We start from the raw sequence: 288,358 nt of genomic DNA on the forward strand, positions 1-288,358 counted from the left end.
AACAAGTCCCAGTACTTTCATGACAGTACCTTATTCCACACGTAATGTCATGGAAGGGCATAGGACAACCCAAAATACTGTTCCTCGCACTGCAACATCTTTCATAGTACATAGCTAAGCTTAAGTCCAGCACGCAAAGCCTGGATACGGAGCTTACTATTTCTCAGCCTGTGGGTTTTATCTTCCTAACCATTTCCCTACCAATCTGGTATTCTTGCTCACCTAAAATTCAGTTGGAAATTTCTCAAGCAAAGAGCCGGGGTCTGACATATTCTGTAAAGTACCTGTCGTATTATTGGACCTGGTAAACATAAAAAACTCTGTGCAAGTGGATTTTCTCCCACTCAGGAAAATCAGCATTCCATATGTTCATAGCAAACACTGATGGGGCAACTTCTTGTTTACTTTAGTTGGTTCAAACTCATTTGTCAGTATAGCAGCCCACTACATGTCACATGTGAGCATAATAACAACTTGATAGTGACTTGTTTTGCAGTAATAAACAGCTTGAGAGATGGCCTAATGCTTCCTCATAAATAATGATTATTGCCTAAATAACATCAAGGATTTATAGAGAAATTAGATGGGCTGGGATGTTTTTCCAGTTAAGAACTTTCAGAAGGATTGGGGGTTTGCCATCCAGTAGTTAATATAGATATGCTACAAATTAAAATATGGATAACAGCTTCAGGTGAAGCTATGAATTCACATTTTATTGGAAAATGCCACCAATGTATGCACAAAATTTTGATTAAGTTCAAAATTAACAGTTTAGCAGGAGAGGAGTTTGTATCTCATGTGCTTCATCTAAACAGACAGTTCATCGTCCCTGAGCACTACAGGTTACCTACCAATTTAGTGAGTAATACTGCTCTTTGCCATTTTCCTTGTTCTGATTTAACATCTTGTTCACTCCAGAAGTTAACTGTTTAAATTACATCATACAAATTAATGTACTTTCTTCCCTTTTGGGGAGAATTTTTCAAGCGAAGCTTTGTATACAGCAAGCAGTAAATAATACAAATTCTACTTCAATTTTTTTATTTAATTGTTAAACATCTCAGTTCTTTTAATTACAAGTCTAGAATAAGGGGACCTCAGAGCTTTGCAGGCTTGATTAGTGGGTACAATTACCTGTGCATCAGCAGTTGTTAAAAACAAAGGCATGAAAAACAATCCTTGTGTTGCAGAGATGGCACATGAGCTGTCAAGCAGATTGTCCTGGGAGATCTGTCAGACTCTGAATCGAGAGCTAGGTATTAAGGAGAAGCTTTAACTCTGGCCATAGGAGCCCTAAAAAAACCTTAGGAGAAGCATAGTGCAAACAATGAGGAGGTACTTGTGCAGTCCCAGTGTAGATTATACTTTGTCATGACACCCCACTGGAAGCTTAGAAGCCACAGCAGTGCCATTGAGATGACAGTTGGAGATGTATGTGTGAGAAATGGAATCCACTGAGTCCTGTTTTGCCGTCAACTCTGGATAAACAATCTGTATCATTTTTACCAAATTTCAGGGAAGTTTGGTCTCATGGTTACTTGCTTTTTAAATCCTCACAACCAATTCTCCTTTCTCCTCTTTCCCCCTTTTTTTTTTTTCCTTTTTTTTCTTTATAAAAATATGAATTAAATAGCCAGCAAACACAATTTTGACATTACCAGTGATTTTGAATACCTCACTTCCCAGGTGCATGACTCTGTAAGAGATCTGACTCTCACAAAATGCCCACCACCATTTATTCTACCATTACGTTTCGGGTTAGACCCTGGAAGCTGACACTTGAAATCACTATTTTTTTCTGAACATTTGCCAACCAATTCATATGTAAGATTAGCTGCTGTACACTAAGTGTGCATATCTTTGTAATTGCAATGCTTAATTGCGATAACCATCACAAACCTTGTACAGACTTTATTTTGCACATTCACCAACCAGCTGTTTTTTCAGAGTCAACAGGATTACGTGTCCTGTCCCATAAAGCCATCAGAAAGGAAGTAGTTACTAATGATTTGACCATCTTTTGAGATTTCATAGGTGTTTGCTGGTTCAAGCCATTGAAGATACAAAGTGTGAATTTGTACTGAAGTAACATGGTAATTTTTAGCAACATCTCATATTTCTGGTTTTATGTCCTTGAATGTAGAACTTTCCAAACAAGGGGTAATGGGTTAAAACTTAAACAGGGGAAGTTTAGACTGGATATAAGAAGAAGTTCTTTACTGTGAGGGTGGTGAGGCACTGGAATGGGTTGCCCAGGGAAGCTGTGAATGCTCCATCCCTGGTGGTGTTCAAGGCCAGGTTGGACAGAGCCTTGGGTGACATGGTTTAGTGTGAGGTGTCCCTGCCCATGGCAGGGGGGTTGGAACTGGATGATCTTAAGGTCCTTTCCAACCCTAACTATTCTATGATTCTATTCTATAAGTGGTGAATGGTGACATAGTTGTGGGCAGAGAGCTTGGTCAAGGTGGTCCAAGTAAATTAAACTGACTTATTGCACATCACACTCTTGTCAGTCAGCAGAGATAACAGGTAGTCATCATTGTCCTGCAGCTCCGGAGCTGTACGGGATTCAGTAGAGATCTCTGCTGGACGTGCATGTCTTGCCTCAAGGGTGCTAGGAATCATGTCACCTAAAAATGACCTTTAAGTGGGAATCAGAAATCCAGAGGTGCTACAGAAATAATGTGATGCATTGAAATCCCACTTTTACTGAGACTTGGTCACAAAGATCCACGGCAAAACATACCTAGGAAGGAAGCCACACACCCTGAAAGATGCAAGTGTAGTTATTCATGCACAGGCAACATCAGAGAATCTCCCCAGCACAGCAGCTTCCTGCATGTGACAGGATTAATTTACAATTCTCTGTTCTAATTGTGATAACTCCTTATCTCTCACCAGAAGATTGCCATTAAGATTCCTTTTTCTTTACCCTGAAATTCTTTTCTTTGCTATATGTGACTATTGCTACTGAATTGCCAGGAATGTCATTACCTTTCTATGCTAATAAATTATCACTTATGTCAAATAATTGGAAATCAAGGTGTAGAAATAACTACCTGATGTAAAAAAAAATGTCCCTTTCTTATCACCTTTCACTGTGTGGAGTCTCATCTAATTTCATTTGTAAGCTCTTAAAACCAAGGTCTGTGGCTGTTCAACACCAAGCACAAGAACCTAATAGGATCTATGACAATGGCACTAGAGAAGAAACACATTTATTGTGCACATAAACATGTAATTAATGGAACTTAGCTGTATTCGGAAATGCTGCACACACTGCTTAACAGGCAGTTCTGGCCAGGTAACATCTCCCCTGGCCACTGTTCTTCTGGTTGCATTTTGAAGCTGACATGTGAAGGAACATTTTGACTTGAAAGAGTGATTATTTACTGCTGTGATATTTATTGCTACTGCAAGACAGAGAATGATCTCAGCCTCTTCCTGGCTTGTTGTGCAACAAGCCACACATCAGGTCGCATGCTGCCGAAGCCTGGCAGTGCTTGTGCATGGAGTGTCTGTGCCTGCAGAGCGAAGCTCCAGGATGTTGGTTGGCACTTTCCCATGGATTTGGCTGATGTCTCCCTCAAGGTGTACAGCATCCTGGAATGGGAGGGAGGTGCTAGTGTGGTGCTCAAAACTGTGGTGGGAGTGTACAAGATATGCACCAGCTAAGCATGCCCAAACAGGCATGCCTCAGCAGGGCTGGTGAGGGGGAAAGGGGTGCTGCCTCTTCCCTGCCAATGCAGTCTGCAGGGAGTCATGGTCCCCATTTGTTATATCCTCCTGTTACTCATATCCTTATTGGCTCCTGTCAGTGGCAATTTTGGTCAAACATCAACATAGATTTGGACATCAAGGCCCAAATCCTTTGACCGTGAGATTTGTATCAGCTCTTCCAAATAGAGCCACATCAAGTAGTGCTATTTTGTGTGGTTTAGGCTTGACATATTTTGATGCTATGATTCATGATATTTGTCTCAGCTACACTTCTGAGATGCAGGCTCCTTCCTCTTCCCATTCAGCTGATCACAGGTAAACAAATGTATGTATAATGAAGTTTCTAAAGTAATTTTCAGGTAGACACTTTGCACAAATAATAAATCTGGTGGTACCAGATTTTATTCTGACTCATGAACTATCTAAGATGGCAACATTTGAGTCCCACAGATTCATTTGTATGGTTTAGTGAAGTATTTTACATATATTACAAGCTTTCTATATTAGTAGCTTTTCTAAGAGAGTCACTAAAATTAGCATTTTTATAACCATGCAGTCAAGTACCAGTGTCATAAAGCTTTGTTAAACAGGGGAAGTTTAGATTGGATATAAGGAAGTTCTTTACTGTAAGGGTGTTGAGGCACTGGAATGGGTTGCCCAGGGAAGTTGTGAATGCTCCATCCCTGGTGGTGTTCAAGGCCAGGTTGGACAGAGCCTTGGGTGACATGGTTTAGTGGGAAGTGTCCCTGCCCACAGCAGGGGGGTTGGAACTAGATGATCTTAAGGTCCTTTCCAACCCTAACTATTCTTTATGATTCTATGAATCATGGAAAGACTAGTCTTACAGGTCTAGAAGATGATTATACTGCTGATAAGGTCCACTTGGGAAACACAAATGTATCAGCAATACTAGTGAAGACATATGCTGAGCACATTTGATCGGTTCTTTAGAATTTCATGTTTTCACCCATCATACAATTACTTCAGATTTATCTTTGTGATCTAACAAATTGTGATGCTGGAAGCTAAAAGCATTTTATCTCCTACACTGCTGTGGTAGGTCTTGTGCAGGGATCAGCATAGGCACCTGGGGAGGGGTATTACAGCTATGGTTGAATTCGATCATGTTAATGGTCCATTATATATTGTGTATAAGTGAAACTGGGTGTGCTTTGTCTTCTACATACAAGGGATACACTTCCCTCCTTAGTCATTTCATTACTTGAACCCATCTTAAAAATCTAGGAATCTTCCAACTAGATCACAGTCTTTTTGGAAGAAGCCCAGTAGATCACACCATTCAGAAGACTGCAAATAAAGAAACTTCGATTCAAAGAGGGGTTTAGTTCCAGATGAGAGATTACATTATCACTCATTACTGAGCACCAAAATCTTTGTATGAGACAACTAAGACATACTGTAATATAGTAATTCTGAGTTAAGATCTAGCAGAACTGGCGATATTAGCAATTTAGGAAGGATGAGCAGATACTGAAACCTTGCTGAACAGCTGATTTAATTCAGCAAGTACTGATCATACACAGTCAATATATCTGTGGGTCAGCCAGCCTTGACAGATGTTAACAGTCTACCAAGACAGCATACAATAAGGAAGCAAGCACATGCTGATTTTTCAAATAATAAAGAGTGCTCTTCCATCACAAAAGTTTTGTAAGAGAATCTCTAAATAGAAACTTAATGTTTTCAGGCATCAGTAAAAAAGAAAGTGGGTGCATTCAGGAAAGAAAAGCTGTAACTCAAATCAGACAGGAACTTGGACACGTTTAGTTGGGGAAATCTCTGCTTCTGCAGTGTTGGAGAAGTGCTGACATAGGCCAAGCAGTCCCTATCCCTTGGCAGTATTAGCTGGATCATTAGGAAAAAGAAACAAAGTGGAAGCTGGGTGTTGTCTTTCCAGTGAAGAAAGCTGTAGAATTGATGCAATGTTTGATTTTCACAGGAGGCATTCATAGCATCTCCTCCATGGAGAGGCAGCAGAGGCTCCAGAACCAGCATTTATTCCCAGAACATCACTGCAATTTTAAAGATTCAACACTGGAAACAAATCCAGTATTCTTGCAGCAGCTACGAATCTCATATTACTGATTTGCCGTTATGCTGTTCTGTAGTCACTGCTGAAACTGCATGCAACAGGATGGTCACAGACCTGCAGCATCCTCTCTGACACACACTAAGCAGGCTCTCAGGAGTTTGTGCACTCTCCTGGCATGGCATTTCACATGATGGGGATTTTGCAGGGCAAGGAAAGCTATAGCCGGAACATGTGCATTACTAGACTGAGGCTGGAAAAGAATGGGAGCTTCTGTTGTTCCCTAACAAAAACTGAAATGTCATCTTTATGTTCTAATAAAACTGATACTAAAAAATATCACAAACCTTTCTGCACCAAAAAAGTACAAAACTCACTTTATCCAGCTTCTACCATGCTATACCAGTGTGTACTGCATATAAAGTACCAAGCACAGAGCTGCAGATGATCCTTGCAAGTATGTGCTAGACCTAACAAACTATAATTGGATCTAGCTATGAAAGGGTACATGGACATCATGGGTGATTGGAGTTAAAGCTGTTCCAGAAGTTATGAAATGCACCCACAGCTAGTCCCCGCAACAGTAATGTCCCTGTATGGCTCCTTAACCTGCAAGCCTTTACTAAGCAGAAGATTGCTGGATAAAAAGAAGAGTGTATTTCATCTTTTCAGGAATAATCTGAAGGAGAAAAATAGGAATGTTTGAAAAAAATTAAGCTGCCCCTGGAATATCTAGCATACTTTAATGAAAGACACTCAGCTGCCTACAGTAACTAAAACAAATAGGTAGAAAAACACAGGTACAATTTTCATTCCTTACTAATATTAAGATTTTGTTTTGAACAATAACTATGTAAAGATTAAGGATTACTACACACAAATAGATTCATCATAAGACTGGAAGTTATCATCAACAGTATAATTATGATTATTAAATCCACTGCATGGAGCAAAGGGTGTAATGGACAAACAAGACAAACACAAGATCTCAAAAACATTATTGACGTTTGTCCCCAACCCTGAATCCAGAGCTGAAGTTCCTGGCCTCAACTGGGTGATTCTTGTCACTTTTTAAATCATAGCACCCTATACACAGTTTCTCTTAACACTTGTAGACTGCTAACAGTTCTTGAATGGAATTTTGATATTTATAAAGGAAGTCCAGTTCTGTCTCAGATAAATGTTGAATTTGCATTCATGCATTTGCTATTAAAAACATTTGTTCGATACTGGTCTATTTATAAGGCAAATTGCAAATTTTCTAGAAAGTTGCAGCAACACTAACTTATGCAAGATAACATATGAAAAGGATATACATTTCTGTAAAGGTTTGTCAGAAAGAAGCTAATATTGCTTTAGTCTCACTTTAAACATGACCCACACCAGTTCATTTTAGCTTTATGAGCTTCCAACTAGAAGTCGGCTTAATAGATCACGTTTCTAAATGTTATCCTTCATGTCTTTACCTGGCTCATATGCAGGAAGAAAATGGTTGCCTGTTTTCTTCTCTCTCTTTCAGTTTTACTGTTGAGACCTATATTTCAGTAATTCACACTAGAATACCATTCTCTGGTCAAAACAGAAAGGAAGTATGTTTTGTACTTTAGACAGGTGTCATATCTTAGAAACGTAAGAACGTTATGGTTAGAAAATTTTCTGTAGATCAGATGAGCCTTTATTGAAAAGTATAAGGAAAATACTGATGCTTCTGCATATGTTGCAGTCAGTCATTCTGGTACAGAAATAAAGAATGGACAAGTGATTGCATTTAAGAATCATTAAAAAAGAAGAAAATATTCCAATCCCAAGAAAGTCACTCGCAGAGAAGTTTATTAAGGGATTTATTAGTTCAGTGTATCAGCTTTTATACTACTGACTAGGGAAGAGTTAAGACAGTATCTCTAAATTCCATATGAAGAAGAGTCTGGGCCTGGTTTTTCTGATCATCGAAGTTTTCACAAACACTACTCTGTTACCTACATCACCTTTATGTATTTATAGGCAAGACACAAAAAAGGTGAAGAATCTGAAGCCTGATTTTTGATGTTAGATCTCATTTACGTAATACCATATTAATTTTATTCAATCTAAAGCATGTTTATTGCTATGTAACATCAATTATTTAATAATGAGACAGTATAGTTGTAATTTTTGTGTCCATAGTGAAGAGTTACACTACTCTTCACATCAAAAAATATCAGGCAGTTTTATGTTATTGTTTTGTTTTGTGTTTAAATAGAGCATATACAGTGTCTCCTCAGACTACAAGCATAGTTACCTTGTTTTGGGGGGATCCAAAATGCAACATACCTTGGCAATCTTTTAATACTGGCAGGCTCAGCAAGAACTCCATGCAGCTTTTCTCCATGATAAGAATAGCTGTGGGAAGGTTGAAGAGTATAAAAAGGAAAAAGAAAAAACTATCTGCACTTCAAAGATTCCCTTCAGATGAAGCAGATAGAAAATCCACATAGATTATTGTAGCAGCTGTATGTGAAATTAAAAAGTTGCCATCTCCAATATATGCATTTGCCTGAAGTATTCTCTGCGTTTACATATTGTAGGGTGGACTCGGCTGTAAAGACATGTATTGCTTTTTTCCTTTGGTCTGAAAGTGTTAGGACTTTAAATTTGGGGTCTGTTGATACTGAGATCACATTTACAGTCCAAAGAATTATGTGTCAAGCATGTAGCAATCTTGATTATATTCCAGTCAGGATGTGGGAAAGACGCTATTAGAAACAAAACAATCAATTCACTTAGATGGTCCCACAAACATGCTTTATGGCATCTGCCTCCTACTCATTTTAAGTGAGGTTTTATAGTGACACATTGGTGAAGATTAGTACACAACTGCAGGCAGATGCCCATGACTGATTCAATTGTTTGCACTGACACTCACAATTGCTGTAATTGTAACTGAAGTGATACAAGCCATTGCAGAAAACAAAGTGAAACCAACATTGTTCCTCAGAGATTTTATTAGTTGAAATCCAGAAATGCACGATCCACTGTTTTTAATTTGTATGTGTTTACTACAGCATTTCTGTTTGCTGAGCGTGCAATACTGTCCTCGTTGATTTAATATAAGAAGATTCAAAAGGCCTCTTTAAAACCAGAACTTGTACATAAACGCAATACATTCCAGCCTCACTTGTTTTAAAAACATTTCTTTTCAGGAAAAGTGATGAAAAGATAAAGCAGCAAATAATTTTGAGAAAATCAGTAAGAACTTAATGTGACCCTAAATAAAGGATATTTCTAAGCTCTAGCTTTCCTGTGTGCTTGAAGCACAGCTTCCACTGTTCCTTTCCTTTTTTCCTCCCATAACCATTTAACAGCATTAATGTCCAAAGCTGGTATTTCTGAAGAGGGTGACCATCTTCTAAAGCCTCTGGAGAAAGAGAAAATGGATGTTTAGAACTAGGCAGTATCCAAAACCTTCCCAAGAAGAGATTACCGTGTAGCTTGCCAAGCAAGTTCTCACACAGTACTGAAGACTTCCTTCAGACTCCCTAAACTACTGGTGGCTCAGTCCACAGGAATTACAAGATGATCCATGAAGAAGTTGAGGGTTTAACATATTCACTTCATATTTAACATGTGGCAAGGTAGTCATGAATGCAGCAAAAACCTTAACTAATTTTAATGTTAGTTTTATTAACTAAAGGAGATCATTTCCTCCCAATATTTAAATTTGGATTAGACTTGCCAATATTTGGGGAAAAAATACCTAAATCAACAATGTATTGCATCAGAAAGCATTTCTGAGAAACGAAAGGCAAGTGTTTTACATGTCTCCAGTAACAGAACAGCACAGCACTGTAGAAGGTCAAATGCCCGGACAAGTTTCCTGTAGGGAGACTTGTCAGATCTGATGCTTTCAACACGAGGCTCACACCCGCCTCCCATGCACACAGCTAGGGAAACACAGCTTGTATGTTAGCTGCACAAGAGTCATGTGGCAAGTCTGTGTCCTAGACAACCAGGCAGCTACACCTAGGGTCTGGGTAAGAGAGAGGGCATAGCACTGCCCTGTTCTGTGCTGGAACGGGGGGAGGTGGCAGAGCTCTCCGCTGAAAGAGAGCCTTCAGCAGTCTGTGCATGTAGCACAACTACCTTCTGTCTGTTAAGAATCTGCCCCACATTTCTCATGATGGGCTGGTGTATGGCGCTAAATTAGAAGCTAGAGGGAGAGCACCAGTGGAAATGCTGTAGATAACACAGTTGCAATTCCTGAGCAGGAAGCTGTGCAGCCAAATGGCCATGATCACCTCGCAGCTCTACTGGAGAAGGGGCTGCTCCTGTGCTGGGGGCACAGCACCCTGAAAACCAGGCGTGGCAAAGTGTCCAGTAAAAGGCATTTCCTCTCTAAAGCAGGCAAGTCAACAAGCCAATGGCACAAGACTTGCCCTTAGTAGTTTTATTTTGGTAGCTTTTACATTCTGAACCAAGTTTTGTGGAATGCACCACACAAGAACACTTCCAGGCTTAGGCAGAAAGAGAAATAAACATTAGCCCAACTCTACAAAGAAGGATTAAAGTAATCAGAGATGTATCAGAAACTAAGGCAGGAACAGCAGCTGAACCAGATGCCCCGGGGTGAACTAGGGCTTAAATACAAAATCCCACTTCATACATGTATATGCTGATCTATTCATTTGAAAACAAGATCTTACCTTCTTTACTGTTTTTGTCTTAAGAAGTCAAGAACCTCCTTATGCCCTGTAGCCTCTGCCTGTAAGTAGAAACATGAATAAATCCTGCCATCCTGTGCACCAGGACATGCAAATACTTACTTGTGGGAAGTAAGAATATGTTACCACAAAATAATTAAAATCAAATTTAAATTTTAATTCCTCTGACACAGATGAGAAAATTATGGCTCCAACAATTTATTACTTCAGAACAGCATCAGATTTGAGTTTGTAACAAACTCTAATCTGCTCTAAGCAGTATTTATTTTTCCCAAACTACTATTACCTGACAGGGTGCATTATTACTCACGCAGCTAGCACACCATACAGAGGTACAGCTGTATGCACACTTACTACTTGTAGGGGATTCCTGCCATCATAACCAGTTTGCTTCAGGTCTGCACCAGCTAGGTACCAGGCATACAGCCCATCCACATCGCCTTTAGCTGTAAGGCTGGAAAAAGAATAATTAATACCGGTTCTAAGTATTTCGAGGTACTCCTGCATCCTGTCACTTAGTTCAGCAGGCAAAAGATGAACCAGAACAGGCTCAACATGGCTGCAAAGGTAGAGAGGTAAGCAAAGGAACACTATTACAACAGCTTTGAATAGCTGAGCAAGCAACACAGCATGATGAATCAGTTCCTTAAATTAATAGGGCTGTGCTATAAGTACTTACAACAGGCTGGTTTCACATAGTGGGTGTGACTATGACCAAAGGGGAAAAAAAAGTCACGTAGTTTCATATTTCACAACACAATATTTATCTCATGAAATGAGTTGGGGGGAGGGCAGTGGGTAAATCAAGATGCAGCTAAGTGAGAGCACAAGCAGATGTGATGGCAATTAGCATGCCTTATGTAAAACCACTAGAAACCCCCTTCACAAGTTTGCCTAACTATGTTTGCTGTCAGAAGTTAGGACAGCACATTTACGTGATCTTATTTGGACAGTAACACAGCAACATTTTTTGAGATTTACAAGATAATTTGCAACATCTAAATGAGCAGCAAGCAAAAAAGTAATAGCTTTTTAAAGACGACCTCTATCTGCCATATATACCAAGTAATGGAAAGGATCAAAATTAATCGCATAATGTACACCAGATTGTTTCTTTGCACATCTGCTGGTAGTCTCATCCATAACATTTAAGGTTCATTTTGAACTTTCATTTGGTAAAAGAACGGCTAACAGCATGTACATATGCAAAGGCATGATGGTCTGTACCAAGCCTGTAGACAGGCTGAACCGACAGCAAGACTGGGAGGAGTACATTCAGTTTTCTCAAGACACCAACATCTGTCAGGCTGCAGACCTGAGCTTGCTTTATGCTTGCAGATTGTTTCAGCAGAACCTTAATCAAGTGAGGTTGAATCTCATTAAGAGAGGGGGAATGCTCAACCTTACAAAGTTTAGAGTTTGCTGCCTTAAACAGTGCTCGCTGTGAGGGAAAGGCATACTGCTGGCAGAAGGGATGGAGGATGGTTACAAACTTCTGGGTATGACAACCAAGCCAGGCAGACCTAGTAGAGAGTGGAGAAGGTTAGAAGCTGCAAGGGGCAGACAGTCAGCTAAGCTTATGAAAGAAACGGTGAAAGCAGGGCTGCAACATTCACTTCGCTGCTAAGCTGAAATCACTTCTGTTGTTGATTAAATCTCTTAAATACCTGAAAAAAATGTTTTCAGGGGAGTGGAAGCCTCTAATTGCAGCAGTCTGAGGAGAAAGTCAGAAGCTTTTCTTTGCAGCAGTCCCAGAGGCTGGGCATGGAAAGGGAAAGCAAACGGTCTCTGCCTGTGTTCCTCTGTGCAATCCCCCCAACCCTGAGGAAGGGCAGACCTACAGCTGGGGTCTCTGGGGGACACGGAAGTGGCAGTGGGGTGCTAGAAGATTTAACGGTGCTTCAGTCTGACATCATGAAGAAAAGGATCAATAAATCCTTAATGAAAATTGCCATCACAAAAAAATGGCCCCTATAAGCAACAAGGAAACAGAAGCAGGCAAAGCAAGTCCAACAGGAAGCTCAGTGGGAAGTCCTTAAGGAAGCTGCAGGAAAAAGTAACCATTACTAAAAAGTGCAAGCATTAGTAAAGCAAAGAAATTGCTTAGCAGCCACTTCTGGAGCACAAGAATTATGTTTAAATATAACGATGAGTCTCTTGATGTTAACACTGGAAGGTCCCAGAATTAAGGTACAAACAAACAAAAAGCCTACCTACCACATGAGTTACAAGCATCTCCAGCACTGGACAGGAAAGCACTGTGTGCCAAACAGAACCTCATCGTTCAGCCAGGTCAAAGTAGAGACCACTGGGCGAAGACCAGCACATTTAGAAATATTACCAGCCTACACAGCCGGATCACTGTAAGCAACAAAACAACTACTGCACTTACTGAAAATTAACTGCCTAATAGCTCCTGCTCAGAAAAGGCAATTTAACCCACATTGCCAGAGGTCAAAACTGTGAAGTGTTCTCCTGTGACATTAGAGCAATCCAAATACACAGAACTATCTTCAATTTTGCAGCAGTCATTTAGTGATCAAGTGAGAAATGTATTCTATGGGGACTGTGACCCAGAGAACAAAAACTGATGTAGCTTGCAAGAAAATTCAGATAGCACTCTGAAAAGATTCCTACCATTCACTAAATTGATTATAATCAAGAACATCGCAAAAGATTTTCTCCAATTTCAGATCTCCGGAGTCAAGCCATACACATCTGTATTTCCTTTACACGCTGTAAGTGTACTTCATGTCATCAGCTATCTACATAGGACTTCTCAACACATGCTCTAGGGACCTTTGCTATGTATTTTTTCCAGATATTTATGCCAGCAGTTCCAACTGCAAGTGCATCCTCTAAGCAGCAAGTCCATCATTTTTATATCATGAAATGGAATAAAAATAACTTCAATATTCACTTACGAGGATGTTTAAAACCTGCTTTGTTGACAAAGAACTACCTCTCACATTTTACTGAACTCTGACTGATAGCTTTTACAGCAGATAATTAGCAGGGATGCTGCCTATCAATACTCTTGCATTTAGGAAAAATTATTATGTTCCCACTTCACAGTTTCAGCACAGCTAACGCAGCCATGACGATGACAGAACTAAGGTGTCAAGAATAGTGATAATGCAATTATGCTCTCTGATTTTGTGCCTCATGTCACACTAGCACCCAGCAAACTCAGTTACAGGAGCTGCTGTTTAAGGGGTGCTCTGTGACTACCAGGGTATTAGGGCAAAGCCTCTCAGGCCTCAGAAGGTTTAGAAGGATAAGGGCTGCTGCAGTTCCTGTTCTGGGAAGTACTGAGTACAGCGAAATGACACCTTGGGGTTCCCCTCCTGCCTCCTCAGGTACTAGGATTTCATCTTTCCCAGGGACACAAAGCTCTGATTTTTCAGCAGTTCTCCTTTTTCAGTGTCTATATACAGCAATTAGGAAATACTTTCTTTGGGGAGGGGAGGGGTGTATCATCACCCTGACAGAGGAGAAAATAATTTCTTCCCCCCCCCCTTATAATTAAAATCCTAAAAAGGCAAGTTAAAAGTCCAGCACAAGGCATGGTTTGTTCCGTCCTGATCACACTTGAGCTTGTTGCTCTTAGCTAGTACCTCCATGTCTCAGTTAAGAAAAACAGACTTCTTTGAAAGATAGCAGGCATTAGAAGCTTGGTCCTAATTCCTGCAGAGGCGTATTTGTCCTTCCTCCTCCAGCCTCACTGCCCAAGTTTATGTTAAATTGAAGAAGCATCTTACTCTGAAAGTTGCTGATTTTGAAAGGCTGCAACCTTGTATATTATATCATTTTATGAAATATAAGAATATCAAAGAGAAAGCTGGTTGGGCTTTATGCCCTATTTAATTTTGTGAAGTACGGACTTGAACAGAGTATCTCAATTCCATACAAGCTTTTTTTCTTCAGAAACAAACACAAAGCAACTGTTTACCAACTCCAGAACTCAACAAGCCTTCAGAATAAGTCTGAGTGTCCCAATTTATCTCATCATGGTTTGGTTTTGCACACAGATGACAATAATACTGCAATATGAGAAGAGATTCTGACATTTTTAACAGATTACTATCATTGAGATCTCTTTTTTTATTTCAAAACAAAGCCATGAATCAGATACCAAACACCAACAAAGTGACTCTATAAATCAAACTAGCATCTCTCCTTAAAAAAGAAACTGACAAATGACACCATGAAAGATTTAGTAACTACATTATCGTGGCTGCACCTGTGTGCATCTCCATTTCCTACACAAGAGTTCCCACTAATACTGTCCAGCTCTCAGTTCTGGTTGTTACTCCCTCATTTCCCTCTCAAACATCACCAAAGCCAATGGAGCACATTTATTTTTATGTAATCTCCAAAATCTTCCAACTGAACGATTCTATTCTAAAACTGTAAGTCTAAACAGAAGGAAGCCAAGGAGACAGAACACAAAAATGACTGTTTATGGTCTTTTATGAAAGCCAGTTTGTTTCAGAATAGGTAAGTAGCAACAGAGGGAAGATGTCTTAAAGGACTTGTCCTATGAGCAGCCTGACCATGTGAATATATTGACTGCCATGAAGGTCAAGCGCCTGCAAGGAGAAGGCCTAAAAAGAGGAAGTAAGAGGTATGACAGAGAAGTGCGCCTAAGCATGGAAAAATGAGTGTATCAGTAAGGTCATCTGAGGATAATACAGAAGACGCATCTGAGACATTTTGTCAGGAGAACAGTCACCAGTACATCAGATTTAATAACTTCTAAGCATCTGGATAATGCTCTGTGGAAAAAGTCCACTTTGGTGCAAAATATTACCAGGCCTTCAAAGACACGAAGAGGAAGGAAAGCCCTTCAGCTCTGTAGGAGCAGCCACTATCCGTAGACACTTCAGTGCCATCTCAAAGCCTGACTGCTGCCTCAGGCTGGCTGTGCTCCTGGTGTAGGCCATGCAGTGACATCTGTCAGTGGGCATGCCTCTGGCCACAGCCACTACTTCAGCTGCCAGCTAGGAGAGAGCCAAGACACTAGCTCCTGACCCGTGCCAAGGTGGGAGAGCCTCTTCCCTCTCACCCTGTGTACAGTCTTCGTTCAGCCTCTGCACACGTGCACTCCTGCCTTCTGTTTAGAAGCTTTGAACAACAGGCTATCACACAATACAGATGCAGGGTGTATGATATTCCCTACAATGCTGTAGCAAACTGCATTAGAACCACATCTTGTTTAAAGGACTTCTCTGGACACATTACTACCAGGTCAGCTAGCTAAACTGGTTCTGCATGTGGCATCACAGCTAAGTAAAGGGGCCAGTTTATTTGCAGAGGAATGTCATTCCCTAAGCCACTCCTCTCGCTACCTTGCAGATGGAAGCTATACAAACCAAGAGTTTAGTTCTGTTCTATCAGTCATTTGCAGTGCCCCGAGAAACACAGATTTTAAATTCATGCCAAGTCCTGACATGAAGGCTGGTACTCAGGGTTGGGTTTTTTAAGTTTTTAAGAGGAAAAGAAGAAATGAAGTAAAAAGTGTAAGTTATTTTAGGAAATACATGAAACCTTCACACTATTTTGAGAGTAATTTTTAATTCAGGACCAGCACCAGAAAAAATAAAATCAAGCATCTATTTCTTTTCATAATATATATTCCTATCATTATCTTATATAGTAAAAGCAACTGTATGGAAAACCAGCTTTAACAGGGCATTATATATTTTTAAATTAAATACACAGACAGAGCTTGTTGGAAAGTTTTGGGATTAAACCTACTTGTCTATTTTATTTAGTCATTTTTAAGAACAATGTTATATGACAGAGTAGAAGCCATTCCCACAGAATTGAAAAGTGGATTTTAAGAAAATAAAAATGATGCACTATGTGCAGCATTATTCTCCAATTGGGATGCTATTAAATCACACCTTGCACAGCTTCCTCTTTACACTTCCTCAGTGAAAGTGCTTGGAAAACGACTGGGCATATTTGCTTCCAGTTCATGTATCCCCACAATACCTCCTGCTTTGGAGTCCTCTTGAGTTACTGGTGCTCCGACACAGAGCTGATTCTTAATTTCATCATTTTACTTGTTTCCTTATTATTAGTCTAGCATAGAAACAGCCACATCATGTGCCAAGGACCCAGCTGGTTCTTGGAGGATGTCTACATACTGTTCTCCATTCTGAGAGTCTCTTAGGAAAAATTATCCCATTCTATCACATCCCAGTTTTAGGGCTACCTCACCTTATATAACATTTACCTGCAGAGTATTGTTCCAATGTTCTCCAAGTCCTGGCTTGAAAGGTGCGCTCCCGTTTCTCTTAACAAATTAATCACCTGTATGTGCCTTTATGAAAGGAATAGAAATAAACAGAGAAAGTGTCTTGACCAGTAAGCTTTCTCCCCCTAAATCCAGCATTACCCAAATACACAAACAGTGAAATTTCTTATACAATATTTGCCACAGAGAACCAATTAATCTTCTCCAAGGTGGCAGATGTAGCAAACAGAGCTGCCCTCCCAGTCAAAAAGTCATTCACATACTAAGCTCATGGAGTGCTAAGCTCAGCTCTGAAAATGAAAGGGATGTATCCTCTTCAGAGGATTTTTATTTTCTCTAGTGCTAGCTTAATTTAACACTTGAAATATTAGTAATTGAAATACATGCAAACAGTGAGGACATTTATTACATAGCATCATTCCTGTATTTTACAGAATACAATGCACATATGTATCAGTTTTGACTAAAATTTGTTACAGTTAAGCAATGAATCTTTACATCAACACAGTAGCTAATCAGGTTTTTAGGGCTAAAAAAATACAGTGAGTATTCTTAGAAACCTCCCACAAAAGCATCTTTTCCTAACCCCCTCCTCCCAAGACCTGTTCCACTTAGGAAGTCTTTCTTGTCCTTTCCTTTGAGATAAAGGGACAAATGGATATTTAAGCACTACCAGCCAACTCCTGTATCTTAGTCAGATGATTGAGAAAGTCTACCGAAAAAGCCGGTCTCTAAAGGTACTACTGTGGATAGGAAATACCATGGCAGATGACAAACGTGCAACACACATTTTTCACAACTGACCTAGTGAAAGGTTCAGAACTAAGTCTGAAAAGGAGGTGTCAGCCTGCTTCTCTGCTCAACAAATGATCTACTTTACAAATCCAAACACTTTTTTTTCCCCTCCAAAAAAACTATGATGACACCAGTACATCAGGAATAGTTTCACAGTTCCTCTTATAAGTAAGTCGCTATACCATAACACTTTAAAATAAAGAGTAGGGCATGTCATAGGGTGGTGAGGCACTGGAACAGGTTACCCAGAGAAGCTGTGGAGGCCAGGTTGGACAGGGCTTTTAGTATTCTGGTCTAGTAGAAGGTGTCCTTGGCCTTGGCAGGGGGTCGGAACTAGATGATCTTGAAGCTCCCTTCCAACCTAAACCCTTCTATGATTCAGTGATCATTGTAATATTAAATATATGGGCTTTTCCAACCCATTACCTAAAACCTCATCTGTAGTAATTAAAAACAAAAGTAAGCTTGCATATACTTTCTGCTAAATCGCTTGCATTTTCTTGGAGGTAGCCATGGACCTTTCCATTTTAGAACTTGTCTAAACCACTTATCTCATCCCTCTACCTGCTTTTAGGAAACTCCATCTAGAGTGAGAAGTTACCTTACAGGCCTGTATTAATCCTCTGTAAACTTACACGTTTCATGTATGATCTTAATTTATAAACTAAACAAAGAACTGTACAAAGGCTATAGGAATCATTTTGTTTTTCCAAACACAGGTTACTTAACCTACCAGACGGATTATTTTAAATTGTACTTTGTTTCACATGACATAAAAAATAAAACATCTTTCTCCATTTCATGGCAAAGTGTTGCTGGAACAGCACATGCTGCAGGTTTGTTCAGCTATCTGAAATATGCTTTCAGGTGGGTCCCTTACGACATGGCTAGTCATCCACAAGAATCTCCTTGAGCCAGCAAATAACGGCACAGCTTCCTATTTCAATCTGTGAAGAATGAATTCTACATATATGACATTTTTAGTTCAGACTGAAGCAGAACAGTAGTCAGCTGAAGAGAAATTTGACATAAAATAGATTAAAGTAGAATATGTCTGTTCGCTCAAGCTCACAGTGGATACAGAACTGAAAATGGGGAGCATCTGCTTACTCTCCAATGACTGCCCTATACCATTCCTCATTTCCTACCTTATATTTGAAATCACAGCATGAAACTAATGCTTTTTAAAATAAAAGCTATGCTATGGGACAGCATGAAAAGATAAAAGGAAGCAAAGCATGCAAGGCTGTGTGTTATCTTGCCTCAGTATGTTTCCCCTATGAAGTCCGTACCCTTGGATTCCACTGAAGAGATAGAGTTAGGTTCCCCCCCCCCCCCCCAATTGTAACTGTTTACTACTCACTGGTAGTGAGATTCCCTCCAGAAAGCATTTCATGCCCCACTTACACCACATAGCCATTACTACTCTGAGTGGGACTCTATAATTTGATACAGAAAGATTTGGGAGCATTTACCCCACATTTAATACAGCAAATTTAAGTGAGGAAGAATAGTGGTTTGAAATAAAATAAATATTTAAGCATTGAAACTAAGAATGTTTACAATAAATGCTTACAATAAAACATTTCTATATAGAAGTACAATGTCCTGATGACTGGGAATCCTTCAAAATCATGCTTCTTGGTATAGAGGGAAAAAGAGGAAGTGGTATATACCACACTGCTTGCTAACGGAAGGGTAAGAGAGGGGAAGAATAAGGACAAACAGCATTGCACATCTTAAAAGTGTTAAATTTAGTACTGTGACTATGAAGAACATAGTCCTATATAGAACATACTGTGACTATGAAGCAACAGATCCATCCAAGAAAGCAAATGGACCACCTCACACATTCCCATCACTCAGCAAGAAAACTGTGCAGGAGGTAAGTCGCACTACATCTTGTTCCTACTTGCACTCAAACAGTATTTACATTCTGCAGAAAATTAAGCCCTATCCAGAGTACTACTTCTGCTGTCTTGTACCTACCACAAGAGCATTATTCGTATCTCAAGAGGCTGGCTGTGAATTTTCTGATACTGTTATGTCTTAGGCACATAAGAGGTATTTGTCTTTAGAAGTTGTTTAAGTACTGCTCTCCTGTGGCTTTACAAAAGCCTAACAAGGGTCACAGTTTAGCTGACCTGAAATTCAGCTGAAGTCATGAACCACGAACTTCTTGAGAATAGTTCAAATGCAAATCCCGTTTTAAGGTGACAACATAAAACCAAAAGTAGAGCAATTGCTGAACAATGAAAGTCCAAGGTGTAGAAGGAAGGCCAACACCATCATGTTAACCTGGAGTGCACAGCTGCTTGTCTAGTCTAGCCCCATCTGATAAGCAAAACCGTAAGGAGCTGTTGTCACCTGTGAACTGTTCCTGACTCCCCCTTTTCCTACCAAAATGTGCCTCTTGGTCAGACACTGCTGTAGAAGCAATGCTATTTTGCATATGTTATTTAAGTTAGCCTTTTCATACTACCACTGTCATTAATCTGCTCTCTGAAGGAAAACACAAACAGACAAAAAGGGTTTCTAGTGTCTCCTCCCTTATTCCATTATTGATAACACTGGAGATAGAATCCCCAGTATATACAAATATTTTAATGGATTAATAGCAAAATAAATGATTCAGTGTGGTCTTCAGCATTCACTGCTATGAGTGAAGTCTAAGTTCCACTTAAAAGCGTATGAACTCTTATGGTTCGTGAGGGTTCTGGATTCTACAGTAGTCAAAGTGCAGTACAGTACATATCATCTTAGGCCTTCACTTGGCAGATACTTATTAGAAGTGAATCAACTTCAAAAGGGATGAATCACACATGTGAAATTAATACACATGTAAGAGTTTGCAGGATTGGGGCCTTAGGGTGCACACCTTCCACCAACTCCCTTTAAAGAAACGCAGGTGTCATGTATATCCAAACTTGACTGGCTTCATTCTTTTTCATGCTTGCTCCCCTAGCAACTGAAATGGTTATGGCAGGATCAGCTTAGTTTTACTTGTTTGGTTTTCTGCATTGTATCAGTGGGAATTTTATGTTCAAATACTGCAAGGACAGGCTTCAGAGCATTTCTGGAGTCAGTGGTGGTGGTTAGATTTTCACTCTGCCTTAGATTTCCTGAAGTAATGTAAATGTAACCTTGCAAAATATCAAGTATTTAAATTCATATTTATGTGGGAGGTAATTTTACTGCTTCTAATCTGATGTTCTCACAGCACTGTACGAGCAACTCCCCATTTTCAACCTTCTACCACTGCTCTACAAGTAAGTGGAAGTACTTTTACTACATTAAATATACACAGTTTTTTTTTAAGACATTTTCCTGCTTAGAGAGTTTCTATTATTAAAAAAATATTATTCTATTGTTTTGAAAATGAATTATCCCTTGAGGGTACTGTAGGAAATTAAAGGAATGCTACTAATTTTGATATGTCAAGCACCTGGCCTAAATTAACAGTGGTCTGTTTTAGCTTCATGCATAGAGTGAATGAGACTGCACACAAATAGCAGTTACAAATGAAAACACAGAAATGCAGTAGTTTATTTCTTATTTTAGAAGGGGACTCCACATTCTATCATCTAAAGAAAGAAAGAAAGAGTCCCTTAAAGTAACAAAAATTAAGAGACTATCATTGGTGTAGCTCAAGTTGCCAGTCTGCTGGCTGACAGTGCTACGTTAAGAAGCTTTTAAGAAGAGATGTAACTCCTGATCATCCTTACAAATTATTAGATGGAAAAGAGACATCAGTCACCATTATATAAGCTTGCATGCTCAGCTAAAAGGCAAGCTACTGAGAAATGTGACATAAAAACTGGAAGAAAGCTATTTTTAAGATGAGTGGATACTGTACTGCAGTTAAATGCCAATTAAACAAATACTAATTCTCACAAAACGCGATTAAGCTGATGCAATATTCAGTAAAATTGAGAAAGTTATAATATTAAACAGTTTAAAGCATTGACTGCTCATAAAGATCAGTTTTCCCTCTTCCCTCTCTGCCTCTTTGACACCGCATCAGGATAATCTCTTCGCTTTCTGCACGCAACTATTTAATAAATAGAATTTAAATATTTCTATAGCAGAAATATTTTTAGTGGGTATCTAATTATGCACATATACAGCTGTCTGCTCTTTACCATTCTCCTTTATATGCTTATCAGTGTGAAATGCAGTGTGAGTACACAGCAGATCATAAAAAACACATTTATAAGATTAACTGCTCTTCCTCTCACTCCAACAGTAGAAACAAAAAGAGAAACTGAAAATGGTTATGGTGCAGTTTCCTTTTACAATTCCCTATATCAAAATGGGTGTGCAGTTTTGAAGTGTTTAAGAGTCATAGTAAGAGTCTAATACAGGAGTGGCAATGCAAAGGAATCCAAACAACAAGCTCATGTGAAATTCCTCAGGCAGTAGATGGGTGCGGTAAAAAAAGTAGGTGCCTGATTTGCAGGAACTTCTAATGGTATCTAATGCTTTAGCATTTTCTCACATTGGACCAGAGCCACCTCTATTCAACTGCAAGGTTATTTGTTTGATTTGCTGCTGGGCTTGTTTTTGCTTTAAGAGTTTAAGGGTTTGCCACTGAAGGACTTATATATTCATAAGATAAAGCAACAACTACAAAGCCATAGGGGACCATCAGGTATGGCAATAGCATAGTGTGGCCACACAGGATTTCAAGTCTCAAGTTAATAAAGCATGTTGAGTTTTCCACATCTGGTCTTTGAGACAGAAAAAGCCTTCAAGTTATTCCTGCAGCCAGTGCAATACCAGGACTGTCAGACCTCCCACGCAGGTAACTCCAGCCTGACAGACCAGGTAAACTTGTCAGCGTTAGAAAGCTGTAGGAATATCTGGGGACAGACATCCATGAAGACCATGAAAATCCTATCTCTCCAAGCTCCTTTACAGAAAAAAGCTTCTCTCCTGCCATCATACAGACTGAATATGAGATAAGGAACTGAAAATGGATCAAAGAAACAGGAGATTAGAGCATGCAGTTTCTAACATGTTAGAAGACCAATGGCTCTATGAATCCCCAGGCTATATAAATTGTTTTAAAATTGAATTTTGATAACTGATAACGTTTATAGTCTGTGCTGTGGCCATTCCTTAGGACTATACAACATGGAAGAAACCAGTAAATTGCATGTGCATGACTACCATTCAAGATCTGCTGACATCCAGAAGAATAGGAAGAGGAAATCCACAGAGCAGGCAGAGCCATGCAGCCATCCCATATAATTAGGAGTGGGCGGAAAAGAAAAATCAGAAAACCAGTCACCGAGCAAGAGGCTCGGGAAAGCGCTGGTAGAAGGGAAAGATTAAACATACCAACCTACTGGTATTTTTTGTGCCAATTGAAACAGTCTGGGTTTGATGAGAAAGGGGAGGGCAGAAAGAAAACAGACAGCCCTTGGTCCTGCTCGCTCACTTCTGACATTCAGAAGGAGTGATCAGTTTGGTTCTGCTTTATAAGGAAGCTTCATAACAAAGAGCGGAGCCCTGAAATTACGGACAAAGTCTTGGCATGAAGGTAGCAATAAGTTACCTTATGCTAAAATTCTGCATGCATACCAAGTTGTTTGCTTTCACAGTGTCACAGAATGGTTTGGGTTGGAAGGGACCTGAAAGATCATCTAGTTCCAAACCCCCTGCCATGGGCTTTCATTTCATATTATTTTGAAACAATCTTATTTAGGCTAGTCACACTCTTTGAAATGAAGCTGGTTTGTTACTTTATCTGATGTCATTTACTTGTTTGCTGAGACAAAACAAGACCAAACACAAGTATGGACTTTAAATCCAGAATGATAGAAGGCTCATAAACATTACATAGAGAGGTGTATAAAGTATTTGTTACCTGAACTTGATCGCATTCATCAGTGGGGTAGATCCGTATCTGTCTCTAGCATAAACAGTTGCACCAGATGTCAACAAATACTCAACTAATGGTAAATGCCCTTCAGAGGCTGCAATATGAAGTGGAGTTCGGCCATCATAGTCTCCACAGCTCAGGTTTCCACCCTACAAAAAGACAGATCCTTTGCATACTACAAAGATAATGGCCGCATATGAAGTTGTTGGTACAACAGTCGATGCATACAACACATTTTCATTCTGCCACCAAAATGTTAAGCTTGTCAAATTTACTTAAAATTTATCTTGTAGCATTGTTTTAGCACCAATAAAGATAGTTATTCCACCTTCTGCATGTTCTCCCCTCCACGTATTTGCATTATTCATTCCACCTTCTGCATGTTCCCCCCTCCACGTATTCTCATTACAGCCCCTTCAGATATGCTCTTTATTGCAGTAGACCACACAGCAGCTTTGTGCCTACAGTCTGCTAATTTTACTTGTCTTAGTTTATTGTTATTTTCAAGATATATTTATCCTTACTCGAGGCCAATTATTGAAGTCTCAAGACCAAAGCAAAGAGAGAAAAAAAGAGGTGTAGAAGATAATACAGTGAAATGTCCATTTCTTTTTTCAGGTATGATCCAAGCTCAAGCTGTGTGGAGGACCAAGAATCCTGAATTAACACTGCACTGTGTTTTACTTAAATAAAATCTTCATGTTCTTTTTTTTTAATCATGGCAGATTTACATTCAAAAGCTGGATGCTATGAATATGCATAAAGCAAGCTACGTAAAAAAAAAAAGCAGCACAAACTATTTTAAAGAGTTCCAAAGTTAGCAGATAAGAACTTATATTTTAATCTACCTGTATTTTCACAGTTCAAAAGAAAATGTAAACAGCTGAGAACCAGACAGGGGAAAGAACATACCAGTTTTGAAAGGCAAAGACTGAGAAGTCGCGAAACTGACTGTATTAGTCAAAGCACCCTGATTCTAAGACTTAGGTAGTTGCTTACAGCTTCCTCCTGTCATTTACAACTCTACTTAAAAATTAATGTTTTGTACAAACTGTTAATTTTGCATTACCATTTCTGCTATGGCTCTTAGTGCATCAATGTCACCCAGTTTAGCTGCAGCACAAGCCAAAGGTGGAATTAATGCATCTCTTATGGCTTCTAGCTCCTGAGAAACAAATGAAATTAAATGTTAAATATCAGCCTCTCCTCTAATGTGATTGATGTCTAAGTCATAAAAATACTACCCTCGCTTTCATGTAAAAGTTTCCAAATTAGTCATTTGGATATTTAAAATTGGTAGCATTTAATTCTTGGAAGGAAAGAAGTCTTATGTTTATTTTACATTTTGTCAGTCTCACATCATAAAATTTATATTCCTCCCTGGCAAAACTACAATAACCTGATACGTATCTATACATGTACCATTTAAACTATGCACTTATTAACATCTCAGTACTGCCACAGTTTCACATCAGTACAGTAAGAGAAACAGCACTGGTAGGAGTTGGGAAGGACCATATGGTTCAGTCTCCTCAAGACTGGTTCGACTGTCTTAATGTGGTTCCTCAGACATTTGTGTAACCTGTACCTCCAAACTTCCACTGACAAGCCCCATAGGCCCCCAAATATCCTCCCATTTCTCATACTTACTAAAGAAGAACCATAAATTCAGGATTCATTAGCTACTAAAAATTCCATCTTCTCTGAAACCAAGCCAAGAGAAAAGCAAATACTTGTATCTTACAACCAATACTGTATTTTCTGATTTGCCAGTTGTGAGGGACTAATACTAAACACCACAAATTACACTTGTATAGTGCTTCCCTAGTATCAGCCTTCTATGACTGCATGTAAAATTAAGCTGGTTTACCCATTATTATTAGGATTGCTCCAAACTGTCAATACATTTGACCACAGAAATACTAAGCACTTTTTGATATCATTGATAGCTTGAATTACAGCAATTGTCTGAAGCTTGTTATTGCAACTAGCCAGCCAAAAAAATAAACTCAAGATGGGGCTACAAAGAGGGAAAAAAAAGTTAATATGTTTTTAATTAAAAACATTTTAATGTTATGCTTGTCATTGTGTCCTTTCTCCCTAACCCAACTGGTTAGCTGGTACACTCAGTACTGAAAAATAACATAAAAGTTCCAATGTTCCATTTTCCTTCAGCTTTGCTGTTCATCTTTAAGCTAGGCTCATTTAACTGAGTTTACAGCTTTACATAAGTTCAATTTTAAATATTTAAGTGGGTACCTCCTTGCTGCTGATACTCAGAGATTTGGCAATCACTTGAATAAACTTGCTATCTCTCAGAGAGATCTTGGCTCCTGTGGGTACAACAGTCATTTCTCCTCTTAGATTCTCACTCAGCATCTGAAAAGCAAGCAATCAAATCCTTTGTTAGCAAAGGAAAAATATGGTAGTAGTCTAATAAAAAAACTTAGGATCAAGTTAGAAAATTGTTTGGAGAAATTATGGAAACTAATTGATTGCAGACAAAAGATTAAAGAAATAGTTACTGTTCCATGAAGACTGCAAGTTTAAAAAGACATGGGGGAGGGGCAAAAGATGGGCAAATAAAACTTTCTTCCAAAGCAAAGAAACAAAAATAAGCATATAACAAAACACCCCATTTTTTACTGTATGCAGACAGAAGTTTCCTAGTGGGGTAAGCTGCAGCCTACTTAAAAACACAAAGATAGTAAGTAATTAGCAGAGTGAGGCTGAAGACCAGAATATTCTGAAATGCTGCCTTTTGCCAGCAGTCTCAAACCTCAATACTCCTACACAGACTCTGCATGTAGGCCTCAAAACGAAGCCAAGTGCCGCCTGTGGATAGTCATGTATTTCAGTGGGTTTTCAAACGGCTTCATTAGCCCAGATTTTGTTAAAATTTGGCCACAGAGCCAGCTTTGAATGCAGAGAGTCTACAGTAGTACTAGCAATTCAGTATTAAACTAGGCATGTAACAGTTTGCAGGATGGGTGCATGAAATAATATAACCAGGAAGAAAAAAAACCAACCCACAACCAAACCAACAAAAGGTCTGCCAATTCATGTATAGCAAGTGCTTGAATATGGCAATAAAGAAATGAAAATACTCCAAAACACAGGTTCTGGGAAACCTGGAGAACAGAGAGTGAAGCTAGCCATTAAGAAAAAGCAACTAGATTCCTCAATTCTGTCATTTTACATACCGGCACTGTTCCACAAAAGGCTGCTGATGCAGCTATAAAGGAGGACGTAGTTATTTCAATTAGAATTTTAAAAAGCAGGATTGTGAAAGTTTGCAAAAACCAGATGGGATGTTGGAAGGAGGAATGCCCCAGGTTTACTTATGTCTAGGCATGCCCTTTATTAAAAAACCTCCAAGAGCTGACAACACTGTAGCTGTCTGCTGGAAGAGTCCCACATGCATGTAACTCAGAGGATACCAACTGCTTTGGCGCACTTTTAGAGTTTGACGGGTTGAGATCATTGCTTTGTGCAGGTAACCTTAGCAATTGGCACCTGTGCTAAATGCACCCAATGGAAAGCCCTGTGTGCCTTAGTCCTACCAGCTCTGCAGGCATTTGCATGTGTCTGGGGGCACATTCCTTGCTTCTTCGTGTTGAAAGAGAATCCTAAAATAACCACACCAGCTTCAGGAGAGCTTCTGTCTCTTGGGAGACTATTGTTTGGTGATATGTTTAGCTGAAGATATTGCCACAGACAACATATTTCCAGGCTTTCTTCTTCTCATGGTCTCTACCACTCATTCCTGCCCAGGCAGTGCAGCATGCTGCTTCCGTACTTGTGCCAACACAATTGTTTGTGGGTATGTACAATGAGTCAAATGAGGAAACTGATCCTGCTTAATTCAAAGAATTGCAAAAGTTATTTTGTTTTTCAAACCATACAAAGGAGGTTCCAGTACCACCACAGAAAAACTACCTAGCACATTCTAAAGGGCAGCACATGAAGATGCAGGAGTATCATATGCTGGTGGTACCTTAAGCATCCTATCTCCAAGTCCTCACCTGCGTAAGGCAGCTATCTCACCTCAGCAAAGCGGCTCTCAAATTAAGTTTTAACTCACACACCTAGGCAGGAAGCCAGCTGGGAAAGTCACTCCTGTCCCAGGTCAAATAATTCTCTGTGCAAGAAAATTAAAGTCTGCATAAAAAAAAAACAGGCCAGTTTGTTCCAGGGTCAGTGAGTGTACCAGAGGGACATCAGTGAAAAGCCTGGGTTTCTAAAGTGTATGTACACAAACACATGCAATACCATTACTCTTCACACAGCATTTTGTCTCCTGTCAAGCATGTTCTTGCACACAGTACGTTCTTGCCATCCTCACAAAAAAAACCACATAGCTCCTCCTCCTCTCATTTTTCAGAGCCAGGGCTTTGGCAAACAACCAAAAGCTCAGAGTCTGAAACTGTTTCTAAGCATGACAAGTGGTACTTTCAGCCACCCCACTTACCATCCTAGGTATCCAAATACGTTTGTCTGAAAAGCTGCTACTGGTTGGAAGATGTTGAACATGAAATAATGATCAGATTTGTTTCAGTTTTAATAAAAACAAAACATCCTAAGATACACATTTGCATGCAGTGCTTAAGTCTAGATAGTGACTCATCATGATGTCATCTCTGAAAGTGTCAGGATTATGATTTCACTGCATAGGAGCACAGAAAGACATGCATTCCTGCAGACCGCTGCTCACTTACCAATTCAGAGCTATATGATCCTTGTATAAAATGAACATGATATATAACTATAGAATTTGAGAAAAAAAGCCTTGATTGAGCACCAGTGAACAGTAAGAACATTGTTAAAGGGGTTGTGATTTTAATAACAGTTACAGCTGGTCCTTAGAATAATCCTCTATTTTTTATGTATTTATAAAGTGTACATTCTCTTAGAGAAACAAAACCTAACCCTGTCACGAGTAATGCTGTAAAGGAACAGGCTATAGGCAATATTTATTTTCAGAACTATCTTTGTGCAAATGAGTCTTGGATGAAATCTTTTACCACACTAAGATCAATGGCAAGATCTTTGCTGACTTCAGTAGGGTTAGGATTCTGTCTTCCATGTAAATTTCTACATATGGGTTTTTAGTACAGAAATGTCCAAGGTAGTCTACTACCATTTCAAGATGCACTTTTATGGCTTGGTGATGGTTTTTACCTGACTTATACAGAGAACTCTTTTCTCTCCCAATCTACATACATTCATTTACTTATCAGTATTTTCCTTTAGGATAAAAACATACCCTGTTAATATTATCGCTCTAGAACCATTTGCTTTTAAATGCAAGAGAGAAGCTCAAGGCATTCAACTAAGCCAAAGTCAGCACAGTAGATGAGAAAGTTAAAGCCTTTCAAGGTTACACTGAAATATTTACCTGCCTCTTCTCCTCCCAGCTAAGCTTACTCTTGCTGAGCGTGTATGACAGTTTAGTTAGGGCTGCCTCTGGCGTCATATCACCTCCAGGAATTACACCAACATCAGCGAGAGTCTGGATAAAAAGGAATAATGATTCCAATTAGCATAACATTCAGAAATACCTGCATGTACAGAAAATTTATATGAATGGTGAGTAGCTACACAGAACACAATATGCAGCTGTGCTTCCACTCGCTTGCTCCTCTTACTGCCACTGTAATTTTAGTTATCAAATACTGAGCAAATACTAAAATCAGCTGAATAAAAATGAGTTTTACTTTAGATTCCTTTTCATCCAATAACACATAAGAATTCAACTAAACGCTTGCCATGGTCACTTACTACGCTAAAAGGGAAAGCTTACAGATCTGTATCAGCTATCTGCAGAGTTGTCAGATTCCTTTTATTGAAAAGCTGCAGTTACTCTGTTTTAACCCAGTGGCATTTTGAACATTGTCAAGTAGGCTGTTCTCACACAGACATATTTACCATTCTTTTATGGGGCACTGCTTTGGATTAACTCCAGCACTACAGTGTGCTCACAGCAGGAATTTTTCAGATCCTTTCAGGCCACACTAGCAGTGTATGATTTAAAACATACAATTAAAGTACATAGTTTACACACTTCTGACAAGAACAGCTGAAAAAGATGTCCTTTTTAACTTACCTTCCTGGTAGTAAAAAACCCCAAACATATTTAAAACAAAGCAAAAAAGCAGAAGGATCTTTGCCACGGTCAGCAAGGTGTATATATGTTTCCTCATGGGAAAACATATAAAAAGAAGTTGAGAAATACTTTCTGTACTGCAGACCTAGCCAAAGACTGTTAGAGCTTTTTCAGTTTGAGAAAGAGGAGGAGGAAGGGATTTCCCAGCTTCCTTCCTATACCTAAATTCCCCTCAATTATAAGTGTCTACTATGCAGATGGATCAGAGGCCAGATACTCAGTTAATTAAAACAAACACTTCAAGGGAAACCAGGGACTCAGCTGACCTACCTGGCTAGCCTGAATGAGTAAAAAATGGCTTAGCCACATGCAAAGACCTGTGAAAGATTTTATTTAAAGAAAAATCAGAGTAAACTTAACATTACAACAACTTCCCAGCATTAATCCATGGTGCACCTTCCACTGAGCAATTCCTTATGAAAAGGAGAAAGCAAGGAAAGAAAAAGTGTGAAGTAATTTCATAGGACGTGGATTTGTCAATGTTCTCCTCAAAAGATGCCAAGAAAACAGGGCAGCCTCCACCAACGGATACTGAAGCAACATAAACCATGCTTCATACAAAAAGTGGAAGCCAGAAGTAAACCCATTTCTACATAGCCTTGAAGTAGTTCAGTAAGACCTGAGCAGAATCCTTCAATTCAGCCTAACGGTCTGGACCAGAGTGCAAAAAAGCTATTTTAGAGGTGTCCAGTTGAAGAATCTTTTAACCAAAGCATAGAAAAGGTTTTTCTCTTCCTTCCATACATTTTAGAGGTTCATTTCAAGCAGAAGATCACATAAAAGCTAGGCTTCATTCTCATGTTGTTTTTTCAAATATAAATTTGGTGTCTCTTATTGACCTAACTGCTTTCTTCTTTCCGTGTGGTGTTCTAAATAATCCATGTATTCCTGTCCTATTTGCTACAGAGCATGGAATCTTTGCAAAAGTTAATACTTCTCAAAACTCTTCCATTAAGTTATGCAAAAGTTTTACCAACACCCAAATAACTGCCCATATCAGAAAATACTGAGCTTGGATACTGAGGAGGTGGAAAGAAACTCTTACAATCTCCTTTTCTTTCTCCTCAAAACAGACTATGTGTTCTTGAAGCAAATATAACCTAAAGCTGTGTCAAAATCAATGTTAAAAGAGGCAGGTTTCAGCACCAGACTAGAGTACCTAGGTTTGCCTTAGAGTCAATGAAGAGGCTGGCTCTAGCAGACGCATGCTTGCTCCCAACAAAACCAGGTGTCTAAAAGAGGGGGATGAGTCACCCTCTGGCAGTGCTTCTTAGCTATTTAATAGCAAGGTTTTTTCATAAAGGCCAGTTAAACCAGCTTCCTCCACACTGCCACATGCAACACATACTCTTACATGGCTTTCAGCTCTTATTAGTGCCAGTGATGTCACATCTTAATACACAATTGAGAAACTGACTACAAAATACCCTGGATATTAACGGTATCTGCACAAAACCTTCTTTAGGCTAGCCTGCAAGGGCTAAACACAGCTGATTTGCATTCTGCAAGACAGAAACTTCCTTGCATACTGCTCTCCATTCTGTCACTGAATTCAGTTGTACTTACAGTCTAACAAAAAAATTGGAATATTGCTTGCATATGCAGACTTTCTTGATGCTCCTACATTGTAGCTAAGTAACTGCTAGCCTACCAAATATTTATTTGATCATCTGACCCCTAAGCTAGCTTCTAGCTCAGTGGAATCCCTCTGGGGGAGACAGTACCTACCTAATGCAAGGTATCCTGAAGTGCTGCATGCAACAGCAGCAAGCAATCACTAATCTGGGACTTGAGCTGACCATTTTGATCACTGGGGCCAGGAACAACAGGATCTTGTTTGCAGATACATATTTAAACACTTAAACGTTAAAATTTTTGAGATATAGTTATTTTATGAGCCATATCTCTACAGGTAATAGATTTGTTTTTATATACTGGGACTATGAGAAGTATATAATCAAGTCGTACCAGTGGGATGGTTCTTTTACACAGCAATAGAGTCTGAAATTATTGCATAATCCTTACCTGCCCTGTTGCATAGACGGTTTTGACAGACCCTCGTAAGCACTGGGTACAGTTTAGAATCACTACTTTCCGTTCAGCAGCTTTCTTCAGTTCTTCCAGCAAGTCTTCTCTATTGTTTGGGGCATTGCCACTTCCATAAGCTTCAAGTACAATGCCCTCAATTGGAGGCTGAAGAAACGCTTTTACCTGTTTAAAAATAAAACACGGAAGAGAGACAAAAGGTGTGTTTAAGTCACATTAAGATTTTCATTTATGGCATAGCGTTTTTAAAAATGGTCTATTCCTATTACGGTCTTACAGGCTCTCATGCATTACAGTCTTCTCATGCCTTTCTGTGCTCCCCATTTGCAGTAACTGGGACTACAGAATAAGCTTTAAAAAAATGAGAATTTCACTCTATAGCATCCTTTGAAATTCCTAGAGTGATATATTTTAAAATAAATTATTTTCTGCAGTCATGACCTTGGTGTGAAAAAGGATGCTACTGTTCAAGTGCCTTTAGCAGGCTATACTGTTGTACCATGGTGGAGCAAAAAGCTTTACACTTAGAAAATAAATGTAGAATTATTAATTGAGATTAGAACCCCCACCCCTGCACAGATTTGTTACTTCAGCAAAGAGTTTTGTTAAGAAATGTCTGCCTAAGAGAAAGAGTGCCTCACCTTTCAGGAAAGAATGTTCTAATGAAGCCTGGAGTTTTTTAACTCAAAACCTAATTGTTTTAACTCAAGATAGATTAAAAAATAAAGAGGATCTAATACACTCTGGGTCAGTTGTTGCTCAGGTAGCTGTTGTGCCTAACTGTAAGAGAGTGACTATCAAAGTCCTCTTCCCAGAAAGGCGTATTTTAAACAACCTAAATGTTTCCTTGCTGATCACATATGCTAAATGCAATACACTGTAGGCCCCTATGAGGCGAACTATGCAGTTGGAGTTTTATTGCAAATATACCACCCCTCTGCCTTTCCATCTGTTCATATTCACCTAAAAAGGATGGTAATATAATTGAGGAGTGCTGCTTAAACTACTGGATTCAATTTAAGATGGCAACAGCCACAAAAGACCTGTCCATTTAACAGAGATAGTATTAGACAAAAATTTAAAGACAAATCTACCTAAACCCACAGTTCTGAAAAATAATTTCTAAAGGCAAAAAAAGTCCCACGTCTCATTTTCAGCAGCAAAATCCCATTTCTCATTTTCAGCTCTATAGGAATGCTGAGGGTCATGTTAACCATCAGTGTGAAATAAAATGAACCTTAAAAAACAAGCATGAATTGTAGAAATAATTACTCTCTTCCACCCACCATTTTGCGTATTCTTTGACAAGCTATCTATTAATATGCCTGAATATGCAGCAGTCGAGCATTTCACATGGTCACAAAAAAATGAAGCTTTTATCAATAGTTTATGGCATATAAAAATAGTCTTTAAATTCTCTGATATTCAAAACAATGTTTATCAGAAGAAGACAGTTCCTTTCCCTTCTCTCCAAAACCCCAACCACTGCTACAAACAATGCAGCTTCCCTGCTTCCGCTAACAAATCAAGTATTGAGCATCCCTTCACCCGCTTCCAGACTGAAGTGGTGACACTTACAACAGCAGCAGTGATTCCTGGGAATATTCGCAGAAGCCCAACATTCCTGTTCATATTGGTGTGAACTCGAAATTTCTTTTTGGTATTGGCTCTCCACACTGTTTCCCAATTTACTGTTAAGAGAAATAGCCTTTTACATTTAATATTAAGACACAACATTAAGTACACCTGTAGCACTTCATACTTACAACATTGTCTTTAAAACTGTTTCTTATGCAGGGGATTCATGGAAGGCAATGTATTTTTGAAAAGAAGAAATGAAGACTCATTTAAGCCAGCAGCCATAGCAGCTGATCTAACACACCTTATTTATTAGGGGTCACAAAATGTCTTCAAGGCCACACCCAGGCCAGGCTCAACTGTGTTATATTTTAGCTTTAATTCCAAAATAGTCTAGATTCTGAAGTAAATCAGTATTACTTATAAACATTTCTTAGTTGTTGCCCTTCAAGGAGATATTTAACATATATGCTTACTTCAATTTAATAGCATTTTATAGCAAAGGCTTCCAAAATGAATAGTTTAGTTCAGTGATCATTAGTGAAACGGATCATTTATCAGGCACAAAGCTGCATAGCTCTACTACAGCCTCTTCAAAAGAGAAGTCTGATAGCTGTGAAAAGGATCTGAGTCCAAGACCTGATGGGACCACGATGTTGAACATGTCCTGTCAGTGCCAACTCTCCCAGTTCTGAGTGCTCAGGAAAACACAACCAAGAGAGCGCTGTGCAGGTCTAGCACAGGTGAGATATTTACTTGTCACACGCTGACCTGAACTTCTTTGTTATGTAGTTGGCATGATACCAGCCTGGATTCATGTTTAGAAAACAGACCTTCATCTTCCCAGACATAAGAGATGACAAATTCAGTTACTGTTGCCGCTAATCACCTCCAGAGTTTATTAGGTAGTTACTAACGATTAAATAAAACAGCAAGGATTCAATTAACTCCGATTATACATTTAGAGCCAGGAGCCAGCTGTTTAACTAATAGTCTGTTTGTGTTGCATTATTAGAAACCAAGTTATGCATTATTGATTTCAAAATTTTACTACTTCAGTGTAGGAACACAGCAATCGTTGGGCTGACAGCTCCTACAAGGCAGTGGAAGAGGTTTAACAAACAGCGGCCAACAGATAGCTCAGAGCGTCATGCTTCAATGAAAGTAAACCATAGCATAAAGCTACCTGTTTCCCCATCGTGATTTAAGCTGTTTAAATTTTGGAGAAACTCCCAAGCAGCGAGACAGATAAAAGATCTGCATGCATAATACTGACTTGCTCTCAGCCATGCGGAGAGTTACTCACACCAATTACTGTTGCAATCTCTTGTAATCAGCAGACAGCCACTTGCAAAAAAAAAAATCAGAGTAAAAGTCTCCATTGAAGCCTGCTCTATTGCCCCATTACTAAAGATACTAAAAACTACACAATCCATTAAGTCAGGACAGAAATGTATCAATCACTTATAAGACTAGAGCCACTGTATGTTCTTTCTAAAGATACCTTGCATCATTAAACAGGTCATAAGCAGCTGGCATGGCAACATGTTTGTCCTACAAGCTACACTTCAGCATATGGATTTCTAATGCCCTGCGAATGGGAGAATAGAACTATAGACCATTTCTAGTTTCTTTCTTTGTGCTAAGCTGGCTACCACTGTTCTGAAACCACCTGGCTGGATTTAGTAGTTAGCCAAGGAGCTCTCAGAGATCTCCATGAGCTTTCCAGAGTGAGTTAGAGGCATGCACGATGTACACAGGCTAGTGCAGAAAGCTGTGCATTTGTTCTGCTTGAGGTTCATAGGCCTGGCTAACCACACTGGTTCATGAGCACTGTGCTTTAGGAGTAGCAGTGTTTAGCAATAAATCCAATCCTTTCAACCTTCTAACAGTCAGATTAATTTTTTAAAAGCAGGCTCCTCTATAAGAAGGGATGGCAATAAAATTGTATTAGAGGTTTCTTTCCTTTATCCTCCATAAGCTAGGAGTCCCTGCCAAAACTTCACAAAAGCATACTACTAAGTTTGGCAACTATTAGCATCCCTAATGCCTGTAACGAACTTGAGGAATGAACTGAGGGAACCTGCCTTGGCATGGATCACTAAGATACTGCCAAAAGTAGAACACCAAGGAAGGAGATCAGAGGATAGGTTCAGAAGACAGACCTATACCAGGCCTATACCTGTACTCTTGAAGTACGCTCTACCAAAAACCTTATCTTCTTTAAGATAAATGTAATGCATGCAGACATAGTACAGTGATGTAATTCCAAGTTATATTAAAAAAAACACACTAAAGATTGCCCCTGAGTTAACATTCTCTTGGTCATGAACCCCATCAGCCTATGTAACATGCTTGCTATTGCAGACTCCACAAATGTCAGTTTTCCATTAGACAAATGAGTCTAAAAGGCAGAACAAAAGGCAAGTGCAATGCAAAAGTCAAAGTCAAACAAATATACATAAAAGCCCAACTTCATCTCAGATTTATTGAGAACTGTTGTGAAACAGAGCACCATGCAGGGAAAAAAAAATCAGACCACACTCTTTGCAACCTCCATCTCAAAGACTACATCTGTAAAAAGAAAGAATATTTATGTCACATAGCTAAGTTCAAGTATCTCTATAGTACTGAATAAACCAGCTATCTTGCAGCCTATAGTCCACAGCAATCTTCTTTTGTTAAATAAATTAAAAAAAAAAAGAAAAAAGGAAAAATCTTAGGAATCACTAACAGATCTTAAACAAGAAACTCAGATATAAGCAGGTGAAGTGCAAAAAACCATATGTATTGGTGTTCATAACAGTTTTTAATCCTATGGATAAGACTAATTAGGGATATTCAGTTTTGGCACAACACAGAAAACAGTAACCTGTTGTGACTTTGATGGTCTGTGCTTGTAAAGAGTTTAACTGATATAGTGTACAGCATTATGTAAATATGGATACAAACCTGAAGAAAAAATGTAAGCTAGCTACTAGTGTTGCATGGCAGAAAGGAAGTTTATAAAGCAATGTACATATATAAAGAGGTAATGGCTATTTATATACTGTATCCAAAATGGCTTGTGATAGAAAAGATTGCATTATTCAAGGAGACTGCATTCAAGATATTAAGGCTTTTTGTTTATTCTTCCAAACAAAACCACCACATAGACAATACTCCACTGTTTCCAATCTCCCCCTCCCTACCAAACACTGCAGCTTTTAAAATTACAGCTCAGAAAGTTACATCCTTATCTTCTTCAGTTTTATTCTCTCTCTCACACACACACACTACAGAGATACAGTTAGTGCAGAAAAAAAACATCAACCTGACTTAAAAATAAAAGATAAAAGCAGCTCTACACAGTCTAGAAAGCAGCAACACACACCACCTCCCACCACCCCCATTGTTAAACAGCACCTATGCCACAATGCAGGTTTCAACTTATAATGGGAGAGCAGCAACTTGGAGCAACACCTCCCTTAGGAGTGGTGACTGAACGAGTTATGAAATCAAACAAGAAATACAGCTTTTTGTGATTGCAGAGCTCCAGACAAACAGCAACGCTTTCTTCTCATCCTTCTCTGCAGGGCTACGGGCGAGCCCTACCATTATATAAGCTGCCCTGGCGCTCATTATGATTCATGGCGACAGCCAAGGGGTGGGGAGCGCAGGCCAACCTATGAGTGCAAATTCCTGAAAGAGGCAAAACAACACAGACCCCCTTTTTTGGCAGTTTATTGTAAAACAATCGACACACACCTTCTGAAATTAATATTGAAATTGAATGGTGGTGTTGCAAGAATCAACATGCCTACTTACAAGGGAGAGGGGGACCAAAAGCACTTCACTGAAGAGAGCTGGCATTTGCCTTAATATATAAATGACCTGGGCTTCTTACTATAAATAACTAGAACTGCTAACCAAGACACAGACTTGGCCAGTGACGAATAGCTTCTTTCTAATGGGACTGGTGGGTAGAAAAACCCAAAAGGCCCTTCTAACCTTCTGCTGCTGCTGTACCACATTTACATGCACAGTCATACAGGCTCTGCTCATCCCCTGCACAAGCTATGTTTCTCATCACATAGTCCTGTTCATGTGCACCACTCCCAGAAGTTACATGAATGTGTGATGAAGAAAGCAAGTTTCATATATGCTTCATTAGGACAATCAAGAACAGAGAAGAGTAACCAGTTATGAAATATACTGAGAATCTTTGCACATTTCAAGTCAAATAGTCCTCCTCGTTTCTCCTATTTTCACAATATGGGAGAAATAAGGCAAGGTCTCTTCAGTTTAAGTTTTTTGAAACATTTATTGTTATTCCTATATTGTCCATTTCATACAAAGATTGTTGATTCTCCTGCAAAAGTATTTCCCATTGGCATTGGGTTTCTTATTCATCTTAGGAGTGAGTTAGAATTTTTCACTTCTTCCAGGCTTTTCTTGTGCTAAATTGAAAGTCTTAAAGAAGCTTAAACACTTGCTCATCTAAAACTGGATAATGGGGCTCTTAGGTGTCTTAGGATCTTGGCCAAGAACACAGCTGGCTGATAGGATCAAAAGTCTACTGGGAGCCTCATCTGAAGAGGTAACAGAGTGAAGTATGGAAACCAAAAATGAACAAAATTGCTGCAGCTAGGGTAGAAAAAGGAACTAAGCTTCTCCCTCTCCTCTTTGGCGCTGAAGTAGATCATTGCTTTTATACAGTATGCCTAGCCTGAAAGAGCATGTCTTCTCCCTATTCCTGTATACCAAACCATGATCCCATTACATCTCATCCTGTCACCTCTCCCCCTCTGACTCTCTGTAATTTTCATTCCCAGCTTTATTAGAACCAGGAAGCCTGAGGAAGAGTTTCTGCACATGGCCTACTCCTCCTGGCATCCTGAGGCTGCTTTCCACAATGCTGAAGCAGCAAGAGTCAGCCCTGTCTACAGAAGGATTAAGGCATATTATTCAAAGCCATTTGGAAAAAAAAAAAAGAATAAAAAAAGGTTAAATGATGCTAGATTTGTTTGGTTTGTTTTGAAAAGCCCAAGTGGTTCCCTGTCTCTGTGAAAGCTTCATATGAGGATTGAACGAGCAAACTCAAGGGAGATGGCTATGTTTCAAACAATTACTTTGGACAAAATAAAGCAGCGCTAGTAGTTTGCTCATACTATAAACTGTGTTTTTTCAAAATGAAACAATCCTTCAATACTGACACCAACATCTTGGATAAATGATGCTACTCTAACTGGGTAATCAACTGAAACAAATAAAAATAGAGCCTATCACACCAGCAGTTTTAAAATCAGAAGTCCCCACTGATCTCAATGAGGCATTCTGCTGAAAATATAATGGGACCCAATATGGGCCAAGGGAAGTACTTAATAACTTTCTCATTTTTCTAATATAGGCAAGGAATCACAGAACAGTTCATCTAAATCCAAGAGAGAAATAGCATACCATTTACAGCTTGATTTCATTACTGATCAGTCAGTAAATGGAATTTATTTATACCCTATTTGATGCAGTTTGTAAAAACCCAAGAAAGAAGATTCTCACCAGTTTACTGCAGCAGTCAACTGAAAGTATTCCTCTTGATTTCAAATACATCAAATTGGACACAGCACAGTAATACAACAGTGGCAGACTCTCTGAGAGATGTCATATGGACCACTACAGTATTTCACAGGCTTCCTCAGTTTGTATCTGGCTGCTACAAACACAGCACTTGGATCCTGAAACTTTAAATAACTCCCACTCATTAGGTGGAAGGGATAAGCTTATTTTTCCAAATTGCAGAATGTCTCTCTTTAGTAGTAGAAACCATTCAGAGTGGAATGCTGCATGGCAGAGGGCTACATCTCCTACTACCACTAATAGCATCTAGCAAAAGAATTTGGGAACCCCCTTGTATTCCTATTTCTTGTGATAATGGAGATTGTCACCAAGTGCTACTCCTTTTTAATATACCTACCCTATCGAAAACCAGCTCGCGTAATGTAATGGATTTAAAACTGTCCTTCAGTACACTTTCTGGCAACTCCTCATTTGGCTAGATTCCAAATGTGTCTCTCCTCTCTTCATATAAAGGGTGTAATTTATTCAAGAACAGACACCAAGTGTGATAATGACTTTGCAAATGGATATTGAAATCTTCATGCAGTTTTTCCCCTCCTAAAAAACCAGACACATAGGAATTATAGGGAGCCTAAGTAACTTTGGGGGTAAAAACAACTTCACCCAGTGCATATTCTGGGTCTGCGGTTTTCGGTGCACTTGCAGTTTAGACAGTTCCTACATATCCAATAAAATATCTTACACAGTGACATGAATCAAACAGAATCTGTGGAAGCTGCATGTACTCTGCAATCTTTTGCCTGATTTTAGAGCCCAGCATGGTCATTAATAAGATTAAATTCTTTGTTCTTTCAGTCCTCACTCCCTCATTTTTATCTTCAGAACAGGCATTTTCATGACACAGGGGCAACATTCCCTCTGGTTAGTCTGGATCTTTAGTGAAACTCGAGTCTAGCTAGTTCACATCTATATTCAATAGATAAATGCAGTTGAGTCATAAATTCTGTCTTACTAATATTTAAACAGTGTCAGAACAGGTAAAGTGGAGGCAAACTACAAGGCTTTCAAAGATTTTGAGTTTAAAATAGTATTTCAACTACATAGAAACAGATTCTTCTCAGCTAGAGTTCTATTGCATGTGGCATACATTACAAGGCTTAAGAGAAGATGTTGCTTACTTGTAATATCAACCTCAGCATTTGCAAGTGGAGGCAGGTTAGGTGAGGAAAAGGCATTGAAACTCGCAGCATCCACCTTAGTCACCCTATTTCCCCTGTACAGTTTATTATAAAAATACAGGCACACCTGCAAGACAAGTAAAGAAACAGGTCTATGAATAAGCCAGTAATTAAAAGATTCTGTAGATAAATACTGTAGTTCGTCCTTTATAAAGTGTTTTCTAAATCTTTAAAGCAACTCAGAGGCTAGTAGATGTTTCCAACTCTTACCCTTTCAAAAAGAGTTGGCACATCTGTCACACATTGGTTTAAGAATTTAAGAACAAAACAAGTTAACAGCTAACTAGTTTCGTAATCCTCTCATGAGGCATAGTCTAGGAGACAGCGAATGTGCCTGAGTCCACTTCAGAGACAGAAGAAAGAAACTGTGGATTTTTCAGTAAGTTCATCAGTTATATCTAAATTCAGAGTGCAAAACATTAACAAATGCCTGGTGAAAATGAGGATAACTTTCAAGAGAGTTACCACACATAAACAGATTCCTTCTCAAGATCCTTAAAGTCTGTCAATTGAAATCTGAAGAAAGAGAGATACCTCAAAGTTACTAGTTATGAAGATCTTGGCCAAACGGCTATTGCTATTGTCTTATCAGAATCGGCTTTGAGAGCATGGCAAAAATGAAATGAGGTGTAACCTGACTAGTTTTCTGTCTGATTTTGGACTATGCAGCACCAACATGTTTAAAGGCGGGGTGCTGAAACCATGAAGGTACTTCCATGTACAGTAGATATATCATCCTCGACACTTCAGGAACTAGAGTTAAAAGACACTTCTACCAGTTCTAGAGCAACTTTAGAACTTCAAAGTAACTTTCAGTCTAAAAACTGACTTACAAGTGCTTCAGATCCCACATATTTGAAAGGGAACCTCTGATTGCAAGTCTGCTGCAAGCTACATTTCAGACTTGACAGTCTTCAGAGACTGCATATGGGCAAAATGGCATAAAACTTTTGAGAAAACAGCATGTGCTTTGCCATGGAAATGCCTGTAACCTCAGAAGAATCCATCTATCTTCCTGTTTAACTACAATTCCTTACTGCCTACAGGATATTTTGAGTATGTAAGTATGTGTCCTGGCTAGAAGGAGAAAAGCAGCTTCTGAGACCATCTTCACAGGCAAACAGACCTCAGGAATCACGAACTGCCCAGCGAACAGCAGTGCGCCCAGAAGGTTGGCTCGGCCGTCATTCTGCAGCTCATATATGGGCACCTGAAGAACAGAGACAGAAATTACACCCTGTCCCTTATGTAAAGCCTACACAGCAGAAAAAAAGAGTCCAATTTATGCAATACAAATACATGAATAATTTATGTAACAATGATTTATGACAAAGTTTCCTTCTTAATCCAAACTATTTTAGACTGCAGCAAATTGCAGGATTTCCCTCTGTGCTTAACAGACTTCTATAATTTAAGTGCTTAAAAGCTAATATAGAGATGATTCTAGTGCGATTAAGCAGATTAAAAGACTGATTCAGGGAATATATAAAAAATAGGCATAGTTAAGGTGACTGAGCATGGGAGAAATTATTGTACTGAGAAAAAGCAACAGTCCCAGATCATACAGAACTGCCACTACAGGCTTCACAACAGCTCTTTTGCACCATCTTTCCACATAGCATTGCAAAATTGAGCCAGCAGGTTATTACTGACAGAAAAGGACAAGATTAAAACCAGAAATTTGGTCTGCTGAGTGACGACTTCCACATCTTTTCAGATTGTCTCTTTATTAACAGAGAGTCAGAGCTCCTCTCAGCAATGAAAAAAAAATCACATGCTCCATTGCTAGATCATATGTCAGGCAGATCTCCAAACAATAAAGCCAAAAAGAAAGTAAAACCTTGAATATGATGTAACATAACTAGACTGCCCCGTGTCAAGACAGTAAGTGTGAGCCTACTCCTTCCCAGACTTTTGTATTTTGACTTCAAATAGACCACATGTGAAAGGGAAGTTATGAGATGGGGAGGGGAATTTTACAGTGCAATGTTTCATCTCTCCTTTGTGATTAGAGCTGTATTTTACACTCAAGCAAGCTATACTAGTAATACAACCCCTCCCCCTCAGACAATATGCAAAGAGCTGATCTCCAGCTAAGAGAATGAAAATTAATAAATACAGTCTTTAGAGGAAAGGAAACAGGCCATGTTTGATGGAACAGAAATGATCAAAAATGCATCTGATGGTTAGGGTTTATTAAAAAAATCATAAAGAACGTAATAAGATAACAACTGATGAAGTAAGAAGTAATAAACCTCAGGGTTTTAAAAGAAAAAAGACAGCTAACAACCAGCAGCCACCTGAGGCTGGAAAGATGCTTCAAATATAAACCGATTAATGCACAATGGCCAATGACAGCCTCTTATATCTTTCTCTGAAGCATCTGGCCCCAGCCATAATGAAGTACTGGTCTGATTTGGTACAGAGTTGTAAAGTCATTAATGACAAAATTATGGGGCAGATCCTCAGCTGGTGAGCCTGTCAATTCTCACTAATTTCTATCAGCACTGTGACCATTCACCCTGGCCAGAGGCCTGGCCTGCACTACTAAACTGTACAGTGATAGTCAGGATACTACCTAGTTTTGCATATAAAAACCAAAAATGAGGCTTCTGACTTCACCTTCAAATGAAGCCCGTTACCTGAGATCCTGTCAGAACAACAGTTTTACCCAGATTCTCACACATGAAGGATAAGGCTGAAGCTGTATAGGCCATGGTATCAGTGCCGTGAAGGATCACAAAACCATCGTACTTTTCGTAGTGCTCCTGGAGATTGAGAAGTTTTCCCATTGTTAGAGCAATGTTCTGGCATCAGCAAGTGAAGTACATACTGCATTACTTCCACTGATACAAGCAACAGCATAATACTTTAAAGGGTGTTACACACATAATTCCTCCTAAGTTATCCTGTTTTCAGTTTAAATGCAATTAAGGGTTAATAGGACACTAAGCACTACAGCCAGCAATTCTAATTATGGAACAGTCAAAGGGGTTCTTCTATGTATACATATTAATGCAGCATTTTAAAACCAGAAGACTGCTAATTAAGAAAAGCTTAGCAATGGCTTTAAACAGGAATGTTAACATATGCAAATTAGTCGTATAGTCTGATTCTTTGTTGCCGATTTTACTTTAGGGATTACATCATTTAAGGGAACAGATTAGGCAAACCAAGGCTATCACAGCATATAGAAAAAAGTCCATTTAATCCGGATGGCAGACACTCAAATTGCCAGTGTAAGAGTGCCCTCTTCTGTTAAAAAGTCATCCTTTTTGCAGCAGCACATGACCAGCAAAAAGACACGAAGAGGCTTCTTGTTTGTTAATGTACATACACTTGCTGTGTTTTGAGAAACCTTAGACTATCAGGCATGTACAAATGCACAAAGTAATTTTATAAGAACTTTAATCTACATACAGGCGCACACAGGAGTTTTTTTTTAATGCTAAGACATAAATCACACAGCTCATCCTGTTAGAATAAAGTCATCTGCTGGCTTTTGGAGAAAAAAGGAATTGGTTCCTCAATTTCGAGTTAATGTTTACCACGAGTGATGCACATGGTAAACACTGTAGTGAGAGACACTGATGTCTCTGATGTAATTTGGTAACATGGAAAGGATTACACAGAAGTTTAAGCAGATCTACGAAGTGCCAGCATGGGGCAAAAATGGGTGTGCCACAGAATTAAATATGATTTCTTTTTAATTACACTTCTTATGCTATAGTAGGCACATAGGCATCTCCTGAATCTCAGGCATCTCCTGATAAAAGGTCACCTCCAAACTCACCTGCAGATTTCTACTTGTCCTTTTGATAATCATAGAATCATAGAATCATAGAATAGTTAGGGTTGGAAAGGACCTCAACATCATCTAGTTCCAACCCCCCTGCCATGGACAGGGACACCTCTCACTAAACCATCCCACACAAGGCTTCATCCAGCCTGGCCTTGAACACCGCCAGGGATGGAGCACTCGCAACCTCCCTGGGCAACCGATTCCAGTGCCTCACCACCCTAACAGGAAAGAATTTCCTCATTATATCCAATTTAAACTTCCCCTGTTTAAGTTTTAACCCGTTACCCCTTGTCCTGTCACTACAGTCCCTGATGAAGAGTCCCTCCCCAGCATCCCTATAGGCCCCCTTCAGGTACTGGAAGGCTGCTATGAGGTCTCCACGCAGCCTTCTCTTCTCCAGGCTGAACAGCCCCAACTTTCTCAGCCTGTCTTCATACGGGAGGTGCTCCAGTCCCCTGATCATCCTCGTGGCCCTCCTCTGGACTTGCAATAGCAGTTATTTTTCTCCTTCTTAGTAGCTAGCGAAGTGCTGTGTTTTGATTTTTTGGCCTGGGAACAGTGCTGATAATGCCGATGTTTTCAGTTGCTGCTCAAATGTTTGGTCTGGCCAAGGACTTTGTGAGCCTCATGCTCTGCCAGGGAGGAGGGGAGGCCGGGAGGAGGCAGAGACAGGACTGCTGACCCAAACTGACCAAAGAAGTATTCCATACCACAGCACGTCATGCCCAGGATGTAACAGGGAGTTACTCGGAAGGGTTAGGTACTGCAGGGTTGGACGAGGGATCAGTCAGTGCTCGGCTGGGAGGAGTGGGGCGAGTTATCAGTCGGCTGGTGTTGAAGTGTTGTATTCTTTCCTCTTGTTATTTCCTTTAGCATTATTATTATTGGTGGCAGCAGTAGCGATTTGAGTTATACCTTAGTTACTAAACTGTTCTTATCTCAACCCGTGGGAGTTGCATTCTTTTCGATTCTCCTCTCCGTCCCTCCAGGAGGGAAAGAAGCGGGGGGAGAGAGTGGACGAGTTGTGTGGATCAGTTTAAACCACGACAGATATTTCTTCACTATTACTCATGCCCACATGTTACCTACTGGAAGTTTCAGGGGATTTCTGCTTATCTCTAACAAGTTGGCCAGCTGAACAACAGCCAGTGTTGCAAGATCTTTCTGTAGTGCAAACTACAGAATGATGCAAAAAGCATGATATAGTTATTCAACAGTGTAGTGACAAGGTAAGTTTCAAGAAGGCCTAAGATCACAGAAATAGCAACGTGTCCTCTTTAATTCGATCAGTATGCTCACAAATATTTTCAGCCTTATGAACCTTATTAGACATGAAAGAACAAAGCCTGGTTTAAGCTTCATAATATATGAATCCTGTCTAGATCTAATCCTAATCTATCCTAGAGGCTTTCCACCTGTATGCCAGCTCTGTCTCTTCCTGGCCTGGCGAGATGAATTCAATAAGAGGAGCATCATCCCTAGTTTGGTGGTTCCAGGACTAGAGGACCTAAGGGTGAAGGACTCTTCCCTGAATCTTCAGCATCATTCCCTGTGTTATACTACACTGTTTGCATGCATTGCTATGGCTTGGTTGAAGAAGGAAATTTACACTAAAAAGCCCACTATCACAGAGTGAGCAGGAATGGAAGAGCAGTATCTTAGTAGGCCCACAGTTATTTATTTCTAACAGCTACGTATGAACTCCTGGTGTGAAGTATTTTAAATGTTTCACATTTCTACTTTCTTAAAAGCACATAGCTAAGTTCAGACACAGGGACAGAAATGCTCTGGTTTTGATGCTAGAGAAGGATGTAATGAATTTATCTATACATGCAGAAATATCTAGGGCTTTAAGCAGTTCCAGTTAGGTTAGGGAAACCTAACCACAACAGCATTTTTCCTAATGGCTGCAAAGCCAAAGCTAGTCAAATCCATCTGTGTCCAGTATAAGAAAGGCATAAAGACATGACATTATTTCCTACATCAATAGCCAACTAGTAAGCTATTTGAATAATGAAATAATGAGTAACTAAACCACCTTCAGTTAAGTCACCTGCAGCTAGGGATTATTTTCAATGTTTTTGGACAGTGAATTTAAGTCAACGTTTTAGAACGTATCAACCTACATACTACATTATCTCATTCAATCCTAGCTGCAATTTTCCTATTTATTTTCCTGTACAGAATTATGACCTGGCTTATTGTGCCATAATTCTGTACTATATAACTTTATTCATGAACTGTGTAACTTCAGGGAGTTTGCCACATTTTCAAAAGAAAAAAAATTGGCAGGCCTTGTAAGCACAGTACTTGTTATTTTGGAAGTAACTAAGCAAGGCACGTAGCATTTGCATTTTAAATAAACAAATATATATCATACGTATGGCACTAGTGAGTTATCTTGCTAAGTATACTTGATAAACTGATGGTTCTGTTTAAGCAATAAATGAATTATTATCCCTCACCATAGTACCTCAAGTTTCTTTGCAATTTTGGCCCAGTCCTCTGGAGTCATGTTGGAAGAATCAAGCAGGGGTGAGAGCTCCAGGATTGTGTAAAAAATCCTTTTGTTTTGCTTAGAGACACTATGAAGAGAATTAGGAAAAAAAAAGTAATTATTAGAGCCAATATCAGCTCATTGCTTCTCATTTTTTCTTTGAATCGGTAGTTTTGACTCTTTTCTTCCCCATCCCCCAAGTCTATGGCAAGAAAAATGATCTTAAATTTGGAACATTAAGTTCCAAGCTTATAAATTCATAGCTTGATGTGGTTTAAAGCACAAATCCTTAAATTTAATTTAATAATAAATATAATCTGGGAGGTGGAGAGGGGCTGGCAAAACTAAAGACAGAAAAGAAGAACCCAGACTTACTTGTTTAAGTTCGGAACTGATTTCTAACGAAAGCCGATACAAAGCCCTAAGGTTTAAACGTGCTTCATAAGATACAGAGAGGAATTTATAAAGCTCCCAAGGTTTATAGGGGGTCAACGGAAGAGTCGCAACAACTTTCTGATCCTTTGATAACCATAAATAGGTAACCTTCCCTGACACAAAGGGTATCTTCTCTTAAGAGTGTTATGACTGGAATTCATTATTGTGGCCTTTAGAAGATCCACTCTTGTCAGTTTCTCTGGCCTCAGATTTCAGAAAAAGTTCTCTTGGTTAGTTAAGACCTTCAAGTAGACTGTTGCCTTTGCTAGTAATAGGCTAACCCTGTAAAACCCCAGTCCCAGCCTATTAGGCCTGTTGTCACCGTGTTATTAAAGTTTGCTATATGGTACTATCTGTCTCTTGTTATGATGTGGAGTTTAAGCATGTGATAATAGCAAAGATATTAAAATACTGGCATAGGTGTAAAACAAAAGCCTCAGGAATGTAAACAACTCACTGGCTACCAATTATTGGCCACAAGTGCAACCTTGACAGCTGGGAAAATACTGCTCTAAGTAGAATAAAAACAAGACAAAGGAACTATGCAAGGGAAAACAAAACAAAACCCCAACCAAAACAAAATCAAATAGTCAAGCAATAGGATATAGTACCTGTGGGGCTGAGGAATGTAACACTTTCAAACCTCATGCAGTGTGTTGCCCAGCAGATGGAGACCAAAGATTAAGAGTGTCTAGACACCCAACTTAAACAAATACACGATCCCCTTTGGAGGAGACATATCAAAGGTGATGATGGCTATGGAATCACAGTGGGATTGTCACAGGTTTAAGCACACTATCTGCTCTTCCTGCCCCCAGGGACCATGGGTCTCCCTTTCTCCACCTGGCTATCACAAGAAATCTTACTCTTCAAAGACCCTTGATTTGTCAGCCAAATGGACTGCATACAAAGCATGTGTTTTATACCCCACAAAACATGTTCCATTCTCCACATTTACTTTATAACCTCTCAGAAGAAAGTCAACTACATAGAAGTCAACTTGGCAGTTAAGATTTGGTGTGATAAAAAAAACCCTACTATTTTCTGCTACCTTTCTGAAACTTGGAAGAGGCTAAAATATCAACCATTTTCACCCACTCTTATGTTACTTGGAATGTGTTCTTAACTAGCAATGCAGTGGCCAATGAACAGCTAACAAAGAACTGCTAGCAGGCCAGCTCTGTCCCTTCTACTCACTCTTCCGGGCAGAGCCATTGGGAACATGGTTAACAGGATCACCTTCAGAGCATTCTTAATGCTTTTCCACTGCCTGAATGATGGAAAGTTCCCTGACAGCTGTAACTGTGATAGATACTTCAACATTTATACTGGAAGACAGTCAAAGGCTTCAGAAAAGACCAGAATATTGCATGGGTGTGTAAAAGAAATCAGGTGATCACAGAAAAGTTGATTACCTTCCCTCGGCATTCTCAATAGTGTTTTGTCCCCACTTGTGATTATGTATATATTTATAGCTACATAAAATATGCAAAACCAAGAGTCAATTATCAGTTCATCAGCTAATAAAATCTGCAGACCCACTCCATTTATGAGGCCTGCAAGACAGTTGTGCACAGCATAGAGAGCATTTAAACAATGTGTAGGGTTTTTTTCATACCAGCTGACATACTGTACCTAAGAAGTTAGACTTCATATGAAAAACTGCCTTGCTGGACATCATATTCACACATGCTAAGTGTAACTTTGGAAGTCAGTTGAAAATCTGTGAAAAGAAAGCTCCCCTGAGGATGTGATGTTTAAATAAAACACAACATACTGACACCAGAGACCAATGCAGTCTACGACTTTCGATGCCTCTCTCTAAAAAGACATCATACTGTTCCTCTTAGATCAAGGTCATCACACAAATATACAAAGTTCACAAAATACTCCTATTTTCTTCCCTTAGAAACTCACAATATTTCTCAGCCTCCTAGTTAAAATATCACTGGGCTAGCACAAAAGAGAAAATGGCATATTGCCATGACCAACCTCCAGAAACGGCACTCAGCAGTGCCAAAAAAGCAAGACAAGATTGGGTTTTAAACCTCAGGTTTTGATGGGAATGATTGTTTTAAGCTTTTCTGCCCTTTATGGAAAATAAGTGCCAGGAGAACCATATTTAGGATTCAAATGGGTATATTACTGTAGTTTTGTTATATTTCAAATCTCTTAAAGTATTTAAAAGTTATTCAGTTACAAACACAGTATTGTAAGAGATCCATTTTTCTTAGAATTACCATCGTATTTAACACAAACTGCACGTTCATATCAATACTACTCCACCAGCGAGCAGTTCATTTCCTTTCCCTTTACCCTTTTTCTTGCCATCTGCCTTTTAAGTGGCTACTTTTAAAGCTTTACACAGAGACCTCAATACAAAATAGAAATTAATAAACCTTACAATTTCTTTGTATGTCCTGATTTTCCTCTTAAAGATGAAAGCATATCCATTTTTATAGCAAAACAGCTATAGAGCCATTAATATTTGAATGACTGTGTAAAATCATCCTTTGTGCAAAGCTAACATGTTTACAGGGGTACAGTCATTCAGCACAGACAAGGAGTATCTCAAATTAGCATACTGCCCTCTAAATAAAACTTATAAGCTTATTAATCACTGTTGAACAGTTAAGAAGCGATGCAGATTAATCGTAAGCCCATCACTTATTACCATAACGTTGCATAAATTTGTGAAAGACAATCAGCTTTTAGGTTTTTTTAAGAACCAGAAGGCCTGCAGAATTAAAGCATGAGGCCTATGCACAGACGCATTAATTAGATGCTACTTTTTCTGTCATGCTGAAGGTAATTCACACAGAGCTGTATATACCATTTTCTTGGTTTCTACAGAATGTTTGTATGTTTGCACAGTAACAAATTAATATCCAAGACAAGAAAAAAAATAATAAAATGCAGGACTAAGCTACCAAAAGGGTTACTTGTTGCCTAATTTAGAAGTTATTTCTCAAACAGTTGTAAGACACTTCATTTCAAATATATCAAAACAGGCAAGATAGGCTTTTTCCTTTTAAGTCAATATAAGCATTTTTGCTAATCTCATAATGGATTCCTCACATTTAAAGTTTGCTGATGTAATTACCTGAAGATTAACAAGATACTTCCTAACCCTTCCACTCCCCAAGGAAAACATACTTACGGGAGCACCAGTGTGTTTTCTGGAAATTCGTGGAAGCTGTTCAGTTTTGTTTCCTGGGCATATGCCTCATCGTGCAGCATTGGCATTGTTTTCAAGCTGCTTACTAATTTATTCGCCTCAGGAGCAAGCCCTTGAAAATAAAGAATAAAGACAGTAAATAATGGCACACGGACGGAAGGAAGCAAGTGGCACAGTAAGGAGGGAAGAAGTCAAGTTACACAGCTTTTTGCCCATCCGTCCAAATTGAATTTAAATAGCCTATTGTCAGTCTCAGAACACAAAACACAGATATAACCAACAAGTGTCTGTACAGTTATTCTTTTCTTGACTGGAATAAACCCATATTTTATTTAAGAGAAATAATGTTACAAATCTCCTCCATTTAAAATATTTATGTTTGACCTGGTCTTACTTGTTTGTGTGCAAATACCAATCATCAGTAAGGGCAGGAAGCCAATTTTTGCAACTGTAGCAAAAAGCTACCGCTTTCTTTTATATTTGCCACAGCTATTCTCTACCTGTGGCAGAAAAAGAGGTAGAAGACTTACAAAACACTGAGCATTACTTTGTACTATCAAGTTGCAATACTTAAAACTTCTTAGCCTACAGTAGTATTGGCACAATCAGCGAAGTAGTAGTATGACTACACTGGAAGGCTGTATGTTATGTCTATCAATGGCAATGGCATCTCCAGAGAGAAAAAAAATAAATAAAAGAAAAAGCTAAATTAAACCCCACAGTAGGTATTGAGCATGGATACAGATTCTCTATCTGTATGTAGAGATAGAGAAACACCAGCTTGCTAGAGTCTTAAGTGCTCTAATCACTCTCTCTTGAATAGGTACTTTCCACTAGAGGGTTTACGACTGAACATCTCAGTTGACAAGAGGCAGAGAATGTGCATAAGCTGCTGAGTAGAAAAAGTAAAATACGTGGATGCGTCTTAAGGTCTGTTCACCCCTTCCCTGGTTATAATGGTGTCTTTCTCTGTGGTAGGGGCCCTAATTTTAGGCCTAATTTTGTAAGTCTTCTGCCCCTTAAACTAGCCTAAGGACATTTAACGTTTGCTGGATCTGCAGGTGTCCGGGTTACAACCAGGTATTTCAAAAGGAATCCGCATGCCGTTCTCTCTTAGCCAGAAAGGCACCTACATTTTTGATGTTACAATCCTCAGCTTCATAGAAGTGACTGCACTTGTGGATCTAACTTGCATCCCATCTCCCAGTGCCCTGTTTCAGGAATGACAGCAACAGTCCTGGCATCCACAGTCAGAAGCCACACTGGTTTTCTTAAATCTGATTTTTTAGGATGTTTTGCATTCAAGGAACTTCCATCAGAGCACTTCCTCCTTGACTTCAAGATTCTGCTGGCATTACTGTCCAGTTCAGTTTAATTGCAGTGAATGTTTTATACCACCTGTTCAGATGGCAAACTCTCAAACCACATTATCCTACTTCTGCTAGTTCTAGTTGTTCCTAATTTGAAGCCAGGTAATCCTGCCCTACTTCCCAGCTCTTCTGCTTGTTTTGAACATGATTCTCATACAAGTTAGCATCTTCCTTTTTTTTTTTTCCTTCACTTTCAAACAGTAAATACGCCAAACCACAGAGTATTTTCAGTAGCATTGTTGTCTTTTTCCATTTACCCATTTACTTTACAAACTGACAGAAAAATCCATAAGAACTCCTTAATCTCCCTCCTGGCTTGCCTTAAATGAAGTAGCAAACCTCTTCACATAGCCAACTTTCTCACAGGATGGCAACAGCATTTGAGTGGATTTGCTTGGATTCCTGCCGGAATACTGTGTTTTACAAAATACACTTAACACGCTTTCAAGCTTTGGTTGTTTCGTTCATTCAGCTATAATCCCTGCTTTTCCTACTAAGGCTGTTCCTAGCTTAGTCATAAAAGGCCACTTCTGCTGTTCTCGGGCACAGAGTCATCTTGGCTCTGAAATTCAGTCCAGTTTCAAGTGTTTTCCGGGTATTTTCAGATTATTCTTGTTTAGCCAGTGCTCATCTTGCTCTGAATATTGACAATGGATTAGATTGTTTACTTTTTGTATTTGCTCCAGGAACCAGAGAGCTGATGTGCATTAATATTCTTAAATCCCTCCTCCATAAACAGCAGTTCCGTGTCTCTTAATCACAGATCTGTCAGGACTTTTCTGTAATTGCTTCCACTGAAAAACCTTTTTGTTAAGACATTCTGCAGAATGTTGCCCACTTGCAACCTATGCAGTCCCCTAAATGCACCCATGCATTTCTGCTTTACAGTTTCAAGAAACAAACATGGGGCAATTCAAGTGCAACTGTTTTAAGAATACTTCTACTTTATTATGCATGGAAAACATTTTTTGTGAGCCAAGCTTGTTAACCAAGTATTGAAGCAACTTCACCCCTGCAGAGAAGAGGCAGGCTGTGCAATTTGTCCAAATAGCTCCCATCAACTTCTGTCCTCTCCTTCTTTAGTTGGCCAATCCCAGCATCACAAAGCAGATGGACAAAGGCAGAACAGCAAACAAGCAACTGTGACTGAGGAGAACAAAGATGGTTCTGTCTTATCTCTAGTCAAGGAGACTGCTTTTCACCCTGATCCCGTAGGCAACAGTTATAGTTACTTGCCAATGGAGACATCCCATAACCTGTGCTGCAGCAGAGAAGAGGGAGCTGAATAAAGTCGGATGCAGCTGTGTCAGTGGGGCTCTGCACCTGAGAAACCACAGGCACTGGGGAGAAGGAGCATAATGCATGCTGAAGTCATCATCCTGAATACTAAAAAACTCTCAATGCTAATGAATACAAAGAACTTCACTAAACCAGTTTTTACCTATCGGATTATCAATACATGTGGCACGTACATCTACAGTGTCAGATCCCAAAGGTAACAACTATATTTTGCAAAGGCAAAGCACCAGAAAGTGTTCTCCAAAATACTGATTTCTACAGTTGCAGTAGTTGGAGCTTTCAGAAATGTGGATAGGTTTCAAACAGAAAAAGGTTTGGACTACAGCAGTCAGTCCTTTGGTAGTCTAGTATGTCTAGAAAAGACACATAATTAACTAAGTTACCCAGGCAGACTCTATTCCAAGATAAGTAATCTTCCTATGGCATTTAGCTTAGTTATACTTGTATTTGTTGGGTGTTCTTTCTCTTAGTATTTCAGGTTAAATCTTCCTGAAGGTACCAGCCAGGAGAATGTGAGCACAAACTTGATGCAAAGACTAGTATCACAGTAACCTCACTAACGAGTGCAGTAAGATTGTCTTTCTGAAATGAGCTACCAATAAGCCAAAAGAGGCTGTGTAGGAGGAAATAAGTCGTAGGATGGTAGGAAGCAGAAGGAAGAAATTTAAAAAATGCACTGAAATGCATTATTTGGCAGCAAAAACACAAATAGTGAGAGTGTCTGCAACTGAGCCTGGTTGTCACTCAACTCACACAAACAGAAACAGACTATCCGTCCTCTGAATATTACTCCTGCACAGTAACCTGTAGGTGTGCAGAAAGTCCTACAGGTCCAAGACATGCCAGAGAGGCCACACGTGCATAGGTCAACTGCAGAACCTCTGTGGGAGGTTTACAACCAGGTATCATGGTGATAAATAATCACTCCATACATACACAGTGAGCCCAGGGAATGTGATTGTGTCAGTCTTGCATATGGGGGCAGTTCTGCACAGGAACATATTCCTTGCAGAACACATTAGGCCTTTCAAAACTGTTAGATTTTAAGAGTGAACCATCTTCTCCCAGCAACTGGAAAGACCATAAAAAACTCATAAGCCTAGACAGACTAGGTGGAAACCTAGCTTGAGCCCTTCACTTTGAGCAGTTGCTGCTATTAGATGCTGGTTTCATTCAGCTCAAAAAAGCTACTTACTTTCCACTTTGCTTGAAATAAAACACTTGTAAGTCTAGGTATGGTTGTAAACAGGCATTTTCTATCCATTAATTAATAAAAGAAATGAGCATCTATTGTTCTTTCCTTTGAAGCATGCTGCCTTTCCTTTCACCAGCTTCTATCTGAACACTAAAGACTGCCAAATGTTCTAAAAGAAGTACTCTGGCTGCTCTGCTGCTAGGTCTGTGCATGAAAAGCAGGCTGAAACTTCCCAGGATGTAGCAAGTCAGCATCATTGGATCATAACTACAAGATTGTTTGCACATGCTTTAATGATTGACTCTCGTTAGGCAAAAGAAAATAAAAAGAGTTAATTTATAAAAGAATGAGACACGTCATTTCAATTTATTTGCTTTTAAAAGGTGTTTAGGAAGCTGAGTCAGTAGAAGTAGGAAATTATTTCAGTATAGACAATTCAGAGAGACGAAAGTCAACATGTCATATGAAATACAGACTTTTTTTAGCAACTTTGATAAACGCAAAGATGACAGCCATAAAAACTAAAGCAGAACAACCCCACAGAGCATCTTCCCTACAATAATAAGGATCAACCAGACACTGTCTCCAGAGAAGGAAGGGTATGTATTAGAAAAATACCTAACAGACCAGTCTAGGAAGCTCTGAGGCAAAGCCCCTTGTGTACTGCAAGCAGGGGCTTGAAATTCTGTAGCAGGGAGCACAAGTACTTGTGCTTCTAAACCTAAACAGACAGGCTCTTGAACCCCTGGGATGCTCCACTGCCTTTCAAGTGAAAGAAGAAGAAAACTGAATAGATTTTCATCAAAATTGGACAGCTTCCCTCCCCCCTTTTCTCTTTATACCAATGCTGGCAAATGCATATCCCTGCAGCAAGTCAGAGCCAGCCAAAAACCGTTCCTTTTCCCAGATACGTTAGCTAACTGATGCTTCTGGCATCCCCTGGATGTGTGCCTACTGAGTAATGGCCTTGTGGTGCCTAGGTGCCACTCCAACTAGCTTCTGGATTGGGGACCTGAGGAGGTGTCAGGTGAGTCTAAGCACCTACCTGCTGACATTTAGTTTTAGGGGCACCTGAAAACACAGCATATACCTGTAAGTACACCCAAGAAGCTTCTGTAAAATGCCAGCAGCATACTGAAACGTTTTTCAGCTGGTGGGAGGAGGTTTGACATGTCCAGCCTTTTCATCAATGTAAGTCTTGCCCTCACTTAAAAGCAGAACTCCTCAATGATCTCTTGAAGGAAGTCAAGAGCTGGTTGGAGAGCAGCAGCAGCCTGCCCACAGGCAGGTGAGCACAGATGCTGCATCTGATCTCACTCGCTAGGACACTTGGCAGCATCTATGTATGCTGCCTCTCTATGCTGCCTCTCTTGCATCAGCTCCGTCTGCCAGGTCACCACTTGAACATCCTTGACACGGCCACCACCTCCAACAGCACACGCTCTTCCCAATGGGAATGCGAGGCACGTGATCTTTTACGGCTAAAAAAAGACCGCATGACCGGTACGATTAAGCCGGTTTCATTTTCAGTGCGTGGAGGGGAGAACTCATGCTTCAGGAAACACGTTGTCCTCCGCCGAAACCTGCTCGAACTAGCTGTGAGGCTCACTTGTCAGAAAGATGCCTATCAACTACGAAACAGAAATAACCAGCTGGTAGGAAGAGAGGATTAAAAGTTGCCTCACGCCCTTCTGGCGTTGCTCCTATCAGCTACGAGAAACCCGAGGATGCTGAACCACAAACCGCGCCAGGGAGAGCGGCCACAAAGCAGGGCTGCTCAGTTAAAGAAGCGGCACTCTCGGCCTCAGACAAGCGGCGCATCCCCCGGCGCTGCGCCCGCCAGCACCCCGCGCAAGGGCCGCTTTCCAGCGCGCCCTGCTGGGGACCCCGCCGCGGTCCCGCTCCCCAAGGGGCCTCCTCACCCTTGTCGTCCTGCACCATGCCGATGGTGCCCCCCGTGTTGATGACCAGCACCCGCGCCTCGGCCTTCGAAAGGCCGCCGGGGGCCGCAGGGCAGCCGGGGCGCTCCTGAGGGCGGGGGCCGGCCAGGGCTCTGCCCAGCGAGCGCGCGCCCCCGGGGAGCCGTGCCGCCGCCGCTCCCGCCGCCATCCCGCTCCCGAGGAACCGCTACCTCCCGCCGCCTGAACGAGAGGTTATGGGGCGGCCGCGGGGCCGCCCCTTCCCGCCCCGCCGGGCAGGCAGCGGGGCGGGGCCTGCCGGGGCCCGGCGCTGCCTCAGGGGCGGGGACAGCAGCCGTTCCCGCCCGGCGGAGCCCAGCGGAGCGGAGGAGGCGGCGGCGGCAGCGGGCGGGACCGGGACCGGGACCGGGACCGGGACCGGGACCGGGACCGGGACCGGGACCGGGACCGGGACCGGGACCGCCACCGCCCGGCCCCGCCGCCAGCGAGCGGCGCCTCCCCGAGTACTTTGCGCCGCTGCACGCGCGCCGCCGGGGACCCGTGAAGGTCCTTCACGCTTCAGGGGAGCGGAGGGCAGCGGAGGGCAGCGGAGGGCAGCGGAGGGCAGCGGAGGGCAGCGGAGGGCAGCGGAGGGCAGCGGAGGGCAGCGGAGGGCAGCGGCACGTTTAGGGCCCGGGAGGAGAAGGTGGGAGACAGGGGTCGGGGTCAGCCCCAGAGAGAAGGCCGGCGTCGTCCCCTCTCTTTTCCGGAAAGCTCTTGGGGAAGAAAGCAGGAGCTTCCTCCGCTCACCTGGCCTCTGAAGCGACGGCTGCTTCCCATGCCGTGTGTTTTATCCTGATGGCGAGCGCTGCTGTCATTACCTGGATCTGCAAAAAGGTGGTTATCAGTAAGACCTGAATACCATGATCCTTAAGTGGACTTTTTCCATGCACTAGGGATGCTTTAGAGTCATTGGTGATGCAGAGAAGAATAGAGAAGAAATGGGTTTAGGAAACAGTGACAAGGTGTACACATCTACCTCATTTCAGTGCTCCATGAGAGACAACACCAGTAGTATTGCCCATAGCCCTGGTGGTGATAATACTGTAGTAGAATTGTCAGTGTCATCAAAATAGATGGAGTAATGCTGTAATTCATATGGCTGTGGAAGAGTGATGTCTTCTGGTCTTACAATACCAGCAGTTCCTTGAGTCCTTAGTACCTACAAAGGCAAAATGGTAAGAACAGAGCTGTTATTTGTAGAATCATAGAATAGGTAGGGCTGGAAAGGACCTTAAGATCATCTAGTTCCAACCCCCCTGCCTGGGCAGGGAGAGCTCACACTAAACCATGTCACCCAAGGCTCTGTCCAACCTGGCCTTGAACACTGTCAGGCACGGAGCATTCACAGCTTCCCTGGGCAACCCATTCCAGTGCCTCACACCTGTAAGTAGTAAAGAATTTCCTCCTTATATCCAATCTAAACTTCCCCTGTTTAAGTTTTAACCCATTACCCCTTGTCCTGTCACTACAGTCTCTAATGAAGAATCCCTCTCCAGCATCCTTATAGCCCCCCTTCAGATACTGGAAGGCTGCTATGGGGTCTCCACGCAGCCTTCTCTTCTCCAGGCTGAACAGCCCCAACTTCCTCAGCCTGTCTTCATACAGGAGGTGCTCCAGTCCCCTGATCATCCTCATGGCCCTCCTCTGGACTTGTTCCAACAGTTCCATGTCCTTTTTATGTTGAGGACACCAGAACTGCACACAATACTCCAGGTGAGGTCTCACAAGAGCAGAGTAGAGGGGCAGGATCACCTCCTTCAACCTGCTGGTCACACTCCTCTTGATGCAGCCCAGGATACGGTTGGCTTTCTGGGCTGCGAGTGCACACTGAAGCTGGCTCATGTTCATTTTCTCATCAACCAACACCCCCAAGTCCTTCTCTGCAGGGCCGCTCTGAATCTCTTCTTTGCCTAATCTGTAGCCGTGCCTGGGATTGCTCCGACCCAGGTGTAGGACCTTGCACTTGTCGTGGTTGAACTTCATAAGGTTGGCATCAGCCCACCTCACAAGCGTGTCAAGGTCCCTCTGGATGGCATCCCTTCCCTCCAGCATATCAACCGAACCACACAGCTTGGTGTCATCGGCAAACTTGCTGAGGGCACACTCAATCCCACTGTCCATGTCACTGGCAAAGATGTTGAACAAGACCGGTCCCAACACCGATCCCTGAGGGACACCACTCGTTACTGGTCTTCAGCTGGACATTGAGCCATTGACCACAACTCTTTGTGTGTGGCCATCCAGCCAGTTCTTTATCCACCGAGTGCTCCATCCATCAAATTGATGTCTCTCCAATTTACAGACAAGGATGTCATGTGGGACAGTGTCAAACGCTTTGCACAAGTCCAGGTAGATGACATCAACTGCTCTACCCTTGCCCATCAATTCTGTAGCCCCATCATAGAAGGCCACCAAATTGGTGAGGCAGGATTTCCCCTTAGTGAAGCCATGCTGGCTGTCACCAAGCACCTTGTTGTTTTTCATGTGCCTTAGCATGCCTTCCAGGAGAATCTGCTCCAGGATTTTGCCAGGCACAGAGGTGAGACCAACTGGTCTGTAATTCCCTGGGTCATCCATTTCCCCCTCTTGAAAATGGGGGTTATATTTCCCCTTTTCCAGTCATCGGGAACTTCACCTGACTGCCATGATTTTTCAAATACGATGGCCAGTGGCTTAGCAACTTCATTCGCCAGCTCCTTCAGGACCCACAGATGGATTTCATCAGGTCCCATGGACTTGTGCACATTCAGGTTCTTAAGATGGTCTCAAACCAGATCCTCTCCTACAGTGGGCCCAAGGTCTTCATTCTCACAGCCCTTCAAGACTTGGGTGGTGTGGTCAAGAGCATTTGCCAGTGAAGACCGAGGCAAAGAAATCATTCAGAACCTCAGCCTTCTCCAAATCCAGGGTAGTCAGTTCTCCCAAGAGCTTCCGGAGGGGGCCTACGTTGTCGCCAGTCTGGTTTTTATTCACTACATACCTGTAGAATCCCTTCCTATTATCCTTAACATCCCTGGCTAGGTTTAATTCTAACTGTGCCTTAGCCTTCCTAACCTGGTCCCTAGCTTCCCAGATAACATCCCTGTACTCTACCCAGGCCGCCTGTCCTTGCTTCCATTTTTTATAAGCCTCTTTTTTCCTTTGAATTTTCCTCAGCAGCTCCTTATCCATCCAAGGAGCTCTCCTGGCCCTCCTGCTGCACTTCCTTCTAGTCAGGATGCTACACTCCCGGGCTTGTAGTAGGTGATCCTTGAATATCAACCAACAGTCTTGGGCCCCCCCTGCCCTCCAGGGCTATATCCCATGGAACCTTACTAAGCAGGCTCCTGAAGAGGCCAAAGTCCGCTCTCTTGAAGTCGAGGGCAGTGAGCTTGCTGCACACTCTTCTCACGATCCTGAGGATCTCGAATTTGACCATCTCATGATTGCTACATCCAAGGCTGCCCTGGAGCTTCACATTTCCAACCAGCCCTTCCCTGTTGGCGAGCATGAGGTCAAGCATGGCACCTCTCCATATCGGCTCCTCTATTACTTGCAGAAGGAAGTTGTCTTTCACACAATCAAGGGACCTCCTGGATTGTTTGTGCCGGGCTGTACCATCGCTCCAACAGGTATCAGGGTGGTTGAAGTCCTCCATGAGAACAAGGGCCTGTGAGCGTGAGGCTGTTCCTATCTGTCTGTAAAGTGCTTCATCTGCAGGTTCCTCTTGACCAGGCGGTCTGTAACAGATCCCCACAGTAATGTCTCCCATCACTGTTCTCCCTTTAACCCTGACACACAAACTCTCTGTTGACTGCTCACCTGTCCCCAGACAGAGTTCCACACTCTCCAGCCTATCCCTAACATAAATAGTAACTCCCCCTCCCTGCCTGCCAGGCCTGTCTTTTCTAAAGAGCCTGTAACCTTCCATTCCAACACTGCAGGCATAGGAGCCATCCCACCATGTTTCTGTGATGCCTATTATATCATACCCCCGTAGATGTGCACACATCTCTAATTCCTCTTGTTTGTTTCCCATACTACGGGCATTTGTATAGAGGCATCTGAGCTGAGCTCCAAATGAAGCCGGCTCGTTGGCCGGAGCAGCTGGAATATCTCTACATTGCTCCAAGCATTTATTATAGGTGTTGGCAACTGACTGGGTGTGTTGGGATGGAATGATGTCCCCCTCCCCCAACACATCTAGTTTAAAGCATCCTTGACCAGTCTGGCAAACCTCCTACCAAAACGGCTCTTCCTCTTCATTGTCAGACCAGCTCCACCAGCCCCCAGTACACCTGGCCTCCCAAATTGAGTTCCATGTTCAAGATACCCAGACCCCTGACTATGGCACCACCATTCTAACCATTTATTAACCTGGCCAATCCTCCTAGCCTTTTTAAGGTCCTGCCCTTTATCCTGGAGAATTGATGAAAAGACAGTCTGAGCTCCAGAGCCCCTAACCACCTCTCCCAGGGCTCTGTAGTCCTTTTTCATGTTCTCCAGGCTACTGCTGTCTGTATCAGTAGCACCCACATGGATCACTAGAAGTGGGTAACAGTCAGTGGGACTTACTAGAGCTGGCAGCCTCTCTGTAACATCCCTGATCCATGCCCCTGGTAGGCAACACACCTCCCTTGAGACTGGGTCAGGCTGACAGATGGGTGTCTCTGTGCCTTTCACCTACCACTATGACCTGCTGCTTTTTCCTTGCAGCATCAGTAGTGATCTTCTTTACCAATGCATCAGCCGGTTGTTCATGTTGTGAGTGTGTTTCCTCATCAGCCCCCTGCAGGACAGCAAAGCAGTTCTGTGTGGGGACAACAGATTTAGGAGGTAGCCCCTTGCTTTTAATTGTCCTCTTCCTCCTTTTTTTGTTGGTTTTTTTTTTTTTTTTTTTTGCTGTTTCCCAGCTTCCCGTGTTAACGGCCTCCTTCTTTCCTCCATGAACTACAGGGGATGCTTGAGGCCCCGGCACAATTTGGGCTGGAGCAAGCAGCCCTGCTTCCTCTCAGCTTCCCTGACACCTTGCAGCCTATTGACAGCATCCCGCAGCTCAGCCCCTGCTGCAGAAGGGCCTCCATCAGGGAGCACCAAGCGCAGCCCTGCCCATCGTGCACCCTTCCCTCACGAGCCCAGTGCAGGCACCCTCTGCACCCCGAGCTCTGCGCTGCAGCCTCCCCTCTCATCGGCTCTCTCTGGTGCCTACGCTGCCACCGCCGGGGCAGCCAGAGCAGAGCTCCCAGAGCGCTCACCACCCCGCGCAAGCTGCCTCGACCCACCCTGTTCGCCGCGCTCCCTGGGCCGGGTTTTTACCCACTCAGGGCTGGTGCCGCTGCTCCTGGCTCCGCCCCCTGTGAGTCCCTGCCGCGTCCGCGGAGCTGCCGGCTCCTGGGCAGGGCCTGTCGAGGACTTGAAGCCCCCTCGGTGGCTCTCGCCGCTGTGAGTTGAGGCTCCTGGATGCTGAGCTTCCCCCTGCTCCGGTGCTGAAGGCGTCCCCTCGCGAGCCGTTCCCCTCAGCAACTATTGTAAAGAAATACCATAACAGAAGGAATGTTGAACTGCCGGTTTAAAGCGAAAACTCATCTCCACTGTCTTCTAGAGTATAGGGAAACTGAACTCCAGATTATATTTCACCTGTTTGTTACCAGTGATGTGCGAGGCATTTCTCAAATTCTCCTTCATCTTCCTGTAGCAGTCTTCCTAACCGTTCAGGCATAGAAGCCCTTCTTCAAATGCTTCAAAATAGAAGCATTAGACTTCAAAACTAAATACAAATTTAGGGTTTAGTGTCTAGGTTAAAATAGTTTATACATCTGGATTAGAAGGCAATTTTGCAGGTCAAGAAGGCGATGTTACAGGTATTTTACAGAAATAGCTAGTGATGTGTACCTTGTAGACTGGAGCTCTAAGAGGTTAACTGTGGGATGGAGGGCATATTAAGCTCTGGCATAAAACAAGATGAGCTGTATTAAGCCCTGTATTGGTGTGTAGCTTACATACAGGTTTTACCTCTAGGAGTCGTGTTTGGAAGGTATATATGGTAGTTTCTTTTGAGGATCAGGTATGAGGTCAAGAATAAGGAGGCTGAAGTTGGTTTAAAGGAAATCTGGAAAGTATTGAGGTCTGTTGTCATGAGATCTGTTATTACGGGCCAACTATAAAGCAAAAAGTAACTGGCTAAAAACCAGTCCAGTTACAGAGGACAGTAACTGCTGAGAAGCACAGACTACATGAGGTAAGAATATGCTGCTGAAGAAGTTCCTTGAGGCAAAACATGAGCTTAAGTGCCAGAGTTACCCAGTAAGCCAAAGAACATGTTTCTGGTATTAAAGTAGTCAGGATTTTTTGCTCCAGGTCATGTGAACTGAAGTTGTACCCTGTACTGCAACTTCTAAATAAAATTTAACTCAATTTAAAGGTAAAAACATGTATTATGGGATGGTCCAAGCAATTTCTTCAGCTTCTAATTTCTATGACTTACTATTCCAACAGAAATGAATTTGATGCATTCCCTCCAGAACTCCCCTCAAAAAAGAAAGGCTTCATGCAACGCACAGAGTATATGACTGTAAGTGAAAACTGGGGGCTCAGTTCCCCCCGGGTATGGCTATGCTCATACTGCAACAGAATTTTTTGAAATGAAAAATCAATGAAGATCAATACAATTGCAAATAGATGGGCTTATGACACTGTATTTGCAAGTGAATTCAACCCAGAGCTCTTTAGAAACTAGTTCACATTGAACATATTTCCAGATTGTTTATGTATTTAAATGAGCACATTCCACCAATATATTCTAAGTCATGTTTCTTGTAGAGCTCTTAATGGGCTTAAGCATGAACAATTTACAAGATCATGCTTAAGAGTTTCATCAGGATATCTGACATTTAGCTTGTTCAAGTGACAGGAAGCAAGAGTAGTGCTAGCATAAGGCAATTGCCTTTTTCACTCAGTAGGGATGCACAGAATTCCTAATAATTCAGAAAAAGGGTCTTCCAAAAGGGATCAAGAGCATCTATGTTACCAAAATGAACAGTCATTTATCTGTACAGGTTTAGGTGAAACAAGTACTCAGTACTCAAGTCACTGCTGGTTCTCTCTCCATCTTTTTCTTCCTTTTACAGTGGTACCATAGAATGGTTGGAAAGGACCTTCTAGTCCTAACTAGTTCCAACCTCCCTGCCATGGGCAGGGACGCCTTCCACTAGACCATGTTACCCCAGGCTCTGTCCAACCTGGCCTTGGACACTGCTAGGGATGCAGCATTTACCACTTCTTTGGGCACACCTGTTCCAGTGGCTCACCACCTTCACAGTAAAGAACTTCCTTATATCTAACGTGAACTTCCCCTGTTTAAGTTTGAACCCATTACCCCTTGTTCTGTCGCTACAGTCCCTGATGAAGAGTCCCTCTCCAGCATCCTTTTAGGCCCCCTTCAGATACTGGAAGGATGCTGTGAACTTTCCCTTCAGCTCTCTCTCCCTAGTTATTCACATTTTGTCCCTTAAGACATGATTCCTTGGGAGCAACGCTTGATTAAGTAGGTTTTGAACCTAAGACTTTACCCCAGTCCTTTCATTCACATCCCATTTCTTATGCAGCTGTCCACATGGCTGAACACTGAACAGTAATCAAAATCGGTGTGGGTTAAAAAATAATCCTGGGGAAAAAATGTTGAAGCATTTTCAACCTGGGCTAGTTTGCTGATCCAGCTTAGTATGAAGGCACACTAATTGTTATTGGAAAATCAGAAGTGGCAAGAATAGAGACGGAAGCAAAAGTCTGAGGGTGGGAGGTCTTAATTTAACTCCTACATTGAGTAAGATGCCCATGGAACTGAAGCCTCAATTCCAAATCCTGGAAGGAACCTGACTGAGGAAAAAGGGAAAAGGAAGGTATTCTGGAAGGCAGAAACAGTTCTTTTTTCCTCCTCTCTAAAACAGTATCGTAGAATAAAGCTGTTCCCCTCACCTAGACATTTATCAAGACACAAAGCCTTGTTATTTTTCAGTATTCACTCACCTGTGTCAGTGCAGAAACTTTTCAGTTTCATGCCAAAGTTTTGTATAAACTGCAGGCTGTTGAACAAAAGCCAGCAATGTCTGAAGGCAAAAATGAACTATGTAGTAACTCCAGCTGCTGTTGCTTAACTCTGTTATCAACACATCCACTGCAAAACTTGGTAAATTTATTATCAAAAAATATATCACCCTGAATAGTTCTTCTGTCTTCTGGCATATTATTGGAGTTGTCAGGTGAGTGACAACTTGCTTCATCATAGGGCTGAGAGGCAAGTCTTCTTGCAACTCCTAGGCATTAATCCAGCTATGTTCACCTCTGTTTCTTCAAATATAAATTGGGGATAGTACTGACAAATCTCACAGGGCACTAAATAAACCCCAACTTTACAGATGTTCTAGCAGTGAGAAGTAATGTCTGAGAATACTCAAGTATTTTTACTGCAAGGCAGCAGAATAAAGATAACTTGTGTGCTAGATATGATCAATAAAGACATTGAAAAATGTTTTTTGGGTTTAAAATGGTGTAAACCAGAAAACAAACAAAACAAAACCCCACCCAATGAACCAATCAAACAAACAAAACCCCCAAAAACCCCTCTGGTAAGCTGTATGCAACAAATCAATGTACTGTGTATTACTTACCAGAAAAAGGAAATCCAAACGAATGAAAATCCTCCACTTACAACTGTTTTAGAGAGAAAACTGTCATTAAATTCTTGCTAGTACTTGCCAAGAAAGCCTCGTGTCATTCTCTTAATTATGACATTTTAGCAGAGTTCTTTGCCTGTCTATTCAGGGTTTGGATTGTTTGGTTCTTTAGCTCAGTTCCTACTGAAGACTCCCTTGGCAGACTTTCTAGGCCTGTTTGATACACAGTGTTCAGAACAACAACTGTGACAGTGTTAACCAGCAGGAAATTCAGCCATTGAACTTTATATTCTTCCCAGCTTTGCAGCTAAAGGTCATGTTGACAGTTTGTATGGCTGGTACCTGGCTGTCGGAGAGCTGGAATAAACTAGCTGTGATGGCAGAAAGTCCTTCCAACTAGTGAGTGTCATTGTGTTCCTTCTTATACATGGGAAGCATTAGATACAGAATGTTAAATACCACTTTCCTCTATTAAATACCACTTTGCTATTGTAATTCCAAAACCTCTACTTCAAACTTGTAAGGAATCCAGAACTCATGTCTCTTAAGCCATCCAAGGCCATCATTCTTTGCTGCTTGAACTTTCTTTTCAGAGTTTTCTTACCTGCCCTATTGCCCAAGAAGTATTAGCAAAAGCAAACCTACCTGCATTGAGTGAGGTGGTTTGGAGATGATGTGGCCCTCTGCAGGAGCGCATTTTCATCCACTGAGGTCTACAACACTGGTCCTCTTCTGCTAATCCCACCTTGATGATTTTTGGGGTTGTCTTTTATCCTACCCCTCCCCAAATGCTGTAGCCTGTGGCTCATTTCCTTGCCTAGCCTATCACTGAGTCTCATCCACTCCCTGGCACTGGCTGCTGTGCCCTGGGGCATGGTGATCTCACATTGCAGATGCTCTTCCTTCCTGCTTTGGGGAAATCAGTTCCAAGGAACCGACTGAGGGGCATTGTTCCTTTTCTTCTGTTCATAGCTCTCTTAATAACACCACTATTGCTTTCTTGTCTCCTGTGTGGTGGTCATCATGCTGGCTCAGTATTTTCTTAGCTCACCAATTCTGCATTCTATTCAACCTCAGTAAAAAGGCCAGCATAACTAACTCAGTGTACTGGCTGAGTTTAAGTTACAATAACAATTCTTAGAATGATATGACAGTCATCACACCAAGGTGTTACTAGCAACAGGGGGTGGGAGGTGGGGGTGTAGATATGTGTAAACGTGTATCTACATCTAGAAGATCTAAATTAAATATAACTGTATTTATAGTTGCTAAGCAATCACGTGAGGTTTTATTGTAGCAGAAAATTACAAAGGGAAAAAAAATTAAGGACTGCTGCAGATCAATTACATTGAAAAACAGTGACTTGAAATCTGACAGCAATAAAATTAACACAAAACTTTACATTTTAGTATGAAAATAATGATCACAGCATCATTGGTGAACACTTTCAGAAGCATAACCCAAAGTTTTTGAGTTAAACTTGCTATCTTGCATGTATGCATAAAGCAAGCATGCAAGAAGTCCTTTCCATTCTGATTCTACCCTGTGATATGGTTTACATGACAGTATTACAGAACATCCATCTCTAGAAGCATTCTGCTATCATTCACATACTTCAACTGAAAACATCCATTTAGCGTGAAATCTTACTTCCAGAAGCACTAGTGTATTCTCTGGAAGCTCACAGGTATTGCAGACTGTGCTTCCCTCTGTAGATGCTTTATTCTGCAGCAGTGCCATCCTATGGAGTGGCGGGAGAGGAATCTCTAATAATGTATTAGCTTCAGTAACTATTCTAATTTTAGGACGTGCTATCAGCAGCAATCACTTCGGTGTTCCCCCCCCCCCTCCATGTATTTTCTACATCCTACTTCATAACTTTAGAATCCAAGAAATAGTTATTCCTTAGAGAACATGTAAAATGGTCACATTTAAAGTGTGCTTGTTCAATTCCCAACTTGATTGGTGATTGGGCAGGAGTCTGTTTGCATATGATTACTATCCAGACCAAGTAAAACTAGTTCAAGAGAGCACTAGCATTTTAAGCTAGAGAAAGCAGAACTTCTTACAGCTATTTTATGTAATCTCTTGAAATATGTGCTGTGGAAGATACTATTCATATTAATAAATTCATATCTAATTTCCTGTCTTTTAAAGATGGGATTTCTGCCATTATTAAAAAGACAAAAAAATAACCCCAAAACAAACAAACAACCCAGAGGTATATATGCATCCTTTGTGCTGTTCGTTTAGTGATTATGCAGTCTTGATTTTCACTAACAGACAAAAAGGAGAGAGCTTTGTAAATGTTGAACTACTGCTGACAGCTGTACTGTTCCTTTTTTGCTCGTAAGTATCCAGGGAGAAAGTCATCCCGGGGTGTTTCATTCTCTGGGAAGAAAAGAGAGTAAGAGAATGAAAGATTAAAAAGCCCTCCATGGGGTGCCTGAAGACCAAATACAGGAGGGGAAAAGAAAACTATCACAGTGGGGTGTTTGTGGAACACTCTGGGGCTCATCATTGACGGGCAAGGAGAGAGGAGATGAGTGCCTTAAGTGTTGCACGAAAAGGATGTGGACTCATCCAACTATGAGAGAAGAAATCTTTTTTTCTGGAGGAAAAAGCAGACTCTGCCCTATTTGGAGGCTAAGAGGAAATGGATACCTGCATTTGGAGTGTACTGTTTACATCCCTCCTTCCCCTAAATCAGGTAGCAACTCCACTTCTCTCTGTCCCTGGTTACTCACTGGAAGGGACTTGCCTGGAAGGAGGAGTGAAGGCCATAATCCTTCAGGAAGGCCCATGGTGCATGCAGCTCACTCCTGCCCTGCTCACTTTGGCCTGCGGGCTGGCTCACCAGTCCAATGGCGAACACTGCAGTGAGCATCAGTACCCCCTTACTGAGCACCAGCACCCAAGCTCTGCTCCCTGCCCCTTTGGAAAAGGCACCAGTATGTCCTGCTAGCTCAAGAAAGGCAAGAGTTCATCCCCATGGCAAGAGACAGCTGCCAGGACCTCCCTGTCATGGGGATGTGAAGTCACCAAGAAGATGACTCCCCCTTTGGGGGGACCTCTTGGGAGGGTCTTGTCCTACTCCTGCAGGATGGAAGAGCTCCCTCTGCAGTGGCCACCTTACCCTCTGCTTCTCCAAGGCACTGCAGTCAAAGCATCTACCAGACTAGAGCTTGAGTGAAAGCTAAATACCAGAGCGTCAGACAGAGAGGAAACCTCTACCCATGTGCCTAAGAAAAGAGCAATCTGTCATTCTACAGATTCATCAGATAATCTCAGAGGTTGCCTCTTCCCTCAACACTCCTTTGGAGGCCTAATAGATACCTTTCTGTTTCCTCAGAAACATTGTCTTTGCCTCAGGTATCTTTTGCTAGCCTCTTTGGAGTTTAATTTGCTTTTTTCTAAGTTCTTTTACAGAAGGGAAACTCCGAATCAAACTATACATTGATTGTGGGGGTTTTCTGGTTTTTGTTTTTCTGTTCAGTTCTATCCCTTTCTAAGGTAGATAAAAATCCCTGTTACTATGCCCCTTGAAGAAGTGCTAATTATTTTCCAGAATCAGTATAATTCCTGCCATAGTCTATGTCAACACTTGTATCCTGGTTTAAACTGTGATTCTGTCATATATCATAATTTACATGCCTTTTTTTCTGGCATTTGTATGTAGGCTGGTATCTCAATTTAATCTGTTTCAAGACCCATCCTGAAAAATCTCATTATTGGTTGCTCTTCTGTGAAGCAACCAAAAATGGCAAGTGCAGTGAAATGACAGCGCTTTTTCTTTCCCAGTATTACATTTCCCAAGATACAAGAATACAAATTCTCCACAAATCTGAGTTTTAGAAGTCTCTCCTTCGACAGCAAACTGCAGCATTTCTGTAGTTCCTCCAAGGCAATTCTTTTCACTTGGACCATCATCTGCGTGACTGTTAACAACAGTCCTTTGTCGCACCCAGTTCTCATCCTGGGTGCGTCAAGAGTTATGAAGAAGCGAGGTGGCTAGTGTAAATAACCTGAGACATCAGGCTGTGGGTTAAGCAAGGCAGAGCCTTGTAGGCAGTGACTGAACTCAGGGTGCTTGTAAAGTCACCCTTGGATAAAGCCTCCACCCATTCAGTTTTCAGATTCTCTCTCCTGCCTGCCTTTGCCTGTTAACCATCAACTCTGTGTCTGTGCTGTAAACAAAACCCCTTGTAACATCCATGTGGAAGCTTTAGAAATAGGTAGCTTGGATGCCTCCCACACACAACTGTGCTAGAAAAGGTCAACATTTCTAAAGTAAACATATGCACTCACCTGTGCCTCCTAAAAATCATGTATAACTTAAAGAGGACAGCCCTGTTTTCTCTGGAAACAGATCACTTTAAGTTGACAGCCACACTCACCTGAATTTCTACACTCACACTTACTACAGAAGGCCCAGACTGCCATCCTGCAAGATCTGCACAGTTCATTCAAACCATCCACATCCCTGCTAACATACATTTTAGGAAAGGAAATGCAAAGTTCTTAACCTCGCTTTGTAACCACTGCTGAATTTCCACAAGGCAGGCCAAGCTCATTTGAAATTGCTCGATTTCACAACTACGTATACTTAACATATATTTAAGGCTAGTGCAACTCCTGCCCTTGACTCCCTGTGGCAAGCCTGAGGGACTAAAATGTCCAGCTTTGTTCCTTAGTTTTAGTATTCTTTTTCACTGTGGAAAGGTGTTCATCATAACAATATACTACTGAAATAACTGCAGAGTAAGAGCTCTCAAGCACTCTTTAAGAATCAGTTTAGAAACTAGATAGAACATTTCCCTCATCTTTTGGCAACCTCCCTGTACTTGGGGTAACAGCTGGTATAAGAGACATACAACTTCAGGTCAACTGCACTCTGAAAAGAAGCAGAAGGTGGAGCTCGGAAGAAGTCTCGGCACTCTAGGTACCACCTGACTGGCAACAGTCTCTCTATCCCAAGATCCGCAACAGATTCATTTCTGTTTCCCACCTCTTCCATCAACCTTTACCAAAATGCTTTATGGGTGGCCCTTAAAGATACAGAGGCTTCTAACCAAAACCTTGGAGCTTAACTCTGTGCTCAACCTCCGACCTTGCCCCGCTGCTCACCCATTTCAACCACCAGCTCAAGAGGAAAGTTGGAAAGTTTTTCCATTCGTACTGCTTTCTTAATTTCCCATCATTTTACCCATCAATACTCTTGTGTGTTCAAAGTATTATCTTCCACCTTCATCGACCCCCTGCAAAATCAAAACCACTTTGCCTCCCGAAATCCCCTCCCAGGTATAGGAGATTCCCTCTCATCTTGATATGCACGCATAATTTCTCACCTGAAGTCAAAATAGTCTAGTAGCAGTATGCAGAGGAAGAGAGAAAACATTTCTTCCAGATTGTTTCTGTAGCTGCTTACTTCCCAACATTACAGACAACTACATGAAAAATCTCTCAAAGCAGGCCTAAAATGGTTCAGTGTGTATGAAGAGTCTATCACCTTCCTAAATACTAGTCAAATAAATGAGACTTTCACACTCAGAAAAGTCATGATGATACTATACAGGATGAACTGTATGTCACACACTGGGAAACCATACCGACAATCTTAAAACACACATCGCAGACATGGGATCAGCATTCCCTTGTTCATTATGGACAGACCCACACAAATTTACATAAAGTAAATTCAGAAGCACATCTGGAGATCTTCTGCTCCTCTAAGCTATCCCTGTCCTTGACTGGCATTTAACTACTGGAGGCATTAGCTCTTCTCATTTCTAAAATCCAGTTTCCCCGTCATCAGAGGCACTCATTTCTTAGCTAACAGGTAACTGGCAGCTCCAGCTTTATCTACACATGCTTTTGGAAAAGCCTCTTTATTACAGCATCACAGACGGCTTGAGGTTGGAAGGAACTCTGGAGATCATTTTCTCTATCCTCCTTGCTGTTTAGGACCATGTCCAGGTGGCTTTTGAGTGCCTGCAAGGATGGAGCCTCCATCTCTGGGCAACCCCTGCCAGTGCATGGTCACCATCACACTGAAGAACTGTCTTCATGTCGTTTCAGCCCTCTCTCAAAATACATCTTACTGGAAACCACTTTAACCCTGCAACATTTAGGGATACAGGAAATATACAGAGCTCATCTGAGTGATAAAAAATGATTCACATACTTATTTGAAGAAAGAGGAAGGGTACTGATGCTGACCGCAATGAGCTGGCTTGGGCTGATCCAACACTGTGTTCATAATAGCTTAAAAGAACTCAAGAGATTATGAACATATGATCGTATCATTGAGGGACAGTAATGTTATCAATGTTTCTGGGGGAAAGAACAACAAACTTCAAACTAAGGCTAAAATTGCTCCAGCCCAACAAATTCCACATTACTGTCTGCTGTGACACCCTCACCAAGAGAACTTGATGAACTCTCTCTCAGATACGACATATTCATCACTCCACTGCAGGCTTCTCGAATTTCCTCCAGAGTCACAGATTTCCTATTGTGCATCTCTTGAACTGTAATTCCAAAAGGTATTTAATTTCACAGGCTCTATCATTTTGTAAAACTATTCTTTTAATTATTATTCTTATTTAATGAAGATCAAATGAATAGGCTGGCAGGCAAAAGTCTTCTGTGAATCTCACTTATTTGTTCTAATCCAGATGTAACCAGTGCAAGTGGTAATCTAGGAAAATTGCAAGATCTCAGTGGAAACCAAAAGATTATCTGGGCTACTTGGTACGCGAGGTGTCCCTGCCCATGGCAGAGAGATTAGAATTTGATGATTTTTAAGGTCCCTTCTAACCCAAGCCATTCTATGATTCTCTGAGGTTATTTTCACATACTAGTTTACAGAAGAAATACAAATGAAGCTGTTAAACTTGTTTAAGTGACTTTGTAATCCTGTGAAACCTAAATCAAACAATAAAATATGACTGCTGTTTTTTAAATTTTAGTACTACTCATCGGACAATAACTAACATTCCCAGCAAAGGCTAACTCGTAAGATGTTCTGTTTCCTTCAAAAATAATCTGTCATGACTCATGTCTGCAGGCCTATTATGTACCCAGAACAAAACTGGTTCTTAACAGTTCATACAGTTCTCATTTCTCAATTGACCAGTGGCAGGTTATGAGTCACTGGACTGTGGGGAGTTAGCATTATCTACTCCTTTCATCATAAGAATAGAAGCATTTCAGTTTATTGTGACATGAGCCATCAGAGTACCTGTTCTTTACTGAAAACATAAATTACAACATGCAGGAGACCTTCAAAGGGGAGCAAGCAGCAGAGCAGTAAGCAGCTCCCACCAGATGGCAGCACACGTGCACGAACAGACCAGGGCACGTCATCAAGAGAATTATGAAAAATAAATAAATATGGAAAATACAGTCTGTTCCTCTCATTCAGTGTTGCTTATGAGGAATCGTGATAAGTTACATTATTTGTTTAAATCAATGCTTAATAGCACACGACACTGAGCTGAGAAATACAGTTGTCTAAGCCACTTGAGATGCAGTTTTTCTGTTAAACCTGTCTCACTATATAAAGTATGATGGCTTACAATTCACAAGGATTAGTAAAATGTCTAAGGAAGTAATGCTTATAAGCAGCCACTGAAACTGCCTATTACACAGCTGCCCCTCTGTTTAAGTACAGTTTAAAATAATTTCTTAGCTTAAGCATCCTCTTATTTTCCCCAAATCTAATACTTTTTTAATGGTATGATTCTGTCTGTTCTTCAGAGAATGACTGGATATTGCAGTCTTCAAATTGTTGAGTGAACAGTGAAAAGGTTAACATTTTTCCATATACTGTTTTTGTATTCATATATTTCATGAATGCAATCACATACCATTAATAACTAAATTTAGCTTTTATTAAGCATGAGTGCACAACAGAAGAGACAAATACATTTTATTTCACTTCAGCATTTTATTCTGAAACCACTGACCTCATTTTTAGGACTAAAGATCTCGCAGGTAAAAGTAAGATGAAAAGATGAAAGAAAGGTGCCATGAAACAGTAATTCAAAAGCATTCTCCTGCCATACAGGAAGAGAAACCATATCATGTTTTTCTTTATGAAAAAAATGATGAAAACAATGTATCCACTGTATGAAGCCATACTTCTTATAAGAACATAATCTAGATCACCAGTTTCGTTTGTCTTTTAGTTTTCGGTTAAGGAAAACCTTTGTTGCATGGCTTTTTGAAAAGCTGATGACAAAAGTAACAGGAAAATACAACTTGTATTTAAAGACAAAAAATCACGCTCTATGGCTTATGAGCCTTCAGACAGAAAATGAAAAACTAAACCTAGATTTTGTCTCTCACATACCTTGTAATAAACCTGTTCAGAAGTATTATTAAAATGAAAAATACATCCTGCTTTACCTCAGTTTATTCATAAACTCACCTGCTCTAGGTCAGCAAACCTTAGCTTTCTAAAAATGCATTAACGTAATTCCAAACTGTATTTTAACTACACTTACACTAATCTCAAGGAACAGCCTTGCAAAATGAGAGTCCAAGGGTTACACAGAAGACAGAAGAAATTTTCAGACTAGCTGCAATTCCTTGTCCTCTGAAAGACTTCTAGAAATCCTTAAACATTCAACAAAACAAGCTTATGCAGCTGATAGAGACCATTTCTTCTTTCATGCTGCTTTTCAGACTGGTCAATAATATGCTGAGGATGCACCTAATCAAAAGATGCAAGAGGAAAGTCAGAAAGCGTTTTTTATTATGTTTTCCTATATAACAGGGAAAAGAGTCTTGCAGAGTTCTGACAGTTTCAAATCACACAGGAATTTCAGCTCCATGCCACACATGTCAACATAAATAGCCAGTGCTACGGAATGCTGTATCTCATGGTTTGCCTGAGTCAATATACTATTACACCATCAATTCCAAAGCATTACAGGTAGCATTTCATGTGATGATGTAAAAAAGATGTCTTGAAATTCTTCAGATGCAGTGAGGAAAATCCTGATCAAACACCTATACATTAACTTGTTATAAAAGCTAAACACCAATATAACTGAATAGGAGATTATTTTCATAATACCATGGATAATCACATTTGCAATATGGAAACACTTTGGCTTAAGGCAGTTTATCACAACACACTCTAAACCCCTCAGGGAATGCCTACTAGAAATAAGAGCCCTTGGTGCTTGTTCACTGTTGCCCATCTTTTCAAGGAGACCCAAACTGCTCATTTATCTGCCTCAGGGTGGGAGAGACACAGGGAGGGTGTGTGCAGAAGCCCTACTACTGCACTCAGTAATTCCTCACCCTTTTTTAATTAAGAAAAAGCACACTGCAGAGGCCCTTACAGAGAGAAAGGTAAGATTTCTAACAGTAGGAAGCTAGACTTTTTGGCTTTATGAAGCAATCCCAGGTTTCAAGAAAACTGCCTTCTGACCTGATCCCACCACATTCATTCTAAAGCAAGTTATTTCTGTCTGCTTAAAGGGAGAAGCCACCTGAAAGCACAGTAACCCAAAACAAAATGCACTGCATTCAGATGAATACGTCTCTCAAAAATCATGTTCTGTTCGAAAAGCGTAAACTAAACTGCAAAAGTAAAAACCCAAGCTACCCAACAAACTAGACTAACAGGATATCAATAGGGACTGCTGTATGCTCAACAGTTCTTACGCCTTAAATTCGACTGTACAGTATTTTCAGTATCTTTAAATTCAATACTCAAAAAAGACATCCTTCCAAAGGAAACTGTCCCTTTGACCACTCTTAACTAACTGTACTGGGGTACTCCAACTACTCTTCTTAGGGGAAAAGGAAAAAAAAATATTTGTAGACCCTTACCTGATTCCATGCATATGGCTTCTCGTACCATGTAGGAACAACTTTATCTCGAGGTTTTGATTTGCAGATTAAACTGAAATTACATAAAAATAGCCTCAAGAAATACACTTGTATTAGATTAATTCTAAAGAAAAAGGAATTTCTGTATTAGACACAGCTAGGCATTTAAGAGGTGTCTTTGCTTAAGGGAATCTTAAATTTCCTTGCTAATCTAGTCTGATTAGTTCACTTCTTTATACTTTGCCCCTCTAGTGTGTAGAAAGTAAAAATGTAGGTTTTCATAGGGAAGTCAGGTGGATAAGAATATATTTTCTTTTAAAGAAAATTATGGATTTTTTTTTCTGAATTTAAAAAGTACTGAATTTGCAAGTGTCATTTATCCCATAAGCTTTATGCATACTTATTCACTAGAATGTATAATAAAGCTATTTTTAGGGTATGTTGTTTTGCATGACAACTCAATTACTATACACTTTCTGTCTGCTCCAGTTATTCTTTCAAGCTGTGCAAAGTACAACAGCAGTAGACATTAATTAATTCTGTCTAGATGTGTTTTTCAAAAACTGATTTTAGTCTTAAGTAGTGGTGACATGTTGTAAATACAATTAGCTTTTGAAAAATTGAGGAAAATTATGAAAGACTGTTCAGGCTAAATTTTTACCTATGTGCTTTTATTAATAGTTTTTTCCAAGACACAAAGGAAGTGCAATGAGAAGAAAACAAACATTCAAAATGCAGGAAGATTTTACACAAAAGACAACATCATGACAATAACCAGATTGTCTCTTTCTTCAAAAAGGTAAAAAAAAAAACCCACAACCCAAAAACTGGAAAAATTAACTGTAGGACTGTCGGAACAGAATCAGTAAAAGCACAGAAAAATCTAGGAGAGAAAACACTACCCGAAGAGGTGTAAAATCCTAAAGAAAAAAAAACCCCAGAAGGCTGCTGAGCATGATGACCAAGTCAGGCAGGGAACGCTGATGGAACTGGGGAGCATGTCAACACTGGAGCTGTGCAGACTGCTCCTTCCCCTCCCAGCTGGCTGGAGACGTCTCAACAATCAACCTAAAATAGGTACTGAAACACTAGCAGGTATTCACATGCCTAAAGAAACAGCAGTGATATTTAATTTGAATTTAGCATGTAAGTGCTGATTTCCAAACATGAGCTCCTGTTACTGTCACAGTCACCTCCAGAAAGGTTATGTGGTTTTGCTTCTTTCTGCTTATCCACTTTCCTCAATTTCTCCCTACAGTTGTTAACCACATGAATCACACAAGCAAACTTCATTCAGCTTTGAAGTCTAAACGTGGTACTACATGGCAGTGTCCAAAGGCAATATAGACACCAACTGGCCTGAAGTACTTGGGACACAAACAGGAAATTAAACATTGAATCAGCAGTATCCTCAACAGCTGGGATTTTACCAAGAGAAGAGCTTGCCATCAACCTGCACTGGTTCTCCTTAAGTTGAAAGCACAAACAGCATGCATTTTTGAGGTAAGCCTTTGTGGAACTGTACCACCACTTTCTGAAGATGCACACAACCCACTGCCACAGCTGGCTCAAAGCAAAGACAGGTGGACCTTCCATTCATAAATTAGCACGGGACTTCCCGCAATTAACTTGGCCAACACCTATCCTACACTGGTCTGTTGAGGGAGAAAAAACAGCACACATGATTCAACTGTAATGTAGAAGGATAAAAAAATTCTTAATCCTTCTGCACTCTTATGCTGTACAACTTTATTAGCTTTGTCCTGTGTGCACAAGGCAAAGGTACATCAGAAGTGGTATCCTGTAGAACAAGTTTTACAGTCTACGTTTCATGACTTTTATGTGATGAGGCTTCCCTGAAGAACCAGTGCTTCCACAAGAAGTCTAAAGTTGTTGAGTATACTGCTTTATAAATAAACAAGAGTAAATTAAATGAATCATTAAATGAGAACATATATTGTTTCCCCAAAGCTTAATCTGAGCTATGTTTCAAGCAATTATTTATTTTGGTTTTGCTGAGAGTGAAACAGAATTATCTTATTTCTATGAAATTATTACCGTAGAAGTTTCTGATGAACATCCTCCTGCAGCTGTGTCACTCTTGTTTGTTCAAAACACACTGTGCGTTCAGAAAGCAGCTTATTAATGGCTGTCCTTAGGATGTTTATCTATAAAAACACCAGTGACAGAATATAAAGCACTCTAAACCAGCACTAGTTCTGTATTCTATTCTATTGTATTGTATTATTATATATTGACACAAAGGGGCCGTGGCACCCATACCACCAAACTTCAACAGAAATATTATTAACATAAGCAAAACCTTCTGAAGCTTTAGAAACACTTCCTCTAGATGCATCTCTGCTGGTTCAGGATGTTAATGTTCATCCACTTAATACCACAACCATCCAGGTTGTGGTATTCATGCCACAAAACATACAGGGTACCACTTGCCTGGATTCTTTTCCACAGAATTCCTTCTGTAAAAGTTTTAAGGATTTTCTCCATGGGTCCATAATTTTCACATACATGGCTTCACTATGGGCAAATTGTGGATCACAAATTTGAAAATTTGGTGGCCTCCTGCAATGGGGTTACAGTGTTGGTAGATAAGGAAACAGGAACTGATGTCACCCACATAGACTTGTGAAACGTGTTTCTGACACTGTCCCACACAAGATCCTTGACTCTAAACTGGAGAGGTATGGATTTGATGGATAGATCACTGGGTGGGTAAGGAACTAGCTGGAAGGTCACACTCAAGATACCTGCAGTCATCAGCTTGCTGTCCAAGTGGAGACCAGCAACAACTCATGTTCTTCAGGGTCCGTACTGGGACTGCTGCCGTTTAATACATTTGTTGGCAACATGGACAGTGGGATTGAGTGCACCCTCTCCAAGTTTGCCAATGACACCAAGCTGTGTGATACAGGCGACATGCTGAAGGGAAGGGATGCCATCCAGAGGGACCCTGACACGCTTGAGACGGGGGGCCTGTGTGAACCTCATGAAGTTCAACAAGGCCAAATGCAAGGTCCTGCACCTGAATTGGGGCAATCCCAAGGCCAAACATGGGCTGGGTGGAAACTGGACTGAGAGCACCCCTGAGGAGAAGAAGGACTTGGGGGTGTCAGATGATGGAAGCTTAACATGAGCTGACAGTGTGTGCTTGCACCCCAGAAAGCCAAGCATATTCTGGGCTGCATTAAAAGGATCACGACCAACAGGTCAAAGGATGTGACTCTCCCCCGCTACTCTGCTCTCATGAGATCTCAGCTGCAGTACTGTGTGCAGTTCTGGGGCCACCAACATAAGAAGAACATTGACCTACTGGAGCAAGTCTAGAGGAGGGTCACGCAGATGATCAGAGCACCTCCCCTACAAAATCAGGCTGAAAGAGTTGGGCTTGTTCAGCCTAGAGGAGAGAAGGCTCCACAGAGACCTCAAAGCAGCCCTCCAGTACCTTAAGGGGCCAACAAGAAAGCTGGAGAGGGACTTTTTACAAGAGCATACAGTAATAGGACAGGGGGTTTTAGACTGAAAGAGGGTATATTTGAATTCTAGAAGGAAGAACAAGGGTGGTGAGACACTGGCACAGGTTGCCCAGAGAAGTTGTGGATGCCCCAGTCCCTGGAAATGTTCAAGGTCAGGTTGGACAGGACTTTGAGCAATCTGGTCTAGTGGGAGGTGTCCCAGCCCATGGATGAGGGGTTGGAAGTAGATGATCTTTAACGTCCCTTCCAACCCAAACCATTCTGTGATTCTACGATACATGCACCAGCATGTCCACCATGTCCTTAAAAAAGCCACTAGAAACCACTGGCCATCACCTGTTCTGTACATACTACTAATCAGGGCATGTGAGGTCTTTCACTGCTGCTGAACCCAGGACAAAAGCACATATCAAATCTGAAGCACAGGTCAAATACAGCTTTCCGTCCTGCATAACAAGAGTGGATACATGTACTTCCCCTCCAACAGATCTCTGTCTACAAGCTGCAAAAAGGCTGTAATGAGGAATACAGGGATTTTTGTTTGTTTGATCTGCTCTGAGACAAGTAGCTTGATAAATTCTTATACATGTTTTACCTCTGATATGTCTTCCACTCCAAAATGCACATCAAATGTCAGTTCCATGTCATTTTCTGGAAGCAGGGGAGCTCCGTAAGTCTGACTCCAACCCAAACCGCACAAAACACCAGTGAAATGCCTTCCACTTTTATCAACCCTATATGGAAAAGAAGAAAAACAGTCTCACCTAGAGATGAAAAAAGCACTCATATGCAGAGTTAAATGAATTTGTTAAAGCCATGCCAAGCAAGATGCAGGTGTTTTGAAGAAGCAAACACAACTGAGAGGCATTCATACTTAGTCATACTGTTTTTTTCAAATATAGTGATGAAACAAAACTAAAGTTCTGGTTACAGAAACATACACTCATAAAACTTTAAAGAAAAAATCATAGAGATGCAAAATAAAACTTAAGGAAAGCTAGCTTCACTGAGTTGAAGTGACAGTCCACAGACACAAGAATTTAAACCAAACAACAGTAATGCAACTGCCAGAGCTCTTTTACAGAAGAGTTTATGCACTTTTACAAACATCAAGCAAGTTCTTCTCCTCATGTAGGTTTAAAACTTGCCCAGTTCTACAGTACATCTTCCCAGGCTTCCAGCACAACTGTCAGGAACTGTATTGCCTTACTGTGGGAGCAGAGCCTGCAGCACCAATTCCTAAGTACATGAAACAAGTTAACTTCGCTACAAATTATACTGAAACTGATAAAAGATACAAGAATTACATGAACAGGAAATGCTAAAAGCAGAGGGGCTAAAAAAAAAAAGTCACCAATTTGTGAGGGATCCTAAAAAAACAAAACAAAACCCAAACACACGCACACTCCCCCTTTTTCAAATGCGTGAATACCTTAGTTCTATAGCAGGAGCAAACAACATACTGAGGAGCGGAAGCAGGCCAGGAATAGGAGGCATCAAAGATGTTTCTTCTAAAATCACAGCAGATCCTGTCACACGTATAGGAAAAAAAAAAAAAAAAAGAAAGAAAGAAAAAAAATATCTCTATGGAGTATCTAATGAAAATGAAACCTCAAACAGATGTAACATTTCCTCATACGACTACTTCCATAAAACCAAAGTCTGGAGAAACAGTCCACTTTTATTAAGCATTACCAGTTGCATTTGCTGATACAGAAGCAGAAACCAACAACTGCTGAAAGGTTTCATCTGAAGCATCATGGAGAACAATAGAGTTTATGCTTTGCTTTTGTATAAGAATGTTTCTGGAAGGAAATAAAATATTTTCAACATTAAAAAAACTGAACCAAAAGCCAAACCCCATACAGACACATAAAACCCCAGTATTTTAAATTCACAATCCAACCTCAATGGATAGAGGTTACCTGAATACCATTTAACAGCTGTATATGATTAATAAAGAATCTCTTTTTAAGACATTAAAGCACCTAATAAAACTACCCTTAAATTCTTACATACTGATAGTGTGCATACTTCAGTCATTTCAAAGAATAAAAATTCTGTGAAAATCTGTTACAGTAACTAGGATGGTTTTTGCCTATATATTGAAAATTACATCTGAGAACGTGCCTATACTTGACAGTGAAAGTCTTCTCATACCTGAACTGGGATACTCTTGTCACACTGTAGCATTTCAGCTCATATGGACTGAATGGGCCAAAAACGGTTACCTTCAAAAGAAAGTGAGCAAATTATATTCTAGTTAGCCAGCACCTGATCTCTCCAAATCAAATTACTCTGTAAATAAAACCCAAAACACATTTCAGCATATATTGAGCAACACTGAATTGATAAACAGCATTTTCATTTCACCCATCTAGAGCATTTGCTTGTTGAGGCACTTGAACAAAAATAATGTATTTTTCACAGGTGTCGGGGATTCACAACTTCCATCTGGCTTAAAAAGCACAAGTTCATACTTCACAGAGCACCTAATAAAATCAGGTCACATTTTTGTTTACATGAGCAGTCTTTAATCTTGACAAATCTCTCACTTTCATAAAGTGAGCAGTTAAACAGGATTACTCCTGTGGGTAAATTGAGCATGAGAGACACTTGAAAACCTGAAATATTGTTGGGTCTGAAATGTGAAAAGAATTATAATACAGATGAAGGCATAACTTGTAATCAGAATGCAGAGCAGGGCACAGATTTTCATGTTTTATATTCCAGGTTAGTAGTGACTAAATATCTCAAAGTAAGCAAGCAAGGATAAATTCTGAGTTTGGGTTACTGGAGTGTTCACTGCATTACCTATCCTAGCAGCTTACCTATCACTAGCTGAGGAAGAACAAAACACTGTTTATAGTAAAAATCATGTGGAAAATTTTTTTGGAAAAACAAAACAAAAAAACCCAAAACCAGTAGCATTGTAACATTGCTTTCTGCTGTAGCTTATGTAGTGAAGACTACCAGAGGTGGAAACGCTGTTCAGTTTTTTTTATTTTATCTTCATTCTGCAGCGGTTCAAAGTGCTGCCTTAGAATGTGTTAGAAGAGCTGGTTCACTTAGCTCTTCGGCAAAGCTTCAAAACTTTGTTAGAAGTTCCAAAAAGCTAGTCTCAATGGTTCTCATTACAGCTTTCTACCAACAGAAAATAGAATACACTATGAAATGCATCAGATGTGGTTTGGGTGTTAAAGATACTTTCAGTCTTCATCGCCATTCTAACACTGTAAGAAGTAGGGTCACAAAATGACATACCAAAACCACCACCCAAGTTACCTTATGGGTTGGAACATTAGATTTATGTTCAGAAAAGCAGTTTAACAATCTTTCAAGGAGATGCTTTTCTTCCTTTCTTGAAGATATAGACATTTTCTCTTCTTTTACTTGGTCCAAAAATAATTCCCTGAGCAAACTATGGTTTTGCTACATAACAATGGAAGAGTGTTAAAACCATGAAATGGCTACATTTTTCATGTATTTTATAAAAAAGACCCTACACAAAGCACATACAAACTTACATACAAATACAAACCCCAAGGTTCTCATTATATTTTAGCTTATATAAAATATAAAAATGGGAGACAGTTAAAACTATGAGACATACATTTTTTCAAAGTTTAAAAAACCAGTGGAACAGTTCAGATGCAATTATCTCTTGGGAAACATCTCTCAAAAGATGTCTCAAAGCAGCAATGCTTTTAGCCAACAAATTCATATAAATTATGAACACACATATGTTGTCCTACTCAACTATTAATCTTGCCTAATCCCATGGCATTAGTCAAGGCTTCAACTCAATTTTTCAGCACCTCAGCCTGAGCTGAAGTATATTAGTATAAAAAAAGTAGAAGGAGCTTTACTCAATACATACTTGTGATTCATATGATTCTTCTGCTAGTTCAGCATAACATTCTTCAATAAGCACATCTCGAATATTCACAAGCTCTTGGTACCCCTCGGAACAGAAAACATCTACATGCAGAACACTACGCACAAGTGAATACACCTTCACTAAAATTGCAGAGCCATTTACTAGTGAGGCAAATCTCTGGTTAGCACTGTAACTCCACCGTTCCCCGCACACAAGAGATTTTGCAGAAGGACGCATCTTGCATATCTTGAATTCTAAAGCCTAGAACAAAGAAATGGAAAACAATGCTTACCTGAGTAGAAATCAGCACAAAAATATTTCTTCCCCAAACTGTCTGAATTAGTAACTATAAATTACTTCATAATTATTGCAGTGGCTTTTGTTAATTACTAAAACTGCTGTAAAGCTACATTCCATCATTGCCAACACAGCTACACATTACATCTCATATGACTTCAATATTGTACATAGTTGCTAATGAAACAAAGCTAACAGAGCATTAATAGAAGATAATTTGGTATTAATTCACCATCCACATTAAAATCTAGGGTGCAGAGATGTCTTCTCTGTATAATCAAGAGTTCTTTTCAACTATGGTAACAGAAAACTTGGCAAGACCACTGCAGCTATTCTGCTGCTGGCAGGCAAGAGTAAGGTCACATTTAACCCATTCCCAGAACCACTATCTGTAATTATGTCTTCAAATGAATTTTCAACAGAAACACTGTTTTTTTTCCTAGCTAGTCATTAAAACCAGTCATTAAAAGATTAGGCCTGAAGCACAAATAAACTTCCCTTTAATGCATCTGAAGAAAACACAAAAAAAGGATGCTTCCTGCCAAAAGAATTCTTATTTTTTAAAACCAATTATTAAAAAAACCAAATAAAATGAGTCCTGCTAAGATCCAATACTAAGAAGAGATAATATAGAAAACTAGAGAACTATAAAACTACACTTCTACTCATTAATGTATATATTTTCATCATTAAATGCTTCATAAAAAGTTACTATGACACACCTGTTTCAGTTCACCGAATGAAGACTGAAAAGCTGAATTTCACTTCAATTCTGATTTGTAAATATAGCTCAAGAGAATTATTTTTCTCAAAAATTAGGTATAAAGTCCCTCAGGTCTATGTTACATATCACTATTTAATTATCAAAAGGGCTCTGTCTGAAAAGATCCAAGTAAAGGCAGTAGTTCAAAGAGTATCAAAGCAGCACAAAACCAGAGACTTGTAGCCCTGTGAAATTTGAATCAGGCATCTCCTATGTATTTGTCCTGTAACTAATAGTGCAGCAGAGCAGAAGGCTTGATGGAGCAAAAATGCTTTGCACATTAACTGTACAGTAGACTTACGCCACGCAGACAAGGAGAGATGCTATACTGCCACTTATCTGTAGTAGCAGCAGCTAGGTTTAAGCAGAGAACAAAAGATTAAACTAGTTGTGGATAGTTTCTCCTCTCTGGGGTGTTTTCTAGGCTGTGTAAATTTCTACCATTTGCTCAGAGGGTCTTTAGGTTAAAGCTAAGCTGATCTACTGCTCAGCCTGTTACTCCTGAGCTTTTCATATAAGCAGGTAATAGAGGAACTAGAACAACATTCTCCTTCCAGGGAGTTCTATTTCTCATAGAACTGACAGCAAAGAAATGTAACCAAAAGCAACAAGCAGCAAAAGGCAGCTATTAAAGCTATTTCCTCTTTCCTTCCACTCTCTCTATGAGAACAGATGGCAGAGAGATCCCAGTATGCTGTCTCCACTGAGAAAGGCCTAGTTCAACGATTCAGTTAAAAAAAAATACTATGTTTTTTTACATCCAGTCAGGCAGCAAGTGCAGGCTTCTCTCCCACTCACCTCCCCAGCAAGTGTTAAAGCAACAATTAAATACAATGCAATTTAGTTACACAAGAATTACTGCTCTGTGCATGGTCATTTCTAGAAAGCATTTATCCTATTAGTGAAGGTGATCTGTAGGTGCTCCCATTACCAAAATACGTATTACCTTCTTCTGAAAAGCATTATGATTTGAAGTACACTTCTGTTTCCCAGACCTGACATGAAACTATTAAGCAGCAGCAAACAGCATCACCCCTACCTGGGATGGAAGCTCTTGAAGAGAGCTTGGAATCTTTTTTAATTTCTTTAAAGGCACTTTTGACCTATTGCCATAATCCACAAAGAACACCTGGAAAAAGAATGGAGAGCACATGCAGAGATTCCACATTAGAAGTGTTACTTTCAGTGGCAAGAAAACCGACAACCTTAATTACAGTACAACACAAGTCTTATCAAGTGAAATGGAAGCAAATTCAGAGTTTGGAAAACATGCAAGGGAAGCCTTGTCAAAAATAATACACCAAATCTTACCATGTCTATTATTTGATCCCTTGGCTTAAACATATACTGCAATTTAAGTAATCTGCTAAATCTAGAAAGGGCAAATTTCTCAAAAGCTCTCTGTCTCTGCAATTAAATCTGTACAACCTTACTTCTTAACAGTGAACGATATTACCCAATAACTGCTTTTAGATAAGCAAATGTTAACATGGATCTGGTGAGTTGTTTATGACTGCAAAAGAGAAAGTGATGAGATAAGCACTGTTATTCACTAGTTTTTTATGACTTCAAAGAGATGCCCTTGAGTGACATGGTTTAGCTTGAAGTGTCCCTGCCCATGGCAGGGGGGCTGGAACTAGGTGATCTTAAGGTCCTTTCCAACCCTAACTATTCCATGATCTATGATCTATGACAATCTCTTTAGTATTAACTTTGTAGTGGTGACACCCAGCTATGTTAAGAAATCAAGAAATTCAAAGAAGGAATGGGAGGTGCAAAGGGCAATACTGCAATAAATAAATAAATAAATAAATAAATAAAAAATCTGTCCCTAAGTGCTGAAAATAAACGTATTGCCCTGAAAAAAGAGTATCAATCTGGAGCTGTGGCACAAGTTTCCATTACTGACATTGGAATAAAAATTCAAAATATTCTAATAAATTTGCTGACGATCGAGAACTAAGCAATATAAACACTGATACAGAAAAGATCACATTGAGTGGATCTGAGAATTCAACAGGAACAGAAAAAAAATGTTATGAAGGACAAGCTCATATTTGGAGTTTTTAACAATTTCTGCTATGAACTCTTTGTTATTATTTATAAATTCTAATTAGTTGGATATTACCAAGGAGACAGAACTGAGTATAAGGTGACAAGAGGGGGCCCATACAAAAAAAGCTATGGAAAGGCATATGTGGTGGCATGTACCATATGAAATATTCTTTGAATGCAGAGGAGAAACACCGAGTTGGAAGAGGAATACTAGCATCACTGTATAAATAAAGGCAGAACTATATGTACCGGAGCATGCATAATTCTGCTTCAGAAAACGGAGGTCAAAAGAAAAAAAAGGAGTGAGAAGGAGACCAGGCGAAAAAACAAATTCAATGTAGTATGTGAGAAGAGTGCTGCTTGCTTCAATTAGCAAAATAAAGTCCAGGAAGAAAAAGACAGATAGGTAACTGCAGGGGAGAGGAAAGAGGAGTTAAAAAAGAAAACCTGTGTAAACCAGGGGAAGAAACACTGGCAGAACAACAACCTTAGACAATGTGGCCATGAATGACTGAAAACCAGCAATACAATGGGGTCAAGAAACTTCCGGATGGATCTCAATATTTATATATATTTATAAAGAGGAAGTGATTGGGCTGCTGCCAGCAATGTAGCACTGGACTCTGACATAGGCATTCCTCACTATGTTTTCAAAGTTACTGGAGGTTTTAGTCTTTATTTTGGTTTCCTCCACTTCAGCACACAAGATACCTCAACTGTATCAACAACAGCCTCTCAATTTAATACTAAAATATTACTGTGTTCTTGAAAAACCCTAATTCACTTATTCTGACATCATTCTGTTACAGTTTTATTTTAGTTCCACAGATTTCTTTACTGGAATAGTTATAATCATAGAATCATAGAATAGTTAGGGTTGGAAAGGACCTTAAGATTATCTAGTTCCAACCCCCCTGCCATGGGCAGGGACACCTCACACTAAACCTTTAACTCGTTACGCCTCGTCCTATCACTATAGTCCCTAATGAAGAGTCCCTTCCCAGCATCCTTATAGGCCCCTTCAGACACTGGAAGGCTGCTATGAGGTCTCCACACAGCCTTCTCTTTTCCAGGCTGAAGAGCCCCAGCTCTCCTAGCCTATCTTCATACAGGAGGTGCTCCAGTCCCCTGATCATCCTCATGGCCCTCCTCTGGACTTCTTCCTCGTTACTGGTCTCCAGCTGGACATTGAGCCATTGACCACAACTCTTTGTGTGCGGCCATCCAGCCAGTTCTTTATCCACTGAGTGGTCCATCTGTCAAGCTGATGTCTCTCCAATTTCATCAGGAACATTTTTCTTGCTTAGAAAAAAAGAAAGCGTAACTCCAAGATTGTTAACCCAATTACATGCTACCAATTTAATATAACATAACATACTACTGTACCTCAGCAAAATCTCCACAAACATACAAAATACGAGCTCTATAATATCCTCCATCTTCCCTATGAGTGAATGGTGCCAGACAAACCATCTCTGGATGTGGAGACACTGGCAAATCCATCAGGTTCTGGTAGTTAATTTCAGCAGTTAGAGCCTGAAGTACAGTTCTGTTTTTTTCATCTGTCCTGTAACCCCAGAAGTGTCCAACTTCTACTATCTGAAAGTACAAAAAACAGACAATATAAGATTTCCTATTGTTATTCTACATCAAATACAAAACACATCTGAGCAAAATACTTGAAAGCACTCCTACTCCTGACATGCACATAGAACAGTTCTCATGCTGCAATAATAGTGAAGCATTTCTCTCATAATTAGATGTTATTTTAAAATGTTTAATTGATGTGCAATACACTTTTCCTCTAAATACACCCCAATGTAAACATTACTAAAATACAGAAAATTTAGAAAAGATTGCTTCTATTTTTCTAAATGAAACTAACACACAGAAAACAACGTATACAGTTAACTAGCCAGATACATACACATATGGCACACTTCTCTTATTAGTGAAAGAATACCAGTCAGCTGCATCTGTTAGCAAATCAGCATTGTTACTGTTATGATCAGCTATCCCTTAGGAGACTGAAAAGAACACACCACTACTGAAATAAAACTGAATAAAATGAGCCATCTTTACAAATGGCATACTGAACTCCTATACCATTTCTGATATTCTAACAAATGCTTGCGATAAAGAAGAATCTTTATTTTCAATACACATGACCATTAAAGCCAATGTATTAAACACAAGTAACACAAATAGCTAAATGGTTGGAATATGTCTGACCAAACCAGACATTTTTGATCCAACACTTATGTGAATAAAATGAGGAAAGTGCTCTTTTCCGCACTTGCAAACCACGCCACTAGTATCGAGCTGTTTTAATACTTCAGCCTGTAATTTCAGTGGTTTGGATTGTTTTTATCATTGTTTTTATTTCAGCAGCATATATACTGCTTGTATTACTCTATTTGCTGGAAAGATAGTTAACACAAGATGTAAAATTTCTCAGCTTCAGAATCCAGACACAATTTCCCCCTAACACACTATCTTTTTTTGCATGCAACATTCTTCCTGAATAAGCATGCAGTACCATTAACTCATCTCAGTTCTCGCATCTACAGTTTCCCATTAAAACTACCAGTTAATAACAACCAGGTAAATGGCCCAAATACCTACTGATTCTCATTTCTACAATGTAAACAAATATTTCCCCCTTCCCATTAATTTTCTTTACATTTATGTTTACTTCCAGCTAACATTTACTGCCAGTAAATCTCAAAAATTTTGTCAAGTGCAAGTAAACTCCAATGTTTGAAATTTGTGCGTGACACATGAGTACTGTTTAACAAAGAACTACTGAAAACCAGACCAAGAATATTCCCCATGTGTCCTAAGGATACCTCTATGCTAAAAACATCACTAGCACCCATTCTTTTCATTAAAGATTATCATATAGTAATCTCCTCAAAGTTAACTAGGTAATGATTATTAGATATTCCTTACTTCAGATGTAGAACATTCCTACCTCTGTTATCCTGATGGGCATAAGACGATCTGGGATCATCTTTAACTGTTGTAAAGCACCAAATGAAATTTCCACAGGCTCCACACTCTGCTTTTGACAATCCACATTTACTCTAAAAAATTAATGGAATAATGATGCTAAATGCTTCACAAGCAAAACCTCAAGAGTCCTATTCTTTTGCTTTCATTTAATTCCCAAGGTGTCCCTAGGGCACATTTATGTACTTAATAACTTTTAGTCAGTAAAATATGAATTCTATTAGAATGCAAAATGACCACACAGAACCAAAATACTACAGAGCAACTGAATGCCATTATAATAAAGGAAAGGAAGATACATACCAAGCCACAACTGTGCCATCAATTTGTTAGAAATCTAAAGAATTAAGGTTAAACAGTGGGGCATTTTGCTATGGCATGCCTCCTAAGCTTAATTAAAAAAAAAAAAAAAAACAGAGTACACTACAACACAAAGATAAATTAATAAAATTTTTTTAATATATCATATTCCTTTTACTTGACAAAAGTTAAGAACTCTAAAACGAGTCTTTTAGCCTAGAAGACTTCACAAGTCCCTCAAGAATTAATTTCCACAAAGATTTTAAGTGCTGTTTTGGGCACAGTCAAACTGCTAAAATATTTTTTTAAACACTAAATACAGTCGACTGCAGCTGAAGTATTCGCCTGCAGTTTAACATTTCCAGTTCATTCCGGCCTTCCTATTTTAGTTAGATTTCTTGCAAATACTAAAATGCCTCCAGGCCAAGCAGAAGCTAGGCAGATTAGCATTTTAACAAGTGGCTTGTATGACCTGAAGCTAAGAATCACAGACAGCATAGAGCAAGAATGAAACCCACATACCATACTTTTTAACAAAAGCAGGCATGGGCCAGAAAGACTTATTACACTGCATTCCTCATTAGTATTTTCTACTATGCCTCCGCACCTTACGCTGTTTCTGTTGTTATACTCCTCCTCCCTCACTTTTATGTCACTAAATGCCACTCCTTATTTGCTTTGGTTCTAACAGTCCCCACATTGTCTATAGCATGAAGAAAACTTATTGTGTACATCCATCTTTCTATATGCCAAGGGCAAATACACTAAAAACTTTAAAACAAAGAAAGATGGCCTATACTTCGTGTTCTCTTCAACAGTAAACCCCATTTAACTATAAAAAACATGCAAGATAATTATGTCATTTCTAGTCCTGCAAAAACATGCTGCTTATGCAAAGTTTACGCACCTGCTTTTTGAACCTAACGTATCTTCCTTGGTGACAATTCCATGGAAATCCCCACTGATTCCAGCAAACCTCATTTCAACACAAAGAAACGTGTTTTTCCATATGCTATACAATTACCTTAGAGATTCCACACTCACAGCTGTCACTCCTTGCAATTGCTTTTCAATATCATTTAGATGATAAGCATTCAGCGAAAGAGGAATTTTCAGCTGTGACATCTTGACTGACAGGTATACTGCAGGAAGAATCTTAAAGCTCTCCATGGGGTTACGGGAGAACTCCACAAAAGCCCTATTAAAAAAAACCCCAAAACACAACAAAACAAAACAAAACCCCACCAAGTAAAATTGCAATTAATACTCAATGAGGAATCAAAACAGAACAAAAATCCCAGAAACGTTGTCATTTCCTCTCCGTGTCTTTATCTCAGCAGGTCAGTGAACAGTAAAAAGTAGGTTCTTCAAAAGCTTTGCCTATTGCTCTTATGAACCTTAATACTTTACTTATCATGATGGTTATAAGAAAATCTGTCTAACATTCTCACAAGCCTATACCAAATTTACTGAGCATATTTAATAGAAATAGAAAGGATGTGGAAATTTATGTGAGTAAGGAAAGATTGGAAAAGGCCTAAGAAGGATTACATGACTTCAGCTTTGAACAGTTGTAGTCCAAAGTTAGTCAGATGATTAGCTATAAGAGCCAGTCGCATGCATTTTCGCAAAGCCATTTGACTGTACTAACAAGCTAAATTCAGTATACAAGTTAGAAATACAGACAGATCAACTGCAGTTAAGAGCCACTCTTAGACCACAGAAGAGACAAACCAGAAGGCAGTTTTCTAAATCAGCTAGTTTACCTAATGTTATTCCAATTACTGTATCTCAAACTTCAAACCCACATTTCTTACTGTAGCCAATGCATTAAAAATAAACTACTGATTCTTAAGAGAGAAAAATAAACTCATTTTGTCAGTGCACCACTGAAAAAAAAGGGATTACTAGATTCATAACTGAGAAACATAAGAAAGGAGGAATACTTAAAGTATTTTATACTTACTTCGATCCATCATAGGCAATAGATTTTACCTGCCCACACTGTCTAAACAGTGACTGCAACTGTTTATGGTATAGATATCCATAGGGAGGAATATTCCTCAGCTGTTAAGAAAAAGTAATTAAATTTGGATACATTCATATATTTTAAAGCCCTAAATTCACCTAAATAATTACCTTTGACCTTCACTTAAGCTGTGATAGTGATGTACAATCTAAGTCCCAAATTCAAAAAAATGCTATATACTACATTACATTTTGAAGATCTCAACAGAAAATAATATTGGAGTTTTGCTGCTAAAGCTGCCCTAACTGCCAGTGAATGAATGTTTTAACTATAAATGAAGCAGCTTCATGTGTAGTTCCTTATATTTCTTTGATAATTTTTCCTAGAAGCTGTCTAGTATCCCTTTTTGCTTGTAACAGAAAAGCAATAGAATGCTATGCTCCCTTGTCCACCACTGGGAACTACAACCTAGGCATAGCCTGGGTGTAGCCTGGGAAACAGGAGGAGCTACAGCCCTGCACGTCCTGACGTAACTACCACATATTGAATTACTGACATAGGGTAGGACAGCTCATCCAACTGGAAAGCATTTAAGGATGGTTAGATGCTTCTTAGGGGCAACAGTCAAAGAGCAACCTCCTGGTCTTCCCTATGTGGAGGAGTAGCTCAAATGTAAGATGGTCTTATATGGAGTAGATAATGGAACAACCCAGGCCTTGTGGGTCAGTATAAGAGAAGAGGTCAGTAAGGGTAACACTGAGGTAGGAACTTGTAGCAGGCATCAGTCAGGATGAAGCAGATAATCTTTAGACAACATGCACAGGTCTCCAGATCACGGACCTTGCATCTTAAGAGGGAGAGAGCAGGCGCTCTGACAACCTGCTAGAAGGGCAGGACACAAGCTCCTAGATTTCTGAAGGGTATAGCTTCTTAAAAGAGGTCACGAGCCAAACAGGGCTCTTCTGGATCTGCTACTGGTGAACAATGCAGAATTTGTTACAGAAGCCATCAGCAACAGCAGCTTGGGCCACAGCAACCAGGAAAGAAGGGAGCTCAAGATCTTGGGAATGAGGAAGGCAAGTAACAGAATCCACATCCTGAAGTCTAGGACAGTCCAGTTTGGTTTATTCAGGGACCTGGTAGGTGGGAACCCACAGGAAGTTGCAGAATCCCCATCCTCAGAGCTTCTTCCAAACACAAGTGGATGAAGGCCTAAGCAACATGGTCTGAACTCACTGTTAATTCTGCTTTGACCATATCACTAGGTAGCTAGCTGACTTCACGAGGTCTCTTCCAAACTGAATTATTAAAAGATTCTGCTATTCTTGGATTTTAACCCTAAAGCAACTACATACTGATGAAGTTACTCGAGTTGCAACACCTTTTCAAAGGCATTCTGTTAAGAGTAACATTCTAGTTAAATATATTGGATTGTGTAGTGTTAAGTATACTGAATTCTATAGGTGGTATATAGTTAAGTATAATGGATTACAACTTTAACATGCATTACCACGGCAACAAGACAGTTGTGCATTTTACAAATTCCATGAGCTAAACTTGGAAACTAACTCTACAAATCAACAGAAAAGCTTTCTGCTACTTTAACACCTGTCTCGCTCAGGAGGCAGAGAGCTAACGTAAGTGTATGAGCAGTTAAAAGCAAACGAAGACTATTAATATGTGACTGTAGCCAAATATCCATTTCTCTATCTTCTTCTTACTCAGTCATCTCTCACAGGAAATCTTGCTTTAATGCAGAATCATAGAACTCCTAACTAGCATGTTCAAGATTCTGGACTTTGAATTGTTTTTCAGGGGCTATAGAACTGTCTGTTCTTCTCTTTCGTTGTTACCATCTTAGACAGGAAAGAATGGATACTTCTTGGAAAAATCTTCATGCGCCTTTAAGTTAGAGTACTAAGATCAGTTGCTGGCCAAAAACACAGTCTAGGACAAACTGCAGAAACAAACAATCTCAAGGAAAGATGATTTAGAGAGAAGAGAATAGGAGGAATAATTGCCTTTTATATCTTTGGCACACACTATGAGGAGCATCGTCTGGGTACAAGAAGAATCAAACTGAGAGCTTGAGGAACTTGCAGCACTTGTGCCCAAGATCATTTACACTGATGAAGACACAGCAGCTACTTTTTCCATCTTCAAGATGATCTCCTCCTATCAACTGCTTGTTAAAAGAGTTATGTGCATTAAAAGTAAATAGCTCCTTATATCTAACATTTTAATCTTAACCAATGTTGCTATGGCAAAACTGATCTTGTCTTCATGCCACAAGACTGATATTTTCTATAGCCCCAGAAGGAGTCAGGACAAAGGAGGAGTTTGCTTTGGTAGATGAGGATTGGGTTAGGGATCAGCTATGCAAACTGAAAATCTGTAAATCGATGGGTCCGGATGCAATGCACCCACGGGTGCTGAGGGAGCTGGCGGAGGTCATTGCTAGGCCACTTTCCATCATCTTTGGTAAGTCGTGGGAAACGGGCGAGGTGCCTGAGGATTGGTGGATGGCAAAGGTCACACCAATCTATAAGAAGGGCAAGAAGGAGGACCCGGGTAATTATAGACCGGTCAGCCTTACCTCCATCCCTGGAAAGATGATGGAACAACTTATTCTTGACTCCATCACTAGGCATATCAAGGATGAGGGGGTCATTAAGAACAGCCAACATGGTTTTATGAGGGGGAAGTCATGTATGACCAACCTTATAGCCTTCTATGAGGAAGTGACTAGGTGGAGGGATGATGGTAGAGCGGTAGATGTAGTTTTTCTTGATTTCAGTAAGGCATTTGATACTGTCTCCCACAGCATCCTCATAGATAAGCTAAGGAAGTGTGGGCTTGACGATCAAGTAGTGAGGTGGATCGAGAACTGGTTGAAAGGAAGAAGGCAGAGAGTTGTGGTCAATGGCGCAGAATCTAGCTGGAGGTCTGTGACTAGTGGAGTTCCTCAGGGGTCGGTGCTGGGACCGGTGCTGTTTAATATTTTCATCAATGACCTGAATGAGGGAACTGAGTGCACCCTCAGCAAGTTCGCTGATGACACAAAACTGGGAGGAGTGGCTGACACACCAGAGGACTGTGCTGCCATTCAGCGAGACCTGGACAGGCTGGAGAGTTGGGCGGGGAGAAACTTGATGAAATTTAACAAGGGCAAGTGTAGAGTCTTGCGTCTGGGGAAGAACAACCCCATGTACCAGTACAGGTTGGGGGGTGACCTGCTGGAAAGTAGCGAAGGGGAAAGGGACCTGGGGGTCCTGGTGGATAGGAGGATGACCATGAGGCAGCAATGTGCTCTTGTGGCCAAGAAGGCAAATGGCATCTTAGGGTGCATTAGAAAGGGAGTGGTTAGTAGGTCAAGAGAGGTTCTCCTCCCCCTCTACTCAGCCTTGGTGAGGCCGCATCTGGAATATTGCGTCCAGTTCTGGGCCCCTCTGTTCAAGAAGGACAGGGAATTGCTTGAAGGAGTCCAGCGCAGAGCCACAAAGATGATTAAGGGAGTGGAACATCTCCCTTATGAGGAGAGGCTGAGGGAGCTGGGTCTCTTTAGCTTGGAGAAGAGGAGACTGAGGGGTGACCTCATCAATGTTTACAAATATGTGAAGGGTAGGTGTCAGGATGATGGAGCTAGGCTTTTTTCAGTGATATCCAGTGATAGGACAAGGGGCATTGGGTGTAAACTGGAGCATAGGAAGTTCCACGTTAACATCAGGAAGAACTTTACTGTAAGAGTGACAGAGCACTGGCACAGGTTGCCCAGGGGGGTTGTGGAGTCTCCTACACTGGAGATATTCAAGGCCCGCCTGGACAAGTTCCTGTGTGATGTACTGTAGGTTACCCTGCTCTTGCAGGGGGGTTGGACTAGATGATCTTTTTAGGTCCCTTCCAACCCTTGGGATTCTGTGATTCTGTGATTTTGTTTCAATATCCTTAAATGATATGTTAAAAACTTTAAAAGACATAAATAAGCGTGTTTGTGTGCAGATATTGGCATGACAGCCAATAAATCTTTTATTAGTTCAAATCTTGTATTAGTTTTATGAAAGTTGTTTGCCTGCACAAGACTAGCAATCAAATGCATAGAGGCAGTTCTCAGTAGGAATTCTTCTAAAATTGCCCACCCACCCAATGTTTATTATATTGAAAAAAAATGGAGATGGGAGAGAAGACAATTTACAGAGCGAGGATCACAGTAGATAATTATGTTTTTGCCCAAGACAGACCAAGACTTGAAACCACCACCGAAACACTACACATTTTTACTACTTACGTCATTCACCTTCTTAACATACCATTACAGTAGTTTTTGGATCTCTGCCAGCAAGGTCTCTCACAGCACTTTCTTCATTACATTTTCCAAAAGTAAAGTAGTTTGGATAGAAAGCACCAGCTATCGCAACCTGACATCAAGATAATATTTTGGAAAATGCAGCAGATTACATTCAGTTTCTTGAAAAGAGGTAACTAACAGCATAAAGAGATACCAGTAGATCTTTGTATGATTTTTTTTTCTGTCTCTTTCCAGGAATTACTATAATTGCAGACTAAACATTAATTCATGCAAATTCTTAAAACCATACTTTTCATGAAAAGAGTTCAAGTTCTGCAACAATCTTGCATAACGTTAATATTTTTGTATGCAAACTTGCTCTATGAAAACTGTAATTGTTAGCCCTGATTTCAAGAAGAGCCTCAATTTTAAATAAGTTCATGAAAAATCAGCCACATGAAAATGGTTCAATTTTCATGATACATCTTAGAATACTTAACAATTCAGCTCTGAAAAGTTCACTGATTATACAGTTAAACCAATTGTCACTGAAATGATAAATAGGCCTGAAAATAAGGTCACTATTAATCAGCTCAAATGAGACAAGAAGTGTAATTGGAAATTTGACAAAGTTACAATAGCTGAAAGACAACTAATCCCTCCCCTTCTCCCCGCACTAACCAAGCCAGTGGTGGTCCAAACAGGGCACTCAAAACAAGTGAAAATGCAGTTTTCAGATCTGATAGTTCTTAGATTTCCCACACAAAACATCCTTCTTTAGAGTCTTTTTATGACTTCAACAAATACTAGCCGAAATAAGCAGTTTAATTCATCTCAGTATGATTTGGTTTTATTTTGATGAACTGTCAAAAGTGAAGGGACAGCCAGAGTTCCAATTCAGCATGAATTCTAAACCAGTGAAAGTAATACTAGTAACAACCTCCTAGGTTGTCAAAAGAAGTACTTTCTTACCTGCAATAGCAAAATCTACAGAGATCTTTGAAACATAAGCGTAACACAAGTTCATCAGTACTAGCACATAAAAATCCAGTTACAGATTTTGTAAATAATGGCTCTCCCCTGAACAGCCAATAAAGCATTACCTGCAAAATGAAGCGTTGTTTGTATAAATATTCCTGATCCACAGCAGATGGCTGAGCATTAACATGCATGTTAAATGCACTGACTCGCTCTTTCAAGTTGTGAAATAACTGTGCCACCTAAAATTTGAGCACTAAATTACATGTTAACATATCAAAAAACATCCACAAATTACAATAAAATCTCTTAGTAAATGTCTAAACTGGTCAAACTCCCTTTCCTTTCTAGGTGACTAATACACATTTTACCTAATATACTGCTTAGCATCTCTACTTTAGATAGTAATTTCAGAACTGTGACTCAAGTTTTCTTGACATCTCTTTATTTAAAGTTGAATTTTGTAGTCACAGAGTATATTACACATATATGATATAGAACAAAGTTAGAAAAAGAACTGAAAACCTTTTACAAGATGATACACTGATTCTACATTGAAATACTTTTGGGTTTGTATCTTAGGAGGTAAAAAACATGCTAAGAACAGCCTGCACTTCTACACTCAACTGTAGTTGTGACCACACATGCTGCATCCTCCATTTAGCAGGTAACAGTGACTTAGCAGATAAGAATGACTTATCTATTTCATCTCACCTCCCGGACCTTCTTGATATGAATACAATTTGATTGACCCCACTCAAGCTCTTTCTAGAAAAGAAAGTGAAAAATGCAAATGTAAAAATTGTTAGAAATTTGTTTCTTCTACTGCTAGTAAGCTTTCCCCCATATTCTTCTGTGTAGTCACAAACAATAGTTATATATAGCAGTGGAAGAATTTGATTTCATTTCACAGCTTTCTTTCATCCATATCAATCAAGTATTATGAGACCTATGAAAATATAATTATATATTTGACTAATAAACTATACTTTGGGTACCACCAGTGCAGCTGTGGGTAATCTAAATTTTTCACATAAACCCACAAGTCCAACTTCTCTATGTTGCTACTACAGAGTCTACTTCAAGATGGACACTTCTTCCAAAGAAACAGAACTTCTTCTCTGGAAATATAACGTTATCACTTCTTTTCTGGCCATTGTGGCTACTCATTATAACCCAGTCACTAACCTTTAATAGAAAAGAAGAAGTAAAGTTTAACTGACCTTGGGATGTCTCAGCTCCCCTTTTTGACTGCATGCCTGCCATGCCTGGAAAAGAAATGGTGTAGTATTCAGGCATAAGCTGCAGTGCTTTAGTAATAGTTATTACAAATATTAACATGACATTCAAAACTATGAAGGTTTTTCTGTACCTATACCAAAGAGAATTTTTTTAACACCAATTTAAAAAACAGAGATTAACACAGATTTAAAAACCAGCTGGTAATACAGATTACAAATATTTATGCATAGGAGTATAAGGAAAGCTGAATCACAGTGATTCAGGTTGGAGGAGACTTTTTCAGATAAATTGTTGAAACACCCCACACAGCATGGCCAGCTTAGATCAGGTTTTTGAGGATCTTGTCTATAACACCCTGTGTAACCTTGACTGACCTCATGGCTGAATCTGCTCTGAGCAAAGGACTGGACTACAGACCTTCTAAGGTCCTTGCCAACCTTAATTATTTATTATTTTAGTCTAATATGATGCTTGCCTGGTTGGTTCCTAAGCAGATATAAATACCTCTCACTCTTACGAATAATCTTACTTTATTTTTTGAAGGTGGGTGAGAACTCTGGGTCTTCCTTTGCTCATATGTGAGCGCACAAAGTAGCGTGGCTGCAAAATGTAATCCTAAGAATGCATTACTGCAGGGCTGCAAGTGGGACAGGATTATAAATGTACCACAACATGCTTAAGAACAAGAATTTCTATAGGAAGACAACTGTTCTGCCTTCAAGTCAGCTTAGAGATTATGGCATGCAATGCTGCACCCATAGACCAAAAAGGAGTTTAAGCACTATTGTATGAACTATAATGACATATGCTGCCTCAAACTTGCCATCAGTTCCTGCAATTAAATTAGAAATGCAGCATTCGTGTCACTGGGTTTCTGGACATAGCTTAGAGATTCTGGATCAAGGCACATGCCAAAAGCAGACCAAGCATGTTCCATTCCAAGTCTTTACAGGAGTAAGCTCTGATTTGATATGGAAGAAATACAGTAGTCACTCAGTAACAAAGCAACATGAAACAGCCTCTCCACCTGGTATTCTGAGAGGAGATGAACTGAGCATTAAAGCACATCCAAATATGCATAAGCAGAACAAACTGGATGCTTTGATTTGACACTGTAATAAGGCAGGCTACTTCCAGAACCTTTCTTTTCTCCTTGCTTTGGGAGAAAAGTGAACTATCTTATCTAGATACAGTTCTGATGTGGATGCCTCCCAGAAAACAGGTCTGGAAGAAAAATTAACATGCTTAGAATATCACTGAAAATGATTTCATTATTAGGTAGCAAATCTATGAGAGATGCCTGCAGAATCCATTTCTCCTAGTTTGATAACAAGCCACCTCCAGCTTCCTGTGGACACCATCAGCATAGTCGAGCAGCCAGACTTCATTTGCCTACCTTTACTGAGGCTGTCCGATGTCCTGATTTTAAATAATGCTTTTGACATCCACCACTTCCATACCCAAGCCTTGTGTCAGAAAAATAAACTCCACTTGACATTATCTTTTTGAAAAACTCTATTTAAAATCCTATCTCTTAAATCAGGCTGATTAGCCTTTACTTCCCCAGATTCTCCTCTTTCTACTGCTAAAGCTTTTGAAATTTTTTCTATTCACTAAAACCTTTTGCAAGCAAGGGCTCAAAAAATATGTGCTAATGATTCACAGAACTTCAGTTTACTCGGGAAGAAATCTAATCTGAACTGGGAAGTCTGAAAACATACTATTTGCCTGTTCTTTTGTGATAGCCAGCCATTCAAAACAAAGCTTTCACATCACTCACACAGACACCGCACAGAAAACCTCTCTTTGAATGTTAGTGCTCATTCTCTAAGACACCATACTGGTTTATAGAAGTATCACCTTCAGATTAACAGGACACAAGGGAAATACAGCATACAACAGGATAAGGTGAATTAAGAAAAGATGATGCTGGAGCCCCAGGATCAGCATGTATGTGTGGCATAGGTGCCCATGTCTGTGCTTCATAAAATTGTAACACCAGAATACAGAAAAACAAGTCAGCATTCACCAAAGTTAGAAAAGGCCAACATAAACAAAATGGAATAAATTAAACCAGCAGATGAAGATTTTGGAGTGTCCGAAAGATTACAGAAACATCAGACCATGCATAATGTAAAACATTGGATTCTGAACAGTAAGCTCCTCTGTCAGAAGGCTCTACCAGCTCCGCTGGTACATGCAGAGATTGACCTCTGTCCATGCTATCAGCCTGTGAAGCAGCTAAGCGTACAGGAATATCCCATTTGGACAGAATAAAATACTACAAAGTCAAAGCTACGAAGCCTGGAAAAAGGACACTAAACTCATTCTGTACTAGAATTTATCATTCTGTACTAGAATTTACCAGTCCAAACTGTCCTCGGTTAAAAGGGAGCTACCAATACCATCATGTCTCTGGCATTTCATTTTTAGTTCTTATAATAAGTGATAAATCAGAACTGTTATATAGTATGATACAGCCTTCAAAAAGTATCACTAAGTAGCTAGGAGTAATCTGAAGTTTTTAACAACTGTAAGAAAGAAGACTTACCTTAAATGCATTCACAATTGCAATGCAGTCACTCTTACTATTCTCAGCAAAAACCAGTTTGTTCCTGGCAATACAAACAAAAAGAATCACTGAAAAAAAGTTTTTTTTCAAATACTGAATGTATTTGACATATAGCTCAGGATGCTAAAACTAGAAACAACTTCTAGGACTTCAATAAACAGGGTCAATACATTTACTGTAATTGTCTGTCCTTATTCACATCTCCTTTCTGAAAGTAAACTCCGTTTACTTAAGAGAAACTCCATTTACTTAAAAGAGAAAAAAGAAAATCCTTGTTATTTAGCCCCTCTGTCCATTTTAACAGACACTGTCACATACTCACATCACAAAGACAAAGCTAAAATATCGTCACTTGTACTCAGAAAAGAGTAAGTTACCTCTATCAGAATAATTAGCTCACATACAAAGAGATTTCAGTATCTCAGCTGCCTGTGAAAGCTTCTTTCCACACTGCTGGCACTTTTGACAGAAAATTAGACTCATGACATGAAAAACTGTATGTAGTGTTCAACTTCAGCCTCTGCCCCCAAATGTAGGCTGGAAATTGTAAAGCATCTGAGGTAATACCTGTATCCGTCAACTTGCTGTTGTAAAGGTGATGTAAAAATGTTCCGCAAAGACAGTGCTGCAGCTACAACAAAACCAAATCAAAATGAAAACCTGTAAATCACTTGTTTTTAGAGAAATGTTCTCACATGTTCTTCTTTCAGTTACCTATAATAATGCATTCTTCTAAGCACCCGAAGGCATGCCCAAGGACTATCAGCTTTCCAAGATGCAGATCCACTGGCAATTGTACCAATACTCTTCCTAAGAAAGTCAGCTCACCATCATGTGGGTCTTCTTCTGTTTGCACACAATTCGTAAGTGCTCCCAGCTAGGGAAATTAAATTTTTTTCACTTGTAAAAGCTAACAAAGCAAATCTAAGACCAGTTTGTAAGAAAAGACAAGAAGCAAGCAACATCAATCAGTATCAAAACTGTAATTAAGTTGAAGATCTTAATTTTAAAAGCCTAACATTTTAAAACCGAAGTTTCTAGTACACATACTGGATATAAAAGAAAGCTACAAATGATACAAATATAACTTCTCATGCAGTTCAGAAAAGAGAAAGTTCAGTGAATGTTCTACCCCGTAACAACTTTGTAATTGAAACACCGAATCATCAACTCACATGGAAGTCAGGCTCAGGCCAGAAGAGGATCTTCAGGCCGACTCCTATACATCAAGGTGTAAGGGTACAATTTTGCTACTTCATTAATAAACAATTTCACTTACAGAGTACAAGTTCTCTTTTTTTCCTATTCTTTCTTACCACAGATGCTAATTCACAAACAGCAACATTACTCCCTGGTGAAATTATAATCCTGTTTCAATGAACTAACTGCAGAAATAATGCTGAAAAGTACAGTAAACAAAGTCAAATGTGAGAAAAGATTCTTTAGACACAGCTCTTATTTCAGGTTACAATTAAGGCTACTGCTACCTCACATACCAAGGAAAAACTCTTCCACAGTACACTTTTATTACCTCAATTTTAACAACATTAAAAGAATGCCTACCTCTTTCAGCTGAAGTATGGTACGTTCAATGTCATCTACACTGGGTGGAGAAAGAGCTGTTGCCAGCAAGGCTTTTGGTCCCCCCATATCAAGCTTTTTTATTTTTAAGACTGTAGTTCCCAATGGACAACGCTGAAGGACAGACAATGTTATTGTTACTTTCCCCCCCACAGGAAGTGTGATGAAGTGTCTTCTATGAAAAGTAAGTTCAAGTTCACAATTTAGTAAAAAATTTAAATTTCGTATTACTAAGGATATTTTACTTTTGAGCAGATTATTTATTCTAATCCACAGTCATTTTACTGCTGTAAGGTATCTCCTTCTACAAAGTAAGCTATACGGAATGGTCTTTGTCAATTATCAGCTTTAAAAAAAAACACAACAAAACAAAACCAACCAAAAAAAACCACACACACAAAAAAGCCATTGAAAAATATCTTGATGTTTCCCCAAAGTCTTACCAGTATCTCAGGAACTGACTGCTCTGGAATAGAGTCTGTCCAGAAGTTCTTGCATACAAGCCTATAACAATACCCTTTGGAAACACGTCCAGCACGACCTTCACATAAAAGAACAAATCACCCATTTGTAAACTGTCCGAGTTTCAGGTTGTTGAAAACCCATCCAGCTACAAGCCTTCTGGGCAGCTGAGCAGCACGCAACAGCTGACACTACAAGCTGACCAGCATTTTTCTCTCTTGCAGCAGACAGCCCCAGTGGAGACATTCTCTTTACCTTTTCCCACATAACGATCAGATAAAGTAATTTTGTTTTCACAGCAGCAGTAGCTAATGAAAGAGTTAAAGTACTTCACTCAAATATCTCTTTCACATAACTGCCCTCAAATCAGTATCTTTGTCAATTGAAATGGCATGACAAATCCTGCACTAAAATATACTTCCTCAAAACCATAAACAGGCAAGTTCTTAAATCTAAATTTAATATAGATAAATATGTCAATGGAAGCTTTAGCATATCCTCAAACCAAAGCCAACACCAGCGCTCCAAGATGGACCTGCTGCTGGTCAAAGCCAAGCCCATTAGTAATGGTGGTAGCACCTCTGGGATAACGACATAGTTAAGGGGAAAAAACATTGTTGTGCTGTTGAAGAGAGTGATATGGCAGAGAAACAATTCTGCAGATACCAAGGCCAGTGAGGAAGGAAGGGAGGAGATGCTCCAGGCACCAGAACAGAGCCTCCCCTGCAGGCCATGGCGGTGCAGGCTGTCCCCCTGCAGTCCATGGAGGTCCATGGTGGAGCAGATATCCACCTGCAGCCTGTGGAAGGCCCTCACACCAGAACAGATGGATGCCCAAAGGAAGCTGTGACCTCATGGAAGCCCGTGCTGGAGCAGGCTCCTGCAGGGCCTGTGGCACTGTAGAGAGAGGAGCCCGTGCTACAGCAGGTTTGCTTCAGGACTGGTGACCCCGCAGGGGACCCACACTGGAGCAATCTGTTCCTGAAGGATTGTACCCCATGGGAGGGACCCCACTCTGGAGCAGTTCACGAAGACCTGCAGCCTGTGGGAAGGGTCCACATTTGAGATGTTCATGGAGAACTTTCTCCTGTGAGAAGGACCTCATGACAGAGCAGGGGAAGTGCGTGTGTGAGAAAGGAGCAGCAGAGAAACATGATGAACTGACTGAAACCCCCATTCCCAGTTCCCCTGTGCTGCCCATGAGCTTTTCGTTACACTTTCTTTCCCATGTCCAGTTGAGGAGGGGAAATGACAGAGTAGCTTTGGTGGCACCTCATTTAAAAACATGGACATTTTTAAACCTAAAGATATCACCGTTATAAAATTAATTTAGTACTCCTTTCAACTGAAAAGATTTTTATATTTTAGAGTACTGTCTTACTAGAAGAGACAGTATGACAACTTATTTAACCTTATGCCACATACACTGGTCTGCACACTGCTGTGGTTATTTCAACCAATTTAAGACTGATAAAGACATGAATTTTCTTTTACTGCTGAAACTCAAGTAGTTAGTAAATACCTAGCAGTACTTATCTCCCCCTTTTAAGAAAAGGGATCATGACAGAAATACTATTACATAACAGAGAATCCTAATAAATTCTCAGGTCCATGAATTTTAGTATTTTTTAATAAAACACAAAAAAATCCTATGGAAAAAATACCTGAACAAAATAAAACATTCAGGCACAACTGTTTGATCACATTATCTTACCTGATATGGTAAGGAATTATGTTTCTGTATAAATTACTCAAGGCAAAAATAATCCATGCGTTTACTGTTAATAAAATGAAAAGCAACACAGAATTCTCCATGAAGGTTAGCTTTTAAAATTCCTTTCCATTACTTACTTCCGCCTTACCTTTTCTTTGATTACAGTTTGTTTTAGATGCCCAGCAAAGTCTCAAACTCTGGTAATTAGTTTCCTCATCACAAACCAAAGTTCTAGTTAAGCAGAAATCTATCACTGCAATAAAGAAAAATCTGGTATTATTACAAAACAATTTATCCTCATGACAGTGGAAAAAAATACTGGTTGATTTTGTGTTATCAGAAAAGGAAATTTTCAGTTATTCGAAAACCAGTAAAGAGAGCACTACATTTATAAAGGACCAGACCCAGAACACTGAATACTGACAGAACTGCAAATAGTGCAGATGACAACATAAAAAGGCAATCTGTTCTATATCAAAACATCTGATGCAATTATTTCGAAAGATAGCCAGAATGTGAAGAAAAAACTTAAGGTACTTGTGACATAGGGTCTGATTCTACTTGTTACTGCATTTACAATTATTTTTTTTCTCTCCTCAAAAACATATTAAAACCAGCACCTCACTTGGTAGCTCTACTATTTGATCATATATTCACATTTAAACCCATTCTCTGTTGTGAAAGAAAGAATTCAACAACTGTCAAAGTTGAACTCCAACAGCAATGCTTTGTAAAACAGTAAACTGTTGTGCAGATTTAGGCTACTGCAAGTAAGTATAACACTATAAATACAGCATATACACAATTACAAGATTTAGATGACTTACCGTACTTAACATCAGGAACTGTTACAGAGCTCTCAGCTATGTTTGTACACAGAATAATCTGAGTTTTGAAGCAAAAAATGAGTAATGAATGCATAAAGAAAAAATTACATTAATACTTCTATATGAAAAATCCAACTTGCTATGAAGAAATACAAACGTAATGGCAATACAGTATTTCTGTTCTGCATATTAAAAAAAAAAAGGCAATACAAAACAAGAAAACTTGTATTTTAGTATTTTCTTGTCCTAAGATCAGAGAAGCATAATTAAGTAGTATAGCATACATAAAGAAGAATAATAGAAGTATTTCCTTATGCTTTTGCATAAGAAAGCATCAGTGATAAAGCCAAAACACTAGCCATAACACAGGGTACAAAGCAGGTGGGAGACCCCCATACTAGGGGACTACTTTGCTATGCAGTACCACCAGCAGCATACTGCTACCATGCAAGTGCAAGAATCAACAAGCACAAACTTGCTTAAGGGTAAAACCAGTTTCACACAATAATTTAAGGATAGCTTCCTGTTATTCTCACACTTCCCTTCAGGTCTAAGTACCAGTTAAAGTAACAGCTTGGTAAGAAAAGCAATTAGTTTACATCTTGAAAAAACAAACCTGCTTTGACCTCAACACAGCAGTTTGAGTTGGCACAGCTAATGTTAGCTTATAGACATTATTACTTGCTATTACTCTAGCAAAAGGTTTCACACACTTAAAAAGTAATGATTCAACAATATTTACTTTTCTGTAGCCAGGAACTGTAGCCAAAAGTGCATTATTTTGTTCCTCTAACGTCCCACCTGAGTGAAGTGGGTACACTTGCCACCTAAAGAAAATACATTAGTGAAATATTAACTGATGCAAGATTATAGTAATTATACCTCTGTGCTAAATCATATTATATACTTAGAACTCACACAGGTGAAGGATTCATGTTCCAGTTCAAATAAACAGAAACAAGTGTGGTCTAACTTACCTTTTGTTGAACTTACTTGAGAGACATGACTGCATGTATCTTATTTCATACAAACCTAGGGAAAAAGTAATTACGAGTTTGTTTTCCTTTTAGTGATCACTAACAGTTCCAAAACCCAATTCTCATGTCAACTTAAATTCTTAATTGACTTTCATTACAACCTGCTTTTCACCATATAATAAAGCAGCAGACGAGTTAAACAGTAAATGTAGTAATAAGCCACTGAAACACTGTGAGTCAATTTTTAAGAGTAATATTTCATTAATTTTACACTCAAAGTCAAGTAGCAATATCATCTATAAAGGCCATCTGCCAGTGTCTCATTATTAGCCCTTGCTTCAGTTCCTTGCAACTGACAAGGCTTACCACATGTTGAATGTCTGCTTTAGGTACTTCAGCCAAAACAAGCTGCTTCAGTGGGGTGGGAAGGGGGTAGGGGGGGGAGAAGTAAAGAAAACCAACAAAACCAACAAAAAGCTATTTTTGCCTTAGCCATCTTAGCTTTGGCAGTGCCAGTGCCTATTCTCTGGGGCATGGATTTCACACCTAAGGGATTTTTGCTGTCTTCCTGAATACCTCCACAGGCACCAACCTTTCCAAGAAGCCTAGTTTACTTCTTATTGAGACTTCATTCCAAAACCCTAATTTTCAAAAAATCTCTCTAAACTGGGGCTCCCCAATTGGATATAAAAAAAATGAAATAATTCTGTAACTGAAGTACAAGATTGCTGCAATTTTCAGTGAGGCTAAATGCAGTCTGAGCACCTGAATATGAACATTCTTGGACTCTTTAGATGCCTGTTACTTGACTTCAGAAGTGAGAAGGAGGGAAGACAAATGCACACGGAGGAAGACATTTTCAGCAAAGATAAGAGAGAAGAGTAACTTAAACCAGAAATGAGAAGAAAGAAGGGTATGCAATGGGCTGGAAAGCATGACTGAGTTAATGTAAGCAAGGAAGAGGCCAGAAAGCAAGAAAAGGAGAAACAGATTAACAAATGAATGTGGTTATTATACAAGGTTGGCTGGAAAAAGAAATTGCAGGAGAACATGGAGATTTAGTCAACTACTGGACTCAGAAAGACTGAAACGGGAAAATGAGGGGAAGTGGCTAAAGGTAAGAGTCATAAAAGAAACCACGGTTGGGGCAGAACAGGTAAGCTGCGGGGTGGGGGAATAAATAATTGTGGTGGTGGCTCAATCAGCAGGAATTTAAAAGCTTCAGATGTCCTTTGTGTGAGGCTGCTACAGGTGAAAACAATGTCATTAGAAAGACATCGAGGAAACCTAATTTACATCACTACTCAAATGAGTACTTGAGAATGCAAGTAACTAGCCAAATCAGAAACTACTGACTAGCACAATAATGAAACTATTAAAAGCTCTAAGCAAACACACCTTCAGCACTGTGGTGAAAAAAAATGCACACTGGGAAATACAAAAACAGCGCCACTTTTTAAGATTATTGTAACACAGAAGAGGAAAAAAGTGTTTGGTACTGCTTGACTATCTGTCTAATGTTTCCTCCTTGCCATACTGCCTGGTTACGTATCTGAGTAAGACACTAAGGCTCAAATCCAATTTATGTTTAAAAACAATTAAAAGAAACTTGATCCATGACTGTTACAATCAGGTTCGACATAACCCATATTAACAGTAATCATTAATCAGTCTAGTAATTACTGACTAGACACAGCAGGCAGCATCTGACACCCAGTTCTGGAAGGGACAAGAGCTGATCATGACACCTCCACAATAGAAGGCTGCCACCAGGAGAGACAGATCTTGGAATGAAACAGTAACTAAAAATCTCTTTGGTAAACATACTAGGACAACAAGGAGAGTGGGGCATGGAGAAGCACAAAAGAAAATACAAAACAAAGAAGTGGACATTAGTAAAAAAGATAAAATCTTAGAACAGTAACAGAATCCCTGGAAGCTTTACGCTATGTAGTTTCTGCCATCAGCAAGTGGATGTGAATCACAGAGAAATCAGGCCATCCCCAACTTCTGCATGCTCCTGAAGGATTACAACCTACTCTTGCCTTCATTTAACCCATCAGCTAGTCTGGTAGAAGCGAGTTACATACTTGAAGGTATAGCTCAGTAATGTTTCAGTCACCAGTCTGACCTCTTTTTCCAATTTGTTCTTTAAAAGGTCTAAAGAACTAGACAGCTATGTAAACACTCCAGAAACATTAAGGTTGCCAAGTCTAGCACTCAATACAAAAGAGCTGTCAGAATCTAGACTGGTTGTGCAAACTTAATACAGCCCACTGGGAACATACGCACACATTATGTTAAAAAAAAAGTCACTGTACAGTTTAAGGTGGCACTTTTTCACCTTGTATCTAGGGACATGCTAGCTCTGCAATCAAAGGAGTGCTGAATACTAAAGGGTATTTATCTGTAAAGAATCAGACTCAGTAACATAAAAAATAATTAATTCAACACTGAACAAGACAAGCAATTAAAACAGGAAAGAAAACATAGCATCCTACTCAAGACAGCTGCATGCTCTATGGAAGTGGATTCTGCCTTACCACTGAGTTCCACACAGACAGTGAAAAAAAAAATAAATCACTTAACAGTACTCCTCAATATGGCACTACTGTTTCTGGCTGCTGTTGCCTACTCAGCTCAAAATGTCAATGGAAGTGTTATTCTGAATGTACAAAATGCTATGTAATTTAAGTACTCAAAAAAATCTAAGCATCTCAAATCAGTGCCTTAATGAGATGTTATTTTTAGCCAAATCTGTCCCAGCTGCCCTCTTGTAAACTGAGGGCTTTCCTCTCCTTTTCTCCAGTTCTGCATAAAGACTATTTGTGAAGAAAATTTGAAGAGGCATGGGCTAATCCCATGTTCAAGATCAGTCTTGGGTATCCTTACAAAGCAGGCCAAGGTCAAACACTAAACAACAATAAAAGCCAAACCCAAGAACCAACTAATTCAGAAAACACTATCTACACAGGTTTACATGAATTGACAAAAAGCATTTAAGCAAGGAGTTTCACTTTAGCAGCTGCAATTGTAAACCATCAGGGTCAGCAGCATAGAAAAAAAAAAAAAAATCCTCAAAGGAAAGATAAAAGTTTTGGGAATTGAAAGCGATAGAGTAATTTCAGCCTGAAATGAAGACTCAGAGGGCCTTAGGGAGTCTGAAAGCACACCAGACAAACTCTAATATGAGAGGCCAGAGGCACCAGAGATGGTCTCCCTACCTGATTAATGGCAAACTGGAATGGGTCCTACATTGACATGATGAAGTAATTCCTTCTACCCATTGATTTTATAGAGAAGGTAACTCCAAGAGAGGCAGCTCTAATGCCCTGTAGCTGGCAGGGCGCACCCTCCATCAAAAGGTACTCTGCAAGTGCAGTGTATTTTTGTGCTGCGTTCTGTTTCCAGCCCTAGTGCTAACATATTTACTGCTAAGGTCAACACAGCAGGAAAATGACATTCATAAAGATTTTACATAAAGTTAGGAAGTCCTGGTAGGGACAGACCCCACTATGCCCAAGGAACAGCTGCTCCTGACTCATAAAGATGACTCTCCACTAGTACGCAACGAAGTATTTTCAGTTTTCAAGTAGCAAATTTTCATGAAATAAAAGTATACTTGAAACCACCAAGTAACAGGTTTGTGATGCTCAGGAAAGCAAGTCTGTAGCCTAGTTACATAAACATTACTGCATGCTTTTGTTTTGGCTGTCATTCTTATTGAACCTCTTAGCCAGATTTTAGAGGCAGTGTAAGGTAACTTAGGTTTACTGTTTAAAAAAACTAAAACCATATATAACCATCTCTCTGATCATTAATTGCTATATCATCATGCATGCTTCTGAGGGTTCCTACTACAGCAAGCAACCCATGTACACAGGCAGAAAAAAGTATATTTTAATTTTTACAAGAATCTAAATAAAGACTACACTATATACAGATAAGAAAAGGTCTCCAAAGGAATCCTAGGAACTTCATGCAGTATTTAATAGCTAATCTAAAAACCCCCAGAAACTGAATTTCTGTGGATTAACAGTAGAATTTATTACTGTAACTTCATTTTAAAACATACAGAGTCTTACTTCTGACTCAAAGCATTTCCAATTATTGCCATATTTAAAGAAGTTTGCAAGAAAAATACTCAAATAGACCAATAAACCCCAGTTAAACGTGTTTAATTAATCTCTAGAAGAAAACTTGTTAGGTGACAAATGAAAAATAAAGTTAAGGCATACGCTCACCTGGTAAAAATACTAGCACACTTCCACGTTCTGATGTAACACTCAAGTTTTTTTCCTCCCTAACAAGAATATGCAGGTTTGTTAGTTTCACAACCTCAGTCTATTTTATCACCCCAAGTTATTTTATTCTGAAAGAACAAGCAGAACTGTGCACTTTTTGTAACAAGTATTATTTAAACTTCCTGAAGAAATGGAATTCAGGACGCTACTTTCAGCTATCCATTCTGGAATACCCAGCATATAAATAGCAGAACTAGATCATTAGGTTTAGTCTTCAAAATTACGTAAAAGCAGAAGCATTTTTACTTAGCAAGGAAATGAATCAAAATTAGGTTACCAAAAGTTTTAAAATGTAAATGTAGCATTCTACTGTAGAATTCTAGACAAACTTATTCAGTAATTTTTCAAGAATACATAATACGTTCAACAGAAAAATACCACTAGACACATTTAACAAAAGCCTGGCATGTAAAACAGCTAACCATTATCAATAACTACAGGTCATGACAAACTTGAGAGGCAGACATACTCAATTAACCTGTTAGGAGTCAAGAAGTTAAAATCACCTCAACATAATACAGAACTTGCATTTTTTGTGGCAGTCATTCCTGATGCAAAATTTACAAACCACAAAGTAATAAAGTAATAGTTACTTATTTCAAAAGACAGTAAGGCATTAGTTAAGCAGGCAGTGAAAAATTAATGCTAGTTTGTATTCTTTTGTCATGGCTTAATGTATGTTTTAGTTCACAATGCAAAATAGTTCTGGTGTTATTCTTCATATAAATATTATTTGACTCTGGTCTACAGCAAAGAATCTAGTTTCCACATGGCATGGCTGGCTTGAATGGTCACTTACACTCCAGGGCATGAAGTGTATTTCAAGACACGTTTTTTTCCGTAAGACCTACAAGTAGTCTAACTACCCTCAGTGAAACCACACAGATATGTAGCATAAAAGCAGAGATGCACAGAAAATGAAGTTGCCACTAGGAACTATGATACATGGGCTGCTTCTGCTCCTTAATCAGCATCTTACTGCCCCAAAGAACCAGTGATTTCAGAAATCAAACTGTGTCTTACCTATTCTTCTCCATCTCTAACTCATCAAATGACTGGATCAAAGACATTGCTATTTCATACATTTCTGTTACTATCACTGGTTCCTCAATTATTTGAATAGGAAGCTGTGTGGAGAAGAGAGTATTGAGGTTAACACAGCGTAACAGACTAAAAGACCGTAGATCATGCATATGTGTTGATTTGTCAAGTGCTTTTCCATTAAAACTGATCCAGCACAGAAGCTGTACAAAGAAGTAACAATCTGAAGCATTCATTACCTTCTAGACAGACCCTTCAAGCATGCTACCTTTTAATGCTAAGGAAATACTTCTGATATTTACATACTTGTAGTGACAGGACAACGGGTAACGGGTTAAAACTTAAACAGGGGAAGTTTAGACTGGATATAAGGAGGAAGTTCTTTCCTGTTAGGGTGGTGAGACACTGGAATCAGTTGCCCAGGGAGGTTGTGAGTGCTCCATCCCTGGCGGTGTTCAAGGCCAGGTTGGATGAAGCCTTGTGTGGGATGGTTTAGTGTGTGGTGTCCCTGCCCATGGCAGGGGGGTTGGAACTAGATGATCTTGAGGTCCTTTGCAACCCTAACTATTCTATGATTCTATGATACTTAAGACAACTACTAGCCCACACTCTATTCCCTAAAGTCTGCCAGACATACTCTTTATATGAAGTGTTAGGCACATGAGACTAACCAGAACACACAGATGATAAGGAGAGGAATTTGTATGAGGCATGCACAGTCCTTCTCACAGGTGCTATAATGTGGGTCTCTACCTGACCATCAAATAAATCATGTAGGTCTTGCATTTAATGGGTTTTTTGTTTTAGGTCACACGCTGTCAAAAGAGCTATGGCTCTGTTGTACACAATATAACCATGACGACTCTTGTCAACTCCATTTTCTACCATCCTGTCATAAACTCAGGGCTTTCATATTTAAGAATACAAACCACCAAGTCTTCAGAGCAAAGACAAAAAAAACCAAACAAAACCCCCCAAAACATGCTTACTGAATTAGGGTTTGGTAAGCTCTGGGTTATGCTCTGGGAACAGTCTATAATACTACACATTCCTCCTCTGGAGGGAAAATGGCTTCTGATCATTGCTAATCTTTCTCTTTTAGGGTTTCCCCTCATTCTAGTGGAAACTCTTTACTGGACTAACCACTGTCTGTAACTTTTATAGACTTGTATTACAGTGTAATCTGCCATCCACATACTTCAAATAATTAAAAATCCTATAGACAAACTCAACTTCTTTCCTTCCTTTTATACCTTTGAAGCTCTTTCCTTTTTCCTCCCTCTACCCTCAAATGAAGTATTTCATTTACTTTTATGCTGAAACCTAATAGTTTACACCATCCAGTGACAGTCTAACTCATCCAGATTTTCCCAAGAAACCTAACAGGCTGGAGCAATCAGTTGTGTATCCTTTAAGAAATAATGTATTTTAATCACTAGCTCATAAGCCTCCATTTTGTCATTTATGCTCAACCAAGTGTGTCTCTGAGTTTATCCATCACCTTCACTGGCTGCTGGATATACTACAATAGTACTTTATTATTCAAATACATTTTTATTTAGGTTGGGACTTTTCATTTATACTTTTAAAAAATGGTACTGTAATTGAAGTAACAGTGAAAAAATGAGCATTTGTGCTTTAAGCATATGCTAAGGCCCGCCTGGACAAGTTCCTGTGTGATGTACTGTAGGTTACCCTGCTCTTGCAGGGGGGTTGGACTAGATGATCTTTTTAGGTCCCTTCCAACCCTTGGGATTCTGTGATTCTGTGATTCTAATAATAAAAATACCATAGTCTGTAGTAATTAGTAAACACATGCAGATTAATACCAACAGAAGGTAAGATGCAGCTGCAACCAGTAAGTTTCAACAAGGCTACAAAATGTAGGGGGAAAATCCACTCCTGGAAAGAAATGGAAAATGCAAGCTGAACAGCCAGCCATGAGTAACACTTCAAAAAAAAAAAAAAAAAAAAAAATGAGACTAGCAAACAGTTATCTAACAAAGCTAAATGAAAGCTAGACAGATGTGTTACTGCAACCTCACTGCTCAGCTTTCCAACCCTTAACAGTCAACCTGCAACCATCATGATGTCTGCAGGAAGACTCCACTCTGAAAGCCCTGAGAAAACTATCCTACTTTCTTCTAATAAAGGATGGATTGGAGGATCAGAAAAAGCCACCTATAATAACTTGACAATAATTTCTCCACTTCTGACCCCTCAAATCAAGTAGCCTTATATACATGCTTGAAAGTGACCTATTTGTTCTTAAATTATCCCTGCTTACGTAACTGTCAAATTTGTCTATTCAGTTTTGTCACCAATTCTACCTTTAGCATTCTTTAACATGACAAAGCTTCCACATCAATCCTAATAAAAGGTAACAATGTGATGAACAGGAAATACAAAAGCCCAGTCAGAGCTGACTGAAGTAATACAACAAAATCAGAATAGCTTTTGACAGCAGCTGACTACCTTTCATCCGGACTCTGACTTCATTACCAGGGATATGAAGGAGATCTTATATCTGCAAGCCAAAAAATGGGCCTCTTTGCCTTAGATAAGAAGTAGAGACATGGGATTTCACAGATTTACTGTCAAAATCAAACATCTAGACCCCTTAATTGCATGCATTTTTTAAAATCTGTTCATAGAACTATACAATTAATTTGCAGTCGGTATCTCCAATACTGTACAATAGCAATCGGTAAGCATTTACATAACTAGGTTTAAATTTGCCCATATAATACAGCCTTCATGCATTCTTCATAAAAAACTGGGTTTCACCGATTCCCTGGCATTTAGAGGGGGCTGATATGAAAAACTAATGATCCAATTAAATAACCAGAATAATGTGCTTATGAAGGCCATTACACCAAAAGAAAAAGAAACTACAGTTTATAAACATATACTCACAAATGAAACAGTAGCACCTATAAATGACCTAGGAAAGTGTTAAGCCAGTGCTACACTGAAGAGTGTTTCATCCTCCCTTCCCTCTTTTATTCTTTCATACAAATGAAGTAATTGAATTGAAAACTTAATTGTTGATTCAGCTAGATGCCTATCTAGCCACAGCAAAGGGTTTACTGCAAAAAGACATACAGAAAAAAAAAAGTGACTGGCATGTCTATTTATCTTCGAAATCACAGCTGGTATCAGTGAACTCCAAATTCACTGAATTAACGAAGTCAGAACTGCTCAAAGGAAATCTGTATTTTCAAGCACAGTTTTTAAACATTATCACTTACAGATATGAGTGACAAATTACATCCAAGAGCTCTGCAGGATTCACAAAATAATTCTACATTTATACAGTAACAACCAATTATTTTATGATTCTTTTGAGAAGGGACAAAGGTTCATACCTCAGAGCAAGCCAGACAGTTACATCAAGATGATTCAGGAATGAGTTATTATCTATCTAATCTGACTTTTAATTATTGATTTTAAAAACAAAAAGGAAGTTGGGAAAATTGTGTTTATGCAAAAAGCAAAGACTGTTTTTAATTTCTGTATTATGTGAACTTAATTAGCCTAGAGAAGCTTGTAAAGAACTAAAGCCTGAATCCTCTACCTCAGGCAGTTATCCAGCTGACTTTAACTTGATGAAAGATGTTCCCCTGCTTCCATATGGCAGTGTTAACTCATTAAGTACCTTAACACTTGGGCTTTGCTTTTATTGTTATTAGGATGTTACACAAATATTTCTAGACCTTCCACATTTTTAAGTGTAGTACAGAAATTACTATTTGGATAAAATCTCCACACATAACACCGTAAGAAACAAGATGTGAGACCAAACATCACAGAGCTTTCTTATTCAATTTATGGTGGGGTTTTTTTTTCATATGTATTAAGGAAAAAAAAAATAAAGAAAAGGAAAATCAAGAGCACTTCTGTGCTTCTACTGTTGCCCTAAGGTACAGATAGCTTGGACAATCATCTCCTACTGAACAGAAGAATGGCTATAGCTAGGACAACACAACATAAAGAAACATAAAAATATAAAAAAACCCCAAACCAACAACAAAAAAAAAAACCCTACCCTAAATGCTCATATACAGAGAGGAAAAAGAAAAATAAAAAATGTAAGGCATAAGCATTGAAAGCAGTTTCTTTTGTTCCTGACCTCAGAGGTGAAAAGTGTGGCAGATGACATTCAGCTCAACGTGCAGCTGTGACAAATGCAACTTGACTGAAGTAGACTTCTTACTCAATTTCTTGGTTATCTTTTTGTTGCCATCCACCATCAAATATCTTTTACAAAAATCATACATTACATAATCTCCTCCATATTATCTGAGCTGCCATATAAAAAACTGACTGGCCAAGTGCTATACACATCTAGTTGCTTTTGTTGGCTGCATTAAAACTTCAGTGGTTGACAGCCTTTTATTTCAGCTTGCCTGTGTTGAAGCATAACCAGTACCTGTGCTGTGTACATAAGCAATTATTTTCTTCTGTGTTACACGTAAGAAAATCAGTTTATTTATCTAATTTAATTTCTGCAGCATTCAGGGATGCAAGCTAAATAACAATAATATGTTCACATACTGCTACTTTTTAAGTGCATTTCCTGCCTTCTTCACTATATCAACATTATAATAGTGTTATGAATTACCAAAATTGACTAATAATTACTCCCATGCTCCAGTTATTTTTAGAGTGGTTGTCACTACTAAAGCCTGACTCCATTTGTTCTACTTTGCTTTAACCTGTTTACTTTGTCTTGGACCACAATACCAAAAGAGTTCAGGCACTAAGTACCTACACAGCTGTTTTTCAGCTGTAAAACAAGCTCATATTATAAAACCACAGATATCAAATTAATTTGAACTTACATTCATTATCTGTTGTCTATACAGATACATGCTATACAATGGTACTTCAGGAGCTCTACAAATACACTGTGCAGTTTATAAGCTAAAGATAGACACAGCAAATGAATCTTCAGCCATTACTACCCTCCTTAGGCATTAGAACAGCAATTCTCCAGTGCAGCCATACAGCTCTGAAGTGGCCATCAGCGATTTTGTGAATGTCTATCATCCAAACATATTTTCATTATTCAAAATTATGTATTTGCTATGGTAGCCTACATGGCTGCAACAAATATGTTCAAAATTACTGCATAATAGCTCTTGGACTATTAAAAAAAAAAAAAAAAAAAAGGAAAAAATAAGAAGCATGCGAGCCTCAGCTGACAAGAGAAGCCACTTGATAACATCGAACTTCTAATCATAAATGCTTCTTTTCTGATGACTGTTTCCTAGCTCTTCCTGCCTTTGATACATAACATCAACACGACCAAGCCCAGGAAATACTGCCCGAGTTTGTCACCTGCATTCAAAGAGACCAAAAAATCCTCGGATGTTACTTTCTGCACAGACTCACTTTGTTCATCTTGGATGCAAACTATGGTACAAAATGCCACATGCTACTCAGAATTCCCAGTCATTCCATTTTAAATGAAAGAAAACCCAGGCTGCTGGCAGGGAGGCTCCTGTTCTATCATCACATATTAATTCTTAACCTAGAACCTTAATGTAAAATTAGTTATTTGTAATTTTATTACAGAGATTTCAATTGACTATTCAATTTCTTCCTTACTATGTCCAGAGAAATAAATTTATATTTACAATACCTTGAACTTCACAAAATGTTTCAAATCATCAAGGTAATATTCTTCAATTGCAAAAGGTTTGCCTTCCACCTTAATTACACAGGCTGGATTCAGACCATTCTTATCTGGAAGTGTGAAGTAATCAGCAAGTTCTTTACAGTTGATGGAAGCAGACATCAATATTACCTGTTGAAAAAATTGTACAGCAGATGTAAAACATTAATTTGAACACAAAATGCCATGCTATGCTGGAATCTCACTTACTCTTTATGCTAAAATGGTCTAATTTCATTACCACAGGTACATACCCTAGGCACATTTAAGACAATCAAAGGTAAATGCTTTGACACAATAGAGCCATTTTTCTTGCAAGAACCCCATCCCAGCAAAATCAATCTTAGAACACCCAAATGTCTGCCATGATCCAAAAGCAATAATCTGCACCAGCCATCTGCCAAAAAACGCAACACTGTTGGTAGTGAACCACAACAGGTATATCTTGTCCTCCTTACGTCAGAATCACTCCTGCCATCCTGTTAGTTGATGCAGTGCTGAATTACCTGCTACTTCCAAGGTCTGCAATATTCAAACTAGAAGGCAAACAGCTCATGTGTATTTCATATCATGCTGAATTATAAATACAATTTTACCCTTTAAAGAGGCTTCCTCACACAATTTTACTTCATGGAGGCTGGGAGGAGAATCTTGTATTTTCTCAATGAATTTGCCACATGATCAAACTGTTTACAGTTTTTCAAAAGGGGCTGAAAAGGGATCAAGTAGGAGACACTGGCCTTAGCACATAGATTCAAACTGAATTACCTCTGCCATTGCGTTAAAACGCAGCAACTGAGATCAAGAGTTCTCCCCTTGTGGTGGTGCATCCCCGCACAATCCCTCTACCTTGATTTTACTTTCTAGATTTCATTTAGACACAAACCATCATCCAAGTCTGAGGCAAGGACTAGATCCAGCCACACACACGCTCCATCAGGAGTTCAGAAAGCAAAGGGGTCTAGCCTGAACCTCATGACTCAACAGAAGGGTCTCCTTGTTTTTGGTTTCTTTACACATTTCAATTCAATTCTGTATAAATCACTTAATCCCATACTGTATAAATCATTGCCAATTCTGACACAACCTCTTTTGTATGCAATAGAGTGGATCTTGCTATCGAATTCTGTTGAATCACACATAAATTTCATTAAAATTACTGATGACTTTAGTAACCCTAAACCCTCAGTTTCACGACACCCCTCCCCACCATTAAACAAAAATTCAAAGCACCCCCCCCAAACTTTAGACTGTCTCAGATTTATACAATATGAAACTGTCATCTGAAGAAACAACTGCAGAGAAAGATATAAAGGTTTTCCAGAGACAATTTTGAGATATTTAATCAGAACTATAAAAAAAAAACAAACAAAAAAACCCCCAGAAACCTATGAAAGAAGAACGTTTTCTAACAGAAGAGATGATAGGACCTGTAGGGATTCCTGCCACTGACACCAACCAGATAATCAGCATCATGGGCAAACTTTTCAAACTGAGTATGATCGAATTACTTGGTATCCTCAGGAAGCAGAGCCAAGTGTTAAAGCTGAACTGCTTCACACTTCTGCCTCTGAATTTAAAGACAAGTGAGTTGTCTTATTGGAAAGAAAAGGGATAAAAAGTGAAAGACCTGAAGCGCGTAGACATGCTCTGTGCCAACTGAAGGGCACTTTCTGTGAGAGCATGCTCAGAAGATCTAAAGACCAATTTACCCATGATTTTGAATCAATGTGGCAATTCCATTCCAAAAACAACAAAACCAGCCAACATAGACTCAAGTTATGTCTGCTTGGAACAGAACAGTTCACATTAACAGTTAACTGAAGCACTTAAGGGACATCTACAGTCTTGCAAAATTTCTGCAGTCCCAAATAACTGCACAGAAATAGACAGCCTAACTCTGCCACTTGTATTCAATTTCTTACAGTTCAAAAGTTCATTACTTTGAGACCACAAAGACTAAATATGTCATGCTACACCTCTGCAAACTCTGCTTTAGTACAAAGCATAATTTCCTAACATGTAGAGAAAAATCTCAGCCATATTCTACTACCAGTTCTGCCTAGAAATTACCAAACAAGTTGATTTTTTTGCTTTTTTTCCAAATACATTAAAAAAAAGTTTTTAAAAAAGCTCAGTATTTCCAAGAGTTAATGTTACCACATTTAACCAAGGATAAACACTGCCCCCAATACCCAATATGTAATTCTAGTCAAATATCCATCTTGTAATTTTTAGCCTTAAGCAGACTTTAGAAGCTAATGCATTTTAACATGAGGGTGAAAAAAAAATAAGAAAGTCTCTCAGAACACATTCCAGCAGCCAGAAAAAGAATGCCCTTTAGCTGGCTTGTTATGAAGAGCGGACAACTAGGTAATATTTTAGTAACAAAATAATGACACAATTATGCTAAGTTCTTGAAAACATGCCCCTTGTAGATAAAAAAACAGGCAAAAAAAAAATTATCCTCACAAACAAGAGTAGCAGAATATAACTGAACCTACCTTTACAGATTGGGAATTTGTATGCAACAGTTTACGGATCACCAAGAGCAAGAAATCCATTTCTTCTGTACGCTCATGCACCTGGAAGACATTAGTCACAATTTAATTTTCATTAATTAATGATTTTCTTTTTGGCAATCTCTTCCTTTGCTACTCAATTCCATTTTTTATTTTTGTAACTTGGAACAACAATACAGTCTCACAGAATAAAACACAGCATTTAAGAGTATGCATGTTAATCGCATTTTAAGAAATCCCAACACAGCTCTTCAGACAACTATAGCACCCTTTGTGAAATTCACATGCTCCTAAGTCAAGAAAATTGCAGAACGACTGGAATAACCAATCTTGAACTCTAGCCACTAGCTCTACTACAGATGATAGTAACAAGTGAAGTGATACTGAAGTTGAGTAAGTCAATTTTACCGTTAAGATTACAAATGATCCAGGCAAGGACTATGATGACTTGTCTAAAAGGTAAACAAATGAAGAAACACCTCTTACTTCCAATGGCTTCTAGCTATGATCAAAATACACAACTCTCTAAAACATTATTTACTATCCAATTCTTTACACATCCTAGCACCTGACTTTTCTGATTGCTCTTTGCAGTTCAATAAATACTTCATCTCAGTATTAATGATGATCATGTTCCTTTCTTGAATTGCGGTTTAAATATATTAAGTGCAGCAGCTTTTCCAGAGCTCAACCTTCAAAGGTTGACATTCATGCCCTATAATGTAATTAGCATATTCTAACATAAAGATATACTGCACCATCATGAAAATGGTTTAGCTAATGCAGTTTTCAGGCTGACAGCAAGGTCTTGCTGTGAGAAGTCATGATTTTTGGACCCGTGTTTGTTTAGGTATGTTCCTAAACAACTGCAGTACCTTAAAAAAGCTGGGACCTGCAACTAAGAATGCAGTGAAGAACACGCTGGGTTTGGAATGCTTACTACTGCATCAAGATCATAGTCTGAGGGAGATATGGGGGGGGAAAAGTGGCTAATGGGGAACAGGAGGGACTAGAATTCTGGCTGGGGAAGCAAAAGACACATATAAACTTGAAAGCTGAGAGATGCTGAAAGAAGTGGCACAAGCTGATACCAACAATTCAAATTACAGCACCCAAACAAGTAAGGTTTGAATAATCTCTGCATAAATCTGTTCTCCTGCACAACAGGCCAGAAAAGTTCCCTCATTAATTTTCATACCCAATTAATAATTTTTAAAACTAAAGAAACAATCTAACACTTTTCTAAGTACTCATCGTCTATTAAGCTTTTGCATCCTACATCTAACCTCCATTTCCTTATCTTGTGCGTTGAAGTATTGAGGTTTACAGGACTCTACTAATATACTAGAGTGGTCTCAAATCTTTCCCATGAAGATAACTGGCACAATTCTTTAGGATTTGTGGGTTTGAGGTTCTTTTGTCTGTTTAAATGAAGTCCTAAAGTTTCTTCATACAAAAGTGCAACCATTTGCTCAATCTTTTCCAAGTTTTCAAAGTGCCATTTCAAGTGCAGTCGTAACCGTCATCATTATTACTGTGATAGTCTAATGGCATACTAAGTATTGATTCTTGGATATTTGGGGAGCAGGGAGACATGTCCCTTTCAGCTACAGTACCATAGTGGAATAAAAACAAAAGCCAGCATAAAAACCCCCACCAACACAAAACCCCCCACCAAACCAAAGCCCAGAAAGGCTGTAAGTCCTCTGTCACTACATCCCAAGATGTAAGTCCTAGATGACATCTAACCTATGATTTACATTCCTGGTTTGCAAAAGTACAATTTCACTTATGACTACATCTAACAGTGAAATACTGCTTACCACAGAAAATAAGCACAGAAACATGTAAATAAAACACGAATTACAAAACCACCAAGTATATTTTCTTTAGCTTTTTAGTGAAGTTGACAGCAATAATAATGAATCCACATGACTGGACTGTAAATCCAGAAAGAAAACAGAGAACTTTGAGAACCATTTTGTTTTTCAGGACACCACTGAAGAGTAAGAACTCTAAGGGCAGTAAAAGCCAAGTGAACAAAAACTAGCTGCCTCCCCCTATTAGGACTAGCCAGACATGTTCTTGAAATCCACACAGAGTTTTTCAGAAAACATTTCAGGGCAATCGTATTGAAAATTAAGCACTCCCCAAAATCCTCCCCACACCCTCAGTTCTAAACTTTGCTGCTCGAAGGACCACCGAGACAAGCCCCATTTCAAAAAGTGTTAGCTTAAACAACTTACACAAAGCATTAGCCTGGAGAAAAGAAGGCTGTGTGGAGACCTCATAGCAGCCTTCCAGTATCTGAAGGGGGGCTATAGGGATGCTGGGGAGGGACTCTTCATTAGGGACTGCAGTGATAGGGCAAGGGGTAATGGGTTAAAACTTGAACAGAAGAAGTTTAGATTGGATATAAGGAAGAAATTCTTTACTGTTAGGGTGGTGAGGTACAGGAATGGGTTGCCCGAGGAAGGTGTGAATGCTCCATCCCTGGTGGTGTTCAAGGCCAGGCTGGACAGAGCCTTGGGTGACATGGTTTAGTGAGAAGTTTCCCTGCCCATGGCAAGGGTGTTGGAACTGGATGATCTTAAGGTGCTTTCCAACCCTAAGTATTCTATGATTCTATGATCTTTATGAGCAGATGTCTACATTTTAATTTCTCTAGCATATAAAAGAGACAAAATTGAAGTTTTTCTTACTATGAAATTTAAACTTATTTCCACCTATTTACCTCATCAATGAAAACATGTGTGAATTCAGCTAGGCTTTTGGCATTAACTACTTTCTGAAGAAGAATTCCAGTTGTCATGTACAGCAACCTTGTCTCCTTCGTGGAAATGTTCTCTAAACTCACCTAACACAGTGAGAAAAGCAATATGCATGAGAACAGATATTTAATGTATTTACAGGAACATGCATTTTGAAATTAACTCTGAAATGAAATGCAGTTTAAACCAATCAAAATTATTCACTCTAGCTGCCAGTGAAACAAGGATCACAGCAGATTATTAAGGTTACTGACAGATCTGATTGAAGAACTAGCATCTGTGTCAGAAAATGATGGCGAGATCAAATTTATAAATGGAGAGATAGAACCAAGTTTGGAGCAGAGCTGGACAAAAGGAAGAGGCAAACTTAAGAGGAAAACTAGGGCAAGTTTTTCCACATCTTAAGATGGAAGAACAGGATGTTAGTGATACCATGTGGCCATACAATGCAAGAAAGTTTTGACACAGCTGACAGGTTAATGTCAGAGTCAAACAAATCAAGTATGTTAATTAAGGAATTCAAATGAAAAATGACAGAGTATAGTTTTCCTGCAACAATTTCAGTGGTTTATAGATGCATTCAATTGCCAGAATGCAGACCATTAAATATTTCTGTTAGAGTCTAACTAGCATTTCTAGTTGTTCAACTTTAAAAGCTTAAATATTTAATTATGATTGTTTAACAGGAGACAGCTAGAAACCTGCAATTTCACTTTAAAAACATTCTCTAACATTTAAGTGTGCTAGATATACTTAAACATAATCCAGACAGAAAATACAGTACTTATTTATGTATTTTTAAAAACATTTCAAATTTTCTTATACCTGGTATCCTACAAATCCACCTAGTCTCCATGATCGTTCCTTGCTAATCCACCTGGCAATGCTGCTGGCACCAATTTTCCGAGGCTGGGTAACAGCAATGTTGCAGTAGATAGATTTCTCAAAGCAATAATCCAAAATATATTGTGGAATCTGTGTGCTCTTACCACTGCCAGTTGCTCCTTGTACAATCACAACTGTATTGTTTTCTATCAGAGACACTATCTGAAACAATTTTTCAAGAAAAGTCATAAGTCTACAAAGCAACTCAAAACAGATTTCAAATATCAATAGCTTCCAGGCCACACATCAGACCTCTGTAAAACATCGTGCCATGTTTTTTATCACCTCCTAGGCATCTGTAGATAACTGGACTCCTAAAACACATTAGAAGATCACAGAAAAGGACATGAGCATGCACTTGCTTACATATTTTACGTAAATACCTTTAAACAGAGAGTGTAGCACCAATGTTTCTTCTGCTAAGAATTTTTACACTGTGTTTTAAAATGAACAAAGGTTTTGTTGCTTCTAAAAACAGGATTAAATGCTTAAACAGGAACAGAACTTAAAAAACCCATAAACAAAAAAATAAACCCAACCCCCCATAAAAATCCAACAAAACCCAAACACTAAACCTCTCCCACCCCAATCAAAACCAAATGCAACCAATCAAAAAACCCAATGAAACAAAACATGATTTTCAGCTTTATTCCGTAACAGAAAGTACAACAAAATTACCTCTTCTCTGTGTTTGGCTAAAGGCAAATCCAGACATTTATTGTTATTTATTGGTACAAAAGTCAGAGCACTTGATTCACACTGACCCAGTGAAGTACCTAGGCATAAAAATAACCAAGAGCAAGTTATTTCAACAGAGAAAAGGAAAGACCAGTAGAAAATGATCACAGTATTTGCAAACCTAACTCCTATCAAATTTGAACCACATACTGATACGTATTAATAGAATTAATACTTTTCAACATTAGTATACTGAAGAGATTTTTCTGCTTTTATGCACCTGTTTTATGGGCAGCAGCTCTGAAAAATATTGCTTCTATGTATAAACCACATCAGCATCAAGGATGCATACAATTCTGTAATTCTATACGCTTTTCTCTTAATTAAGTGTGGTTTGGCACAGCTTACATACAACTACCAAATCTATCCCTGTTCCCAAGAATTTGACAATACTGAAAAAATATGCCCTATTCACATATCCATGTGTTACTTCTCCTAAAGTCTACTGGGCTTTACACAGTACAAAATAACCAGTAATTTGATAAGAAGAACACTCTTATTTGTATGACTTGGCAATTAAAACAAGTCTAGTATCATGATGACCTTTCAATGTGACACTACATTCTGCAGTCTCTCTGTAGGAGATAGTCACTGTTATCACTGGGAACACGAGGAATTAAAAAAAAATAAATCTTTCAGTGCTACCATGAGTTTCTGCTCAGCAGCATGTCAGCTTGACCATGGAAAACAAAAAAGCAATTGAGCAGGTGTGGAGGAAGCGGGAGACTTTGGTAGGCAACAATTTAGCAAGATACAATTAAACAATTGGGCTAAAAACCCCACTATGTTGCAATCAAAAGTGGAAACACTTTCAAATGAGTTTCATCAGAAACTACAGTGAAGTTTACCTATTTTCATACAGTTATAAAAACTTATCATAGTTTAAACCCAACCACAAACCTCGTTCACTCACTCCCCCTCTTTCTTGCCCTCCCCCTGCTCCTGGAGGGATGGAGAGGAGAATCGAAAGGAATGCAACTCCCATGGGTTGAGATAAGAACAGTTTAGTAACTAAGGTATAACACAAATCACTACTGCTACCACCAATAATAATAATGCTAAAGGAAATAACAAGAGGAAAGAATACAACACCTCAGCACCAGCTGACTGATAACTTGCCCCACTCCCCCCAGCCGAGCACCACGGATCCCTCGTCCAACCCAATCCGGGGCATGACGTGCTGTGGTATGGAATACCTCTTTGGCTAGTTTGGGTCAGGTGTCCTGTCTCTGCTTCCTCCCGGCTTCCCCTCCTCCCTGGCAGAGCAGGAGGCTCAGAAAGTCCTTGGCCAGACCAAACATTTGAGCAGCAACTGAAAACATCGGCGTTATCAGCACTGTTCCCAGGCCAAAAAATCAAAACACAGCACTTCGCTAGCTACTAAGAAGGAGAAAAATGACTGCTACGGCTGAACCCAGGACAAAACTGAAGACTTCATGTCTTCTTATTTCTCTAAGAATTACACAGTAGTGGGAAAGAAATCTAGTATTTTTACTAAGGCAATATTTACTGTAAAATAAAAGCTTTAGACTATATACCTCACTGACCAGTCATAGCTTCCTTTCTTCAGAAAAGCTACTAACAATCACACACAGCAGTGAAACAGAAGCAGGCAGAACAACTTTTGTCTCTGCACCATACCTGAATGTGCTTCAACCCCCCCCCAAATAGTCTTTAAGTGTCAAGGATTACAAATGGGTTACTCCCGGATTAAAACAAAGTCCCAAAAGCTGGACAGGTCATTAAGACAGTTTCACAAAGCACTGAACACCCAAGTTCTCCTGCAGCCACACTCTCCAACAGAAAGTCTCTTTACTTAGAATCTGTGTAATGCACGTTATAGGTGATCACTGCACAGTGATTTACTCAGCACTACTAAAGACATACGAAGCAGAACTTAATAGCAGTGTCCCTTGAAAACATTAACTGTCCTCTTTAAAATACTTTTGGTCAACTTTATAAATAGATTTCCCAGGAAAACTCATATATAGCATTCTGTCAGAGCGACACTGTACAAAGGCTTGAGTGGCTTCCCTCTGGCACAAACATGTCACTACTGAGACATCAGAAGCTCTGCGTGATTTGACCAATGCTGGAAGAAACCTCAAGCTGCTAGGGGAAAGAACCCAGGATCAGCATACTCCTGCTAAAGCAACACAGCATTCCTACCTTTTTTAGGTCTTCCATTTAACAACAGCAATTTTGAAAAATGTGTTAAGGCATACAACAGAGGACAGCAGTAATTCTAGAAAGTGCTTATAAAAAAGAAGGAAGGGACAAAAAATTGAAATGGTAGGATTCATGTTATAAGCTTCTCTAACTCAGAAACCCTCCGTGTATTAGTAAGAAATCATTAACTTAAAATTCAATTAAGAATTGTATTTAGAAAATACAAAGGAACAAACCAGAAACAAATGAAGACCCACCGGTATTCATGAGATCAATTTAATTAATTTAAGATATAATTTTTTCATTGATGATACAACTTTTTTTAATACTGCTTTTTATATAATAGTTTATGATAGCAATTTCTTACCTTCTTCTTAGCACGGAAGTTTGGGGGGGAAAAAAATATGCCAAAAGCAAATGGCCATCCAATGTTAGCCACCATGAATATGCAGAGTTTGAGAACTGACAGCTGTATAATCATTTAGTTTACACTGCCAAGTACAAAAATCTGTACAGTTTGAGTTTCTTCTCTTCAGGACATGTACTCTGTGCTTAAACTAAAAGAAACATTACTGAGTTTGCCTGGGGAACTAATACCATGACAACTGTGAGACTTTTGTCTAGAGCAGGCAGTACAGTCTTGAGCGTGCCTCAGAAAATATGGTGACTTCAGCTAAACACTGATGTGACAAAAGATGCCATGAAAAGGCCCACTCTAAAACTGAGCATGAAATCTTTTTCTGAAACCCAGTATTATTAGTGAACAAACAAACCTGGAATTGGGTAACCATCTTAGAAGGCCTTAAGCATTTTCTCTGCAGAACAGAAATATACTTGATTGTACACCTTTTTGAAAGTTCTGATAAATACCAAAATGAGAACTGGTCTTTAAAAAAAGAGAGGCATCTGCAGATTCAAGGAGCTATCAGAGTACAGACTTATTGGCAACCAAGGTACAAAGTTTCACTTTTTCAATTGCTTATACTTTATGGAAAACATTATTAAGAGTGGCACAAATAAACCCAACTAGTGCACACCTCTGTTAGACATCATCATGCTCAAACATGTATCTTGGATTCTGGCACATAGAGAATGCAGGACACCTGCAACCTAAAAATAGTAAACTGAGGATTCATGCAACTGCCCACCACTCTGTTTTATGACAAGAAAAGTACTTCTGTGTATAAGAAGCATTAATTCCAATCCAGAATAAATAACAATATTAATTTCTCTATTCAGAGTCAGTGCAAAATAAACTGAAAACCTAGTTAAACCACAACATACGGGAAAGATAATTTTGCCTGCTTACTTCCTTTTCAACTATCATAAAACTTCTGTAGAGATATGTTGACTGCCATGACTAAAACAGTCTACTGCCCATGGAAAGAGCCATTTTCCAGTATCTCAGTTATTGTAGCCTGTATAGCAGATGTATTCCTTCTGGTACTTGTTTCCTGAATTGAATATGAAGAGATCCTATAACACAAGATTAGATTTTTGTATTTACCAGTTCTAGGAGAAGGAATTGTACAGCTGGATCTTGGTATCTCCCAGCAAATTAAAATAAGATGCATAAAAAAGTATACCTGAAAGTACTGGTTAGGTGAATCAAATGAGATGCTTACTACATTACTGATCATTCTGCTGAGGTCAAAGCTTCAAATGCAGAACGTGATTGCAGTTAGCAAGCTAACTCATGGGAAAGGAAGGCCACAGGAAACACTACACTCTGTGCAGTGGCTCCTACACTGAGCCACAAAGCACTGGGCGTTCACAGTTAAGTCATGCTATTTCAGTCATAACACGAAGTACATGAAGTTGCTGCTGACTGAGCCCTGAAAAGCTTAATCCAGAGCCTTTGCTGGTGAGACTTCTGTTCTCCACTGCAGTCCTCTTCAACTTGCACATTTTTAATGTAACTAGATGATCTTAAGCTCCCTTCCAACCCTAACCATTCTGATTCTGTGATTTAAAACGGGCTGTCAATTTATACAGCTAGAACAGCAATTCAGAAAGAAGCAATAGAAGGAGTACTGACCCCGAAACCCTCAGGGCAAATCAGTTTTTCATTTCTACGTTGTGCAGCTTATTTCTTGACTACATTGGTACTCAACACAACAGGAGTGGTAGGGCCTGGTCTAGATAAATTCTTGATCATTTATGACAATTTTCGTGTTCCCAAATAGAACACGCACCTCCAGACTGATAGAGCTGACAGTTACAAATGGGTCTTGGAGCTCTTAATAGCAGTCTTATTAAAAACATTCACCCTTATAATCCATAAATTAACAGTACAAAGCTCATGCTCACACACTGATCTTGTTGATTGTATCATCCTAACATAATCCTTAATTTGTCTGTAAGTAAAAGTTAATGGCAGTAACAACCAGAGCTCTTGGGAAAGAAGTGCAATCATATTCCTCTCTAAACGCAGTTCAAAACAACAATCAAGTGTAAACCAGAATAACATGGACAGAAAATGTGAGAACAGAATAGAAGAAAGCATGACTTCAGTAAGTGGTTATCTTTTCCTTGAAATGATATTTCAGTCATTTATCAATACAATAAACCACAGGTATGCACACATATCTATGCAGCAGCATTACACATGGTGGTTTCCACAAGTAACATTTATTTTTTAACAGCATGCCTTATACAAAACAAAGGCACATACAGCATTAAACAAATACGAAATACACGGTAAGGTTTCATAGTTTCATAGATAACCGGAGCAAAGACCACAGGGTGGAAAAGAACAGGGGTATCTGAGATTATAATAGGAATCAAACATATATATGTGCATGTGTATATATATGTATTTTTTTTTTTTACCTGGTTTATAGACAAGCTGGTCATTTCCAACTACTTCTAGCTCTTGTGACTTTGCCTGTCTGCATTTTTCAGCATATTCAGTTCCAATGCTCTCTGTGATAGGCAGCCTGAAAATGAAAGAAATGACACATCAATAAATACTTCCTCATCTAATTCACAGGTATCTCTGGGAATAACAACATTATACAGGAAGTTCAGAGTCTCCATGTCATGCAGGAGCTACTCCAACAAATAAATTTCAGAAATAAAATTTGTCTCTGCAGCTAGATACTAGCCTGAGGAAGGTGCCACAACGAATCTTTTTGTTTAGATTCAAAACAACTGAGCTCACAAAATATCACCCTTTAAGTTTTTAATACCTCGGAATTCATCTTCTAGTGAAAGTCTACAGTTTCAACTGAACAAAGATGAAATAGTTGTTTCACCAATTCCTGACACAATGCAATTAAGAAAATACAAGTAATTCTTGCACAATTCCCTGGAGACAAGGGAAGCAGATGAGTAAACACTGACTGCTTCAGGGAAAGAACTTTTGTCTTTGAGCCAAGAGACGATGGTGGCAAGGGATGGGGCGGGGGGGAGGGGGATTAACACAATTAACCAATCTGTGAATTTTATAGATATTACACACAAGACAAAGTCTATCCATAACATAAATAGAACGAAATGGGATTAAAAGAAATCCTCTTCCACATAAACAGTGTTAAAAAAACCCCACATGGATTTCACAAGAAAATGAAACAGCATGTATATAACAATTGTATGATTATTATATCATAAATGAACTTTAATGTAGAAGAGTTTTGGACACATTAAAAGCACCATCTTTTTTTCCTTTTAAAACAAAACACAAACCACAAGTCAAAACTATGGTTCTGCACTTTAAACGCCATGCTTACTGAAACCTTTTGCTATCCAATAATTTGCTAATGCATAGCAAACCTGTTTTCCTGTAGGTGTATATTTGAGACATTCTACAAAAGGATACTGCTGAAGTGTATTTCTTGACCCAAATAATGAGCAACACTGACTCCAAAATAAATAAAGCTGAAAACAAGAGATTTTTTAACATGACAGTCACGCGGCTCTTATCATACAATAATTCACAGCACCTTGATGCCACAGAGTACCCATCTTTTCCGACAAAGCAAACTGTGCCAGCTTGGCTATGCTACAGACTACTCAATCAGATCAGTGTTTATTTTCCCATATAGGAAACACCAAATATTTATCACCTACTGCTGTCTACAAAGCAAGAAATGGCTTCTTATCCTAGTTTAACAGTATTTTAGGCATACAACTAAGGCAATTTTCCCCTGGATCTCATGTATCTCTCTCAAACCAGGGTTCATCACGATTGCAAACATCTGCACAATTACTACATGAGCAACAGCTGCCTACTTTCAGCAAGCAGACTTTTAGTAGCAACCATGCTTATCACTTTAACTCTTCTGAAAAAGCTGGGACAGAGAACACTCCATGACAGGCCTGAATCCTAGGTATAATTCAGAAAAGTTCATACACATCATGTCAGATTGCTTGTTAAGTAGGTCATTCCACTGAATGTGTATTAGAATCATAGAATCAACTGGGTTGGTAAAGACCGTTAAGATCAAGTCTAACCATTAACTCAGGACTGTCAATATTAAACACAAGTAAAACACAAAGGACTTTTTACAAGGATATGTAGTGACAGGAAAAGGAGGAATGGCTTTAAACTGAAAAAGAGTAGATTTAGGTCAGATATTAGGAAGAAATTCTTTGCTATGAGGGTGGTGAGACACTGGCACAGGTTGACCAGTGGCTGCTCCATCCCTGGCAGTCTTCAAGGCCAGATTGGATGGGGCTCTGAACAACCAGGTCTAGTGGCAAGTGCTCCTGTCCATAGCAGGGAGGTTGGAACTGGATGATCTTTTCCAGAGGAACCTTGACATGTTCGTGAGGTGAGCTGATGCCAGCCTTATGAAGTTTAACCATGCCAAGTCCAAGGTCCTACACCTGGGTTGGAGCAATCCCAGGCACAGCTACAGGTTGGGCAGAGAAGAGATTCAGAGCAGCCCTGCAGAGAAGGACTTGGGGGTGTTGGCTGATGAGAAAACGAACATGAGCCAGCAGTGTGCGCTTGCAGCCCAGAAAGCCAACCATATCCTGGGCTGCATCAAAAGGAGCGTGACCAGCAGGTCAAAGGAGGTGATCCTGCCCCTCTACTCTGCTCTCGTGAGACCTCACTTGGAGTATTGTGTGCAGTTCTGGTGTCCTCAACATAAAAAAAGACATGGAACTGTTGGAACAAGTCCAGAGGAGGGCCTCGAGGATGATAAGGGACTGGAGCACCTCCCGTATGAAGACAGGCTTGAGAGAGTTAGGGTTGTTCATCCTGGAGAAGAGAAGGCTGCGTGGAGACCTCATAGCAGCCTTCCAGTATCTGAAGGGGGCCTATAAGGATGCTGGGGAGGGACTCTTCATTAGGGACTGTAGTGACAGACAAGGGGTAATGGGTTAAAACTTAAACAGAGGAAGTTTAGATTGGATATAAGGAAGAAATTCTTTACTGTTAGGGTGGTGAGGCACTGGAATGGGTTGCCCAGGAAAGCTGTGAATGCTCCATCCCTGGCGGTGTTCAAGTCCAGGCTGGACAGAGCCTTGGGTGACATGGTTTAGCGTGACGTGTCCCTGCTCATGGCCGGGGTTTGGAACTAGATGATCTTAAGGTCCTTTCCAACCCTAACTATCCTATGACTCTATGAAGGTCCCTTCCAACCCAAACCATTCTGTATTCTATGATTCAGTAGTTCAATATAATACAATTAAACTCGGCCACACAATCTCTGTTTGGCAGCATTGCATGCATATACTATACAGCTTTTAGTAATATAACCAATTATTTTTCATGTCTGCAAGCCTGCAGCCTCACTGAGTGCACCGAACACACATCTTCTGACAACAAGACCTGATCATGCAGTAAATACAACTCGTCCTTCAGTCCTCCGTAAGAACAAAAGTCATCTTATTACGACAGAAAATGCTGTCATGGAGGAGCAGGTAGTACTCAACTGACAGAGCCCTGAGCAATAGCAAGCAAATCACTTCCACTGAGAGGGGGGGGTGAGAAATGTAGGACTGCGTTCCCCATTTACTGTGAACACCTTGCAGAAGCATGAGTATTTCAGCAGCAGCTGAAGTCAGCTAAGAAACAGTTGCCTGCAATATGAGATATACCCAACTAAATGTTTCTAGAGTTGGGAGTATTGAGCGTTTCAAAACGGGCTCACAGAAGTATGCACATGCTTTTGACCTTTGCCTGTACAGCTCCAGGAAAATGAAGACAATGTGACAGTCCTCAGTGATTTGTTAGAATAATTTTATTTTCTTTTTGTCTGGATTTCTGGTATTTTCTTTCCAAAATTAGGCTTTCAGAAAACAGCATGCAGTACGCATAAACTGCAGGGTACACAATGAATAAAGAAAATGTTTAATAGACAGTCATTAAGAATGAACACTGCTCACTCGATGCTCTGACTCAGGCTACAGTCGTTAGGAAAATTGCATTCCATTAGAACATTGCGAATGGGCATATGAAACAGACAACCTTCATTACCATATTTCAACATGTTTTAATGCCAAATTTTACAGCTTTAATAAAATTAAAGGTTATAGAATACCATTATAATGTAAAATGGAGAAAAAAATTCATTATGAAGCCTTCTGGCACTCTTCTAAGAACAATACAATTCTTTTAAGTAATCACTACTAAGACATTGGTGGGAGGTGTCTTGCTACAGATACCTGGGCAAACAGAAAGGGATGGAACACTTTCCTAATGATTTTCAACAAATGTTTGCTGACAGCACAGGAATGAAAAGATCCAGAAATTCCAGGGTAGGGAAGGTCAACACTAATGAAGGGACGTTTCTGGATTCTACCTATGAAGCATGTGTCTGTCCAATACATCAGTTATCTCTTCCCCATTTCTATTCCCTCTGACACAGTGAAAACCCGTATTTCAGTAGACCGGGCCTGTTACAGCAAACACTCCTTTAGTTTTCCAGATTCTACCCTTGGTGCCCACCTGACTTTCAGACATACACCCCAAGTCTTTTGATCCCCCAAATACATTAAAACTTTAAGCAAACAACAAGCTTTCAGCTGCACATATGAAAAACATTCAGAATTTTATCAAATTAAGAGTCATTAAGAAGCATTTTATGACAAACATATTAGTTAAAAACTTAAAGTCAGCAATTTAAGAAATGCAGGAGACTTCAGACGTTCTGTTTTTTCTCCCTTCCCCCTCCTTTAAAAAAAAAAAGGATGAGTTTGATGTTATTCAAATCACATCACATTTCACCCTCAACACCAGCTAGAACATGCAAACATGACACATGCCCACCCTAAGTGGGCATAGGCAGACAAAACTGTAAGCACTGAGAACCTGCTCAGTCAGTAACACCACTCACCAGACTCTTGATATGTCCTAGCATCTGTAAAACAACCCATCAGCTACCTATGAAGGTGTATTCATATCAAAACCTACCTATTTTGGAAAATACTCTCAGATGTAGCAGACATGGGAACTTTGATCCTGACAAGCAGTGATAAGTAGAAAGCAGGAAAAAAAAAATAAAAATAGTACCCACATGCCTCTTTTTGGAAGAGAATTAATGCTGTTTCTTATGAGATAACGGCAGACTTTCATTACTCCTTACCATGCGGTTTAACTACTGTAACCTTTTCTGAAGCATTGCTGATGACTACTCAATTGTGAGCATTTGATTGGGACAAAATATTTTTAAGTATTCCTTACTTGGGTTTAAAGGAAAATTTAGTTTCATAAAATTAAATTTAGCTGCCACTTCGGGGGAATTGCTAGAAGGGAAACACAGTTTAACACCAGAAATTGTTGACACATTCAAATGCAAATACTTTCAAATACATCAAGGGTGCTTTTCTTTAAATAAATTCAGCTAGAGAAAGGTCTTCCTTTTCTTCAGGCTATAGAATAACCTCTAATAAGTCAACAAGGCCATCGTAACAGCATAAACTCAGTAACTTTTTATTTTATTTGAGCATGTGAAATATAAAACAAAGCATTTCATATTTAGGTATCAAAAATTGAGTCAGTTGCCGAATCTCAAATGTAACTGTAACAGGCTATTTGTTTGGCTCTTTTCAGTGACATATACTACAATGCCTAGGTATACACGGTGAATGTTTCTAGAAGCAATGCTTAAAAAAAGCTTTATTAAAAGAGCAGAGTCTTCTTCCCTGAAGAAAAAAATAACACTTCTTACACAGCAAACCTGACTGTATAAAGAAAAATATTCACATATGCAATGAAATTCCGAATATTCAGATGCTTGCTTATACAACTGCAGTTACATCTCTATTAGCTACTAAATTTTGGGGCAGAAGCTCCTATTCAAGGCCATGTAACTTCAAGAACATTTCTATGTTAGAGAGAAACAACTGAAAAACGAAGTGTTTCAGGGCTCCATTTTTAAAAATTACTATAGACATACTGTTTGCTTATTTATGTTTTGCCTCATTTGACAAAAAAAAAAAAAAAAAGAAATCCCTATTTGCATGGACCATAAAACTAGTGTCACTCATTTCAGAGATCGCAAGAGAGGGACTGCTCAAAGTCATGACTTCCATCACACACACAAGCTGTCCACCTACTTAGAGATATTTTTTGGGGGGATCACTTGAAAATATAGCACACAGAACAATATTTTGCTGTAGAATTTTGGTACAATATATATAGTAGACTGTTTCAAAGGCTCCTTTCTGAGACTAAAATAATGTGACACTTTACATAACTTAACATTTGCCATGACAGTAAATAACCTTCCACTGGGTTTACTGAAGGACATATAAAAACCACTTTCCTTTTAACTGGCAGTTCATGTTCCACACTTTTAGAAGCCAGATCCTACTTGCAGAAGTATACTAACTTTAAAGAAATAAGGTACTGTCATTCAAAGCCCATAGTGTATCAGTCACAAAAACAGAAGATGAATAGAATTCAGAACAAGTGAAAACTATTAAATACTAAAACACAGATTTTTAAAAAGGCTATTAACAGATTAAGAATCTAAGAATTGATGGGGTGCATCCCACCCCCTCCACTCAAGAGCTGTTCCTCACTCTACAACTGCTCTAGCTGTCACTGTTCCTCCTCACATAACTATTCAGAACTCCTGTTTTAAATCCTTAATTAGATGTGGAGTAGAAGAGAGAAAGAGAATCCACTAAAACTACTTTGCAAAATCCTGCAAAACTAGAATGCCAATGCTTGGATTTGGATAAACTATGTAAACGCAACATCTCAGAAATATTTCTTCTATATCAAACTACTAGCTCTGTAAGACCTTCCAACTTACACCTTACAAACAGTTAAAAACCAAGAAAAACAACCAGAAATGCCGGAATGAAACAGCCCAAATCCTCCATCTACTGCTGTAGGATTTTATGACAGTGGAGGAGACTGGGATGAACTGCTGGGCTTCAAAGAACTGGACTCTTCTTGGAGATGAGCTGCTGATAAGCTCCTCATTCTGCAGCCGTAGGTCAAGTAGAGATGCCTGGAAGAAGGCAGCTATTACCTGTAGCAGATGATGACAAGCCACACAGCAACTTCTTCTCTACCACACATGAAACAGTTAATTCTGTAAATTCATGTTGTTATAATTAGTTATGAATTAGAAGTTAGCTGGGTGTTCATATTTATTAACTTGAACAAAAAGCACAGATCCTCTGAGGCACTTTTTCTGATCCTTTAGCAACATTCAACAAACCATGTACAGTTCCTAAAAGTTTCGAAATTCATTCCTTCCCTCTAGCCACAAAAGAAAGGAACTCAGCTGAATCACAACAACAACAACAACAAAATCCCCGTAAGAGAATTAAAACAAAAGCATTTGGCCATCAACTTGATAAAATCCATTTTAAAGTAATCTCTGAATAAAATACAATGCAAGTAGAAAGATGTGCTGAATTCAAAAATACCTGTGAACATGGACAGGTATCACATGCAAGATCTCCTCAATTTCAAACTGAAGCCTGTAATTCCCCTGCCTATTAATGAAGTGTCACCAGCACCAGAGACATTAATGCTACAATCAGTCCAACTGGAAGAAATCACCTTCAAACATATCCTGGTTTTATTTATCACAGCAACAGAAGTACAGTAATAGCTTACACAACTTTCTGTCAATTAACAGTGTTAAAACTGAATTACTACTGTTGTTAGCTGTCATGCTGAAGGACCAAACAAGGAGTCTTACCAAGAGGCCTCTGGTGTAGGCTCATGGCAAGTTTCGTTTGTAGTTGCTAAAAAGTGAAAGCAGTAATCAAACGCTGTCTGAAGTGATCAGAGGAGGTAGACTCACCATCTGTCTGCAGCCTGAAACAGCTACAGCGAGCTGTTCTGTCAAATCAAAAGCAAAATACACTGCAAAGTTGATGACTGAATCTAGAGTGGGACTGTGTTTATAAATGGAAGCAAATCATCCAACTTACTAGGTACAGACAGCTACAAAAATGAAATCTCACTCTTCTCAGAGAGTCAGCAGCATCTCAGATGGCATAGATGCCATAGAATCTTTCAGAGTAAGCTCCTCCAGCTGTTCACACTATTTGCCACACCTTATTGCTCACATCAGTGCAGTATCTGGTTAAACTGAAGTTTTTTTGAAAGGTTTGTTTCATTTTTAACTAGAATTAGTAAGGCAGTTTGAAAGCACAGCCCCATGGCACATGAAGGCAGGAGAGCTAACTGCTGTGTTTTGCTACCAACTTCTCTAACTGGCTTTCTGCCAAAAAACCCCACTTTTGTCCAACAGCACACTCCATCAGCACAGCAAGTATTGAATTTGTAATTCTTACACATAGCCATAGTAGTAGCCCCAGGTTTGACTAGACATTTTTTATTACAGGACCTGGTTGTCAATTTAGGAAGTGTGTGATGTTAAGACATGTATGTTAAGACTAAAGTCTTCTTGCTGTGCTTAGAGCTGACTTGGATTTGCAGCTTTTTTCTCCCAGAATACAGTTACAGAACAATACCTTTTCACAAGAAAACACTACACTGGAAAAAGAGCTGATCCCTAGAGAACTTTTATTCTTCTATCTTCTGTCACCTCTTTTTAGTTAAGAAATACTACCTTGCCATAACAGTCGCATCTTCTGAAGTAGGTGATATTAAGGTTAGTTATGATGACTGTCAAGTAAGAACCCACTTTTCTCTAAGCCTACTGCTTATACTAGAGGAAGTTTCCTGTAAACCGCCACAAAATCACCTCACCTTTATTCTTCCTTTGGAATTACACTTTGCTATTGTACCAATAAAGTAAAAACCCAGGTATATTTGGCATTCTCAAAACATGCATCTCACATTGGTTCATTCTATTTCCCTGTGGTAAGTTTCAGCTATTTAAATCTGTATATTGTCTGTTGTACTTACATCACAAGTGTACATAAATATTCTTACTCTGTAGTTGTGCTCTGCCTTCAAAACAGATGAGGCCTCCCTAGTTGGTAAGGTACAAAGCTGTAAGAGTACTGACAAAGATAAGAAGTTTTAACCCTGAAGAACTTTAAAAGCAAGCAATACTTTTACTTCAGTAAATGCTAAATCTTTGTAGCCTCACACCAGTTATTTAATCCCAGAATATCTTAATTGTCCAGTTCCCTCTCACAACTGGGCTATCAAATAGGAAGATGCAAAAGAGGAATTTCCAGAACAGATTACACATTCTGAGAAACGGGCATTTTCAGGTTAAAGATTTAGAGCCATGAATTGGACTTCCACGCCTTCACATTAAGCCACAAATGTGGCTGAAAGCACTTTGAAAAAGGGTTCTCACAGCAAGTTCTGGGTTTAGATGCATCTCTTCAGTAAAAAACATACCCAGAACATAACTGTCACAATGGGTAATGCACTGTCTTAGGAGGAATTCTTTAAAGATGAATTGGACTAACACCACACAAGACTGACACTCCCATTCCTTCAATCAAGTAAATACTAGTAACAGCCTCCTACAAACCAGAATGCATCAAGCAGTAAATGGAATGGTGCCTCATATTTAAAGGAGAAAGAAAATACTAAGGAGAGGACACAGCCTCAGTAGGAACCGCTCTGTCACATGCACGAGGGCATGCTCGCTATAGTGACTGGTGATCTATAGAGTCAGTCATCATGAAGATCAACTTCTTAATTAGAGGCTGTGTCTATGTTTACCGAATCTTTCCAGATTAACCTATTCTGGAGTAATTTCATGTAAATTATGCTCACTTTGTATACCCACATAACTATGGGAATGTAAGTTATACTACCTCAATGATTCCTCACTTCTGTGTTTGAAAGGCAAATGTCATGAAACAAGCACAGGTAAAAGCCATGGGGAAACCAAATATATTCACTATAACCCATAAGAAATCCTCACCACAGTCACTATTGTAGAGATGCATTTAGACTGCTCCATCACTTCATGTGTGGCTGTCTTCGCTTACTTATACTGATGCACCAGTTTAACAAGTTCTGCCACACAAACCTATTTTAGATTGCCTAGCTCTATTCAACCACTCCTAAGGTGAATTTATTCTTCATATGCTCTGAAGGCACAGAAGACACAAGTCAACACATCTAGCTTCACGGCCGCACAATCAGAGCTTCTCTACATGGTACCATGAAGTCCACAGGATAAAAATAAGCCAACACCAAGGTTTTAAAGTGCTCTGTACATAGCCATTATAAAGTATAAATAAATAACCTGTCTTACACAGGGATGCAAGGAGAAAAAGATACTTATTTTATCCACTGGCTGCCACCCTTATTTCCCCAATCAATTTTCAATTAGCATGTGCTCCAGTAAGGCTATTGTTTTGTGATAAGACTTTGCTGAGGAACCCAGAGCTGCCATAACACGAAAGGAAAGACCACTAAAACTGTCTGAACTGATTTATGAAAGGAAATCTCCACTTTGGTTCTAGCAACCCTTGCTGTTCCCTCTGTTCAATTTGAGAACAGCATCAGGTAACAAGCCTAAAATAAGCTACAGAAAAAGAAACAGCTATCTTAACAAAAAGAAATACTTATATGAAAAGACACCCATTTTCATTTACCTACATAAGAGTAGATATCGCCCACTGCAGTTCAAAGATGATTAAGTTACAGAAACAACAGATGCTTTAGGAATTCATTACATTCCTTGCCCCAAAATTAGGAAAACAAAGTAAAAAGAGGTTGAAAGAAAGTTTAAAAAAGTTCAAAGAATCTTCACTTAACATTTTATTAGAAAGACAGAGAGTTGGGGTTAATTTACAGGGAAAAGAAAAACAAAACCAACAAACCAATTCACAAACAACTGCTCTGCTGCAGTGGCAGAGTAGAATATGGCTTACTAAAAAAAGACAAAAATTACTCATTATATAACTAGTCTCACTCGAGTATTACAGTATGTTTTAGTCACTAACAGCAGCAAAGAAAAATTCAGAAACGGGAAACTGAAACTATAGAGATATTGGTTTGGTAAGTTAAGTAAGAAAAAGTTCTAGGACTGAAACTTTTAGAAAATTTACAGAAGTAAGTAATGTCACAAAATGTCAAAGACAAGAGGGATTCAAAAGCTTAAGACCATAAATAGCTTTAAAACCATGGCATCTCCAAGTTATCTAAATTTACAGACTGAAGGAAAGCACAAGATTGCTAGATGAACGTTAAGGAGACTAAAATGTCATTCCCCCACAACGAAAAGTCAAAGAACATTAAGAAAAAAACTAGAAACCTAAGGACAAGTAGTAAAAGACTTCATACCAGTTGTCATTTTATTATCGCAATTTCAGAAATTGCCCACAAAATGCTGAGAAGAATCAAAATACAGCCTTTTCTCCTCCCCCCAGGTCAAATTATAACTAGCTACTAATAAAGAGAAACTCAGTAATGAGCAATGCCCTCAGAGAACAGACCCAGCCAAAACTGCACCAAAACTTCTATCCTGACACAGCATAGCAAAACCATGAGTACATTTAGGGATAGCTGGATGGAACTGTAACTTCCCACAAAGCTTCCAGGATTAGCTACTGGCTTACAACTGCAAAAAATACTGCTCTGCTTCTAATTTCCAGTTCCCAATGCCTGCCTCACATAAGCAGTCATCTCTTCCTGAACACAGATCTGAAACGCATACAGAAGTAGGAGCACTACAGATTTTCAGCTTTAATGTTCTCCTACCAATGTAAAGATAAGTATCACTCTCTGTATCCTGCCACAAAGTTTGAGGATACAACCAACAATTAGGTAAAAAACCCAAACCCTCTCCCTCTCCCCCAACAAACGACAAAACCAATTGGAGTAGGTTTCTCAATTAATTTGCACACCTTCCAGCATGCAGCTCTAATTTGCAAAGACACTACAATGGTTTTACACTGTACAGCAGTTTTCTTTCAGATTTGATAGAGTAGGGAAAAAAGCAGAGACATGTTAGCTGTGCGGTAAAGGAGGTGGCAAGGAGCATTTTACTTTCATCTGAAAATCTGCTAGGACACTTCTGTCATCATAAACCTAGCTCCCTTCCTTTTCATAGTACCACATAGAATGCAATGTGAAAACCTTCCAGTTGAAGAGGATTAATACTGACATTTGAATTTTTCCAATGTATAAGCAGTATCAACTTTAATAACAGCCATACACGTCATCCTTTATGTTGTATGACATCTAGGACAAATTTACAGAACCCTTGCTCTCCCAACAGTTCAACACACCAACAGAGGCAAAAAGGTAGGAATGAAAAATACTTACAGGAGCAAAGACAGTCATTAGAACAAGAACGAACAGAAGAGAAGGCATTTTGCAGACCATGACTACTGTTTAGATTAATAGGAAGAGACCAGATTACTGGAATGGAAAATGGCTGCTTCAGCGACCTTTAGTGTGCACAGTGCCATCACAAGAAATGAATCTTGAAAATGGATATACTCAAAAAACTCACCAAGGAAAGAGGGAGCAGGAAACTGCCAGCCAGTTGAGAAGAAGCAGTGTCCATGGTAAGACTTACAATTCTGGGATCAGTTTGACCTTAATTCACTTTTCTTTATAATTCTATTCCTTTAATTAGATTCATGTGTCTTGCATGGCACACTGTAGGTGTTACAGACTGGCTTCTTTAAACACATCTGAAATGTTAACTAAAAATGCTAACAGCTATGCATTAATAAAAAAGTGTAGTACCATGAGATTGATGAAATTCATTTGGAAGAAGTATTTAATATAGCAACAAAATCCTGAGCAACTGTCAAATAGCTCTTTTCTGTCAACACTTGCTTAACAAAGGCTTTAGATGATCTTTACTACAGAAAAACTATTCTTAGCTGTTTAAAAGTGACAGCAGAACAGCCTCTCTAATGGGAGATAAGTCTTCCAGCATCTCAATGGCCTGAAAGTATAGTTTGATGATAAAAGCAACATAGTTATTTTTAGCACTCTACAGGCATAAAAATACAGCTCTAAACTGTGACCTACAGCTATGCACAGCCAAGCATCACATCATACGACAGCCTTAACTTTAGCTAGAAGCACGTCTGTAGTTGCTTCAGACTATCGTTATCCATCTCACTACCAAGAATACCTTTGGATAGATTTAGCAACAAGCATTTGAAATTGTCACCATCTTTTTTTATATTGCTGCCATCGGCAGAACTCAATTCAAAGGTAGGAGATCTTAATGGACTTTGCAGAAAGTATCTGAGAGACCATGTTAGGTTAAATGGATTACTACTTCTCTCTGGTGCAGAGGATGAAAAAGAACCTTAAAAGGAGAAAAACTGTCATATTCAGTACAGAAAGTCATTTTTTCTCAGCACAGTTTGGGTAAATGAAAAAAAAAAAAAAACACAAACAAAAAAGAGGAAAAGAGAAAACCACCTTGTTTTCTTCCAGCAGTAGTAAAACCCTGGAAACAGGATATGCTAGAGTAAGAGATCTTCAAGCAAATTCACCTTTAACAACACTGTTGACAGACAATTGCAAAGGTAATGTATGTTAATTTATTCCAACTAGCATGCTTGTATCTGCATGATTTGTAATGATGATTTGTAACTGCAATTTAAAAGCCTATTCCACCAGATTTCTGCTTCCAGGCTATATAAACAAGAATTTATTTAAAATAAAAAGTGATACAGAGCTTTTAAAAGCAGGTCACACAGAGTTCCACCGCTTTATTTAATCACTTTTTAAATGTACAGGTAACACCAAATTTTGGGGGTTTGGGGCTCTGTGTTTTGCTGGGGTTTTGTTTTGGGGACAGGGTGTTATTGTTTCATTGGTTTGGGGGTTTTGTGGACTTTTTTTGTTTGCAGCATTTTGTTCGTTCAGTGGGATTTGGATTTTTTTTTTAAATCAGGATAAAAAAATTAAATATTTCCAAGGTGACAGATATGCCCTTTAAATATTGTAAACTTCACATATTTATGTAAACTCAGAAACCAGAAAATATTATAAAAGGCTTGTCAGATTTAATTATGGTTTGGCAATGACTGTTATCACTACTCATACCGTACTGCAAAATATTTTAGTATCATTAATAAAGTTTCCTTTAAACATTCAGTTGCTCGGAAAGAAGTCTACCAGTACAAGTAAGTCGGACAGAAATAAACTTTTTTTCCCCCTCTCCCCTCACAGCTTAAAAATGCCACTTTTTGGCTGGATGAAATGGTCAAAAAATGATTCCTACAAACCCACAAAATATCCTGGATCAGAAGTAGTCATAAAAACCCTACTGAGGGAGTTGAAATGGCACCTGAAAGAGCGTGAAAGACTAGTGCAAGAGATTGAAAATGAACAAAAAGTCCAGAAGACTGGCATGGATTACAACTGGCTGAAGAACTACCAAAACCCTCAAGCAACAATTCCAGCTACTGAGCAACGTCAGCTTGAAGTTCTGTGCTCACAAATCCAGCCTTATCAAACAGGAGCTGTTCTCAGCAGGTAATTATTTCACTTTGACTACTCTATCATAAATGTTTCTTCTACTTAATCCAAGCTTATATTTGGCTCTGATCTTTCTTCCAAAGTAACAATGACCAGCAACTGGAACACACTTTCGCAGGTGTTTTAAAAATTACATCTTTAATACGCTGTGCTTGAAGGAAGTTTTTAGTCAGGATTTTCGCGCTCCAATACAAAGCAAGGGAAGTCTCACATGCTTAAACACATGACCTCTCAATACTTTCAGATTTTGCTCAGTTATTTATTCCCATAATTTATTAAATAGTAATCCAACAACCAAAAATCAAATTAAAGAACTAACGCAATGCACTGTTATGCAGAAACACAGGTTCACTGGCAAATGACTCTCGAAGCAGCAAATCAGTATTTAAAAAAAAAAAAAGCAAAACTTTTTACATATTTTACAAAGAAAAATTCACCTCTGCCTGTATTTTAAGAACATTTTCTTAGGGACATGCAGAAACAACCAAAGAAGGCTATGTACCTTTTAAAGCCTAGGATATACCCAAGGGCAAAGTCAGTTTAAATCAAGCTACACAGATGGGCTAAAGAAAAAAAATAAAGCGTGCCCAATAACAGTAGCTTTCAATCCTCATAACAGCTGGACCACATCCAGTACATTGTTAGAGCTCTCTTCCTCTTACAATCTTTTGAGGGGGGGGGAAATGTGGCAGCAAGGAATAACTGACACCAGAATGCAGCCACTTCTTCCTCCTTTCCCCAGCCCCCAAAGAGCTGAGAGGAAACAGAAGCGTTTTCAGCACTGATGATTAGATTTCAATTTTTCTTTGTTTCTAGATTTCGTGAAGTTTTGGCAGAAAATGATGTTTTACCCTGGGAAATAGTCTACATATTCAAGCAAGTTTTGAAAGATTTTCTTGCCACCAGTGAGAGAGAAAATCAACAAAACCAACTGGCAGATGCATGGAATACAAATTGCTCTGACCATTTCAGCCTGCATGGAGACAGTTCTAACAAATCAGACAAAGACGAAATTCCCACGGTTTCAAGTTATGTCGACAAAAATACACAAAGCATGTTTCCCACCTTCTCTGATAGAATCTGGAATCTACCCTATTACTACCCGTCCGGTTAAGTTAGTTTGTGTATCTTTCAAAAAAGCTACGTAGCCTTCAACATTGCTTTCTTGTGACTGCCATCCACAAACATGGGAATAAGAAGTGTGCCATGCTCCTCTTTTTTTCCAAGTTCAGAAATTAAAATCCTTGATTAGAGCTAGTATGCAGTAAAGAAAAGTCCTTTTATCTTTATGGTTCCTTAAAGATATTGTGTTTGGAGGCACCTTTTAACCAAAAATGTAGATTAGCCATATAGAGCTAGACATATTTGATCAAGGAAAGACTGCTTTCCATATTCTGAATTAGCATCAATCCACAAAGACTTAGGCAAACACCTCTGTATTTGTCACACAGCTTTTAGGCTTTACGGGAACTTTATACTGTGTAAAATAAATGGTTTAATATAGTATCAGTTAAACCAAATAAACTGTTAAATATGTTTTGGAGCTGAATAGTCATTTCTCAGAGTCACGAACTATTCTAAAATGAAACCAATGTCTGAAATTATAACATGCTGCACATAGTGTTTCTATTTGTTTTTTAACCTGAACTGTACCCCGCATGTGCTTAAGTACAGTAAAGCTAGACAACTAAATGAAAACATCAACCATTTAACAGCATTCAAGAACTAGCTGTTCTTCCAAAATTAATGAATTTTTAATTTCAGAAAGTTCTACATTTGACTTATTGGAAACTACCCGGAAACTCAAGAGCCTGCATTAAATTTCAATGTTTTCATCAAATCAGTACTTTTATAGAATAGCAAAAGAATCATCAGATCAATTCCAAGGCAAGAGGTGACCATTTTAAATTTAACAAAATTTCATGGTTTTCAGTTGCCATCATCTATCATCATCGATTCATAATAAAGTTGTATAAGACTGATTTGATATGTAGCAGTTACGGTCACAGCAGACAACTGGAGCAGAAAATCAATGAAAACATATGCCAGAATTCAGTTTACTACATTTCCTACCACTGTATAGAAAAATTCTTACTTGTCTTATGTAACCTCTTCATCTCCAGATTTCCTTTTAATCTGTCTGCAGCACCATGAAGAATGGGCAAGACTCATGGCCCAATTCACAAAATGCACTATTTTGCAAACATGCAGTAAAATTGCTTCCTCTGATATTTGATTCAAACATACTGAAGAAAACATGCAGATTCTCTCAAGGTGGTAACACAACTGGAAGATATTTCCTTGTGCTGCACAGCTGTACCCCCACCCAAGAGAGAATTTACTAATAATGCAACATAAACTGGGTGGAACAAATGGCAGAGTACTTTCGTAAGAAATAAAAACATTAAAACAAACCAACCCACAGCTTTGGAAAGCTTGGAATCTAGAGAACATTTAGTACATAAGAGAGGAACATAATATACAGAGAAGGTGAAACAATCACAACTGCTACATACAGCTAAGGGACAAAGCACTAGAGAACTAGACTAAATCAGTTCCGACAAATTTAGAATAATAAAAAATTGCAGCTCAATATCAAAAGTATGGAACTTTCCATAAATTAAACACACAAAGCTTCACTCATTTTATCTGCACTCAAAGCTGGTACAAACTCTTCACCCTCCTTTTGTGCAGTGACCAGTTCATTGATAAATAGCAAAAGCATTGATCTCAACTTACTCTGCCTTATGATGCAGAATAAAGGGCATCAGATTCTTCTCATGCAATTCTGAACAATCCAGACATGAATCCCTGCATGAGGGCAGGAATGGTTTGAAAGAAAGGCTTCTCCTTAGTCATAAAACTCCCCAGAAAATTAAACTTAAGTACATTTCCCATAGTGAAAAAGGTAACCACAATACTGGTTTCAGAAGATAATTTTTTTTTGGTCAAAGGTGCAAGATTCCTGCAATGGCAATTCATGTAAATTTGTTTCCTAAAAGGTTACTCTCACAGCTTTCTAATGGAAAATAGGTGAAAAAAGCCCTAAAAATCTAAGTTACAAATTTTAAGGAAAATGGTAGGCTACTAAAAATGCAAAGTCCGCTTACCTTTATGATCATCAAAAACACGTAGGGAAAAAAAAGCCAACAAAACACAACAAAAACAAAACCACCAAAAACCAGATACAGCTGACCCAATCTTCACAAATTTCACTTTAACATAAGCAAATGCAGTCTTCTAAGTCCAGAAGGACCATCAACTACATCATATGCTAAAAGGCAGTCACTAGATAATAATTAAATATATCTAGGCATCAGACCCAATTTAGTGTTAAACCCCAATGAAATGCTAAGGAAACACACAAAAAAGCTTACCTACTTTCATACGCATGTTCTATTGATGAAACTGATACTAGGCTACTGCATCCAGTTCTAATGTCCACACTTGGGGGGAAAGGAGAAACCAAATTGGGAATTGGAGAGGGTACAGTTAATAAATTTATCCAGAGGATGGGAAAATGCCAGCCACTAAGACCTCACTTTGTCCATTTTTTCAAATACAGAAATAAGAGGTAACTACACAGAATATGAACACTTTAATCTGATGGAAGTATTAGGTATTCTCTCTAGTTATGTATTTTAAAGAAATCTGCCAGGTTTACTGCAGAATGCTGTAAAGCGCACCTCAGTCTGCTAGCCAAGATGAGCTATTTTCTGGAATTCAGTTTACCCTTAGGTCAGGTAGCAGTAACACGGCTGTAGGTCAGACATCATTTCCCTGAAGATAACTGACTGAGAACTCAACTGTTTCTTTAACCACTTTTTATTTACGACTTACATGATTTGCATGAGCTGATCTGAAACTATTTCGTTCCTTAAACTCTCCCAGCTGGAATTTCTGAAATGGACAGGCAGCCAACACACACTACTCACGTTATGTAAAGGTGAGTGATAACAATATCAAAAGTCAAAACAAACAGCATGCAATGTTTTCAGCCAAATAAGGTGGCTATAAAAAAGGGCTAACTTGGTGAAAGCTACACCTATGAAATGCAAGAAATCGAAGAAAGAATAACCGGTTTTTCTACATTTAAGCCTTTAAGAGTTTTAATGTGAGCCACAATTGTTCTGAAAACAAGGAAGGATTTAAGGATCTAAATTACTTTCCATTCAGTTAAACATATTCATAGAAATTAGAAAGTTCAAAAACCAGCTATTTAACCATGAAAATTCCAACCACAATTTCTGAGACCTATTATCTTTCCCTAAAATGCTCAATTACTAATACTGCTACACTAGAGATAGTTAACAAGATAATCTCAAAAGCCTTGGAAAACGAGGCATCATTGGCAGAGGAAGAAAACACCTTCTACAAGTCTTTTTAAGGGAGACATGAGGCTTTCAGATCCCATCAGACCGTATCAGTAACAACTCTGTAAAATATTAGTTATTACACACATTTGTGTGCAGTCACGCACCTGTTATCATTACAAATTTGATATTAATCCTACATATTCTTACATACAAACTTAGATGGAAGAAGTAGGAAAACCATCTCCACCAATAACAGCATATCCTGCTTGAAGTGAGCACTTAAAAATTTTGAAGTAATTTTTGGTTTGATTTTCCCAAGAAACAAACCAAGATTTTGGAAGAAAATAATAAAATAGACTATTATGCTACAAGCAGCCTCAGGAAGAGAGAAACTCGTGTTTTCAGCTCTCCAAACTCTTAAGAAACCAGTGAATAAAACTGAAACATCTTCTGATGGAACCTAAACCTTTCCAAAACTGAAGTTTTGCAAAACCTCCCTAAATGTAAGCACATTTCCAGAGCTGTGAAACAAAACATAGCTATGCAAACACACCTTTTTCTTTTCATTATGCAACAGAATACACATGCACCTACCATCTATGCTCAACGATTTTATATGTGTCTAATGATGGGAAATTCTGTCCACACATGCAGAAATGTCTATTTAGGGTGCATAACCCCTCTCTTCTACAGATGGGAAAGAAAACCAGAAAAAAACCCAACCTGTGAAAGTAAATTCTGTTAACACAACTGCCAGGCCCCACAGACAGGTTATCTGCTCAGGCTTTTGAGTGGAAAAAGCTATGTGTCTAATCAAAGACAAAAGATTTGCCTCTGCCTAGGCACACAAGACTTGATCAATCATGCTAATTTCTCCTGTGTTACTTAGCAGATTTCAGTGGCTTAGATTTCAGTTGGGTTCAAGAACCTCTTGTCAAACCCTAAGTATTACAGAAATGTTATTGGCTTTATTTAACAGCCACAAACATTACTGAGGGTGTTAAGCTGGAATAGGACAACCCACCATCCAAGCCCGCATGGAGTGGGTGAGGCACAGGAGCCAGTCCAGACCATGAAAAACACCCTGCACACCGAGGCCCACAAACACACTCTCCAGGGAAGGGAGGCCACAGCTGCCTTCACAGACAGCCCTTCATTCAAGGCATAAGGAGCATCTCCTGGCTGCTAAAATCAGCAGCCGAACACCCCACACTTACCCTACGGCTGCTAATGGCTCCTGCATAGCAAGTGGGGCACCGGAGTGACTGGGCAGTTTGCCGCCCAATAACTCGACGGCAGTCACAGGTTTGCCTATGGCGAACCAGTCGCTAATCTGCTCCTCGGTGAGTTTACGCAACATGGCGACGACTCAAGCCTACTCTTCCACACCTCACGCCGACCCTCCTTCCCGCCCTCAGCCAGACCCCGCCCCGTGCCTGAAAGGGACGGCTGCGCAGCTGCAGGAGGGCTGAAGGTGGGGAAGAGGGAGAAGACCGGGGAGGGAGCAGTGCGTACAGGGGCTCACTCTTGGCGCGGGTAAGGGGCTCTCGTCTTTCCCAGCCGCCGGAGCTGCTGGGTGGTCGGTTCCCCCTCACTCCCACGGAACTCCAGTCGCTCTGTACTTTTCGTCGCCTGGAGGAAGTGGTTCACAGGCACGTAGATGTCAGCCCTTCTGAACCTGACCCGGTGGGAGCTTCCCACTCCTCCATGACAAGCATTCTCTAAGCGACACGCTACACGGAGACTCGCTTCGAGCCCATCCCTGTGCATTGTCCTTGCACAGGGCTCCTAGTGCATTCCCTTCGCGGGGGACGGGAGTCAGGCGCTAGGAAGGCACTATGAGACTGCGCACGGGTCTGTACAGCGGTATGAGCTCTGTGAGGGCTGGGCAAGGACCTGGCGCGGTTGAAGGGGCGCAGGGACGTGGCAGGACTTGGGTGTTGAGGTGCGGGCGGCTGCAGGTCGAAGCCAGGATATCGAGAGCGCTCTCGTCCTCCACAGCGGTAGGGGGCGCTGCGCGGTAGCGGCGCCTGTCGCGATCCAACGCCTTCGCTGGGTGCTGCGTCCTTTCCCAGCATCCCCCGCGGCGGTAGCAGAGGCAGCGTGTGCTCGGTGACCTTCCCTGGCAGCCGGCTCGCTCCCACCTGTAACGGTGCGTCTCGGCTGGCCCGCTGCGGCGGGCATCGCGGCGCTTGTCTCGGGAGGCAGTTGTGGGTCAGCCTGGGCAAGGAGATCTGGGGGGAGGAGAGATCAGCGGGGCTCGAGCCCTGCCGTTACTCCCTCCCCCCTCCATCGGCCTGGGGGGCAGGCCACGGGCGGGCAGCGGGTCCCCTGGGCTGCGCTGGGGTTATGGTGGTAGGTCAGTGAGAAAGAAAATCCAGCGTTGTTCCGGGTAGATTTGAAAATAGGCCTGGACGGCATTGCGCCTATCTATGTCTTGAGGAGAGGTTTCTGCCAGGTTTTAGCAGGGTGTTAATGGGAAATAGCACTTACTTGGTGTTTTGTAGTGGTAGGAAAACCCTTCCTTTTTATCAGTCTCCTTGTTTTTAGCAGAATGACTGCTACTATGGCCCTGGTCATCTGAAACTACAAATATCGGAAGCTCTGGGGAGTTGCAGTGTTCTTTATAGTATTGGTGAAAGCATAATACTGTTTCAGGAAGTCTGTCCACAATAATAAATTTGATTGAATTTAAATCCAAACAATTACGATAAATGTGGGGTTTTCTATAATTATGCATTAATTACCCTGAAGGTGCTTTAATGCTTTAACAAACACCTATATTTCCCAGTTGTATTGACGCTGGCCACCCTTGCCTCCTTTTATCAGCTGTAGTTTAATATTTTTTATGGTCTTAGCTCATGAATTGTGACCTTAACTCTGAATTTTTACTGCAGTGCTTTGGAATAAGTACGTCTGCATGTTTGGGGATTATTTTTTTTTTTAACATGTAAACTGCTGCTTATATATATAAGGAGTGTCTATATACATTACAAGTACAGCAGTTAAGAGGACAGTTGCAAAACTCACCACGGCAAAACTCTTATAATTTTCAGATGATGCAGAACATGATTCCAAGGTCATTGAAAGGCATGAAATTCTACTTTACTACGGTGTATCAAGAAATATGGGTTGGTGTAGCATTAACAGCTTATGCCTATTACAAAATTTCATATGGTGGTAAGTTACATGTTATAGTTTTCATTAGCTGTTACTTTATATATAAGGTTTGTAAATGAGAATATCCTTAACAATTAGAAATCACGTATTGAAAATACCTAGCAAACAAATTAACACTCTTACTTAAGTCCACATCTTTGCCATGAAAGTTCAGTTAGTTTAGATTGATGTCCAGATTTGTATTACAAATCAGCATAAGTTCCTCAGAGCAAAAGGGTACAACATATCACAGTGTCTTGAAGGTCCTGTTGTTCAATTTAGGCTATGTTGAAAAAATTCCAAGTCAAACCGTTTACTAGCTGTCACTAACAAACGTTATAGACTGTAGGCAGACTTGACAGGGAAAGGAACCCCTTGCTGTGGGAGCAGCTGAGTGATGTTACTTCAACATTTTTCTAGCTTTGTCCAGATAATTTGTAGCATGTCCAAAGCTGTTCACTACGTTTACAAGTTTAAGTCAATGAAAGTAGTTGAACAGCCAGAGAGAAAAAAAAAAAAAACACCTTAAATTTTGCTTTAACTTACTTAATTTGAAAGAGAATTCAAAATCGACAGACTTTTCAAGTTTGTGTTCATGTCATGCTACTTTTATTTATATTTATGACTTGGATGTGATGGTGTAGTGTTTTGAGGGCCAAAACCTTGATATGATGCAACTGTATGCTAAGTGTTATTTTAAAGTGAAAATAGCTGTAGCCTTTTATGCAGTTTGGAGAACAGCTTTGCAAATAATACGTATATTTATAGAAGAGTATGTAGTAGAGTAACTTAGATTGGTCGGCATCTTTTGAGCTTACCTGCTCCAAACCACTGCTTAAAGTTGTTAAATCAAAGGTAGATGAGGTTGTTCATGGCCATTAATTTGAATTTCAAATTAATATATCCAAGGTTGGAGATTGCACAACCTCTTATGACAGTCTTCCTCATGAGGAATTTTTTTTATCTATTTTTGTCTGATTGCTGTGAATCAGTATTTCAGGAGAACAATTACACTGGCAATGTAAAATAAACTATATTATTCATAGAGGAAGATTGTAAAGCAAACTGTATTCTTACCACTTCAGTTTACATCCATATGTTATATCTGTATATCCATATATTATGTAAAAGAGTATCATTATGTATATGTTTTGAATTAAAGTAGGAAGTAAGATCTTGATGGCTTCTACTTCTAAATGTGTGGAGCCTAGGTTAATTAAAAAGAAACAACTTTTAAAAAATCAATATCAAGTTTAGTTTCTTTTAAAGTTAAATGTATCATGGAAAGTACGTGTATACTTTTTAGAGGTTGTTCAAGCTAAATTAGCAAATCATAAGTAGTATAATTAAGTTTATCTGAAAAAACCACACTTTTTTAAACTGTCATTGTTCAGCTTTTTTTTTCTGTTTTTTTTTCCAGGAAAAAAAGCAGTGGCAGATAGTGAGTATTAAGTATCTAGTACCCTGCTCTATTTTTTTAAATGACTGCAGTAAGAATTAACTTAGCATATTTTGTTTGTTATTTAACTTACGGATTTAGAAAATGTTTAGAGATTACTTCAGAATACGTAGCTTTAGTTGTATTGGTGGTTTTATAACCTAGAAACATCTTTGAGCTTGCACAGATGCTATGTCTTGTCTTAAACTGTTCTTTGCATAGGTTTTAGGGGTAGAATGACTGGCGGGGGGGGAAGGAATTATTTAAAATAATAGTAAAAAACATTTAGTGGAATGGCTTAAATCGGCACGATCTCAAGAGTAACTGCTGCTTTAGCTGTTGAGAAACTAAGAAGTTTAAACTTGTATTTTGAATGTGTATTTTTATATTTTCTGTAATGTAGTATTTAGATATTTATGGACAGTTTCTTCTGACATCACACTGGAATTCAGTTTTCCATGAGCTGCTGTATGTCAGTTAACATTCTGAGCCATGATAGATAGCCCATTTGCTTCCAGTTGAATTTGTATATGCAAACATTATTTACGTTTTCAAATGTGCAATTAGTGAAAATACTGCCCAGTCAAGCTAAGGATAATAGCATAAATAAACCTCAGTTTAGGAGCCCCTTAACTGCTTATAATACTTGCAAAGGAGGTTTTTTAGTATTGGCCAAGTTCATATATGTAGTTTGAGGGGTTTATTTGATACAGAATCTGCCAATTTCAGAAGTATCCACCGGTTCTTATGCTCAGATGTTAGTTTTCTCTTCTAGGTTCTGAACTATGTTCCCGAGTTGATTTGCTCTACTGTTTGAACAGTCTAAATCATGTCTTTGTTTCAGAATCCTCTGGTGCTGGCCATCATTAAAGACCTCTTCTCTTCTTGGGAGTATGGATTTGTTGGTTCGTCATCTTTAGTGTAAATGAAGCAAGTTACAACCATAGAGAAGTTAATTCTCAAACTGTCCCTGATCCATCTGCTGTAATTAGAGACAGAAGAAAATCCATTGAGCAACAAGGAATTAAACATGTTGGACAAAGTATCTTGGAGTGTACTGTTAACCTCATTTTTAGAGTAAGCATTTATTGTTTTCTACAGTTCTTCCAAGTTCCATGTCAAACTTTTTCAGTAGTACTTTGAAAAAGACCAAATTTATATCGCTAAACTTCTTGATAGAATTAGATGACATTTCAAGCATTCTTTTTGTTTTCCTAATGATATATTTTTTTTTGGCTAGGACTTTTGAAATTTACTTACTCCATTTACTTTCAAATTGTAAATGGTATGCCAAGTGTGAGGACTTAATTCTCAGCTTTTTGTCAACTTGTGGTGCAATAATTAAGGGTAAAAAAAAAAAAGTTCTTTTTTAAAACCTCATATTTTTTTAGAAGTTCTTAGTTCTACAAGGTTAAAAAGCAAAAACTGTATTGTTATTAAAACACAATGCAAAATGTTTACAGAGATTTTTGAAAAGTACATTATTGGCAACTATCGTTTTTTGTCTTTCCTATTCAGTTAGAGGTAAGGAATAACTCTGAAAGGCCCTTCCATTAGTCACAAATTTTGCAATGGAGTAAGTAGTAATGTGCCCATATGGTATGAGAAAATTAATGTTACATGGGCCCTCATCTGCCATTTGAGCTTATGAAATGATCAGAATTAAAAAGGAATGGTGAAATCATGCAGTGTGGCAGCAGTTAACATGAGCATAAACAAACTTTGTCCGGAAAAAGTTTTCTTTTTTCCTGAAAATTCAGAAGTAATATATGTATTAATAGGATTGGTCATTAGTGAATTTTTCATATAGCTGTTAAGGTAACTCCATAGCTAGTATCATATTTTGGAGATTTTACGAACTTACACTATCATACAAAAATAAGTTTTCAAAATGGCACATACTGAATTCTGTACCAAGGACACACAGGGTATAAAATCAAAACTGGACTTCATGTCATGTTTTTTTAAATTTAGCCTAATCTGCTTTTGAGAAGATTAAGAGGTTTAAGTCATTTTAATGACTTAATGCTTACGTACATCTTTTTAACTACTTCACTGAAACATCTTAAATCTTTCAGCTTGATTAAAGTTTTGCCTTTCAATCTCTCTGACTGCAGTATCTGGCAGTAACTTAAATATTTGGTACTTGAATACTTAGGAGCTTGATATCCTTACCAGCTGATGGTAAGCATTCAAAACGCTGTATTGCATGTAATTTCTTCAAAATGTATACCTCTGCTTAATAGCTATACCTACTAGGAGTAAAATTGCCAGTCGTTTTATCTAAAAGCTTTTTTAAAAAAGGTGGGTATGGCATTACTCAATCTGAAAAGAATAGGCAACATTGATATTTCGTGCATTCTTGGCATTTCTTCCACCTTCCACAGTTTTCCTTGTAGTTGCAACTTCCCTTGATATGTGTTAGCTGGTTCATTGCTTTCATCATTTCTGCATTGCATTTTCAGTGTGTCCTCACCAAAGAAGAATGAATGAGAAACAGAAAGTTTTTTTGGGGTTTTTTGTTGGTTTTTTTTTTTTTTTTTACATAAATCTAAAACCATCAGGAAGAAGGAAACAGAGAATAAAAAACAGAATAAAATGGAGCTTCAAATGAACAGATGCTAGGCCAGTGGTGATTACAGGGTGGGTCAGAGTTGTGGTGTAGTTAATAAGCAGTTAAGATTGAAAATTTATGCCAGGTAAGGCTCTATACCTGCATTTATAATGCAAATTTATGATCACTAAGTTATGGTTCCTAAGATGCTACACATAGTTCAAATGACCTGCTTTAGCAATTTAGAATTACAGAGCTGAGGGAAAACAAGCTAGGGAAAAAAACATTAATCACTGCAGGATTTGTTTCGACTTAGGTAGAACCTGTCACACTTGGACTGAGCTATATGAACATTCTGTCTCATCTCCTAAAAGGTAATTGAAAAGCAAGTGGAGCTTCTGCTAACCTGCCCTGGGAGCACAGTTAACTGCACTTTTAGGTAAACTTAAGCTGCTTCAACTTTTAATGCTTCTTGGTGTTTGACTTGCTTGATTTCCTAGTAGGGAAACAAAGTACGTATGGGCAGCAATGTCTTGAGTTATGAAAACTGCAGTTTTTACTGAAATAATGCTACCTGCAACTGGTTGTTCTTCCACTAGTGCATCTAGGTCAGAAATTTCAGTGAAGGTTGCTGAATGTTCCTTCCTGTTTGTGATTAGTTAACATACAAATATTTCAACAAATATGGGAAGTAAATTTAGTGTTTCTATTTAAATAGTGTTTTCTTGTTTTGTTGTTTGTTTTTTTCACTTGAGTAGGGTACTGAAGGAGGAAATTAACTTTCAGTGCCTTGACTCAAAAGCAGAAATTAACACAAAGATGATGTATAACAGCTGTAGTACTATTTATATACTTTCTGCTCCTCTTTGCTGAAGCATACTATATAGTATAAAAGACAACAGAAGAAAGTTAGCTAAGGTATCATAACTGCCATTTTTTTACTTTATAGTGATGTGTAAAAAGGAGTAACCAGTTCTCTTTGTAGCACTAGGATCTGCGGTGTAGCCACAGGTAGAGAAGAATTGTAAAGGAGTACCCTTGAAGTAAATGCTCTTATGTGCCTTTTTTTCTAACTTAGCTAAGGTGATTTCTAAAGCTAACGTAAAAAGGTTTTCTTGTTCCAGGTGAGTGTGTTATCTAGACAAACTTCAGCTCCTGAACAAAACCCATTTTCTATGCAAATAACTAAGATCAGCACTTTAATCCATGGAGGTAATATTCATCATGATTCATAGTTAAACACTGGTGGGGGAAATGCTTACTGCTCATTGGCGGATCATGCTGTTTCCATTTAGCTGCTGCCTCTGTCAGCAGTATAATGCTGACATTTCTAAAACAGGATTAAGTTTAAACTTTGTGTAGTAAAATAGTTCAGCAACTCCATTTTTCGTTTGTTGCCTGCGATAAGGCATCAGAAATGACAGAAACCTGACTCTTTACTACCTTCACAATGTTAGTGGAACAACAAATCCTGTAGTGGTTGAAAAGCCTTATTCAATTACTGTAGCACCACCTTGAGCAAGTTTTGCTGTGGCACTGCTTTTTTTTGTTTGTTTGTTTTTTATTTTATTTTTAATCAGTACAGAATATGAAAGCTTGGCAGTAGGGAGCTGTATTAATAATGACAATGCTAATGCATGTGGTCTTTTTACAGCATAAGTACTTCTGTACTTGCCTTTCCATGCTGTATCTTACTTATGGCCAGGATTTCAGACTGTGGAGCACTGAGATTTCCAGAACATTTTCAAGTGTTGTCCTACAATTGGGAATTTCAGAGTATCCCCTGCATGCTAATAAGGTATTATGGAATGCTCTAGGGAAGCAGCAAAACAGTCAGAGCCAAGGAAACATTAGTCACAGGGCCCAGCCTACTCAATCTCTTTAATGGCTAACTTGGAAAAAACCCCAAATGTGTATTCATGTTAACTGGCAGGATGAGTTAAGTTGCAGGAAATGATCTAAAGTAACTAAATCAGCTGAACTAGTCTCCTATTTATCTGAATCATGATAGCAAACCACTGTTTGTAGTACAAATACAGCCTGATACATAGCTTGTATGTGTATTGTACTTTAGTCCCCAAGGAAGGAAAACTATCAGGTGCTTGTTAGACACAGGTGATTATATGTGACATCACCACCAGATGGCTGAAATGAAACTAACTGAGGAAATCAACACTTGAAATCTCTATTGTTTCATTCACGGAAATCTGTACAGCTACTAGGAAGGAAAGAATAGTAAGACAGAGATTCCCTGAGGCATTAAATATGTTGGTTAATAATTTGGTAAATGGAGGAACAAGAAGTGACAAGACAGCACCTGAACAGCAAACTCTTTGTATTATAATTCCATAACCTTTAGCAACTGACATTCAGCAGCTAATTTTCTCTTAACTTTAAGAATATAAAGTCATGTGACTCTTGAGTTCGCAATTTACGAAGAACTCGTAAACAAGAAATTCCTGTACTCTACTCCACTGCTGCAGGCAAACTACTTGGGAATGATTACTCTCCCCTAACTGAAAATGAACTGACCACCACAAGAATGGATTATTTGGAAGTTTTAATTAAATTCCGCTAAGGGTACTATGATGTCTTTGGTTGTAGCGTAACAGCACAAGTACTCTAGCAGCTACAGCAGCTCATGAAGTTTCCACCCTTATACCACAGTGCCTTGCTCCTCATAGTTGTGCTGATACAACTATTTGTGAATTGGATCGGGCAATTTTTCATAATTTAGTATCTTTCTTCCCCTCTAAAATAACAAGCATTCAGGGTTTGTTTTGGGATTTTTTGTGTGTGTGTGTGTTTCTTATTATTTATTTGGATCCATCTCTGGATCGCATTTACAGAGAAAGCTTCTTTATAACTTGCATTACAGCAGCTTTTTTTTTTCCTTTTTTTTTTTTTTTTTGTCAGAAAAGGGGCAGAAGAATCAGAATTTCTGGCTTCCCATTCACTCATGCAGCTTTCCTAAGTCATTGTGTCCCTTACAATTATTTAATGGAAGTTTCCTCCTCATACCCAGCTACACACATGATCAAAGTACTGTCTCTCCCATAAGAACTGTCATCACTGTCAACACTCGAAGGAATAAAAGACTGCAGAACTCCACCCTGTATACAAATCAGGAATGTCAGCCTGTGCTTCAGCAAAAAGGCAGAACCTTGGTTGCTTCCTCTGTGTGACAGCACATCGCTTTCTCAAGTTTATAGTATCAGTTAATTGGGACAAATGAACACACAAGTAGGGAACAGGGAGAACAATTGTACCACCACAACATCCTAATGTTCAATGCTTGCTAGCAGGAGGGGTGCTTTTAGTAGTAAAGGATAAATTTGGTGGTGGTTCTTCAAATTATTGGTTGTCATCAAATGAAAATATACTTTTAATTATTATGACCTTCAAAAAACTAAAGTAACTTTTTAATTGACATGGCCTTTAACTATTTTATATCATCACAATAACCAGGTAACTGCTGGAACAGACAAGTGAGATTTCTTTAGAGCTCATGAAGTGTGTTTGCTAGGAAATGATAATAGGGATTATGTGGGTGGTAGAACTAACAGCAGTATACTGAATGAATCCCATCTGTGATGACTACTGCCTACACAAATTTTTCCTGCAGTATCGTTTGTAGTCTTCATTTCTTGTTTTAACCTGTTGTGTTTAGCATGCTTTTGATAATACTAAGAATTCCTGCAATTAAGGGGGAATTCTTCATGTATGAAATAGAAACTGTTGTGAGCTATTTCATATGGAATGCTATATAAACAAGCAAAATGACAACAGGTAAATTGAATACAACCAGAGTATTACAGGAGGTAAAAGGAGGGATTATTAAAATGGATTAGGATGTGAACAGGCATTTGATACAGAACCAGGAATCCAGAGAAGGATACCCTTTTTGGGTGGGGGCCTACTCAAAAGCATTTCCATTTTTTTAATTAACTCCATTACTTATCTTGAGGATATATATGTATCAGTCTCAAGCCATACTTTTTTGCAGCACTGTTCTTTACTCTTGATGTTTCAGGTATATTTGTACAGAAAAATAGCCTTGTTTAAATTCTCTTAAATCTAACATTACAATTCTTTCCTTGTACTCCCTATGGTATATTGGACATATCATACCACATACAGCTTGAGAAGAAAATTCTTCTTGTCCCAGTTAGGACATCAAAACACTTTAATTAGGAAAACTTAAATGATGCATTTATTTCAGTAAGATAGGAATTGGAGTCATACCAGGTTTAACAAAGGCTCTGACTCTTGTTTCAGTAAACACCGAGACATAAATACTTTTCAACATACTTTGGTTTAGTTAATTCTTTTGGAGTAATGCAACTAGAAAAGGAATCCTGCCAAAAATGTTTTTACTTTGCTTTCAAATTATGTATTCTTATTAATGCTAACCAGTATACCTCTTTAAATTCAGGCTATTAAATTAAACATGTACTCAGGCCTGTCTAGGACAGAAACAGAAGGCAAGGAAAAGAATTGTGCACAGCTTTCACATAGCAAGTGGAAGAAAAAAGATGTAAGTTACTTTTCCTTATGCTGTAGCTTGTCCATTTATAGAATAGAAATACTGGTTCTGAATTTGAGACATAAGCAATAGACAAACCTTTAAGGAGTGTGGAATCATCCCCAAGCAAGTAGGCTATTATTGTGTGTACTCTTCCATGATGAACACACTCCTTTCCAGTCTTTCGTATCTTCTGCACCTCAGCTGCGTATTACAGTATCTTCTTTGAATAAATCAACCTAAAATATTCTAAACACGTACCAGTGATATTTTTTTACTGTCACTTTCTAGAGCTTTTTATGGAATAAATTTCAGTAGGGTTCCATAAATGCCTTATACAATTAATCTTGCATCTTACTATTGACATTCTTTTGTTTATGCAGCTGAGAATTGCAGTAAACCTTGTTATAGGATCACAACAGTAAAAATAACATTCAGAAATATGTTTCTGTAAGATTACAAACTAAGGCACTTAAGAGGCAAAATCACCTTGTCTCATTACTGTTCTCAGGAGTAAGCATCATTACTTTACCTGGAAAAGGAATATTTATACATTTAGAAAGGACGAACCTTAAGCATCAATAAGGCACAAAACCCCCATCATTTTAAATGTCTCGGATTACATCTGCTATTCAGGTTATCTGCAGCTGCTCTTACATAAAAATGCATCATTAAAACAGTGTCTGTGACAGGAATACCCCAATTCACAATAAATGGTATACACCTATATAGAAACCAGCACCTGTATAGAAGCCAGCTATGCTCTATCAATTTTTGGTAACTGGAAAGCCCCGAAAGTGATCACTTAAGGTGTTAAAAGTTTTTTTTAATACATATGTGAGCTATATATGTATAGCACAGAAATATTTTCCATAGAGGCGTATCTTAAATCATAACCATTTCCTGTTCCACAACTGTAATGATGTATTTAAACACATTCAATACTCTTATTGTAATTTTTGGGGAAACTTATCTTGTGTATTCTGATCTCTAAAATCTGATGAGTACAGATAAATACAGCAACCTGGTCTAGCGGAAGGTATCCCTGCCCATGGCAGGGGGGTTGGAACTAGGTGATCTATTTCTGAGGTCCCTTCCAACCCAAACCGTTCTATCATTCTGATTCTATAATACACACACAAAACAAGGTAAGTAATGTTATTTTCAGGATTGTAGTCCTAATAGCACAGTTTAAATAGTAAGTATAAACAGATTTTTAAGACAAAAACATTTAATTTGGTTTATAATTTCTTTCTCCTACTATATATGAGTATTCTTCCCATGAAGACATGTTTTTCCTCCAAACCTCCTTTGCACATCACCTTTTCTCAGTAATTGCTGAAAAATGTTCTCCAGTATATCCCAGGTTTCAGAATCGAGCAGAGGATTTGCCTAATCTCCCCTTCCAGGCTGCAATCCTTGAGTTCACCCATTGCCAGCTGCAACAGCAGGAAGCATAAGCTCCATTACAGTGTATCTTCTGCATGTTTTTTTCCTATTAGATCTACTTACCTCAAGTAAGCTAACCAAGAAAAAGACGTATTCTAGAAGAAGATACACATTTCCAATTAGGAATTACTGGGTTTGGATATGGAGATAATACAAATCTGCATCTGATCCAGCAGTAAACATAAGAAAGCAGACTGTTTTCAATTATAGGAAGTAAAGTAGTTGCTCATTTTAAACAAGTGATGATTATAGAAAAGTTGAAGATTAGTTGCCTACCATTTTTGCAGTGGGGGGTAAAAACTAACCTTTGGCTGAGAGGAAATAACTGAAATCAGTTCAGACAGAAGCTGTTCAAAACACTTGAGTACTTGACTCGCTAAATAATGGCTGAGATACCGGAAAACAATTTTAGATTTATAGTAACAAATTAAATGGCTGGACTCAATCTTAAATATGACCCATCCTTTTTCCCCTCAAACTTTAGCCAAGTGGTACATCCAAAATGAAGTGGCCTGTAAAAAAATTAGTAAAGAGTGAAGGATTGACTTGTTACTCAATCTCCTCACTAATTAATGTTTCAACTAATAACCCATCATCTAGTCATGTTTCAGTATGCCCCCCACTCATGGGCATACTGAAAATTTACAAAAAGCTGATTTTTTTAAAGAAACATCTTGAGAGCCAAAATAGTTACAACCCTAAAGATACAAGCAGAGAGAACCGCTCCCAGGACATTTATTTTTTTCTTTTCTCTACCACTTTGTGTATAGTTAATGGTTTCATCATTATGAATTACAGGGGAGCAGAACAAGACTTTTCTGTCTTTAAAAGCGATGGCATGTAATCTGTATTACAGAGCTGTTTCTTCTGTAGCTACAACATAAAAAATTAACAATACCTGTTACCGTAATTACTTCCTGAGAGTATAGCAATACATTTCTCAATGAGGCCACAGCACTCTCCACTATGTTCGTATGCTCTTTTGCATCATGTGGATTGGATTAAGCATATAATTTATGTTACTGTTTAAAGAAAGTACATCTCTAATCCACCAAATGCAGGGCTGAAACACATGATGTATCAGATATCCAAATCCCCAAGTGTATGCAGCTATGCTATATACAGATCATATGGCTTCACTCCTGCTTTAATTATTACACTCCTTTGCAGAATGATGCACTGAGTGGATGGTGGATGGTAACTTCAGAACATTAGTCATCTAGTCCAACACACATTACTTTAGAATATTACAAGGTAATGATGAAAAAGTATCTTGTTCACGTGTCTCCAGTACTGTGTAGAAAACAGACATCAAAGTGTTTCTTTTAGATTATTATTTATAGTTTATCTATGAACAGGTTTGGTGGGGTTTAAAATGCATTGGCTGTATATGAATTCAAAACCAGCACTATATGACTATTGTTCAGTATGAATTCCTTATTGTTGCAACCTTAGGAAGTCAGCTTCATGCTGGAATTAAAGGTTACTTAAGGTCACAGTAACAAAGTATCTTTAAATACACAGGGTTACTTTACACAGTATTTCACTAAAGATTTTAAGCTGCTTGCTCTGGAACTCCGGAAATACTTCAACTTTTTTTTGTATAATTTATCACATAGCACTACACCTGCATGTTTGCCTGTCAGGTTAGAAGTACATCTGTGACTCCACTTCTAAAATTGCTTACCTACTCATGACCAGTTCTTCCTGCATTACAGCCAATACAAAATGTAATTTTTGAAAGGAGAGTTGTATTCTGTAATAAAGGAATTCATTTAGAAAAGATACATTATTTTTTTAATATATATACACATACACTCCTACCTTTACTCCCTTTTTAGAGATTTTATTCTGCCAGTTGTGAGGAAACCCATCCTAACTGTTGCCATCCAAAAGCCTGCTCTCTAATCTGACCTAGTCATCCAGGCTCCATCTTAAATCAATAGAGATAGGCACCTTCAAAGAACAAGAGATTTAGATAGTGGAATGAGTATCTTAGCAAGGAATATATTGCCTGCAGAACTGCCTCCTTCCCTCCCCATCTCAATTTATCTATAGTAGAAGCTTAGGTGACTGAGACTACACACATAACTTCCTAGATTACTAAACTCGAATAAGATGGATCCCACCCTAAATGTTTGACCTCTGAGACTGTTTCTGGCTATAAATAGGAGTACCTGTTATGTAAAGTAATACCACATGAAAAGAAAAAGTGTTAATTAAAAATAAATCCTTATTTTCCTGTGACACCTACAAAGCCTGAAAACATTTTCCTATGCTCTAGAAAAGCATCTTAACAAGTTATTGAAAAACTGAAGAAAACTTGGATGTGACAAAGTAGTAAAGCTCATTTTCCTCCTTTTGTCTATGTGTAAAAAGGAAGTAGGAGAGATTCAGACCTGGTAGTTTTAAAAAATTTAAAAAACATGTACATTTGAAAATCTTGCTAGAACGTACTTGAAAGACAAAAGTGGAACTGGAACTTCATAAGGAGTGCTCCTGAAATTTCATTAGTCTCCTACCTGTATCTTTAGGAATCTCTGCTTGTCCTAAGAAAAGCATTGTGTGTGATAGAGTAAGAGGCCTGCCAGTTTATTAAGTGCAGTTAATTTCCCTTTTCAAAACATATGTTGATAATTTTCCTCTATGTACCCATAAGTTTTGAGTAATTTAAAAAAAAACACTAAAATGATAGTTTATACATTTCGATCAAATTTCAGTTTCTTCCTGAACACAAGCTCAGCACAAATCTCAGTAACAACCCATACCCTAATAAACATAATAAACAGTAACTCTTCATTTTTTGATGTTGTAAGTTGAATAAATCTCAAGCTACGGTGGCTTCAATTTGTAAAGTGAAATAGTATTGCTCTAGATTTTTTTAAGAACCAAGAGGAGTGTAAAAAGTATTTGCATAATGTGTTTTAATAGTTACACCAATAAGCACAAACCCTTTCCTTTAGAAAAAGGCCAGCAAAATTAGAACACTTCTCACGAAAGCAGCATATTTGGAAGCAAGCAAAAAAGCAAATTACTTGAATCAGATACTTGAATCTGGCTTTATCTGCTTCTATAGCCACATTCTCTTACCTTATCTTCGGCATTCCCCAAATCATGGCTGCTTTCACACAGCCTTGCTTATCTAAGACAGGCAACTAACTTACAGATACCACTGGCTCCTTTGGTCAAGCAAGATAATTTCTACAAAGCTGGACCAGTAATTTGTTTGGAAATGCATGGTCAATGGGGGAAAAACTTCTATGTTATTGAAAGTAACCATTTTGCTGATCACAGTAAACAAAATATTTGTAGTTACAAGTCAGAATCAGAAGATTTTATAATGACTGCCCTGACCCTTGACTGCTGAAAGAGTGATTTCCAAAAAGATCATTCTGTGGGAAAGGAGGTGTTACTTAATTTACCATATTGCAGGGAAAGTTTTAAGTCTTACGCTTTGTAAGTATTGGTTAATTTTATTTTTCTTCCCTCTTTTCTATGGGAAAATAGAGATGGGAAGGGATAAAGCAAGTGGGTTTTTTTTTACCAAGGGAAGCAAAAATAGGAGTAAGAACAGGCTTGCATATAAAATATGTAGTCTACCTTTTCTGAAGATGTTTCCTCTTCCAACAGTATCCAGTCTGTCTGGTTGCTGCATTAGCTGAACCTGCTTTTGCCAAAAGCGATTCAGGGTTGACAAACTTTTATACTGGAGGCCATTATTCCAACAGAGGTATTGCATGGAGGAGTGCCTCCATTCCCGACAGCAACTTGTCTACACCATATTCTCCCACTTTTCATTTTGTCTCTGTTCCTGCTGTTACAATGTAAAAGTAATAGTGGGGTAATATTTATAGTATTTTAGGTTTTATTATCAATCACTGAGAACAGGGAGAAGTCAGCTATAAAGTATACCTGCAAAGAAATAACAGACCATCATTTAAGAATGATGGCAAAAAATCTAATCTGGTTAATGAGAAAGACTAGTTTTAAAAGAACAAGTGTGACAAAAGATGCATAATTCTCTTGTTAGAATTTTAGGAGTTAGACTTTGTTAGAATTACTACAAATAATAAGAGGACAAGTAAATTTCACTGCTGTTTTGTTCACTGAAGTTCAGTATAAATTTGATTAAAATAAATACCCTTTTTTTTGTCTTTAAGATACATAACTACAAGTCCATTATGGCCCCTTTCATTTCAGGTCAGCCTAGTAGCAGGGTTAATACTATTATCCTGAGTAGACCTTGGAGTTCTCTATTGGGTCTGAAGTATCATAGTCTCACCTATCTCCAGTTGTGTGCGTGAGGTAGAATCGCAGTTTACAGGAAACCTAGTTTAACAGTGTTACTGTCAGCAGCATTCCCATCAGTACTTGCACAATAATTTCAAACTGACAAAGTATTATCTTGTGATGCAAGTAGATTTTTTCTATAGGACCAATTTATTAAAAGCAGCAGAAGCTTTGACCTATTGCAAAGCTGGTACTGGAGCCTGCAAGTACACTGACAAGGATATGCAATAAAACCCTGGGCATGTATGTATTATTTTAAGGTAATTCACACATTTATCTTGTTACAGTATCTTACATCAATAAGTTACATTTGAGTTTGTATTTGGTATTAATACGCTATTACCACTTACCCTGAAAGTTTTAAACAGAGTCTAAGCTTCTCTCAATAATTTGCCAAGTTACTTTATTCTTTTTTCGCTCCTAGCTGGGATCTCTTAATGTTCTACAGATAAAGTAACAAAGACTGGAAACCAGCCACTTACAGAAAGAGTTGAAGCACTGGGTATGTCCTTGTATTCTGTAGATCCAGATTTAAGACTTAGAGCAATATGAAATTTGTCTACATTGCATGTAGTGCAGTACTAACATATGGTGATGTTTTGATTTAAGAGTTGAGCTTCACCTCTCCGAAGCTGTTAACTTGGTGGTGTAGCTCCACAGAATGAGACAGCAGAAACCTAGGGGACTAAACCTCACTTTTGAACACAAGACCGAATCTCACGGGCGCCCGACATCAGGGTCTGGCCAGAAACACCTTCCCTCCTGCTGCAGTGGTGGGGGTTGTCCACCGGACAGGTTTCACAAAGAACGCACAGGTGAAGGGACGGTAAAGCGAGGGTGACGCTTCGCATTACTTTACTCTCGCTAGAGGACAGCGATGCACCGGGGTGCGTTTAGACGGACCACGATCAGCTGTGGGAGGAAGGCTGGGCCTCTCCCGCGGCCCACCTGCTTCCCTCCGGAGGCCGGCTGCGCTGCGTCCTCCCAGCCCGCTCCCCGAGCGCCTGGCGGGTCGAGCCTCGCTCCTCCGTCCCCCAGCGCGCAGCGATGGAGCCGGGACGAACCGCTCCGTCGCTACCACATTCCCCGCATTCCAGGGGTAGAAAACGACCAGGGCCGCGGCCCCCGGGCAATCGGCCCGGGCAGCCCTCCCAGAAGGAGGCGGTGCCCGCCGGGAGTGCGGCCCGGGGGTGGTAGTGAGACAGACCGGGCCTGAAGCGATGCCGCGAGGATAGCCCACGGCCACCGGCCAGGCCGCACCGGGGCTGCCACAGAGAGGCTCGGGTCCCGACTCCTCACGGAGCCCCGGTCACGTGCAGCACCGAGGCGCGCACCCGCCGCCGCCCCGCCCCCGGCTCTCCCCGCCTCGGCCAATGGTGCCGCGGCGGCGGTTAACCCCTGGCGGGGCGGCGCGGCGCGGGCGGAGCAGAGCAGGAAGCGCCGAGGGAAGGAGGCAGGAGGCCGCCGCGCCGGCAGGAGAAGGAAGGGGGCTGGGAACCCGGCCGCCGCCGCCGCCTTCGCCTCTTCCTTCCGCCCGCCCGCCCGCTGTGGCGAGTGAGGCGCACGGGAGGCACCTGTCACAGCCGCCAGGGCGAGCGCGGCGTCCTCCACAGCGAGAGGAGGCGGCAGAAAAGGCCCGGCACGGCACGGCGGCAGCCTCGGTGAGGCTGGCTGGAGGACGGCTGTGGAGATGATGCCGGTGAGTGGGAAGGCTTTGAATTCGCGACGTTGCCTTGCCGGCCTGGCGCCGCGCTGCCGGGCCATGGGACGGCTTGCCTTTTCCTGTGGGGCTGGCGGAGGCGGATGGAGTGCGCGGCCCCGCCGTCATCCCTGCCTGTGCCCCGGCCAGCACGGGCAGAGGGCGACTGTGCAGCGGCGCCGCCGTCGGGTTCCCCGCCGGGGGTGGGGCAGCCGGTCACCACCGTCCCTGGCTTCTGGGGGACACGACCTGCTCCCGCTCCTCCCTTCAGCGAGGGGTTGCCGCTCCTCTCCGCCGGCCGAGCCACTCTCGGCGTCGCACCGGCTGTGACAGGTCGAGGGCCGCGTCCCCCCGGGCTCTGCCCTCGCGTCTACCCGAGAGGGCTCCTAGCCGCCCGCGGCGCTGGGGGAGCCGGCTGCTGGCTGCCGAGGCCCGAGTGAGGCGCGGGTGGGTTTTCTGTGTTTGTATGAGTGGGTGTGTGTGTGTGTGGGGGAGGGGGGCATGTTTGTTTGTTTTGGGTTTTTCCTTAAAAGCACTGATTCTTCGCCGCCAGGGTGTGGGGAAGGGTTAACCGGTCCCGGGGCAGGCGGCCCGGGCCCTTAGGCCGGCTGTCAGGCGAGTGCAGGCAGCAGCTTCATGTGAGCCTCGGCACCTTTGACGGGAAGGCGGTCTCCCTCCTCGGTGTGTGCTGTCTCTTTTGTGAAACCGTCGCTTGTTTACCGAAGATAAGCCCTTTCATTTTCCCGCAAACAACCTTGGTTGTCTTCTGTGACAGAATCTCTCCATTTCCCTCCCCTCTCCTTCCCTCCTCCTTTCGCTATGGGCTGATGCAGTGGTCGGAAGAGAGTTGCTCTTGATGACTGTTCGTTTTATGACAGGATCTTCTGAGGCTGAGTAATAAACAATTACATTCCTTTTGCTGATTTCCTTCAAACTCTGTTCTCAAACGTGGGTTTATGAGTTACTCCATATAAAAGAGTATCTCCCAGGTTTTCTCTGATTCTAATAGGAATGAGCTTTTTATTTGCAGCTCCTCTGCAGCGTTTGCAACCAAAGCACTGCAGCAGAATGCTTCTCAATGAGAATATTGAAGTCGTCTTTTACAAAATTTTATCACTCTAACTTGGTTTCATGACTGAGAGGAGGAAATTAATAGCTTAAACTAGATGCAAAATTTCAGATCGAAGAGCACAGGTAGTGTTTGAAAAACAGGTATTATGACAAGCTTTTTAATATGATGTGCTCTTTAACTTCCAACTGCTAGGTACCAAAATATTCTGTTGACCCTGTAGAGGAATTTCAGTGCACTAGGCATACTAGAAACGAGCAACAAAGTTCATTGAATTACAGGCTTGTTCCATAAACGTATGGATGTTTGTATGCTTTGTATGGATGCTTGTAAAAACAAAACCAAGGTGACTGGTTTTTGCAGCTTCCATCGTAACTCGGCTTTAGATTCGTAAAATTCTCATTGAAAAACTGAACATTGAAAAGCATGTCAGGGATACGCTAGGTCAGAACAAATGTATTCAGTTCCCATTACTAACTCACGTGTGGGTTTCAGGCTGATGTCATAACTTCTGTAGTGCAGTGATTGACTTTTTAGAAAAAGACTTCCTTTACCTTTTTCTTCCTGCCACTGTCTTTTGTTACCTTCATGGTTATTTAAATGCAGCAGTTGTTTGTGCTTATAAAATTCAGACTTTATTATGTTTTTGAAACACACTTCAAAGCATTTTTAGTACTGACGGTTGCATTTTAATAAAACGAATTACCTTGCTATGGTGGTAGTAATGAAGATTAGAACTTATCGAGTCTGAATCCTGAAATAATAAATATTTTACTTCTCTGAAGAGCTTTCAGATGCTGTTCTGGACATCTGATCATAAGGTAGTCAGAAATATGTATATTTAAATGGACACTGTGACAGTGCTTTTAGTTTTCCAGGTTCTCACCTATTTTATTCCTGAACTGCAAGGATGAAAAAAACCAACCACATTTACTGGAATACAATAGCAAAGTGATGTGAACATATGATTGTAGAACTGGAACAAATGTTTTGGTTTTCTTTACTTGAGATTTTGAATTCTGAAGATGGAAACAGTAGAGATCTAACTTATGTGATGGAATTCCTTGAGTTCACATTCCTAGAAGCTTTTTCTTCCGTGGTCCTTATTTATTTATTTATTTATTTTAATACAGTTAATGAAAGCAAATAATAGTAAGAGGAGAGACTTCAGTATTACTAGACTTGAACAGCTGTAAAAAGTGGGTACTGCTGCAGTCTTGTGTCAACAAATTAAAATTAAATGCTGTCAAACTTTGAGTTTCTTATGACTTACATTTATCAGATCTGAAGTAATGGAGGACAGTTTTTGAATTTATTTTTTTTAATTCTGCACAACCATTTTTAATAATGAAGTCTTATCTAAAGCATGGAAGATGGAATTATCTGTTTCCTCTTTCCCTGTGACTTGTCAGACTTTTGTTCCCACCCCTTGCAGGAACAGAGTTACTTCTGAGAGGTTTTTATCAGTTATGATTTCTTTTGTGACCAGGATACTCCCGCTCTGTTTGTTGGTGGATTTTTCGTATTAGTTAATGTTGCTTACTCTACTTTGGTTTTGAAAAAAAATAAAAATAGGTGTATTCTTAGTCTTGAACACAGTTGGGTTTCAAGAAGCAATAATGATGTGGACTGCACTTTTCTCACTTACTGTTTTTTTGCTTTGCTGACAAGGCACATCCGTCATAAACTCTTTCATTGCCTTCAGGACATAAGGGCTATGTGTATGAGTAGCTTATGATGTTACACTGAATATCACCTCTATGAAGGAACTTACTGAAAGAGTTCCTCTAACTATGCTTTGAGTACAGTGATTTTTTTATTTATTTATTTTTTCACTGGAAAAAAAGGTTAGTATTTATTGCTGCCATAGAATAAAACATGCAAACCCAGAGCTATGTGATATCCTTTCAAACAGGAAATCTTCTGGGTTAAAATAGCCACAGTTGTATTTTGTTTGCAAAAATAGCTCCTCTTTCAGCCACATATTCTATAACCTGTTTGGAGAAGCTTAATCATCTCCTCCTCCATTCCCCCCCACGTGACTCCCCACCTTTTTTTGGTTCTCTTCTGCCCCAGTAGGATTTTTTTGGTGGGACTTCAGATTTTGTTTATGAAAAAGTATTGGATTTTTTTTTTTCACCTTAAAGAATGCAATTAATGCATTTTCTTGGATGGTAGTTCAAAAATTGCTTCTGCTGACAAATAGGAAAAGTCACTTACGAGGAGCACTGTTTTCCTACTTTAGAAAAGATACCATGGAAGAAAGAACTGCTACAGTTGAGAAGCATGTAACACTTCCTATTACGTACCTAAATTTGGGGTATCATTCTTTTACAGCATATGTGAGGTAACATGTCATGTCAAAGGCATAGAAGTATGTAGAGTCCAGTCTGTACACTGTCAATAAAGTGATGAGAGGTGATGGTGGATGCTGTGTAAGAACTTGTGGGGCACTGAGTCTCTTAGGAGGAGTAATTAGTATTGCATATTCCTCTAGCACCTATTGCTGTAGAGCTTTTCTGGTTTTGCCTTTAACTTACTTGGAGAAACATGTATAGGTGAGGTTGCAGCCAGCATTCATGTTTTTGAAAGCATCTAGGAGGGGCCTTATGAGACAGTGTGCAGGGCTTAGAGTCAAAGACTTGTTGGACGTGTCTGGTTTTATGTGTATGGTCGGGCAGTTGTGTTTCTTGTTTTAATAGAAGTGAGAGTGAAAAGCTTAGAGTGTTTAGTGTCATTTTTTGTCTAGTTAATTTTGTGTGACATTGCAGCTCATCTCCAAAGATGACCATGACTGATGCGTATTTTATATTAGAATAGACAATTATAAGTGGATCTTGAGTATTACAGTATGCATTAGTATCTTAATTGCTACATAGGTTCCTGACTTATGAAGACAGATAACATGACTGATAAAATACAAAGCAAAGATGGGTATCAGGTAGTTATTTTTTAATTAAGCTATCTTCCAAATGAATTAAGAAAAAAGTGGGTTTTGTTTTCTCTTTTGGTTTCCTGTTGTTTTTTGGATGTTGAGTTTTTTTGTTTTGGTTTTTTTTTTTTTTTTAAGTGAGTACATACTTTCCATGTATTCAGTCCAGAACCTTTCTCCAAAAGTCCAAAGTGGAATTGCTTATTCCTAATTAAAACCCAAAATATTTTCAAATCGGCATACACTGTTCTCTTCCCTACAATATGTTGTAAAAGTCTAAAGGAAAATGTGTCACTTTAATATTAGGAATTCTCAGTGATGTTGAGATAAAATATATAGCAATTAATTCAGAGCTCTACAGTTGTCTGATATTCTTGTTTGCTGAATAAATGTGAACTGATTGTGGAGAATGATTTGCAAGTTTATCAGTCATTATTAAAGGACTTACTTATTGCAACAAAGCTTAAAGGCAATTTTGTGGTTTTTTGGATCACTTTTTTTTTTTTTTTTAGATGACAGAATATGGGCTATTGTGTGGTAAAAATAAGTTCAGAATCATCTCCATGTCAACAAAAAGTACTACTCATAGGCTATTCTGATAATAGAAGATTTAAATATATTTAAATATATTTAATAGATACCTGTGGATTGTAATGAAATATATGAGAAAATTTTGAAGGAAAGAATACTCTCTATTAGTTTCTCTTCATATATTAGCATAGATGAGATTCTTGCTTGTTGCAGATTTTCGTGATAAAAGGTATTTATTTGACAACAAAATTCCATTCTACCAGATTCAGTTATGTTAATCTGACAAATCCAAGTTTGATGTGAAATACATTATTAAAAAAAACATGTAGCTGATTATTTATATTAAGATTGCATACAGCTGTGGAACAGCCACCATTATGTTAACAGTTGTCCATACATAGAATAAAATCCCTTTTTTTAAAGAATTCGCTGTCTAATGTTTGGTACTAAAATCAAAACTCACATTTATTTTTAAACAGCATTTTTTTTTTTTTTTTTGTCCCTGTAGTCTGGAGACATCTTTAAAAAAGAAAAAAAAGTGAGAATGGAGGTTTAAAGAGGCAAACAAATTATTGCTTAATTGGGGGAGGTGAAGGGAAGGTGTCTTGCTCCCTTTCCATCATGACTCACTGCTGGAATTTACAAGTCTTATGTGTTTGTCTAAATTAAAAGCTTATTATTAACATACATTAATTACTAGCACAGGATAGCTCAAAATACTTCAACCCTAAGTGAACATGCTAGCCTGGGATATAGGATCTAATTGTTGGGCTTGTGTCACACCTCAGGAAAGTGGGTTTTTTTTATTTTTTTTTTCACCTTAAATTGGAGAATTATATTATTAGGTGATTTCAAATATCTTTAATATCTTAGAATCATACAATCATAGAATAGTTAGGGTTGGAAAGGACCTTAAGATCACCAAGTTCCAACCCCCCTGCCATGGGCAGGGACACCTTCACATATGAGCAGATTTTCCATCTGTCTTGAATCCTGTGTCTCATTGATTCTTAAATTATAGTCTTTAAAGTAAATAAATATAAAATATTACTTTTAACACTTTAGTACATTTTTCCAGTAATTTGGAAATCTCTCATTAGAGTCAATTAACCTTGGAAGCGTGTAATAATCTCTGATGTATTAGATAATATATCCAGGGAATGTGCTCAATGTTTTGAGCTTCTAAAAGCATTTTTTTGTGACTGACAATAACAGAATTATATTGTACAATAATAGACACCATCTTTCAGAAGCAGATTTGTGTGTCAGAAGCAACAATGCTACTGGGAGGACAGAGCCTGCATTTTATGATAACTCAAAGGATAAGCAAAAACATAATCTGCTTAATGGAAGGAAAGAATTGTTTTGAATGTCAATTTTCAGCCACTTGACCTAGGTTTTGGGTCACTCTGTTTTCGTAAATCTTGCTTAGAAGCAAGTGCGTGTGATCTTGCTTGTGTAGGGGAATGTGAGTTTATCATTGTGGTGCAGTAGGATGTTGGAGGAACTGAATTCCTTTCAAGACTGAGGTTTCACAATAGGGATGAGACGGGTTAAACATTTCCTGCGGCTGATGGAAGAGACTGTTTCCTCTTCCTTGCTGCTTATTGCCAGCATTTACTTTGAATGGATCACACTGCTTGTCTCAGTACACTGATCCAGGTCACTAAAAATGTAAAAAATAATTGTATCCAAAGAACGCTGATGATACATATATACACACATACCTACATATTTTGCCAGGCTGGTGCATTATATCAGCTTACATTGTCACTATTCTTTTGTCTGTGTTGGTACAGGAGGGAGTGTATCTCTTGACTGAGATTGGTAATGAAGAAGGGGATAGGAAAGTGGTATCCCTCCCACCCTTTTAGTATTTTTGTTTATTCAGTTTAATTTATTGTGGAGCTGTACCCCAGGTGACATATTTTGAATGTTGTTTTCTGGCTATTTAGCAGGTGAGTAGAACAGTGTGATGAAACTGAAGATTTCTGCAGTTCAGTAACATTATTGCTTCAAGGATAAGTTATGATTTCACCAGTTTTCACATCTTTATTGGGTATCTAGTAACACTTCAGATTTTCCCTGAAACAGGAGGAAGTAAGGGATACTGGGTTTTTTGGTAAAATGCGTGGTCTATGTGGAAATCTTGAGGAACAAATATAAAGTTGGGACCAAAAAAAAAGAAAAACAATAAAGCTTAATTGGCAGTTACTAGTCTGCATTATTTTTCCTCCCCACACTTAGCAATATTGCATTCCTTTTGATTTCTGCCCATTATTACCTTATCCTCTAAGATTCGTAGTGTAATTTAGCCTACTTCATTAGCGAAAGTACAATTAAATTTGGGGGTTTTTTCAGTTTTCATCTCATCACATGTGTGAGGAAACTGTAGCTATAAAACTGTTTTATTTAAGGAATTCCAACTTCAGCAGGTAGCAATTTATTCTAAACTTGCATACGTTACAGACATTGTATTTAATGTACATATGCTTATGTCTACTTTAGATTCGCAAAAGGATTTCAGCTTTCACATGACTAAGCTAATGTTTATAAATTGAGACTGTGGGAAATTGAGGCTTCAGTTTTGTGTAGGTGAAATTGATACAACTGCAGGGGCTGCTCTAGTCCTGCCTCCCTGCTGCCCTCTCTTAGGTATTAGCTCTGTTAGATACCTGATTCTGTACTGAGCTGTTTCAGTTTGTGAACTCAGCAGGAAGTTCAGGAAGTTGTTTGCTTTTTTTTTTTCCCCCTCCCCAGGATACTTTTCTGCCAGCTGAGCACACTGAAACCAACTCAGTGCAGGGTCAGATAAGCACAGAAACCAGCACAAGGCGGCACAGAAAAGCATAGATTGCAGGAAGGATGTAAACAGTTTTATCAGTTTAGGCTGTTCGGATTATATTTTTTTTATATTTTTTAGCTTGAAATGACTCCACGTTGAACATGGTGAGGTATACCTGGATGATTTTGGAATGTAATCCGTGTCCCAAGGGGCAAAGAAGAGTAACTTCCCTGCTCTCTGAAGCTGAAACAAGAAAACAGTGTCGTGCCCAGCATCTCTGCCGGGCTGACCTCCAAAAATTGTAAATCCCATGGGCTGACTTCATGCACAGAAGCACAGTGCATTGACTAGGATCTGAATTAATTCTGTGGTTTACTCTCCTGAGAGCCAGTTTTTGATACCTGGAGACCAGCAAACCTTGCTCTTCTGAAAACCAGAATGTATCTGTCCACGCCTACTAAGTTGAATAGCTGAGAATTGTTGAGAGTTACAGCCTTAGATGAACAAAGCAGTAGGCAGGGCCACATTATTAATGTTTGGAGAAAAGTATTGCCTGTGCTGCTCTCTGATGTTTAAAGGGAAAGAAAGAGGGTGGTTTGAGACTAGCAAATTTTAACATAGCCATTAAGGACAGGCTTACCTGCATATAGTATTTTTTTGTCAAATAAGATGGCTTAAGTCTTAGTTTAGAATAGGAGATACAGTTTGAGGAGACATAGTCTGAATGCATGTTTGCTTCAGAAAATATTTTTCTAATTCTATTTCCAAATGCAATTTGTCTAATTTGTGATACAAGATTGAGCAGCATTTGTTGACATTCCTACTCATTCTGAAGGTACTATACTTTAAACATAGTTCAGTCTCTTTTTTCTACTGTGTCTTCCCCCATACTTACTACTTTTTTAAAAACAAACAAGCAAACCAAGTTTCAGATTTCTGACTATCTTGTAAAATATTAACCAGTGTGTTGATCAAAACCTGACCTTAATCTATCCCATCCAGCCAAAGATAAGGGTTTTCAAACTACTTTAATTAAAAACATTGTCTTAATATCTGGAGTAAATGTTACTAATGTATCAGTCACTTCCTTTGACAAGATACAGAACAAGGAAAGGATATTTGTACATTGTTATGGTGTAACTGGTATCTGTAAAATGGCTGGCAGCCTGTTAGCATTTTGTAGAGGGAAGAATATGGTAGCTAGAGCATATACTACGTGATGATGTGGGTAGCATCAGAAAGTAGTATGTCTAGTAAGTGATTACTTGCCTGGAACTTAAGTTACTCACTGGCAGCTTAGCTAACTTGTTATTTGGGCATCTGTGAAAGTATTAGCATCTATGAACTGACAGCTCTTTCTTACAAATTCTGTAAGATAATTCTTGTAGTATGTGTGTATGCCAGGTGCTTAGCTTTGTCAAATATATACTTAGAAATAGTCAACCAGGGTTCTTAGTGTCAAAGTTGCTATTGAGATACATCGTCAGAGAAGTGCTTAGATTTTCATACTGTGTATTTAAAACCAGCAAGTTCTTGGAACTGAAATTTCGGATGATTCTGCAGGCTAAAGAAAGGGCTTATTACTGTTCAGGCTCCAAACAGTTGGACTGTATGTACACTTTGGGAGGTTATTGAATTCTTGTAAGTGTCTTATAAAAATAAACTGTGAAACTCATCTCTGTGTGCAGCTTCATCTCTGTATATAGCTCTGAATCTCTCAGCATGCCTGATGCTTAATTTCCTTATGTACTGCTTTATTGTCCCAAGTTACCTGAATTTTAGCTTGAAGTCTGAGTGATGTACTTCTAATAGTGGGGGAAAAAAAAAATCTCTCGTGGTTGACCTCCTTTGCACTTCTAAGTCATGTCAGGATCCATGCCATTATTTTAAAACCGTATCACATGGACTGTTTTCTGTTCTAGCCCATGTCGCTTGGAAACCTTTTCAGCCCTTTTTCTGAATAGCTTCTTGGTGTGCAGTGCAGTGTGTTTACCGTTTTATTGTCAGTTATCATCACTTCAGCAAGAGCTTGTTGGATACGGGAATATGCTGTAAAAATCTAAGCTTTACATTGAAACAAATCAGTTCAAATCTGTTGCTTGCAACACCACCCCACTGCAAATTTGGGGCCAAATTTCTGAGTGCAGCACTTTAATTTTACTTTATTTTAATTTTTTGTTTTCTGATGGTAGAGCAGTGGTGTTTGTTTTTTTAGCACTGATAGGAGGTGAAGTGGTGACGGAAGTTTAAATCAGTTAAAATGGTAAATTATAAACTGCTGTTTACCGCAGTGTAATAGGTTTGTTATTTTTTTTTTTGGGAGTCCAACTCAAATACTTACTGTGGAATAATTTAATTTATGTATCAACTGCCATGCTTCCTCATTTTTAGATAAACATAAAGAACTTCTGAATTTGATTCATGTGTACCAACCTTTGGACTCCTTTGATATCCTTTTTATACCTTTTTATAGTGGATTTTTTTGTGCTTGAGGTAGAAAATCATAGTCTAAAAAAAAAACTAAACCACTTTAAGGGACGTAAGACACTAAATCAGAAGATTTACTACACAGTGTTTCTAATACAGTATTTTTGCATTTCTGGGTGTGTTACAACATTCACCCTATAAGAGATCTTTATGATTTGAGTGTTCAGTACATTACTGGATTACCCCCATGTACTGCTGTTGCCCTTTCCTAGTCATCTGAAGCTACCAAGTATTGCCCAGTTTCTGTGAGTTCTGAAGAAGCCTTTGCATATAACTACGAGGAAGCTTGATCAGGAGTGTGCATGTACTTGCCTATATGTTTTCCAGAAGCAGAAAAAAGCTTTTGGTCAGCTTTTTCTTATTATCTCTCAAATGATACAGGAATTTTTCAAGCACTGAGGTCTCAATAATCTCTTTTCTTCCAGTACTCAGGGATGAGAGTGTTCCGATTGTGTCTTGAGTTTCTTTATAAACCTTTTGCCTTCCTTTCAGTCATCCTCCTTGTTTTGTTAAGTACTACAGTTTTCTAGTGAGAAAAGATGTCTCAAAATAAGTGAAAGAATGCAAAAATGTGCGTATTGTCATGTAGCTATGTATATTTTTATATACTTGTGTTGGTAGTCATACTGGAATACAGTCAGATATGCAGGGGATTTAGGGGTGCTACTGTGTTTCTGTCATTTGGAGAGGCGTGAACCCTCTGGAAAATAGCATGCTGAGCACAATTTCTTTTCTGAATGTTATATAAATGAATGTATGTATTTGACATGTTTAAATCCAGTTGTTTTTCACTTTAAGCTTATCTTTTGATTGGAAAAAGGAAACACACTCACCATGAATTATATTCTGCATAGGTTACTGAGCACAGTACAGTTAGAATGCAGTAAAACATCACTTGCTTTTACATGAGTAAAAGTTTTAAGAACTATGTAAACTTGGCTGGCAGTTTACCAAAGTGGAAGTGCTAAGCACACTTCGGCTTTACAGTCTCATTAAGTAATATTAATTTACAATGACTTGTGAAGAATTATTTTTTTTTCTTTAGTTTTGGCTGGGGTCAGGTGTCAGGTGGGTTTTGTTTCTGTCATTTTGGTTTGGTTTCTTTTTTGTTTTGTTTGGGTTTTTTGGGGGGGGGTTTGGTTTATTGGTTGTTGTTGTTTGGTTTGTTTGTTGTTTTGGGGGGCTTTTTTTTTTTTTTTTTTTTTTTAACTTTTCCCAGAATTTTTTTGATTGAAAAGCACTGAAAGAGAATGCAAACAAGCTGATGTTGTGGGTTTTGTTAATTTTCATCTGGAAGTAGTCTTAAAGTGTCTGTATAAATTATTTTTCTACAAATATGAGAAAAGATTAGCTCAGCCTCTGTGCAGTTGTGCATTTTGTATACTTGTCTGTTACTTCTCAGTATTCTTAGTTGCTCACATCCACCAGTTTTAATCTATAGCTTTATGTTACGTAATTTCTCATTTTGTGCAAATATTTGATGTAAACTTGTGTCATTTTAGACAATTATGCTTCCAGTTTTCTTTATATTCTTTCTTCTACATAATTCCATGTGATTTTCAGAGATCATGAGTGTCTTCATGTTAAAATGCTTTAGTGAGATCACAGACTGCAGTTACTTTCCTACTGAGTAATTCAGATTATCTGCATATATATAGGTTTGTTAAATATGAGCTTGTCACACAGGGCAAGTCCTCTGGGATCTTATGTGGTTTTTACATTTAAAGTAGGATCGTAACTTATGTCTGTGTACCTCACCTTAATTTAGAATATTTGAAACCTCTACATTTTTGGGAGGAAAACAGTCTTATTTCTTTAATTGAGGGGTTTGAGGCTGATCATATATTAAGCAACCAGAGGTTGTAGTGTCCTTATCTCTCTCTATATATTCTAGATTCAGATTTACCTACCTGAAAGTAACAGTTAAATCAGTCAGCCAAATAGCTGCGCTTCCTCAGATACACAATATGGAGACAATGCATCTATGTATACTACAGAAAGCAAGAGGCTATGCTGTGCATGTATTGCTTTTCTTATTTATCTGATTTAACAAACTACTTGCAGGTGTTTTTAGTTATTCCGGAAGGGAGGATGGCAGGGTGAAAAGGAAGTTCAGTGACACACGTGTTTATGTTTATGTGCCTGTTCCTCTTGGAAGAGCCCAGTTACTCAGTAGGGATGGCAGGCTTCAGTTTTGGACTCTCCATGTATTTCTGGTCTGCATGTGTGTGTCATGCCTTTCTGTTGCAGTAAGGTTTTGTGAGTTTGGGGAGTTTTTAGATGCATTCAGCCGTAGTTGGAAGAGTGGCACAATATGTGTTAATATAAGCCTAGCTTTTCCACTCAAACATTTATTCATGTGATACAGTTTGTTTTTCTGGCAGATAAACATAAAATCTGGTTTTAGATTTTTCCATCCTTCCAAAAACAAAACAACCCTTCCCTTTTAAGAAATACCCTCCAGTTGCTTATTTATTTAAAAGGTTCTCAGTTACTCACAGATTAACTTTTTAAAGCTGCAGCATTTTATAAGTCTGAAATGATTCAACCAATTACATTCTGAATAAACCTCTCACCATGATACATGTTTGCTGGGGAAGGAAGGAATACTGCATGGGATCAGAGTGTTTTTGTTACTGACAAAATGATTTAAGGGAGGACAGTACTATTTCTGGGTAGTGAAGCAGGCTAAATATGGTGTTGTACTAGCTTTTTCTTCATTGCTGCCCTTTGTAGGGAAGGGTAATATAACAATCCTGTGGCTAATAATGAAGCTGAGAACCCCTTATTTTTCCTTTCTTGCAACTAAGTCTAAAGTGCCACCCAGAAAACGTACATCGTAGCTGTGTTCTGAGAGAGCTGGGTTGTTCAGGTGTGGTGTTCTTTCATAGTATGGTTTGGATTTTTTTAATTTTGTTTTGTTTTTCTTTGGTTTCTTTTTGGTTTTTTACCCCCTTGTGTCACTTGCTGACTCTTTACCTCAGTTTTCTCTAATAAGGGAATGGAGAATATGCTTTGCTCCTGCAATTGCAGAGTAAAAGCTAAATGCTCTCTTGGTGCCATCTCTTTGTCTGTTCCCTGCTCTGGATCCTGTATAGTGTTGACAAGAACGATGATAAACATTCGCTGTCCCTTGACATGAAGAGGCAATCAGAAACACAGTTTACCATTTTATATTCTCTGCTGCTTGAATTATGTCCAGCAAGAAGGCAGACTTGGCCAAGCACAGAGTAGTGCTTGTACTATAGTATTTTTAGGCATAAATACATGGTAGATTTGTTGTGGCGGTTTGTTTTGTTTTTAAGCTGGTGGTCATTTTAAAATATTTTCCTGATCTAAGAAAATGGCATGGAAATGTCTTCTGATACTTGTTATGATTATTTGCTCTTGGAACATCTTGTAACATTGTCCCCTTAACAGGAAAGTCACTTCTGTCTCTTTTGAGATGGGCAGAGCCTTATATGTAAATTTAAGATGAATACTTACTGTTTGTCATTATTATAATAGCAAACAAAGATTACTGTTGCACAATGAGAGGATAGCAGAACTCCCCTACTGCAACCTTGCCTAATTAGGTGAAACTTGATCTAGCGTATCTTGTTCCTGTCACAACTGTGGCCTGTCTTATTTCTTTAGAACATCTTATCACTGCTCGTCATTACTGCTTGAATTCATATGCCAGAGACCAAAAATACTCTGTTTAAATAGTTTTTCACTGTAGTTGTGCATAGAAACTGTCTTAGTTTTTAGCTCTACACGCTTTTTAATATTTGTTGCTGTTTACAACTGTCCACATGAAGAATATTTTGAGGATGGTTCTTCAGAATATTATAAAAACCTCAAAAGAGAAATCTTGGCTGCCACAAAAGACTGGACTTAACTCTAAAACCTGGAAAAAGGACAAAATTAAAAAAAAAAAGGTGGGATTACATAGCTTTTTCTATCTTTACTGTAAAATGAAGCAGTTTAGATTTATTTTTTTTAACTGAACAGTGTATTCTTACAATGGGTTGGAGCTTGTTTATGTGAGATTTTACTTGAAGGTGATAGATTATTGTCTTAATGGTTTCTTCTGTATATGAAATGCCTCCAATCTTTACTTTTACCTTGCATATGTTGTTTAATTTTATCTTTTTTTATTATTATGGGGTTTGATTCCGCCGAAGTGGAGATCTGAGAGTAGAACAGAACAGCTTTTAACTTTTAAATCTGCCATTTAAAAACTACAAGTACACCCTGGAAAGAGTTATTTTCTATTATGTGCAGTTTCCACTGTGATGGAAGGAAAACCCTACAGACTGCCTGTTGAATCCCAAAGGATGTATTCACTTTTCACTTTTTATATTTTTGCCAAGCCAGCTAACATGACATCTAAGATTGAATGGTTGGTATTCCCGGAAAGCAATACACTAAACAATCAGGATTTTGTTAATACTTTCCGCTCTGTGGGAGAAAGCTGTGGCAGTCCCTTCTTGTTTTGCTCTGTTGAAAATAAAAGGAAAGAGTAGTGCTGATTCCAGTTACAATTATGGGTGTGTGTCTGTAAATCTTACAAAAGTTGCTTCTTGTTTGTAAAATTAAAAAGTGATGTTCAGTGCTGCAAATCACCTCTGTTAACTGGCAAAAAGCACAATGTCTTTAGTAAAAGTACTGTGACGGTTATCTGAGTTTGTTTTGTGGTTTAACTTTTTGGGGGTATTTATTTTATTTGGTGTTGAAAAGCTGTAAATGAAAAGACACAAATGTCTGTCTCTGTATCCTGTAATTTTTTTGATGATATTATTTTTAATGCAGTAGGTAGCTTAGGCTTTTCTGGAATTCAGTGGATTTTTGGATGACTTTGCTGTAGCTGTTGACAAGGTCGAACACAAGACTGTAGAAACATCAGCACCTCCCTTTCCTTAACCTTGGCCAAAATATTTTCAATAATTTGAGAACACTCAGTTCCATGATACACATTCTGTGGGATGCTTCTGTTCGTGGATTTTGAAGATTAAGTTGTCTTTCAGGAAAATTAACCCAAACCCTCATGGTTAACCCTGCTCTTCAGCTTTGCCTTGTGTCGTCAGAATGAGCTTTATTTCAAAGTAAATTATAGTACTGCTAATGCAAATATGCAAAAACCTTGAATAGATTTTCACCTTGTATCACCCTCCTATTTTTTTTTATTATTATTTTTATTTATGTTTTCCTGTTTGGAAAGCTGAGATTCTTATGTAATAAAATTATTTCTGAAGCTGAGTCATCTTGGATTAATTTAGTTTTTAACTTATTGCCAGTTCACCTGAGTATACTGAGATTTTACAGTTGTGTTGTTCTTCAGCAACGTCTTCCACAGTGATTTGGAAACTAAAATATTTAATAGTATTTTTTTAACATACAATTCTTATCAGCTGATGAAATGGAGAGTTAATATTTTAGAACTGTTGTTTCAAGCTTGTCATGTATTTGTACAGTGCTGGCTACTTCGCAGATACGAAAGATTGAAACCTCTGAACATTGGCACTAAGTTATGTTTGTGATACTGTGCATTGGGAAGCAGTTGTAGTGCCACAGTGATTCCTCCTTCTTCCCTACAGGCTGTGGGGCCACTCTTGGCCCTGTACTGGGTGGCCCCACTTAATCTTTCCAAACCATTTGGTTTGGAGGACCCTGGGTTGGAGATGTGAAGAATAGTAGAAACGTGGGCATCATGTTTATATTTTATCAAAATAGAGCTGTCAGAAATAACGGACAAATGGACTTCAGGAAAGATGACTGCACCGATATAGCTGTTTTGATCTGGAGTCTTGCTTTCTTCTGAACGCCTGACTTTTCCTGCATATTACTAGTGTTCCATGCCTTTGCAAATGCGGTGTCTGCTGCATTTTTCTAAAGAATTTGGCAAGAATCTGTTGTTCAAGGAATTCTCGTAATAGGTAGGCCTAAACAACTACTAAAATACATAGTTATAGCAAGGATATCTGCTATTTCTTAACTAGATTATCAGTTGCTTTTACTTTTTTTAATAAGCGGCACAGAATTGTTTTGCCTGCTTTTTACTGTATCTTTCAAGGTACTTCAGATAAATCTCATTGAAATTAGGCAGCACTAGAAAAGGTTTGTCATCCTAAGATTCACAAATAAAAAATATTCTAAAATGTAAAAAAGAGTATCTTTAATGAAGCCAGTAAGTGTCAGAAAAATGCTAGGACTTCCTGGCTGATGGGAAGACCAGTCTTCTGTTCTTGGCTGATAGATAGCAGAGACTCATTTGCCATCTATTATTAGAGAATACTAATCAGCAGGGTAAGAATACTTACTTATATGTACCGAGTTGTCATGAACCTTGTGAGGGGGTTAGGAAATTCAGCGGCAACTGGTCAGTCTTTCAATAAGAGTTTCCAGCTTCCACCTTTTAATAACAGTTGTGTATATGATAAAAGATAGTGTACAGTCCACAGTCTTTTAAACAGTGGAACCAAACAAAATTTCAAAGCCTTGCTCTGGAAAGAATAAAAATATCTCCATTTATAATGTATGTTGCCTAACAGAGAAGTGTGCTCAGCAAGAGCTTGTCAGTGTACCTGGAATTATCCCCGTGTTTAAAAGACTTCTACATGGTAACTTGTGTCTTGACAGTCCTTTGGTAGAATTACTTGCATCAAGGAGAACAACAAGATCTCTTGCTGTTTCTCCAGATGTAGCAATTTAGGAACCAAGCCAACAGATAATACGATTCAGGGATGTTGAACTCATTCTGTAGCAAGTGCCAAATTACATTTTCCACTAGAAAACATCACAAGAGGCATGTTTTACAGATTTTTCTAACTTCAGGCTGTGTTGCTTTAGCTAATGCCGTTAAATATTGCACTTGGACAGAATTCCGTTTAGATTAATAGTTTTGTTTGTGGTGCAACCTTTTTTATTCTTTTAACTTTTCCCTTTTCAGCTATCCCCCTTTTCCCTTCTGTAGCCAAAAGTTTACTGCCCATCTTTTAAATTGATTTATCCAAATCTCAGCTTCTGCTTACCTTTAACAGAACCATCTGAATCTAAAAGAAGGCATTCTGATGTTGTGACAAACAACAAATGGCTTCTATAAAGACAACGTCTGGAAAGTTGGCAGTGGTTTAGTACCATGGATTGACTGTGACTTCTGATACAACAAAGAAGAGTCTAAAATCTGATCTAGGATTATAATGTCTAAATGATCATGTCACTCTTCTGTTGTAGGCAGATGCTAGAAATGTTGCATTTGTTAGGTCAGTTTTTTTTTAGCCCTATTCATATTTTGCTCCTCACAGCTTGCAGAATACCCATTCCAGTCTGTGGGTTGCTTGCATTGTTTACACAAATGAACTTGTAGTTGCTATTGTTTTCATTAGGTATTGTTTTCCTGGAGCTCTGGATGTCTTTCAATTAACTACTACAATACCTTTCATTTAATAATCTGTGGATCTATCTTGTTTAGTTGAATATATTAAATATGTGATGATAGCTGCTGTTTCCTTCCTCTTTCAAGAAAGTTGGCTTATTTCTCTGCTGTACAAAAAGCTCTGCTACTGAAAGAGGCTTCAAATTCTCCATTTACCATTGATGCTGTAGCTTTTTATCTTTCAGTAACATAAAGCAAGAAAGCATCATAAATATCCCTTCAGCAAATGAATATTGAGGAGATGTAGGATTTTTATAAGTCTGAATTCTGTTGAACACCTGCTGTCACATATGAAAGCTCACTTAACTGGGGAGGGCAGAGGCAACAGTCCTGAAAGTCCTAAGAGGAAATGTCTGTGGTTTTTATCAGTTCTTTAAGCCATTGTATACATGTAGGCTTTATAAAAACGTAGGGAAATACTGTTTAAGGATTCCTTTTAATGCTGTGCTTTTATATTTTTATAATGGGAGTTAAATATTAAAAAAAAAAAGTTATTCCTGTGCTCTCGCAAGAGAAGTAATTTTATACCCCTCCAATAAATGTTGGTACAACTATTGTCTGACAACACTATTGTGTTGTTTTTTTCTCTTGGCTGTGCTTCCTGTACTCAGATTGTCTTGTGCAGAGCCTGATGAGGGTGATCTCAGGGTGTATCAATTTTATATTTTTTCAGTGATTGCAGACCAGCAATTAATGCAACTTGTGTACAAGCAAAAACTACTTCTGTGACAGAAGCAGAGTTTAAGTACATTTAAGCAACATTAAATTTTCAGATTTGATCAAAATTGCAAATGTTATCTAAGACTAATATTAGGTTGTTTATATTTTAGACTAACCTTACAATTCTTAAGTTACTCAACAGTGAAAATTACAGATTCAATGTTTGTTAGTAGCCCATAGCTGAATGCTATACATTTTTAGTGTCTGAGACTTGTTCCCAATTTTGTGAATTCTTTTGCGGACCATAGGGAGGCAGTTGGCTTCAAATTTGAAAGTGTACTAGGAAACATGCTATTGGTTTCACAAGTCTGCATTGTGGCAGAAAACCTTACTCATTTTTGTGTTCTCTGCAAACTCAAGTCTGTGGTTGCATGGACTTTTTGAATTTCACTAGTAGTCAAAAAACATCACTACGCTCTAAATTTTGGCCTGAACTCAAAGTTTGTACAGCTTGGATGTGAGGAAATGTATTCAGAAACAGGGAAATTAAACACAGTTATTTCTCACCCCATATAAAGGGAAAATATATTAAATGAGAGAAATCTCCTGATGAAAAACTCAGTAATCAATAATTCCTCTATGTCTTGATGCTCTTATTTGAAAGAAGACTCTTAAACACATTGCCAGAAATTACTCAACAGATCTGTTTTTAAGCATAACAACTTCATCTGAAGGTAAATGATTATTGGAACAAAGCATGATGGTGAATAACTTGTTTATTCAAATTTAAATACTTATTTTTAATATAGGAATGTGAAATGGTTTAATATTATTACTGTTTTGCTGGGGTTTATACATAACATCAGAGATTTATTTGGGTTTTGTTTGCTCTGAAATCTCAACAGTATATAAAGAAATACTTATGACTTGAGTCAAGAATGTATCTTTACATTGCTTTAATTAAAACAGTTTTGTGGTTATAATTCCGTAGTCTGATTACTTTTTAAAATGTAATTGCTTAAAGCCTCACCTCATTAACTATATAATCTTAAAAAAGGATGGTGTTCATACTGCAAATAAAGTTACAATTCTGCTTTAGTGCTAGAAATATGCAACTAGAATTTCTACAGCTGTAGCTGATGCAAGGTTTATGTAATGGTAGGAATTCCAGGCAAGCGAACTTGTATGAGATAATGGATAATATGTAGCTTTTCTCCAGCCATTCTACATGATGCAGAGTTGGGCATATTAGTTTGTCTTGTTACCAAAGGGTTGATTTTTTTCACTACTTCACATCTTGCCTGCATCTCATTTTGCAATTTTTATAGTAACTGAAAATCAGTCTTAACTGAAGTTCGTATTTGTTTCATGGGACTTTGGCATCTTATGAAGATACGGTTTTGGACATCTTGGTTACCCCTCTATTGTAGTAGCATTTTAAATACAGCAAGTTCTTGGTACTCCCAAGTCGGCAAAATCAAGGATGAATGTTATTAAAACTTCTTGAGAGATGTTAAGGTCTCTACTCTGCAAGAGAGATTTACTTTGAAGATGTCTTTTCTTTGCTCGCTGTTCTCGTCTTTGAGTTGTAGGCACCACTAAGTTTTCTGAAACGTCAAAGCAGAAGATTGAGTGGAAGCTTTGGAACTCTTTATTAAGGAGAAATGCATGGTGAGAAGATAATGCCTTCCAATTCCTGTGAAACAGAAGGAATGAAGTTGGTATTTCTATCAGAAATGTGTTTTGTACTTTAAGTTCACTGTGTGCCAGCCTTTTAATAATAAACATTCAATGTATTTGAAAAGTCTGATCACTGCTGGAAGAGGCCTTTTTATAGTTTCTTACTATAAAATATCTGAACACATTCTTTACATAATGAAATTTGTAGGTTGGTTGAATGAAAAAAACAACCCACAACCAAAAAAATTAAAGGTAAAATCTAAGAGGACTAAACAGCAGTGTGTGAATTTAGCCGTGTTAAACACTCATTATATTCTTAACTCATAATCATATGTTTGATAATTCTTGAATTGGCAAAAGTTATTAACACAAGATCTATTATGCACTGTATCTTTAGTATCAGGTAGGCATTCCTGTATCTAGATTTGGGTAACAAGAGCAATGGATAGCACATAGGGAAAAATTAATGGTTTTAATTTTCTCAGGATATGGTTGGTTAGTTGTTTTTTTTTTCCCTTTTTGTTCACTACTTGAATGATCTTCTAATCTTTCATAGATGTGACTTTTCTAAATTACTGTTGTGGACATGAAACTGGTTACATGAAGGAAAAGTAATGATCGTCTGATCCACTTCTGCCAGGAACTTCCACTTTTGAGTGGAAGTATGTGTTAAGAACCGGTTACATGTAAAGTAAAAAGCCAGCTGAGTAATTTCCCATCTTCATCACCAGAAGTCGCTACTTCTCTTTTTCTCATTGAATATATGACTGTAAGAAAATAATCTTGAGCTTGTTGTAAATTCTAATCTTTCAGCATGTCCTGAAATAGTATTTGTCTGATTGCTTTCTGGTAGGCTAAATAATTCACTTTCCTGCAAGCAGGATTTCAGGAGATACATATGTATATGGACTGTGTTATTGTATTTGCAATATTTGTTGCATCAGCTGTCTGAGTTAGTAAATTAACTTGGACATAAGGCAGTGGAAGTGTGGGTGTACAATTTATTCTATTCAAGCACCAGTGTTTCAGGTCTTGGTAGTGTAAGTTAGTAGTTGAGTAAGAGGTATTTCTTGTCTCCATGAAAACTGTTGTTAAAGAGGATCTAATTAAATGTATACCTGTTCTTTATAATTGGGGGTATTAGCTGAAGATCAAAAGGTTTACTTCTTTACTAAGACTGTAGAAAAATAGTGAGGGGAAAAAAACTGTAGTGGTTGGAGTTTTAACTTTTTAGGCTATTTCTTCTTAAGAAACAGTGTGCTGCATGAGCTGCCATCAGGTTTTGTGGTGCTGGTTTAGTTTTTATTCCAATCACAAGTACTTGCATTGTACTAGAAGAGTGCAAATGAAGTTGCAAAACTCAAGTAGGGAAGACAAGTTGGTTTTTAGGACAGCCTGAACAAATTCGTCTAGAACAAAGGTCATCAGACTCATTTTAAGGATTATTTTTTTCTATATAATAGTGTGTAAAGCATTGAGTTGTGGCCTTGTGGGATCTCTGCTGTGGTAGACAAGATAGGATGCATCTCTGTTGCACAGCTCTTGGAACCTTGGTTTGGGAAGAAATAGGAGATGAACTGGACAGAGAAGTTTAAATAGACAAAGCGGTATTTATGAGCCTGATTGGCAGCACTTTTCAGCATATTGACAGTTTACTTGTGTTCAATGTATTTTGTAGCCTGAAAAGCAAACAAGGGTCTTCAGGGAAAATAATGAGGTTGCTTTGCGAGTGCATATAGGGCATGATGAACAACATAGAAGATTAAGGGAGTGGAACATCTCCCTTATGAGGAGAGGCTGAGGGAGCTGGGTCTCTTTAGCTTGGAGAAGAGGAGACTGAGGGGTGACCTCATCAATGTTTACAAATATGTGAAGGGTAGGTGTCAGGATGATGGAGCTAGGCTTTTTTCAGTGATATCCAGTGATAGGACAAGGGGCAATGGGTGTAAACTGGAGCATAGGAAGTTCCACGTTAACATCAGGAAGAACTTCTTTACTGTAAGAGTGACAGAGCACTGGAACAGGTTGCCCAGGGGGGTTGTGGAGTCTCCTACACTGGAGATATTCAAGGCCCGCCTGGACAAGTTCCTGTGTGATGTACTGTAGGTTACCCTGCTCTTGCAGGGGGGTTGGACTAGATGATCTTTTTAGGTCCCTTCCAACCCTTGGGATTCTGTGATTCTGTGATTCTGTGATAGAAGAAAGCATAAAACCACCCGTTTAGCACAAGGAGGGAGGAAACTGGTGTAAAGGACTGATTCAGCATCAATTTCTTGATATGGCTTGAAAAGTTACAGGGAAGAAGATTCCACTTCACAGTAGGGAAGTGAAGAGCAGTAAATTATGCTTATCAGGACTGACACAGAAAAGCAATGTGGTCGAAGCCATAGGTATGAAGAATGATTTTTGCTGTTACAAGCATCATGAATAAAAAAGGCACAACAGTAAAAAGGTGGGAAACTGATAGGAAAGTTTTCAGACTCTGAGAGCATTAGCTTATAGTTGATAGGAAAAAACCCTATCTATTTATATATAAAACTGGAGATAGATTTGAAACGCAAGGCAGAAAATGCTTCGTGTCAAAGATGTCTGTATTACAGCTCACAGTGGTAGGTACCTGTGTGGTGTTACGAATATGAAATCTAGGGAGTCTTCGGAGAAACGTGGTTAAGGATTAAATGTTACAGCCATATGGAACTTTAATTGATAGGTAGGCATTCACAAGAGTTAACTGAAGACTGTCAACATTTTAGCTTCCTTAGCAAGAGATCAGGGCCAGAAAGATAAAATTGTGTAATCTCTATGGATGACACCTGTTGAAATTTCTGTAGGTGACATTATCCAGCTGTAAAAAGAGATGGTATAATAAGTGAGGATAAAGATCTCGTAGATATATCCCTCTTTTCTACCTCCTCAAGAAACTGCAGGGATGATTGTGTTCTTTAAATAACACAGGAAGTGTGGTTGAAAGAGGAGAACTGGGGTAGGAATGGAGAAAGGGGAGACAACATTCTTAAGATGTACAACTACTGGACTTCTCAGTCCAAGCATCTCTTGGACAGAGATTTGGGCTCTGCTGATTCTGAGGCTCTCCTAGGAAGAGGTCATCTGTAAGCTGAGGAGTGAGATGACAAAGCAGGTTTGAAGGCCGGTTGTGATGTCTGATACAGCTTACCTTGCGTGTAAAAGACCTGAACTGTGAAGGGATATACTAGAGTTTGCAAGGAGGTTAAAAAGAAGAGTACAGAAAGATGAGAATTCGTAAAAGTTGGAGTAAAGCCATTGGTTTGGTAGCAGGAGCAGTAGAGGAGAGTAACAGAAAACATCCATGCGTGGGTTGAGGAGGAGGAGGGAAGTCTAAAATTTGGAGCTTGGTGTTCACTGTGAGAAAAATACATGATATAGAAGACCTGAGGTGACTTACTCATAAATCAGATTGATTCTGTTGTGTGACATTGTGTCCAGTTATTAAAAATGTTGAATGATTGAATGATTCTAGATGATCTTGAGGTCCTTTCCAACCCTAACCATTCTATGATTCTATGATTCTATGGATGGAGAGATTATCAAAGAAATGCTGCAATGGTTACAATCTCATTTGGCACAATGGGTTTTATAGTTGATGCTATTTAGGAATTAAATCCTTTGATTAATTATTTTAAATTACCAGTTCTCCTGTGTCTTAATCTTTGGCTAAGAATGTTTCATAAAGCTAATATACTTCAGTGGATGTACCATGTATTTCATATCTATGCTTCACTCTTACTCTTCAGTAGCAAATTACCAGGTTCCATTAGTGCTTCTTTGTATTTTATCTCTATGAAATACCTCTGATTCTTACTCATCCCCACCACAAATAGGGACAGCTACTACACTGACTTGAAAATCTAATTATTATTGCAATATATTAATAATGTTCAATATTTTGAGTCTGTTTGTGTGTGTTTCAGGACATGCAGCACAGTATTTTGGTTCCTTTGGTATTACTCGGACAGCCTAGTAAAAATAAATCCTTACTTAACCAAATTTGCCTGAGGAATAGTATGCCAATAGCTGGCTACAGCACCTTGCTTCCTCATTAGTGAGATACCTTTCCCTGGGCTGTCTAGTAGATGATATTGTGAGTGATATCCAGCCTTGCAGAAGGCAGTACTTCTGATGCACTCTAAGCTGAGACAATCAATCAGTGTGTTGGAGATGCAACACCAGGCCAAAATTTGCTGTAAAGGGGACTGTTGAGTTTGTATAGTGGTTGAGGTCTGAATTTATGGAGAATTTACAGAAATCTGTGGGATAATTCATACCTCCAAGGTTTTTCTTTCATATTCAGCCTGTCTGCAGATGCAGGTAGATAATCTGGAATACGTGAAACAAGTTCTCTGAGCCAGTGTTACCTTTACAGCAATAAAAAAAATCAAAACCGTGTAAAACCACACAATGGTAAGCCACTGTATTTATCCTTTCATGGTAAGATAACAAGTCTTTCAGGCAAATGATACAGAAGTGATGATACGATGCATACTGCTTTTGTGAAGCCAGGGTCTCTTGGTATTCTCATAATGTTGGAGGAACTTGGGTTTTATTTTGAAATTACTATCACATGTTATAGGGAAGCTTAACATTGGCATTAATAACTGTCAAATTGATGGTGTTCAATTTAACTTAATTTACTTTTTATATGTTCCTCAAATTTAACTGCAGAGGAAAAAGAAAAAAATGGTGGGGGGAAGGGTTTTCTGTCATCCCTGTGGCTAGGAGAACTAGTGGATTTAAATAGTGGCAAGGAAAGCTCTGGCTAGACTTTAAGAAAATTCTCACTGCAACAGGAATCCAGGATTTCTGGAGTGGATGGTTCAGGGCAATGGTGGAATTTCCATCATGAAAGGCTTTTCAGAACAGGTTAAACAAGCATCTCTGCAGAATAAGATAGGTATAGTTGATCCTGCCTGAGGCCAAGAGGCTGCAGCAGAATGACCTCTTCTAAAGCCTGTTGTTTTATGTTCATACATGACTCTTCTTAAATCTAAGGTCAAATTGCACTACTAGATTCCACATCAGATATTTATTCTGGAAAAGATTCCACAGCCGCTGAATATTCAGATTACATCTGAATCTTCTACAGGGAAAAAATAACATAGTGAGCTGCTTTATAGTAAGTGGTTACAGGCACTTTTGTTGCTATCTGAGGCTGCCTGCTATAGTTCCTTCTATCTCGTACCACAGCTTTTTCTATAGTTTCCTTTAATGCTGCTGTTGGAGAAACTTGGAGGTGAATTTTAGTATACACAAAGCCCTGGATGACTGCTTCTTGTGTTGTAGTTACTTGAAGACTTCAGGATACAGACTTGGCAGGCTGAGGAAGAATAGAAGCATGGACTAAAATAGCCTGGAGGACTGACGAGGAGACTGAGAGCTTGAAGCCTGGGCTTTCTTGGAATTTGTCCTTGGAATTTGGAATCCTATTGACTGCTCTCGCCCAGTATCTAGCTGTTACTAATGTAAATCTCCAGTTTGGTACATGTATATGTCCCACAGATAAAAGTATTATGAATGTTTTTAAGAATTGCCTATGCAAATTGAAGCACAGCTCTACTTAAATGGAGAGTGTGCATTTAATGAAGAGCTTTAAAATAACGAGGTTTAGTCTTTGTGACTCAACATGTGATGCCACATTTTATTTACTGTAAAGATCTGAAAGAACTTTCTTTGCAGACAAAATCTTGTCACATTCTGTAGGGACATATTATTGTGGTATCTTTTGTCTTTTTAAACATAACATTATTTCTGTTCCATCCCTTAGTTTACAGAAAAGTATTTTGACTGCAGTTGGGAAATTAAAGTGCAGAGAATTATAGAATCATAGAATAGTTAGGGTTGGAAAGGACCTCAAGATCATCTAGTTCCAACCCCCCTGCCATGGACAGGGACACCTCACACTAAACCATCCCACACAAGGCTTCATCCAACCTGGCCTTGAACACCTGCAGGGATGGAGCACTCACAACCTCCCTGGGCAACTGATTCCAGTGTCTCACCACCCTAACAGGAAAGAATTTCCTCCTTATATCCAATCTAAACTTCCCCTGTTTAAGTTTTAACCCATTACCCCTTGTCCTGTCACTACAGTCCCTGATGAAGAGTCCCTCCCCAGCATCCCTATAGGCCCCCTTCAGATACTGGAAGGTCCCCACGCAGCCTTCTCCAGGCTGAACAACCCCAACTTCCTCAGCCTGTCTTCATACGGGAGGTGCTCCAGTCCCCTGATCATCCTCGTGGCCCTCCTCTGGACTTGTTCCAACAGTTCCATGTCCTTTTTATGTTGAGGACACCAGAACTGCACACAATACTCCAGGTTAAAAGCACCTGTTTAATTTTAAGGAGGTGCTTAGGGTGCGGTGTCTTTCAGAGGCTTTAGTGTAATGTAGGAATACTTGTCTTTGAATACAACATGTATTGGTCCTCAACACAAGAAAAAATAAATCACTTTAGCACCATTGTATTAGGACTTTGTTTCTTGGTAGAAAGTTCTTTATCTTTTCCTTTTAACGAGCCCCCCAGCTGTTAACTATACACTTCCAGTGTTTGAAGTAAATTACATGAGGGCCTACAGAACAAATAAATGGAGAATACTGCATAAGGAGATGGACCTTAATAAGGGGAATGTAGTAAATGAACATATTATTAATGATCATATCATAGTATGTAGGCACCAGGGGGGTGAGGTGGGTTAAGTTAATGTAAACAGGTTTTGAGTGTTTCACTTTATGGCAAGTTACACCTGGTAACATGAAGAGGGATGGGAGTATCTCTGGGTAGATGTTTGTGCAGACATGCATTTAAGGTGCAGCAAGGAACTGGAACAGAAGTTTATGGCATCCCATAGTGCTAGGCTTTTTCCTTCATAGATTTCACCCCGCTTTTCCTTCTTTCTGTTTTCCTTTATGTCAAGTCATCGTGAATGTTGTAAAGAGTGGGGGGAGGGGAAGAATAGTTATTTTCTGTTTTGTGGCTACTTTCCAGCTGGAATGGCTGGGAGCAGTTACTAGAGGAAAAACAGTATTTTGATGTTGTAACTTTGAGTGAAGAGAGCACAGTTAGTACCACTATGGTGAGGTTGTATCTACATCTGATCAACAGAGCAAGCTCAGGGGGTGGGGCCAAAGAAGTACAGATAGAAGTGACTTTTCAGAGGTTTTTAGCTCTAGCAAGTATATTGAAAAGATGACTTGACAAATTTAACTTTTTTCTCCCCCTATTTTTCTTTAAAACTCTGAGGCTTACCATTTAACCAAAGGTTTGCAATTCAACCAAATGTAACTATCTTCAGACAAATTGCAAGTGACATCCATCATGCAAAGGGTTGCCACCTTCAGGTTACTTTGCTGAAGTACAAATTCATTTGCAACATTGAAATGATATAATTCCAAGCATCTAACATAGCCAAAACTTGTTCCTTCTGTCCCAGGCGTATTTTCAGACAGAACTAAACCATTTCAACTGAAGCCTTTAAAAATACCCAAAAAAACACCCCAAAAAAGTCAATTCAATGCACTGTCAAAAAAATTCAACACAAAGGAGTAAAGCTTTGGCAAAGTTACAAGAAACTGAAAACTACTTTGACGGACTGTGGCAACCAACCATAAGCATACATTAGCATTTACAGGGGGATTATAAATCTTAGCCATAATCTTATTCTTGTCTCTTTTTTTCTTTCTTTAATATTCTGCTTTTTTTTTTTTCTTTCAGATGATATTAACTGTGTTTCTGAGCAACAATGAACAGATTTTGACAGAAGTTCCAATTACACCAGAAACAACCTGTCGTGATGTAGTAGAGTTCTGCAAAGAGCCTGGAGAAGGAAGCTGCCATCTGGCTGAAGTGTGGCGTGGAAATGGTAAGTAAAATGTTCAGTGGAAATTGATTTAAATATATGTACCAATTATAAAAAAGGTAAGACTAACTTTTCAATATTAATGATTTCAAATTATACTTTTTTGTCCTGGCAAACTTTGATGCAAAGCATGGTAATTCAGTATCTGTAGAGATTAATGCAAATCTTGACTTTTCTTTTTTTTTTTCTTCTCAGATGGAATATTTGATGAAATGCATGCTTAAGATACAGTGGTGTTCTGTATTTCAGTTTTTCACATTACGTAAACAAAGTATACAGTATCCCCACCTTGGAAAAAAAAGGGGGTGTTTGTGTGTATTTTCACTTCTAGAAGCCATTTATTTCAAATAGGCATGCAGCATATACCAGGTGGAGGGTATTTAAATGATGATACAGAAGCTCAGTTATCTTCTCTTACAGTCAGTGGATGCAGATTACCACCTGCATGCTTTCAAATCCTGTTTCCTCACTTAGGCATGTGAACACAGCCTGAAATTTATGAATGGGTATAGATCTTTTTCCTTCTGTGTCATGAACAGCAGATGTTCTGCAGACAGAACTGTGCCAGAATTGGACATAGTATCTCCAGTTTCTTTGTGAACATTTCATCTCAAACATTTTGTAGCCTTCCTTGGGGCAGGTAGTAGTGCCCATATCCCATGTGTGTTACAGAATAATGGGATGGGCAGTTCTTTTCAGGAGTGCATCCAAACAGCCCTATTATGTATTCTGTTCCTAGATGGATTCTTGGGATTGCATATGTAGTACAAACTCCAGGTTATAGTATATCAGTGTATGAATGGGAGTAGAATCAGTGGATGGCTGAGGATAACATTTAGGCAGGTTCTCATCACTTAAGTTACTGAGGTCACCCCTGCTTGAGCTGTTTGTTATCTTTTTTTATAAGAAGACTGAGGAGGTCATAACTTGATATTGAATTCTTAAATTTTACTTAGAGGGGTTTTAATTTGGTCAGGTTTTTTTGTCAAATAGACAAAATGAGCATTATTCATATGCCTTTGGAGCTTTTAAGTATTAGCAATCTAGAATATTTTCCTCCTGGGGAGCTATTCTTCTTTTCTAAACTGTTTTAAGACTTTGTAAAGGGAGAGGATTCCTCAAGAAGCTATTTCCTAACTGGATGGGAACTCGAATATCCCTAATATTTCCAGTCACTTCTCTGTGAAAGTGTACATGTATGATATGATTTGTTTTTCTCCTCTCACAATACTTTGAGGATGTACTTTTTAAAAAGTATAGCAAATGCTGTCAACTAGCTTCAGAGGATTACTGGAAACCAGAAAAGTGATCCACAGCATCTTTGTGGGACACTTAGACCATGCAACTATGGCAAATGCAAGCACATGATTTCTATAACTTCTATGGTGGAGAAAGTGTATTTGTGGATGTAATATATCTCAAAGTGTTAGATACATAAAGCTAAAAGTTTCTAGGAAGTGCGAAATAAAACTTCTTCAGGAAGTTGTGATGGAGAGACTAAGACTAAATTTTGGGTATCTACCCTGTGAATTATGCATCTTTGGTCCCATTATAGTCAGTGGAGATCTAGATATTACTGTGAGTAGAACATGAAGGTCACTGATCTCACTAGTTGTTATCTACTCCACTTTGAGCGTTGGACCTCACCCAGTTGTCTGAAGTAGACATCTATATACAAATACCTCCATTCAGGAGCAGAGTCCTGCCCCAGTCTTCTACGTATTGAATGGGTTTGTCAGTCTTTCCAAAATGGCTTTGTGGCTCCAAGTTGCTTTAAAAACTTGCGTGTAGGTGCTTTCACAAATCTAACTTCACTTGCTAAATACCCAAGGTCATAACTACATAAATCTATTCCATTGAAAGTGTAGAACAGAAAAGACTAGAGAAAGTGACAGAAAAAAATTAAACACTTGCATGTGTTTCTGGATCTGTGACATGCCTGTACTGCCAGCAAAAAAGATGTTCTGCACATTGATTTTAAATCTCTCTGACAGGAATTACAGCACAAGCACACAAGCATTTTGTTTGTTGCTCTTAACTGTAGAATACTGTTAAACAGCCCCCCCTTCTCCCTGCCCCCCCCCCCCGTGTGTTGGTGGCCTCAGCTTATTGCCCCAAAGTGTGGGGTATATAAATTTCTCAGTGAAGGAACCTGATTTTTTTTTTTTATGATTTTTTAAAATATGATAATTTTTTCCTCAGCTGCTGCTGAGAGCTGAATTGAACTCTTTCCCCTGAAGTTTTTAAAAATAGTTTTGCCTGGAGCAGAAATCTGATGTAGAAAACATGTCTAAACAGTTAAATGCAACAGATACAACAAGAAAAAACTTAAACTATGTTTTTGAGTGGGAAGTGTAAAGCAATTTGCAATGAAATTGTGGCATGTTGTGCCAGTGAAAGTGTGGGTTTTTTTTCTCTTCTATTGTGCTGTCTCTGACCCCTCAACCCTTATCCTCAAGAGAGGGCTACAAATGTTTTTCAGAGGACATTTTTGAAAGTAAAATTAAAACTAGAAGTTAATACAGAAAATCATGGGTTGAATAAACACATTAGCTTTTGTCATACATCGTAAGTGGTCTTTTTTGTTGGTAGTCTGTGTTGCACAGATGACTAATCGTAGCTCTCACTAAAAGCACACTGTCATACCTGTCCTCTTGTGAATGTGCTTAATTCCTCCATTCTGTAGGTTGCCACAGCCTCTTCTAGGTAGCCCCACTGAATAATACATGTGTACTCAAATTCAAAGCAACAGGGCTTCTATATTGTAGTTTTATTATCAGGTGCAAAACCCAGTTTGTGTGCCCAGAAGCTTCTCCATTTCCTAAACTCTATCAATCTAGCAAAATACTGTCTCTTCTAACAAACTTTCTCTTCTGAATGAGAAATAATTTTATTTTTAGAGGGTGGCAGAGACAATTTGTCTTCCAGAAAAATGTTCTTAAAATACATGAAAGTTTAACTTCAAAATTTACGTAAGATTTCTAGTGTTCAGAGGAGGCTTACAATAGCTTAACTGCTGGAAAACATATTTGTTTATTATGTTAGCTTTTCTCTCTGCTTTTTTGTGTGACAAAGAAATGGTTGAGTTTCCCAAGAGTTGTAAAATAGTTTAGGTATTGTTTGTGTTAGGGTTACGAAACTGATTCTTATTAGAGCTGCATGACATAAACATTTGGTTTATTTGTGTTTCATTTTTGTACTTCATTCTGTGTTCCCCCTTCTTTCTAGTTTCTTGAGGTGAGTAATAGCTGAAAAAGTCTCTGTGTCTGATGTATTAGTACATTGTGCTTTGTCAGCTTGAAGCTTCCTCTGTTTGCATGAATTTCTCATGCTGTTACAGGAAAAAAAAAAAAACATAGAATGTTCTTCCTCATTCCCCAGCTATTGCAAATAGCACTTGGTAAAGAGGAAAGACAGGTGTGATGCTAGGAGCTTGTGTGTTTAAGAGAGAATGGATTTCAACCTTTTAAATCCACCAAGTACTGAACTATTTACTTAATCTACATCTGGAATGCCCTTCAGCAATTGGTATTAATTTATCTTCCTCAATTTAGTGGTAACATAGAGACAAGTGACTCTGAAAGAGAGAGTTATTTACAAGTGTACTTCTGCAAACCTGAGAGGGAAAAGACTAATTTCTGATCTTGCAGTTGACTCCCCAACTATGGAGATAATCCATTACTCAGTATTGTGGTTTCATGTACAGCAGGAATAAATGTGTTTATTACAAACAGCAGAATACTTGTAATCAGGATTAGAAGGGCTTCTGAAGTAACAAAACTTTGTTTTAAATAGTGGACATAGGGTTCTAACAGAAAGTTTTTTGGCAAATCTCTTATAAAACATTGATTCAGTATCTATGTTGTGGTCTTTCAGGGTGCTTCAGACATTTCAGAATACTTAAAACTAGCCCATCCTCAGAACTTTGTACTTGAAAGGAGTCTAGCTCAGGTCTCAAAGGTTTTCCAGAATTTTCATCCAACTTAAAATCTGAAGCAGTTTTTGCAAATAATGATGGATATATGCATATGATGGTCTTCCACTTAGTTATTAATGAAAACATTCTCTAGATGATTGTTTTTAATGTGGTGTTCGTGTACAGGGATCCCGCCTGTTTATTATTACTCTACACCTGTTCTCCTGTTTCACCTTTTCTTCATTCTCCTATATTTAAACTTAATAAAATGGAAGTTTGAAATAGTATTGTGAAACAGTTACTGACAAGTGTGTCTGAAGCTATAACAACTGTTATAAAGTTTAACTGCAGGTTGGTTGTTTTGGTTTTGATTTTCATCCTTAAAGAACAGGTATTTCCAGAAAGTATCTCTGTGCTATCCTAATTTACAGCAAATATAAGATTGTGCTTTTTCTGCAATTTTTATAGACTTAGAGGATTTTAACTGAAGGAAGGGATGGGGACTTCAATTCTCATCATGTCTTGTGTCGAGTGTTAATGTCCGTATCTTCTTTCTTTTCTGAATGTGTTTCATGTAGCTAAGTTGTGCAGGATAATTAGTGCTGCTACATTTTTCTTAAGTGATGATGTTGATATTATTTTAACCTGTTTTCTGTCTAGTTTAGGGCAACATATCCCAAAGTTGGTTTGGGGGTTTTGTTTTTTTTGTGGGTTTTTTTTTTTGGTTTTTTTTTTTTAAGAAAAATTGCAGAAGTAGTTGAACGTGTCTTTCCCATTTCTCTCCATGGTTATGTCTGAAAAATACTAGCCTTGATTCTTCAAGGTACATTATGGAAATGAAACCTTTTATTTTGAATTGCTCCTGGGATCAGGGCCTTTTAATGACACTCCAGCCTAACCAGGAGTAATGCTGCAGCCACTCCTCACCATTCCAGATTTAGCCCAACCCTGTTCAGACATCCAGTTTCTTGATGCCTTTTTATTAAGCTTTAGTTTTTTGCTAGGTTTAGTTAGAAATTTTTCTGTTTGGGAAAGATTCCTAAAGATTATCTTCTGGGTCTCTGAACTAAACCATTTAAAAACTTTTACACTCTGATCTTTAGAAGGCTTATACTGAAGTCTTAGTGGGTATGCTTCAAAGCGCTTGAAATCTTACTTTACTTTAGGAGTTGAAAAACCTGAAAATCATGTTTTTAAAATTCCTTTTCAAGAACTGAGTTGTAATAAGGCCCTGACCTTGTTCATGTGTATGTAAACACTGTTGACAGTGGCTCTTGGAGTCTACTTGAGCAAGGAACAGCAAAATACAAAGATAAACGTCTATCTTTTTAAATCCAGGTGTTGTGGGGGCTTTTTGAGGGGCGGGTGTGTGTTAGGAAGATGAGTAACCAGTCAGCTGATGGACATAACTAGCATGTGGTTTAAATGACCCTTCCCCACTGAAAGCAGCTAGATCGAGTATGGTGAATTTGTGCAAATCATTATACCTATTTGAAGTCACAAATTCTGACAAGACGCTTGTGAATCAAGCCATAAAAATGTATTGTTTCTTAAATATGATGAGTATCCCAAGAGTATCAAGGCATGTATACATTTATGTAGTTCATAATACACATAAATTCATAAATTTAGGTAACTTTCGTTATAAAAAGGTATATTTGCGATGTGGGTTTCCCAAGCTTTCTCCAAGATACCTGTTATATCTTTGAATCATTTTGTCTTCTCAAGTCAAACAGGTTAAGTATGAAATGGATAACAAACTGTCAGTGGTGCTGTGCCTGGTAGGAGATACTGTGGTTTGGCTTTTGGGGGCAGAGAACATTTTGCTTTGCACAGTGAAGGATGCAAACTCCACCTTTTCGTTTCCAGCCAAGCCTGATCTCCTGTAGTAATATTGGTTTGACATGGTGCTGCATGTAGGAAAGCTAGTTAAATGTCTTCTAGTATAATTTTATTCTGATTAGAAGATATCTTCTAACTCTATGCTTAGTATTAGATCTTAAAGGGGAGATTTTCTTACCCTAAAACTTTAAAAATAAATGCAAGTATAATTATGGAAACAGGGGAAACTTTGCTTTTGATTTTTGGGGTTTCTTTTTTGTTGTTTTTGGGTGGGTTTTTTCTCATTTTGAAATACTAAATATATAGCATGCGGCCTCCTAGTAATAGTGTATTTGACCAGTTCGGAAGAAATAACTTCATTATGAGAATGTTTTATATTTCTTTGGAGGAAAACAAAAAGACTGACTGCTGCATAGAACTCAGCCCTTATTTGTTCAAAGATTTGCCAGGAATTCCACATATACTGGAAGTTAATGTCTGGCATAGTGTATTGGAGTGGGAGCACCTGCTCAAGTTCTTAGGAGGTGAAATGTCAGTATAATGATAAGGCTTTTAGTCTGAGTGGAAACCTGGAGGTTCAAATTGAATTAATCACTTTAATAATAGAACAAAATATCCCTCTGGTGGTGATGGAGAGCAAAGATGCAAAGATCAGCATTGTGAAAAAGGTTGTGATAAAGAATTCCTAAATTAGGGTTTCTAAACACTGTGATTTCTTGTATGGTTTTGGAAAATGGTTGTGTACTGCTGTTAAGCAGTGAGCCGTGTTATAGTAACTGTCTAGCTTTTAATACAATGCAGCTGTTGCATGTTGGTGCTTTTTTTCTTTGCGTAATACAAAATGTATCGGATAGGTTGAATTGCTACCAAGAAAGACCTTCTGATTCTTCATGAGAGCTGCACTTAACTTTGCTTAATTTAATTTTTTTGTGAGAAGTCTTTTGATCTTTTACTTTTAGAACGCCCCATACCCTTTGATCACATGATGTATGACCACCTACAGAAATGGGGTCCCCGCAGAGAAGAGGTGAAATTTTTTCTTCGTCATGAGGAGTCACCAGCTGAAAGTAATGAACAGAGTAAGTACATTTATCCTGTAGTGTTGTAACTTAATCATATTTAAAAATTGTCTCAAGTGAGTTTGAATATCAGTTCTTTCAGTGAACTTCAGTAGATGTATGTGTAATGCAACTTCCCTATACCAAAACCATTTTGAACCTTTCTCAGTGGCACATGTATTGCCATTCTTAAATTCCCTTCTCTAGAATAATTACTTTGAGTTTTAGCAATGTTTTTGTAGTAAAATTGGTTTCTGTTCTGCTTAATTCTGATCCAGAAATGTTGATGGGTATTAGAGGCTTAATGCATACTTTTTTCTTGTTGAGATAAAGTCCCTAAATCTTGAGAAGGTGGGATTGTTCTTTCTGACTGCTGTTCTCTTTCAGTTGCTCACAGAAAAGAACCAGTAAAGTACTTTGACTTCCATAGAAATTAGAATCTATTTTACAGACATTATTGGCAGAAGTGTCAGTGGCTTTGCTTTCTCAGAACTTAATGTAGATATATTTTTATAGTGGCAATAATTCACACCTTGAAAGATCGCTTGTCTGCTTGGTTCTGCAGGAAAAGTGTTGTATGAAAGAAGTGCTCGATGAAGTGGGGCTTTCTTAAAAGACTTAAATAGAAGGATTTTAGTTTTCTGATCTAACTAGTATAGACTTAATTTATAAGAAGACTTGAGGCAGTGCATTATATACTAATGGCTGTCAGACTGGAGGATAGGAAAGGTATCTCGAAGTGAGATGTGCATTTGCATGCTCAGATTATCATTACTCATTCGACTAATCTGACTACTTCTAACAATTGAATTTCAAATTTTGGCTGAGTCCTTAACTGCTTTGAGCTGAGGTTTCTGGTATGTTCCCTTTCATGACATCATTGCCTAATCAGAAGTCAGAAAAGCAGAGCTGCGTGTCTGTACATTTTACAGAGGAAGTCTGTGAATTAAATGCTTTATTTCTGCTGATTCCACTGCTTACAAAGAACAGCTTAATAAAAAAGAGTTGGTACTAGCAGAATAAAAATTCACAGGTAAAAATTTTATATGAAAGTTCTTGAAAAGAACAGAATCCAGGAGTGAAAACCATTTGTGTTGAGAACTGAACTTTGCACTAAGAGCGATGCTTTACTTTTAGGTGGACGTCAAGCCCAAAATCAAAGAAATGGCATAAATATACCTATGGAGAAGCGTACAGAAAATGGGGTATGTAATAATTAATACAGGTTTTGGCTCAATTCCACTTAAATGTTTGATGTTTTAAAATTACTGTATTTTAAGATATATTGTGGTGAGAACTGATGGAAAATATAGAGATCTTGTTCTATTGTGGCTTGTTTGTTTTTGTCATAAGGTGAATGGGAGAGTGTGGCTTTCATGAACTACTCTAAATTTTCTGTCTAGAAAATAAGTCACTTGTGTGATGTGAGAAGCCCCCAGAGTCTTACTAATTACTGTATTTTCTAATCTGTCTTCCTCTGGCTTATTCATCCTGAGTGAAGAAAAAAAAAAACAAGAAACAACCCAAAACAGCTGCATTATTCTTTCATACTAATATTTCCTATCCAGATGTCTTTTCTTGTTTATCTCACCAATACTGATTTATGACATAGCCATGTTAATACATAAGAATGTATCTGTGGATTGCGGTGTTTTCAGATGCTAGTAGATGAGGCTGCATACCCCTCAGAGTCACCTCTTCATACTTTTCTTCTTTTTCTTTTTTTTTAATGCCCTTGGTTAATTTCTGTGCCTGGTTTTTTGTTTGTTGGTTTGGTTTTTGGTGGATTTGGTTTTGTTTTGTTTTTTTTTTTTTTACTAAAATATGTATAGATTTCTAGTTTAAAATAGATATTACATACCATAGGCAACCTTTTCAGCGGCATTTAGTGAATCCTGGTTAGAACATCCTCTCTTTTCTAAGTAAAATGCAGTACATCTCTTTTGGAATTACCACGGCTTAAAAACCTTTACTCCTGAGATGAAACTCACTTTACTTGTCTCTCTTCTCATTCTCAATAATAATGAAGACTCTACAGAGCATGTTCTGTTCTCATTTGCTCAGGGCCATTCTCCTGCCTTTACTGAGGCACTGTACCTATAGTTGACTATTTTTAAACACTTTTAAATCTCAATATAAAGATTTGAGGATCACTAATTCATTGTTGTATTGCCTCTATGAAGCACTGTCAATTTCCAAGTACATCTAGGGCTCCTTCTCATGGTAAAATAATGCCTAAAAAGGTTTAAAAGCAAAAAAATCAGGTTTTCAAGCTGAAATGTCTTAAAGAAAAAAACCTCTAAAATGTTAATAATTGCGCAGGTTAAACAATTCTGTGCTCGCATATTGCCTGATAACTGGTATCTAGCAGTCACACACATAAAAACAGTGCAACAACAAAATGGTTTAGTTTGCACCTCTTAGCAGCTTGTTTTGTGTATGGCATGTGGGTCTAGTGGAAGGAATTTTTTTCCCTATTCAAAGCAGCTAATCGTGTATTGCGTTCTGTGTTCCTTTTCTGTAGAGAACCCTAGCTGATATCCTCTGCTGAGTGGATCCATTTATCCTGCATCCATTGTCATATTGACAATGTAGTGAGATCATAGTGCTATAATGTGCTAGAGGAACATAACTCTTTCATGACCTCCGCTGGCTATTTCTCCATTCCTTCATTTGAGACATGACATCTTTGGAAATCAGATCTCTGGCATGCGCATTATACTTACAATCTCACTTCTTAGCAGCACTAAAGTGTATGATAGCATGGCTTTTTATTTAGTTCAGATTTCTGTTAATTTTTATGGGTAAAGCTCAGACCTTTAATAAAACTGATACCTACGACCATTCAGTATCTATTAAAAAAAAAAAAAAAAAAAGGAAGTTTTGCCACAATGTTAAAGTTTTATTAGGGAACTAGTCACTTCAAAATGGACTTTTACCAAGTTTAGGAAACTATTAAAACACAAGACTAAAGCCTGAAGGGTTTATATTAATGTAACCTATGGTGAGTTTTATGCCAGAAATGGTACAAAGTAGGCCTTGAAAGTGTATAAAACTTCGATTTTTCAATTCTGACAAGTTTAAAATCAGAGGGGGAGGGGAAAAAAGAGGTGGCTTCAGGATCAAGGACTTAATCAGCTTACATTTACGTAATGCATTAGGCTTATTCACTGTTACTGGCATTCTGAATGTTAGACTAGCTCTCAAATCAATACAAACCAATGGAACATTGAAGACAGCTCAAATCTTATCAAATATTCTGCATTCAGGTATATTTTTATTATGTGTACTGTTTTAATGATGAAATAATTGCTTTTTACTGACTAAAGAGATAGAGCTGAAAGTGTGACACGCATAAGAAACTTTAGGATGAATGTTTGCTTTAATGTTTGAATCAATAGTCTTGAAAAAAATGATGTGCAGTCTGGAATACAATTTGGATAATCCTATTAATTGTAATTTTGTCATATGCAGTATGATTTGTGTGTGTGTGTGTGTCCTTTAAAGTAACGTGCTTGATCAGCAATTATTTTAATGATGGTTAACTTAAAATCACATATAAATGCTTCAATTTTAAGAGACTAAATTCAAAACAAAGATATAGAGGTAATAGGCTAGGTCTCTTTAAACAGTGAAATGTACATTGTTGCAGAAAGAGTACTTACCTATAAGTGCTCATCTAAGAGCTTTGCATTCTTCATAACAGTCTAAAGGAAAAACTATGTGAGTTTTTGTAAATTAACAAGTTTTCTTATTTGTGAGGTGAACTTTTGGGGTTTGCTTTTGTTTACAACTTTCCTTCCTAGAAGTGGCATTATGCCTGATCTCTTTCTGCCACTGCACAAAGATATAGATACGTGGAGATAAGACTTACGTAACTGAACATTTCCTTTTGACGGGGAGATTGGACAGTGTCTGAAGAAGTATTCTCTCCAAGAAAAGACTCTTCCTCTTCTTCCTTTCTTTTTTTGCATGTGTAACTGAGCCAGTTGGATTTGAACACAAGTTGTAAAAAGGGAAATTCGAATTAAATACTGGGAAAAATGTTTTCTTGGCGAGAGTAATGGATATTGGAACAGACTGTCCGGTTGCTGTGGAATTTCTATCTAGCCAAATAAAGTTCTGATCAGTGTGAACTGCTCAGAGCAGGGGTTACTGAACCCCTTCAGGGTGACTTCCAGAGGCTCCTTTCTACCTACTTATTCTTGATTGTGTGATCAGTGGCCATGAAACAGTGGCCATACAATGGTGGGATCTTGTTTACTTCCCAGTATTTTAGCTTGTGATCCAAGCTTCATCCCACAGAAGCAGCAGCCACCCGAAAACAGTGAGACAGAGCAAATATAGTTGCAACCACTGGGGGTCACTGGTAGACAGGAGAGGGGTTGGAGAGCCACCAGTCGTGATGCAGTCACCAGTCATCAATAGGAAAAGTCGATAAGTGTTTAAAGGAAGTACCAGAAAGAGGACTGGCTGGATGATAATGGTTGTCCAGATGAAAAGGTAATGAGATAACAGGAATTTTTTGAAGATAAGGAAACAAGAAAGCAGATGCTGCTCAGGAGAAAAGAAGGATGAGATACAAGAACATGATAAAAGTAAAGTGGATTTGAGTATAAGTAGACTAGTGTGATGCAAACAATCTGTATATGATGACAATACTCGTTTTCTATAGTTGGTTTAAGTTGTTTTTCTGTTTGATAATTTGCTTGGGGAACATAAAATGGCAGCTTGTGGTCTCCTGTACTATTTTTTCTTTAATTTTTTGCTGTTTCTTGTATTAAAATTGCTTCCCCAATTTAAAAAGACTGATATCAATAAGCTTTTTCCCTGATGGATATTGACTGAAGCCGTTGACAAGAAATACAAAATGGAACCTGATTTTTATCACTCACTATGAAATTGGTGCTAGCTTTAGTGTAAAAGAAACTTGTGTAGAAGAAAAGTTCACCATCATTTCACACTAGAAGGTCATAGTCCTGTACGTTTTCTTAGTCTTGAAGCTGTGACCAGTAGATAAAGGTGAGAATTAAAATTCCGTGCTGGTTACATAACAGAACTGAACTCCACTATTTCTATTCAGGTGGTTCACAACAGGTAGTCCAACTGTTTTAGCATCAGGTGACCGTTGCACTTTAATGCTGGGGAAATTGCTCAGGAAATGTCCATTAACAGATAAACTTAAAACTTCTTTATGTATGTACACATAAAGCAGTTTTGAATACTACTGGTTTACCTTAGGAGAGCGTGCTGATGGAGAGTAGATGTAGCCATCTGATGCAGTCAGTCTCTATCATATTCCATTGTGACAGTAGTAAAGCTACATTGACTTTGAGTTCATGTGGTATGGCTTGTCAAATTCTAGGTTTAGAGTTTAGATAGGTTTTCATGTGGTGCCAAAATAATTCAGTAGACCTGTATGCTGTTCATTAGCTTTAATGATTCAATCCATACAAGTGCAATAAAAGACATTAAATATCTAATACACACTTTGCCATATGTTTCTTATGATATGACAGATTTTTTAAAATACATTCTAAGAAGTGTCTGAAAGAATTTTCAAAGATGGCTGAATGGGGGCTCACAAGTATACTTGCACAGGTGAAATACTTTAAGGTTTCCTTAGACCATTGATAAGGACATTAAAAAAATTAATTGTGAGGAAAGAGGCAAGCAAGTTAAATTTTTAACAGAAGTAGTAACCCCTAGAGAGAAGAAATGGAGAAGGATAAAGAGCTTAGTCTGGAATAGAAGTTGTTCTTCACACCCGAGCTGCAAATTGAATTTAATATAAGCTTGTTAAGTATTAAGTATTTTCTGTTTGTAACATTGGACAATGTATTTGGAAGAGGCTGCAATTCATGTAAGACAGGTTTTAATCAAATTTGTTTAAAATGAACAAATAACTAAGTCTCTGGAAATCTAGATTCACTTAGGGGTGCCATAGCAAAGTCTAAGCAATTAATTCCATTAAAAGACGATTAAAAAAAATTTAGGCACAAGGAATTCTAACATTTTGCAGAGAAGGAAAAAAAATCTGAAGAAATTTGCTTGTAGGCTGCCTGGAACATTTTGACCATGTAAAAAACCCTAGTAATTAGCTCCAATTTTTCATAATTTTCTGTTGCAACTTTCTATGTTGCTTTTGTTAAGGAGATGAAAGTAGCTGTATTTGCTACTTCGGGTCAAGGGTGTTCCCTTTCCTAAGACATACATACATTCTTGGAATCATTTTCACCCCTCAGAGAGGGGAGCCTTGCTGCCCCTACAGCAGTCTTCTGCACTGTCAGATTTCTTGTTCAAGCCCTGGATCAGCTTAATAGAGTATGGATTCTCCTCAGACTGATACAGTTAGTTCTTCATAAGTCTGTCTAAAGCACTTTCCAGACAGCTGGCAGAATCTTGCTCTTCAAAAAATAGAAAAACTAATCCAATTAAAGGTCTTAAGGGAAACAGAATTAAATTAGGAAGTGTATGTGTATGGGGGGGAGGGGGGGGAAGTATAGTCTAAAGCTAATTTTAATGTATCCAAATAGCTTTTGAATTCTTGCTGGACTAGAAATCCCAGTCACTTCACACCTCAGTAAATAATAGTTATGTAGGATAAAATCTCTACCACACTAGTAACTATGAGATCTGTAAGAAAGAACTTCTATGCTCCTGACCTCATACCTCACTCCGAGGCCTCTTGTAAACTTTTCAGGAAGAATCACATCATTCTTGGGTTTGGAAAGTCATGAACACTGTTGTGACATGCCCTGTGTGATCTCAAATATATTTCAATTTATAATAAACAAAGTTACTAGATGCTTACATTTTATAAGAATAATTTGATATCATGCAATTTTCCTGTTACAATCTTAATTATGATAACATTAGTTTATTACTAATGCTAGCTTGTAATATCTGACTTAATTTGTTTTGAGGAACCTAACGTTGTTTGACTTACTGGGAACAGGAAACACTCTTGGAACACACTTAGAACATTGCGAAAGGACAATTTTCCTCCATGCCTTCTCGATGTATTCATACAATCTTTGATCTCTGTCACTCTAGATATCAAATATCTACCTGTATGAGTATGAATATGAGAGATACTCACCATATACAGACTTGTGGTATACAGACACTTACATACACTTGTAGTATGCAGACTTCATATTTCTGCTACTCTTCTGGGCATCAGAAATAGTTCTGCTCAGCAAGTTACAAGGAAGAAAGATGTGGTTTTCTAGTCTGTAACAGTCAACAGGTGGCTTCACATTTTGCAGAGGAGGAAAGACCCTAAACTGGACTCTTTACTCCGTCTACACCTTTAGATTCTACTTTTACAGGTCTGACTTTGCTTTTCCTCAGGCATGGCTCTGCAGTTTTACAGTAATACTTAGTTGCATATGTCCATGGAAGTGAGGGGATGAAAAGTTCTGTCTGTTTAACCTCTAACTGTAGTACTTATTTTAATATATTTGTATTGTGAACATGGAGCTATACAATTGACTCTCTTCCCAAAATTTCTAACTAAATGGAGCATGTGGAGAACTGCCTCCAATTGTCACTGCACACAGAGATCCTGAGTTGCTTGGCCTTTATATAAAGCTAGAATAGAATAAATGACTGCTTCAGCTGACACATAACATTATACACATTAGCTCATAAAGTAAATGTTACTTAAAAGAGTTCATTTGTTATTTTTCATGAAGTACTGCTGAGCTTTCACAGTCCTTACACTGGCACTGTAACCTTCAATGCCTTTTGTCATAGTTGTATCCTTTTACAGTCACATGAGTATTGTTTTTAGTTAAGCCATATATTTTAACATTAAGTTACTGTATGGGAAGATAGAACTTGTATTTTCTTTTATTTCTGTAGTTCCTTGCAGGAGGCAGATAATGAAATTCACTGTGGCCATGCAGAGCTCTAAGAGCTTAATTGCAGAAGCTTGAGAGTTTAGCTTGTCCCTTTCTGAGCAGCTTTCACTTCTGCACGGAAAACTCTTCTGGTACTTACCAGGCCAACTGTTCCTTTTCAGGGCACCTTTAGAGTTCTCTTTTTTTATATAGCTATGTCATCTGCAGATTAGTGTTGCCTCTCATCTTTTCCAGAGTCTCTGTGGCTTTCCTTGTGCAGTGCTGCTGTGGCCTCCTTTCTCTGACACACCTTTCCGTGTTCACCGACTTGTTCATTTAGTTTCCTGTCCATCTAGCCTTTGGACACCTAACATACCTGTTTGCCACCTTCATGTTTTTCCCAGGCAAGTGAACTTTTCCATTTCTCTATTGTCTCTGCACTTGCCTCGAGATCTAATTGTTGTTAGGTTTGTTCCCCCTACAGCCTTTCTCAGATCAAAGCGGAGAAAATGAAAGACCCTTTGGCTAATTTAGGAGCAAGGGAGTTGAACTTGTTTTTCTTCTCTTATTCCCACTGGATGATCATACTCTCAGCTCATACCTTTTCTTGCTTGCTAAAAATAAGCCTGTGCTTTACACGGCTGGAGTGTTCACTGTATTATGCTTGGACATACAGTTCTTCATTAAGTGTCCTTATGGAGACCCATTTGGCTGGATCTCTTCTGTAAGTGCACTGAATCATGTGTGAAGTACTTTCTTGAAAGAACAAAGAAAGGGTGAACTTTCATGTAATTTGTGAATTTGACAAGGTAAATTACAGCTTTTTATGGTTTTTATCTTCCACAGTATCGTAATTTTTAGATACTTAAATTTTTAATGTGGCTTAGTATTTTCTTTAGTGTTTAAAAAGTCTTAGGTCTAGGTTTTGGTTTGCTACAGTCTTCTTTGACTTGCAGTTTCTTGACTTACGCTATTATACACATGCTTTAGCTTTATTGCTGACTCGTGCTTTTATCTTGTGTGCAAGATTTATGTATGTATGTACGGAAAAGCATACAGCAAATGCTGGAAAGGTTATTCGCATGGGACTGTAGTATCTATTCTGACTGTACTGTTTGCCTTTTATCTCAGGCAGTCTCTGTTAATAAGGAAACTGTTAAATTTCAGGTGGTATGGTTTTCCGTCACTTGAAACAGTAAAATTAAATACCAGCAGTAATGATTTTCCTGATCTTTTTGGTATTCAGGTTTTGCACTGAGTTAGTAATACCACAGAAATACAAATGGAACGAATAATTCATGTGGTTTTAAAGCTAAATTATCTGTATTCTTGTATCTCCAGTTTGACCTGATAACTGCAAAAGAACTCTGTATTGGGCAACATTTTCCATTGAATATGAAAAGTGCAACGAATCAAGCTGATTGTAGTTGACAGCTGGCTTGATCTTGCAGTGATTAGGTCTTTTACTGCTGGCAAAATCCACTAGCCTTTTCCGTTAGCTGATTGTTGATGAATGCAGAGACACAGCTTTTCATATTGATAAAGACTTTGGGGAAACATTTATTTCATGTAGAATAAGATTAAAAAATATCCTACCTCCTATTGATTTCACTGAGACAAAAAGACATGTAGAAACTCATAAGACGTTTACAGTTGATTGCTGTGAACAAGCCAAATCAAGAGTTAAAACTATTGCAGCCAGAAAGTAACAGAAACATGGAGTTGAAGCATGTTGAAGCAATGCAGATGTTTGCAGCTGATGGGCAGTGCTGCAAAATAAAGATGTGCTCTCTTACAATTACATGGGAAAATACCAAACAGGTAATTAATTCTCAAATTTAGTAGTGGACATGTTATTTAAATACTGTGTAGCTTTTGCACTTTAAATGATTGTGGTGTTTGTTGTCACATGAATGGAATGCAGACTAGTTTGGGGTTTGTAATGCCTTATCTCTGAATTGAAATCCTAAACTAATCAGATTTTTTTACGTGCATTTGCTGTAATTCTTAAGTTTTAAGACCTTATCGAAAGCTCGTTACTTCAAAATGTCATGGTCAACTTTTGCTTTTAACTCCTCTGTTTTTATGGGAAGTGCAAGTCATACACCAAGTTTCATAACATCTTTCAATTCCAAGGTATTTATTTTCAGTGTTTTTGTACTGGAACATTTTGCAATTGTTTTATTCTGTTGTTCTCATATGATACACCCTCACAGAAAACCTTCATATCGCAACAATTACTTCTGAGCAGAATAAATAATTAGTTTATCTTAATCATACTTAGCTGTTCTATCAGAATGTTACTTTTCTAAAAGATCCAGAAAAACATAGTTCCAAGACTATTTTTAAAGGCACTTAGTGTGTTTCAGCATGTATTGTAACATGTCTTTTAAAATTGCTCTGAATAAAAGGATCGGTATTGTAAACAGGTCCAAAGTTTTGTGCACAGCTGATCTGTCATTTCTATAAGAATGCATAATTTCAGATAGTTCACTTTGGTTAGGAAATGATGTTGTTGATACTGAGTGTTCTAACTGATACTGAAGTTAATATAAGCATGCTTAACATTTCTGCGGCTGTTGAATAGTGTCGGCAAGCACAAGGAAGAAAGTCTTTTAAAGAAATGATTTCCAGATACTACTGTCTTATGTGCTAGAAGTGAATTATAAGCAGTTCATTTCATATGTAGCAGATGTTCAGTATATACTTAAATCCATTTCTAATTTTGAAAATCTATTTTACCATTGTTTTGATTTTTGTTCTTCTTGTTCTTAGCTATTCTATGCAAAATAGAGTTAAGCCTCCCTTGTGAGATTTCTACGAAAGCAATATGGGAACAGGGAATCTAGAGCCTGTGGCTTATGCTAAATAGACTTAATAATAGCATTATATAGAGTGACTTTTATTAGCATCAGCAAATTGGAGAAATTGCTAACAAGGTGGTGTAATTCATGAGAGACACTAAGATTTTATCTAATATAGGTGTGAGATGTATGATGTGAGATTTTTCAGCAAATTGTGATACAGTTGAAGCGTGTTTATTCTAAGAAACTGTTAATGCATTTATTTGCACAAATAAAATAACATTTTCATTATAAATTTCTGAGTAAAGTTGCCAGATTCCATTTGTAATGTTAATTTCAAGATTACTTTATTATAAGGAGAAAGCACATACTAGGTATATTTTTCTTTAATTCCCAATATTCAGGCTGCCTTTTCTGGGTTTAATTAGCTTGTTCATTTCCATTAAGCTAAAAAAGGCATGTGCTATTGTCATTGGATTCTTTAAAATGGATTTCTGCTATCGGCATATTTCTGACCCAGTTAAAAAAAAAAATGCAAGGCAGAGCTGTGCGTAAAGCCATTAAACTGGAAATAATGTCATCCATGTTGAGTTCAGCAAAAAACCTCTATTTTAGTTTAAACAGAAACAGATATTTTGTCTTATGTCTCTAATGTTATGTAAGAGTTTTCACACGGGACTTTCAAATTGTCTTCATTTTTCATGGCACTAGGATCAGGTTTAATGGAAAATGTGGACAAAATCTGTTAGACATCATAAATTTGGTGATACATTTCTGAAACATGCTGACCCTATGTAAGGAGGTCAGAATCAATAATCTTGAGCAGATGCTCCATCCTATGTTTGCCTCTCATAGTCCCTACATGGCACAAGGAGGCCACATACATTTAATATAAGACGTATTTGATACAGAAGTGGTATAATTTCCCACATCTTCCATCTGTGATGGAAGCTTTCCCTATCACTACGCTTGTGCTGAGGACAGATATCCAAAATGTGTGATGGCTGTTCTTATCAGCAACCTCTAAACCTTTGTTGCCAACAACAAAGGGCTAGTTAGAGTATTCCCTAAACTGTTACCTTGAATGAGGCTTAAGGCAGAAAAGGTACAAGTTACTGATGGACTTTCGCCGCTTCTGTCCACATTAGCATGTGTGAATTTGGGAATCTTTTGCTAGATTCAGCAGGCAAAGCAAAGCTGTGCCTTTCTTTCTGCTCTTGCAGTTCTGTAGTTGCACAGAGCTGTAGCTCTTCCTTCTCTTTAAATGCGGCACAGAGGAGGAGAATGCAGGGATGGCCCACTGAACTCCTTGGTTTGGGGAGGCTGAGAATTGTCAGAGCCCTGATCCCAGTCTGGAATTCACTGGCTGGGGAGTGCTCCAGTCTAGCCATGTTCTTGCTTCATTCTGGGAAAATGCTCATTTAAGGAATAAATTACTGCCTTTGTCCACATACTCATATATCTAGTCCCAGACCTGTCAGTTCTGTTTTTGTTGTGTAGCTATATAGATTTCTGGGATTTGACAGCTCTACACAGATAAACTTGTAGTCTGGATGCAAGATTTTTATTCCCACATCTGCCCTAGGAAGGAGCAGCAACTTAGACCGGCTATAGATTATGAAAAACTGAGTCTTTCAGTATATGCAGTAAAACAAAGAGTATTTACTTTGCATTTCTATGTAGGCATTTTAAGCCTTCTCAGGAGCAACTTGCAGGACCTTTCTGGCCTTTGCTGCTCCTCCTGTTAGGCCAGTAAAGATGATATTTTCTTTTTGCCATGGCAAAATTGCATGCATTGTTAATAAATCCCACATGGGGGAGTAAATTCTTTAGACTATGAACCTGAAGGACTCTTCTTGGATTTGTCTCTGTTGCCTCTAATTCAGCACTCATCTTGTCCTCAGTCCATGTTTTTTTGGGGGGTTGATTACAGACTGGTTGATTACATTTTACTTGGGTTATGTTGGACTTTGAAAATTGGTGGTTTGACCTAAAATCATCTCTGAGTGTGACAAGAGCGAAGGGTGGACTAAAGTACTAAAAGTAAAGTAGTAAAAGAGGGAATAAGGATAGAAGGGATGGAGGTGACTGATAGGAAAAAGACTAGAAAACGTGAGTTCATTCATTGTACAAGAACAGGCATAGGAGAAGGTGGAGCTTGGCCAGTTCAGGAGGTTTGAGATACTTTAACTTACACTTCCTAGTTCAGGGGTTTGGGAGGAGAACTGAAGAAGAATTGTGTGGGAGACAGGAGTGAGCACCTATCTTAAAAAGAGGGAAGGAATAGATAAGAGAAGTTAATGACATAGTGGCTCTTGCAAACCTAGAAAAAGATCTGCAGAGATAGCATGCAGGTAAAGATTGGTAAATTCTTGTACTGCTCCAGTTTTCTTCTTCAATTAATTGGTCACATTATACTTTACACTGGCTATTTGAGTTGGCTAGGCATTGCTGAACCTAAACATGAGATTGCCCATCATTATGGTGGCCTCTAAAGCTTATGAATATTTGTCGTTTTCCTTTAAAGCTCTTATTTGTGTAAATCTCTTATTTGTGTAAATATTTCATTATTAGTTTCAAAATAACTTTGTTCTTACTAGTGCAAACTTATAAAATGATAAAAAATAAGTATCTTCATTGCTTAGACATTGAGGCAGAGAAATGCATAAAATCCAGCCACATCCTAATTATGATCTTTTATTTCAAAAGGTCAGTATCATGCGTTTTTTCATTTTAATATTGACATAATTAGATTCCTCTTTAAAGATAGTTTTCCAATGGGAGTAAAGGCAAAAAAAAAAAAAAAACTGGAATCTGCCCGTATTGCTTACATGTCATTACAACAGAACACTGTCAAATAAATAGTTTTGAGTTGGGGTACAATTTTTCATTTAGTATTGTGGGTTTCCAATAAGTAAACCATTTCATAATAGCTTAGAAGTATGCAGACTGAGGAGTTTGTAATGATAGACAGAAGAGCATAGTGTGAGGTTAGAAAGAAAGGAATGAGGAATAAGAAAATGACTTCGCAGAGTGACAAGACTAATGTGTTAAAGGAGGTTCCTTTTCTTAATTAAATGCCTAAGGTATGACTTGTTTTGAGGCTGCTTGTAAACTGGTTCCAAACTATTTAATTACTACTGTACCATTCATCTTGCCTGTCTCAAAATATTAATCATCAAATGGTAAAAATATTAGCTTGTAGTAGGAGGCTGATGTCAGAAGCTGAAACTCCAGTTCATTACAAATTCTGTCTCTCATCACGACCTTTTAAATCGCATGCTAAACAAAATAAATACATTTTTATAAGATTCTTGTCGATATCAAGAAATTAGGGAATATAGATGTATTCTTGTCTGTATGAGGCATACATAATACTTCCTTAGTGCCTAATAATGCAGTGTTTGCTCCATAGCATCTCATTTAGGAGTTCACCTCTATGTGTAAATGCTTCTGTGAATCAATGAGAAGAAATTTACAATTCAGCAAAACTGTCTTGCTTTGATGTATCACCATGTAGCAAATGAATCTGTGGAATCTGAAGGAGTAGATATTTGTAGTGGCTTTTTAGTACCTCCTTCAGAAGGCAGTTCTGTAGGAGGGAGTTTTTCTTGCTGCAAGAGGAAGGAGGAGATCTGGACCTTAAATGTGATAGGCTTGTGTTTGTTATGCGAGGTGAGTGACTTCGTAGATGAAGTTGCTAATAACTACCATGAACAGTGCAAACTTAAGAATCTGAGAAACCAACAACCTCATTAAAGAACTGAGAAAATGCAGCGCTGTCTTTACCTTGCATAACCTGAGGTTCTGAAGAAGGACCAGGGCTGACTTCCTTCATTGGTGGCATTCGTGTACAGATTATTGCAAGCAGACTTAAGGAATATAAAATGCTCTGATTGAATTGATTCAAGTAGATCGTGGCAAGAGAAAGATTCAGTGTTTTTCATGCTGTTTCAAAAATTATGCTGTCCTGTTCTGGAGACCTGAAATCAGCGACAGTCTATCTGAAAACAATTGATTTTATGTCGAAGAGGAATTCTGCTTGGTCTGGTCGCTGCTTTTGCCATGTGGATGAAAAAGAACAAACTGCGAGTGAAGTTGCAGGTTTAAAACTTTGCTTCCTCAGCTGCCTCTTCTTTTCTTTCCTAAGTATAGTGTCGTTATTTTAAGTGAAAGGGACACTTACTGGTGTTCAGTGAGGTAAAAGTTAAGCAATTTCTCATAGGGCATTTATATTTAAATGGTTAATTATTACTGTTCCCATGTTCTTGTGTTCTGCCATGTATAAAAGGTTTTCAGACATTATGCTTTCTGAATGGAACATTTTACAGTAGGTAATAGCTTCTTCAAGGAGAAGCTAATATTCGCATAAATCTTTTAATTAATCTTGTATATTTTACATAATATAAAATAATTCAGTACTTTTTCCAGGCATTATAAGATATGCTTTCAAATATGCTTATTTAAAGCAGTAAAAATTCTGAGCTTTTGGATCAAACTGTGTTGTGTTTTTTTGTTTCTTGTGCTTTTACAAAACAATTTCTTACTGTTGTTGTGCATTCCAAGTTATGTTTTGCACTTAAAAAAATCTGTAATTTTCACTCTGTGAAATGGCTTTTTTACTTTGAAATATGCACAGCCCCTATACAAATGCCACTTTTTGAGTCTGGATATATTTTTAACAAGACTTCTTAGCAAAATAAAACATCTTTATTTTTGGACAGTGTTATGCTGAAAATTGCTACTGGAAATAGAATGAGCTATCAATGTTGTTAAACTGATGATGAAAGCAGGAAGAAGAGCAGCATCAGACTGCAAAATCTTCCCAATGCAAGTTGTGTATTTTTGAAACAGAGTATATGTGTACTGAGAAAATACTGTCAATTCACCCCTCGCTTTTTAAAATCAGCAATCCAAAACCTTCAAGCCACCCTGAGCCCCTTTTAAGAATTACCTAAGAAATCCAGCAAATGCAGATGTAGAAGTTTAGGGTTTTCTGATAGAAGGTCATGCCAGAGGAAGTCAGCAGAGCATGAACATGGTCTGGGAGCAGCATCTCAGTTTTGTATGTTATTTTTCTTGTCTCAAGTTAGCACATTTTGGTTTGTGGATGACACCTGGAAAGTTTCCTTACTTTCTTACCCAATTAGTGCCTCTCAGTGTGTAATTATTAATAAAATGTCTCTCTTTGATTTATTAGCTGGTGGCCACAGATGTGTACAAGTTCTTTGGCCTTAAAAAATACTGGGAAAGACTCACTCGTCTGTCATAAGTCATGCTAATAAAAAAGGACACGCTACGATGTTAAATCTTTTCTTTTGTTCTCCCTCCCTTCCTTCCCCCCCCCCCCCTTTTTTTTTTTTAATTACTATGTTCACTAGCAGAGTGTTGAAATAGAAAATTAGTGGTTTGGCTGGATTTTATCTTCTGTTCTGGTTTCACCATTTATATAGCTATAACTAAATAGATACTTTTAAATTACTTCTCTACTATGAGTAATTTTCATTATTGTTGACTATTTTGACTATTAAGAGGAGTTTGAGTTGTAGCATCCAATAAGAATTATAATTTTGCTCCATCATTTATTCAGGGGGACAGTAACTTTTTTAGAAATATTTTTGTCCGACATGTCTATATGATGCATCTAAGATGCCGCGGCTTGAAAAGTTACTGTTCAAAATCTGGCTCATTTTGGTGACTGACCTTGAGGTGCATATCTTTACTTGAACAATTGTATGCAGAAACAGGAATTACTGATTGGATTTCAGGTAGAAAAAAGAAAGAAAAAAAAAAAGGACAAATCGGTCATTTTAAAATAAATAGTATTTTCCTTTCTGACTGAAGGGCTATTCTGAACTTCTTACTTTCTGGCATAGTTTTTCAAAGGCTGGTATTTTGTTTCTGTGCAAATGCTGAAGTTGTGGTTAAACCATGGAATTTTAAGATTGTGGGTTTTGGTTTTCTGAGTAGCAAAGCAGGTATTTGGCAAGTGTCAGCCTCTGGAATTTATCTTGCTACATTGCACTCTTTTGTAATTGCATAGTAAAAACTGGTTGAAGTGGAGTAATTTAATGTAGAGATTTAAATTCTGTTCGTTGGCAGAACTATGAATATACCGAAACAATGCATTTATTCTCAAAACCACATACTTGGTCTCACACATCGTCACAGCATTATATACATTTTAAATAATTTTCAGTAATTGCCTTTCTACCCCAATTTGGTAAATATTTTGTTAGTTTTGATATGCAAAAGGCGTGATAGAGCCCCAATAATATCTCGTTTTCTCCTTTAGAGTTCACTCAGTATTAGCCACTTGCTTATCCAAAGGGGATCACTTTGCTTCACTTTGTACAGACTTTTTTCACTCAGATTGTTACCTTAAATGCTCCAATCTGCCAGGAAATTTCACCATCTTCGTTCAGGTTGGTGATGGAGATAGCTTTTACCTAAGCCTTTGTCTAAAGGTTCTCATGAGGTCTTGTGCTGCTCTAAGTAAATAATGCTAGCCACATGTTAAAGCTGCCGACATAGCTACACTGAAAATATTAGGAAAAGAAAGAAGATTCTGATTCCAATACTGCTTAAATACCTGCCATTACCACATGTGCCATACCAGTGCTGTGTAGCAATTCTGCAGAACATCTCAACAGAAGAGTGTTGAACATAGTATAAAGGCTTTTTTTCTCTTGTTTGTTTTGTCTCCTAATGTTTTCCTCTTTTATCTGCTTTTCCAGTTTCTGCTTTTTCTGTCCTTGGCACGTGCGTGGTCTGTGTCCTTTATTTCTGCTGTGAGCTTCCTTACTCTTTCATAGGGATCCATCATTGCTCTTTCTCTGAGGACTGCAAAGGAGGCTTTAGCCTGTAGGCTCTGAGGAGTGGGGATTTAGCTTCTATCATCAGAACACTTAATATACATCAGCACTTTAATGTAACATTTTGTGTTCTGCAGGTTGGGAATCCACGTGTTGAACTCACTCTTTCTGAACTTCAAGATATGGCTGCCCGACAACAGCAGCAGATTGAAAATCAACAGCAAATGCTAGTTGCTAAGGTAATAGTTATATACAGATCATAATAAATTTCCTTCACCATATGCAAGTGTAATTTTCATGGATTTTTAAAAAAATATTAATTCATTCTAGATAAGCTCAGGAAGGCTTGAATCCATTGTTTTACCAAGTTAATCAGGCAATATACAGCATTTCGGTGTAAATGACAACCTATGTCAGGCCAAGTTATGTGTCTTTAGAAAAAAATATTAATAGCTTTTGTCTGTTTTGTGAGGCCCACTTCATGATCTGTTATAGATCAGGCTTGACTTTATGCTCATCTTTAGTAGCTCATTCACTCCACTATAGTAATAGTGCTGTGAGATTGTGCCCACTTCATATATATTCACGTATTACATTTCCAAAGTCTCTGTGTTACAAGAATCAAAGTATGTTTTCAGGATGAGGAGTGGGTTTAATATTTCTGACGTTGTTGTGAGTGTTACAATATACAGTATACACTGGATGCTTGGAGTACCTAGGAATCAACCTATCAATTTTGTAGCTCTTTCTTGATGGAAATAATGTTGGAAAGGAAACATTTTCCTTGTGTGCCCAGCAGGTGGATTGTTCTTTAGAACTGGAACTTGATCATGTGGTAGGACAGCTTGTTAAAAATGGTGTGTTGGACCTATTTTGTTGTCTCTAGGAAGCCAGATAATATTATTGCAAGTTTGTTTTGCAGCAGCAGGAGATGAGTTAATAGTGTCAGCAAACAAATGCCAGAGGAAGCTTCATGTGCATTTGAATGAGTGTTCAGGCAAGGGTTATATTTGCGCATATATGTAAATTTGGTCTAAAAAATCTCGAATCTCTGCTCTAAAACAGATTTAACAATGTAGAGCACTTTTCTAGAGGGACTGATAAATCTTTTAACCTTTTAACTACATTTTTAACAGCAACCTTTTCTGATTTCTGGAAATATAAAACCCCACTGATCATAGTGATGTGTTTTTCCAAGGTAATTTTATCATTTTATCATTTTATCAGGAACAACGCTTGCGTTATCTGAAGCAGCAAGAACGTCGTCAGCAGCAGTCTGTTTCTGAGAGTGAAAAGCTCCAGAAACTTAAAGAACGTGTTGAAACCCAGGAGACAAAGCTGAAAAAAATCCGTGCCATGAGAGGACAAGTGGACTACAGCAAGATAATGAATGGCAATCTGTGTATGTAGAATTTTTAAGGAGCATACTTGGTTTAATTTACTATTTTCTGCATGACTAGCAAATAATGCTGTATTGCTTGTAACTGTAGCATTGAAACAGGATTTCAGATAGAATGTTTTTTTTTTTTGTCTTAGAGGGTGTGCTGTGTTTCTATGAAATTTGTATATGTTGTAACTTTTTGTTTTCTGTAGTCAGACATAAAGTTAGAGAATAAATCTATTCTCTTAATATGAGGAAATAATATTACTGTTAGCAAATTCCCAACACATAAATATTTTATATGAGTATGTATGTACTAGATTTAAAACTGGAGTGTTGTATGTATCAGTACCTGTAGAATTAAAAAATTAACAACTTCTGCTTTACTTAATTGTTTTTTGGTTTTTTTTTATCTTGTTAATTTTAGCAACTGAAATTGAGCATATAAGTGCCATGTTCCAGGAAAAGCAGCAGGAGCTACAGGCTGCAGTGTTAAAAGTGGATCAGCTTACTCAGCAGCTGGAGGATTTAAGGAAAGGGAAACTCAATGGGTTTCAGTCTTATAACGGACAGATGACGGGACCTGCAGCAGTAGAATTGAAAAAGTTGTACCAAGAGCTACAAGTAAGTAACAGAAAGATGCTATTTGGATGTCAGCTGTAGATTTTAAAAAAGTAGTATTACTATGCTTATGTATAGCCATTTGGTTCTGCAGCATCTTATAAAATGGGCATATTGGAAAGCTGTCAATGTGTGAGGTTGTAGTTAGCATATAACCCTCTTTAAAATAGAATCGCATTAGCTTAAAGAGCTATTTTTGTGGTTGCTCATACACATTATGATACAAAGCGCACAAGTGTTCTGAAGGGCATTTCTCAGCCCCTAATACTGCAATACTGAATGCTGACATAATCTACTATTTCTTTTAATCTCTCAATAAATTTAAAAAAATTAAAAAATTGGTATTTTTCAATTTTTCAAAAGAACTGGCTGTAGCAAGCTCACTTAGATGGCGTCTTAACTTGGAGACATGACTGGGCAGTGAATAAAAGTAAATTTAAGCTACATTGGGAAAATACAGCTATTATCTCTTGTGTAAATAAAGAAAATACATAAGACTTAACACAATTTAACAGAATCATCAAAAATAAAAGCTGCACTATGTTTACTGCACTATATAGTGCTCTATAGCTGCAGTATATTCACACAGCATTCCCTGTATCACTATTGTGTATCTTCCTCCAAGAAGACTGTTAAATCTGAAGTGCAGTTCTCAGATGATTAATGAAATACTCAACTTATATTGAAATTTTGTCCAGTTTTTATGTTTAAAAGTTACGAAATACTTAACTACATGCCAATGTGTCAGGATTTGAGGGCTTTTTTTATTTACTCATGTACTTTACTGTGATCAAGGCAACAACTCAAATATATTTAACATACCAAAATCAGTCTCAACCACTTCTTATATGAGCAAGTACAACATATGATTAATCCATTACGTGTTTTCATTAAGTAGGAATGATTCCTTTTCTCTCCTCTTTTTCCCCTTTTCCCATTTATATGAGGCATATATGCCTTGTGAGTATTTTGAAGTGCTAAGATGCTTGATAGATGAAGATTTCTTTTGTGCTTCACAGCAATGCCATACACATTTGTCAAGACTTAAATTTGCCTCAGGTGTTTTTTGCATGTAACATTACCATGAAAATTGAAACACTGAGACAATACTGTCAGAGTTATTGAAGGTATGAAAAAATGCCAGTGGGAAAGCAAGAGAAATAATTATAAACACTGTCATGGTTGATTTAAGCCATAAAGGTAATCCATCCCCTAATCTGCTGGAAACCTACTGTGAAGGTTTCAATTTAATCCTAGTGTAGAGAGGAAAATCTGTGCCCAGTCCCTGCACTAGCAGTTCAGTTAACCTGACATCAAGAAGTTTCGTGTGGAACTGGAAATAGAATCAATAACATAATTTCTGTTACAAATGTTGTATCACTGAGTTTTCATGATAATCAGTCTCAGTTAAACATAACTTTTAATAAACATTTTCTGTGATTTAATTTTTCACAGTGGAGTTCAGTTCTGAAATGGCTCTGTGCCTATTTCTTCAATCCATTTGCTATAAATGGGATGTAACCTACATGTATTTAATAGGTATCCGTTAGTTTATTAGGACGTTCTTTTGCTGTTTTCTTTTAAGAGTTGTTCATGGTTGCATGGTTGCAAATGCTAATTTGACAGGCCGTGTAACATTAGAGATGTCAGAACAAGTTGCCAAACCAAGTTGCTTTGGGTTTTTTAGCACTATATTAAAAACCAACTTGACAACAGACAGAATGAAGTAACAGAATGAAGGAACTGCCCTAACAAGTGCTTTTCTCTTTCTTTCTTCCTTTCTTTCTATTTTTTTTTTTTCCTTTTTTAAGATTCGTAACAGGCTTAACCAGGAGCAGAACTCCAAGCTTCAGCAGCAAAAAGAACTCTTAAACAAACGCAATATGGAGGTGGCTATGATGGACAAGCGAATTAATGAGCTGCGCGAACGACTATACAAAAAAAAAGTTGAGGCACGTCAAAAAGAAAACATTCCTGTAAGATAAACTGTTAAAAGGGCCACACTTTAGTTTATCAAGAGCCTATAAAAACTACATTTTTTCCCAGCTGCATAACACAATTGCATCAAAGAACCTGTTTTAAAAGTAATAGGCTTCTTAAAAGTATTGTAAGGTTTTCCATATCAGAAAACTGATAGACCGAGTGTGTTTCCTTTTTCTTTATAGCACAGACCATAGTATATTAAAAATTATGGTCATTTATGTTTCTAGGAAGGAAAGTGTAATTATGGGCTGTGTTTCAAAGCATGAAAGCATAACAGTTTTGTAAAATACTGATCTTCCAGTATGGAAACTTGAAAATATGTAAGTGGTCTGATAAAGTTAGCCTTGATAGCTACCTGGAACTTTGATATGAAATCAGTCGCACTGTAGACCATTTATCTCAGGATCAGAGAGATCAGTTCTGTATTTCCATACATATTCCTAGCTGGAGGTATTGCTCTAAAAAAAAAAAAACCCCAAACAAACTACACACACATATTTGAACACTTAAGAACTCATTTTAGTCCATTTGCCTAAGAAAGGCCCAGTGAAAGAGACCTTACACAGATAGAGATTTCTACGAGAAATGTATTTGCTGTGGCTGAGAAATCTAATTTTTGATGTGTTGATTTTAACAAATGAAACTTGTATTTTATGCTTTTTTTGTAGAAGCATGGAGTATGGTAACTTAATTATTAATGTTTCTTAGCTATAGTGCATGGTTCTATATAATTAAATTTAGACCTCCTGTTCATGCACAAATGACTATGGTAAATGGAAGTTCACATTTCAATTTGTCTGGTTTTTTTTAGTTGAATCGTATTAATGGCACTTCCTCACCCCAGTCATCCCTGAGTGCTTCAGGAAGGGTGGCAGCAGTAGGACCTTACATCCAAGTTCCAAGTGCTGGCACTTATGCTGTACCAGTAGATCCAGTTAAACCACAGTCTCTCACCATTACTTCTAGCTCAACACATGGAAGATCAAAATCTGGTAAGTACTTCAGTGTGGTGCTTATTAATACATATGGTTTGGAAAGGAGTAATAAAGAAAAAGAGTAATCTTGGGAGCACCAGTGTTGGCATAATCACTGTACTTGAGGAGGTGTTTCAGATGTCTTGATACTGTTCTGTAAATTGGACATTAGACATTTGATATGAGGTGGTTTTGATTCTTTCCATTAATTTTTCTTAGGAGACTAGAGTGTTTTCTTTGAAATTTTACTGGATGGTACACAGCTAAAAGGAGCACACGTTCCTTCACAGATTCTTTCTTTTGTCTTTAATAGTTTTTCAGTTAGTATGTTTGAATATAATAATTAATGAATAATCAACTTTGTGGTAAACTGTATCATAAACAGATATTTACAGTAGGTTGCTTTTTGTCAAGTAAAACGAAACTAGTAAACAAGAAAAATAATAATACATCCCAGGAGACTACATAGGAAAAGAAGCGGGGGGAAGCTTGCAGCATGCTTCCAGATGGGGGGAGGAAGAAGTAGAGGGAAGACAGTCTGGTCTTACGGAAAAGTTGTAAGCCTAAGGAATGACTCTTAATTGTGAAGTGACAGTTTTGTTTTCAGACGTGGATTCCTCTTTCACATATGGGAAAGGACGGTTCATAACTTTTAAGTTCAGCAACCAAAAATAAGTCACTGTGTTTATTACACCGAAGGTATTTGAATATTCTATGAGATAGATTTATGTAAGGAGAAGCTTATATGCTCCCAGGTAGAAAAGCAGTTAGGATTTTTATTTTTTTTCAACTGTCATGCTTTTATTTCTCATTATCTGAGTGTTCCTGTTCTAATTTCTCCATTGTCATTGTTATAATTTTTCCACCACTTTTTTTCTTTCTTTTTCTGTGTAACTGGATCTGCCTTGGTGTGTCCGGTAGAGACAGACTGTGGGTGTGTGAAAAAATCTCCAGACACGTGGAAGGTTTCTGATTTAGACATAATAGTGGATCCTATTCTGTCACCTCCCACTTCTCTTCAGTCCGCTGTTCACAATGTCATCCGCCTGGCACCTACTCTGTTTGACACCCAGCACTGTGAGTCCGTAGAAGATCTCTGGCTAGCTAAGAACACAGGTTTTAATATGGTCATCTGAGCTCTTGCATACAGATGCATATTAAACAGCATCTTTAGAACTTGTGTTGCGGTCTGGCATGCAGAAAATTATGTTGAAATATAAAATTGTTAAGAAGTTGCTTTTCATCTTTGAAGGAAACACATTTGCAGCAAATTCATCCCTGGAGTACTGAAGTAGTATACTAGGGATGTGTTTTCTTCATTTAAAAACCTTGACATTTTCTAATCGTGATTAGAAAATTTTGTGGTAATCACCAAAGCATGTACTAGTATATCTCAGATAAGATAGATGTATTACATGCAGGTTTAGCTTGAGTTACTTTGTGGGGAAACTTTGAGTTCCCATGTTGCACTGGCCCCAGAGTTGGGATAAAAGCTCACTCTGTCCTCAGCAAGAATCTTGCTTACTTTCATTGGACGAAAAAGTTATACCTGGTTTGCTTTACTAAGTATCCTGGATCCTGACCTACAAAAATTTTTAGGTGAAGTCAGAGAAAACACACAAAACCTTTTGTGTCTACATGTTACTGTCTTATTCGTGTAAATGCAAAATGGAGTGATGAGAGTTGAAATACTCTGGGTGTTAGGTACTACAATACAAGCTGCAGACAAGAGGGTACATTTCGGGGAGAACAGAAGTCAGTTGGCTGAAATGGGTGTGGGTGACTGAGAGCAGGAACTAGTGAAGGCTTGTCGGAAGGGCGTTGCCATCAGATGGGCAAGAGTGTCTGGGACCAGCTCAGCCTCACCAAAGATAGCAGGAGGCAGATGCTGTTTGGTTGCCTCCTGTTAGCACCTCCCAGGCAGCCTCTGGTGCCATACGCTGCAGTTGCAGATTGCAACAGAAGCTTAAGTGCACGAGATTCAGCTTGGCTTGTGGGAGTACGTGAGAGGTGCGCTCATAAAACATGCATGGTGGTTGGCAAGTCTGCCAGCAATAGGAAGGACATGAAAGTGGGAACAGTTACATCTGATGTATATGTAAGTAGAATGAAACAGAGAGGTTAGAGGAGAGTCTGAGTTTACTTCTAGTCTGTTACCTCAGAATTTGGGGGTGAACATGCTAGTATTTGGAATTCCAAGGATTATGAAAAGGTTTTGTATAACTAACAGAAGAGTGTGGGCTTGTGTTTGCAGGTAAGAGAATTAAAGTCTTTGCTACTTTTGCTGTTGTTACTGTAAGTGCTTTCTTAATAGCTAAACTTAACAGCTAAATATGGTTTTGTGTTTAGCATGAATCAGTTATAACACCTCTTACTGATCTTCAGAAGCTTTACTGAATCATAACCTTCTGGAGTTATGGAACATCCTGTGTATATCGTACGCTAAATGTTAATTCAATGCATACTTGGAAAATTTGCCCTTATTTAGGGTCAGAGTGTCTAGCAGTCATCTTCCTTGGTCTTGCTTTTGATAACCACATGACTAAAGCCAATAACAAACAAAAACCATAACATGTCCAGTTCTTGGATGTTGCCAGTAGTAAAGTTGGGCCTCATTACTTCCTGGCAGTTTGCAAGGATGAATAGTGATTTCTGGACTATATTCTCAGTGTAAAAATATGCAAGTGTTTTAATGACCAACCACAAAAATATTCTTGCTTCAAAGTAATTCTCTCTCAGAATTCAAACACAGTTGATCTGAATTTGAAGTTTAATACAATATAGTTTGTGTAATATTAAAGGATGGTCTGCACATATAATTAAAAAATAATTACTGTGGTAGCTTAAATGCAACAGGTAGTTCATTTTTGCTCACTTTAAAGTGAAATTATTTTAGCTAGCCTATAAATAGGTTTATGAGCTAATAGAGTGATTTAGCACTCACACAGTGAAAACATTGGTTGGTAATAGTCAAGAAATCTTCAGGTGGTCATTTCATGAACAGGAAGTGGAGTGGGAATGTTAAATTCACTCTAATGAGAATGTTTCTATGCAGCTTATTTTTAGATTATCTGCTATACTAGACAGAGGGTGGTGAAGGATTCTGGAAATAGCCTTTCTGATTCTGTTTTCTAGGCACTTAAAACTGAAATGAAATGGGAAGTTACCATTAAATACCTCATTTTTATTCAATGGTTTCTTATTATGGGTCCAGATATCTCAGTAAAGCTCCACACATGTGCAAACCGCTGCCATTTTTTTGGTATCTTCTAGCATGGCTACGCGTTACATGTCATCTTTACTGATCCTAAGTGCTCCCCTAAGATAATTCCAGGCAGTAGGAAGGAGAAACGATACCTGGTTTCCTTGGAGTAAGAGAAACCCGAAGTTTAATGTTTTCAAGGCAAATTAAAGCCTTAGGATCTAAACAGGGATCTATTTAGTTAGTATAAAACAGATCTAATTATCAGGCTATTTAAACACTCTTGCTTACTTACAGAACAGAAACCAAATAGTCTCACACAGTTAATAAAGTAACACATCAGTGCACCTAGGGCTTCCTAAGGATTTGTTGCCTCAGTTTATGTGCCACTATGCATGGTTGTTATGTACATGATAAAGACAAAAGCCCATGTCTTGTATCTTGACACGGTGAGTTGAAGTTGTCAGCTGACTACTAATTTCTTTAAGTCTCTGGGGTAGTTCTAATCAGGTGAGTATGTTGAGGAAAGACAAAAGGTTAGTTAACTGCCATTTCCAGCAAAGGAGTCTAAGCTTTTGTTCCACCCCATTATTGAAAGGAGTTTTTACATCCTGTTATGAGTGAATAAATAATCATAGTTGATATTTGGAGGAAGTCCACTTCGAGCTTATGTAGACTTAACATTTAGCATAATTTCACAGTGTGTAATACCAAAAGTAATACCTGGATGAAGTGTTTCCATAAGGATTTTTGTTCTGAATTTGTTTGCCTTCTAATAGCAGAATATGCAATGCTCAAACAAAACTTTTAACCATCTTTTTTTCTGTAGAAATTTTCAATGCAATTTGAATGTCAAAAGGTAATGAACAGCATGTTATATACAGAGATTGCTCTCAGTATCGGTTTCTGAATCAAACATGAAGAGTGATTTATCTCATTTCTGGAATCAAATTAATCCTGTTGTAATTGAAGCTATTCCATTTCACATGCTATTTTGCTTGTTTACAGTGGTGCTGTGGATTATCTTAAATACAGTCTTTTTTGTCTGTTTTCAAGCTAATGATGGAAGCTGGCCACTACTTAAACAGAGCTCAGCCCCTGTGGTAAAGCCACCTCAGATCTCCAACACGGACTGGAAAGAATCGAGCATGGATACTGCTTTAAAACAAGGAACTATATCCAGCCAGCCCTTGCCTACTTCAGTACTAGGAAGTACTGATAAGCTGGTGGGTTTCATCTGTGATATATTTATAGATATGTTTTGCTGAAATTCTGAACCTTTGGCTTCCATAGATGAACTCACTTCGGTTGCATACACATTTGGTTTCCCTGCTGATGATTATTTATAAGCCATAAAGAAAATTGCCTTTGTATTCCTCCTGTTTCTTTCTGTTCTTAGTACATTACCTTTTTTTTTTTTTTTCAGCTTCAGTAGTTCATATTCCTTCCTGTTTTTACATAGCTGGTCTCCCCTTTTCTTTCCTTTTGCTTCTCCTAATCATCTCGCCCATCTTCCTATTTCTGTAATTCGAATCTTCATTACTCTTTTTCTGTGGTGTAGATTATCACTCTTTCAGTGTGCTTTTTTCCTCACAAAAATCTCATAAAAGAAGTCATTAAATCCATCCTTGAGTGAGTCCACTGGTAGCGTCTGTCTGCACAGTTGTTCTAGTACTTTATGAATTGTTTAAGGCTGCAATCTTTATAAAGAATAAGGACGTGGTCTTCAAATAGTTCTAGTAAACTCTGTTATCACTCTAAGTATTATCAAATATGTTATCAACTAGATACTGAGAACCAGAACCTAAAACGAGTTACTCAGGTTTTGAAAGTATGTAAATAGTTTTGGATTCGTATTAATAGCTGAAGACGCCTGGCCTCTGTCTGCTATATGATGGGATCATGCAGTAAATTCGGGTAGAATCATACCTAGTGATGAAGTAACACGGATTGTTTAAATTGACTCCCTTGCTGTCACACAGGATTATTAGTATGTTTTGTAGAATAAGGAATGTTCTTGCTCACAAGTATTTTATTTAGTTAAATGTTATATACAGTTTCTTGTTCTTACATAGGGTCTTGACCTGGGGAAGGTGCCACCAGCAGTTCCTGGTGTAAGCAAGCAGTTGCCTCAAAACTATGGGACCTATCCAAGTCCAGGTCCTTTAGGAACAGGTTCTACAAATTCTCTAGAAAGACGGAAGGATGGCAGCCTGCCCAGACCTGGCACCACCATAACAAATCGGCAAAGACCTGTTCCACTTCCACCACCAAGCAACGTCCATCAGCCCAGTTCTTCACAACAGATTCAACAGAGAATTTCTGTACCTCCCAGCCCTACATATCAACCTTCTGGTCCCCCACTGTTTCCAGGAGGAGATGGCAGGCCAGAACTCCCCTTAACTGTCGCAATCAGACCTTTTCTGGCTGATAAAGGATCACGACCTCAGTCTCCCAGGAAAGGGCCGCAGACAGTGAACTCCAGTTCCATCTATTCCATGTACCTTCAGCAAGCAACACCACCAAAGAATTATCAACAAGCTGTATACAATACCTTAAATAAGTCAGTAAAAGCAGGTAAAATATATTTTCCTTTGTTTTTCTTTTGAAATAGACTGTTAAGATCTGATCTACTTACTGGGTTTAATTTACTTCCATATCAATTTGAAAAATGAGTATAAATCTAGAAGAGGAAAGATACTTTTATGTCTGCAGCATGGCAGAAAAATGATCCCATATTTTTTTAGGGGTGATAAATATACATTCAATCACCTTTCATTTAATAAAAGATGCAGTTAGAACAGTACAGCCTGGATACTTTACCAGTACTTTCAGCAACAAGTTGAAAAAACAGTGTCTAGAGAGGAGAATTTTTCTCCTTTTACTGTCTCCTTATGGAAGAGGATAAACATCCCAGGTACTACTTGTAGATTGTAATTGTAAGAAGCGTCACCAACAGGTGAGTGTGTATTTCTGTTTTGATTGGTTCCAATATAATTTGATTTTTTTTTTTTTTTAATTTTCTGTATTAGCATCAAACAGGCAGCAACAGACTCATACCCAGTTCATCTGCAAATACTTCATTATGTAATTTGAGAACGGTTCTTCACTGTTTTCCATCTTTCTGTTTTTCAGTTTATGGAAAACCTGTATTACAATCTGGCTCAACTTCTCCCTCACCCTTGCCGTTCCTTCATGGTTCTTTGCCTGCTCAGACTTCCTCACAGCCACAGTCTCAGCCTCAGACTGAGGTCTCTGAAAAAGATCAAGAGGTGGAAAATGCTCCGCCACCCAGTGAAAACAGCAATGTGGAAAACATTCCTCGTCCTCTCAGTCCTACTAAGCTCACACCTATTGTGCATTCACCCCTACGGTATCAAAGTGATGCTGACCTTGAAGCTCTCAGAAGAAAATTGGCCAATGCTCCAAGGCCATTAAAGAAACGTAGTTCTATCACTGAACCAGAAGGCCCAAGTGGACCCAATATACAAAAATTACTGTATCAGCGCTTTAATACTCTTGCTGGAGGAATAGAAAGTGCTCCTTTTTATCAGCCAAGCAATCCACAGGACTTCATAGGCATCTTAGCTGATGTTGATAATGGCAATGCTAGTACCAATGGCAATATTGAAGAACCTATTTCTGTGCAACCTACAGTTCCTCTTCCTGATGAGCCACCCCCTTCATCAGATGCCAATGATAATGAATTACCTTCTCCTGCTACTGAGGAACTGATAAGCACTGAAACCACAAATCAAACGCCTGAAACAACTGAAGATAACAACAACAATCCTGCTATAGTTCCTTCTACTGAACAGTCACCTAGTCCTACACCTGAGGTCAGTTCTCCAGTAGAAGATGAAGCTCCTCTGCCTCCTGCGCCTCCTCCGCCGCTTCCTCCAGTAAGTAACCAAGCAAAAGGACAATTTTGTGGGGAATAAAATTAGGTGTGTGTCTAGGCATAACTAGAAGATGGTAAGCTTAAGCCAAATGGTATGTTTGCACTTCAATTTTCATGCTACTAAAGGGAAAATTTAGGGGGGCTCCAAGGAGAATTATGATGGATTAGTTTCTTTACTGCCATAGCCATTTAATCTGGAATATAGGAGGATGACCATGAGCCAGCAATGTGCTCTTGTGGCCAAGAAGGCAAATGGCATTTTAGGGTGCATTAGAAAGGGAGTGGTTAGTAGGTCAAGAGAGGTTCTCCTCCCCCTCTACTCAGCCTTGGTGAGGCCGCATCTGGAATATTGCGTCCAGTTCTGGGCCCCTCTGTTCAAGAAGGACAGGGATTTGCTTGAAGGAGTCCAGCGCAGAGCCACAAAGATGATTAAGGGAGTGGAACATCTCCCTTATGAGGAGAGGCTGAGGGAGCTGGGTCTCTTTAGCTTGGAGAAGAGGAGACTGAGGGGTGACCTCATCAATGTTTACAAATATGTAAAGGGTAGGTGTCAGGATGATGGAGCTAGGCTTTTTTCAGTGATATCCAGTGATAGGACAAGGGGCAATGGGTGTAAACTGGAGCATAGGAAGTTCCACGTTAACATCAGGAAGAACTTCTTTACTGTAAGAGTGACAGAGCACTGGAACAGGTTGCCCAGGGGGGTTGTGGAGTCTCCTACACTGGAGATATTCAAGGCCCGCCTGGACAAGTTCCTGTGTGATGTACTGTAGGTTACCCTGCTATTGCAGGGGGGTTGGACTAGATGATCTTTTGAGGTCCCTTCCAACCCTTGGGATTCTGTGATTCTGTAATATATGCATACATTCAACAGGAAGTTGTGTAGGTACCTTAGGTTGTAGAACTTCTGGGAGTGATATGCTCTTGGTTTAGAACTAATTCTGGAATCTGAGATTCCATTAAAAATGCTGTTTTCATTTCCCTGGGCCTACAGAGAGAACCATTTATATGAAACTTAAGGATAAGCCACAGCAGCAAGAAGCATTTTAATTTGCAGACAAGCTGAAATAACTGTTCTGGGAGCAGTGCAGTCATTTTCCCCTCTGAGCAGAGGGATGTGAGAGCAGGGGCTGACCCTAACACCACCAACAGTTGACTTGTTTTAGCAGAAATATTTTTCTAGTGGGCTGGTTGCATAATTTGAATTACTTTCAATGTTCCTTCTCCAGCTGTGCCAAAACCTTGTCATTACCAAAATCTACAACATATGGAGAATTGAAAATGGGGAGCAAACTGTATTTTGTTCTTAGTTGTTGCTGTCACTCGCTTTAACACCGGCTTCAAAGGATATCTCTGCTTCTTGATTTAGGCAGGGACCTTGCAATCCTTTGACAATGACTGCGGTGCACATGGGGCCTCATGTGCATTTCCCAGGGCCGCAAGTGGGCCAGGAAACTTCTGGGAGAATGGAATATGCTAGCAACAGATATCATTAACACTGAGAGAGGCTTATTATCCAAACTGAAATAGCCATACCAAACAGGAGCAGGAATGAAAACGGATCTTACAGTGCTAGGGACTAAAAGCATTCTATAAATGCTGTAATTAATAATAGACTTCCTTCACCCTCCCCCCACCCCCACCCCAGGAAAGTGACAAGGACACATGTGAATGATTCAGAATATTTTCAAAACATTTAAATGGGTTTCAGATCTTGGGAATGCATCTTCTGGTAACACCAGCCAGAATGCCACATAAAATAGCTTCATGTTCTGTACTTCTCTTTCCCATAGCAGAAGTCACAACTTGTCAGCACCAACCTGCTGAGTCAAGATGAAGAAAGATTCCTCTGAGTAGAGACTGATACTCAGGCTTCACTGTGTCATGCTTTCTATTCTAAGCAAAAGTGTTAGAAGTGTTGACATTGTCTCAGACAATCCACCACAAACACATTCAGCTTTATATCAGATACAGTTAAGATAGTGGTGCTTAAAACCCACTGACTTAAGTACCTCAGGCCTTTTACTCAATACTTTTAATTAGAAGCTTCTAAATCATATGGGCGTGCTTTTTCTAATTGAATAAGATGTAGTAAGATACAAAGCCTTTTATTTAGAGACTTTATAATAGAAACATTTAAGGAGGATGAGATTCTTAATCTAGTTAAAAAAAAAACAACAAAAAGCCAATCATCTGTTAGTACTCGTGCAAGCTAAAATTTTGCCTTCCAACCTTCATCTCTGCTTAGACAAAACGTACCAACCTGAAGAAACCGAACTCAGAAAGAACAGGCCATGGTTTGAGAGTGAAGTTCAATCCGCTGGCCCTCCTCCTGGATGCTTCTTTGGAGGGAGAATTTGATCTTGTACAGCGAATCATATATGAGGTGAGCTGCTAAAGAATAGCAACCTCTCGAAGTATTTTTTTGGGAAAACAAGTGCTGAACTCTTTTATGGTTTCAATAGGTTGATGATCCCAGTAAACCAAATGATGAAGGAATTACACCTCTGCATAACGCAGTGTGTGCTGGTCATCACCACATTGTGAAGTTCCTGCTTGATTTTGGTGTAAATGTAAATGCGGCAGACAGTGACGGGTGGTAAGTGTCAACTTGGCATCTGGGAGAGACACCATTTTGGTGCACATTCAGAGTTCAGTTTAGACCTATTTGGAAACAATTTCCTTCCCCTTAACCCCCAGCAAATGAGCACGTTCTAATCTCTAGGTGGTGACAGGCTCAAATCAACATTCCTATGTATCCAACTCCTGTGCAAGCACACGTAAATCATAACATATACTATGTTTTGGTTTTAATTTGTGGTGCAGTTGCATTTGTTGTTCAGATGCTGTACCAATTAAACTGTAAGTAAGAAAGGATGAAAATTAAGTTTTCATCTTCACATAACCCACCACAGATTTTGGTACTGCTGAAGAATCTAGCCTTGCAGGTAGATGTAGTACTTCTGGAGCATTTGGAGGGATGCAAAACCTTGCTGTGCTGACCTGGGTTATCTTTCAGATTTCCTCATGTTGGAAAATACCCTTTTGTACCCAGCAGCTCTGTGAGCAATGAAAATAGACATTTTTGCTAACAGCTGTTTGGCTTTACTGTAGTCAGGTGAATCCTGGGATCTGCTCCAGTTTCTTGACAGGTTTTGGACAATGCGTACATAATCTATAAGCATAAGAAACAATTTCCTTTAAAAACAGACAGGCTAAACTCTGTATAGCAAGACAAAATAATTAGGAGTCATGGAAGCTTATATTTTCCTGTGTACGTTTCTGCTTTATTTCAGGACACCCTTGCATTGTGCCGCTTCTTGCAATAGTGTTCATCTCTGTAAACTACTGGTTGAATCTGGGGCAGCTATTTTTGCTTCAACTATAAGTGATATAGAAACTGCTGCAGACAAGTGTGAAGAGATGGAAGAAGGTTATATTCAATGTTCCCAGTTCTTGTACGGTAAGCTGGGACACTACTTTACGAACTTCTTTAGCTTTTCTAAAATTCATCCCTTTTTATCTCTGATTTGCATGAAACATCTGCTTAGGTCCCAGACTAGACAATACTGCCCATCACCTTCCTCCTCTTTCCAAATGCTAAAACCAGGGGATTATGCCCCATTCCTGGCAGTGTTCAAGGCCAGGCTGGACAGGGCTTTGAGCAACCTGGTCTGGTGGAAGCTGTCCCTGCCCATGGCAGGGGTTTGGAACTGGAATCATTAAGGTCCCTTCCGATGCAAACCATTCTGTGATGCTCACAGTGCTTCTGTTGAGTTACTTCACAGGCCCCTTTTAATGTCACCAATTTTTAACCCTTAATTTGGCCTAATTTTGAGAAAATGCTTCCATGGCAAGCTTCCATTTGACAGTAACCAAGTTGTCAAGTGTCCTGACAGAGATACTCCAACTTCCAGGTGCACAGATTCCTTACAGATCACATGAAGAAACATGTGAATTATCAACTCACAGAACACAGTTACCAAGTTCTATTCTGCAAGGAAAGGACCTTGCTGGAGCAGACAGATTTTTCATTTCCATCAGAGGCTGTAGGCTCCATTAGGGTTCTGTACACCTGACACGGTGCAGATTTCCAAAGGCTTCAAGCATTACTGTGTGACACCAGCTGTAGAAAGCAGGCCTGTGAGAAACACAGCAGTTCTCTAAAGCTGCTTTGCTCAGAACTTTGTAGAACTGTTTTTTTCTCAATTGAATAAAAGATTGTAAAGTTTTTTATTGCATATAGAAAAAATCATGCTGTACACTGGTTTATAGTACTCTGTAAAATTGGGTTTTGTCATGTACCTTATGAAAGCATTTCATCATGTGCTAAAAATTGTTCATGAAATCTTTTATTAATAAAATAGACTCTTATTTGGGCCACAGTGTTCATACAAAACATTTTGGAGGGAAAACCAAGATCTTTCACCATCTGCAGCATTAGAATTATATAATAGTTAGGGTTGGAAAGGACCTTAAGATCATCTAGTTCCAAACCCCGGCCATGAGCAGGGACACGTCACGCTAAACCATGTCACCCAAGGCTTTGTCCAACCTGGCCTTGAACACCGCCAGGGATAGAGCATTCACAGCTTCCCTGGGCAGCCCATTCCGGTGCCTCACTACCCTTACACTATGGAACTTTTTCCTTATAGCCAATCTAAACTTCCCCTGTTTAAGTCTGAACCTGTTACCCCTTGTCCTATCACTACAGTCCCTGATGAAGAGTCCTTCCCCAGCATCCTTATAACCCCCCTTCAGATACTGGAAGGCTGCTATGAGGTCTCCACGCAGCCTTCTCTTCTCCAGGCTGAACAGCCCCAACTTCCTCAGCCTGTCTTCATACGGGAGGTGCTCCAGTCCCCTGATCATCCTCGTGGCCCTCCTCTGGACTTGTTCCAGCAGTTCCATGTCCTTTTTTTGTTGAGGACACCAGAACTGCACACAATACTCCAAGTGAGGTCTCACGAGAGCAGAGTAGAGGGGCAGGATCACCTCCTTCGACCTGCTGGTCACGCTCCTTCTGATGCAGCCCAGGATATGGTTGGCTTTCTGGGCTGCGAGCACACACTGCCGGCTCGTGTTCATTTTCTCATCAACCAGCGCCCCCAAGTCCTTCTCTGCAGGGCTGCTCTGAATCTCTTCTCTCCCTAACCTGTAACTTTCTCTGCTTTATTGTTAACAGGAGTGCAAGAGAAGCTGGGAGTGATGAACAAAGGAGTGGTGTACGCTCTGTGGGATTACGAAGCCCAGAATAATGATGAGTTGTCATTCCATGAAGGTGATGCCATTACTATTCTGAGACGCAAGGATGACAATGAAACGGAGTGGTGGTGGGCTCGCCTCAATGATAAAGAAGGCTATGTGCCTAAAAACCTTCTTGGGGTGAGTTCTGTTTCAGTTACCTTCTCCCTTCTATTTCTTTCTTCCTCCTGCAGTGGGAACACAAGAATGTTCTTTGGTCAGGATCCCTCTGTACATCATCCAGATACACTGCTATGACACAGTCCAAAGCAGATGATTGTCCTTATTCCCTCTTGCCTCTGTGTCATTGTGAACAAAAAGGACAGGCTATGTCCAGATTAGTGCTGAGTTTTATTTGGCAAGTTAGTAAAGTTAATAGTTCATGCTTTCCTAAGGTTATTTTGCCCCTCAGCTAAAACACACAGCCCCTGTGTAAAGCATGATGGCTCTGTTAGGCAGCATGAAATTTTGGTCCAGGAAGTTCTTTAGGAAGGTTTTCAATACCTGGCACAAGATGAGCAACACACAGACATTGTAGGTTAAACAGGAAGGAGCCATGATGATGCCAGCTCTAGGCAAGTTGTTTATGCTGTTCTCAGTCAAACAGAACACTGCTATCTATCCAGATACCAGCAATGTGAGGCTACTAGGGCGAGACATACAGAGGACAACATGTGTAAGACAACCTCCTAATGGACAGAAAATGAGCTCTCCCCAGGGCTGAACAGTGAGTTCTTGTACTTACATAAGCGCATCTTTTGGTCCAGGCTGAGATCTTGAATCAAATGAACCAAGTTATTTCCAGAGCAGCTTCTGGCAGGAGGAACTCAGCCCTCAGCCTCCTGCTGCTTCTGGTTTATTTTTCAGAAGTCACCCAAGAACATGCTGTAGCTCACAAAAATGTCTCCCCCACCAACCACTCCATCATCCAGCTCTTGTTAACAAGTACCTTTTATAACTGGATTAATTTATATATAACTTGGTGTCAGTCATGCAAAACCTAATGTTTTTTTCTGTTTTTTTATAGTTATATCCACGAATAAAACCTAGACAACGAACCCTTGCTTGAACTCAGTTGTACAACAGTGCAATACCATGCTGGTAACTGGAAACTTAAAACATACACTGGAGCCATCACTTTTGATCATTTCACACAGAGAAATAAAACTATAATAGTTTTAATGGTGCTTTCTCTTGTTAAATGGACAGCATCCACAATTTTCAAGATCTGCAGTTTGTAAATGAGGATCGTTTTTACATGACCCACCACTGCTGAGGAGAGCGATACCTCCACTACCTACAGTGTTGCACCACTATCGTCTGAAGCGGTGTTTTAAGTTAGAAGTTCCGTGGTTGGAGCTTTCTTGTGTTCAGTGTTCAGAGGTGTCACCTGTGGGGTGCAGATACGCTGTCCAGTTTGCTCCAACCCCACAGCAACTGTTCCACATCAGGATTTCGAATATTTTGTTCCATACCAGTGAATGTTGAGTTCTTATTACAGATCAACTCTTGGGTTCTAGGACACAAGATCTTCACCTATTATGTGCATAATTTAAGTAGTCACCAAAGCTAAATTAAGGCTAGGATTAAGCGGTAACATGCTACATGCTTACATCCTAGTCTGGACAACCCCAACAAAAGCTTTAACTAGTCTAGCACCTCGTATTATTTGCATTTAGAATTGAGCTAAAGAACTAACAGAACAACAATATTTGTACACTTCTCAAATCCCCTACACGGTATTTCACATGGTGTTTTATTTTCTTCTTATCCAGCCTACAGCACCAGTGTTATCTCTACTAATGTAAAGGTTCCTCTGCCAACCACTGGCACTTGTCTGCCCTGGCCAAAGCAGTCAGTACCAAATGTGCAGCAGTTAAAGGATTTGTATGTCTGCATGGATGGAAGTGCAATAGTTGAAAAGGGTGAGAGTTCGGTAAGGGTTATACTGTGCGAGCTAAAGTCTGCCCAAGTCAGTCTAGACTAAAATATGAAGGATGGGATAGAAGTAGGAAGAGGGTTGTGTAAATGCAAAGTCGAGGAGAAGAAAGAAACAAGGTTTAGAGAAGGATTTAAGAAAGGCACTAGCTTATTTTTTTGTGGTTCCTGGCAGCCTCCAGCTGTTGCCAAGGCAAGTTATGCAATAACCTATTCCACTACATGGGAGTTTCCAGCAAAAAGAACAAAGAGGCACTTCATTGGCATTTTAACTGTACATGATTTTATACATCAAAAGTCTATTTTGAATTTCCATTATGAGTTTTAGCCATATTTCTTGTAATTTTTTCCCATTTAACAGTATGCAACTTGATTAATTCTTCATGTACAAGTTCTGTGTATAATTTATATATCCATTCCTGCAGTGCTGTAACTTGCTTTTACCACAGGTTAGCATTAACTGTATATATTGTGGTGAAAAGTGAAAGGGTATTATTGTTGAAGAATTTACTACATGAATGTGATGATTTCAAGAGCCTATGATACACTAATTCAGAGAACATGTAAATGTGCACAATAAAGTCCCGCTAAGGCATGGCTGCATTCTCCAGTATTTTTATACAGGTACAACAGCAGGCAGATGTGCCTTTGCTCACAGTTGCCATAAAAAGAGCAATCTGAGCTTGTCATGTTCTGCCTGTCACCTTCAGCTTCCTCACTGCTTTCCTTCACCAGCTGCACAGACAGCGAGTTGCCAAACAGCTTTTTATACAAGTTCTCCAGTATTCCAGCTGTGATAAATTACTACTTACCTAGAAAAGCTCTTGGGGGGTCCTTCATACACAAGCCGACAGCTCAGCCTCCTGTGCTGGTTTACTCAGTCTTTACCAGCATGGGAAGACCAGGGCGGAAAGTCACTTGTGGCACAGAGTGTGCAGCCAGAGGATTCATCCCAGTGTTTGAACCAATGATCAAGGGTTAGAACTAAATTGAGAGTGCTCCTTATCAAAAGGGAAGGTTTCAGAGAGTAGAAGCCACCATATCCACTATTAAAATTACACACTGCAAAATAAGTAGCACCTAGGTTTTTTAAATAAGTGAATTAATTTATTCATATTTGTACATTAAACTGTATACAAGTTCAGAGAGTATTACAGTTAGATTAACAAAAGCTAGTTACTAAGAAGAAAATACAAAACTAAACATTATTCTGGAAGCTTATTTATATCACAGAAGTGAAGTTTCAAGGTCATGTTCATGTAAGTCCAGTTTGTGGTATTTGCTGAAGTATTCAGATGTTTAACATGAAATGTTAAAAAAAAACCCAAGTGATCTCTATAAAAATCATAGCTAAGGCAGATTTTTTTATTGTACACTGACTTTTAACCATTTGGATAGAGGAAAAACCTGAGATCTATACCCAAAAGCTATTCTCTGCAGAAGAGACATACACATTTGTTTGCTTTCTGTAGCAAACAGTATACATAACTGTTACTATAAAAGTTGTGCTGTACAGGGGCTGTAGTGCAGGTCACTTTCATATTAAGTGCCAATAAAGGCTTAACAAAATATACAAAGTCTTAAAGGGTGAGGCTGTTTAAAGCAGTAATTGTATACATATTGCACACTATTGGGAATACTCATGGGTCAAAAAATGCTCCCCCTGCATCTGCCAGTTCCTGCACCCTGAACCACGCTGGAGTGATAAAGGGTCAAGAACCATGAGTGTTACCAGCCATTAACTAGCAGAGAGCGAGAGGCAAGTCCATGGAGGCTGGGCTCTGCCCTCAGGTGCCAGCGGGTTGCTGTCCTTACTGGTCCCGGGACTCGTAAAGAAGTTTTGTTGCCTAACATGAAGACAAAATATCACTGTGTTAACTGAGGTTAACACCTCATCTCCCTCCTACCCTTCAAGACTTTCCTTTAAACCCAGGGCTTTAAGTTCTTTATCCATTTTTCTCTGTCTAAGGCACTTAATAGCAGTCAGATAGGCACTAATGTTTGAGACTATGCAGGGTTAGTTTAAATGCAGAACCTGTGGTCACTGAGTATTTCAAATCAACTTACATTTGTTTTTTCTGACCATTTCTGATAAAACCTGCCTTGGGAAAAGCTAGATAGAAGTAATGTTTCCAAGATCTTGGTAATCCCTCTAAAACATACACAGTAAACAATGTTATGTTCTGTATTCCTCATGCCTCCTCCTTACAAAGTCCTGGCTGGGGAGTTCATACTAGTCTTGGACTATAGCACCAACCAACTAACTTCCTGCACTGTGGATAGACGTGCTTCCTCTCCCCTTTACATGCTGTTAACTGGGACCTCTGAAAGCCTCCCATCCATCTCACAAAACCCAGCTAAACAACTGTTAAAAGGAGACAAAGCACTCCACATAAAGATTTACTTCAGCCTTCTGCAAGTTTTGCCCCCATTGCTTACCTTGTGCATAGCTGCCAGCCAGCTTGCTGACAGCTTCTTATTACAGCTGAAGTCTTCACTAGCTGTAAACTTCATCTGCGTTAGCTCCTCTGATCCTGGTACCTTATACTGCAGAATCATACCTATGGCACGAGTATTGCCTCCTGGAAAAAGAAAGAAAATCTCAAACAGGGACAGGTTCTGGAGCTAAGTAACAGAACAACTTGTAGCTACTGAGCACATCTGAAGACACCAGCTTATCACTTAACTGAAAGCCCTGGAAACCACAGGTGCACCACCAGCAGCCGCAGCAGTGACCATGGTGATTCCGTCAGGCCATGGAACTTGATGTTTAGCTCTCTTAGGCCATCACCGAGGCAGAACTTGTATAAGCCATCAGGTAAAGCCACTAGCTACACACACACACAGGAAATACCCTCGTTTCAATATCACTGTGTCTTCTTTGACACACACACCAGTTTCACACTGTAGCCTGCAGTCTGTAAACGGAATGACTTGTGTCTGGTTAGACTGATACCAAAACAGCTCCCTGCTCGATACAAAGTTTGGCACAGCCATCAGAAGTCCCTCCAAGGGTGGCAAAGGTTGGGAAAGGTGCTTACACAAGACTAGAAAACAACTGTCTATGCCACTGGCTCCCGGAAGGAAACCTGCTACAAATGACATTGCTCTGGCAACCCTGTGATAGCAACTTATTTGTATCTCTTTTACGCTAGCTGCACAGAGGAAAGATAAACCAAAGCCAAAACACAGACAGGAAACAAGCTTTGTTTAGAATACTGCACTTTATTGGCATTATTTCCTGAAGCAGCAGAGCATAAACTAAGCCCCAGGAAAAGCACTGCCATACACAGGACAGCATTGCATGAGGGGGCTCCCAGAGGCCATTTCTGTAATATCCCAGAAGCCAAACAAAGACAAAATCTAAGTGACCTGATCAAAAGCCCACAAGCAGTTTTCATAGAAGTAGCTATTCGCTCCTCTTCTAGGGTAAACTGAAATCCAACTTCATCACTCACTCCCCTGCATATACCTGGTCAGAATAACAGATTAGAGGACTACTTAGATCCGTGGAAATCAAACACCTACAGCCTTGGACAGTTTGCCACTGTCTGGCATTTCAGGACATTACTGATTCAGGCAGAACACACCTCATAACAACAGGTTTTACTACTCCTAAAGATGTGTAAAAGCACACCATTAACAGTTCGTTCATTCAGTGCAAAGCCCTACTGGACAGTGCACAAGGCTTTACTCATTTCTGGTATACACAATTCAGCACACCTCTATTGAAGTGGGTGATGCATAACACTGTGTTAGAAATACTATTTCTCAACTTCCATTCTCCCTTCCAGCATGGACAATAGCACATGCGGTCTAAAGAAGGCTTTGAGTGTTTTAGTTCTCTTCCTAAAAAGATACAGAACATTCAGTCTCAGTTTATTAGATGGGAAGGAAAGGTATCTGTCAGATTCGAACACAATTTGTATCAAGCTAAACAGCTATAGATCCAACAAAATCAGCACTGCAGAGGGGGATTGCTGGGAGGGGGTCATGACAACATGCTTAGGTGAGTCATGCTCAAAGGTACTGATGATACCTTCAGTTATGTGCTGGCTCTCCAGAAGGCTGGTGTAAGTGTAAGTATCTTTTTCTACCATCAAGAAGGAAGGCAGGCAGGCAAAAAGATAAAGCAGTCAGCAGAGTAGTGAACAAGGAGTTACAGGAACATTAACTCAGCAACACATGTGGTTGATTTGAATCCAAGATAAGTTTACTGCAGTTAACATGCTGTACTGACTGAATATTGCACAGACAGGCTGTCCATTTAGAAAACTCTAGCAGTGACAGAGGTATTTTAAAGAACAATCATTAAAATTCCTGACCTTGTTTGTTCTCATTTCAGTGAAATCCTATTCAAGTTCATCCTGAAATACTCTAAGATCTGGTAAGAGATGAGGCAGTAAGTAGCTGCCCCCTGATTCAGATGTTACCAGTTTCATTTGGCCACCCCTTCAGCTCCAATGAAATCAACAAAGCACAGCTTAATTCCCACCCGCACCCCCTTCCAAGGTTCTCTCACTCTTCATGCAACTGTTTGTACCAGTAGAAGAGAAACCCATCTGGATCCTGAAATGGAAGGTACCAAAGAATAGCAGTTCCCTCCTATGAGCTTTTGAATTAATAGATCTTTATATTTAGCCAAAAGAAGTGTTAAGAACAAATGATGACCATCTTTACTCAGGTTTATAAAGGAGCTTTCCTGTATTAACAGTAATTTCTCAATTCCCAGGTTATCCCCAAAATCCCAGCAGCCACAGACAGGGTTTCACAGACTGCATTCCATTCTGAGAGCAGCTGTAGCTAGCACACCACAGTTATGGATAACCTGGAAACACACTGTCCAGCTCAAACCATAATTGCAACTTCCCATATTTTTTTCTTAATATGTATTCAACGAAAAACTTACCCCCAGGAGTGAATCCCTCTGTAAGTATCTGAACAGTTGAAATCTGTATAATTTCAATTTCGTAATGGCTGTCTCCATCCAAAACCAGATACCTACATAACAGAAGAAAAAGATTTAAAAAAAGGTAATTTTTCCTATAATATGAAGTCCAAACCAAAGGAAAAAAAAAAAGACCTGTTCGGGGTGGGGGGAGGGGGAGAAATCAAGCAGGAAAAAAAAATAATCATTTTTCATTGAAGTTCTTTGCTGAAAGGAATTCAAACACAGACCTGCAGTTCAGTTTGCCATAAGACCCTTTCAAAATATTAAAAGCATTCTTCCAAAGTTCTGGGGCAAGAAGAGAACACAGAGTCTAAAGTGTTGTAGCCAACAGGCTGATGTGTAATGGGTAACAGGTGTGGCTGTTATCTCAACAATACAGAGCACTGTTAGAATCATCCTGAAACAAGCTTTTTTCAGTGGCTACAGCTTTTCCCCTGTAACGGCCTCTTATAATCACTCTTCTAGCTGGCAAAACCACTGTACTCCAGTGGCACCAAGAGGCATCATTGACAAGTGAAGCTCCACCATTCCCTGGCATTCTGATCCACACTGCTAATAAACTAAAACTCACTGAAGTCGTATCTATCCCTTCTGTCTGATTACTCTCTCCAATATCTTTGCAGCATGTTACTTATATTTTGCTCAGGTTCTTGGATAATAACATAGCTGTATATTATATATATATATTGCTGTGCAGTAATAATGTAGTTTACAAGTGCAATTACTATCAGCTGTTCTTACCTCTGATTGTTGGAAAGTCGACAAACCATGAGCTCAGATTTTTCAGATGTTCCCAGAGTTACAAAGAATGTAGCACCTGGAAAGAAATGTTTTAGTATTCTAAGAGGGAGCTGAGGAAGAATCATTCAAGTATCGGAAAGGATAACTCATATTTCCTTACTGCACCTCATACACAGGACTGGGTGAATTAAGAGACTAATTGAAACATTGAATTGATTAACATCAGGAGAACACGCAAGGATAAAAAGCTGATCTTTAATTACTGTGTTGTGAATCACAGGACCTTTCACAATTGCAATGTCCTTTCTCCCACATGTTGTGGAAATACAGATGATACCCAAGATGCATCTTTTAAAATGAGAACAGATTTGGAGATGGCAATCAGGCCACTAAAGCCCCTCCCTTGTCACCATAACACAAACTGTTGTTTTAGTACTCAAAAAAAACCCAACCTGTCAGAAGAATCTAACAGCAGGATGTGACCTTCAGCACTGTGCTTAATAAGCAGTGAAGACATCTCGTTTTCATTACTGAAGGCTAGCTCACTCCTACTCTGAGGTCAGTGAACTTCATGTTACGTTTCTTCCTGCTCAAAAGAGCCCCTTCGAGACCAGGAGTCATCTTAGCTACATTAGTGAAGTGATTCACAACATAAAATAAAGCAGACTACACGCCTAACCATTTTATTTCCTCCCTGCCTCATGCTCCCTGGATTACCTAATCCCAGTACTGCTGGTCTGGGATATGAAAAAAATAACAACACAGAGCCCTGCCAAACTATCTGCAATCCATCTCCATAATGCGAACCACGCAGCCCAGGGAGCTTCACCCGGCCGTTTCACAATTTTACTCAGTCCCACTGACCTCTCAGCATGGGCCCCCCAGCTGCTGCTGAAACCAGACAGCGAGACAGCAATGGCAAAGCTGCAGAGGACATCACAATCACCATCTCTGACTGAGATCTGTGGCTCCACACTAGAATCATAGAACAGTTTGGGTTGGGAGGGACCTTCAAAGGTCATCTGGTCCAACTCCTCTGCAGTGAGCCCAAACATCTTCAACTAGATCAAACTGATCCTAAGTCAGGAACAGCTTCAGACTTCAACTGCATAACACAAATGCAAGCAAGGTAAGCTTTAAAAAAAGTCTTCAGTTTAAAATACACTATGTTAAGAGTCATCTACAGCCTCATCCACAAAGCAGAGCTAAGAATGACTTGTGTGTTACAGGGATGAACATACTCTTCTCTGCACATAGCCTCTCCCTAGGAACATTCATGCTATCAACAAGTACGTGGCTTAGCTAGTGATTATAGACACCGGCATCACACTGAGAGCCCATCAAAAACCACTGAACAATTACACAATGCTTTAAAAACTGAAGACTCAGCCTTCTTAATGTAACTAGAACATGGATTGCTGTACTGTATGTAGTTTTAATGCTATGCAAAATTGACCACTCATTATGTTCTGCCCTCAACCATAGCTGTAGGCCACGGACAAGATCAAAGCTCAGAGATAAAGCCTGAAACAAGCATCGTATCTTGTTAGAAAATACTAAAATATTCCATATTGTGAAGTATTTTCCATCCTTATTTAATGTTAACAGGAAGGTGACTACAAGATTCATTACTTTAAGAAACATGCCAACTGCACACGTGTTCTCAGAGGCATTGAAAATTCCCTTGTCTTTAGTTCAATCTTTGTAAATACTGGCTAAAAAGTGCAAGCTTTTCTCTAAATAAACTGGTAACGCAGAATTACTAATTGGCAAATGAGAAGCATGACAACAAATGCCAGAGAAGGACTCTTCATCAGGGACTGTAGCAACAGGACAAGAGGTAATGGGTTTAAACAGGGGAAGTTCAGGTTAGATATAAGGAAGAAGTTCTTTACTGTAAGGGTGCTGAGGCACTGGAATGGGCTGCCCAAAGAAGTGGTAAATGCTCCATCCCTGGCAGTTTTCAAGGCCAGGTTGGACAGAGCCTTGGGCTGTTTAGTGCAAGGTGTCCCTGCCCATGTCAGGGGGTTGGAACTGGATGATCTTAAGGCCCTTTCCAATCCTGACTATTCTATGATTCTACAAAAACAGTAGTTAAAGGAGACAAAACCACAGGTCATTTGATAAGAGATATTGCTCCTCCTGTTGATCAGTTTTAACACAGCATTTGAACAAATACAAATGAGATCAAACCAGCACATATATGCAGTCAGTCCTTACCATTCATAAGTACTTTAAGCTGCTTGTCATAAAACTCTGTTTCTTTCTGAGAGATGAGGGCACATTCAGCACACTGGCGCACAGGGTCCACAAAGCACATGCGAGGCAGAGGCACTTTTTTACTGCAGCACTTGTCACAGAAACACTTCCCACATCTTCGACAGTGGTGCTAAGCATGAGGGGACAATTTGGTTAGTACAAATGTACAGTGGAAACTAATAGGGAATAATCTGAGAAAGTTACTACCTTAATTATCCCCCTTCTCAAGAAACAGAACAGTTTCTCAGGTGTGAAACATACCAGTTGAGGGATACGTAAAGGAAATTCAATTGCTACAGGGGTAGAAAGAAATCCCTGAAGACTGAACACAGAGAACTGAGTACAATATGAACAGCAGCAATACAAGCCTTTGCTGGCACTCTTTAAATATGCTTCTGGAGCAGACCAGGCAAGACACTGTAATGGCCTCTCCACTGTCTAGTAAATCCTTAACCCTACTGTCAATAAACACACAAGAGAAAAGTGGTTTCTAGGTCCCTTCACACTTCCAAGCAAAATGAAACTTCAACTGGCATTGCTATTCTTCTCCCTTAAAACTTATTCTCAAGTTTTTCCCATGGAAAAAGATGGAAAACTTCATACTTAAAGCCTAAAGCTATTTCTCTATCAGGAATATCAGGAAGCACAGTTCAAATCTAATGAAGTTGCAAAATCAGAACTAGTATTGCTATGTGTTTCACAACTACCAAATCTGCAACAAGTGGCTTGTGCTCCAAATCACTACTGGGGTGTGACAGTCCCAGCAGGTCTTCCGGCTGCAAGTTCTCATGTCAGAACAGGTATTCCCAGGCAAGCAGGAACTGATGTGCGGCACAAAGAGACTTTGCACAGTTGATACAAGGAACTGATACACTGCAGTTCTGCTCAAGTGTTAAGCTTTCCTTCCAAATATTGTGCAAAATTCTCTGCAGTAACTATTTCCCAGGGCTTCATTTACTCCCCACAATAAAACACAGCAGCCTCATGAATTAGTATTTCTAAACCAAAACACTCACACCAACCACCCACCATGCTCTTAACCCATCCAGCTAAAAGGTAAAAAGAGAACTAGGAAAAAGTGTGTTCCATGATTGAAGGGAAGTAGAGAGTAGAGCTCCTTCCTGGTATCCAGTGACAGGACATGTGGGAATGCTTTGAAGCTGCTATGGGGAGGTTTAGATTGGGCATTAGGAAGAATTTCTTTACCAGGAGGGTGGTCAAACACTGGAACAGGCTTCCTAGAGAGGTGTGCAATGCCTCAAGCCCATCAGTGTTTGAGGCAGTTGGACAATGCCCTTAATAACATGTACAGTACCTGACTGTAACTCAGTGAGCCCTGATGCGATCAGGCAGTTGATCAGACTGTAAGTCTCTTCCAACTGAAATATTGTGTTCTATTCTATTACTAGGATCACTGACTGACATCCTGCTGCTCTTCAGGCCTCCTGAAAATTTTCACCTATCTGATATAACATACGGGTATGTCTGGTGGTATTCATGCACACCAGAATGATTCTACACTGACCTGCTCACTTTTATGTAATGAGCATAATTGAACTCTAACATCAGTGTTTTCTCTTCATACAATGAGCCTGATTATGGCTCACAGCAATCAAGGGTGTTTATGCTTTCTACTTCAATTAGAAATTCCCTTTTCCAAACCCAAGCTAAATCCTCTTTTATTACAGAAGGAGAATCTGAGTTTTGGTTTTGTGCATCTTAACAATATGGTTCTTTAATGTAAAATTATAACTAATTACTATTGAAAACAACTTTGCTTACATTTCCACAGCTGGATTAGTTGATTTGTTTTCTATGTCAGTATTGATGTTAGCAGCCAACTCCAGCTGCTTCATTCGAATGTAAATCCTGCAGGTACCCAGTAATTTGGGAAAACTCTATATAGGCGTTACACATTGAGCAGCGAGAAGAATTTCAAAGAAACAGAATTAAACCAAAAAGGACCTTGACTCAGAAAAGGCAGAACAGAAAGAAAAACTACATCAGACTTTGCATGCTCTTCTTTTGATTTAAAAGGTAGAAGATTTCAGTAGAAACCCACACTGGTATTTTGCCACAGTTAATGCTTTACATTTCATTGATTTCTCTTACCTTTCTAGTTATGAAGTCGAATTTTGTATCACACTGCATACATCTTGGGCACTAGAAAACAGTACAAATTACGATTAATCTACAAGACTTTTAAACCTTCAACCCTACCACTACATACAAAGACTGAGCTTTATAATATTTTGCCCTAAAAAGAAACACCTTCAACAAACTTCCATCCTTCACCTTTTCACCAGGGATGGCTTTCATTTAATTTCAATGTAGCAATATAATGTCATCCTTATTTGTGAAACAAAAAAAGCTGCCGAACTCATTATGAAACTCCACTTCAGAAATACTTATGTTTAGTTACATTTAGTTATCCAAACAGCCATATACTGCAGAGTCAACTGGTTTTATATAAGCTATCATCCTCACTGTATCATGCTGCAATGCTCTGTTGACTTTCTAAAACACTGTTCACGTATTTTAATGCTCCCAATACTTGAACATTTTTGAAACACGCTAGGAGATAATCTGGTTTTCTTCCAAGCCACTAAGGCTTAATTTTATTCCAGCTACAAAATGTCACTTCCTGAAATATCTCTTTCCTAAAACAAGCTTACACCCACACACTCCTCCCAAAAGAAAAGCCAGAAATAATTGAAGACGTTTGTCTCTCTCAATGGAAGTTTTGTCTCTCACAACTACGCAGAGTGTCGGGGCGACAGTTTTGCTTTTCTAAGCTAGTAGGAGTGACAATTTAAGGTTTCTGTGTAGAAACTCACCTACCAAAGGGCTGGTACTCAGCCACTAAATCACTGGATCTTCACCAAGATCTTACGTATTTTATTCACCATATCAGAACGCTCTCTCCAGGGCTTATAATGCAATTATTACAATATTTATTTGCAAATATCAATACAAAATTATGCCCGAGGTCTAAATCAGGAAAACATGGTTGGATCCCAAACTTTTATACCTCTTGAAACCGAACTCCTCAAACCAGACCATCTCAGGCTACAGCTGAATGTCATCTTAAAAACATGCCCTCAGCTCAGCAGGTGCTATTTGCTAAGCACACAGTAATCGCCCTTTGCCTTTCATTAACATATTTCAATACTTTATCTTCTACTAACTCTTTCAGGTTACAAGTGTTTTTCTCATCTATATCAGGGACTTTTGCTTCAGCAGATTCCCAATCACCATCACAAGTTTAACAACTATGGCCAAGAAAATATCTCAGTAACTAAACTAAAATTCTCTAGAAACCTTTCGTATTCTTTTGAAGTAGAAGACTTATTAATTTGAAATAGTTTAGATCATGTGTTCTGATGTCTAAACAGAAGTCTAACGCATTAGAGTAACTGCAGTCACCATAATGGAACACAATGGTGCTTATCGCTGCTTGCAATATTTATTATATTATCTGTTTCTAAATCCTAATCAAAAGAAAAAAGTGTTCCTGTATTGTTTCAAATAACGTACTAGATTAAGGCATCCAGACACCTCTTTTCACAATGGCTGCAGAAAAGCTTATTCTAACATTCACTGACAAATAACCTTCAGCATAAAACAACTTCAGCATTCACCAGGTTTCACCTCTGTAACAAGTAGTACTCTACAGCCAATAACCATATTTTGCTCTACACTTACTTTGATTTAGTGTTTTAATTTTTGACATTTGTAGCTTCATAGCTTGTCTGGGAGCTGGAACTGGCTGTTTTTGTTGTTGTTCAGGAATTAGAAGGCACAAGCTATCTACTGGGAAAATGAGGGGGGGTTAAATAGCTTTTCTAAATATTACCCTAAACAGATTTCATACACAACGTTATTATAAACATACAAGTTGCTTTTCAGGAAGGAACAAAGTTATCCACCCTCTCATTTAATACAAACTCTACAGAAAAATATTTCTGAATTCCAGACCTATCATGGTAACACTGCCCGATATGTAATGCAGGCATAAGTTAATCGTAAGTCAAATGGCATATGGCAGCAGGCACAGGATAATGGGATTTTCCTACAAAACATTCTAACACAAGTTGGCTGATACACTGTTCTTTCAATGCTTTATGTAAAAAGAATAAAGTGAACCATTGGCATAATATCAACTTCTATTTTGCCTGGGAAGAGATCTCTATTGAAGAAAATCCAGAAAGGTGAATTCTTCCTAGCCATCCATATGCTGAAATAATCAGAGAGTGCACAAGTTCCAAATTAAGCATTATTGCTTGCCAAGTTTCTTATCACATCCACAGAGAAGGAAGCACAATGTCTGAGTTACTTTTCATGTCTTCAAGATACAGGCTTTTTAAAACCAGCATAAATCTGAGGGTTTTGACAGGTGGAAACAAAAAGATAGGAAGGAAGAAATGAAATAAAAATGCACATCACAAGTATATTCATTCACATGCAATCAACATACCACTAATACTGGTATCAGATTACTTCATATAGCAAGAGGAAAGTGGAAGAACATTCAACAGGCGTTGGATCTTGGTATTAATTCGAACTGAGGGCTAATTCATTACAAAGAGAGTGGAACTTCTCACACATTTGCTGAAGTGTGATGACAAATTTGCATAATCCTCTGGATCCAGCCAGAGGTGAGAATACTGTAGACAGACGAGAAGCTATAGTTACACTTCACATGCTTTATTTGCATATTCAATAACAAAGCAACTCAAGAAGTGATGCAAGGTAATACCTTGTTGAGCTTGTTAACACAATGAACTTTTGCAAATGTGAAAGTTCACAAGCTCACCACCTTGTAATTCACCTGACCAAAACAGCTGATGCCAGAGTGGAAAACACCAAATACAAACATATGGCTGATATAGCTCCCAGTTCTTTCTGACACTACAACTGCACAGGGCCAGCTCACTGCCTGAGCTACACAAGTTTGCCAGCAGTCCAAGGCAGCTCTGTCAAACAACCCGTGCCAATTCCCGGAGCCTGAGCCAACAGAGGCCCCAGCTACGCAGAGCTCACCCTCCCTCCTGCAGTAACGGAGAAGCCCTGGGGACGGACTTTTACCACATCTGTAAGCTCCTTTCACACATTCCAGCTCTGAGGCACTCAGTGCTTCTCAGCAACATGCAGATCTGGTGCACAGCTGGGTGTCACGAGGTTTCGCCACCTCCGCATTCAAGCATACATACTACTCAATTTCTAGTCCAAAATTTGCTTAATTGGAACATTATCAGTTGAGCTCTGCTGGTGATTAACAAAAGTTCTGGTAAGACAAGGCACATGCAGTGACCAACATCTGTCTCAAATTTAATGATGCTCAGCACAAATTTTCATAGTATTATCCACCTCAACTCATTATTTATATTATAGATAAGGCTACCAAAACAGAAAGCTTTCTGTAGTCCTGCTTCGATCTCACACTCCAAACTCCCCAAAATAACTGATACTTTAAGCCAGTATAATCTTATGACACAAAAGTTAAAAGTTGAAGGATATTTCAACGTTATGTAAGTTTCACAAAACTACCAACTGCCTTAATTTTTAGGTGGCATTACTTTTAGAATAAATAAGCCAGTAGACTCTTTCTGCATAAGAAAAGTAAAGCTACTGACTTTGTGAGTGTTACAGCAGAAGGCAGCGTATTGGAAAAGTCACATCAACATTTGCTAATACCAATCTCTTTTCTTGGACTAAGACGATGGGTTTTTTAATTACATCTGACAGGGTAACAGAGCAAGTGTTCTGGCTGAATTCATTATCTAGATAACACTGCCACTTTAAATTTGACTTTATTAAAAAATACATGGCCTTTATAAGCTTCTCTGTATACCCCATACCTGCTCTAGTTAAGGAAGAAGTTGGTAACATATTTGGTAATCATTAATCAAAGGGATGTCAGAACTTCAATACAGTTTAGGAAATCTAGTGAAATAACTCCTTACAAAGTACCAATAATGTATGATTAATAATATGGATTAACAAACACATTTAAATTAATCATTTAAATTATTAATACTACAGATTAACAAATGCATCTAAATTTAATAATTTAAATGATTACTAGTATGGATTAACAAATTCATTTACATGCATTTAAATGCTAATTCCTCTCAACAGCAAATATCACCGAGTCTGATGCAAACGCTCAGTCTCAACACCATCAACCTACTGACAACAGACTACAGGGGGGAAAGGTCAGGCTTACATAGTATGAATACCTGCAGTAAAACTGTAACATCATATTCAAAAAACAACAAACAGACTTATACATTCAAAATATACAGACTTAAATATATCTAAGGAGTTTAAATAAACCCCAACACAATCCTCAAACAACCTCTCGTTGAATTAAGATGACGTTATGGATTAGACTGAGTTAGAAGTACTGTGGGGTTTTTTTAAACGAAAATAGTCTGCTATAATCAAAGACTACTGAAATACATAACTACACTTCTGAAGGTCAGGGAGAAAAAGTAATTTTAATTTAACTGTTGCACAAGTTATAGTCACTGATGCTGTTGCTGCCAGGAATCAGGTTTCTGGGTAGCCCAGGTGAGTGAGTGCATACAGGTGCAAATCACCAACACAGCAAAAGCAGACGCCACACAATGCAAAGGGAAATCACTTGCACAATAACTGCTCAGACTTTGCTACAAACTGATAAATACACACCCCATCTGCAACACACCCAGCACACCACTCACCACATGTGGTGCTGGCTGGCTTCAGATACCTTCTAATGACTCCAGATACCTTCTAATGACTCCAGATACCTTCTAATGACTCTCAGCTCTGGACACTGACATTTTTGTCTTACCTACGCTTATGAGAGAGAGAACCAGTGATGACAGGGAGGGTTTTTTTAATTCTCTAAGTATGGAGGAAAATAACTCAGGAAAACACCCACAAAATACTTTAGCAGACTGCTTGTTTAAATAAGTTGAAAAAGTCACTTTATAAAGCAGGGTTAATTTGGACAAAACCAGCAAGTGACTCACTAGTCCCACACCTTGTGCCAGTAAAGGTTAGTCTGAGCTGCAGAAGCTGTGCTAGCAATGTGAACTTCCAGAGTTACTACTTTTACACAGAACTTTTCACTTCCACAGATACCACGTAGTGAAGAAACTTTCTTCCTCATTCCTAACCAGAAAGGACACAGTGTTCCCACGCAGAACAGACCAACTATGTCAGTTATCTGGCAAAGAAGAGCTCTGTACAACTGCTCCCTGCTTAAATTCATATTGGCCCACCTAAAATCTTAATTCCAGTCACATTTAAATTCATTGGCATGCATCCACACCACAGAACACTAGCAATAAAGAAACAACTCACTCTAAGTTACATTAACATCTAGCTGTAGGGGCCAGTAGCAAATAATGCATATGACATGAAATTTAATACAACATCACGATCACATAGTTTACTTGGAAAGTGTTTTAAACGAAAGTTGATTGAAACGATCTGTGCTATTCAATACTCTTTTAACGCTACAAACATTTACACAGGGAGCCAAAGGGGCTGTTCCTTCTTAGCCCTACTGCCTTATCACTTTGTGACATTCTCTTTTAAATCAGTATGGTCTCAGAATTAGATTTATAGGGATTTAAAGAGAACACTTCACTAAACACCAATGCACACAGCACTTTTAACTCGTTCAGTTCCACACTCATTTTTGTGAGCGTGCACACACTCCTAGAGAACGAGCCCTGTCCTTTCAGCCCACTGATCTACGCGAAGTAAAACCCCTGTGATTCACATCCACAATCCCGAACCGGGCCACCCCGACCCGCTACCTGACGGAGCGAGGCTGCCCGCTACTCACGGGCCGCCGCCACCAGACCACCGCCAGGACCCGACAGGTAGCGACGGCGGCGGGACGGCAGGGACGCGCCAGAAAAGGGAAGAAGCGCCACCTCAACGCTCGATCGCCGGCCAGGAGAGTCGCGCCCCGGGTCCCTGCAGGGCAGCGGCCCCTGAGGCGGCGAGGGCCCCGCGGACAAGGGGCCGCCGTTTGGAAGCGCAGAGAAGCCCCGCACCCCGAGAGAAGGGAAGAGCGGCGCCCCCGCCCCGACCGATACCTCCTTGTCAGGCACCCAAGGCGGCTCGTCCAGGCCGAAGGGGCTGCGGGCAGAGCGGTGCTCGGGCACCATGCGCAGCCCGCTGGGCGACCGCACCAGCTTCTTAGCATCGCGGGCCTCGCAACCCGACATCTTCCCCTCAAACTCCGCCACCGCTACGCTCCCTCTCGGGCCCGTGAAGACACCGCCACTGCCCAATGACCGCCCAAACAGGCACGGCGCACTACCAATGAGAAGCAAGGAGCCGCCAGGCTCCGCCCACTCTCTCCAGACACCCAATAATATACTGCCTCTGGACTTCCCAGCCAATCCCGTATCGCTTGGATTTAAGATAGGCGTGTTTTTCCTTCCACACCCCTTTGGGTGCTCGAGGCGCATGCGCAACTGGAATCGCCGGCCCCACAACCCGGAAGGGAAGGGCATGCGCGCCACAGTCACGCCTCGTGTTCCGTGTTGGGGGAAGCGTGATAGCCAATCACCGATAGCGAAGGCAGCTAAGAGCGTCCCGCCCACTCCTTGAGCAGCGCCCTGCCATTGGCTGTCCTGCCGGAGCCGTGGCTTTGAGGAGTTTTGATTGGCCTGTGACCAGCGACGTCGTAGGTACGCTGCTCGCCCATTGGGTACGGGTTGTTGCGGTGGCTCTGGCGGTGGGTTCGTAAGGGGTTGAGGGCGCAGGCTGTGGCCGTGTGGTTTGTGACAGGGCCGAGCCAGGTGGCTGCGGTGGTGCGGTGCTGCGGTGCGGTGCTGCGGTGGTGTGCTGGGCCCCGCTGCTCTGTCTCCCGTCCGCCGGCCCTCACTGCGCTCCCCTCTGTCCCGTTCGCCTTTCCCAGTGCTAGGGCTGTGGCAGACCCGAGCGGCCTCCGCGGCGCCTCATCCGTGGGAGCCGCCTGACTTCTCCGTGACTTGTTTCTGCCCATTTCTCTCCTAGGGCCTCAAACAGTGGCCGCCCTGGAGCGCCTTCGTGTGCCCAGGGCGTACAAAATGGTTTGGAGCCCGTGCTGGCAGAGGTCGCCATGATCATGATAGACATCAGTAAGTTTTGACTTCTAGCTCTTGTCAGAATGCTGCTTTGCATAGGTGTTGCTTAAAAATAACTGCTTCTTTTCCTGTATTTGTTCTGCTGTCAGGATCCAAGGCAGCCTCTCCTCCATGTTAAAAAAGGGATTGTTCATTAACTCGTATATTCTTACCTAACTCAGTTGGGTTTGCCGCAAGCCTTCATAACAATGATCTGAATAATAGTAACAAACCTCTTTCAGGCAACTCTAGTGCTAAGCTATTGTGTTTCAGATCAAAGTATTAAAAAGAGTGTTTAATGTTGTTACAGGAAACAAACTGATTTTAATGTTTTAATGCTAAATTTGCTACTCCTTAATCAATATATGTTTGACTAACCAATGTATGAATAGTCCTGGATCATCCCAAATTGCACGTGCATAAGATTTATTTTCTATTTGAAAATTAAAAACTGATGTAAAAAGCGGCTGGATAAAAATGACTGTCCAACGTATTTGTGAGCTTTATTCAATCCAGACCAAAAGCATTATGCAGAATTACAAGCCACTGTAAGCCATTACAAGTGACTAGTTGTTCTTAACAGCAGTATTACTGGTTGAACTGTTTCACAGGGTATATATGTCAACAGCTGTCTGAGAAGACTTCTGCCAATGTGCTGAATAGTTCTTTTTCTATAATAACTGATAAATGTATCATTAAAAAGTAAAAAAGTATCCTAGAGACTTTTGAATGATGCTTACTTTTCTTGTAGCATGTATATCTGATAAAAGCCACTTTAATTACAGATGATTGCCTCATGCACTGTTCATCCGGGTGCTATATCAGAAAATGGATTGGGATCAGTTTGACTTGAACCCTAAAGTAATTGCTGCCCTTAAGAAAGGTAACTTATTTTGCCAATGTCTCACTAATAGATCTGTCAACAAAGTGTCTTTCTTCTGTGGGTATAAGCATATAGATGTACCTTATAATTTTAGAACTGTAATTGTTTCATAAGCAAGTTTTTTGAGTAACTTGAAATAATGGCTTTTGCCTGTACTCCAATAATCATTTTCCAAACAATTTTATAGCATGTGTTGATGCATTCAAAGTAAATGTTGCCTGCCCAGCTTACAAGAATGCAGGGTAGACAAACTTAAGTAAATGAGTAGTAGGAAGTGGGAAGACTCTTGTGCATAAAACTGTAATCTACCCCAAAGTATTTATAAAAATTCTTCTAATTTCAGCTGACATAAAATCAATAAAGGAGATTTTAAATCTTTCTGGAGCAGACTTGCAACGATTAATGAAACTGTCCAGCGCAGATATACAGTGCTTATTGAAAACGGTCTCTCACATGCTAAGGAGAAACAGTATGCTTACAGGTAGTACAGTCAATACAAAAACCCCTGTTCTACTTAAGTCTTAAAATACCTCTCACTGGGAGAAAATATGTTTATGTCTCCTCATTGACTCAATAATGCAAGTCTGAAAATGAAAAGGTAAGTGTTTCTGTAATGCTGTGGTGAATTACTTAACTATGCAAAGGACAGTTCCTCTTAGAGACCTTGAAGGCACATAGAAGTGGGTGGGTGTCATTCTTCAAGATCAAGCCTGCTTGAAACAGGACAAAATAATTCTCCAGTCTGAAAAAATTGATTACAGGAACAAAACATTTAATTTTTCTTTCTCACTCTCTCCCCCTCTTGCAATTTTCCTTTCGGACTAAGACTGGTTGGAAAACTTACGTATTAAAAAACTACATAGACTGATTTGATATAAACATCCCATTCCAAAACAAGCAGGACCTAGTAGTTCCTCCTGTACAAATGCCTCATGGCAGCTCTGTATTAAAATGTATTTTTTAATGTGCATATGTCTTCAGGCTTTGGCCAGGTGCCTGCTACACTGTTTCATAGTCTGCTATAGCTTTCCATTTAGCATAATTGTGCTTGAACCTTGCTGGCAGTATTTTCTGAGGCTATAGCATCCCACAGAGACTCTTTGGAAGCAGAGAAAGGAAAAAAAAGCTTTGAGAGGCAGAAAGGGCTCAGTGTAAACTCTGTTTTTGAGCAGGCATTTGGTTAGTAGGGCCTGTGGGGAAAGGGAGGTGGAAAGACGAGGCTGAATCAGAAAAATTTCTCATCAACTAAGCAAGCATCTCTTATAGGCATACATCTGCTATACAGCTTCTATTTTGTATCATTGTGTGTTGGGAAGGTACTGAATGAAACTCTTCTTTTTTTTTCCCTTTTTAATATAAAAAAAATATCTCAAACCCTGCAGCACTTCAGCTCTACCAAGATAAAGATCATTGCACCTCTCAGCACCAGAAGCTGAGCCTTGGATGTTCAGTACTAGATAGCTTGTTAAAAGGTGGCATTCCTTTAGTGGGAATCACAGAAGTTGCTGGGGAAAGTTCTGCTGGGAAGACTCAGATTAGCTTACAGCTGTGCCTTTGTGTGCAGTATCCTTACAAATACGGTGGATTAGAGTCTGGTAAGTACTGAAATGTAAGTACTGATTAATTTGGCGTCTTGAGGAAACGCTGTCTTTAAGAATGTCATAGAATCATAGAATGGTTTGGGTTGAAAAGGAACTTAAGATCACCTGGTTCCAGCTTCTCTGGGCAACCTGTGCCAGGGTCTCACCACCCTCACAGGGAAGAATTTTTATTTAATGTCTAATCTCCCCTCAGTCAGCTTAAAGCCATCAGTGCTCTGAAGTAGTTGCACGTATTCAGTGATGTCTTAACCTTACAGCTTTAGTAGTAAGCTAGTTCTTAGTAATAGTCATAGAGAGAAAAGCATGCTCTGCACATGCCCGGCATCACAGCATAACTCAATACAAAATTACTCTTGGCTGTTATTTGCCTGCCTGCTGCTGTGGTTAAACTAGAATATATGAATATATGAATATATGAATATATGAAAAGCATTGCTGTTGTAAGTAGTTACTGACTCCTCAGGTATCAACCACAGCAAAACAGCTTGTCTGATGATTTTCCACGGATGCCTCTGGTATATGTTATACCCTAGTTGGGGATTTTGAATTTCAAAGAGTATTTAGTTTGATAACTATAATTACAGGGACTTACAGAGTAAAACTGATGGAAATATAATTGAGGACAGTTAATCTTGCTTTGTGTGGCTTTGCCAAAGTATACAGGTTTGCTCTTTGAGTATCATTTTTTGACTGTCTGTCACATTAATCTAACTCTTAATATTTACTGGATTTTTTCTAGTGTTACCTATGCTGTGTTAGAAAGGAAGGAAACTTCTGTCAACTTCTCAGAATTTGGTGTCCTGTTAATTTGCTTTAGGTGTGTTTTGGCTGTGATCTTGTTCTTCCTTCTATGCAGCGCTGGCTTTATTTTGGCAGCTCAGTTGTTTGTTGTGGAGATACTTAATTATTTCTAGTACTATATCCACCCCTATGGAAAAATCATGCAATGTCCAAATGAAGATCTTGCTTAAAGGGCTGTAATTAGCCTGTGGCTTATATTACTTAGTTTCAATTTACGTCATTAATTAGAGCAGAAACTTATCTTTTTGTTTGATTCCTTGGTTGTTGCTGGTAATTGCTGCAAATAGTTTGAATGCATATACATTTGATTTGTGCCCCAACACTGGTCCTTATGTTGAGACAAACCAGAGCACAGAAGATGTCCAACATCCTTATGACACTCTTGTCTCTTGTGCCAGACCTTGTAGGGCTACAAAATGGCAAGTATTTTCATTAATTGTGTTTGAAGATGATTCTTGTTTCTTATGCATCTTGTACTTGGCACTAGTAGGATTGCTTTGTTTTGTCTGTGTCCCACATCTACCCACTCCTAAGTGTCTCATGGAAGATAGGCTAGAATGGCCTGGCCATCGTATCAGTGCTTCTGTGAGAGAACCAAAGTGTTTTGGAAGGGCTGAGAAGACAGAATGTTTGCGCATCATGAAGGTATAGAAGATGGAAATACCCTGCTGCTGGAGTTGGACAGTTAAGGGACTGGTAGAATCCTAATTCTTGCAATTCTTTACTCTCAGTCTGATATCTTAGAATCATAGAATAGCTGGGGTTGGAAAGGACCTTAAGATCATCTAGTTCCAACCCCTTGCCATGGGCAGGGACACCTCACACTAAACCATCCCACCCAAGGCTCTGTCCAACCTGGACTTGAACACTCCCAGGGATGGAGCACTCACAGCTTCCTTGGGCAGCCCATTCCAGTGCCTCACCACCGTAACAGTAAAGAATTTCCTCCTTATATCCAATCTAAACTTCCCCTGTTTAAGTTTTAACCCGTTACCCCTTGTCCTGTCACTACAGTCCCTCATCAATAGTCCATCCTCAGCATTCCTATAGCCCCCCTTCAGATACTGGAAGGCTGCTATGAGGTCTCCACGCAGCCTTCTCTTCTCCAGGTTGAACAGCCCCAACTTCCTCAGCCTGTCTTCATACGGGAGGTGCTCCAGTCCCTGATCATCCTCGTGGCCTCGTCTGGACTTGTTCTAACAGTTCCATGTCCTTTTTATGTTGAGGACACCAGAACAGTACACAGTGCTCCAAGTGAGGTCTCACGAGAGCAGAGTAGAGGGGTTGTTTGTGTTCTTTTTTGGTTGGTTTTGGTTGTGTTTGGGCTTGGTTTAGTGCTAGAAACTTCCCTTCTCTTGGTGGTGATCTTGAAATATATTTCTTTAGACAGTATAGACGTATTGTGTATTTCCTTCATTTGACTTAGTGCTAATCTTGCTTACAATTCTGAGTGCTATGAGGCTGGCAGCAAACAGAAATTAGGACATGCTTTGCCTCCAGGTTCTCTTTCTGCCATTCTAAGAATGTCAGTTATGGTCAATTGCATGTTGGCTGAATTTATTTTATATTCATAAGTCATGCATGCATCTAACATGACAAATTCAGATCCATATTAGAATTCTGAATTAGAAAAAGTCTGCTAGTGATTCTTTGCAACAGGCTGGTTTGGTGCATAACAAAGCAGGTTCACAGGACTCAAAATCTGTCCCTTGAAGGAGGGGTTTTTTTGGTGTGTTTAATTTTTGTTTTGCTTTAGGGTGGTTTTTGGTCAACAACCAGCGTAGCACTTCCATCAGTCTAACTGAAAGTAGAGCACTGGGATTTGATGCAATTGCTTCAAAACAAAAGTTTTTGTGAGGAAAAATGTTCATATGATTACTGAGGGCAATTGACTCATTCAGAGCTTCTCTCGGCTTCTTTCTCAAAAGTGGTAACTACCCTGACTCTTGACTCAGTAGTGTTGACAACTTCTTAATAAACTGTCATAGGCTTTTCTGTTTGCCTTGTACTACTGTCCTCTTGATATTTAGGTTATGGCAATTCATTTATCTCTAAAGATACATGAATATTTAGTGCTTTTGCCTCATAATTAGGCATTAGCCTTTAGGTATTTATCAGTCTTTTCTAGCCATTGTAACTTTGCTATGAAGTACCTCCTACATTTTTAATGCATAGGTGTGTGTTCGCCTTAATCAAACATTAAATTGTGGCTCAAACTGAAGTTTGTGCTTCAAATTAAAACTGAAAAGGCTTGATGAAGGTCCAGTAGGAGAGAGCGCTATTCTCAGTGTACTGTGCAACTCAAATTTTAAGCCGAGGCACAGCTCATCTGATATATTTTATGTCGTTTAACTCTTAAAGTTCAAGATGCAGATCACATACTCGTTTTGTGAAATGAGCAGCGCTTCAAGAAAAAACAGGTTGTCCTTGTGTCCATCACAAATGGAACAGTTACGTATTCAGAGTATCTGCTGCAGTGGATTTACCTGATGTCAAAGAAGCATTACAGAAGAGTGCAAGGTTGGCAGGTGTGAATGCTGGTATTTACAAAACTAAACCGAGGCAGGGAATACTTTATGAAGTAGAACTGTTCTTAAGAAGGAAATATTGAGGGTTTTTTTTTATTTTTTTGTTTTGTTAACAAGTATTTCACTAAAAACAGTTAACCTGACTAAATGAGCTCACTTGAACTTCAGAATTGCAGTCCTGGTTTTATAAAAGAGAATAATGTGTACCTATTGATCAGGAATTTTAAATGTAGGCTGCTGGACCAGTGGAGCAGAGAGGACCATTTTTTTGCTTCTCCAGCAGTTCTTTTTTCCCTACAGGTATTACCACTTTAGGGTTGTTAGCCTCGATTTTCTTGTTCATCAGGTATAAACAGGAAACCTGGCCACAGCTGCATGTTTGTAACACAGTAAGATTGTTTGATTGTTTGGTACTCTTCTGCTTTTGCTTTACGTTTGTTCGTACCACTGTTCTTATTACTGTACTGAAATTATCTGCAACAAAGATCTTAAGGAGAATTTTATGTTTCTTTTTGTCTAGATAAGTTAATTTTGGGAAAAATTCTCTGTTTTGAAATGTTTGAATGTTGCAGTAACTCTGGGTTGAAATACAGTTGCGATCAGTGGAGCACGTATCTATGTAGAAATACAAATCTGGTTTTAAAAAGCCACCATGAAGTCTCAAATAGTAGACATTCTGTGCTTTCTAGGTAAGCCAAGGAGAAGACAAGGGACATTCCACTTAGAAGCAGGTCTGACTTTTAAAAAGCAGATGATTTCTCTGTAAGCCAGTATTCACAGTAAAGAAGTCCCTGTCTTTCAGAAATAGGCAATATTGTGCAAAAGGCAGTCAGCTGTGAATAAGAATGGTGGTTGAGAAATTCATTTACTTTAGGAATTATCTCAACACAAGTGAGCACAGCTTTTGTTAGTATGAAATTCAGAAGCAGCGTGGGCTTAAGGAAGCTGCATATCTTGGTGGGTTTTGTTTCTTTGTTTACTTGGTTTTAAATGTGCACTGTTGTGATTTTCAGTTTCGTGGTGCGTTGCAAGACACAATTGCTGCTCGGAGTGAGTGTTGCTGCTGGATATACCTTTGATTAGACATTTTTCTCGACTTACTAGCTTTTTAGAAATTGTGAAACTGAAACCTGATTGGGAATCAGTAGTAAAGTCCTTAGTAAAGATACTCACCTGCCTATTTGATACTCAGCTGTCACTGTCAAGTTGGAAAGGGGTAGGAAAATTAGTCCAATTAGGAGAAATTAACCTAGGGAAATAGTCAAGAAAATTAAGGTTCACGTAATTAATTGCTTACTAATTAGCTACTTAAAAAGCCTTTAGCAGTTAAGTGATATAATTAATAGGTTACTGTGTTTTCCTTGCCTGAGCTTCATCCAAGTTCAGGCACTATTTAAGAAGCTGCTGATTGTCACTGTAAACTTAATGGAGTCAAGTAACTGTGGGCTCATTTATTCATTCCTTTATTTATTTCAAATTTTCCTTTGGTGATAGAACCTTGTACCTGCACTCATTTGTGTCTACAGGTATTGCAAATTTCTTCAATTGTAATTACCGAAGACAGCAATTATTCCATCCACTCAAGTGCTAGGAAAAAAAGTGGGTAAAATACAGAACATATTCATGGTTCAACTTCTTAAGTTTTTTGTATGTTGTAGTTCAGGAATCATGATGAGATCATGACGGCTCTGACTGCAAATGCTTTATTGTAGTCCTTATTCACTGTCAAATGTTATAAACGGCTAACACTCCTCATGGACATGAGTATATACACAATGAAACTGGGCAGTTAAGAATGGAGGCTGAATATTTGAGTGGTAAGTGCTGCCAGGGCCAAAGAAAGTAAAAAGGAGCTGAAGTATAACTTGAAACTGTTATTAGGTAGAATGAAAATAGAAATTGTGGAAATATTTCAGGACCTCCTGTGGAAGGCATGGATGATGATGAAGCATTTTTCCATGTCATAATAATTGAGGAAGTTCTTTAAATCTCAGCTGTCAAAATTATTAGCCTCATCTTTGGTTTATATTGTCAGAATTCAATACCCTGTGTTATACAGGTGTCCATCAGCAAAATACTTTTATTGATAAAGTAACCATTAATTTTCACTTGATCCCATCCTGAGATAGCTCAGTTCCTGCTGTTAGATTTAGTTTTTGTAATTTTTTCAGTGGAACATATAGAAGATTTGGAAGTTGTTTCTGGAAATGGGACTTTCCACCATTTGGGTGGAAATGTTCAGGATATCACAGATTGCCAAACACATCAGCTGCTAAGCTGTGTTAGCAGCGTCAGTCACTTCAGTGAGTGGACTTAATCCTTAGATGTAACCCTTCAAGTATTAGCTGATAATTCCAGGTAGTTCTGCAATAACAATAACAATTTTAATTTTTTAATAAATATTGCATGTATTTGTTTGATTTCCCCAGCATCTTTGATGTGTATGGTTAATTTTCTCTGCAATAACATGTACTTGTTAACCAGAAACCACAGTAAAAATATATAGCTATCACTCGCAGTAATGGGATTGAAGTATAATGCTTCTTATCTAATCTACCATTTTCAGGAAGAGTTAATCGGACTGAGATTGGATGAGTGATCCTCTTTAAACAGGCTTACCCACTGTAGCAATAAGTACCCCTCCACTTGTAAATTTAAAACAAGAATCTTCAAAACAATGAGTGAAAGTGATCAAAATACTGGTTGTACTGTGTTTGGCAGGGACAGGGAATTTCCTTCACAGTACAGTGCTGTGCTTTATATTTCTGACCAAAACAGGCAAACTCTTGAGGCATTGCGCTGTTTGTGGATTGGATAAATTATGATACCTGTAATAACCCGATTTAGGTGGTTGAGGTGTTCCACCGCTGTGCAAGATGAGTGTCACCTAGTGGAGAGTACAAAAAATCCAATTCTATCAGCAGGCACCAAAAAAGGACCTGGCAACTATGGGAAACTCATAGGAGTAGGTTTCTTGTTGTTCGTAATTGATTCAATATGGCTACAAAAAACAGTAACATGAATTTCCAGGTACATGTCTAGCTTTTGGGTGCAGAATGTATTATTTTTGTGCTGTTAAGCAAAGGGTGTGTAAGAGCCCTGTTGTAATAATAGAGGTGTTTTCCTTGACTGTAGGAGCTGTCTACATTTGCACAGAAGATGCATTCCCAAGTAAACGTTTGCAGCAACTCATAGATCAACAACATAAGCTGCGAGCAGATGTTCCAGCTGAAGTCATACAGAAGATCAAATTTGGAAACAGTATTTTTGTGGAACATGCAGCAGACCTAGTAAGTAGTAACACAAATTAAGAATGTACAATTATTACACTATAATCTAGTAACCACAGGGTGATTTTCTTCATGTAGACCTTACAAAAGGTTCAGTGATCTAAGATTTGTAATGAATACCGCTTAATCTCTCCAATTTGTTGTTAAAAAACTATTACAGTATTTTTTATAAAGTATATTAAAATATAAATATTTTTAAAGAATACATAATATAGTGAATTTTTATAAGTCATTATGTTTATTAAAACATCTTGCCCCTTTACCTGTAAGATGTCATAGTAGAACTGGACGGGAAAATATACAACCTGAGTACTGTATTTTTGCCTTGTAAACGCCCTTTGTTGTGCTTTTCTTAAGTAGCTGTTAATATGCTTTTTAATGCTAGAACATCTGAAGTTCTGTTTTCTCTAAGGCTTGCAAGCAGCATTTCTGAAATCATACCAATTGTTGTTTTTTCTGAATTGTAGCTTGCAAGTGTAAGAAGATCCTGTACATCAGTAAGCTTACCACTTGCTGTGTAGTCCATTCAGCAGCTAAGCTACCTTCTCTGCGTCCCTTTCACTGGAAGTCTTAAACTTCTAATTGTAGTTTCTGGAAGCTACAGCGTATGTTACTGTATAAATGAGAGAACTATACTAGTACATACATCTCTTTAAAATACCTTTAAAAGTAAAACATTACACTCACTGGTAAGTCCAGTAACTACACAGTAGATGGTTACAATTCATATATTGTTATATATAGATTCAGGTTTTGTTTGTGTGTGTATCCGTATACATAGGCAGGTGACAGCAGCTGAAGTAGAAACCCAAGTCACAATTACAGTCTGCATTTTCTTTCACACCAAAGTTGTTTTTACTTGCTTCATACTGAAGAATCCAGTTGTTTGTGTATTCACTTGAAAAGAATGAGTCTTGTACAAACAAAAGGACCACTTACAACACAGAAGTGTTTGTAGTGCTGCATAGTTTCCAGTGGATGTATCAGTAAGTGAAACAAAAGAAACAACAACAACAAAAATCCCTTTTCCAGAATGGAAAGTAGTTGTGTATTCTTCAGAGCAACTCTTTCCCATCAGTTAAAAAAAAAGAAAAGCCTTTGATATTATTATTTTATAGAAAGCTGCTCATTCAGTAGAATAGAACTTACTGTAACTCAGACCGGATAATTGCAATTCAACTTTAAAAGCTGTGGAATGCCGGAGGATATTTTACGTGACTCTGGATGAATGTAAGCTCTTAGCTGTGAACCTCTCTTTGATGTAAAGAGTGGCTCCAGTCAGAAGTGTGACCCTCACTTTTTATTTTTTTTTTTTGCCAACGCTGAAATTTCTGATGGCCAGAAGCAGAGATTATCACCGTGAGCTTGTTCTCCTTTCCACTCAGCTGCTGCAGACCACATTGCTAAAGACAAGCACCAGGCTACAATGACCTTATTATATAATAGATGCTGAGCTCTACAAAATATTTGTTAGTTAAAGATCCTGCAACTGAAATGCTTGGTGACTTCAGAAATATTAAATTAGTAAACTTGTAATAGGCATGGAGGATGTAAGTTGCAGTGTTCATTGATGAAGCCTCTTGATCAATATGGATTTGATGTAGCAACTGTGTATTTTACTGTTAATATATCTTTAATGGAACAGTAATGTAGTCTATAACTTTGGTTTTAAATATTTAATATTAGTCTTGAGTTCTCAGTGTTCCAATGAGAACCACTCTTGCAAAAAAGAATGGCTTAGGATAGTAGTATTGCATTCTTGAGATGTGAAATGTTGTAAACAGCTGACTCAAGTCATACCTGCAGATAACTGTACACGCAGTTAGATTTCATGGCAGGAGGGTTGGAACTAGATGATCTTAAGGTCCTTTCCAACTCTTAACTGTTCTATGATTCTATGATTCTAAATGACCAGATCTCTTTATTCTTAAGGTAAAAGCAGAAGACATTTGTGAAAAATGGTTACTGGTGAGGCTTAAAGATCCACAAACTCACTTTATGATTAGAAACCCCATCAGCTTCTGTTTCAGCAATGCTATCTGTAGTTACTACCTCAGTTTTACAAACAGAGGTATTTGAACTGTTCTAATACTGACTCTTTGTATTTTGTGGTAGGATACCTTTCACAACTGCATTACTAAAAGGATTTCCCTGCTGCTTACAAGAGGCATGGTGCGGTTGGTGGTCATCGACTCTATTGCTGCCTTATTTCGATGCGAATTTGGGGCTTCAGATTCTGTTACGAAGGCTCGGTATTTGCAGACATTTGGAGCACAGCTTCACAGTTTAAGCACTAAATTCAGGACTCCAATAATGTGCATTAATCAGGTATGGCATGAAAACTGATGCTTAGTTTAGAGGGACCATTTAATAAATGGTTGGGGAGGAAGAAATCTGTGTATGCAGATTTCTTGGTGTTATATTTAACATTGCCAGCTGAATATTATTGACTGATGGAAACTAAAGCTTGATTAAACTGGTATACTTTAAACTAGTAACTGTTAACTTCTCAAAGAATATAATTTAAGGGTTTTTAGACTGTTAATGACTTCAAAGGCTGACCATTAAAGCTAATGAAAATAGATATGTATAGCAACTGTGCCAAGCATCTAACTAACATAACAAGAGTTCTTAACACTAGCTTCAAATGCCATTGCCAGCAGGATTGCTTTGGGAACAGTTATATTCCACATACACAGGAGGCAGTGAAACACCAAGGACCGTGCTGCATTTTTGTGAAGCTCAGCACTTCTGTGTAACTGCTGAGATTAGTAAAACATTAGAATTCATGCAACCAAAAAAACCCACAATAGTACTAGTCAAGAGTAACAGTCTTTTGAGAATACTAGACAAGATGCTACATCTGTCCTCTAGAAGTCGCATGCCACTGCTCTTAGCCTAATCACAAATCGAAGAACCATGCGCATGCTGGAGATAAAGCATTGACACTTGGAATGTGGCCTCAGAAAGGGGTAAGTAGACGTGCAGGCAATCCACTACTGGGGCACTCCCTTTCCAGTGGGCCCCTTCATCCAATGAGTAAGTACTCAGCCCTGAAGATTCCTCCTCACAGCAGAGGAGAATGGGGTAGGAACGAAAGTTGAACTAAAGAAGTTACAAACAACAAGTCAACTGTTACTTGTTTGATTTGTTTCTAGGAGTAGTTCTGGAATTTTGCAACAGGCAATGTGTAAAACCTTATATTTACTACCATAACTGGAGGGGAGTGTATTGGAATTCATACCTAGCAATAATCAGAACAGCTTTCAGGCATGTATAGTGTTTTTCTTTTCAGTTAGAATCCCATTAAGATTCAGTAGGATTTAAATTTCAGCCTCAAGTTACTCCTAACGTTTTAACTGATCTTATTTTCTTTAACAATTTAAACATCTGGTAGTAGTTAAATTCATATAGCCTTTAGCTAGCTAAATGGTTGTAGTACTGTAAACTAAGATTATACCTCACAACTTCCTTTTAGTTGGCCTGGAAAGAATAAGGGTTTTCTAACTTGGCTTAACATGTGATCCAGTAACTTGGGTTTTCGTAACTTCATTCCTTTCCCTGCCCTTCTGCTTGCTAAAAACCAATGTATAACTGCAGGTCAACTTCAACCATCATTTTTCTGTTTCAGGTGACTGATGCAGTGAGCGAGTCAGAAGCTGCTCAGTGCGGTTGTAGGTAAGTCATCTGCAACAGAAATGTGTCATACACAGCAGCATTTAACAACTGTATTTTTTATAACTCCAATATAATCTACCAGAGCGTGTTAAGAGTGGTATGCATTTACCCAGCATTGCTGCATTTGCTGGAGATCAGCAATAACTAATGCGCTGTAAAGTGGAAGAAACTGCCATACATGCTTACGTGGTAATCCCTGATCAGCAGTTAGGGGGAAGAAGTTGATGGCCATTGTACTTGCTTACACAAGAATATTTTGCTTCTCATCTCCGATAGCTTGTCTTTGAAAGCTGGGGATGGACTTTTTACAAGGGCATGTAATGATTGATAGGGGGAATGGCTTTTAACCGAGGATAGATTCAGATTAGATATTAGGAAGAACTTCTTTACTGTGAGGGTGGTGAGACACTGAAACAGGTTGCCCAGAGAAGCTGCAAATGCCCCATCCCTGGGAGTGTTCAAGGCCAGGCTGGACAGGGCTTTGAGCAACCTGGTCTAGTGGAAGGGATCCCTGCCCATGGCAGGCAGGTTGGAACTAGATGATCTTGAAGGTCCCTTCCAACCCAAACCATTCTGTGATTCTGTGACTATAACTGAGTGCATTTTATGTCCTCTTAAAAAATACAGCAACCAAACCTTACTGGTTGATTTTGTTGCTTAAGAAAAAAAGCCTCTTTGACACAAAGATATTAAGAGGATTCAAACATACATATTTCTTTTTGAAGCCTAACTGTAATCTAGAGTTACTAGATGGGCAGGTGCTACATAAATGCGTTTCTGCGAGAACTTAGTTATGTCCTCCAGATTCAGAAAGTGACACGGAACAAGGATAAGGTTCAATTTCCTCCCCTCCCCCCCCTCCCCGGGGAATCCAACAGTTTGGATCCAACAGGCCAACAGTTACATGGTTCAAATACTTACAGTTCAACCATTTTTGTATCACTATAGTCCTATCACAGGAGGGGACACACCAGGATAGAGGCAGGTGTTCACAATGGCTGTAGCTGGAAGAATGACTGAATTACTCTGTATGGAATCACTTCTCTTCCCATTATTACCTTGATATAGAGAGAACCCAGCATGTAGCTTTGTGGGGATAGCCCATTAATCTCCATGGTTTAAGACCTGTAAGTTTAAATACACCAAATGACAGTAAATACAGAGACGGCAGATCATTGCTTCCAGTGTAATTTTGTTACAACAGGAGTGAAGATAATTCATATTAAATTCATACATGCAGAAATCTGTAATGTTTTCTTTCTAGTGTAGCGGGTAACAGTGTCTCTCCAGCACTTGGAATAACCTGGGCAAATCAACTGCTAATGAGACTGATGGTCAGCCGAACACCACAGCCTGAGCGACCCCCTGGAGTAGTGTCACACCACACTGGAAGTGTGAGGACTTTACGAGTACTTTTTGCTCCTCACCTCCCTCCCTCCTCTTGCTACTATACAGTAAAAGTGGAAGGTGTAAAAGGAATAAAATAAATTATTTGCACTGTGAAGAACTCTGCTCCAAAACCATACCAAAACTACTTTGCTTCAGGAGGAATTAGTGGTTAAATTAAATTCTTCCTAGATGAGAGAAATGGATGCTGAAATACAGAAACAGTGATGTGACTACATCAGGCGTTAACATTGTGAAAGATCTCTTTATACCTGGATGTATGTTCACCACATTTTTCTGTAAATATTCTGAAGAAGAGTAGAGCTTTGGGTGGACAGAGGCTGCAGAATGAAGTGTGATGTGTCAGTCCCCATGGTAGGGGAGACCTGATTTCTAATTTAGCTTTAATAGCATGCTAATCTAGTGACAGCATGTGCAGAAGTGTACCTTCTCTGTGTGAAGACCCACAAAGACTCCAATTCAGCCAGTGACTCTTTTCTGCTGGTGTTTCTGGGACTCATGCTGCCATTAAGTACAGCCTTTCTTCAATCTGTAGGGCCTCAGAAATAGCACAAAGCAGCTATCCTATTTTAAAACAACTTGTTATTAATACTAGGATTTAAGAAAACCCATAGATAGTTGATTTTAATATCTTGCTGTAAGAATTAGAATTGTACCGCTTTTGTACTATATGGACATATATATATAGCTTCACAGAACGTCATTTTTTTTTAGAAATAGCTCTTTTCCTGCATTCATTCCGGTTCTCTCCCCTCAGAGCAAAAGCCTCTTCAGCATCTTCCAGTTAAAAAGAAACCACACAGCGCCTCCTCTTGCTCTGCTCTGCTGGCCCACCACCGATGCTGCACCAGGCATCTTCAGAGCAAGGGCTCTGTTTATGTTCCTCCAGATGCTCTGCACTGCTCTGTGGTTCGTTAGATCAGGGTAATATTCTTGATCAGCCCCTGGATCACTGCCCCTGTAGCTTCTGCCCTAGGCTTTGCTCAGCTGTGCTCCTGAAGGGCTGCTGTAGCAGGTTCCATCCATACCTGGAGTGATTGCTTTTCTCAAATTTGCATTGTTAGAGCTTTAAGTGTTTTTCTTTTCATTTTTGCACTATTTATCACAACTTTTTCTGTTATCCTCCAACTACGACTATGACATCTGCTTTCTCTAGTCACTGCTGAATTCTGTGTGACAGCAAGCCAGATGAACGTACTCACATGCATTTTCCTGCATGAGTCTTCTGATGTCACCTGTGCTGGTTCTTATTTAACTCTCCAGCTGGAGGCTTAAATCTGAGTCAGAGGCCATTTCCTGGCTCATCATCACACACAAACCCTGAACCTCTAAAATATGACCAACCCCCGTGTTCATAGTCATCAGTTGCATGCAGCAGCTTAGTGTTCACCAGCAGTTCCTACCCCTTTCTGCAGTTACTCACAGCCACAGTCAAAACCCCAGACCGTTGCTCACCTGACACTGGTATAGCGTTTGGGGTACAAACCCTCTTTGAAGCCTTCTGTCAAAAGTGCTGAAACATGCTGCAGTCTTAATAAAAGCAAGTTAAGAACCTTCCCTTTATATAGCTTTATTCATCTTTGGATTGCACAATGGAGAATTTTTACTATACAGGAAAAAATGAGTAATTTTTTACAAAGATTTACATTCTAGAATGTATTCAGTTTGTCATCTTTATCCGGTAAGGCTGCATTGAAACATTTTTCTACACCTTGAAAAGAAATGTTATGTGACATTTGAGAAATTTTAAGCAGTTTCAAGTTAACCTACAGCTTGGTGATGTATAGAAAGAGGCCTTTTTCAGCAGAAAGCTCAGACAGAGCTCTGGAAACATGACTTTGGAAAAGTAGAACCAAATTTGTGCATGATAAAGAATGGACACAACTGACCTATCAACAGAACAGATGTAAAAAAACCACTCTGAACAACCTAGGTTGTTCAACAACCTCAGGGGGTAGAAGGAGGAGTTTGTGTATCCCCAAGAAGGATACACAGACATTACAAATGGCTTTCTGATGGTAGTGGGTTTTTTCTTAAACCAGGTCCTAGAAAACAGAAAATGCCGTTCCCAATTGCACAGGACTCATCTGGCCTAATTCCACTGTCACCCACCGCTCCTACTCCATGGTGCTTCCACTACGTAATTTAAAACTAAATACATAATAACCTCCCCTGCTTGAGTGGGGACTCGTGTATAGATACGGAGCCTCAGGACTGATCTGGTTGTAGAAACTACTTCACTACACTTCTTCTATGCTCTACACAAAGTTTAGTCTCTCTCAACTGTGTATCAGCACAACTGTTAGAGCAGCTTTGAATGTTAAATGAAGCTTCTAACTATGGTTCGCTCAGAATTTATTTAAAAGATGATGTTTAATTTCTTACAACTAAAGAACAGTGCTGCAGCCTCACTATGAGATCAAAGATGTTGAGCATCTTTCTCAACAGCTTCTGGCTTCTGCCTTCTGTCCAATGGTGGCACCATGCTTTGCTCTTGCTTTGTTGTTTTGGGCTTTTTGTTTAAAACAAACTACTGACCTTGGCTATTGAGTGTACTGAGACTAATGCAAGTGCATTGGAGTGAGGCAATAATCAAATGTAGATGTTCAAATTTCCCTCAATTCTAAACTATTTACAAGAACTCCAAAGTGCCAGTGTTTATACTGATACTTCTGTAAGTCTGTGACAATGTAAAGTGACTACAAGGAAACTGTAAACTTCACAGCATCACATCTCTTAACATTTATTCTCTCAGTACAGGTCAACATGACCAACAATGCAATTCTCTTAGCAGCTTTCAGACAAAATACATGACCTGCAGAACAAAAACTGAAGTAACTTGAACTCATCAGGTTTTGTAAACACACTTTCATCACAGTACTGCATGCCCCTTTTACTATTTATGTACAACAGAATCACACCATTTTCAAAATTACTAGATTCAGTGATACAATTTAAGCACAAATACTCCTCAAGCGTAAGCCCATTTTATTTTACTACCATTCAGGAAGCCTTGGGAGAAAAGGGGATGCCGTTTAAGAAAACGTTCAAACTCTTAGAGAATGTATTCGATAGTTTTTCTGTTGTTTCAGTGCTGTTCTGTCACCACAGTACTGCAAGCACAGACATCACAGCAATAGTCCAGTCATTCCTTCTAAAGAGGAGCAAATCATGGAAGTTACATTTTACAATAGTATTTAGTAAGATCTGAACTCAAGACCAAATACTGCCAGAATTCCTAGAGACCTGCACACCACCACACAGACAGAAGGCCCATGGGCATCTTTCCCTCAGTAACAATTCCACACACGATTCCTCCAGCACCCGACTGCTCTATCCCAGAACCACCAGCCACCCACTCATAGGAGAACTTGGCTGAAGTAGCCTAACTGGAGTCCTTATCACAGTTTGAGTGAAATTCACGCTTACAAAACTGTGAGATTTAAACCCTAGCAGCCCAACACTAACAAGGTGCCTGTCAATACTGAAGGTCTTTTTTAGTTCTCTGTTTCATAAGAGCTGTTGATTTAGTTCAGTACTGAAGACATCCAGGACTTAGACAACTGGGTATTCTGGGTCTACGCTTTGTGCACTGTCAGCTACAACTGGTGCAGGGAAATTCAGAAAGAAAATCTTCCATAAAAGCACATGAAGAGGCCCACCTGAAATTTAAATGTACACAAACATTGTGGTGACAGTAACTCATTCACCATTCAAACACAGTAAGCTTGCTTTCGTACTTTACAAGTTCTGCTCAAACAGCTCACTGGCTCATAACTATCAGGACTTGGGTGTTAATTCTGGGTGATTTATGGATTAGTCTTGAAATTTGTTTCTTCTTTGAAAAAACATAAAAATAACCTTTTAAATGTAAGAATTGTTTAATAGGCAGTAGCTCAACTTATCTTCCAACACACTTTACAATACTATATAAAGGTTTAAAACATTTAAAAGCACAGTACTAGTAATGCCACCAAAAGTAAGATCCTGAACAAGAAAGTTCCCTTACTACCACCATCACCCACTATGGTCCTGCCTCTTAAAACTTCCTGCACATTGCAGTCTGGCATGGTTAAATATGTTATTGCTATTTACACAAGTTGGTTTGTTGGGGTTTTTTTGAGAGGCTGCAAAAATAATTTTCCTTCAAAGCTGAAATATCAATGTAGAAAAAAAATCTTCCATTTAAGTACTTTGTTGTTACCAAAATAAGCTCTGTCTCTAGTTCTGTGGGCTTTTTTGGGAGCTGGAATCCTGTAAGGGTGTCCCAGCAGTGAAGTGCTGGGCTCACAGACCAGGCCCACCGAGACACTCCTACAGCAGTAGCAGTACCATCCTGCTGATGTGGAATGGGCCAACTGCGAGGGGTGTTCACAGACAGAGGGACAGACAACTGTCACTTCCCAGCTCACCCTGGTTCAGTGGGCTGTGGCCCATGTCCAGCTCCTCATGCAGAGCCAGCTCAGTCTGCTTTTGGGTGGAGAACGGATTCACCAACAAGTGCATACAACACGTCTTGCTTTAGGGGGAATAAAAGTATATATATTATGTATTTTTTAATATAAAAAGCTCTTAATAAAAAGATTAAAACTCAAGAGTCTACATTATATAAGTACATATTGTTAAGGTAACTGAGCAGCAATCTGTTCTTGCTCGAGTTCATTAATGAATTGCATTACTCTGTGCTAAAAACTCCTACACATTAGCAGCATTGTATCTCACTGTTTCTAAACTGTCTTTCTAGCAGGTATACACCTGGTAAACATAGTTAAGTGCATAACATACACAGCTTTTTGCATCAGTTACTGTAACCAACTTGAAACCAAATTAAAATCAGTCAAAGACTTCTACAAAATACTAATTCTAATGACTTCTCACAGCCTATTCAAATACTAAAACTTGCTTATGTTCCTTTGTTTTGCCTCCTTCGGCTGGCACTAACCTTGAATGAATATTCCAGCTTTTCCCAAAGTTAGTTTCCTTTGTCATTTTCCAACTCACAGCTATGACCACAATACATTTGTACACACACTCATTTTACTTTCTCATCCAACTTCATATGAATAAGAACTTTTACAAAAGATGAACAAAATTACAGGCTTTACAGAAAAGCAAAAGGAAACACTAGTGTCTATACAATACTTAAACCATACATACTTAGTTCCAGCAGCAGTCCTGTATACAGACAGCATATATATTAACCATAAGTATGTTTACGACCATCTAATGCTTCCCCCTAGGATTTCAGTGGTCCTCTGCACAGCAGCTACCCCACCATGTGACTGCCTAGTGTGCAGCTGCCTGCTTCTGCTCTCGTCAGCTATCATGGAGAAAGGCAGGATTTGGGATCAGCGTAAGGGAATGTTGGGGGCCTTATGGCAAACAGGATGGGACTGTGAATTCCAGTGGACAAGCAAGTCAACCTGAGGCTTTATGTTTCCCCAAGAGCACCAGGAGCTGCTCTGGGACAGTTGCAGTCCAAAACTTCAATATTCTTCAACCGTACAAGGTTAAGGTCAAAACATTTTTCCATTTCTCCTGATCAACATGAGCCATCCTCTCTCCATTGATAATTGTGCCCTAAGACTTACATCAGCAAGTATCAGAGTCATGGTCACAGGTACTGCTATTCATGCTATCCCTATATAATGCAACCCCAGCCATCTCTTCTGATAAATTTAATAGCTCAATATAGTGGTTAAGTAAGCCGTGTCTAAGTGCTGCTTTGCCAGCTAAGGTTTCTAACACTGCAGTGATCAGTGGAGCAGAAGAAAGCCCCACCAACACAGTATGCTTAATTTGAACTTACACAGTAATGCACATCGATGTATCCTTTTCTCATTCCAGCACTGTATATATTTACTGCTACACATTTAATTTTGCCAGCGTTTTCAAACGCATTTTGGTATGCTTTAAATATGTTTGTGTTTTTACACTTTTTTGGCGGCTGTAATATTCCAGTCTATTAAAGAAATCAACATAAGTAGTATGAATGGGAGCTGTGCAATGAGCAATATATATCTACATAGTTTTCCTTTAGAAGAAAACACCCACTAATGCTGTGTTTAAATCATCCCTATTTAGAAAAGGTAAAACCAGCAGTCCATTGGAAGAAAACCCAACAAAATTACAAACTAGGTGTTCCTATACATAATGATGAGGAACCAAAGCTTTGAAGGTCTCAGTGCTTCTTTATTCACAAAGGAATATTAGCTAGCTTCTGTCCAAGACTCTCAATGCGCCAAATCAGTATGACTGACACTCAGAGCTCTCGAGTCTGTCAGACAATTATTTCGTTCCTGTGTGAAGGGGAAAAAGACAAACAAATAAATTCAGCGGATGTCCAGATAGTTCAGGCAAATAAACAAAATTACTTGCTTTAACAAACAGGAACAAACAAATACAAGGAACTACAGAGAACTGGCCATGCTTATGTTGGGTGGGGGAACAACTTTTCCGTATTCTAATAAATATCTTTTTCCCCCAACTTTCAACTAGTGATACTGAAAAGATCTATTGACAGGTATATACATCCTTTAGAGTGCTGACGTAAGCCTTACCAGAAACGCAAGAGCCCATCTACAGGAATTGCCATGAGTGTCTACAGTGAGTGAACTACTGAAGTTCACAAGAAGTGAGAACTAATTTTAGTATCGCTGTGTACACACAAACAAGTTACTCTTCTGGAAGTCACATCAATTACACACTAAGGATCCACGTTAGGGGCACCTAGGGCATGGCATTCTGAACCCTTGCCACTGTTGCTGCAAAGAATTATGCTTTACCCTGATTTTTTTTTTTTTTTTGGCTGAAGTTCACCCTAAGTAAAGTTATGCATATATGTCACACCACAGAAAACTCTGCGGTACATTCATTAGAGGTAATACAGTTAAAACATCTTTATGCCACTCAACAGCAAAAAGAGAGCCACACAGTTTGGGTTTTCTTGCTACTTTAGGACAAACAGTGCTCAAGATCCAAAACATACAGTTTTGTTAGTACGAAGAAGCAATTTTGTCTTCCTAAGAATTAGTTGCAGTTATTGCGTTAGTAAAATGCACAACAGCGTTTAGAACACAGAACACTGCTAACTCGTTTGACAACAAAAGAAACTATGATTTATTAGGTAAAAACAAGAAATGGGGAGTAGTAGTTGGGAACATGGTTCATGGTTGAGCAAAACAGGGTTTTGTATTAGCAGAAGCATAACACAGATCAGACAAACTTAGAGACTGCTCCTATACAACCTCAGAAACAACTGAGGTTGCATTTAAAGGAATCTGAAAATGCACAGCAATTAAGATGATTTGGCCCTTTGCCATAAAGGGGATGAAGTAAACAAATCCTGAACTGGGCTTTAAAAGTTCCTGTATTTTGTCTTTACAAGAACATATGATTCCAGAAGTTTCATATCCACTGTAATAGAAAGTCCGAAGCAGAGCCTGCTTGGTATAAAAGCCAGTGCTCTTTATTGGTTGGACATAAGCACTTGCTTAAAATGAAGAATAATTCCCAACACTGTTACAGAATTATGCCTTAAGCATATGTTTTAAGCATCTTACTGAGGAAGGCTCTTAACACTCATTGGGAGTTTGTTGTTTTATTAATCATTATACTCTCTTTATCCCAAACCCTACTAATGATAGCTATTTTTGTAAGAGTATTGTAGGGCTTCTTACTTGAAAATGATCTTCAGTAGCCTTGCCACCCATGTTAAGAACATTCAGAGAACTGGCACGCTTCATGCTGCAACCAGGACAGTGAACATGCAAGGATAAACCAATCAGAATAGCTGAAAACTAACAGCTCTAAAAACACAAGTATAACAATGAGCAATGCATAGTTAAGGGAGTTTGAACAGTGCCCCGAAACTGATCTGAGGGATACCCTTTAAGATAACTACATAACTTAGAACATGTTTATATTCAGTTCTAATTTACATATAAAACCAAACAAAATATTACAAGCTCTTCAGAACTTAAACATTACAGGCCACTGATTTAATTTCAACTCAAAACAAAATCTTAGTTTTTAAAGCATATCAAATTAATACACTGAGTTAGCACTGATTTTTAGTTAACTAATTCTCAGTTTCCATTTTATGCAGCTTCTTACAAAAGCATCAAAATATTCAGACAGTTTAGGAAAAAAATGCGAAGCATGAGTAAGCTTGTTACATAGGCAGCATTTAACTTGGAAAAGCTACAACAAACATTAGTTTAAGGCTTTCTGTCTGATCTAGGTAAATCTTCAGAATCAAATTCAAAAAGCATCTTAAAATCTTTTATTTTACACGTTTCAAAGTGAAGGGAAACAAGAGGGTTGCTGCTATTAAATTTGGTTATGCTTTTGGCTTTATAACACTCTGAGCAGTGGTAACAACCACCTGAGACTACTTGTACTGAAAGCAACACATGACTTTAAAAAAAAATATATTCATCACCCACACAGGAGCTACTGACACAATATCACTGTGTTAACTGTAGTATCTCCTGCTGTTTGAGATGGGGAATTAACAGTTTACCTACATTTCTCAAACATACACAAAATTTAACAAAATATTTTAAAATGTGTATTCATTGAATTCAAATGAATTCAAAATGAGCCTTAAGATTCATACCATCATGGTGACTACAACAGGAATGTCTGATGTCCTTTATTCTCAAGTGTCTGTACGCTACGCAGAAGGTTCTATATTTGCTTTCATTTTTCACTAGCTCTTTTAACTACTTCAGAACTCCTAAAGGAGGGTTTTGAATACATATTTGATGAACTATTCATAAGACGATGAGGCCCTAATCCTGCAGTGCTACCTACAGCGTTAGACACAACTGGCCAAGTTTCTAAGCCTTCCAGTAACATAGAAAGGTTTATCCATACAGATCACCTTAGATACTACCTAGTGTTTCTTCCTACTGAAGCACAACTACTAATAGTTGAAGTCAAGCGTGATTTTTAAATGCTTTCATAAAGCAATGCCTTAACAGAATAACAAACCAAACACTAACACACACAGGCAACAGCTGCCACATAACATAGGCTCACTGTCTTTTCCTAGCATTAAACCTGAGTGTTTCAGAAGCTAGAACGCACACAATTTAAAATATTTGACATGAGTGTTAGCAACAACAAAGCGAAGACTCATGCAAGGTATACGCCTCTCATTTATTCAAGGAAACACACAGAAGAAGAGGTTATATATGGAAGCCAAAGTAAGTTAATTTGTAAAACACAAACAAACATTACATAAAACTCTCCAAAAGAGCATAAAGGTTTATGGAAAACATTCCAGGGAAACAGAAAATCCACCAGTGAAAATTTACACACGTATTTTTAGGTTCTTGCTAAAGTGCCAATTAAAAAATACATTTTTGTAATCACATGAGATACTGGTTTCTTTGTGGGTTGTTTTTTTGGGGGTTGGTTTTGTTTGTTTCTTTGTGTGTTTGTTTTAAATCAACATGCTTGAGAACTTTAGTCTGGCAAATGCACTTTTAACTCCCTCCATGTTAGAAACATAACTGCACAAAAAGCATGCACCTATTTTCCAAGTGCTTAATATCATTGCTTAAATAGCAATTATTAAACCTTTCTTTTTAATTATACGTCTTAACTGTTCTGCTCTATGATCAAAATTTTCAAAGTGAAAACACCAAACCTAACACTGACTGAGTGAAGTTAAATTACTACAGAACTGAATTCTGAAATATGATAAAGAACTGATACAGTGCTTCAGGTATTGTGTGTTTCAAAGAACAATTCTTATTCTTTGTCAAAAAGGCTTTTGCATGATCTTAAATAAACAATTTCCCTGATGAGTTTTCTACTATTTCCTCCAGCATTCTGTACCAACCAACAACACAATAACCAAGTCTCTTTCATGCTATGATATTAATGTATTTCCATTTGAGTATGCCTCTTTCAGAATCTTACCGGTAGTGTTAATTGCTACTTACAGAAGCACAGTGTAAGCAACAACTGTAAATCAATTTCAAAACAAAGTCTTCCTAGAAACATAGGCAGGGAATGCAGAGATGTACTGGTAGGGGTGGAAGCACATATGTCCTCTATCTACCTAGAGCAGCTGACTTCATAGCAAAAATGATTTATATGTACACTATGTCACTATTGTAATATTCAGCTATCAAACACTCTAAAAACAAATATTTGCATAATAAAACTGAATATCCCTTTTAGTAAACTCAGAAGCAGGAAAAAAAATCTATTTACTAAAGTTTTTCAGAAAATGAGATCAGAATGACTGTCTGGAATGTCAGTATGTACAGTTATGCCTCATGAGCTATAAAGCTTTGCAGGAATCTTTGTTATTAAAACCAGATAGTATAAATTAGAATTTTAAAATGTCTCAATTTCAGAAGAATAGAGCTTGCAGGATCTGTCTTACACACTCAATGTGTATACCTACAAAAAAGCTTGTCAATGCAAAACACGTAATACAAGTTTAAGAATAACATTCTTTGAGAACTACGGTGACATCTAAAAAAACCAAGAATACTTTGTCAAAAAGTGAAAGCAAGAAAGATACTGCTTTGTTTTCAAACAAATATCTGTTTCATATTAATGTCTTTATTTGAGGCAATCTTCTCTGGTGATACAGACCCCACGAAATAATTAATGTTACCGTGGGTAGATTACTTCTACGTTGGTCAAATAAAATTCCTGAAGTACAGACAATAAAAAGGGAGGCAAATTCTTACAGGAAATTGCAAAGCCAAATGTCTTCAGTTATACATAAGCATAATTTTCTACACCTATAACCATGGACTTATTTTACCTGCAGGCAAAATAGGTCTATTTACTACAGAGAACAAGGAATAAAACTCTTGGCTTTTCAGGAACTTAAATCCTTTCCGTGTCTCAAAAACTGATGAGAAAATGCAAAATTAGCTATGAATATATACATCTATTCATGCAATAATATACCTGAGCTACAATGTATGAACTCTAGACAGAGCTGAACAGAAACAGAAAGCCAAATTTTGAAAATGCTCACACTGAAGACAAAGAAGGAAAACCATTTTATTCTATTTTGGTTTGCATTTGCTTGTTTTCCCTGAAGCATTTTACATTTACGTATTTCCTTCTTCTAATCACATGTGAATACTACATGTATTGCAGCTGTACACAATGTTTTACAGCCACAGAAAACAATGAGGCAAAACTTCAGTGGAGCACTTACAGAAACACATCCAGAGCCTGCCTCCGGATCACTGTCTCAGGTATTACCATCATCATCACCTACTGTATTACTGAGATCCAGTTGCTCCATCAGAAGTTACTCCACATTCTCCAATTTTACTGTTTTAAAGTGTAAGTTCAAATTCACACTGTTATCCAGTTTCCAGTCAACAAAGTGAGTTCCAGTTTTCCACAGTAAGGGGGAAAAAACCCTGCAAATCTGACTGCAGTAACGTTGGGGGCAAAAGGGAACACCCACGAATGCTATTATGAAAAATAGCAGTGTATTTTAATATTTCAACTTCTCTGCAGTAGCCAGTAAGCGATGAATGTTTTAATGCAATTATTAGAAATATGACATATACGCAAATCTATAATCGCATGGTAAATAAGAAAGAGGAGTTAAATTCATTAAAATTTGAATTTTTACCACTGACTTTACTGAGGCCAAAATGTTAATGAGATGCACAATGAGGTTCAAGTTTGTCAACATTTTCCTCTGCTCTCTGAAATCTGGGGTTTCCAAAAATACAAACTGAGAAAGGCTCAAGTTAGTAATTCTCTTTATACCCACAGCAATATATAAAGCTCTATTAAGAATATATCAGGATATTAAGCTATATCAAAAATCAGTAACATTTATTTTTCTTCACTGCTGTGTGAAGAGAATTTTGCAGGTAACTAACATTTATCAATATTTCCATGAGGCTTTTCTATTCCTCAAATGGCTAAAGCCGTAAAAAGGGACAAAACGCTGTAAAAATTGGGTTAACTCTTAAAAGCAAATATAATTCCTCGGATGTTACAGAACTTTAAGTTTTAGACATAATTTCTTATTTTATTTAAGATAGAAATCTATATGAAATAGAGTTAGCTAAGCAGAGAAGAAAACACTGCTCTAGGCACTACACTAGGCTACAGTGGGGGGCACGGAAGGAAGGCACGGCAGCATAGCTAAGCATAGATAATTACCCTGGATTCTTTGGTTCACTGTCCCGTGAACTTCCTCCCTTCAGCTTTCTAACCAGCTTCTCACTGCTGCGTCTAATGGAAGCACGAAGTTTGCTAAAGGAACCACTGCGCTTTAAAGATCCAGTGCCATCCTGAAAAAAATTGAACAAATGTGAAACTGCACGAGTTGGTGCCCTCCCCCAAAACTGGCTCAAGACCCTTTCATTGATGACTTTTTTTATTGCTATTAATAGGTACTTGGTACAATTACCTAAACATGTAATACCAGGTAGCTACAACTTTACTGCAACAACAGGGTGCTTTCCAAACTGTAAGAGATTTCTAAAATGTCAAGGCATGCTCAAGCCATGATTCATAATTAGTAAAAACCCACCACAGGAATCAAACAAATCACCATGTAACCATTTTATAAGAGCACATTGTAGTTAACATAGCACGAGCCCCACGCAAAAGCATTCCATCACTAAGGAAAAAACCCTGGTTTATTCTTTCTAAACATCTACACTACCTGCAAACATGTTTAATTAATCCTAAAGTCCTTAAACAAAAATATTTCTGATCAGAAACATGTATGCTTAAATTCCTGTGCTTCATTTTAACTTGTACCAAAGAAAATGTAAAACACAATGAGATGAATTTCTCATACACTGCATTCGTGTTTTACACACTGCTGTGCTGACCAGAAGAAACTTCTATCTGACAAAAATTCTAGTTTTTAATATTTTACTCTTAAAAAAAAACCCCAAACCAAGCCAGTTTAGTAAGATTAGAAGCGATCATTTCCTACTTAATAGAAATCCTATGTGACTATGAAACAAGAATTGTAAAAGAAGAAAGTAAAGTATTACTAAGCAGACAAAGACAGACACCTGAGTTAGAGTGAGTTTATTAGAAGTTAGAAAGACAAATACACAAATCACTGAACACCAAGATTAGTAGAGAAAAGCATAATTGCGAAAATCTCACACAAAGACTATACAGCAATGCTACTTTAGAATACTCATAATTGAAGACATCCAGAGTTCCATATTGATGTTAACCATGTAGTAGGTCTCTAAATACATTTTAAAGCACTTGGAGAACATGCCTTACTTTTATGGGTTTTGTTTTGTTTTTCTCCTGTAAAGATCACCATCATGCCATTTCAGTAACACCTTGTGTGATACTTTTAACTACCTTTTTTCCATAGTGAACAGCTACTTCTAAAGTTCCTTGTTACTTTTTTTTTTTACGTATTACACAGCAAATGGTTGTAATAACATTTTGTATGACTAGATACATAACTGGCAAAGCTACACATGTACAGATATAGAAAACCAAAAAAAGACACCAGCACTGAAGGAATGGCCAGTTTACAGGGAAGTGTAGCTCTGACAAGAATCTTAAGGGGTTTGCTAAAACACAGCAGTCAGTACTGAAGAGAGAAGTTAAAGCCTGAAGGTGGTGCACGCCCGTCATGCAGGAGACAGTATAAGAATCACAAAAGGCATCTAGGCCTGTCAGAAACGGAGAGAGAAAAACTCAATGAAACTGTTGGGGAAAATTCAACAGTTTTCAATTTTGAACAGTTAAGTTTACAGTATTTCTAGGTCACATTCCAAACATTTTTTTCTGGAGGATTTGGGCTGCCCTGAAACACAAAGTGCAGGCCCTTGCCATTACCAGAATGTACATCTCTCTGCAGTTTCACCTGTATCACTAATATGCAACTTACAAATGAGCAAGAATGGCTCCATGCATTCTTTAAGTTAGAATTTGCATAAAATACAAAAAACCTTTAAGAAGTGATAGCTTTAGTATTACATTTTGTAAGCAAAGAAAGGATTTTTCTTTTCAGCTAACGTTAACACAAAAATAAAAAATAAAGTAGAAAATAAAAAACAACCAGAAGAAAGGAACAGAGCAAGGTGCATTCATTTCAGCTTTAACTTCTGTCAGGAATGTTCCTCAAAACACAACAGCAAGAAGAAAGAGGTCTTCTCCTAACCTCCAGACAAAATCCTGTTCATTCCTTTAAGGAACTAGAATCCAACTGACCTGTGTCAATTCAGTTTCAGAATAGTTTTAGAACACATCCCTCCGTGTGTATAAACAGATGTATAAAATAATATATAAAATCCAAGTGGAAATTTCTCTCCTCTTCCTAATGCAGTGAGGCATCTGATAGAATCCACTTCTAAAAATAAGCTCTACTTCAGTTTACACAGTTTCCATTCTTGGTGTAAGCACAGAGACCATCAGTGATAGTCTTAAGGTAACTGTTTTGAAGGCCTTTACCTACAGCAACTGGAATAAACAGTAATTAAAATTATTCTTGGAAATAGCAGAATGCCTTGCTACAAAGTGATCAGAAGATCAAAATATAACTGAGTATTTCTGTTTCAAACTAAACTGTGTGTGGTGTTCACACTTTTAAAAACACACTTCAGCTTTGCAGGATTTAATAAACTGAAGTTTAAATTCCAATTAGAAGTATGAGATCAGTGAAAAGGCTAATTATTCCTATGGCCTTAAACCAGTGGTGCTATAGTAGTGATAATGATCAAAGGAACAAACGCAAGACAAGTTTGGTAGGGTTGTGTAACTTCTAACTACCACATTACAAATAAGCAGACAAGCTTTTGGTTACTTCAAACCTGGAATAAATGTATTAAACTCCCAAGTTAAACAATGACTGCATGATTAGAAGAAACACCTTTAAAACATGAGTTTAGGATCAAAAAACCCCCACATTTCCTAAATCCAGCAAAAACTATCAAAAAAGCACAAAATATCTCCATTTCTATGGCAAAGACTAACTGCCAATTTTTATGTTCCTCAGAATGAGAATCACCTTACTACTTTTGCTTACACTTCCCCACCATCACTTCGTATACTCTAGTTGTCTGCTACAATGCCCCTCTGACCAATCTGATACTTCTTATTAAAGTAGGGCAACTCTTAGCAGCTAGTGTATAGTAGTGAAATATACTGCTTTTGTTTCACACCTGAAAGCAGACTTTTGTGCTCAAAAGACGTATCTTTGAAGCACATAGGTTAGAGTAAGAACATTATCTTAAATTCAGCACTATCACACCACAAGGATTTTTATCTGTTCTGCAACTAGCTACAAGATCAATTTGCAAAAATGTCAATTACAGATACGCACTGTCATTTTTTATATACAAATATAATAGGGGATAGAAATCTTGAGATTCCTACCCTGAATTTTCAAAACCAAGTATTTCTTTGCTTTCTTTGTATTTTCTGTTAACTTAGAGGGATGGACTTTCTGAGAAACGTGTAAACACGCACTATAAAACTTCACTTAACATATCAGTTTTAATAGTTACTAGCAGATTTACTTCAATAGATATTTCAGTTCTTTTTGTAAGAGTGCAAGACATTGCATCAAAGCACATCCTGCTTAATATGGATTAAATTACATATGGAAATCACTTAATTACAATAAATTTTCTAACAACTTTTTGTTGAAGTTTGTTGCTTTACATACTCCAAGTATTCTGACACTCAGCTTGACCACTTCAGAAGAATTTAAATGGAAAAACAGAAGTAAAAAATTCTACTATACTTCATGAATCAGAGTATTTTGTCTGGAGGGAACACGTGAGGGTAAAAATACCTACACAATATAAAGAAGAGGGAAGAACAGCACTGAGATAGGAAACACTAGCAGGGTAGAGGGAGAGAGAGTTGCCCACTTTTATGTAAAACGTGTAATACAAAAATACCTCTCATGAGGGAAAAAAATAAACTAAAGATGAGAATAAAGCGATGCCACTTCAGCACACTAAAAACGAAGTTTGCACTGAGAGGTCAGAATTTAACTTTTCAGACCAACAATTTTTATCACCAAGTTTGATTTACATATTGACCTAGAAATACTGTCTACTGCTTTTCCACAAAAGGCCCTTTCAATCCAAAACCTGCATGCTTGTTTAATTAATGTCAATAACAGAAAAATGTTTAATCTGTTTAGAACATACAGTCATGCAAAGTATAGCGAAAATTAAGGGAGGAGTACAGTACACAGTTCTAAAGCTGAATGGGCAAAATGAGAATTAAAAAAAGTGTTAATCCAACCTTACTTTGGCTTTATTGATGATGCAGTGTTATTCACAATAGATGCTGATTGACTGTCTTGGCACCAAGAACACCAATGCCAAGAAAACAATAATAAAGAGACAAAAGCAAAGATGGAAAGAACCTTCTCCTTGAAGAGTAAAGCAGTATGTGTTTTATCAAGGTTTCTTTGGAATGCTAAACTTTGTCTCATGTGGCTAACAAAAAGAAATAAAAAGAGAAATATTGCTACTGTAAGAGAAATGAAACTTCAGAACACTCAGTTCTGCAAAGTAGGCTACTTCCCCTCCCGTACAGCAAAAGCAGGCAACACCTTATAATCTAACAGAGTATTTTAGCAGAACTGCAGCTGGGAGTTGGTTAACAGTGCAATATATATCCCATTGCTGGCAATGGAATAAAGCATGGGAAACATGGTGACAGAAGCAAGCAACTACATAAGCCAGGTCAATAACTGAAAGCTGGCACTGTCTTTCAAATTAAAGGAAAACAGTGGTTACAAAAATGCGTATCTAATCACATCATATGTATGTTTTTACTTTATGACAGTGTTATATAGTGAAGCCAATATATGGGAAAAACTGGAACAAGCCCTGACTCCAGTCAAATTCCAATACAGAAAAGTGTTACTAATATTTCACTCAAGATACGTGAAGTTACTATCATACTTTTTATGCAATGGCATTGCCTCTTAAAATGGACCTTATAGCAGCTTGGAAAGTTACTTTTTTCCTTTTGGGTAAGGAGGAGATTGGAATTATTTGAGTGCTAGACTGCTCACGTATTTACTCTAAAAGTGCTGACACTTAATACATCTCCATAGCAAATGTTCTTTGTGATTTCAAGAGATGCAGTATTTTTAAAGAAACATGTAAAATACAGGCGAATATGGCATCAAAAAGACAAAAGCAAAAGTAAGTTAATTGCCAGAGTATTTCTACCAGTAAAAAGAAACCACTAACAAGCAACTGTACACCAGACCATAACCAGGACACTCAATCAGCATTAAACAACTTAAAGTTAAATACAACTGCTTAGGATTCTTGAAGAAATTTCACCATTCAGGAAAACAGAAAGGATGGTTTAAATTTTTTAAATGATACCATTTTTTTTAATTATGATAAACAAAATGTTATTCTTTATTCTTGATTCTGCAAAATTACAAAATAAAAAGTAGATTAACCAAGAAACAACTGAAAACACAAGAGGCTGGTGAATGGACAACCATATTTGTTCTGGTGTTAATTGATTTAGGCTATTTTCTTAAACTGTGTACTGTACTTACCCCATTCCATTCTACGCTCATACTCACTTCCTCGCCTCCATCAGGACCACTCTCGTATTTTACCACATCAACATTGAGGCTTTCTCGGCTTCGCCTTTTTTCTATGCTCTCAGGGTCATTCAGCACTTCAGCAACTCTCTGTTTATGAACATTGTCAAGACCCTGAGAAACAGAAAAAATGGCAAAAGGGTTTTTTTTATTGCAAGCTGTAATAACTCACACACAATAACCATATCAAGAAAGAAGTCAAACCAACCCATTACTCCATCACCCCAATTCTACTTTCAAAGGGCAGCTGAGTTGCCCTTTATACACTGCAGAAATCAACAGAGCATGAAGTGGACAGACAGTTTGGTAGAGAATTCAGTGACTTGCCATTCTTTTCCTCCTTCCCTATCACTTGTCAAAGCTTTGCAGTGTTCACATAACTTACCTGAAACCACCTTGCCACCAGCTTAATGTTTAAGCAATTCCTAGGTCATGAACAATCAATGGAATTCTCAGTTTTCCACCTATCAAATGGTACAGTATTCACTCACCTTTGGAAAGAACATTGCAGGTTACCTGAGTATCTAATACCAGAGACACAGGTTGTGTTATTTAAAAATAGAGACATATGATACTTGGCACAAGTGGTATAATTTATTGCTCAGAAAGACATTAAATAGAAAATAAGCTTATAATAGAACAGACTATATTTATGGTCAATAAAATACATTTGTGTTAAACAATGTCCATCAATTACCACATAACCCTTTGAATATCTTTAAATACCTTCTAATAAAAATCATGTACTAAAAATAAAGGAAAAAAACTTTAACAGAAACTAGAAAGTAATAAAGCCCAAATCATACTCGAGTTTTATTTTCTTTAGAATAAACCTCAGATACTCCACGTCATGAACAGTATCCTGCAGGAAGAGATGTCAAGTCAGTGCCTTACATATAAGAAAATATTATGAAAACATGAAAATATTATTGCACATCTTTCACTGTGCAACATTAGCAGCAAATGCAGTAGGGGATCTGTGTGACAAATCCATAAAGCCTACACAATACAAAAAGTGAAAATCATGCCAAAATTCTTCTAAAAAGTAAAGTGCATGAATAAGAAAGAAAGCTGGTTTAGTAGCATGGAGAAATCAGGTTCTTGGTTCCATATAGCTGCTTTCCACTAACTGAAGAGCAGAACAGCCCTCCCTGATGGAATTCTACAAATAAGGAAGTATGAACACATAACAATCATATATTTTTCACTTCCATGTGGTTGTACGGTGCAGAAAACTGCCTAGAGCTCTCAGACAGTATTGAAGCACAGGCTCAAAATGGATTCTGGACCAATCCCCTCAGCAGCACAGAACACAAAAACCATAAAACTATTTAAAATCACCACTAAGGTGAAGTATCACATAAAGACCCTGGGCTCTGCTCCAAAGCTATCGTGACTCATTTACTTCACATGTTAACACATACATTTAAAAAACGAAGGGACAAAGTACTGCACTTCCCCAGTTTGATTCTGTCATGAAAGATGAAGGACAAAGAACTTCACTGGTCTTCAAAAATCTTGCATTTACATCCCAGCAACTAACACAAACAAAACATGCATGAAGGAGAACAGAACTATGGAGGACTGGTACTTTTCCACACCTGGGAACCAAAGTTCAGCTTTCAGCTGAAAAGGGGAAATGGATTAACCCTGTCTGTTCTCCTTTAATATAATGACCTAAAATAGAAAGGTAGAGTTAAACACTGCTAGTAAGACAGCACTGTTTCCTACATGTCCATATCCAGTGCTGTGATATAATGGTAGACATGGTACATGATGCACCAATGAAAACCTGAAGCATGCTTAATAAAAACAAAGTAGCAGCAGCAGCAAACCTCCAGGAAGCTTTAAGTAAAATGGAGACAAGGAACAGTTTTTGCAGTGGTACTGGCCAGCCAGAAGTGCGCTTATTACACAGGGACTCTTAAAAATAGCAAGATCCTCTCATCCTTAATTCCCAAATAATCAATTCCAAGCTTCCCAGTGGAAATTTCAACTTGAAAAGCTGGTGAAGCTGGTGATCTGTTTTGTTTTGGTTCTAATAGATACATAAAAAGAACAAATACAAGCTAAGCTGCCTTATTACTATTACATTATTCCAATTTATCCTGCTTGTATCTGTTCACACCCAAGAAAAAAAAAAAATAAATCACATGTAATGGCAACAGCAAAACTAAGAACCAAAGCAAACATTTTAAGATGCAGTGCATCTTCATTTCTTATTTTGAAATCGAGACACTCCGGAAATGAGCCTTCAGTAAAAGTAAGTTAAAATCATCCTCAGTAAAAGAAAGTATCTGTATCAACTATCCCCCCTCACCCTTGAATTTTCCTTGCCGAAGAACCTTTGTCCCAGGTTCATATTTTCCTCTTACCAGATTCATTCCATTTACTTGGCAAACACTTGTAAGTTTTCCATCTTTTTTTTTTTTTGTGGAAGAAAGAACTTAAACCACCTTACATCAAAGGGAACTACTCTTGAAATCACTAGAAGAGCATGAGGTTTGCCAAGAGCTTTTTGCTCTCTCCCTTTTCCAGAAATCTGCTTCTATATACACCAAACACTGCAATATCATTGTTTAAAATACAACTTCAAACCAGTATAAAACAAAAAAATACCCCACAGAAGCAAAACAAATCACTGGGCAAAAAAGAAATTAAAATTGAAATTCCCAAGGGCTTTTTTTATTCACTTATATTTTCTTATTTTGCTTTCTGTTTTAATACTGACAAGCCATATTTGCTTGTCCTGTCTTGGGTACTTTTATACAAGACATTGTATCAATCCATCCAAAAGGGAAAGGAAAAACAAAAAGCCAATAAAACACCACAAAAAAACCCAAATGTCTCTCCCACCTTCTAAGGCTGAGAAAGGGTTACTTGAATTGCAGATCTGAAAGCACAGCCACAGAACTTCCCTGCATTAAAAGAACAGACCCACCACTTAAACTGTAATATCCATCTCATCAGTCTGAAGAAGTAATAGAAACAGCTAATACATTTCTAATGGTCTTCTAAAGGCCTGCCTCAGTCAGTCAGCTGTATGCAGAAACAAAGCATTTGAAAGTTTGATAGCTCCTTATTGAAAACAGAACAGCATTACTGGCAAACAAGATTATCATTGAAACTCTCCATCTTCCCCTAGCTATAGCCTCTCTGCCAGGACATGTAGGCAAGTAAGGACTGCTGGCTATCACACTGTTTTCTGCTGTGCCATTTTCCATGTAATTTCACCTCCAGTTTGAATCATGCCCTCAGGATACGATGCCACTGCCCTAGCAATTAATCAGTTTCAAGTGTTAAGATGGTACTGGTTTATCATCAGTTCAGACTGAAATTAGAGATACTGAATAACTAAATATACCAGACACTACATAGCTAAAAGTTCACATGTTCTGTACATACGATAGATATTGAAGTTGAAAATCTGCATGATCACAATGTAGACATATTATTAAGAATTTTCATACTTGCCTGTTTACGAGATCTCATTGCTGCCTCCTCTAATGTTTCAGCAGCTTCAAACTTGCCCT

The 288,358-nt window shown here is 38.8% G+C and overlaps 8 protein-coding genes and 2 long non-coding RNA genes across 40 annotated transcripts in view; 4 read left to right on the forward strand and 6 right to left on the reverse strand.

Moving 5' to 3' along the window:
- Window positions 1–8,733: 8,733 nt before the first annotated feature.
- Window positions 8,734–55,940, reverse strand: ASPG (asparaginase). 3 transcript variants are annotated; one of them, XM_065684547.1, is made up of 16 exons: window positions 55,697–55,939; window positions 49,893–50,022; window positions 46,274–46,385; window positions 42,641–42,766; window positions 41,125–41,208; window positions 39,939–40,065; window positions 33,205–33,317; window positions 31,606–31,791; window positions 28,813–28,926; window positions 25,674–25,793; window positions 24,484–24,579; window positions 23,400–23,563; window positions 16,712–16,798; window positions 10,822–10,921; window positions 10,450–10,508; window positions 8,734–9,164 (listed from the first exon to the last, which is right to left on the reverse strand). In XM_065684547.1, the coding sequence occupies exons 1-15, from the start codon at window positions 55,881–55,883 to the stop codon at window positions 10,455–10,457; spliced, it is 1,800 nt and encodes a 599-aa protein (XP_065540619.1). In that variant the 5' UTR covers window positions 55,884–55,939; the 3' UTR covers window positions 8,734–9,164; window positions 10,450–10,454. The 3 variants fall into 3 exon arrangements, with proteins under 3 accessions (XP_065540619.1, XP_065540620.1, XP_065540621.1); XM_065684548.1 differs by lacking the exon at window positions 16,712–16,798 and having other exon boundaries at window positions 55,697–55,940; XM_065684549.1 differs by lacking the exon at window positions 10,822–10,921 and having other exon boundaries at window positions 55,697–55,940.
- A 447-nt stretch (window positions 55,941–56,387) lies between these two features.
- LOC136017695 (uncharacterized) lies at window positions 56,388–64,519 on the reverse strand. The gene is made up of 3 exons (XR_010614044.1): window positions 64,381–64,519; window positions 56,712–56,894; window positions 56,388–56,559 (listed from the first exon to the last, which is right to left on the reverse strand). It is a non-coding gene; the product is annotated as an uncharacterized LOC136017695 (long non-coding RNA).
- Window positions 64,520–65,670: 1,151 nt separating this feature from the next.
- Window positions 65,671–147,283, reverse strand: TDRD9 (tudor domain containing 9). 4 transcript variants are annotated; one of them, XM_065684699.1, is made up of 36 exons: window positions 147,106–147,283; window positions 127,586–127,692; window positions 122,525–122,622; window positions 121,787–122,008; window positions 120,925–121,047; window positions 118,173–118,253; window positions 115,636–115,800; window positions 109,971–110,074; window positions 108,888–108,946; window positions 104,644–104,698; window positions 104,409–104,493; window positions 103,667–103,724; window positions 102,988–103,092; window positions 101,107–101,204; window positions 100,646–100,777; window positions 99,797–99,959; window positions 99,650–99,713; window positions 99,062–99,125; window positions 96,492–96,536; window positions 95,983–96,036; window positions 95,394–95,510; window positions 94,313–94,420; window positions 90,003–90,103; window positions 89,061–89,234; window positions 87,699–87,810; window positions 86,111–86,323; window positions 83,709–83,798; window positions 81,610–81,870; window positions 81,015–81,161; window positions 79,890–79,960; window positions 79,425–79,534; window positions 79,162–79,258; window positions 78,325–78,463; window positions 76,294–76,403; window positions 74,236–74,308; window positions 65,671–66,777 (listed from the first exon to the last, which is right to left on the reverse strand). In XM_065684699.1, exons 1-36 carry the CDS (start codon window positions 147,246–147,248, stop codon window positions 66,643–66,645), a joined length of 4,083 nt encoding a protein of 1,360 aa, XP_065540771.1. In that variant the 5' UTR covers window positions 147,249–147,283; the 3' UTR covers window positions 65,671–66,642. The 4 variants fall into 4 exon arrangements, with proteins under 4 accessions (XP_065540771.1, XP_065540773.1, XP_065540774.1 ...); XM_065684700.1 differs by lacking the exon at window positions 65,671–66,777 and adding an exon at window positions 72,318–73,105; XM_065684701.1 differs by lacking the exon at window positions 120,925–121,047.
- RD3L (RD3 like) lies at window positions 140,540–143,108 on the forward strand. Its single transcript, XM_065684713.1, has 3 exons — window positions 140,540–140,614; window positions 141,264–141,569; window positions 142,389–143,108. Exons 2-3 carry the CDS (start codon window positions 141,271–141,273, stop codon window positions 142,684–142,686), a joined length of 597 nt encoding a protein of 198 aa, XP_065540785.1. The 5' UTR covers window positions 140,540–140,614; window positions 141,264–141,270; the 3' UTR covers window positions 142,687–143,108.
- A 175-nt stretch (window positions 147,284–147,458) lies between the features above and the next one.
- On the forward strand, window positions 147,459–151,530 carry ATP5MJ (ATP synthase membrane subunit j). 2 transcript variants are annotated; one of them, XM_065684715.1, is made up of 4 exons: window positions 147,459–147,540; window positions 148,945–149,068; window positions 150,468–150,488; window positions 151,330–151,530. In XM_065684715.1, exons 2-4 carry the CDS (start codon window positions 148,945–148,947, stop codon window positions 151,353–151,355), a joined length of 171 nt encoding a protein of 56 aa, XP_065540787.1. In that variant the 5' UTR covers window positions 147,459–147,540; the 3' UTR covers window positions 151,356–151,530. The 2 variants fall into 2 exon arrangements, with proteins under 2 accessions (XP_065540787.1, XP_065540786.1); XM_065684714.1 differs by lacking the exon at window positions 147,459–147,540 and adding an exon at window positions 147,932–148,040.
- Window positions 151,531–156,993: 5,463 nt separating this feature from the next.
- LOC136016938 (uncharacterized) lies at window positions 156,994–163,245 on the reverse strand. The gene is made up of 3 exons (XR_010613751.1): window positions 162,614–163,245; window positions 160,701–160,769; window positions 156,994–159,003 (listed from the first exon to the last, which is right to left on the reverse strand). It is a non-coding gene; the product is annotated as an uncharacterized LOC136016938 (long non-coding RNA).
- Window positions 163,246–164,541: 1,296 nt separating this feature from the next.
- PPP1R13B (protein phosphatase 1 regulatory subunit 13B) lies at window positions 164,542–236,575 on the forward strand. 8 transcript variants are annotated; one of them, XM_065684706.1, is made up of 18 exons: window positions 164,542–165,002; window positions 192,310–192,457; window positions 199,172–199,291; window positions 200,408–200,475; window positions 216,874–216,975; window positions 217,964–218,138; window positions 218,545–218,741; window positions 220,550–220,714; window positions 221,533–221,713; window positions 222,617–222,772; window positions 225,954–226,123; window positions 226,973–227,474; window positions 228,033–228,799; window positions 231,047–231,184; window positions 231,264–231,397; window positions 232,095–232,261; window positions 233,984–234,183; window positions 235,070–236,575. In XM_065684706.1, the coding sequence occupies exons 1-18, from the start codon at window positions 164,994–164,996 to the stop codon at window positions 235,109–235,111; spliced, it is 3,441 nt and encodes a 1,146-aa protein (XP_065540778.1). In that variant the 5' UTR covers window positions 164,542–164,993; the 3' UTR covers window positions 235,112–236,575. The 8 variants fall into 8 exon arrangements, with proteins under 8 accessions (XP_065540778.1, XP_065540779.1, XP_065540777.1 ...); XM_065684707.1 differs by lacking the exon at window positions 164,542–165,002 and adding an exon at window positions 165,268–165,449; XM_065684705.1 differs by lacking the exon at window positions 164,542–165,002 and adding an exon at window positions 178,500–178,726 and having other exon boundaries at window positions 220,550–220,690.
- Window positions 236,576–237,065: 490 nt separating this feature from the next.
- On the reverse strand, window positions 237,066–252,251 carry ZFYVE21 (zinc finger FYVE-type containing 21). The gene is made up of 7 exons (XM_065684712.1): window positions 252,034–252,251; window positions 246,044–246,094; window positions 243,893–244,061; window positions 241,673–241,748; window positions 240,890–240,981; window positions 238,420–238,562; window positions 237,066–237,827 (listed from the first exon to the last, which is right to left on the reverse strand). Exons 1-7 carry the CDS (start codon window positions 252,163–252,165, stop codon window positions 237,792–237,794), a joined length of 699 nt encoding a protein of 232 aa, XP_065540784.1. The 5' UTR covers window positions 252,166–252,251; the 3' UTR covers window positions 237,066–237,791.
- A 363-nt stretch (window positions 252,252–252,614) lies between these two features.
- Window positions 252,615–268,801, forward strand: XRCC3 (X-ray repair cross complementing 3). 9 transcript variants are annotated; one of them, XM_065684789.1, is made up of 10 exons: window positions 252,615–252,633; window positions 252,962–253,065; window positions 253,836–253,933; window positions 254,277–254,414; window positions 255,316–255,528; window positions 261,999–262,153; window positions 264,269–264,481; window positions 265,785–265,831; window positions 267,096–267,225; window positions 267,996–268,801. In XM_065684789.1, the coding sequence occupies exons 3-10, from the start codon at window positions 253,879–253,881 to the stop codon at window positions 268,164–268,166; spliced, it is 1,122 nt and encodes a 373-aa protein (XP_065540861.1). In that variant the 5' UTR covers window positions 252,615–252,633; window positions 252,962–253,065; window positions 253,836–253,878; the 3' UTR covers window positions 268,167–268,801. The 9 variants fall into 9 exon arrangements, with proteins under 9 accessions (XP_065540861.1, XP_065540859.1, XP_065540858.1 ...); XM_065684787.1 differs by having other exon boundaries at window positions 252,632–252,653; XM_065684786.1 differs by lacking the exon at window positions 252,615–252,633 and adding an exon at window positions 252,649–252,680.
- Window positions 268,784–288,358, reverse strand: part of KLC1 (kinesin light chain 1) — a 54,422-nt gene continuing 34,847 nt past the window's right edge. For 2 of the 10 annotated variants that reach the window (XM_065684773.1, XM_065684774.1), the window contains exons 12-16: window positions 288,300–288,358; window positions 284,778–284,939; window positions 279,410–279,540; window positions 274,918–274,984; window positions 268,784–273,537 (exon numbers count right to left, since the gene is read on the reverse strand). The exon at window positions 288,300–288,358 is cut by the window's right edge and continues 50 nt beyond it. In XM_065684773.1, coding sequence (XP_065540845.1) covers window positions 273,472–273,537; window positions 274,918–274,984; window positions 279,410–279,540; window positions 284,778–284,939; window positions 288,300–288,358 — 485 coding nt within the window. In that variant the 3' untranslated portion in view covers window positions 268,784–273,471. Of the gene's footprint in view, window positions 273,538–274,917; window positions 274,985–279,409; window positions 279,541–279,608; window positions 280,906–284,777; window positions 284,940–288,299 lie in introns of those variants that run through there. The other 8 variants (XM_065684775.1, XM_065684781.1, XM_065684777.1 and 5 more) reach the window with 8 other exon arrangements.

This window comes from Lathamus discolor, chromosome 6 (genome assembly GCF_037157495.1).
Source record: "Lathamus discolor isolate bLatDis1 chromosome 6, bLatDis1.hap1, whole genome shotgun sequence".
NCBI classification, from domain to species: domain Eukaryota; kingdom Metazoa; phylum Chordata; class Aves; order Psittaciformes; family Psittacidae; genus Lathamus; species Lathamus discolor.

What these genes read in the sequence shown, in the direction of transcription:
- RD3L (XM_065684713.1), top strand. Translation starts at nt 141,271, where the DNA reads ATGCCACTTTTTGGCTGGATGAAATGGTCAAAAAATGATTCCTACAAA. An exon ending in ACAGGAGCTGTTCTCAGCAG is followed by an intron (nt 141,570 to 142,388) that starts GTAATTATTTCA and finishes CTTTGTTTCTAG; the next exon opens with ATTTCGTGAAGTTTTGGCAG.
- PPP1R13B (XM_065684703.1), top strand. Translation starts at nt 178,601, where the DNA reads ATGAAGAATATTTTGAGGATGGTTCTTCAGAATATTATAAAAACCTCA. An exon ending in ACAAAATTAAAAAAAAAAAG is followed by an intron (nt 178,727 to 192,309) that starts GTGGGATTACAT and finishes TTTTTCTTTCAG; the next exon opens with ATGATATTAACTGTGTTTCT. An exon ending in GCGGCAGACAGTGACGGGTG is followed by an intron (nt 231,398 to 232,094) that starts GTAAGTGTCAAC and finishes GCTTTATTTCAG; the next exon opens with GACACCCTTGCATTGTGCCG.
- TDRD9 (XM_065684699.1), bottom strand. Translation starts at nt 147,248, where the DNA reads ATGTTGCGTAAACTCACCGAGGAGCAGATTAGCGACTGGTTCGCCATA. An exon ending in GTGAGTGTGGAATCTCTAAG is followed by an intron (nt 87,811 to 89,060) that starts GTAATTGTATAG and finishes TTAATTTTTTAG; the next exon opens with AGTAAATGTGGATTGTCAAA. An exon ending in AAGAATCATATGAATCACAA is followed by an intron (nt 81,162 to 81,609) that starts GTATGTATTGAG and finishes ATTGTTATGTAG; the next exon opens with CAAAACCATAGTTTGCTCAG.
- ZFYVE21 (XM_065684712.1), bottom strand. Translation starts at nt 252,165, where the DNA reads ATGTCGGGTTGCGAGGCCCGCGATGCTAAGAAGCTGGTGCGGTCGCCC. An exon ending in GCTTAAAGTACTTATGAATG is followed by an intron (nt 241,749 to 243,892) that starts GTAAGGACTGAC and finishes ATTTCTTTCCAG; the next exon opens with GTGCTACATTCTTTGTAACT. An exon ending in GGCTGGCAGCTATGCACAAG is followed by an intron (nt 237,828 to 238,419) that starts GTAAGCAATGGG and finishes TCTTCATGTTAG; the next exon opens with GCAACAAAACTTCTTTACGA.
- ASPG (XM_065684547.1), bottom strand. Translation starts at nt 55,883, where the DNA reads ATGGCGGCGGGAGCGGCGGCGGCACGGCTCCCCGGGGGCGCGCGCTCG. An exon ending in GAAAACACACTGGTGCTCCC is followed by an intron (nt 46,386 to 49,892) that starts GTAAGTATGTTT and finishes TTCTCTTCATAG; the next exon opens with TGTCTCTAAGCAAAACAAAA. An exon ending in ATTGGAACAATACTCTGCAG is followed by an intron (nt 10,922 to 16,711) that starts GTAAATGTTATA and finishes TTCTTTTTCCAG; the next exon opens with CCTTACAGCTAAAGGCGATG.
- ATP5MJ (XM_065684715.1), top strand. Translation starts at nt 148,945, where the DNA reads ATGATGCAGAACATGATTCCAAGGTCATTGAAAGGCATGAAATTCTAC. An exon ending in TTACAAAATTTCATATGGTG is followed by an intron (nt 149,069 to 150,467) that starts GTAAGTTACATG and finishes TTTTTTTTCCAG; the next exon opens with GAAAAAAAGCAGTGGCAGAT. An exon ending in AAAAAAAGCAGTGGCAGATA is followed by an intron (nt 150,489 to 151,329) that starts GTGAGTATTAAG and finishes TCTTTGTTTCAG; the next exon opens with AATCCTCTGGTGCTGGCCAT.
- XRCC3 (XM_065684789.1), top strand. Translation starts at nt 253,879, where the DNA reads ATGGATTGGGATCAGTTTGACTTGAACCCTAAAGTAATTGCTGCCCTT. An exon ending in AATTGCTGCCCTTAAGAAAG is followed by an intron (nt 253,934 to 254,276) that starts GTAACTTATTTT and finishes TTCTAATTTCAG; the next exon opens with CTGACATAAAATCAATAAAG. An exon ending in TGTCACACCACACTGGAAGT is followed by an intron (nt 267,226 to 267,995) that starts GTGAGGACTTTA and finishes CTCTCCCCTCAG; the next exon opens with AGCAAAAGCCTCTTCAGCAT.